The 280,899-nt window shown below is 39.8% G+C and overlaps 12 protein-coding genes and 2 long non-coding RNA genes across 22 annotated transcripts; 5 read left to right on the top strand and 9 right to left on the bottom strand.

Annotated features, from left to right (window-relative positions):
• The first annotated feature begins 16,361 nt into the window (after positions 1–16,361).
• fhl2a (four and a half LIM domains 2a) lies at positions 16,362–25,133 on the top strand. Of its 2 annotated transcripts, XM_078940114.1 has the most exons (7): positions 16,362–17,258; positions 17,332–17,450; positions 18,897–19,072; positions 19,263–19,437; positions 22,500–22,669; positions 23,782–23,968; positions 24,048–25,133. In XM_078940114.1, exons 3-7 carry the CDS (start codon positions 18,917–18,919, stop codon positions 24,197–24,199), a joined length of 840 nt encoding a protein of 279 aa, XP_078796240.1. In that variant the 5' UTR covers positions 16,362–17,258; positions 17,332–17,450; positions 18,897–18,916; the 3' UTR covers positions 24,200–25,133. The 2 variants fall into 2 exon arrangements, with proteins under 2 accessions (XP_078796240.1, XP_004081535.1); XM_004081487.5 differs by lacking the exon at positions 17,332–17,450.
• Positions 24,989–31,412, bottom strand: c21h2orf49 (chromosome 21 C2orf49 homolog). The gene is made up of 5 exons (XM_004081486.5): positions 31,316–31,412; positions 30,482–30,678; positions 30,160–30,323; positions 26,976–27,228; positions 24,989–26,708 (listed from the first exon to the last, which is right to left on the bottom strand). Exons 2-5 carry the CDS (start codon positions 30,590–30,592, stop codon positions 26,652–26,654), a joined length of 585 nt encoding a protein of 194 aa, XP_004081534.1. The 5' UTR covers positions 30,593–30,678; positions 31,316–31,412; the 3' UTR covers positions 24,989–26,651.
• Positions 31,413–33,349: 1,937 nt separating this feature from the next.
• Positions 33,350–41,602, bottom strand: gpr45 (G protein-coupled receptor 45). The gene is made up of 2 exons (XM_004081485.5): positions 41,444–41,602; positions 33,350–36,568 (listed from the first exon to the last, which is right to left on the bottom strand). Exon 2 carries the CDS (start codon positions 36,469–36,471, stop codon positions 35,317–35,319), a length of 1,155 nt encoding a protein of 384 aa, XP_004081533.1. The 5' UTR covers positions 36,472–36,568; positions 41,444–41,602; the 3' UTR covers positions 33,350–35,316.
• An 8,913-nt stretch (positions 41,603–50,515) lies between these two features.
• pou3f3a (POU class 3 homeobox 3a) lies at positions 50,516–53,010 on the bottom strand. The gene has a single exon (XM_023951151.2). The coding sequence runs from the start codon at positions 52,324–52,326 to the stop codon at positions 51,070–51,072; it is 1,257 nt and encodes a 418-aa protein (XP_023806919.1). The 5' UTR covers positions 52,327–53,010; the 3' UTR covers positions 50,516–51,069.
• A 44,696-nt stretch (positions 53,011–97,706) lies between these two features.
• On the bottom strand, positions 97,707–108,630 carry tmem182a (transmembrane protein 182a). The gene is made up of 6 exons (XM_004081483.5): positions 108,563–108,630; positions 108,157–108,487; positions 104,738–104,840; positions 100,391–100,489; positions 100,173–100,310; positions 97,707–98,609 (listed from the first exon to the last, which is right to left on the bottom strand). Exons 2-6 carry the CDS (start codon positions 108,295–108,297, stop codon positions 98,383–98,385), a joined length of 708 nt encoding a protein of 235 aa, XP_004081531.1. The 5' UTR covers positions 108,298–108,487; positions 108,563–108,630; the 3' UTR covers positions 97,707–98,382.
• Positions 108,631–109,936: 1,306 nt separating this feature from the next.
• slc67a2 (solute carrier family 67 member 2) lies at positions 109,937–121,330 on the top strand. Its single transcript, XM_011489373.4, has 6 exons — positions 109,937–110,155; positions 112,316–112,403; positions 112,528–112,571; positions 114,769–114,898; positions 117,208–117,417; positions 117,494–121,330. The coding sequence occupies exons 1-6, from the start codon at positions 110,069–110,071 to the stop codon at positions 118,348–118,350; spliced, it is 1,416 nt and encodes a 471-aa protein (XP_011487675.1). The 5' UTR covers positions 109,937–110,068; the 3' UTR covers positions 118,351–121,330.
• Positions 121,331–121,387: 57 nt separating this feature from the next.
• slc9a2 (solute carrier family 9 member 2) lies at positions 121,388–142,550 on the bottom strand. 3 transcript variants are annotated; one of them, XM_078940001.1, is made up of 14 exons: positions 142,466–142,550; positions 142,001–142,188; positions 141,704–141,918; positions 141,378–141,626; positions 138,286–138,536; positions 137,988–138,205; positions 134,474–134,673; positions 133,101–133,190; positions 132,935–133,005; positions 130,979–131,146; positions 130,781–130,886; positions 125,456–125,572; positions 122,422–122,515; positions 121,388–122,249 (listed from the first exon to the last, which is right to left on the bottom strand). In XM_078940001.1, the coding sequence occupies exons 2-14, from the start codon at positions 142,071–142,073 to the stop codon at positions 121,870–121,872; spliced, it is 2,232 nt and encodes a 743-aa protein (XP_078796127.1). In that variant the 5' UTR covers positions 142,074–142,188; positions 142,466–142,550; the 3' UTR covers positions 121,388–121,869. The 3 variants fall into 3 exon arrangements, with proteins under 3 accessions (XP_078796127.1, XP_023806384.1, XP_023806386.1); XM_023950616.2 differs by having other exon boundaries at positions 142,001–142,539; XM_023950618.2 differs by having other exon boundaries at positions 122,422–122,512; positions 142,001–142,535.
• Positions 142,551–144,141: 1,591 nt separating this feature from the next.
• Positions 144,142–223,761, top strand: inpp4aa (inositol polyphosphate-4-phosphatase type I Aa). Of its 6 annotated transcripts, none has more exons than XM_011489371.4 (24): positions 144,142–144,278; positions 180,753–180,961; positions 181,061–181,105; positions 183,825–183,943; positions 184,035–184,151; positions 184,232–184,311; positions 184,382–184,499; positions 185,476–185,566; positions 186,228–186,375; positions 187,545–187,675; positions 187,906–188,010; positions 188,096–188,204; positions 188,295–188,312; positions 188,402–188,582; positions 188,657–188,941; positions 189,020–189,167; positions 189,368–189,400; positions 190,134–190,306; positions 190,430–190,553; positions 191,880–192,147; positions 195,583–195,680; positions 195,766–195,878; positions 196,136–196,290; positions 196,372–199,847. In XM_011489371.4, the coding sequence occupies exons 2-24, from the start codon at positions 180,862–180,864 to the stop codon at positions 196,502–196,504; spliced, it is 2,892 nt and encodes a 963-aa protein (XP_011487673.1). In that variant the 5' UTR covers positions 144,142–144,278; positions 180,753–180,861; the 3' UTR covers positions 196,505–199,847. The 6 variants fall into 6 exon arrangements, with proteins under 6 accessions (XP_011487673.1, XP_078796235.1, XP_078796234.1 ...); XM_078940108.1 differs by lacking the exon at positions 144,142–144,278 and adding an exon at positions 144,369–144,500; XM_078940109.1 differs by lacking the exons at positions 188,402–188,582; positions 188,657–188,941; positions 189,020–189,167; ... (6 more) ...; positions 196,136–196,290; positions 196,372–199,847 and adding exons at positions 215,427–215,474; positions 216,810–216,886; positions 217,048–217,235; ... (2 more) ...; positions 221,721–221,857; positions 221,931–223,761.
• Positions 200,766–212,052, top strand: LOC101168504 (inosine-uridine preferring nucleoside hydrolase-like). The gene is made up of 7 exons (XM_078940112.1): positions 200,766–200,784; positions 205,476–205,562; positions 206,194–206,425; positions 207,260–207,439; positions 210,132–210,243; positions 211,130–211,266; positions 211,339–212,052. Exons 3-7 carry the CDS (start codon positions 206,246–206,248, stop codon positions 211,684–211,686), a joined length of 957 nt encoding a protein of 318 aa, XP_078796238.1. The 5' UTR covers positions 200,766–200,784; positions 205,476–205,562; positions 206,194–206,245; the 3' UTR covers positions 211,687–212,052.
• A 389-nt stretch (positions 223,762–224,150) lies between the features above and the next one.
• Positions 224,151–226,222, bottom strand: coa5 (cytochrome C oxidase assembly factor 5). The gene is made up of 3 exons (XM_004081480.5): positions 225,979–226,222; positions 224,531–224,614; positions 224,151–224,439 (listed from the first exon to the last, which is right to left on the bottom strand). Exons 1-3 carry the CDS (start codon positions 226,078–226,080, stop codon positions 224,398–224,400), a joined length of 228 nt encoding a protein of 75 aa, XP_004081528.1. The 5' UTR covers positions 226,081–226,222; the 3' UTR covers positions 224,151–224,397.
• Positions 226,223–226,356: 134 nt separating this feature from the next.
• Positions 226,357–271,373, bottom strand: mgat4a (alpha-1,3-mannosyl-glycoprotein 4-beta-N-acetylglucosaminyltransferase A). The gene is made up of 16 exons (XM_004081582.4): positions 270,336–271,373; positions 244,373–244,540; positions 243,756–243,896; positions 237,130–237,263; positions 237,007–237,053; positions 236,770–236,883; positions 234,471–234,546; positions 232,839–232,953; positions 232,540–232,670; positions 232,351–232,458; positions 232,193–232,267; positions 231,745–231,863; positions 228,919–228,997; positions 228,588–228,648; positions 228,333–228,445; positions 226,357–228,259 (listed from the first exon to the last, which is right to left on the bottom strand). The coding sequence occupies exons 1-16, from the start codon at positions 270,427–270,429 to the stop codon at positions 228,233–228,235; spliced, it is 1,602 nt and encodes a 533-aa protein (XP_004081630.1). The 5' UTR covers positions 270,430–271,373; the 3' UTR covers positions 226,357–228,232.
• On the top strand, positions 266,770–267,932 carry LOC111946725 (uncharacterized). Its single transcript, XR_002872456.2, has 2 exons — positions 266,770–266,906; positions 267,660–267,932. It is a non-coding gene; the product is annotated as an uncharacterized LOC111946725 (long non-coding RNA).
• On the bottom strand, positions 268,139–269,202 carry LOC111946724 (uncharacterized). Its single transcript, XR_002872455.2, has 3 exons — positions 269,066–269,202; positions 268,356–268,435; positions 268,139–268,277 (listed from the first exon to the last, which is right to left on the bottom strand). It is a non-coding gene; the product is annotated as an uncharacterized LOC111946724 (long non-coding RNA).
• Positions 271,374–272,609: 1,236 nt separating the features above from the next.
• On the bottom strand, positions 272,610–278,734 carry creg2 (cellular repressor of E1A-stimulated genes 2). The gene is made up of 4 exons (XM_004081479.5): positions 278,256–278,734; positions 275,380–275,549; positions 273,208–273,321; positions 272,610–273,130 (listed from the first exon to the last, which is right to left on the bottom strand). Exons 1-4 carry the CDS (start codon positions 278,652–278,654, stop codon positions 272,989–272,991), a joined length of 825 nt encoding a protein of 274 aa, XP_004081527.1. The 5' UTR covers positions 278,655–278,734; the 3' UTR covers positions 272,610–272,988.
• Positions 278,735–280,899: the final 2,165 nt, after the last annotated feature.

The following is a 280,899-nucleotide window of genomic DNA, read 5'->3' as shown; positions in this document are numbered from 1 at the left end:
TCTTTTTTGAAATAGTACATTTTTAGACATATTCAACTTGTACTTCTTCAGGTGTTTTGTCGTCTATTTGACCTATTTTAAATGTCAAAAATGAAAATCTTAGCAACAGCATACAAAAATGTAAAGAAAAGATGATACGAATGTTTAGGAAGAGAAAACTTTGAAACCAAATGAATGTGGAATATTAGCAGAAACATTTATTCTTTCTATTCTTTTTTTAAATTAATGTGTTTTCATTTGCCAATATCTGTCTGGGTGAGGAACATCTAAAAAGAGGTTCTTCACAGTTTAACGGTATATGTGTTTGAAGTGTAGGTGTTTTTTATCATTTTGCAGATGTTTCAGCAGTTTCGCTAACAGCAGTTCCATGTAGTTTACTATTTTCTTTTCTTTTGAAGTCCATATGATGGCATCAAACAACAAATATTTAATCCAGAAAAATTTTCATAAGAATTAAATAAAATAGAAAGATCAACAAGTTACTTTTTTGGTCAATCCCTATCCATTTAAAATCGTATTTTGTTTTGTTTTGCTCTATGGTTACACTTTATCCTTTGTGATGTGGGTAAATGAGTATGCAATTCAAAACGTAAAAAAAAAATCTTTTATTTACCAACTGCTAACGGTCAGAAGTGTATTTACCTAATGGTCATTGAAGCAAGGCTGCAGGCCTAAATGTAATACATGTAAAATTACATATAAATTACATGTAAAATTACATGTATGTCTGTTGGTGAACTGATGTTGTTTATAGTTTACTCGTACCTTAGTTTGGTTATTTTCCTTTTTTCATGCTAACTTTCAGAATCTTTTTGTTAAATCGAGCCTGCTTTTATTTGTTAGGACTCCGCCTCAATTTCCGGTTTGATTCTGATATTCACGTTCAGCTTGATCCCCGGTCCTGGTTGTGACGTCACTAACCCCGGGACGAGAACAGGACAACGCCAGAGGGAAATGGACAGATTGTGGAGGAATATGTCGCCCCTTGGCGATAATAGCGAGAAATAGGAGACGATTAAGCCACATGTCCATTGTTATTCATGTAGATCGCATTTCCTTGCTACTGTAAAGGAAATAAAAATCTTAATTTGTTTAAAAGACATACTTTAAAAAATTAAAATGAAGCTATAGAGGCAACCTTCCTCATACATTCTTCAAACGAAAGGTGCAAAATTGCACAATTTAATCGTGAAAAAGCTGTGTTTCAAAATTATGAATTATCTAATGCAGTCAAATTTTCTTCAGTTAAACCATAAAAGATGGCAGTCATCATGGAAAATATAAGAATCGTTGCTGAAAAATTGTGCTCATGCGCGATGAAGGCAAAAACACAGGACATAAAAAATGTTAGTCTTTTTCAGAACTTTGCTATTCTTTCATCTGAAACAGTTTATAAATGAAAAACTACTAAAATCAAAAGACTGTTTGTGTGTGTGTGTGTGTGTGTGTGTGTGTGTGTGTGTGTATGGGTGTGTGTGTGTGTGTGTAAAATTGGCTATGGTTGTTAGATGTACCGTTTAAATCACAAGGGGGCAGAACATCCCAGCATACAACCATGTCACATTCCACACATTTCTTCATGTTTGTTACTGTCACAACTAAATGTAAAAATAACCAGCAGCTCTGCGTATTTTACCCACACACTCTAATTGAGGCGATACAATAAAGTTTTGATCACAAGAAATCAATTTAATTACAAGTTGGGGCCAAATAACCAGAAGCGCATGCTTTTTTGTTGAAGACCTCTTTAATGTTGGGCCTGTTTTGGAACAGCTGACTCAAGCTTTAATTGGAAAGAGCTGAGAGGCATGGTGAGCACCCTGATGGTTGGCATTGTTGGATTTCACAGCTGAATTGAAGGCAAAACTCAATCTGCAACATTACATAAGAGGGTCTGAGCAGTAAATGTTCCAGAATTCGTTCATGACATTCTCCTCTTAGACTGAAAAACGAGGCGAGTCGGGCTCATTCGTGGAGTTTGACGACTGTCAGCACTTGGGTTGCTGCTGCTGCTAAAAGCAGGAGGGCTTCCATTTTAGATCCACTCCACTTATTCTCCCCATCGTCTCACTGACTAGCTGCTGAGAGGACTGCAGCTGAGCACAGCTTTGGTTACATCACTGGATGTTTACTTTGGCTTAAAGGCACCAGTTCTGAAGCCCACCTGACTGTAGGTGATGACACACGTGACAACCTGCAGCCCCTCCTTGATATTGTTTGGACTACAGACAAGTAAAAATGAGAATGTCATGAAATGCAAAACCTCTGAATGAAAACAGTTTGTTTACCAAATCCTCCAATTCGGTGCTCCCCCTTTCTTTGTGGTTGGAATCAGTTTTTTCCTCCAAGTGCGAAATGGGCACTTTGTCAAAGTTAAAAATTATGTTTTTGGTGCTGATAATATTTTATTTCTGACATAAAGTTTATAGGATAAATGGGACAAAATGTAAAAAACAAACAAAATAAAACCATGAAACATCCAAAATGGAGTGAAAAGGAATTAAAAGCTTCCCGAGCTTCATGAATAGTGGGGGCTCATCCAGGACATCTTAAGGGGTTGAGTGCCTGCATCAGGTCCAAAGTAGTTCTATGAACCTGCAAACCTTGAAATCCAACTAAACAACTAAACAAATGAAGTGTGTGTGTGGTGCATAATTTAATCTGTCTCTGGAAGAAGAACTCAATTCGATCTGGACAGGCCATCAGCTGAGAGGTTCTCCTTTACCTATAGAGCCCGGCGCATGAGGTGGAGGTTGTGAGTTCCGAGCTGGAACTATTGACTCTATAAGAGAACTGGACTTGGTTACCCAACCCTCTACTCACCAGATCTCAACCCAATAGAGAACCTTTTGGATGTGGAGATTGGCATCATGGATGTTCAGCCGACAAATCTGCAGCATCTGTGTGATGTTTTCATGTGAATATGGACCAAAGTCTGAGGAATGTTTCCAGTACCTTGTGGAATCGATGCCACCAAGGGCAGTTCTGAAGGCCTAAGGGGGTCAAACCCGAAACTAGCACGGTGTCCCTAATAAAGTGGCCAGTGAGTGTATCTACATACACTACAAGTAATTTAATAATAATAATAAATAAAAAATGAAAAAAACACCAACTGAAGAACCCTTATTATTCTCAAACACCAGGAACAATCAAAAAAGGAAAGAAAAAGCAGGAAAGGGGAAAAAAAAACAAAAATAATGAAATACCAGTGGTTCTGGTATAACTTCTTATCACAATCAAAAGTGGAAAAATCGTCTTGCACCTGTTATTGTGAAAATAAATTTGATTTTCAGAGTTAATAAAGCCTTTCAAGCTACATCAAATTACGTTCCCTGATTGGTCAAGAAAGTATTTGATGATTTCCTATTTTCCTAAATTTGTGCAAAACCAAAAGTAAAAATCCTTCCAAAAATATTTATGTATTCATAAAACAAATTATTTATTGTTTCTATAGTAACTTCTCAAAAACAAGCACAGTCGTTTTGCTCTGTCTCCCCTTGTTCCATTTCATTGCAGCTTTGTGTCAGATCCAAACACCAAATGAAGGACAACCATGAAATAAATTTAACTATTCAATGGAAAGTTAGGTTGTGTGATAAAAATGTCTACAATGCTAAAAAAAATTGTTTAAAAAACTCGTTTAATTATCAGCGTATGCTGAGTGAAGAAAACGACCACAGTCAGCCCAGTAAACATGGGATTGCACAATCCTCCGTGAGGAAGAGCTCAGTGCTCCATGACCTCACGGCCTGCGCTGTAATTAAACAGGAAATTCTCAAAATTCAGAGATTTTAAGGATAAAAACAGGTCAAATAAATTGTGTTTAAGGAACAGATTAGTGAACATATTATTATTTTATCATTAGTTACTCACGATGAGACTGATTACATGTGAAGTACTGGCTGACGTGCCTCCTCTGCCCACACATACCTGGCTGTGGTATGGGTGGGAAGGAACTTAAAACTGCCAAAGAGACCCCAAACTCACCTCAATAATGTCCATCTGCCCAAAGCAATTTCCCCCCGCCAAGTTAGAATCAAAACCACCAGACTGGGCGGGGAAACCGTTCAACAGCAACACTGACTAAACAACCAAATGAACATGTTCAGTCATCACTATTAAAGTGAACTAATTTTTTTACGGTCTAATTGAAATCAAAATCAAATTATCTGAGAGAGAAATACAAGTTTGCATCATTCAAACCACTCCATTCTTGTCTCAGGTTATATTGTTGTAACTATGTTTGAAATATTTCCACTTTCAGGAGACTGAAAAAAAATGTTTTAATTTAGTAAAGAGGACGGAATGCTTTTGGCAGCAGTGGAAAGAAATGAACTGGTTGTTTCCAGCCCATTTTTCCTGACTGGTTTTGTTCAGATAGTTAAAGTTAAAGTCCCACTATCTGTCACACACCTGAAATTTGTTCTCCTCATTTGACCCATCCCCTGGGGGAACGGTGAGCTGCAGGCTGGCTGCGCTCGGGGGGGGGGCAGCTGGCTGGGGAGAGCGGAGATCGATCCGCCAACCCTTCGGTTGTTGGACGACCTGCTCTACCGCCTGAGCTAAACTGTCGCCGATATGAACAAAAAGAGACAAACCAACACTGGAACATCTGATAGAAGACAAAAGGAGAGACAAGTCAGCGAAGGCAACAATGATGTAAGCATGAAGAGTTACTGGAGCTTACAGACGCACGATTAATGGCATTGTTATGGGTCATCATGGTCAAGTGTAAAGTCCCACTCCGATCATCTTTTGATCTATATTAATAGCGCCTCCGGTGCTCTTTAGATTATGATTATGCCATTTTTAGCCAAAAATAAAAAAATTTGTGTTGTGTTGTGCGGCAGTAGTTCATTGGAAATTTATCCCTTAGTTGTGGGTGGTACTGTCGGAGCTGAGCAACCCCGCCCCCTTTCCCATCACCCATAATTGAAAGCTTACTGATTATGTGCTCTCTCACTAGCTTACAGCCACTCATATCAAAATGGTGAGCAATATTAGAGCTATCTAGACATACAGTTTTGATCCAGATGCCAGCTCAGACGAGGAAAACAAAGACGCACATGGATCTAGCTGTCTGCCAGAGGATGCATCAGGAGCTTGTGGCCCGCCCCACATACTGTATTTCCTATTTCTTTATTTATGCCCTCCTTTACAAGAATAAGTTAAAAACACCATTTTCATTGGAGTGGGTCTTTCATTTAGCAAAACAAGTTTTAAGTCTAACCCTAAAGGTTAAATTGAAATCAGCTGAAAACTTAAACCATGTTTTACTTAACCCTTGTGCTAGCTTGTGGGGTCCAGATGACCCCACTCCCAACGTAAGCGTGCCTTGGAGGCAAAAAGTACCATTACAAAGAAGCAAGCACATATTTGAAGTTACCAGTGTCTTTGGAGTCCCACGAACATCAAGGTTTAGGATCCTCCAGAGGCTTACAGTTATACGTAAACGTCAACCACCCCTAAACAACACTCATAGGCAGAAACTGCTACAGTGGGTCCAGACATACCCCTTGTGCTTGTGCTTGTTCAGCGCACTGTCTTGTGGGGTCCAGATGACCCCACAAGATAGTGCGCTGAACCTTTTTTCTTCAATGATTTTTGTTGTGTCCATGGTGTCCATGGAATACATGAAATCCTCTTCACCTTTATCCACCTTTGTCATGGTAGGGAGAACACGTCAATGTGAGGGTGGGGTCATTTGGACCCCACAAGATAGTACAAGGAAATTTTACCCATCAGGTATCTCCTGCTTCCGGATCAAAGTGTAGCAATAATCTGACCCAGATAAGAACATAAACCCTAAACCATAATCCCCTCACTGCTGTGTTTGACAGATGATTTTAGGTGTTCTGGCTTTTTGTATTTATTTTTTATTTTTTTTATCCCAAATGTGTCTGGCACCAAAGCACTTGTCAAAGGAAGGTCGGCTTGTGAAATGACTTGTGCTGCCCTGTGCTGCCGGAGAGATCAGGCTTTTGTCGTGGCACATCCTCCAAACATCCTGTTCTTTTTTTCTGAGAAATCTTTGAAACAAGCAGAGGCTTCGGAAATCTAACACGCAGCTTCTAGTTTATTTTGAAATGCCACTGAGGATTGTGTAGCGTGACTGTATTTGGAAGCACATTTGGTCTCAAACAGACCAACAAGAGTCTAAAAAAACCTAATCTTTTTAGGAAAGACAATTCTGTTTGTTAGGTTACTTAACTCATTCAATAACTTCATTTTACCTCTCACACTGATGTTAGAACAAAACTTATCTCAAGTTTCACAGATAAAAAGATCAAATTAATGGTCTGATTTATCGATAAATTGATTTTTTTTTCTTTTAGGACTGCAGGGTTCCTGCCACTGCACTCGGTTTTTCTTTTCATGTGAAAAACAAGCAAGCTAGATTAATTCCGATGGATTTTCTTAATGAAAGAAGCAGTTATCTTCTGTCCCAAGAAAAGTTTCCTAATTTGTAGAGCCAAAAAGGGGAACAGAAATTCACTGTTATACAAAAAAAAGAAAGAAATGATGAGAGTAAAGAATTAGATCAGAGTGATATGATTTACATCACAGAGGAACATATGTGTTTCCCAGAGGAGGAAGACAAGAGCAGTTTTATATTCTCTGAATATTATTAGCATGTATCATCGTCTCTGACCAAGTCTTATCTTAATTGCTATCAAAGTTATCTGCCTTGTATTTGTGATCGTCACAGGGTAAGATTTAAATCCGTGAGACTTGTGACATTTGTATTCATCACTGCTTTTTTCCTCACTTGGCCTCACATCGTGGCATAAACAAGATCAAATTGAATTTTGGAAAAATTCGGTGGCAAAAAGCAGGTTGTGTGGTGTGTTTCTGTGGAATGTTGAAAAACAGACAGAGGATTGACTTTGAATGTCTTTATTTATACGGATTTATACAGGCTTTATTCAATTTGATAATATGATTTGGAAAATGTTTTAGGCGATATTTCAGGTCCACTGTTGTTTATGTAATTGACATCGCAGTAGTAATACCTTGAGTTTCCACCATAATAGACAACAGAAGTTGATATATGCAATAATTTTAGCAAACACTTCAAAAGAACCAAATTAACCAAAATTCCATTTATCAGTTTTATTGCTTTGCTTCTATATAAAAAATCATTTTAATTATTGTTCTATTTATCTGTTTTTGGAATATAAATACAACTAAATACACTTATTAAATGTTTGTAAAATTCTAAGAAATTGTAAGAAATACTTGATTAAAAAAAAAATCAATTGTAAGACAACTGAAGTCTCCATGACATAGATCTCGGGTTTAGAAGATGGATGGATGAATTCAAAAAATGAATTTAATCTAAAATAAGCAAAAACATCTTTAAGAAGATACAAGGCTGGTTCTGTTCATAACTGTTTACATTTTGACTTACTAAACATTTTGTTTGTATTTTTATTTTTTGTAATTAGAATGAAAAGAATAGTTATATCAAATGAACAATAATGACCCCAAAAAAGGAGATATTAATAAAGAACAAAATGGTATCAGCAAAATTTAAGAGAATTATGTTGAAAGTCAGCATGAACAAAGATAAATTGATGTGCTTTTGTCTAAATTATGATAATAAACTAACAAAAAAATTATATCCAATATAACTAGACCCCATAGAAAGATATTATTTTGCTAGACTCATAAAGAAATTCACCTTAAGCTCAGAGCAATACTACGTTTTTCTTGCAGTTGGATTGCATCGACAGTTCCTCCTGCAAGAAATTGGTGCTGTCCTTCTGAGAGTCCCTAAGTTTCCTCAGACAAATGCTGGATTCCAACCTGCATGAGCCATTGGAGCCCAAACTCTGCTCTGTCTCCAGCTGTCACTGTTTGTTGGCAACAGCTGTTACAAAATTTACTACATTTCCCTATAAAAAATTGTGAAGTTGCTGCCCACAAATGATCCACCGGAAAACAATTATCGCCAGAAAAATTTTGTCGGCACAAAGTATGCACAGTTGGTTTTTCAGCAGCCGCTAGAACATCCATCTGAGTCTTTCCTATCAGCATCAGATCTGTGGGATCTGTCTTCCACGCATGGGCTGCCAGAAAGAGAACCAGACCAGCTGTTCTAGTTAGTGAAAGACAGATTTAGTAAGGTACGTGCAGCCACAGACACGAGGGACTAATGTCAGCCAGCAGAGAATAGTCCCCGTTTTTCTATTAAAGGTGGAGAAATAAAAAAGTAATTACAAAAAACTGACATTTTAATAAATTATTATTCAAAATGAGGCTTTGCAATTTTCCATTTATTGGTTGATTATGAAAGTTGGGGGTCAGAAAAAAACAACTGAACTGCTGAGTAACAGAAACGGTTTTATATGAATGAATAGAGAAGCAATTTTCTTCTGGAACGACCCAAAACACACCATAAAATAAATGTTGACAGTTTTTGTTATATTTTTGCTCAGCTTTTTCTTTTTTATGTCACTTCTAAAGGAGTTAGAGTCCAAAATCCCAAAATGAAGATTAAATATTACTCCTTTTTATTATGATTTCATGGATATGTTTGAAATGGAAACAGTTATAAGAGTTTTTCCGCCTTGTTTGGCCATTGCTAGATGCATTTCCATTGGACTAGCGATGATAAATCTGCCTATTAGAAACACGACATTTTTGAAAAAATTCACATAAAAATGTTTTTGTGTTTGGAGGAGGTGGTTTTTGAGGGTCATCAAAATTGACATATTTCGCAAAACTGCACTGGAAACACTTTTTTTGAATGAACTGAGTCACGTGACCAACAACCGGATCTCACTGGCTGCTTAGGTCACTGTATAGCTGACGCCACAGGAGGGCCCACAGCGTCACACAGCTCATTAAAAATTGAACGTGTCATGTGGAATTGTTGGATCCACAGCTCCTCTGTAAAATCACCAACCACGATTTTCCAAGATGGCTTCATCCAAGGCCACTACCACATGTAAGGAGCTCGCCGCTCCATGGCCTAAATAAGATGCCGACGTCTCCTTTGATTGATGATGAAGAGCGCTAGTTCAATTCAATTCTATTTAATTCAATTTTGTTTGTATAGCCCAAATTCACAACAACAGTTGTCTCGATGGGCTTCGTATCGGTAATTGAAAAAGTTAAACATGAAATCAAAAGGATCATGAATACATAGAATTCAATAGGAAAATACTAAATTGAACTGACAAACTGACTAAGCTAAACTGAACATCCCTGCCCTTAGACCCCCCTTCGCTGTAAGGAAAAACTCCTAAAAAAAACGGATTCCTGAAAAAAGGAAGAAACCTCAGGGATGTCCACATGAAGGACGGATCCTCCCCCAGGACAGACAGGTGATTTACCAGAACTCATAGAGAAGAATTAACTTATCTAACACTACAACTACATGTTTAAAGTCCAGCAGACGAGCTTCATCCAGACTGAGTTGGGGGGACAGTCGAGTCGAGCCGGGGACAGGATCCACAGCCAGGTGTAGCAGCAGTAATAGAGACGAGGTACACGGTCAGGAACAGGAGCACGGATGAACCGACTGCAATCTGGAAGCACTCCCACTCCCCAGGAGGGGAGAGGGAAAGAGGGAGAGTACATGAATCGCACTGCACCAAACAGAGGCATGGAGAACTGAATGATGAATAATGATCAAGAATAGAGAAGAGAGGAAGGGTAGAAGTAGAGGAGAAAAGAGGACAGAACCCCAGTGCACCATAGCTACCCCAACTTCAACTTCTAGCAGCCTACTAACAGCAAGTAGTTGTTGTTATTAAGTTTAATTTAAAAACATTAACATTAAGTTAAGTAATCTCTGAATACTAAGTAGTCTGACAATAAGCCTGTCCAAAGAGGAATGTTTTCAGTCTAACTTTAAATGTAGAAACTGTGTCGGCCTCTCTTACATGAGCTGGGAGTTTATTTCATAAAACAGGGGCTTGATGACTAAAGGCTCTACCTCCAACTGTACTTTTACTAATTCTAGGAACCACAAGCAGTCCTGCATTTTGCGAGCGAATTGTTCTGTTTGGATGGTAAGGGACTATGAGGTCCTTAATATAGGACGGGGCCAGTCCATGTAAGGCCTTATAGGTTAGCAGGAGGATCTTGAACTTGATTCTGGAATCAACTGGGAGCCAATAGAGCGAAACCAACACAGGAGTGATGTGATCTCTTCTGCTAATTCCTGCTAACAATCTTGCTGCTGCATTCTGAACAAGCTGAAGACTTCTTAAGGAACTCTGAGGACACGCTGCTAACAAGGAGTTAGAGTAATCCAGCCTCGACGTAACAAACGCATGGATGAGTGTTTCAGTGCGGTGAGAGAAATTTACACAGTAAAATCCATATTTGTGATGGAAGGATTTTTATTTTTTGGTGTTTCTGTGTTTTTCACCACCAATAACATGATTAATGTTTCATAAAGTTTTATTAAAGCTAAAAATAATGTACAAAAGAAAAGAGTAGAATTTTAAGGGATACATTTTGCTTTTTCATTTTTACTGCCGGTAATTAAAAACAGAACAATTAAAGCTCTTGTGTTGTTGTTTTAAGCAACAACTTAATAATTAAAGAATATTAGTTGGAATCTGAGTTTTCAGACAAATGAAGTAAATATAAAGAATTATCCCAAACCTCATCCTCTAAATAAAGCATTGTCCCACTGCTGCGGCAGGAATATCCCATTAATTCCCCACAGGACCGGACCGTGGGGAACATGACACCCGGCCAAATGACTGAGGATTTGCCATGTCATATTTAGACCCACATCAGTGTGGCGGCACCAAGAGAGGAAAGTGAAAATGGGAAAAGGAGCCTTTTAATCATCGATGTGATAATACCATCAGACGACAAAGCCACCACCAAACAAAAATGACAGCTGTTCCAGTTATACAAATTAAAAAAAAATCTATTTTAAAGTTTAGGTTTTAAATGTGCAACGCAATAGAAAGAAAACACATCTTTACATTTCTTGCCTCTTATGTATTTATTTATTATCAATTAAATTACATTTACATATGAAATTGGAAAATTCTGAATCTTCTTTAGGAATGGCTCAATCCTCTTTTCATGACTCCTCATATTTAGATAAGATCATCATCCATGAATCCTTCAGAATTTGTTTACTTGCTGATTTCATAAGAGTCACATGCCATCACATGCGCTTAACTTTGTGCCATGAAAACACAACTTTCCAAGTAATGTGAGTGGATAATATTACAAGAGAAAAGCTGAACCATAAGCCTTAGTAGCTCCAGAAACTTTATTATGCATAAACTTCCCCAAACTCTTTGATTTTTTAAAACTTTATTTTGTTGTTCTTATTTGTGCGCTTTCCTAAAGACCGACTCCAATAAAAAAACGTGTTCTTTTGATGGCGGAGGACATGAATAAATTAATTAAAATCAAGCGTAAAATTGCAGTTTTCTTTATTCAAATTGTTGTGAATCAGGAGCAGATGAAAAAATGCACTTTGAAGCTCGTAGGAGTGACGTCGAAGCTACTATGGCAGTGCTTCTCAATTATTTTTTGCCAGGCCCCCCCTATGAAAAAAAAATGTTTTGCACCCCCCTAACCCCCCACCCCCCCACACACAGCCGCACGGTGACAATATATTAGGTTAGTATCTATAAAAAGTTAAGTAAGTATACCTAAAATTGTATCTTTTAACAATAAAAAAATAAAAAAAAGCAATACAAATCCACTTTCAACAAATATTACATTTATTTTTTCACACAGAAACCCTGTTATAGTCTGAAACAGAAAAGAAGCTTAAAGTGCTTGAAATACAAAAAACTGTCAGTCCTTATTTCACCTACAAACATTTTTGACCAACTGAACCATTTGATGCTGAGGGAAAATTATTCAATCAATAAATAATATTAAATGTAAATTGATCTAAAACATTAACACAGCAGCACCAATATATTTAACGTTTTTTGTCTGAAGAAACAGGTCAAAACATTGTGCTGATCTTTTTTCTAAATGATCGATTGCTTATTTATGATCTCATAAAGTGCAGCTGTTTTCCTGCATTTCCTGCTGTCTTAATGTCAAATACTGACCAACTAAACGACAGGCAGACAAAGAATACATTTATGGAAAATAAAGTTGTCTCAAAAATGTCTACAATAGTTAATAAAGAATGACATTATTAGCATTAGCTGAGGAATCTAAAGGCATGCGATGATCCTGGTGTTGCGCAATCCCGGCAGCGTTTGCAGCTCTTCGCGTGCCCCGTGCCACCTGCAGTCTGAGCCCACTACCCCTCCCCTTTCGTTCTCAGTCACGCAGCCGCGTGTGACAGGAGACGGGAGCGAGCAGCCGCAGGGACGTTCACAGTCCCTGTTTAAAGCTTTTACAAACTGTCATATAATAGGAAACTAATAGAGGCGCAGATTTTTTTCCAAGCACTGAGCCGCTGTCACCCCCCCCCCCCCCCCCGTTAAATTGCCCGTTTTACCTGTGCCTACAGCCGCTACTACTGCACATATCGCATCATATCGTGCCCCCCACTAATTGAGAAACACTGTACTATGGCAGGCTGCAAGCTCCCTGCTCTGCTCCATTCTGATGCATCCAGTTTTAGACGATAAGATCCATGTACTGTACGTCATGGTGTTCCTTGTCTAAGCTGGAATCTGGCTCAAACTCCGACTTCGCTTATCATTTTTGTTGCAACGGTAATGTTAGGTTGGAGTTGTTAAGGGCTTTAAGCTAGTGGGAAAGAGTGTAAACAAGGGAATGATGGCAAATAAGGGTAGACTTATTTCATGCCGACGGTCCCGCCCACAGTTCAGAGGTGAAGATTGCTGCTCTGCAGAAACTATGTCCTAGAAAACCACACAGGTTTTCTGATTTTGTCTAAAAACAGCATATTCATAATTTAAAGACCACTTGAAACATTTAAAAAAGACGTTTAAAGATGGTTGGATTGGCACTTTAAGACGTTTTGACCTTTTCAAGAAAAAGTTCCTCTTTAGTTGATTTTCTGTTTCTAGTTAAGCGAAACCTCATAAAGAAAACCAAACCAAAATTAATTGGTTTTGAATAAAAAACATTCAAAAATGTGTCAAATCATGAGACAAGTTAAGTGAATCTAAATCGAACTAATTCAGAGTTTGGTAGGACTAATTAAAATTTAATGCATAATATTGATGCAATCTTTACTTGGAAAATAAGTATTAATCTATTAAACCTATACATTTATCTACATGCAAAATCATCCTTGAATTTTAGCCAAAAAAAAGCTTGGATCCATCTCCTTTGTTTTCCTCATCTGAGCTGGAATCTGAATCAAAACTGTACGGATGCATAACTCAAATATTGCTCCTCATTTTTTTTGCAACGGAAATGTTACGTTGGGACTATGAGAGGCTGTAAGCTAGCAGGAGAGCACTTAATCAGATGGATGAAGTCCCGCCCACAAGTCATTTTTTTTTAATTAACTCCTGTTGCTCTGCAGAAACTACTTCCTTAGAGAACGACACAGATTTTTTAATTTTTCTAAATCATAATTAAAAGACCACTGGGAACAATTTTAGATTTAAAGAAACCCAAACCTGTGAGACTCTCAGCTGAAGTTGAGTCTCCAAATAGACTTGTGCTGACAGTTGCTACTCTCCTCTCACAGAGGAAGCCCCAAATATTTCCATCTTTCTTCATCAACCCTAACTGCCCCTCTGAGACCTCCATCACGACGCTGTGCAGTCTTAAAAGTATGCTGCCGGGATCCATTTCGACCACTTGGACAGAGCAAATTTCTTCCAGGGTGGGGGGCAAGCTGGATCTTGGATGACCAGAAGAAATTCTATTATGGTTGGAGACTGCTGCGTTAACGATTAGCTGTCCAGCAGTGATGATGGGGTCTGCCTGGTTTGACCTTTCCACACGGCCGTGTTTGCAGCGGGCGTAAGCACCAGGCTTTAGCATCATGATCGCCCCTCACATCCCAGACAGCTGCAGCTTTATCCCCTGGCCTTAGCAGCTGAGGTGGAGGCCCCAGTCCAGGGATTGTGGGTTGAGTGAGGATAAAAATTGTGCCTGCCAAATGTGAGGAAGACGAAGCAATGATTGAGGGAATGCAAAGACTTGTCTTGGGCATATTTTTAATAGGGGATTACACAGATTTGTCCCTTGAGGTATTAGTTAGACCGCATGTCTGAAATTAAGTGAGTTGAATTGATATTATTGTCCAAGCTTGGGTTAAAATCTAAATGCCACATGTCTATTACAGGGGAACTAATTAGATAAAAACACTCCAAGGCATGTCAAGTACAGGGTCTAACAAACTGTCATCTGACTTTGATTTTACCTGCAGTTTTGATGCATCAAACTTGTTTAGCAGGCTCAGAAATGGCCTTACAGTTGAGATTCAGCCCATATTTGAATGGCTACAGAGAAAAAAAGATCTGTCTGTTTTCTGTTGTCAAAACAACTCTTCACTGGTTTCAGGCACGGACTCTCCAAGAGGACTAAATGTGTCCCACAGTATCAGGAACCACAAACCCCAGCAGTAGATCCCTGACGGTCCCTGTGGGCTGTGCCTTCACAGATCAGATATGATATGTCAGAGTGGCTGAGGCTCAAGTGGAAAAGTGATTATCTTCAAATGAGAGCAGTGGTTGGATTCCCATCTGTTCCGCATGCAGTAGTTTCTCAGGAAAGCCTTTGAATCCCCACACTGCCTCTGATTAGGTAAAAGCTGTTCTGTAGATAAAGTTTTTTTCCTCTATAGCCAGTTCCAAATTATTATTATGATTTTCTTGATACTCAATGCAAATGATGGTCAGCATAATTTTCAAGTCACTAACCATTAGAATGCTAAATTAATGTCAATATTAATTTATAATATTCAAATACTAAATGTCATTAAACAAACTTTCTAATGACAGCAGTCTTTTTTTCAAAAATCAAAACCTGTTCCACATCCGCACCACAGACTTCCACAGCATTTGATAGATTCTAACCAACTGAAAATGGTCATTTGCTGAATTTACTGCATTAGGAGGTCATATTTACTAAAGTCAAAAGCTTTCCAGTCGAATTCCATTTGAGCATGGATCCCCTATTTTATACTGATTGCCACCCTTATAGATATTTTGCCTGAGAATGCTTCAAAGATTCCTAATTGGTTTGAGGTCAGCTTTTCTGTGGGGGGTAGGGGGGCCAGAAGACATCGGAAGGGTGGCAAAACACCAGAGTTATGGAAGCTTTGAAAATATGTATTTCAAACTGTTTCATTAATGTTGTTGTTTTTAAGTCCTTTTTAACATGTTGCTTTTGTTAATTTTTGCAACACTTAAAGAAGATTGTTGTAGATGATTAATACATTTTTGTCAATAATGATACTAATATTGATGTGTGTGTGTGTGGGGGGGGGGGTTGAATCTGGGGCAGCTGCCCCCCCAGGCCCCCTGTGGCTCCACCCCTAAGAATTTAACTTTGTTTAAAAACTAAAACTCCAACTAAAATTCAAAAAAAAAGATTTGTTTCACAATATAATGTGAAAGTTAGCTAAGTCATGACTTACCTGTTCAAGTGGAAATCACAGTGAGAAATATCAACCAAAATTTGATGTTTAAACATCAAAGAGGGTTAGGTCTGATTTCAACAAAATTATATTTGTGCTGGGATTTTAAAAAGGGTGAGCCACCTATTCCCTTAGTATATGTATCTTATTTAAGCCCAAAACTTTGTTTTTCTTTGAAGCAAGTAATTGATGGCAAATGGAATATTGGGGTTAGCACAGAAATGAAGTATTACTTTGGTCAATGCTTTTTTTCCCCAAGAACTTTTACTTCTAAAAATTACGTATATTTCTACTTATTTTGTGTCATATTTATAAAATAACATTTCTGAGATGTGTTCAGGAGGTTGTCATGCCTCTTTATAATGCATCTAGTCCATAGTGTGCAACAAGGATAGATAGTTAAGCTTAGACGGTTGCGGTTTTACAAAATAAGTGTTTTGCTCTACTTTCAAAGTGTTCCCAGTGGTCTTTTAATTATGATTATGACGTTTCAAAGCAAAATCAATTAACCTGTGTCATTTTCTAGGACTTTGTTTCTGCAGAGCTGTAGTAGTTCAGTAGTTTACCTCTGAGTTGTGGGCGGGACTGTAGGCATGGAGTAAGCCTGCTCCTCTATCCATCATTCATCTGTTTACACTCTACCCTGCTAGCTTACAGCCCCTCACACCTCCAAACCTAACATTACCGGTTTAACAAAAATGGCAAGCAATGTTGGAGCTATCCAGCCGTCCAGTTTAGTTCCAGATTTCAGCTCAGACGAGGAAAAAACAAAGACATACATGAATCTATTCGTCTGCAAGAGGATGCATCAGAATGGACCAGAGCATGGAGCTTATGGCCCACCCATTGTATTATGAGGTTGTAGTTACAACTATAATTTTTTCAAACTGCATTTTTTTCACGTGCCCTTGATTCACAATGACTTGGATAAAGAAATACTCAGAATCACAGCAATGCAAGACACAAAAATGCAAATTCGAGCTTAATTTTCTTTTTATACATTCTTCTTCATCAGGCAAAAGCCACAAGAACACGCTGACAACACCAAAAAAAAAGCATTTACATCGGAGTGGGTCTTTTCTTTTTCTGTAGCAAGCTCAAATTATGCACTGAACCTAATAGTCTGTTAAGTCATTGGCGATTAAATAAAAAAAGAAAATAACGGCTACAGATAAGACATCTCTGACATTTTTTCTCTGACACAGCTACCATCTTGCATGAAAGATTACTGGAAAACTGCCCTTGTGTAAATGTTTGCAGATTAATACAACACCAAGTTGATGGAAACAAATGTTTCATGAAAAGCAAACAAAACTTGAGACAAACAGAGGAGTTCTGACAGGAAGTCGGCTGGCGAGGAGTGATCCAAAAAGGATTTTCTTGGGATAGATGGAGGATAAGGAAAAATGTCAGCAACTGAACTAGTGACCCATCCAGGGAGTGTGAGTAAGTGGACAACAACTGAGTGACCTTACATGGTCTCACTGGTGTCTGGGTGAGCAACTGAAAGAGACCTTGAGGTTATCTCTGTGAGGCACGGCTGTATTTATAGATCATCTCAAAAAAAAAGAAAAAGAAACCCCTGGCCCCCTGCTGCCTCCCTTTATAACTCCTCCCCCATGTTCAATTAGCCCTGTGTGGGTGGAGTAATGCAATCAGGAGTAACTAGAGCTCTTCCAGACACTCCTCTCTCAGTCTGCCCGGACTCAGCACGGACGTGCACTCCTCAAACAGGAAGGTAAGATCAAACTTTGTTCAGCTGCTTCACCTTTCCATCCTCACTGGTTTCATTCATGTCCTCCTCACTCCAGGGCTCCTTCTGCTCCCCACTGCTGCTCTGGCAACCTCCTGTTTGCCTCCTCCACCCACCCACTTCTTCATCTGCACACCCTTTTCCCTCTCTCATCCCCCCCACTGTTATCCATGACTGGTCTGCTCATTCTACATTGATTCCCATCCATAAGGGAAAAAAGCTTCATCTCGTGCATTCCAATCTTTGTATCTATCTCACTCTCTCTTGCTCACCATGAAACTGATATTTATTTACATTAAAGCGCTGTGCCGTCCTTTTATGTGTTTTATTAACATTTCACGGGGAAACAATTTCATGCAAAAGTCCGAAAACTTTTTTTTAATCGTCACTCAACACACTCAGGTCATAAATTAGAAAGGAGATTTTCTTCATATGTGCAATATTTTGATCATTTTTTTGTTTGTTCAGGTTGTTCTTGAGTTGAGTTTTGGTATGCAGAGAATTGCACTTGGTTTAATTGAAGATGTTTCAAATTAGAGTTTTAATCTGTAATTTTATTATCCACTTTTAAGGCTGCGAATAGCGGAATTAAGTTTGAAGGAATGTTCTCCTAAACAGTGTTTCGGGGAAGCTGGAAATGACTACATTTTAGCTTCTGAATCAGATCATTAAAGATAAAACTTCTCAAATGAACCATTGTAAGAATTGTAGAATCCTAAAGAATATAGATTGTGTAGTAAAATTTAAAGTGAATTGTTCTAAAGTTGACAAAGGCTTTAACTTTCTGAGGCTCTACCTCACTCTGTCTCCCAGATGGACAGCATCAAAGGGACCCCAGAAGCTGAGAAACAGCTGCACAGCGCGTCCGAATAACTGGAGGTTTTATTTGTAGCTTTCAGATTATCCTTTTATATTTTTAGGAGTCAGATAAGTCCTTATATAAACTAGGTGATTCACAGTGAGAGCAACAGACAATAAGGGAATGTGGGAGGGGCTGAGAGTGCTTAGAGAGATGGATTAAAAGCCTCAAAGTCGAAATCCAGATTAAACGAAACTTCTTCAGTGGTAGGAAAATGACAAATCACTCCTAGATCTGTTTTTTGGGTGAGGGTACTAATGAATGGCTTCTAAATCGTGAGAATCAAATTAAGACACAATGGTAACTTAGATATAATCAAGGAGTCAGAATATCTATATTTTTGTGGTATCGTACAAAAACTATCTGCTCAACACAGGGGGTGTAATGCATCTCAGACAGAGGGCTTAACAGGCTGTCTACACACAGCTGCTGATTGGTAGAAGTGATGTCCAGTTGAACGTGCATTCATGCACACAAACACATTAAGGCAGGGGATGCTGAGACCTGGTGCTGACAGTTGGAGGTGGGACAATGGATGGGTCAGCTTGCAACTGGCAGGGTGGGCTTTGGTATGCGGCCAGAGCAGAAGTTGACTGTCTCTAAGCAGGACTGATAGGGGTTATTTTTATCCCCCCTCATCAGTCCCCCTTTACCCCTGATGCAGACATATAGGAAAGAGAGCAGATGAAAGGGGCGGGAACTGAAACATGGGGGAAAATATATTTTCCTCTAAAGGTGGCTGAATGTCTCTTTTTGTGTCTTAGGCGAGTGACCCTGTGACAAAATGACCGAGCGCTACGACTGTCATTACTGCAAGGAGTCCCTGTTTGGGAAGAAGTATGTTCTCAGAGAGGAGAACCCCTACTGTGTGAAATGCTACGAAAGCCTGTACTCCAACACCTGTGAGGAATGCAAGAAGCCTATTGGCTGCAACACCAGGGTAAGAGATTTCAAAATAAAGCAGGACTTCGACTCAGCTGCAAGTTTCGTACCATCTGCAAGATTCAAATCCACACCAAATATTATTTGGGGAACAAACTAGAGTTTTGAAACAGGCTGCAAATTCTCCATGAGCTCAGTTACACATACAGGTTTTTGTGACGCCATCTGAATATCGGATTTTCTTGTAGGATCTGTCCTACAAAGACCGTCACTGGCATGAAGACTGTTTTAAGTGCTTCCAGTGTAAGCGCTCCCTCGTGGACAAGCCCTTCTCCACCAAAGACGAGCAGCTCCTCTGCACCGAGTGCTACTCCAATGAGTACTCCTCCAAGTGCCACGAGTGCAAGAAAACCATCATGCCAGGTGGGGAGCAGAGTTCTCATATTTTAACTCCATTCAACCCATTGTACATATAACCCAACCCAGTGTGAGCTTTATCATTTTTAGGACACAAACCTTTTTTGTTTTTTGTTATACAATGTATTTTTTGCACTACAGGGCACACCAGATTTAAGGCGCACCGTCAATGAAAGGTCTTTTATCAAAATTATTTCCTTTATTAGCCGCATTAAGGAAAACAAAAAGGGTCTGAGACAAGTCTGTCAATCGGTTGGACTTTAACTGTGTTCACAGTATCTGTATAGTCAGTGGCTGGATGGCTCAGTCGGGTGTAGGACTCGCACATGGGAAACCATGGTTCGCTTCCTTTGGCAAGACCCCACAAGCTACAGCCCTAAATATGGCTAGGGCTGGTCAAAAATGATGGTACCTCCATAAAAGACTGAGAACTACCACAATTGCCGGGTTGTAGAGCGCACTTGATTACAAGCCGCACCCTCCCAATTTTTCCACAACAGTGAAGGAAACTTCTGGGACGCAGCAGACTGGCTTTTCCAAACCCGTTGGTGATGGTGGATTTTTTCACACTGCTTTTAACGATTGCTTTTAACTTGAAAGCTGCGTCATATTGTAGTTGCGGTCACGTGCGCGTTGGCTCTAATGGCACCAAAGGATTGTGGGATGCGGCTGGGCATGGGTGTTTCTTTATCAAATCAAATCAAATCAAATCAACCTTTATTTATATAGCACTTTTTCAACAACATATGTCACTCAAAGTGCTGTGCATAAAATACAATAAAATTTAAAAACAAGTTGTTAGTTAGTTAGTTGCAAGTTAGTTGCACCATGACTTAAGTGTCTAACAACTGAAGTCAGGTCCATGCTCTTGGGCTGCTTGAGTGTGTCAAAGTAATAATGCTTGTTCCTGGACATAGAATTATGCAGGCAGTCTCCACTTTGAGGCTGCTGGAGTGCTCCTGGCAGTCGTTAAATAAAAGCATAAATTGGCCACATCATGGAATAAGCCGCAGGGTCGAGAGTTGGTGACAATAATAGTGGCTCATGGTCTCGAAAATACGATAATTGCCCAGGGGGTCATGATGAACCCAGGTATGTCCTTTAATTGACATCACAGCTGTTTTCAAACCCATAATCAGTCAGTCTGCCTATTTAAAGGGAGACAAATAGTTACGTTGCTGTTCTGTGAAAAGGTGTGTACCACACTGAACATGGACAACAGAAAGTGAAGGAGATAATTGTCCCAGGACATTAGAAACAAAATTATAGACAAACATCATAAAGGTAAAGGCTATAAAACCATCTCTAAGCAGCTTGAAGTTCCTGTGACGACAGTGGGACATATTATTCAGAAGTATAAGACCCAGGGGACAGTAGCCAACCTCCCTGGACGTGGCCGGAAGAGGAAAATTGATGACAAATTGAGGAGACTGATAGTTGGAACTGTTTCCAAAGAGCCCAGAACAACTTCCAAAGACATTAAAGGTGAACTCCTAGATCAAGGTACATCAGTGTCAGATCGCACCTTTCATTGTTGTTTGAGCCAGAGTGGACTTCATGGGAGACGACCAAGGAGGACACCACTGTTGAAAGGAAATCATAAAAAAGCCAGACTGGAATTTGCAAAAATGCATGTTGACAAGCCACAAAGCTTCTGGGAAAATGTCCTTTGGACAGATGAGACAAAACTGGAGCTTTTTGGTAAGGCACATCAGCTCTATGTTCGTAGACTCAAAAATGAAGCATACATGAAAAGAACACTGTCCCTACTGTGAAACATTGAGGAGGCTCAGTTCGGTTTTGGGGCTGCTTTGCTGCATCTGGGACAGGGTGTCTTGAAGTTTTGCAAGGTAAAATGAAATCTCAAGATTATCAAGGCATTCTGGGTAGAAATGTGCTGCCTAGTGTCAGAAAGCTTGGTCTCAGTCGCATGTCATGGGTCTTCCAACAGGACAACGATCCAAAACACACAGCCAAAAACACCCAAGAATGGCTTACAGAAAAACGTTGGACTATTCTGAAGTGGCCTTCTATGAGCCCAGATCTGAATCCCATTGAACATCTGTGGAAGGAGCTGAAACATGCCATTTGGAGAAGACACCCGTCAAACCTGAGACAACTGGAGCAGCTTGCTTATGAGGAGTGGGACAGAATACCTGTGGACAGGTGCAGAAGGCTCATTGACAAATACAGAAACCGTTTAATTGCAGTGATGGCCTCAAAAGGTTGTGCAACAAAATATTAAGTTATGGGTACCGTAATTTTTGTCCAGCCCTATTTCATTAGTTTTTAAAAAAAAATAATTCTGTTAATCAACAACTCAAAAGTAATGGTTGATTTTTATTATTTAATTTTCAAAAAAAAAATAATTTATTGTTACTTTTGAACGTTTCAAGTCATTTCAGTGAGCATTGTGGACTTTCTTTCTTTAACTGAGGGGTACCAACAATTTTGTCCACTACTGGATTCAAACTGGGGTACAGAAGGCAGAATCATGATCACTAGATTCAACTGACTGAATATTTACAGTGTTGAGACATGGTGACAGTAATGCAGGTCAACAAGAAAAACACTAAACTGAGCCTTTAGGTGCATAGAAAGCTTCCGAGCGAACAGAGTCCATGACTCAATTTTTGTCCGTCAAGAACATCCTTTTCACAGAAAATCTTCAAAAACAAAATAGAAAATGTTAATGAGTATCAATAAGAAAAATATTGGTTTAAATCTTTGATGCCTGAATTTATTTCAAGCCATGAAAAATGGAGCTGGCTGCAATAAGTTCAATGCATTTTTGCATCAATAGGCGTTGGGGAGTTGCTGCTTTTTCCAGCATACATTTAATTTAAAAAGACACAAAAATGACTCTAGCATGTTAGTCCTTAAAAAAAGCCAATTCATAGTTTTATTTTACTAAAGATGAATCAAACTTTATGCGTTTTATCATAATACTGATGGTTGTTTGAATGTAAGAACTTATCAGTTGATTTTTGTTAGTAAATGATGATGGAAAAGTGTTCCTCTTTGCAAAAAAAACATCTGTTTTGTTATGCATTTACATTTTTATGAAGGCTCCAGAAAGATGGAGCACAAGGGGCACAGCTGGCATGAGACCTGCTTTACCTGCAAGAGATGCCAGCAGCCAATTGGCACCAAGAGCTTCATCCCTAAGGACAACCACAATTACTGCGTGCCCTGCTATGAGAAACAGTTTGCCATGCAGTGTGTGCACTGCAAGAAGGTGAGGCACCTTTTGCACACTATCGTGTTTCCCAAAAATCTGATGCCACATTTACACCGGGTATGTGACACACGTTCACACTGGACTTTTGCTACCCGATTAGCAACTGCCCATCACCTGCAGTTGGAAGAGGCTTGGTATGAAATGTCAATGCGGTGCAAATCTGGTAAATCTTGCTCCAGGCTTTTTCTTTCACAGCTCTATTCCATTGTAAGACTTGGTGTGATAGAATTCAAGCCGGACACAAACCGCAGTTATTAATTGCTACTCCATGATCAATTTTCAAATGGTTGGCATTTCCGTTGTATACAATGTATTTTTTGCATTTCATGGATGCACATTTTGTACGTAGAAACAAAAACGGTCTTTAAAAGACTGCTTTTGGAGTGACCGTTTTTGCTGTCTGTCTCACACCAGTCGCCTCGCGTTCATGCTGGTACTTTTGATGAAAAGTCTCTGCACGTAAACCCCATTTCGGGCTTCCGTATTCATAATACTCCTGGTCATGCATCGCTACGTAAGTTTTAAAGTCTAGATGTGAGCTCCGCAGGAGTTTATTGATCACCCGCTGGAAGTTTAACCAGTTGAACTTTTGACTGCTATATTGGGAAAATGGTGAAATTTGACCCATCAAGGACTCAGATTTGGTAGTGACGTACGCACAAGTGCCAACCGGTTGAACAGTGATCACGAAAGACAAAATAATAATCGCACTTCTTGTGCCCGGCCAGAATTCTAGGACGAATTCTAGGACGTAAATTCATGAGATTTGCCCCGGTTTGACAATTCACACCACGCTTCTAACAGTTGTATGTTGTGGACATGCGCTGGTAAACAAAAGAATAAAAAGAATAGGAAGTCGTCCCTGCAGCTCCCTTCTTGTCTGGTGAGAACACCGCAGGCTGAATGCACTTTCGTGAAACCGTGTATAGTGCTATCTTGAACACACAACACATGCTCTGGGTGAACATACTGTACCGTAACATGCATTGACGTGCATTTAAATAGACTTTTCATTGGAAGTGATTGCTTAAACAAACTTTTTGCAGAGGGTGGTGTAAACGTAGCATGAGAGGAAACAATACTCCAGTGTGGCCCTTCTTTTTCTTCAGCCCATCACTACCGGTGGCGTGACTTACCGTGACCAGCCCTGGCACAAGGACTGCTTCCTCTGCACCAGCTGCAAGCAGCAACTGTCCGGCCAGAGGTTCACCTCTAAGGATGACTTTGCATATTGTCTCAACTGCTTCTGTAACCTCTATGCTAAGAAATGTGCCTCCTGCACCACCCCCATCAGTGGTAAGCCCCCCAACAAATCCTCGGAGGTTTGCTCTAAAGATGGCATTTGACTTGCTACTCTTGATCTCTGCTTTCTCAGGATTGGGAGGAAGCAAGTACATTTCCTTTGAGGAGCGCCAGTGGCACAACGACTGCTTCAACTGCAAGAAGTGCTCCGTGTCCTTGGTGGGGCGTGGCTTCCTGACTGAACGCGATGACATCCTGTGCCCCGAGTGTGGCAAAGACATCTAATTTAACCGAAACATGACATTTTATTCAATGATCAACAAACAAATGAGAAGAATATTTACTTCAGCATCTCTACATGCTGTTAAGCTAAAGACCTACTAATAAGATTTGGATTTATTCTACAGATCAATACTAATATCTGTTAGCATGAATATGAAAAGCATTTTATTTATGAAACAGAATGATTGCAGAAATATAAGACACTGCATGAAGTGAAATCTAAATATTTATGCACACTTATGTCTAAAAATGTATGTAGTAACAACTGTTTAACAGACTACTGCTGTAAGTAGATCCGCATTTTTGGGGGTTGAGTTTTTGTTTTGTCAATTAAAGCTATTCTAGTTTAGCTAAGAGGAAACTTACCAGACTTTGTTTTATAGCAGAGATACTCTAAAGAATTTAAAAAAAAAAAAAAACCTGTGGGAAGATGACACTCACGTGTAAAACTTTTAAGACCCACTCCAATTAAAGTTGTGGCATTTTTCTGATGACATATTAGGATATAAGGAAATTTGGTAGAAATTTGCCTGTTTTTCTTCATTCAAATCATTGTGAATCAGGAGCAGATGTAAAAATGCAGTTTGAATAAGAAGTATTTGTCAGGTAGAAAATAACCTGGTTGGGCCACAAGCTCTAAGCAACAGGGAGGGAAAGAGGGGGCGGGGTTTCTCCAGTCCCACCCACAACTCAGGAGAATTTCTAACAAACTGCAGAAACTTTTGTTTTCTTGTTTTTTGGTTAAATTACTGTTTTTTGCTGCACCTGAAATCATGCAAAAGCAGAAAAACCTGCTGTTGAATTAAGTTTATTTTAAAAATTCAAACACGAAACCAATTCAAATAATTCTATGCATTTTTTAAACAGAAAAAAACTAAACTGTACATCAAATATATCAACTGTATTTACACAAAGCAATAAATATACTTGAAAATAACTAATTTCTTTTGCTTTATTCCTTAGTTTGAATGTACGTTTTTTTTTTACTTCCTGCTTCAAAAATAAAATCCAGTACAAACATCAAACCATCATAAAAACCAAAACACAATATTTAGTGTAAAATCCACAATTTTGTGGCATGGATGACAGAAGTGATGGATATATTGTAAAAACATCAGTTAAAAAGATTCACTTGACACAATTTTCCAACCATGATGAAAATCTGTTTTAGATTTACATCAATTTCAAGTTGCACAGAAAAAAATAGAACCATTTTGCCCCTTTGTTTGAGTAACCCGGTGGTCTCTTATTCCCTACTACACAGCTGTTTTCCTGAAGGAAGTTATCAAAGATGTTGATCGTGTTGCCAACAAGGACACTTGATGACAGCAAACAGAAACAAGGAAGCTGATCACTTGAACACACGGCGTAACCTCCAGCTTACAGGCCAAACAAAATCCAGACCTTGACATCAGTTTTAACCAGAAGCACACGTCTTCTATCTTGAAGATTTTTCCTTTCTGGTCACAGGAAGAGCAGATTCACAAAAAAACGCATGACAGTCTCAGAAAAATGTTCAGTCATTTTCCTGCCCATGCAGCCCTAAAGTCCTCACATCCCATAATTTAAACTTGTGTTGTCTGATTTCCAAACACTGAAGTAGTATGGTTACCGTGGGATCAGTTTTGAACAAAAAAGGGGCTTTTGTGAAGGTTTTCTGCGTTTAACACCCACTCTGATGTAAATGGTGTTTTTAACGTGTTCTTGAGGCACGTTTTTGATGATGGAGGACATATATGATGAAAATTAAGATCATAATGGCATTTCTGAGTTTTTCTTTATTCAAATCGTCGTGAATCAGGAGCAGATGAACAAAATGCAGTTGGAAAAAGATTGTATTAGTGACTTAGAAAAAACGCTTGGCGGGCCACAAACTCCCTGCTCCATTCTGATGCATCCACTTGTAGTCAGATCCATGAACGTCTTTGTCTTCCTCGTCTGAGCTGGCGTCTGGATCTAAACTCCAATATTGCTCACCATTTTTGTTGCGCCACTAATCTTAGTGGGGGGGGGTTCCAGTTAGTGGGAAAGCGTGTAAACAGATTGATAATGGGGAGTGAGGGCAGGCTTACTCTGTGCTACCAGTCCCACCCATAACTGAGATATCCTAGTCAGAAAAATACTTGTTCCTGTCTTTCAAAGCACAGCACTAAAATACAGAAAGGTTTCACGTCTCCCAGAGCATGAATCCGCCTTTAAGAGGTTCTTTGATTTCCACAAAGCAGACTCAGAATTTTGCTTTGTTTGAATCAATAATGATTTTATATCCTGTAGTGAATCTAAAGCTGCGTTTCCCACGTCAGCAGCCGGCTTTTAGAAAAACTGCAGACATGCTAGCCTTGTACGCTGACTTTTAAAGGGATTCCTGTGTGGCAAACTGTGATGGGCGTGGCTGAGCTGGAAGAGGAGAAGCCCGCCTGGAAAAGTGGGAGCTTCCGTCATGAGGGCACAGAGGTCAGGGCCACGTCACGCGAGGGATCTTTTTCTTCACTTCAGGAGATTTTAGCGCCTCCTAAAGAATGTACAACACACACAACAATGAAAATCAATGATGGTTTCAAAACAGAAACAATTCTTCCACGGGCCAACTAAAAGTCAACAATAAAAAAAAAAAAGCATCATTCTTCTTTGTTCAGATATGAGATATAAAACAAACAGCTTCAACACGCTTACATCACTCAGTCACACAATTATTGTTCAAAGATGACTGTGAGAACCACACTGCAGTCTTTTGACCCCAGAAGCTGTTCACAAATGAAAGCAAAACTGAAGTTCCTACCAATGAGTTTCCTTCTTTTTTGAGGTTTGCCGAGTCTGTACTGGGAGGGAGCGGCGAGGCCGATGATGTCATCGAGCTGGAAGAGAGTTTCCGAATGGGGTTGGTCAGATTAGCAGCTGGAGGAGGCTTTAATCGGTCTGCGACTCCTGATGATGCCGCTCCCTCTGATTTCTTCACTTTTACGGGGCCGGAGTTAGAAGAGCTCCCGTCAAACACGATTAGAGGTCTTTTCCTGCTCTGGTCATTCCTGGAGCTGTGGATAAATGTCAGCGTTACAGTTTGGGACTTGAATCAAGTGAACCGTGTCCTCTTCTGTTGTGTGGAATGCAGTAGAACAAGCTTTTCCTAGAACTGGTGTGTCAAACACAAATACTTCAAGTACCTGACACCTTTTGTGTCGCTTTATTAAGTTACAAAACAAATTAGTTTATCTCCAATTGTCCACAAAGAGATACTTTTTCCCCCATTCTTTTAGAAGAGAATAAAAAAACCACCATGTGCTCTAACCACACTTGGCATCATTATTCTGAATAAAGTTGCCGAGCGTCAACACTCGAGATCTGCAAGTTGAAGCTCCGGAGTCACGGGCGGCTCTTTGTGGCTCTCTGGTTAAAGAAAAATTAATCGTTCTCAATTTTTAAAAGATATTGGAAAGGAAAAAGTAACGTAAAGCAAAACTAAGTCAATGTTTAGACTGATTTTTGTGCGTCAAGCACTACAGAAAATCAACAGGAGGTCCGTAAAAAAACGCAATTGAATGGATGGATAGATAGATCATAATAGCAAGGATAAATCAGCATTTTATTGTTCTATTGTTTTTATTATTGTGTTATACCTTTACTAATACACATGTTTTCTATACTTGATGCATGTTCAGTTACGATTGTTGTAATTAGTAAAACATTTTTATTTGCCAAAAGTCTCTGGCCTGTGTTTTATTACACATTTAATGAATAAAATGTTGTGTATTTCCAAAGTTTTTCTTAAATCAAACATTTTAAGAAAAAGTATCGATATCTGTGATGCTAGCCCAGGGATCGGCAACCTGCGGCTCTTTCCTCCCTGTGCTGCGGCTCTTTGGTTTTATAAAATAACTATTATGTTCTCAGATTGCCGTGGTGGCTCAACACCGTCAGGTAATGCGAGCGGGCAGGAGGAAGAGAGCAGCGTGAACGTGTGGAGGGGGCGTGTCTGCAGCTGTGAACGCCGACCAGAGTCTGTTATGTGATGGAAAGTTCTTCTAAAAAGACAGTCAGTGGTAATCTCGTAGAGGCAGATCAGCCAGTTTTTATTCCTAGACTAAAGCCACCCTGTTCCGCGTAAAATTAATTAAATTTGCTTTAGGGCGCCCCTACTACCCTGTCCGCTTGTTGCTATGATGACTGTGTGTTGCGCCGTCTGTGTAGAACACGCTGGAGGGTTGCACGCTGGGGAAAACATCTTGCGGCAAAGAAAAAAGTTCAGTACTGGTCCCACGTTTTTAGAAAATTGTGTGTGAATTAGGGTTGGGCGATGTCCCCTAAATTGGCCGTTGACGATGTTCGCTGTCAACCATCGGGATGGACGATGATATCGTCGTGGGGGGGGGGGCTATTTTTAATTTTTCTGTCTTAGATAATTGCTATTCGTTATTTTACTTTATTACTTTATTTATTTTATTTCCCAACTAATGACTCATCCGCGATGATCCAGTATAAACTGAGGGAAGTGACTTTAACAAAAAAAGTAACAAACAAAATAGAAAAGAAGTAGTCTGCTCCCGCACTTCACTAGTGAAGTGGACCGGCGGAGCGCGGATTTACAGCTTTGTGTTTGAGGGGAAGGGTCGGGGGGGGGGGGTGCTTTGTTACATGAGCGCTATGTGTGGGAGATTTAGGACTGCGATCCGTCCCGCAGCTCTGGGGGAACTAGCTACCGAACTCAGAACCGGGTCTAAAAGTGTGTGTCTCGGAGCAGAGCTCGGATCGTCAGCACACACAGCGGCGGTGTGAGGCAGAAATGTCGCTCAGTCCTTAGAAACCGTTCAAAAAATCACGTGGATTTGTGTTTCCAGTCGTGTGCCGACGAAATAAAGGCTGATGTTATTCCCAAATGTTTGCGTGCAGCCAGGATGCAGCGCCACCCAAAGCTAATGTTGTTAGCCCGTGTTAGCATACTGCTAATGATCCTGGCTTCTTTCTGGCTCCGTTAAGAAAAAGCACTGACCACACGGATTAAAATTCAAACGATGAGCGAGCAGGTGTTTCATAATAACCGTAACATTATTAAAAGCACGTTTAGAAGATTGTCTCGTATATTACCGAGCTGACATGTCAATGTATATAGCCGCTCGGCGCTGTTTAACATTGTTTTGTATTGAATTTTTACATTCAATAAAGTTTGAAAAAAGAAAAAACAAATCGGCGGAAGTTATATCCTCTTCCGGTTTGTCAAACCCTACTGCGCATGTGCGAATGATTTATTCCGACTGAAAGTGTGACCTTAGTGAACGTTTGTTATATTCTGAAGACGTTTTTCTGGGCCCATGTACACGGTTATATTCTAATCCGACCATTGATCCCATCAAGATATTTTGCGCATGTAACCGCGGATTATGGTGTCAACTCGCAACGTGGCGGGGGCGTGGCATCACGATGGTGTCTCTCCATCGGGATGTCAGTCACCCATCACGATGGACGATGGTATCGTCTATCGGCACAACCCTAGTGTGAATAGTCACAAAACATGTTCATTAACATGTGTTTTACTGCATACTAATAAGAAATACAATCAATATAAAGCATGGAAAGTTCTATATAAACAATGACTCGTCGGTTGAAATGAATGTATATTTTATTATACATGAATAAATTGTTTGAGGAAGTCGCTTGTGCTATTGTATGTATTTCATAATCGTTTGTAAAGGTCTTTGTTTAGGTTTTTTATTATTGGGACATGTTTCCACTATGTAAAGCACTGTGAGTTACACAGGTGTGAAAAGAGCTTCATTACATAAAGTTTGAATTGATTTGTGGACATTCAAATTATTCTTTTGTATTCATGATAAAACACTTTCAATTTTCCCTGCATTCTGTTGAAATTTATTTCTGATTAAAAAAAGAAAAACTTTGGAGACTTCCGAGTAGACAAATACTAGTTTGTTTTGATTTTTCTTACAACAAACACATGGTGCGTTCGCGGTCACCTCTCTGACGTTTGCCCCGCAGAAGTGCGTCCTCCTCGGCTCCTCTCCACCTTCCGTCCCCAGCGGTTGTTGGGTAAACTCCTCTGCGGCAGCGGCATGACGTTCCGGAGGTACAGCTCAGTGAGTTGGTCCCTGCTTCCACAGTCCCTGGTGCAGATTTTTCTCTGATGTATATAAATGAGACATTGATTCCGCTCACTTTCCACTCAACTGGCTTCAAGTGAGGTAACACAGTTAGCTGTGTTAGCTGCTTGGCTAATATCTCAGCGCCCGTCGCTTCGGTTTAAAGTGAACAGACATCTTTGCTCTAACCTCCACTCACCTCACTTAAAAGAAGCTGAAGGAAATCTTTCGACTGCAGCTCGGGGTGTAACAGCAGACCCGCATCTGAGGCACAAACACACTTTCCATTTTGTCCTGAGACAGCCGCCATGTTTGACGCTGTTCTTCTCCGCTGGAGTTTCCAGTTTCTCCTTGACGCTGTTGCGACTTTGCTGCCCCCTGCTGGATGGCGCTGTACTGTAAAATAATATTTAATAATAATAGTTTTTAATTTTAGCTACAAACAAAAATTATTTGTACATTATTGTTTAAAAAACAATGATGGTTTAAACTATTCTAAAAAATAACGACTTTCTTAATGATAACTTGCTTAAACGTAATCATCAAGTTAAATGTTCATCAAGTAATTCTAAGTATGATTCTGAAATGTTTTCTTTTCTTGACCTAAACTTTTGTTTTTATATATGAAATTCATTTCATATAAAATTTACAAACAATGCTGTCAGGCATTTTTTTGTGCTATTTGTTAATTATTACCTGTGATCAATCTAATTTTAAGCTGACCTAATAATTGCTATGGACAGCCTCATTTGAAAGTATTTTCACTTAAATTTAAGATATTGTGACACAGTAAAAGATCAAAATACAATTTAAAAAGTGCCTAATTGAAGTATTTATTTTATTATTATAACTGACTTCCAGCTTTTACTTGCACCACCAGGGAACATTTTTTTCTTGAACAATTCAGGAAAAAAACAACAACAACTAAGAGAGCGTTCTTATTCAACACGACAAAAAGCAACACTTTTCTGAGCAATCCAAAAAAATTGACCACAAACCTCCTATTAATATCAAAATATATATGTTGACATACCTTATTGTTGGGGAATTTGATCACTTTGAAGACTGGGATGAAGCAGAAGGAGATGAGACTCAAGGAGGTAAACCTGGGTACTTGAACTATGAAGACTTTAGACTTTGTTTCTTAAAAACAAATGATGGCGTCATTTGGACAAAAACAAGCGAGACACGGTGAACTTTCCCTGAAAATGAAGAAGCATTTTCAGTATAGACTTTTATTTTGAAAGATGAGACACATATGTTTCCATACTGAAAGACTCAGCAGGATACCATTCATATGTGTTTTTTTGTTGTATTAATTTTTTTATCCTCCCATGTGTTTTGATTTGTTTTTTGAAGTTTAATTATGTAACTTTTCATCAACCAGCCTCAAGCCTACATTTGGGCCATTCGAAAATTCCACACTGTTGCTGTGGTGGAAGTAACCGGGATTTGAACCAGAAAGTTTGTTCTTGACTGATAAACAAGTAAAACATGAGAAAAATTACCCCCTGGAAATGAGAATAAAACTCTTTTTCCTTGCTAACATCTTTCCATTTAAACAAGTAGTTGCATCCAGATCTCAGTTAAGTGACCATGTTAGGGCTGTAATACAATCCAGAAACAACCATGAGGTCTACATTAGGAGCCGGAGGGTCGAGGCTGGGTCATCACATGCTGCCACATGTGAGAATGTCACAAAGTTTGTGTTAAACATTTATCAGACTCCTTCTGTTTTGCTTCTAGGCATTATAAAAGTTTTCCATTGGAAAACATTTTTTTGCTTTGAGAAGAAATTCAAAAAATGAATAAACGTTTTGCAACATTTTGGCCAAAATAAAAATAAGAAAAAGAAAATTAAATTATGGTTATTTACTCTCTGCGATAGAACATAGTTAGGGAATATCCAGGCTATTGAAAGCCAGCTACGGAAATGTGGAATTTCCACAGCTCGACTCCACAATGAAAAGATTTTGTTTTGACAACTACAGTTCCTTGGATTAGAGCTCATAGAAGGGCTATTTCTGTGTTTTCCTATTAGTTCTTCAGGGATGATTTTTGACTGTTTTAAAAAAAATCTTATTGGAGGATCTGAGTCCAGCCAGTAAGATCAACCTTTCTGACACCAGGCAGCACTTTGTGCTTTAGAATGCCTCAAGAGTCTTCTTGACTAATGTAATAGTAAAATAATTAATTGTAAAAGTTAGATTTATTATCACAAATTTAGAATTCAATACGTTGTCTAGAAGGATCCCAACCTTCCCTACAGGAAAGAAAAATTACTGTTTGCCATTCTCAACCCTGTATGTAATAGCATTTTATGTATAATCAATTCCTCCTACTAATTTTCTGTACACAAAATACTCATTTGAACACAAAAAATGTTAATTTCTAATACTAATACTAATACTAATTTGTCCCCCTAAATTGCTTGTTAAAAATGCAATTTTGTGAACACAAAATACCTGTATGTGTCACAAAATTCTTACTTGTGCGCACAGAATGCTTTTTTATGCCCTCAAAATGTTAATTTGTGCTCACAAATGCTCATTTGTGCATGCAAAATGCAAATTTATGCCCAGGAAATGCTAATTTGTGCCCACAGAATAGAAAAATTTTGCACGAAATTTGTGCATGTTAATTTCTACCAAGAAAGTTTAAATCTTCGCACAAAATGCTAATTTGTTTAAAGAAAATGGTAATATTGCTCACTAAACACTAATTTGTGTTCACAAAGTTCTAATTAGTGCCCACAAAATGCTCATTTGTGCCTGCCAAATGCAAATATGTGCCCACAGAATACTATGTGCATGCAAAATGCAAACTTGTACCAACAAAATGTTAATTCGTTCCCCTCAGAATACTAATTCCTGCCCGCAAAATGATCATTTGTGCCCACAAAATTCTAATTCGTGGCCACAAAATACTAATTTGTGCCCGCAAAATCCTAATGTGTGCATAAAATAATATTTTGATCCCATAAAATACAAATTTGTGCCCGACAATATACTGATCTGTGGCTGAAAATTATTGATTTGAGGGAACAATTTGTCCAGGGCTCCATACATCATAATATATTTGACCTTTTATTGTTTTTCCAAAACACAATAATCTGTCGATGCAACCAATTTTAAAAAATAACTGTTTTTTCAATAAGTTATATTTTCTCTAAGTAAACAAGCAATCAAAAACATTCAAATTAAAGACAAAATGTTGCTCCCTTTTCCACAAATTTGATTTGTTTTAAACAGGTATCAGAGTAAAAACAGTGGACATGTTTGATTATGTACACAGCAAAAAATGGAAAATTTAAGAGGAACAACCAACAGTGGAAGCTAGATGAGGAGTCTGAAAACTGCAATGGTCAGAAATGTGACATAAATAACAAAATTTAAAGAACTTTTGTTTTTTCTGACAACAGGGAGCATGGCAGTCATAAATCTAGCCTACAGACTAAACCAATGAAAATTAACTTTATTTAGAAACAAAGGAAATAATTCTGTAACACAGAATGAGCACCATCAAGATATGAAATAGAAAAAACAAACAATCCACAAACAAAATGGCTATGTCCAAATTCCCACCCTACTCCCTAACTACTATAAAGTGCGGGACTATCTAGTGGCCTGGATTTTAAAAGCAGCTGTTCAAATGCAACTCATTTTGGCCCCACATTCACCATCTATTGAGCACACTGATTTTTGCAGAGACTTCTGGGAAATTTCTAGGGCACTCAATTTTGGAACAGCACTATAAAATGGTGAATGCTTTATATAGTGCACTATGTAGTGCGTAGTGAAGGAATTCGGACATAGCCAAATACTGTGTTCATGAGAATGCTAAATTCAGGATTGCAACAAACTGGACTGCTGTGTATGTAGTGAGGAGAAAGAACTCATTAAAGGTGTAAAATGATTAGATTTGTGATTTGTGTTTTCTTTTGTTTAAGTTTCTTATGGTAAATCTAAGTTGTGTGTTTTTCTGATGATTCATTTGCCATAGTGCTCTTCCTGTGTGCACCGTAGCTGGATAGGCTCCAGCATCCTTATGACTCCAAACAGGAACACACCGGGTTTAGAAAATGAATAGATGATTGCTCAACCTCCTGCCTCCTGGGAATACTGTTTTTTTTGTTTGTCGAGTTTTTTTCCGAAGGAACATTTAGATTGCAACAAGACAAACTGGCAACAGGAAGGCAGCACAGAACGAGATTGGTTTTCTCAACATAAATCAATGGCATTCATAGATGTGTCTGATGTGCTGCTTGGAAAATCAACTTCACAACGTATTGGATGGATCTGTTTAAAATGCACTCCAATAAAAAATGTGTTTTGTGTGTTTTTAACATGTTCTTGTGGCATTTTTCTGATGATGGTGGACATGTATTAAAGTCCCACTCAAACTATAGTTTGATCTTTTATAAAAGCGCTCCCAGTAGTCTATTAATTATGATTATGCCATTTTTTAAGACAAATATTCTGCAGAGACATGAATTCATTAGAAATTCTCCTCTGAGTTGTGGGCGGGACTGTTGGCGTGGAATTAACCTTCCACTGATATCCCATCATCCTTTTTTTTTTACACTCTCTCCCGAAAGCTTACATCCCCTCACAACCCCAAGCTAACATTAGCGGTGCAACAAAAATTGTGAGCAATATTGGAGTTGTCCAGTTGTTCAGTTTTGAGCCAGATGCCAGCTCAGATGAGGAAAATGAGACATTAATGGATCTATTTGTTTGCAAGTGGCTGCATCAGAATGGAGCGGAGTAGGGAAACTTTGGCGCTCCCAGTATATTTTCTACGTCACAAATACTGTCTTTTTCAAATGCATTTTTTCGTCTGCTCCTGATTCCCAATGAAATAAAGACAAATTCAGAAATTGAGTGTCATTTTCTTTATGTCATTAGAAAAATGCCCCTAAGAACACATTTCACGTCTGTTAGCAGCCTCAGTCACAGCTGTAAATGTTTCCACCGATCTATGTTCATCAGTGCATCATAACAAAGTGAACCCACAGTTCTGAAGAGTGTTGTTTCACACTGATGACTGGGTCTCACTGCACACGTAGATGTTGCTGGGTCGGACGCGCCTGTGGCTCCTGTCCACGCGGGGACACAGTTTGCAGCTTTTGGGAATAAACTCCTGGCAGGCTTCTCTGAACTTCCGGATCCGCCAGCAGTAGATGATGGGGTTGAAGACCGTCTTCAGGTAGCTCAGCCACAGGGCCCCGATGCTGACCGGATAGAAGACAGGGCTGTAGTAAAACTGTCGGCTGAACACTGCCAGCAGACTGACCACTGTGTGAGGCAGCCAGCACACAGAGAAGCCAACGAAGAGGATGAGGATGGTGGTGAAGGCTCTGGTTTTGAAGCTCATGTCCACCTTGATGGGAGGTGGCCGTTGCAGCCCAGTGAGCCTCATTTTGCTGACCTGGTTGAGGGCTGGCAGGCAGGAGTGCTCAGTGGTGTGGTTGTGAATGCGCAGGGTGTTACGGCGCACTGTGTTGAGGATGCACATGTAGGAGTACAGCATGACTGCAAATGGCACAAAAAATACTGCCACAGCCAGTAACACTGTGTACCCACGGTCCGCCAGCGACTCACTGTATCCCAGTACACACTGGGGCGCCCAAACACCACCGACACCCACCGCACCCGTCCTCCAACCGACCACTGATGGCAGGGAAACGCACAGGCTCAACACCCACGACCCCGCGATCAGCACTTTCGCTCGGTGCGGGGTCAGCTTGTCCTGCCGCTGCACTATGATGAGGAAGCGGTCCACGCTGATGATGAGGAGGATAGACACCCCCTCCAGGACGAAGAGCCAATACAACATGATGGACGCTCTGCAGAACTTGCTGCCAAAGGTCCAGTCCGCAGAGGCCACGGTGATGGCGGTGAAGGGCATGCAGAGCAGGGACAGCATGATGTCCGAGAAGGCCAGCGTCGCCAGGAGGAGGTTGATCCCAGAACGCATCGCTGGTTTCTGGTAAACTATCAGACACACAATCGCATTGCCAAGAAAACCAATAGCAATCATGAAAATCATCACAGCTGCCAGGCTCACGCGCAGCGTGACCGAAATGAGAGGAGTCTTGCCCGCCGACGGCAGGCTTTCTGCCACTTCCTCCAGCTCTGGCTCCATGAAGTGACAATCCTCCAGCAGGCTCTCGTTGCAAAAAGCCATGATGTTCTTCTTCAGGAATGTCAGCCAAGAGGAAAATGGACAGTTTTCAAATGTTGTTGTGAAAATGTCAACAGCATTTGATGCTCCATTGCATCATCTGAAGCCAAAAAAGAAAAACAAGTTCAGAATTTGTGTGCAACTATAAAAAAACAGACACAGTTGCACCCAAAAATAATGATCAGATCGTGGGCTGAAATCAAACGTATGCACCGGTTTTAAAGTCCCACTCCGATTATCTGTTGATCCATTGTAAAAGCATTCGGTGAGATCTTTTAATTAGGATTGTGCAGTTTTTAGCCAAAATCAAAAATATTTGTCTAGTTCATAGTTTCTGCAAAGCGGCAGTAGTTCTTTAGAAATTCTCCTCTGAGTTTTGTGGGCGGGACTGTTGGTGTGGAGCAACCCGCATCCCCATCACTCAAAACTTAGAACTGTTTACAGTCTCTCCTGCTGGCTTACAGCCCCTCACACCTTCAACCTAACATTACCAGTGCAACAAAAATGCCGAGCACTATTGGAGCTACCCAGCTGGGCAGCGTTTTAGACAGATATCAGCTTCGACCAGGAAAACGAAAACATACATGGATCTACTCGTCTACAAGTGGATTCATTTGAATGGAGCGGAGCAGGAAGATATAGTGGCCCGCCCAGCGGATTTTCTACATCACAAATACGATCTTTTTCCAAAATATACATTATTTTTTTTCTGTTCCTCATTTACAAGAATTTGAATGAAGAAAAACTCAGTAACTGTTTTAAGCTTTATTTTCCCTATATATCTCCTCCATCATCAGGAAAATGCCACAAGACCATGTTAACGACACAAAAAACACAATTTTCCTTGAAATGGTTCTTTAATTTCCCGGATTTATTAAATTTGGAATAATAATGGCTAACGTAAAAACAGGACCAAATGTAGGAATATTTGCTGGTGTTATTAGAAACTTTTAGAGCAGGGGTGTCAAACTCATTTTCACCGAGGGCCACATCAGCATAGTGGTTGTCCTCAAAGGGCCAGATATAACTTATACATGTAACCAAATAATGAAAAATAAATGTAACTACTCCTTAATGTTAAATCACTCATTATCTATTTATTATAACTTTTTAAAGTGACAATTGCAGTTGCATGAAAAAAAAAAACATATGTTTGCTTGTTACTCTAGCATAAATCCTTTTAGATTTGATTCTGTCAGGTTAGGTTGTATGGACAGTGTTTAAGTCCTGATGTATAGTTGCCCAATCCAATATTTTAAGTTCGATTCCCCCTAGATAGGAATAAATACACACAACTTTTTATTTTTTATTTAAGAGATTAAAAACTTTTATGCTGTCGTGGCCCACATAGAATGACATGGGGGGGGCCTTGAGTTTGACACATGTATTAGATGGTGAGTCTGAAGACAGTCTAGACAGTTTAGAAATTTGACACATCTTGTCAAATGGAAAGAACTCAAAGCTGATGAACGTCTAGAACCTGGAGACAACGTGAAACCGCAGCATCATGAGTGCCTCCACCACCTGAAATGTGTCTATGCTCTCTTTGACACACAGCTGCAGGTTCTGCTGCAGGTTCCACTCCCATTCTTCCCAAAGCACTCAGATAAACTGAGCCACAGTTGTTGACAGCAACCTTTCACAGTTACAGAAGGTCCCTGGTCCAGATGACCTTTACATGCAGGCTTTGGTCTGAGCTTCAATTGACATTTTACTGCAAGAGCACAAAGCTGGCTGTGCCCATGTGAACAAAAATGAAACGACACGTATGGATATTTTTAGGTTTGACAGACAAATGCAGGACATCAGGAGAGCTAATAGACAATAAAAATCCCTTTAAACATGTTCATCATGCCTGATACAGAAGCCAAAACAGCACATTGTCGATATTTGTTCTCAAATATAAGTTTGAAAGCTTTTAGAAGAGCTAGTAGGTACATTTTTATTGAAGAAATATCGTCACTTCCCAGGTCTTCTACATGATTTAAAAGCTTGTAATGGATACAGGTTATAAGTGAATTTCATTATTTGTGTTTTTCAGGAATTAAATTCATGGTAATCTGAATGTTGTAGGACTCAGGAAATGAGAAAGAGATCCATCAATGTGTGGCATCAACGGAACCGCTCATTAGTTTTGCTTAGGCTTCAAGGCCACTCTTTGGTTTGATTCACACCAGGGTGTATTTCAGTTCCTTTAATTTTATCTGACTACATTTTGGTGAGGATCAACCAAGTGAACTTTGGTTTCCTTACAGACTCACACCAATGTTTTTGGTGTTTTTAACATGCTCTTGTGGCATTCGTCTGGTGACTGAGGGAATATGTAAAGAAAATGAAGCTTAAATTTGCTTTTCTGAGTATTTCTTTTTTCAAATTATTGTGAATCAGGAGCAGAAAAAAAACTACTGTTGGGAAAAGATCATATTTGAGACGTAGAAAATACGTTGGGTACAGCCACCAACTTCCTACATCCACTTGCAGACAAACAGATCCGTGGACGTCTTTGTTTTCCTCGTCTGAGCTGGAATCTGGATAGCTCCAATATCGCTCGCCATTTTTGTTGCACTGATTATGTTAGTTTGGGGGTGTGAGGGATTTTAAGATAGCAGGAGAACGTGTAAACAAAAGGACTGTGTAAACAAACTGTCCCGCCCACAATTCAGAGGCGAATTTCTTATGAACTCCAGCCACTCAGCAGCAACATTGTCCTTGAAAACGACAGTTTTTTTTTTTTACATTTTTGGCTAGAAACGGCATAATCATAATAATAATAATAATAAAAACAACTGGAAACACTTTTACATCAGATCACTTCGCTCATAAACATCATCTGGTGTTCTTCATGTCTGTGACAATGCAGACAGATTTCCTAAAGGACAAATGAGTGACAGCAAAGGGAAACATGACAAAAGCCGTGCTTTAGTAACAATAAAAAAACAGTCCACAACACCAAAGTAAGTGAAGGTTGATGAAGGAAAAGTTTTGAGATGTTACATGGATCAATGCGGAGGTGCTGATGTCTGAGGGCTCACTGAACCAGCTGCTTTTCATGTTTGTGTTGCTGTCACTTGCTGATCAGAGTGTGCTTACTGCCCCCAACTGAGCAGCTGCTGGAACTGCAAGATTTTTTCATCCAGTTTTTTTTGTTCACAGCAGAGAGCGCCGTGGTTGAAATCAAAGCAAACCGAGGTGTGAAAATCTGTGCGAAACCACCCTTATGGGCAAAAACTGTGGATGAGCGCCTCGGTTTACTGCACAGGCTGCAAGCAGAAGCATTTTTAAGACATAATTTATAGGAAAAAGATCAAATGTTTCAACAAGAAAGCATCCCTCTGACTGTTATGTCTCACAGTCTTTCCTAAAGCTTGTGCATAGTGCACATCCATCTTCCTCAACATGTGAGTCGTTCATGTCCTCAAAGTATCCGATTGTCTGTTTTTCAGCTCCTCACCATGAGCTGCCTCAATTCTTACATTTCCTTGCTGACAGATTTTAAACACAGATCAGAGCTGCCACAGACAGCTGTGACTGTTTTAAAAAGTGACCTGTGGACATTCTGAAAAAGATTTAACATTCCAGCAGGGATGAGGCTTTGTCCCTCATGTGTGAGAATTCACAAACCCTGCAGACATTTGGGGGGATTTTTTGTGTTTTTTGGCAAAATGTGTTTTCAGTTTGTTCCAGGCCAGAGAAACAGAGATTTACAGTCAATAAAACGAGGTATGTTGCTTCCGTCTTGGCAGAAGCTGAGAATCAAAGGAGAGTGAAAAGATCCTGAAGAAAGAATGTTACTAAAAAACATTATTCATGGTTTATTTCAACGTTTTAATAACACTATTCCTGTACTACAATGCAAAAACCAAATCCTAAGAAAGTAAAAATACCTTTGTTTTAGAAAAGACAAAGTCTTGTTTTGTGTCTTGCAAGAAAAATAACCTCATTAAGAAAGTTTTTCAAATGAAAAATAATCTGACTTTGAGAAAACATCTTAGAATTTTTTTCTTAAAATATGAATTCTTGGTTAGACCATCAGCAGACTTTTTCTTTTTGCTTATTTAAAGAAAATCTACCAATGGCTAAATAATTTTAGACTTATCTCTAAGGGTTCGGTTTTAGCAGTTTAAATAACACTTTTAACTTGATCTTTGAGTTGTTTGTCTAAAATGATTAGAATATAGTAGAAAAAAACTCAAATTGATAAATGGATAATTTCCCATTTGATTACAAGTAGAATCCAACATTTAACTAAACTAAATCCTAATAGATTTGGCTAATTTAATTAAAAATAAGAATAGATCTTGAATCTTGCAATATTAAGGGTACTTAATATTATTTATTTAGTTATTTACTCTGTCTTTATTTGAATTTTTAGCAGTTAAACTTTAGTTTGGGGGAAAAAATAAAATTCAGCTACTGAAAAAGATGTATTTATGTTAGTTATGATGTTGGTTATAAGTACATTTCCTTTCCTTTAGGTTAAAATCAAAATCTTTACTAACCTTATTAACACATCTCACGTGAGCGAGGACCTATTTAATGGTGGAGGCCAAGTTATGGCTCAATATCCCTTTCAAGTAATCCTGCATAGTGATGCTGACTGTTGCTATGCCAACTAAGTCACTAGTTCCATGGCAACACACAGCCCCTGTACTCCCATCCCCTGTTAGTAAGTGTGTGATTAAACATTCCTTTTTATCAAGGGGTGGGCTCTGTTGCTCAGACCGTCTGGATAGAGGTATTTCTCACAGGTTACAAGATTCTGAGACAAAAGCCCAGCCTGGCTTTAGATTGATGTGTTTTTTTAAAGATGGGGTATGATCCTCCATCATAACGTCTCCCTACCTGGATCCCTGTCTTCACGCAGCTGCCAGACACTTGAATGCGTCTGCAATCATAACTGCATCACAGCCACAGCGGAATCACTGAGCATCGCGTGAGAGAGCGAACCAACTCTAACACGACAAAGGGTGGTTACCTCTGTTCATGATGCCAGAGCCCTTCTGGAAGCGCAGACTGGGCCTCAGCTCTGCTGTGTGATCAGGTCCTCCTCACAAATCTCCCTCTGAGCTGAACGCTCCACCGCCGGATCGATCGCCATCCTGCCGCCTGTGGGTGATGTTGATGCTGACGCAGGGGAGGGAGGGGCTGCTCTCTGCTTTAAAGGAGCAGTGATGGCCTTTCTTCAGCAAGTGGTGACATTTGAAGCAGAACTGGGTTACAATATATTGATTTTAGAATTGGAGAAAAAAAATTAAGAATTTATTTGTAAATTATGGTGGAAAATAAGTATTTGGTCAATAACAAAAGTTCGGCTCAATACTTTGCTATATACCTTTTGTTGGCAATCACAGCAGTCAAACGTTTTCTGTAAATCTTCAGAAAGTTTTCACAAATTGTTACTGGCATTTTGGCCCATTCCTCCCTGCAGATCTTCTCTAAAGCAGTGATGTTTTTGGACCTGTCGATGGGCAACACGGACTTTCAACTCCCTCCAAAGATTTTCTATGGGGTTGAGATCTGGAGACTGACTAGGCCACTCCAGGAACTCGAAATGCTTCTTACGAAGCCACTCCTTTGTTACCCAGGATGTGTGTCTGGGATCGTTGTCATGCTGAAAGACCCAGCCACGTTTCATCTTAAAAACCCTTGCTGATGGAAGTAGGTTTTCACTCAAAATCCGATAATACATGACCCCATTCATTTTTTTTCCTTTACACTGATCAGTCGTCCTGGTCCCTTTGCTGAAAAACAGCCCCAAAGCATGATGTTTCCACCCCCATGCTTTACGGTAGGTACGTTGTTCTTCGGATGCAACTCAGCATTCTTTCTCCTCTAAACACAGCATGTAGAGTTCTTACCAAAAAGTTAAATTTTGGTTTCATTTAACCGTAGGGCATTCTCCCAATTCTCTTCTGAATCATCAAAATGCTCTCTAGCAAACTTTAGACAGGCCTGCACATGTACAGGCTTTAGCAGGGGGTCACATCTGGCACTTCAGGATTTGGCGGCATAGTGTGTTACTGATGATAGCTTTTGTTACTTCAGTCCCAGCTCTCTGCAGGTCATTCACTCGGTCCCCCGTGTGGATTTTTGCTCACTGTTCTTGTCATCATTTGGACCCCACAGGGTGAGATCTTGCGGGGAGCCCCAGATTGAGGGAGATTATCAGTGGTCTTGTATGTCTTCCTTTTACTAATAATTTCTCCCAAAGTTGATTTCTTCACACCAAGCTGCTTATCTATTGCAGATTCAGTCTTCCCAGCCTGGTGCAGGTCAACAACTTAGTTTCTGGTGTCCTTAGACACAGCTATTTGGTCTTGGCCCTAGTGGAATTTGGAGTGTGACTGGTTGAGGTTGTGGACAGGTGTCTTTTATAGAGATAATGATTTCAAACAGGTGCCATTAGTACAGGTAACGAGTGGAGGACAGAGGATCCTCTTACAGAAGAAGTTAGAGGTCTGTGAGAGGAAGAAATCTTGTTTGTTTGTAGGTGATCAGATACTTATTTTCAAACATAATTTACAAATAGGCTGCATGGTGGTGCAGTGGTTAGCGCTCTTGCTTCACAGTAAGAAGTCCCCTGGTTGGGGGGACCTGAACCAGAACCAAACCTGAACCTTTCTGTGTGGAGTTTGCATGTTCTCCTCGTGCACGTCTGGGTTTTCTCCGGGGTTTCCGGCTTCCTCCCACCATCCAAAAACATGCTTCATAGGTTAAGTGGTTAATCTAAATTGTCCCTAGGTGTGAATGTAAGAGTGCATGGGTGTGTGATTGTGGACACTCCCTTACAGATAGGGGGTGAGAAGCTCGGTCACCCGCGGAGAGCTCGGAGTAGAACCGCTTCTCCTCTACATCGAAAGGAGCCAGTTGAGGTGCCTCGGGCATCTAGTCCGGGTGTCTCCTGGACGCCTCCCTGGAGAGGTGTTCCGGGCATGTCCCACTGGGCGGAGGCCCTGGGGGACACTATGTCTGTCGGCTGGCCTGGGAACGGCCTGAAGTCCCCCTAGAGCAGAACTTCTCAAATAATGAGGTAGTAGCGGTTTTAGGCACAGGTAATACAGGCAATTGCTTGGGGGGCAAAAGGGGGGCTGCGGTGACAGCGGCTCAGTGCTTGAAAATAAATCTGCGCCACTATTGGTTTCCTATTATGTATTGTATCACAGAGTTTGTAACAACCTGAAACTGAACTGCCGTCCCTGAATTATTTTCTCAGCATCAAATGGTTCAGTTGGTTAAAATGTTTCTAGTTTGAATAAGGAATGACAGATTTTTTATTTCAGGCACTTTCAGCTTTTTTCTGTTTTAGACTATAACAGGGTTTCTGTGTGGCAAAATAAAGTTAATATATCTTGAACTTGGATATATATTGCTTTTTTTCTTTTGTTAATATTAAAAGACACAATTTTAGGTAGACTTACACTCTGTGATACAACCCATAATAGCACGCCCCTCTATTTGAGAAGCACTGAACTACTGTAGATGTACCATAACACTGAAAATGTTTTTATCCTTTGACTGAAACAGCACTAGATGATGATAAAAGCTGCTCCTATGGGCAATCAGCTGATGATAAAGATGTCACGGTGGGCGGTGAGGGAGTACCCAGGTGCAGAGAGGAGGAGACCGGAGGTTCCAGGGGAACAAGATCTTTAACAACTTAAAAACAGACTAGAAACCAAAATCCACCAGAGAACCTTGAAAACACTTGAATGTTGAAATAGCAAACTATGGAGCACCACAGGAGGAAGGAAAAGACAGGACTTAAATACATAATATATCTATGTGTGTGTGTATATATGTGTATATATATATATATATATATATATATATATATATATACATATATATATATATCTGTATGTACAGATATATATATCTGTATATGTCTGTATGTATGTATTTTATATATATATATATATATATAAATACATACATACATACATCTCTCCATCAACCCATCCATCCATCCATCCGTTTTCTTAGGCTTATCTAGGACCAGGGTCGCGGGGACAGCTACTTAAGCAAAGATGCCCAGACTTCCCCTGCCCCGGCCACTTCCTCCAGCTCCTCTGGGGGGCCCTGAGGCATTTCCAGGCTCCATCCAGTGTGACATGCCCGGAACACCTCTCCAGGGAGGCGTCCAGGAGGCTTCCAGACCAGATGCCCGAGCCACCTCAACTGACCCTTCTTGATGTGGAGAAGCGACTCTACTACGAGCTATCTGTGGGTGATTGAGCTTCTCACCCCCTATCTCTAAGGGAGCGCCCAGTCACCCTACCGAGGAAGCTCATTTCAGCCACTTGTATCCTGGACTTCGTTTTTTCAGTCATGACCCAGAGCTAATGACTATACGTGAGTATTGGAATAAAGATCGACCGGTACGGACGCTGCTCCGATCCGCCTGTCAATCTCACGCTCCGGTCTTCCTTCCCTCGTGAACAAGACACCAAGATATTTAAACTCCTTCACCTGGGGCAGGGACACTTCACCCACCGAGAAATGGCAAACAACCTTTCTCTGGTCAAAAACCATGGCCTCAGATTTAGCGGTGCTGACCTCATTCCAGCCGCTCCTCACTGCCCCAATGCACGCTGGAGTTGCTGGCTCCAGCTGCATTGAAAATATTTTAAAAAGTAATTTCAACAATTCCCAAAAAGGCTTTAATAAAAACTGAAAGTCACGTCTGATCTATTAATATACATTTTTCGCAAGCGTATATATTTATACAATGCAGTTTATTTTTAGATTAAAATTTTATCATTGGTTATTTGTAACTAATTGATTAATGAAAAATCTGATTGGGTGTTAAAATGTTTAAAAATTGAGCTGCAGTTTCTTTTTTGTCCAGCAGAGGGGAGTGTTACATTTGCAGCGGTCAAGCTGTTGAATGTGGCACTTTTACCCCTTCATTGAGGCTCTTTGGCTTTGAAGAAAAATGCTAACAATTTGATAAATTAACATTTAAGTTTTGTCATATTTTTAGATGATTAAACTAAGGTGAAAATGAACTCCTTTCTTTTTTAACCACTGCTGACATTACACTAAATCAAGAGAGCTCTACCAGTCCCCCAAAAGCCAAACATGTCAGATAACTGAAGGAAAGTTTTTAATTGTTTGCGATTATTATCCCAAAGAAAGTTTAAAGTCATATTCTCATCTCGTGTTTTTTTGCTTTTCAGAAGCAAAGTTTTTATTGCAGAAAAATCCCACAGTATGAGGATCTTAACTGACAAAGGATGTAATTTATTTTGAAAGGAACTCCTGCCGTCAAAAGTAATACAATAAAAATATAACACTGTTAGAATTCAAATCATGTAACTGTTTTTAAGCTATATTTTATAAATTCATGGTTTAATCTCCACAATGTGAAGATTCAGCGCTGGGATTTTTATGATGTGTCTCCAATTTTTGTCATCTTCTGTTTTCCTTGTAAGTATCACCAGGTTAAGGTTGATCATCCACAGCTGTTGTCATTTGGTTAATTGCCCTCAATGTATTTTAGTATCTGGTTTTCGGTTATTTCTGCCAAGTAATCTACTAATTGCTCTTTTTGTTTCCACTTGTTTTTTTGGTCATGTTTAAGTTGATTATGTTTTGTTATGTTTATGCTACCATGCCTGGCCTCCTACACCTCTAGTTCCTGATAGAATGACCTGAACACCCCGGACCCAGCAGAAGAAGTTTTGTTGAAGTAGTAGGTTTGTTTGCTACTGCAATCCACATCACGCCATGGCAGATGAGTTTTTCTGCAGCTATTTTCAAGCCACATCCACATCGATACTATAGGTCCTCTGTTCCTGAGGAGGGTCACCGGGACAGCTCCTCTTCATGTGTCTGTTCCTAAGGGGGGTTCGCCCCCCTCCGGGATGTTTCCTGTTTAGGAGGAGGGTCACTGGGCCTTGTACCCTTCATGTTTCCAGCTCCTGGGGATAGTCATTGGGACTGCTCCTCTTGGTGCCAGTTCCTTAGGAGGGGTTATTCTTGTAACCCCTCACTCCTACTGGCCTGCAGGAACCTGAACTGTTTTCTAGTTTAGCTTTTGTTTTGCTGTTCCTCCTGGTCCCGTCCTCCCAAGTGTTGGGGGGGGTTCGTGTTCTGTTTTCCTTGTCAGTCTCACCAGGTCAAAGGTCGATCATCCACAGCTGTCTTCATTTAGTTTATTGTATTTTTGTGTTTGGTTTTCCGTTTTTCAGGTTTGTCACTTTGTTTTGTCAACTCTTTGTAGGTTCCTTTTCTTTGTCATGTTTGTGTTTCTGACACCATATGATGGTCTCCTGCTTTTTGGGTCCTACAGCTTTTTGGGTCCTACAGCTCCACATTTTTATAAATGGAAAAGTTGGACTTTGTTGTTTTCACTGACTTTTGGTCGGAAAGAAACTGAACCAAATTACTCTTATAGTGTTAATCTACAAATACAGAAATGTACCATTTTTATGAAAGGATCATCTTTAAACTCAGAAATAATTATCACCCAATAGCAGATTAAAATGGATTTCAATTTAAAGTGATGGATGGAGTGGAGACCAAAACTGCACCTACAGAGACAAGCCAGTTGAGTTGCACTCCGCCTGGACAACCGCTCCTTTCATTTAAACATCTGCAACCTGATGCTCAGAGGCTTTTCCTCCTCCACGCTGGCGCCATGCCCATGCGCAGAACATGCCCGTTATGGAGTTCCACTCCAGTGAGCTGACACATGCATGCCCGTCACGTTCAGTGGCAGACACACACTCATTCCGCAGATGTTTGATTTCTCCCTGATTGAGAAACTGGGTTGGAGTTGCTCTATCGCTCAAAAAAAAAAATACAAAAACACGTGCAAAGTGAAAATGAGTTGCCCTCTTTGTGTTGAACTGTAAAGACTCACATTTGATCTCCCTCACATGGAAACGGTGGCGTTTTCTTTGAATTTTGTGTATCTTAAGTTTCAGTTGAGAACGTCACAGCGTGTTAATCAGTCTTGGACTTGGTGGTTAACCATTCCCGGTCTCATGAAAATAATTAACACCAAGCAGCAGGAATGCTAATGAACAAACTCAAGTGACAGAGTTGCAGATTAGGGCTTTGCAGTTGTTAAATGATTGGTTTGACAGGTTCTGTGTGTGCGTTTGTGTGCATGTGTGTGTGTATGTGTGTCACGCTTTCAGACACAAACAACAAGCATTAAAGGAGGCATCAATTGTGTACTAATTACTTTCCATAAAGTCCCTCTGAACAAGGCTTTAGGAGCAATTATGAGCAATTATATTAGTGGTTACAACTGGAAGAGGGTAATAACATCCTCAGTAGGGCAACTGTAATCATCCCACAGCTCAGAGAAGCAGGAAACCGTGATGACTGTAAACTGAAGGTGAGCAAACAAGCACAAATGCTGCCTGAGGAGCGTCTGGAACTTCATCAGATAACAGCATTGATATTCAATGTTAGACGTGAGAGCAGTTTAATGACGAAACCTTGTAAATCCATCCATCTTCTTCTGCTCATCCGGAACCAGGTCACAGGGGCAGCAGTCCCTCACACCAGCTACTTCCTCCAGCTCCTCAGGAGGAACCACGAGACGTTCCCAGACCAGCTGAGAGACATAGTCTCTCCAGCGTGTCCTGGGTCTTCTCTGGGGCCTCCGCCCAGTTGGACAAGCCGGTACACCTCCCCAGGGAGGCGTCCAGGACTGACTAGATGGGCGAGCCACCTCAACTTGCTCCTCTCAATGTGGAGGAGAAGCGGTTCTACTCCGAGCTGACTGAGCTTCTCACCCCCTATCACTAAGGGAGCGCCCAGCCACCCTACGGAGGAAGCTCATTTCAGCCGCTTGTATTCGGGACCTCGTTCTTTCCCAGAGCACATGGGTGAGTTTTGGAACGAAGATCGACCGGTAAATTGAGAGCTTTGCTTTCTTGTTCAGCTCTCTTTTCCCCATAATGGACCGGTACAGCAACCGCATAACTACAGACGCTGGTCCGATCCACCTGTCAATCTCACACTCTGGTCTTTCCTGACTCATAAAAAAGACCCCAAGATTTTTTAACTCCTCCACCTGGGACAGGAACGCGCCACCCACTGAGAGATGGCAAACTATCCTATAACTATTTTTTTTACTCTCCAATTTCAACTTTATCTCTCTTCTTTACATCACCGGGCTTTGAGCTTGTATGAGGAACTTTGACCAATGAGGAACTCGGCTTTGGTAGTGACGTATTTTAATTCACGAAAGTGATAACCATTTGAAAATTCATCATGGAGGAAAAATCAATGATTGCTATTTTACATGGAATTGTACCGTATTAGTCTTTCATACTTCGCCTGGAGCGAGATTTCCGAAATTTACACCGCTTTGACAGTTTCCACCAAGCCTCTTCCAACTGTAGGTGGACATGCTCTAGCAAACAGTAGCAAAATAAGAAAAGAAGAAGAAGCCCCTCCCTGCTTGTCCAGTGTAAACACCATGAGCTTAACATGCCTGGAAGAACCCGCGTTTAGCGCATTCTTAAACACGCGTCACATTACCAGTGTTCAGGTTCACAAGTATAGCATGAACATGAGCAGCAGCTGTAGATGATGAACAACAGCAGCTCCACATTTGCATTTTATTTCCAGTTGGACTGAGGCAGATCAGAGGATTTTAGTATTTTTTTAATGACTTAAAATGACTTTAGTGCTTCATGCAGACCTGTCTGTGTCTCCAGGTACAACATGAGTTGATAAAACACAACCTAAGGTCTAAACGTATCCAGAAGACAATATGATAATAAGAAAGCATACAAATGTTTGGAAAATCCTTCAAAAAAAATAAAATGGACACAAAAATGTTTTAAACCAAACTTACCATAAAACATGAAATTCACTGAGACTTTTATAATAAAAACACGTCATTTAAACTAAAAAAAAACCCCACAGATTTGGTGAAATATAAAGTAAACCCCAAAATGTTTTTAAGAAAAAAACCCACACACCATTGATATAAGGCTAAAAAAAAATGAAACAACCTGAAATTGGCATGAAACAAATAGAAAAACTGCAGCACCAAAAAAAAAAAAAAATTATGCAAAGCATTTAAACATTGATTTTAACTTCAAATAAAGCTGTTTTGTGTGTTTTTGAGTCTCAGTGTGTCTTTAAATTGTTTTTTGATGTGATAAATGCAAAATTCTCACATTTCATAATTTTTCTTGTTGCTTTTTCATTTCTTTTTTGTACATTTTTCCTTTCAACGTTTCTCTTAATTGTATCCACCTGTCTTTCAGACACTCAAAAGAATCAAAATATGAAAAACTTGCAGTATGTTGTCTGTTATTTAACTGCTGGTTACAAGAAAGGCAGGATTTCAAACTAAATGGACTTGTGGAAGGTGCAGTATTAACTTCTGCTTCGTGCTCACTCTGTGTTTCTGTCCCAGTTGTCAGCAGCTACTGTTGCTGTTGACCTTTGACCTCAGAGTGTGTTCTCGTATGCTTAGTGGAGCTGCATTTGTGACTTGTAGCGTTGTTTTCAGCTCACAGTTGCCTAAGCCATCACATGGTGCCTCGTGTCACTCCATCTTGCTGTCTCCTTGGCAACCGCTGCCGAGGTGAACTGCCATCTGGGATAGCTGACTTTGGCTGCCTGTGTTCCATCCATGGAGCTGCGGTCTATAGTTCTGCCGCGCAGATATCCCCCATAAACGTTTACAAAAACCACGGAAACAAGTTCTTCCCATGAGTTCTGTCACTTTTGGCGGAATATTTGGGAAACAGGGCATCAATTGTTGTTTTACACATTCTTATTTTTGCAGAAAAGAAAGAAAGAGCTGCTGCCAATGTGTGATTTTTAACAGATTGATCAAAAATACAAACTAAAATCATTACCTTGTATCTGCGTTGAATCTTTCACTCAAAACCTGGCAACGATAGGTCACATAATCCATAACTTTAAAGGGATTCTTAAAACAAAAAAAAGTAAACTTTTAAATACTGTTTAGCTGGCGAGTTAAATCCTTTCAAAAGTGACAGAATCCATTTAATATTTCACATAGTGAACATGGACCCTGAAAAAACTAGAAATTATCTGAAAATGTTTTTTTCTCCAAATTTATTAAATATTTTTTCATGAAAATAAACACAGTGGGAAAAAAATAAATAGTTTGAATCATCACACAGTAACACACAGCAGACCTAGGAGGAGGTTTGCCTTTTTTTTGTTTAAGAAAATTATAATGTTTGAATATTTAAATTAGGATCACAACATATTGGGACATGACAAAAAGGAAAAGTTATTGCTATAAAAAATAATCATGGATACACGTTCTTAAATTTGGGCTTTAATCTAAAGACTTGGGAGAGCAAACTTTGCAGCATCACAGGGAAAATAGGTGTTTTCCAAGGGAAAAAAACTAGTTGAATTTTCAGTTTTAATCTGCAAAAAGAAGGAAAGTTTTTCATTAAATGTTTGAGTTGAGCTTAAAGATGAATATTTTTCTCCAAGATGCTGAGTCATAGTGCAGATAAACACCTAAGGAAGAATAAAGGCTCTGAAATAAACACACTAACATGGGATAAAAATGTCACCAAATCTTCTAAAAGGGGAGATTTTTCTAGAAAAATTGGAGCAATGATGAAGAATTTCACTTCATGTGTCGCTGTACATCCGCTTGCATTCTATGGACGGGGACGGGGTGTCTGGTCCCAGGCTGCCCACTTGTGAATACGAGTCCTCGGGGCTGCGCGGGAGTCCAGGTGGCGTCATGCGCTTCTCCTTCTGCCGACGGTTGCAGAACCAGACCCTCACCACCTCCTTTTCCAGCTGCAGAGTGTCCGCAAGAGAGTTGATCTCCTGCGCGGAGGGTTTGGGACACTTGAGGAAATGGCTCTCCAATGCGCCTTTTACGCTCACCTCAATGGATGTGCGCTTTTTCCGCTTCCTGCCTTGGGTGGCGATCTTGTCGATGCTGGTCGGGCTCCCGGTCGTGGAGTCGGCCTCCTCCAACCATTTGTTGAGCAGCGGTTTCAGCTTGCACATGTTTTTAAAGCTCAGCTGGAGCGCCTCGAACCTGCAGATGGTCGTCTGGGAGAAGACGTTCCCGTAGAGGGTGCCCAAGGCCAAGCCCACGTCCGCCTGCGTGAACCCCAGCTTGATTCTCCGCTGTTTGAACTGTTTGGCAAAATGCTCCAAGTCGTCCGACGTGGGGGTGTCCTCATCCGACTGCGGATCGTGGCCCACGCCGTGGTGCTGGTGGTGGTGCGTGTGGTGGTTGTGGTGGTGGTGGTGGTGATGGTTGCTGTGGTCCAGCTCCGGTGACTCTCCGCGCACCAACCCAGAGTGCATGAGGCTCTGTCCGGTGTGCGCGCCCAGCATCCCGTTGACTGTAAATCCTCCGGGCTGGGAGTAGATGAGGGACTGCTGCTGCCCCTCACCGAGGCTGATGTGCGCCGCCGAGGAGCCCCCCCAACTACCCGGATGCGCCTGATGGGGTCCTACATGCGCGGGGCGGTGGTGCAGAGCAGAGCCGGCATGGAGCTCGTCTCTGCCGTTGTTCCTCTTCAGCTCCTGCGGCTGGGGGCTCGGGGGCCACGCGGATCCCGCTTCTGCCGCCGCCGCTGCCGCCGCCGCCGCCGCAGCTGCCGCGTGAGGCAGCGAGGTCACCCACTGGGGGGCATGGCTCAGCATGTGGCCCCCGTTGCTCGCAACCATGGCTCCATGCATGAAGTCACTCTGCACCATCTTAACCGCGGGCTCCCCTCTGTATCCTCCAGACACGGTGGTGACGGCGGTGCTGCCCGGCTGCATGCCCCCACCTCTGCGCTCAGAGTGGACCACCGGGCCGGATAAAATTCTGCTACTGGCGAGGTACGGGCTCGAAGTGGCTGCTGCCATCCCCCAAAGCATATAGATTTAGCCCTGCTGTCCTTACTTGTGTCGAACAAAAGTGTAGCTTGCTTTTAATCCATCAAGCTCTCTTCAGGATAAGCGTTTTGCCTTTAATGAATTCAAGAAAAAAACTTGTCTATGAGATTTTTTTTTCTTTAAAAAATACAAGTTTTCAGAAACTCAAAAAGAAAAACGCACATTTTTGAGCTCCCGCACAACAAAAACTACAGTTGCAGAAGTTTTCCTGCGTCCCGCAGCTGCGCCGTGCGTAATCCACTTTGGAAACAAAACAAAAAAAACCAACCCCTTTCTTTGATCCGCGCCTAACTGAATATAGAGAAATGAGAGCAGCTAAACCTTTAAAGCCTTCGCCGTCCAGTCAGTCGCATCTCTCTCCATCCGACGCGTCTTTCCACAGCGCACAGCAGCAGACTCGCTGGAGTTTACTTTGTGCCAAAGCTGCGTTTTCCTTTGCCGTCCCTGTCCAATGACAGCAGGAACGCGCTGCAGACTACCTGCTGATTGGACGCGCGGACGTGGAAGAGTTCGTGCCTCCCGCATTTGGAGAAGCAAGTTCCTGCTGCGAGTGAAAAAGCAACAACTTGCAGAAGAAAACAATAAGAAGGAAAAATAATTTACCATGAATGAACTGCAGGCACTCAGTCATGCGCAAAGGATCTTTGGAGGTTAAGATTTTGCAGGAAATACTTTGACATTACCATATATGTTCTTTTTACACACATATACAGCCTCTGCTGAGTATAAACAAACAGTAGTTTTTCTTATTTACATAAAATTAGTCAGAGGTTTGCGTCGCTGCAGCTCTGGATGATTTGAACGCCTTCTGCATATCAATAGTTCCCCTTTTCCACGCTGAAACGGGGAAGCCACGATGGAGTGACGCACCGGGAGAGCTGAGCGCACAAACTTCCAGCTTCCTTTTTTTTCCATCCTCAGAAAAACCTCAAACTGGTTCTGCTGAGACTTTCTTAACGGTGGTTTGGATGGACTTAAAGCCCATCAAGACGCAGCTTTCACGGATCTGGAGGGGAAAAGACACACAGAGTTTTGTTAGACAGCCAGGTTGCTGCTAATTTATGTCCTTTAGCATATTTATGTTGGATCTTATCCAAAAGGTAAATGATAAATAGACTTTAACCCCCCCCCCCTTCCTTCAAGGAAAGAACATAGAGTTTAGTTTTATCTTGATAAAACAGGAGCGGATTGTGGTTTAAAAGAGTAACAACGTCATGAAAATAAAAACCTATAACAAACATTTATTTTGTTACTAAAAGTAAAGAAAAACCTTCTGCTTTATTTATTCAAAAATGTTGCAACCGGTTATAGAATGATCAGAAACATTGTCGACATTATCAACAATCCAACACTTTTTAAAAACAAAACTGCAGCTCATCCTGAAATGTGTCCCAATATGTGATGCATTTACTCAGTTACATTTAATTTAGTAACTTTTTTCATGAAGAATCATGGCTATCTTGGGTTGCAATCTTCTACAGTTCATTTATTCAACACATAAGAAGTTTTCATATATTAAGATGGTAAAAAATGTTGTGCAATTGTGTTTTATTTTTGGAAATACCGTCATTTTAGTTCCAAACATCGTTGTTGTAACCCTAAAACTTTAGCCGAGTGATTTACTTTGACTTTTTTTATTGTTCAGATAATTTTGCTTCTACTGTTTTCATCTGAGAGACATTTTATTTTGTTAATGACCAATTAAGACGTTCATTTGACCAAGATCTGAATGCTGGGACAATTCAAAGTTATTCAAAATGTATCTGTCATTATTTTTTATTCTACAGCTTTTAAACCTGTTTGTGCTCTGCCTGCATGCAGGGAAGCAGCTGAACGTCCAGAGAGGCTGCACAAAGCGCCGCAGTGTTCCACATGCTCCGAGCCCACCAGCATAATGTGCAGAAAGCCAGACGAGTCAGGGAAGGCGGTAATGTTTTTCATGTGTTGTGCTGCCTGGTCACAGCACCGGCTCCTCTATTTGTTATTCATGAAGGAAGCTGGGTGAAGAGGCCTTCTTATGATGCACATTTTTTTTCCTCCCCTCTCCCTCAACCTCTCACTCTTTCTGTGCAGCTGCCTGACAGCCAATGTTCCAGCCTGTTTTTTTGGCTGTGAGTGCTGCAAATAATCCTGCATAACGAGTCTGACACAATCAGTTAATTAACAATTTTTTTTTTCTCTTTCAGATCAACCTTAAATCAATTAACGGGACTGTGTGTGTGTTTGCATGTGCTTCCCTCCCCTCGTCCTCTGTTCAGACTTCAGTATGCAGATCGGCCCTTTCTGTCCTCAGGCTATTTTCTTATGAATACTTTTGAAATATGTAAATTAGTTCCAAAAAAATGTGAAAGACAAAAGGAAAAGTAGTCTCATCTGGGCTCCAGGAGTTTCCCACAAAAAGAAACACATGCTTGCTTCTTCTTTATTCTTTCTTAGTGTTGTTTATTTACTTTTGTGTCTGTAAGATCAAAATAAGAAGAAGAAAATATAGACCAGGTGGATAAAACAGCAAAAAATGAGGCATTGTAGTTACTTGTACCATCATATTTCTCAAGTTCACTGAGAAGGTGACAGAGAACATCCAAAAAAATCTTTTTTTATTGATTGTTCTCATCGATCAAGCTACAAGATCTATATAATTCTTCTGCCGTTGGGCTTTTTCTTGGCTCTGAGTTCTCCAAACAGGACTGAAGTTCATCTGAGTGCTCTTTCTCTTCCACCTCTTCAGTGTCATCCTGCGGTTCTGATCATGACCTTCAGTTCTGCCCGAGCCACAGAGATCCTTCACAGCATGAGCCCCCTTACCCACAACCGCCCGCTGCGTGCTTAAATCAGAAGCAGAAGCAGCGTGGAAAGAGAGGAAAGCCAGGGGAGGCAAAGCGTGGCGGTCGGGGTGCAGAGAGAAATGAAAAAGGCAAGAAAGGGAAATGATCAAAAAGCTTGAACTTATTCCCAAAAAGAGAAATATGACACGAACACGACTAAAATCTGCTCACTTTTGTGTTTTTTCTTCTTGAAATACTCCTCTTTCTCAGAAGAGGCAGACTACGGTGGCCCTGAAGTGCAGTTCACATCAACTAATCACTCAATGCATAAAACATTTTGAAGATCACAACGGCGATTAAAAAGGCAAACCAAATAATACAAAACATGACATTTTAGAAATCCAAACAAAATTTCAGAACCAAAACACAATTCTAATAAAAATGAAATTATTCCAAAAAGTAATATCCAGAAATCAAAATGAATTGTTAAAAATTGAAACACAAAAACTGGAAAAGGAAGGTGGGGCATAACCTATGAGACATTTCGGGAAATTACTTTTGTTTTATGAATTGTTTCAATTTTTGGAATCGTGTTTTGGTTTGTAAAATTGTGTTTTCATTTCTAAAATGCAGCATGTTTATTTGTTTTGCTTTCTTAATTGATGTTGTGATCTTTAATATGCTTTTGCACTTGTGAGTGATTTGCTGATGTGATATGCCCTTCAGGGCCACCGTACAGACTCTGAACTGATAAGGAATTAATCACAGCTTTTGAATTCATGAGGCGAAGACAAAACACTCATGTTTGGTTCAACGGAACCACTCACAAAACAGTTCTGTGCTATCAAAGGTGACACACAAACGTGCTGGTTAAACTGTGTCCTCAATCTCACCATTATGCATGAATGAGGGTGTAACGGGGGAGAAGGGAAGTACCCAGGCGCAGAGAGGAGAGGAGGCAGGAGGATGCAGGGAATGGGGGTTTAATAACAAAAACTACAAGAAAACCAAAACCACTGCTTCAGCAGGCTAGAATACTCGAAATACAGAAACACTCAAAACCAGGGAACAGCACAATTACAAACTATGGACCAGCACAGGAGGAAGGGAATGACAAGACTTAAATACATACAGACAAACGAGACACAGGTGAACACAATCAGGCAGGATGGGGAACCAAAGTAAAACTCACAACAAAACAAAACAGGAAACCCTACAAACTAAAACAGGAAGTGAACTGAAAACATCACAGAACAAAAAGGAAACAAACCACAAGGGCAAAGAAACAGAAACCGTAACATAACCCCCCCCTCAAGGAACCGCACCGAGGTTCCTCCTAGAGTCCAGGAGGAGGGGGCCCAAAAGGCCAATCAAAAGGCCAACAGCAGTCCGGCGAGGCGGGTCCGGAGGACGGCCCGGAGACCGCTCTGTCTGGCGAGGCAGTTCCGGAGGACGGCCGGGAGGCCGCTCTGTCCGTCCAGGCGGGTCTGGAGGGCGGCCAGGAGGCCCCTCTGTCCGTCCAGGCGGGTCTGGAGGGCGGCCGGGAGGCCGCGCCGTCCGGCCTTGATTGTCCGACCAGCAAACGGCTGGCAGCTCGGGCCCGGGATCCGCGGCAGGCGGCTCGGGGTCCGCGGCAGGCGGCCCGGGGTCCGCGGCAGGCGGCCCGGGGTCCGCGGCAAGCGGCTCGGGTTCGGGGTCCGCGGCAAGCGGCTCGGGTTCGGGGTCCGCGGCAAGCGGCTCGGGTTCGGGGTCCGCGGCAAGCGGCTCGGGTTCGGGGTCCGCGGCAAGCGGCTCGGGTTCAAGGTCCGGTGCGGGGGGCTCGGGCCAGACATCCGGTGGGGGGGGCTCGGGCCAGACGTCCGGTGCGGGGGGCTCGGGCCAGACGTCCGGTGCGGGGGGCTCGGGCCAGACGTCCGGTGCGGGGGGCTCGGGCCAGACGTCCGGTGCGGGGGGCTCGGGCCAGACGTCCGGTGCGGGGGGCTCGGGCCAGACGTCCGGTGCGGGGGGCTCGGGCCAGACGTCCGGTTCCCTCCGGTCTGCCATCCCCCTGTCCAGGGCCCTCCTGGGAGCAGGAACAGGTCGTGGTGGTTCTGGCACCCTCCTCGGAGCCGGAACGGGTCGTGGTGGGTCCGGCACCCTCCTCGGAGCAGGAACTGGAGGAGTTGCGTCCAGCAACCTCCTCGGAGTCGGAACGGGTCGAGGTGCGTCCGGGACCCTCCTAGGAGTCGGAACTGGAGGAGTTGCGTCCAGCAACCTCCTCGGAGTCGGAACGGGTCGAGGTGCGTCCGGGACCCTCCTAGGAGTCGGAACTGGAGGAGTTGCGTCCAGCAACCTCCTCGGAGCCGGAACGGGACGTGGTGCGTCCGGGACCCTCCTGGGAGCAGGGACGGGAGGAGATGCGTCCGGCAACCTCCTTGGAGCCGGAACGGGTCGTGGTGCGTCCGGCTCCCTCCTGGACGCAGGACCGGGTTGGGACGCCTCCAGTTCCACCTCCGGAACCAAGACGGGTCGCGGTGGTTCCGGCACCGCCCTCGGAGCCGGAACGGGTCGTGGTGGGTCAGGCACCGTCCTTGGAGCCGGAACGGGTTGGGGTGCATCAGGCGCCCTCCTGGACACAGGACCGGGTTGGGGAGCTTCCAGGTCCACCTCCGGAACCATGACGGGACGCCGAGAAGGGCGGCGGCGACGACGGCGGCCCCCTCTTACAGCCAGTCGACTCCCGTTGAAGTAGGAGGCGGGGAGCTGAAAACACTCCGAGGTCCACTGGGTCGCGGCCCCCTCCTCCTCCAGAAACAAGTCATCCCAGAGCCATAGGTCCTGGTCCAGGGGGTCCAGGAAGGACCTATGCCGGAAAACGTCCTGCTCCATCCAGGAAACAGGGGATGACTCAGAATGGGGGCGGCGGTGATGACGACGACCCCCTCTTACGGCCAGGCGACTCCCCTTAAAGTCCTTGTAGACCTGGGAAGACCCAGGGGTCCACCAGAGACAGGTCCCCTCTGCTGGGTACTGGTATGGCTGGTCCATAATGTAACGGGGGAGAAGGGAAGTACCCAGGCGCAGAGAGGAGAGGAGGCAGGAGGATGCAGGGAATGGGGGTTTAATAACAAAAACTACAAGAAAACCAAAACCACTGCTTCAGCAGGCTAGAATACTCGAAATACAGAAACACTCAAAACCAGGGAACAGCACAATTACAAACTATGGACCAGCACAGGAGGAAGGGAATGACAAGACTTAAATACATACAGACAAACGAGACACAGGTGAACACAATCAGGCAGGATGGGGAACCAAAGTAAAACTCACAACAAAACAAAACAGGAAACCCTACAAACTAAAACAGGAAGTGAACTGAAAACATCACAGAACAAAAAGGAAACAAACCACAAGGGCAAAGAAACAGAAACCGTAACAGAGGGGGGCTTAATGTGGGAAAATTACAATCATTATTCCCCGCGGATCTTCAGAAAAGGGGCAAAATTGATGATGAAGCACAGGCAAATGCTGCAAAAACATCCATATATTTGTTGTTGGTTTTATTTATTTATTTATTTTTTTGCAGTGATGGCAGGTGCTTAAATGTACCTTCCTCCTAAACGTCCATTAGGGTAATGGTGAAAAGTGTTCTTGGAACGCCAGGATACATTTCTGCGATTAGCGTTTTGCGCTGAATTTAACACAGAGAGACGAGCAACATCTGGCCATCAGGAAAAACAGAGGAACCAGAAAAGAGGAGACACTCTGGGTTGAATGCGTGCAGAGAAACACAAGGACTTGGTGCAAAACGAGGAGCTTACATAGCGTCTCACAAATATATATAAAGAAAAAAACTCACTTTCCGAAAAATGAAGTTTCAGATTCAATTGTGACTAATTCTTGTCCTTGTTCTGTTTGTAATGTTTCTTTACTGCATAACTGGAACCAATAGGACAGAGAAATTTGGTCAGGAAATACCTGCTGCTTTGCAGCTTGTGCCTATGGACAACTGTAGCCTTGTGCCTCGGCCCTATTCATGAGCCAAGTCAAACAGCCGGTGTCCCTGAAGGCCTGCTCTGGCTGGGTCTGTCTGGCCTTTCATTAATGGAGAGATCTCTCTCTGAAGCTTCTACTGAGGTCCACTCGGTCATAAAGGCTCTCTGTAATTACCATGATTCCTCAGGTGGGTTTAGAAGGCCAGAAGGAAGGATCACATAAAGAAATATTAAGTGTTTGGTACAAGCATCAGATCAGTAGGTAGTTTAGACTTCATGGTCTTGTATTGTAATTCTACATTTGTGGGTCATCAAATGTTTACCATGATGTCTCAATTACATAAAAATCTTAGATTACCTGTCTCTCCATTTTGTTTGCCGGGTGTAGAAACTAAACTGAACCCCGGAGCAGATTAAACACGCAAACTCAGATCTACACGTCTGTGTTTAACAGACAAAAAATCTCTGATTATCGCTTCACCCACACTGTTGAGAAGAGAAAAAGTATAATTGCCTTATTCTCTTAAAAATCTTAAATTCTTTCCAAGAAATGACTGTGTGCATTATAATCCGGAGCCCCTTGTGTAAATGGATTATTTCTGGTTGTACTCATGGATGTCGATGCGATTTATGAGAGATACATGGTGCTCGGTCTAAATGTTTGGTTGTGTGTTATTGTGAATACACTAACGTGGCTAGCGTATCAGATTGTGTTTTTTTACGTGTTACCAACAAGGTTTGGAGTTACAGGTATTGTAAATACGCTAACACGTCTAATGTGTAGCGTGTCACAATCATGTTCTAAAGTTACTGTGAACACAGTTAATACAGTCTGACTGACTTGTTTTTGTCTCACTTCATAATTTGTTGTCCCTTATGTAAGACATTAGTTTGAAAATAGACCATTTATTGATGGTGCGCCCTATAGTGCAGAAAGTACTTTGAAAAACAGAAGTTTTTCTGTTTTGTGATTTGAGGGAAAAACAGCAGTCCCAATACATGTCTATGAAGACACATTCATCCAGGTAGGTTCCATCATAGTAGTAGATTTAAAGGTTGTCATCTGGACTTAGTTTTTTAAAGTTGAAGACGTTTCACCTCTTGTCCAAAAGGCTTTGTCAATTCTGAAATATATGGTAAAAGAGCTGGTTTATATGTACTCATGGGGGAGTACTCAGACCTGAAACTGGATAGTTTTGTCTATTTGGACTACATGGTTTCAGTGGTAAGGAGTCCTTTGCCTCAGCTGGGGTTGGGGAGACAGTGGCTACCCTCTCCAACCTGGTCATTTCTTTCAGCTGTTAATGACCTAGGTGAAACTGGTTTGGTTTGTTTGGGTTTCAGAACACTGCTCTACATGGATGGAAGAATAAACCTGAGACCACCATTCTTATTAAGAGAAGGTTTATCTTATAAAAACTAAGTCCAAATGACAACCTTTAAACCTACTACTATGGTCCCAATACAGAGACTAACTCCATGTTACAGAACAGCGAAATCCAGTCAGTTTTCCAGTGGTTTTGTCTCCTGCTAATTTGGGCTGGGTTAAGAATACAATAATTTGGGATGTACAGAGAAAAAAAATCCTTGTTGTAAAAGCCAAGCTGAATACTGTAAACAGAGAAGAAAGAAGCAGCCATGACGATGAGACACAGCAACTCATTGAAATGTGGTCGGATGAATGCAGGCTCATTAAAATAACTGTTAACGCAACACACATTGCTTCTCACACAGTTTTTCCGACAATCTATATGTCATCAACACTTATCAGTGTACCTTCTTAGCCGTCGTCTCCTCAGGAACCGCCCTGCAGCATGTCTCCACCGGACCAAAGCAGCGGTAACAAGTGTCGAGCCTGACCTTGATACAAATGTTGAAAATTGGTCAGTGAAATATAAGGTTTGAATGAAATATCCCGACAAGGACTGCAAAGCGCAGGACTTCCATAATTTCTGCCTCTACTCTAATTACCCACCCTCGTAATTCCTGACCAATGATTGAAGAGATCTTTAGTCACATGATTTTGTTTACAAGGTTAGATTCAAAATAGAAATGTCCGGTATTCAGCAATCTGAATACAGACCAAACAGAAGGTTCAGGACTCGAGTCAAACTTATCGGACCAAACGATTTTTCCATTTTAAATACTCCCAAAAAAATATTATAATATATGTTAAACCAATAATACTGACATACTATTGTAAAATATAATTTTTTTAACATGTTCAGGCTAATCCAATTTCTTTTTTCATTATACATATTCTTTATTGCAAGTTATGTAAGTTTTAAACTGACTAATCAGATGTCTCAACAAAAGTAGGTGGTGGCTGCTGGCGCCCACGTTGAACATTTAAAACCTGGTAGGGGTGTGGACTTCCAACAAGCCCACACATGATTGTCATGGAAACGTTGACTCCGACCAACTTGGATCAATCAATGCTTACTGACATCGTGGCTCCAACATAGGGATGTCTGTATCACAAAAAATGGCAACTGAATTTAGGTCATTTGGTCGGAGCCGGTATAGGTACAATAACCGTTCGGCCTACAACAACTGTTCAGGGTCCTTCGAGTTTCACTACGGTGGCCCCACTTGGACAAACTATGTAGCGTGGAGATCTGCTCGGGCACTATATATTTTCATCTCACGTTTCCTTTTGTAACCTAAAGTCTTTTTCCTCCTAAGTTGTGTCTGACATTATTCTTTGTGGTGTTTATGGAGAGATTTTTCCACAACCCACTGTGTAAAAAGATCTGTGGCTGTTAGAATGAACTGTGTCTCTAATTGATCAGAGCAGCTGGAGTCTCGTAGCTTCGTGTTTCCAGGCGGGGAAGATGCTTTGTCATAGTGTGTGGTCCGGAGAAGGGTTCAGACTGGAGTCCGTTCGACTGCAAATGGACTTAATAATAATCATAACAATAATAAAAGCACGTTTAGAAGATAATCTTGCTCTTTCGGAACTCTGCTTGTTTACAACAGACTTCATAATATCTTCTTCTATGGTAGTATAGTAATTTGTCCAGACTAATCACTATCTACACATCATCGGACCAACGGACAGCGAATCACATAATGTGACGTCAGCATTAGTCAAAGGACCCCGAACGGTTGTTGTAGGCCGAACAGTTATTGTACCTATACCGGATGTAAGCCGTTTAGTATGGGGGATGTCATACTTACTCGGTCCAGTTCTTGTATACAGTCAATGATTTAAACTATGGCATGTTCATAAACTGTCATGTATGTAATGGAGCTTCATGCTCACAGTGGGTGTTTTACCTGGAATGTGAAAACTGACTGGAGTTTACTATGCTCTACAAAAATGACCAATTGAGCGACACAAAGTTAGATGACAGTCTTGTTGAGTCCACCATTAATCCACCAACTTGTCAATCAATCAATTATATCTTAAATAATGTACAAACCTAAGATAATTAAATAAAAACAGCTGAATATATTCCCCCCAACCACATTTCATCTCCCCAACAAGAGTTTGGATGAATAGAACATTTAATGAGGTTTTATGGGCTACACAAAAGTTGGTGAAAAGTTTTTACAAATATTTTATCATAGGAGTTAATGCTCACTTGCCTACAAAAGTAACTGAAAGTGAGCATATCAGACTGACCTTGGAAATGATATCATCAGAAAATCCCAGTCTTTGTAGAGAACGTGAAGAACTTCCTGTTACTTACAAAACCGCAGCCCTTCATTTATTTATCAATAGTACAACATCAATGGTCATAGCATTGACTTTGCTAATATGGGAACTGATTTCTATCAAAACAGTCAACATATGACTGCTGTTTTCTCTTTGTATTCTGCATGGATGAAACAGCAGTTGCCTTGGTTACACAACGATACTCTGGGGTGCGTGACTTCTATCTCCCATGTTTGTTTGTTTGTTTGTTTGTTTTTTATTATTAGCCTATTTAGTATAAGCCTAATACAAAACTTCCAAATATTAAATTGGGTACATGTGGGAAGTGGTGGCTTCTTGGAGAGAAATCAACATATTAGTTGGATTTCTCATGATCAGATTACAGCCATCATTGGATAACAAACATCAAGTTATCCTGTCTTCAGCTTGCTTTTTTCAGATTTTGGTGCATGTGAACTAGTCTCATCGAAGAACTGCTTTCTTCTTAAACCGACCAGAGAAGGTAATTTTAATTCAAATCAGTTCAATTTGATTTATACAGCCCAATAATACAACAATAGTCATCTCAATGGGCTTCAAACCGGTAATTGTATAACAAACATGAAATCATAAAGAACAAGAGGTCATATAAATTCAATAGGTAGTGGCTAAAATAAACAGACTAAACTAAAATGGGTATCCCTGCCCTTAGACCCCCCTTCGCAGTAAGGAAAAACTCCTAAACAAAATGGATTCCAGAAAAAAAAGAAGAAACTTCAGGGATGTCCACATAAAGGAGCGATCCTCTCCAGGACAGACAGACAATGTATCACAACTCTTAGAGAAGAATTAGCTTATCTAATTCTAAATCTACATATTTAAATGGCGCAGCAGATGGACGTCATTCAGATGAAGTTGGGGGACAGCTGGGGGCGCGAGACGAGCCGGAGGCAGGGTCCACAGTCAATCTTAGAAACTTCACCATTCCACACTTCCAGGCTTTTCATCCTATTCTGGAATTGGATATGGAAGCTTGAAACCTGAAACCCAGAAAGGTTTCTAGATAAAACCCAGTGCTGTTGCTGAACAATAAGAATGCAATTATCTCATCAAGAAGATGAAAACTAAAGAGACTATGAAATATAGACTTTGTGCATGGTAAACAAACAAAAAAAGAAAAATAATGTTTCATTGGTAAATCTAGTACAATGACAAGGTGGATATGTATAAATGATGGTGAGAGGGCTCATGGGAAGTTTTCTTTTCTGTGCGTTTTACTCTTGGTCAGTTTTCATGACCCAAACACGCATTAAGTGTGTGATTTTCTTGGTGAACTCCAAATAGTGCAGTGTTTAAATTAACCTCCTTCCATGTGGCTATTCTTAGTTGACAGCACCTTAAGAAGCATTTTAAAAATAAGACGATTCTGTGTATATTTTAGCTGGTGGGAGAACAGCCCAGTCAGAGTAACATGTTCTAATCGGGACAATATTTCTACTAGTTTTCAAGCTTTCAAACCACAGATTTTGAACCGGTCTATATTTAAATTTTGAAAAATCAAAGCATCTTCTTAGGGATGTACATGAAAGCAATAGAAAATAAAATAGTTTCATGGGAGTTGGAGGGAAAAATGGTTTTCAAATTATTTTGGTTTTAATTTGGATCAACAATTCAATTGTAAATTATATGGAGGACTTGGCAGTCGATCAGATAAACACTGAAACCACATCAGCAGTGGCAATCAAGTGGAAATGACTGAAAACAGGAAAGAAAATCTAACAAAAATTTTTAAGAAACACAGTTAGAAAAAAAAACGTAAAAAACCCAAAGGCAAAATCAACTGTTTAAAAAATTGTAACGGTACACTATATACAAAAAACTAGTTGGTGGAGTGCAAACGTACATACATATGCGTTTTTAATCAAGTGCAATAAAATAGAGTATTTAAATACCTTTTTAAAATTTAAAGAATTTGTCTAAACTGATAGGTTTAGTTTCCTTGATACAGCTGGTAGCTCAAAACTAAAGAAAAAAATCCTTTAATGAAAATGTGTTAAACTTTATAACAAAGTTATAAACACATAAATGTCTTCTGGTCTGACATTTATAATTTGGTGTCACTTGAACTTTCTAATGTTCCCCCCTTTTTGAACTGGTGTTTTCTACTTCATGGACAATTTGGACTCAGACGTGTATGCCGCATGGTGGTGCAGTGGTTGGCGCTTACACCTAACAGTGAAAAGGTTCAAATCCCAGCTGGGACTTTTCTGTGTAGAGTTTGTTCCCATGCATTTGTGGGTTTTCTCCGGGCACTCTGGCTTCCTCCCACAGTTAAAAAACATGCTTCATAGGTTGATTGGTTATTCTAGATTGTGAGTGTGTGGGAGTGATTGTGGGTCGTGCGATGGAGTGGCAACCTATTAGGCTGTACCCCGCCTTTGGCCAACAGTAGCCAGGTCAGGCTCCAGCAGCCCTGTGACCCCAAAAGGGATAATGCAGGTAAAGAAGATGGATGGATGGACATTTCTAATGTAATCAAATTACTTTTCTGATTATTTCAAGTCGTATATCCCTGTATAGCCCTGCATACATGAAAGCCTGGTCCGACGGAAGGCTGGTCGCATAGCTGCAGACCTCACCCACCCGGTACACCAACTGTTTGTATCGCTTCCCTCTGGAAAGAGTCAAGAGCATCAGAACACAAACAAATAGACTGAGATACAGCTTCTTCTGTTACGGGGGGAATGGGAAGTACCCAGGCGCAGAGAGGAGAGGAGGCAGGAGGTTGCAGGAGAACGGGGTTTAATAACAAAACTAAAGACAAAAACAAGACCACTGCATACGGCAGGCAAAACTCGAAACACTAGAAATGTACTAAGCTCAGAAACCGGGGAAGAATACAATATGGACCAGCACAGGAGGAAGGGAAAGACAGCACTTAAATACATACAAGGCAACAAGACACAGGTGGAAACACTCAGGACTGATGGGGCAAGGTAAAACTCGAAACAACAACAAAACAGGAAATACTACAAAATAAAACAGGAAATCAAGGAACAAAACACAAAGTGACTGAAACCGTAACATCTTCCCCAGAGCTGTAAAGTCCATCCACCCCCACACTTGTGGCACCCCCACCCTCACAAACTTAACATAACCCATTATACCCTGCCAATCCACTGTGACATGCTATGGCTGTACTTTAATTTTTTGTGCAATAATCATTCATATTTTATTGTACAGTCTTTCTTACTTCAATAGGTATTTATTGAACTGCTTGAAGATAATTTCATTGTGCACTGCATAAGGACAACAACATATTCTGATTCTGATTTTGATATATAAAAAAATGACAAAAGCTTCAATTTTGTGGAATTAAAATGTTTTTTAAACCCTCTGAAGAATTCTACAAAAATATGAGATAATCTTTTTCTTTCGGGTTTTCCCATCAGGAGTCGCCACAGTGAAACAGCAACTCTTTCGAGGTTGAGTTGCATGGTTAACATGGCAATGTTTTACGCTGGATGCCCTTCCTGACACAACCCTCTCAATTTATCCGGGCTTGGGACCGGCACAGAAGCAGACAAGGGAATAGGGAGCAGCACGGATTCGAACCCTGGTTTCACGGATGGAAGGCGCCGCAAACCAGCACGAGCCAAACTGGCTCCCCACAATATCAATTTTCATACATTGGGTAATTTGTTAGTTTTTGCTCACAACAATTTTAGTTTAAGACGCAAAAATATTGACATCAATGTTCAGGAAAAAACATGTTATTTACCCTCTGTCTCAAATTTGATCCACACATTTTAACATGCTGTAACTGTATTATAAATAATTCCTTATAAAAATAATTACATTATAATACAGCAAGAAGTTATTTAAGAAATAATTAACAATAGTTATTTTCGACATTAAGTTTTGAAAATTAGCTAAATTATTTATTGCCAAAAAGGTTTTTGAGATTTCATGGAAGCAACCAATTTTGACAGGGGCAAGAAAAGCCTTTTCTACTGCCCCTAGTGGAATGATGATGAACTACAGGCCAGTAAACATGTGCACGATAGGTTTTTGAGGAAAGTTCTGATCATGTAAATGAGACAAGAGTCTCAGAAATGTGTTTATTAAGTATGACACAAATGGGTATATGCGGTTAAAAGTATTTTAAACCTGAACAAGAAAACAACAAGAATTTATTCAGTTTTGTAAAGTATTGCAAAGTTTAAAAAAGTTTATTTGTAGGCCTATATATCTGTGATGGAATCTTAGAATCTCTTTCCATGTTTTAGTCCAATTTCTTAATTCTTAGATATTAAGGGATTAGACAACCAAAAAGACAACTCATGCACAAATGTAAAATCACAAAATAAACTGGAAAACCAATCAGAATATATGATGGGGGAAAAATCTCAAGGAGAAATCTGAGGCAATGGGTTTGATCAATTTTCATTTTTATGCTGATGATATTCGGCTTTATGTCTTTTTTAAACCCCAGGATGTTTTTAAAATACAGATTTTACGCAAGTGTCTGAATTCAGTCAATAATTGGATGAATGATAATTTTCTCCAACTTAACGAAGCCAAAACTAAGGTTCTAGTCAGTTGCCTCCCCCATATAGTCCAGGTGCTCGGTCCACTTGTTTCCCTTATCAAGCCGTCTGTCAGGAACCTTGGGGTGACTCTAGACCCGGTTTTATCCCTTGACTCTCATGTCGGCTCACTTGTTCGCTCTTGTTTTTATCATCTTAAAAATATTGCAAAACTGAGTCCAATTGTGTCGCGTTCTGAGTTGGAGATGCTCATCCACGCTTTTATATCATCTCGTCTTGATTACTTCAACTCCATCTTCACATGTTTAAGCAAAAAATCTTTAGAACGGCTCCAGGTTGTCCAGATTGCTGCTGCAAGGCTTTTAACTAATTCATCCAAGTTTTCACACGTTACCCCGTTGTTAATCCAGCTGCACTGGCTGCCCATCCGCTACCAAGTGTATTTTAAAATCATGGTTTTAACTTACACAGTTCTTAATACCCAAGCACCAGTCTACATAAAAGACCTTTTGCAGCCGTACACTCCCAGCAGGTCCCTGAGATCTTGTGACCAGGGTCTGCTGGTCGTTAAGAGAACTTGTTTAAAGACTAAGGGTGACTCTCTCTGGAACTCCCTTCCTCTCAGCCTCAGATCTGCAGACTCAGTGTTTTCTTTTAAAAAACCTATCTTTTTAATATTGCATTTTCTTTATTATTTTTTATTTTCTGTTTTTTACTGTTTTCTGGTGTTTTATTGTATTTGACTGTGTTTTATCGTGTTTTATTTTGAAGCACTGTGATTTTTATTCTGATAGGTGCTATACAAATAAAGTTTATTATTATTATATTATAATTTAAGATTATCGTAATATCCTGCTGACATGGTCACTTAAACCGACGTGATATTGGGTGTTCATGTCAACAGGATTTTAAAGAACAAAAAATGATGTTGAAATTGATAATTTCCGTTAAAGTTTAGGCATTTTTCTTCTAAAAAGCGGTAAATATATTTTCTGTCAAATACATTTGCTGCAAACTGCTGTTTTGTGTGAAAAGGCGGAGACCTTAAGTGTTAAGGTTGTTCACTGAACCAAGAGCTTCTGTCCATTTTCCTCCTTGATGAAGCATTTCACACAAAGAGTCAGTAAAAGCTGATCCAAGCACTTCTTACCTCAGTGCGGAGCACACAATTTTCCCCCTGTATAAAGATTTAAAGCTTACTCGCTGGTGGCAGACGCAGATTAGCAGCACACACGTCTGGATTCCTCACAACACTCAAACCTGCACGTGCCCGCACAGGCAGCCACAGGCAATAGGTGTCAAACCAGGAGGTTAGAGATAAATCTATGACAAGGATTTGTTTGCCTTCCTACCCTTGCACTCTTGTCCTATAGACCCATCAGCTCACCTTGTGCCATCAGCCTGCCCCCCTGGTGCCCACGGCACAGAGCGAGATCAGAGACGACCTTGACAGCATGCGGCAAAAACACAACCCACTTCAGCATCTGTCTTTGAAGTACATTATCAAAGACCTTCCTCCTCCTCTCCTCACCGGACCAAAGGCTACCATTGTTTTTGTTGTTGTTATTGATATTGTTTTCCGCCCTTATAACACAAAAGCAGTCTGACCGTGACTCTGATGCTAATACGGAGGTGGAGAGGGTGTTTTAATGAGCTGCCGAGCAGATCAGAGGGGCTCAGACGGGGCTACAGGGAGGGAAGAGGTAGCACTGAACATCAAAACACCGCCAGTGTTTCACCTTCTGCTTTTCACCAGCCCTGACCTGTAACTACCATTTCTGCACTCTCTGTTAGCAAAAAGGAAATCGGAGAGTTAAAACAGCTTTGAGGGTAAAACCAGAGCTACAATTCATCAATGAAAGAAAACAGCAAAGGCACTGAAACAAATGTTGAGAAATTAAGTTTGGCACAATGCACAAACAATCCCAAACTATGTTGGCCTTTAAAATATAATACTGATTATAGAGAAAGAAAAAACTGTTTCTGTGCTGCATCAACTGCCATTATTTATCCTTGTGTTTTGCTTTAAAAGACAACAGGACAGGAAATAATTCAGGAAATTAATTTTAGCCACAACATTAAACAGGACAAAAAATGCTAAAAATTTCAATAAGTTGCAGAATTGATGTATTTAGGAAACACTGTTTTACCTCAAAAAGCATAATTATTTCTTATCCATAAACATGAATATGGTCAAAAACTTTTTTTTCTGAAAACTACCTTCCAAGTTTGCATCCATTAACCCTTGTGCTATCCTAGGCACTTTAACATTGGGAGTTGGGTCATCTAGACCCACAAGACAGTGCGCTGAACCTTTTTTCTTCAATCATTTGTGAACCTCACTGGTATACATGGATTACATTAAATCTTTCCACCTTTATCCACCTTTGTCATGGTAGGAAGAACACGTCAATGTAAGGGTGGGGTCATCTAAGATAGCACAAGGGATAAAGATCCTCTTTGATGAAAATGGGGTTTTGGGTGTTTTTTAATATCTTCTTGTGGCATTTTTCTTAAAATTGAGAATTTTTTAAAATTAGGATTGAAACATTCAAATCATTGTGAATAAGGAGCAGATGAAAAAATAGAATTTGAAAAAACTTGTAGGTGTGACAAAGAACATAAGCTGCTCTGAGCTCTCAGCACTGGAGAGGGGAAGGGGGGTGGGGTTGCTCCACCCCAAAGTCCTGTCCACAACTCAGAGGTGAAATTCTGATGAACTCCTGCTGCTCAGCAGAAACTATGTCCAAGAAAATGACACTTTTCTTTTTTATTTTGGCTAAAAACATCATAATCATAATTAAAAGACCACAAGGAACGCTTTGACAATAAATCAAAACATGATTGGTCTTTAAAGCTAATTAATAAGTGTGATTAATTCACTCACAAACCGCGGCGAAGGGTTCGGCGTTACCTGCTGGACAAACATTTGAATCTATAGCAGACAATAAAAGGTGGAGAGGAGAGAACCGGGGAGTCCCATTTACTCTCAACACACTTTCAGCTGCGAGTTCACAGTCTCTTTTCTGCACCACTGACGAAACACTAAAGCTTCAGCAGCGACTCTGCAAACACTGCACTTTTGGAGAAAAACAGCCAAAGCCTGAGATAGTACAGTGGTGCTTGTAATTAGGTTTGCATGGAAACTGCCAATATGAATTTAACTGTACATGTAATGAAGAAACTCCACTCTATATTAAAAAAAAAAGAAAAATCGTACTTCCCTCATGCTCCCTAAAAATTTTCTTTGCTTAAATTCTTTCTATTTGAACAAGCAGAATACTAGAAAAAAATTAGAGAGTATTTCATTCGTGCAGACTATTATCTTCTGAACGTCGGTGCCATAGTAGTGAGATTACCTAAACTGTGTGCGGGCTTACAGAGAAAAAGAGCTTTACTATCAGCAAATGAATGGATGATTGTCCTGTTCTTCAATCATCCACTATTATTCCTTTGCTCATTCACTGAGGCAGGCACTTTTTAATCCGTTCCTTTAGTTGCACGGCTGTGATGGAATTCTCAACTGTGTTGATTTTGTAGCAAAGCTAGAGTCTGGTTTGACTGGAGAACAGAAGATCGCTCCATAACTGCTGAGAGAATAAACTCCCAAATCGACGTGATTGCCTTTGCTTCTAATCATTCTCCATACATGACTTAGGCTCACTCAAAAATATTAAAATGCTGACGTCTGAATGATTTAGGACTCAGATTGTTCGAGAGATCTCTTCAAGCTTCAGCTACTGTCGGAAGCATCAAGAAGTACGTTCTTTTCTTACAGAAATAGTTCATAAAAGGAACAGGATCTGTAATTTTGGCTCAGATTTCCTGGCTTTGCTTTTCACACAGTTGGTTTGTTGGGTTTCTGTAGATTGTTGGCCAGGTCACCCATCCCACCTGGTTTAGGTTTGTAATCAAACCCACGCTGTGATTCCTTCCTCATTATAAAGAGACGGTAATGGTTTGACTTCCTTTGGGTAACTTTTTTGCTTCCAGTACCGGTTACGATTATGTTTAACCCTCGTATGTGTTCTATAAATCCTTCCTACCCGTGAAACGTTCTTACCAACACTCTTTACCCATGCGCAGACCGACATTACACCATAATTGTCAGTCTTGATGGACCACCCATAAATCTGTGCTACTTCTCCAATCTTGTGGTTACTATACTGATTTTTGCCGTTTTTGTGACTTCAGGCTACATTTAATCGTATGCTTAACGCAACTAATGCAATGCTAAACTTGTCAACTTATTTCTGGACTTTTAGGCTAGCTCTCTACCTAATTTCTGGGACTCGTAAACTGTTTGTTTATCCATAGGAGGTCTGCACACTACGCCCTTGGTCAACTGGGAAGATGCTGAAAAAAAGTCCTAATGTGTCATGAAAAAACGTCATTTCTTTATGAAATATTAGTTATTTTTGCAGCTTGTTTGCTTGCCCGGAAGTTAGACGACTGGATCTATACGACACAGGGTTTCTCTTTTTGTGGGTGCCATGACGTCACCGTCGAACCTCTGCATTGTGTCTGCGTTTTGCCCACGAAAAACAGACAACATCCAAACTTTTGCAAAGGTGGTTATGCATATTGTGCATATAAAAGGACAGATTTTTTTGTAAAGTGTTTCTTAATTTTTGGTGCGCTTTTCCCACACTTGAAAAGGGCTGAGCATCCAAAATTAAAGATCAATACACTAAGACTGCCACTTGAGATCATTTTCCAATCTTTATTTCATTTCCAGTCAGTCAGCAGTCAATAGGTAAAAACCTTAAAACACACATAATAGTAGCAATATTTACAAATTCAAATTCCATGTACACATTAACAATAAACCATTTATGAAATTTGAAGTGCTTTAGTTAACTAGCATTCTCACTCATTTACTTTATTTAATTGATTTAATTACATTCTTGTTTAAGTTCATACATCAAATCCAAATTCATGTAGGAATTACTTTAAAATCACATTACTTATCAAGTAATCACATTCATAGGTAAACTTTACACTATTAATGTACAACATTTTACAATGCACACCCCAGGATAAACAAAGTCCATAAATATGAAAGTTCCGACTGGTACGTGAAGTACACACAAGTTCTAGTGAAGCGCACACTCAGTTCAAACAACACAGCGAACAAACAAGGAAACAAGCCATCGCGCTTTTGTAGCACTTAGATAAAGTCACTTCTTGCCGGCAGCCTCTTCAAGAAATGAATTGGGGATACTCAATTGCGTACAGGTAAGCAAGCATGATTTACCCAAGAGCTACCTGTCAAGTTTGTGGCTCGCCGGTGCTTTTCTGAATAAAGTTAAATTAAATGCCCAACGCAGCAAGCTCACCTGCTCAATAGTTCCACCTCACGTGACTCAGTCAGACGCACAGCGCAACATTTATGCCAATCACCGATAGCTCCACGGAGAAAGTGGGTGTCTGTGTTAGCCTGGGGGCGGTGCTGGCAGCGCAGACTCTTCCTGGAAGGGGCTGTTCCTCACTTGTCTATGCCACAATGTGAGAGGCAATATAGGCTAGAGGTGCCGTACTGGCTTGTTGCACCCAAATTTGGGTGCCATTTTTTTTTTCTTTTTTTTTGGGTGCCATATTGCCAAATTGTGACAGTATTCTGTCACAAGAACGGGCAGACGGCTGGTCCCAATTACAGCAGATTTTATTAGCGCAGCTAAAAGTCCACAAATCTAAGTCGAGGTCAGACAGACAGGGGTCAATAACAAGCATGAAAGCATCAGTGAAGAAACGGGAGTAGCCAGGATCCAGGCGAGATTTGGGGCAGGCGGCAGGCAAACACAGTCAGAGACAAAACAGGGTCAGGAAATATCAGCAAGATCTGGGGCCTCATTTATAAAACTTTGCGTAGGATTTGCGTCAGAAGTGGTGTACGGATGAAACATAGGACATGCGTACGCACAGAAATATTCAGATTTATAAAACCGTGCGCACGCACATCCTACGCATCTTTCCCTTAATAAATCACAACCGATTCTAAATGCAGCGCAGCTTTTGCGGCTTCATGACACGCCCATAGTTGCCCATAAATAGTCCGCGAAACGCCCACAAATGAATATTGACACGCGTGGTTCCTCCGAGTGCTCCTCTGTAACGCCAGGCCCAAAAGCCCGCAGAGGTCCAACAGGACGGCTCAAGGAAGTCAGAACCGGCTCATAAGCCACTCGTCCTAGCTCGCCAGCAAGTCTTCTTGCTGTCTAAAGATGCGTTCACTCCGAATTCTTCCATTTGCCACATCTTCTAAGAGCGCAAGATCAGCGTCATTACGCATTGTGATGGGGCATTTTATTTCCTTCCATTTAATTACATCTGACAAGCTACAGATGTCGGTAATAACCAACGTGGAAATGTAATTTCTTGTTGCTTTGTGAATGGTTGAAAAATACGCCATACATTGTTTTATCAAAGATAAAACAAACTAAAGGCATATGTATGAATACCATAATTCCATAGCTTATGAAGAAATGTTTTAATATGAAAACAACTTTCCCCAGTGGACAATTAATACATCTGTCCGTCCGTCCGCACGCCCGCACCTATATCTGCTCCGCCAGACGGACATACTGACGAGAATATCAGTTTTGTACATTATTTCGTTTTGTTAACTATATTATTCATGAGGATGAATTACACAACATGCCAATATTGCAGAACATATTTCACTTTTCTTTTTGCAAATAAGTGTTCATTTGAATTTCTGTTGTAATTTTCGTTTGATTGTTTTTGTTTGTTTCACTGCTGATCGATCAAACGGATGTTCGTGTAGCTGTTAATTGTAAGACTTGCTTTGTGAAGTCTTCATGTTATTTATGAGAGGCAGTGTAGTCATTTTCACTTTCACGTGTTTCTTCCTTCTGCCGACGGTGTCGCCGTTTCTCATTTCACCCGTTTTGTGCGTACGCCTGGGTCAGAGCTTGCGTGAAGGATCGCACATTTTCCCGTCAAGTTTGCTTTTTATAAATCTCAACTATTGCGTAGAGAGTGGCGTACGCCTTCTTTTATGCGTACGCAACGTTTATAAATGAGGCCCCTGGTCCGGGTATAACACTCGGTAATGCAGCCAGAGTGGCACAAACAATACTTCACACTGAGTGAGGCTCAGTGCAGAGCTTAAGTGTACTGTGCGTGATTGCAAACGAGAGCCAGGTGTGTGGCATCCAGGAACTGTGCGCTGGGCTTGCAGGGAGATGAAGTGCACTCAGTTCCTGCCGGTGATCAGAGGGGGAGACAAAGCTCTGACTTTTGACAGTTACTGTGAACACAGGTAATGAAGTCTGACTAATTGGACTTATCTATGAATCTTTTGTTCTACTAAATGTGCATTATAGTTAGAAATGTGACATAAGTTTCAATACAACCTCTGCAGAGGGCCCCATGTTTGTCTTCGCCTGGGGCCCCCAAACTGCTAAGTCCGCCACGGGCTGTGTGGAAGACAAGTAGACAAAGGAAATTCAAAAACGTAAATTTCAAAGCATATTTATTGTTTTAGACATTAAATATCACAGTTTTTCTTTGCTTTTTTTTAAATTTACTAATTAGTCAGTCTTTAGAGGACAATCCAAAATCAAAATCATCTGAGGGGAAGTTTTTGGATTGTGGACTGATCTGCTCAGGTCTGCTTCTGGTGACTTTTCTGGATGGATCACTAAGCTGTAGGTCAAGTTCCCTCAATCCTCATGAAAATCTTCTTTAATAAAACCATGGACATATGTTACTGTGTGGTGTGACTTCAGAATAAATGACATTGGGGTAGAGGTTTGGATGTTGGGAGGAAAAGGACTCACTGAGTACTACAAACCATTTTTTTTGTTCAAGCCTCTTTGTAAAGGCATCTTTCCACATCTGCGTGCTCCGGGTAACATTACACTGGGTGAACTCATTGCTTACAAACTGTCTGTCACATTATACACTTTTAATGGGTTCCTGTGCTTTTAATGTAAGAAGATCAACTTCAAAGTGTAAATCAATACATTTTAGTTCAACTTCTTCATTCTAGTTGTGAAAAAGAAAGAGAATGTGGTTTCAGGAAGTTATAATCCAAACTTTTAGTTTGCCGTGAATTAGCTTGCCTCCACTTATTTATTGGAAGTTGATCAATCTCTTTAAAGCTCTTTTAATTAACTTCACCATCTTTCTTGATACACAACCATATAAACAGACTCTGGCGGGAACAAGGCTAGCAGATCCCCGCTGTGCCAGATTCTGCACCAAACTGTCCACCGCGTGAGCCCTAGCCTCTTTTTGAAGAGCAGGACATGAAAGCAACACCAGAACCTCCACGTGGGCTTGCATCGGATCTTAATTAAAAAGCCTTGCATATTATTTTCTGTAACAAAGAAAATTTTGGGGGTTCATTTAAATCCAATTAGGCCTGCGCTGATGCCTCAGGAGATGAGGGAGTAATTGCTGTTTGAACATGAAGGTCTTTGTTCCGGGCTCCTGTAGAAAGATAAAGGCAATAAGCGCACAATGTTGAGCGACTGGAGATGGGACAAGGCTGTGAACTTACCATGAGAGGACGCAAACACACCAGGACCTCATAACAAGACAATTAGTTGCAGGGAAATTGTTCCTTGTTTTGTTCAGAGTGTGACTGAGCCCCACTGTGCTGCAGGTGGTACAGAGAAGATCGCCTGAGTTAATTGCTTCAGTCGTTTCACCCCCCCCCCCCCCCCCCCCCCATGTGGCGAGCTTCACCATAATCAAAGTGCAGTCTGTGAGGGTATATTTTCAAAAAGACTTTATCTAAATCCGTGCTGTAATGTGACCACCGAGTATTTGCTCTGTCTTTTATCCAAAACCAGACAGCTGAGAAAAAAGTTCAGGTGTTCCCTGAAGTGTTACTTTAACGACCCACTCCGATGGAAATGACGTTTTTAGTTGTTTTAACATGTTCTTGTGACATTTTTCTGACACTGCTAACATAGTTATTCTTTTGCTACCACGACAACAGTTTGTTAGTGAAGGCTTTTTAAACAACACAACAAAAAAATCTACCAAATTCCTGCACACATTTAAAAAAATCCAGAATATGTAAAGTTGTAAATCAAATTTAGAAAAGTAGCCTACATGGTGGGGTAGTGGTTATCACTCTCGCCTCACAGCCAGAAGTTCCTGGTTTGAATCCTGGCTGGGACTTTCATGTGTGGAGTTTGCATGTTCTCCTGTGCTGGCACTCTGGCTTCCTCCCACAGTCCAAGAAACATGCTTCATAGATTAATTGGTGACTCTAAATTGCACCTAGGTGTGAATGTTAATGTGAATGTGAATGTGAATGTGTTGCCCTGCAATGGAGTGGCAACCTGTTCAGGGTAGTATACGATTGCCATCACCCACACATAGACTGGGATAGGCTATAGGAACCTTGTGACCCCAAAAGAGATTGAACAGATTTGAGGGATGTATGGATTGATAGATATATTATAAAAAGACAGTATTACATAAGAACCTATACTCTAAGTTCTGTCAGGTTAAAGTTCATTTTCTTGACCTATTTTCCAGTCTTTCTACAAAAGATTTATTATTTAGATATTTGACCAAGATCCCAACTGTCTACACATTAAACATCCTCTTACATTATTATCCTGCCCTCCATTAAAAAGGAAATAAAATAATAGACACATGTAACAATTGTGTTAAATTAGTGTTAGTTTAGGAATGCTGGTTTAACACTAGTTCTAGATCAAAGCTAGTGCAACATTTGGGGTTTATCTAACTAGGGTGCAGCATGCAGGAGTCATACCAGAAGAGGGAGTCAGAGAAGCACAGCCAACCTGGACTGGGAAGCCTAAAGTTTAGCTTAGATTCTTTTAGCAAAGACAGCAGTTCTTGTAAAAGAAGAGGAGCAAAATGTAGTCAAAATATTACAAAATTAGTTGGTATGAAATAAAACAGTGTGTACAAACAATGCTTTATATGGTGTGTGCATCACAGGCCTGTCGTGTAAAAGGTCTGCTGGTATGCCATGAGAGACTAGAAAAACATACAGTTTGACTAATAGGAGGAGAAATCTTCCAGGTTTGCTATTCTAAAGTGGTGACAAAAAGAACGCATGCTAGCTATTGGGTGATACTAAACCAGCTCTGCCAAGTAAGCGCCCAGAAAACATAAAGTCTTAGCCACATCTGTCCTTACGGGTGGATACAGACTATCTCCAACCAAAAAAATGGGCAAATCTGTACAGGGCAACCAGGTTGCATGCATGAAAGATCAAAGTTGTAGATAGCTCTGTGATCCAGTCAAGCGGAAATGTACATGTACATTTTTTACTACGGGCATGCTACGGGTGACAGGTTGTGGTGAACCCTTAAACAACATCCAATGGTAAGTAAGGGTCAACAACACAAACGTGTTTTGTGAATTTTTTTTCCCCCAGCCCCAAATCCTTTGAACTGTGCAAGGAGCGCTAGTCATGCCCGTTGGTGCTCCTCTTGCTTGCGGCCTGACTGTTAGAACTTAGGAAATTAGAAATTAGACAATCAATTTTTGCAGCATTTGCGCACATCAGAAAGGAGCCAGTGGTCGCACCTGGCTAACAACTAGAGTGTTGTGTAGGAGCACCATACAATAGCATCCTCCGTTGCCTTACAAAAAAACTTTGCGACACGTTTACTACATGCAGGACAATAGTACGTTTTATTTTCATTTAATGACCCTTAAAGTGGCCCTATGAGACTCAAGGGAACTGCAAGACAGACTTGTGCTCCTCCTAAAGTGTGGCTCTTCTCTACAACCTCTACAGATCCAGGCAACTGAAAACCCACAGCACACATATGGTTCAACCCTGTCAATAGGTGCATGTGACTTAGATACGGTTTAGAGCCACAAGCTAACCAATGAAACACGGTTTTGGACCGGCCCACACATGCACGGATGAGGAGAACACACAAACTCCACAAAATCCCCTGCTGGGATTTCAACGTGGGCCTTCTCGCTGTGAGGCAAGAGTGCTAACCACCACACCACCATCCAGGCCCTTAAATAAACATGCTTCTTAGTTAAATATGCTTCTCTTCTGATTTGTGTGAGCAGCAGTGAGTGAGTATCACTCTGGTTAATGAACACGATCAGCAGTGACAAACATTACTACTGCTGCCATTCAATTTTTCTATAGAAATTTGATCCAACAAATTGCTGTTTCTATAAAAGCAACTCAATTACAGTATATTACAGTAAAATAAAGCCTATTCCTTTTGTTGTTAAGTCCAAATCATCAGTTCAGCCTGTTTTTGGTGTGTGATGCATCAGTCAGAGCAGAAGGAGGCTAGTGCACACCTACAAACCAAACACTTGCACAGAGATGTCAAGTCTGATGACTAAAAAGTTTAGTGTTGACATGAATGTCACTTAACCTTCTGCATGACTGGTGAGCAAATTTCATCTCATTAAGCTCCTCCCACCACTAAATTTCTATCCGGTTAATCTTTTAAGACCGAAGATGTCACAAGTGACTCCTACAACATAATTTTTGACCTCGTCAACCTTTTACGTGATGAATGTGAATTAACTGATCCTGACGGCTTATGTACATCAGCTTTGCACCGATATGCAACACTCTACGTTCAGAATCATCTGAATTGGTGGTCGCCACAAATCAATTATGTTCATGATTCACATATTTGATTAAGCTTCAGTTCCTTGTCGGATACCCCTCCTGTCACAACCCTCTGCACTCAGCCGGACTTTTGACCGGCACACAAAAAAAGTTTTGTTTGTAAAGTACTTTTTGCACCTAGGTTACAAAAAGTGCTTCACAGAATAAAACATCTTTGAATTTTAACCCTTTAACACTGGAGCTGTCGCTGGTGACAGTAAATAACACACGCTCTTCAAATTACTCTAACTCTTAGACCATTTATGCAATTAATTACTTTCAACAGCGTCAGAAGATGTCAGTTTCTGTTTAAAGTGTAAACAATGTACTACTGTAAAGTGTTACAGTGATATAAATTTAAAGTCTTATTAGCTGTTTCTGTGTAAAAGGTTAAAAAGTTACGGTAATTAAAAGAACTGGAGCTAAGTTCTTTGGTTAAAAGTCAAAGCAAAACAAAGATCCCTTACAAAGGAAAAAAATAAAACACAAAGTCCACCCACAACTCCAGACTGAGTGTGTAGGATTCATTCAAGACACATTTGTCTCCTTGATGTTGCATATTTTATGGGTTACGTTTTACATTTTTGATGGGTTTCATTTCATTCCAACCCACCAAATAAGAGTCAATCACAACATAAGCTGTTTGCAGCTGACAGACAAGATTTGGCTCTTTTTTTCTTGCAATTTAAATCCTCAGCTTTGCTTTTTAGCACATAAGTTTATATTCCTTACATATTTTATCACACAATGCTATTCAGAATGTATTCATTTTTTTTGTTGCATTTGAGGTTAACCAAAAGCAAACGTAGCCACAGGCAGCATCCCAATGACTGGAAAAGGCAGATATTTCTGTTTGACAGACAGGACTCCATTTTATCCTCCATTTCTTTATCTTTTTTTGTATTCTTTCTTGTTAGCTCTCATCTTTTTTTGACCGTTTTTCCTGCTATCACGGACTACTCTTCAACCTCTGCAGCTTCTCTGTGACATGGGACATTTAGACAAACCAAAGCTGTGTTGTTTGGACAGTGTTTCCTATTAAATTGCTCTTCTTTTATATTCACACATGGTGCATTTCTAGTCCCAGAGCAATTATACACATGACTACACTTGGAGCTAAAGGAACAGGCTGAATCTTTATCACCAGGCAAAGAGCAGCAACACTCAGAGTTTAAGTCAGCCACCTGCCTTTGGTGCTCATAACTTCATTCCCTTTCAAAGAAGAGAAAATATTTCACTTTAATCAAATGACCAGGATTCAGACAAGGACACTCATCATGGACCTAAATTAGCATTTTGCATTTCTTGCTGAATTTCTTCTCCAGTAGAGCTAAAATAAAAAATTCATACAAGTTTGTTAAAAAAAAAAAAATTATTGAACAAGTTGAAGTAAAAAGTAGAAAGTGGATTATGGTCAGCATGCTCCCTGTTAATATTTATTGCTGCTATAAATAATCAATAATTTCTTGATATAAAAAATACATATGAAATCTTTCTTTAACACCTGATTAGCACGGGACCGTCTGCAAGTGGGTCTCCCTTGTGTTGCATGGGGAGTCCATCTCACAACTGTTAGTTTACATTGTCTACTATTTGTCTCCAGTCCACCCCAACACAACAATATCAATATCCAAAACTTTATCAATCAGGCTTCATGCCGTATCCTTTCTCATAATGCATGTTTTGTGTTACAAACAACGTCCTGTTTTGTACTTCCAAAATTAAAATGTTGTCGTCTGTGGCAAAAATGGATGCTAGTGCTCTGTTGTGTTAACATATGTTATGCTGGTATGCCATGAGAGACTAGAAAAACATACAGTTTGACTAATAGGAGGAGAAATCTTCCAGGTTTGCTATTCTAAAGTGGTGACAAAAAGAACGCATGCTAGCTATTGGGTGATACTAAACCAGCTCTGCCAAGTAAGCGCCCAGAAAACATAAAGTCTTAGCCACATCTGTCCTTACGGGTGGATACAGACTATCTCCAACCAAAAAAATGGGCAAATCTGTACAGGGCAACCAGGTTGCATGCATGAAAGATCAAAGTTGTAGATAGCTCTGTGATCCAGTCAAGCGGAAATGTACATGTACATTTTTTACTACGGGCATGCTACGGGTGACAGGTTGTGGTGAACCCTTAAACAACATCCAATGGTAAGTAAGGGTCAACAACACAAACGTGTTTTGTGAATTTTTTTTCCCCCAGCCCCAAATCCTTTGAACTGTGCAAGGAGCGCTAGTCATGCCCGTTGGTGCTCCTCTTGCTTGCGGCCTGACTGTTAGAACTTAGGAAATTAGAAATTAGACAATCAATTTTTGCAGCATTTGCGCACATCAGAAAGGAGCCAGTGGTCGCACCTGGCTAACAACTAGAGTGTTGTGTAGGAGCACCATACAATAGCATCCTCCGTTGCCTTACAAAAAAACTTTGCGACACGTTTACTACATGCAGGACAATAGTACGTTTTATTTTCATTTAATGACCCTTAAAGTGGCCCTATGAGACTCAAGGGAACTGCAAGACAGACTTGTGCTCCTCCTAAAGTGTGGCTCTTCTCTACAACCTCTACAGATCCAGGCAACTGAAAACCCACAGCACACATATGGTTCAACCCTGTCAATAGGTGCATGTGACTTAGATACGGTTTAGAGCCACAAGCTAACCAATGAAACACGGTTTTGGACCGGCCCACACATGCACGGATGAGGAGAACACATTTATACTGCATGGTCCAATTCCGAATGTTTCCTCTCATGTGGCACAGATCGGATATGACCGGTGAACGTGTAAGCAGGAAAAAACCGCATGGATTCAGATTTTCTCAGATCGGATTCAGGCCTCATTCATATGTGGTAACAAATCTGATACGTGCATTTGCCTGTGCCATGTAAGCAGACAAATCGGATATTCCCCAGTAAACGCGAGTCGTAAACGCGAGTCGTACACCAGTGACGTCAACTCAGGTAGACACCACCAACTGTGATCCCATGACATTATAGGTGCTTTTGTGCGCTGATTTTGCTGTGTGAAGACAGCTGGAGCCCCATCAGCGTGTTACCTTTCAGCCTCAGGCTTCAGACCGTAGTCGGAAACCGCTGTTATTTCCGGTCCAGTACCGGTCAGGACGCAAACGGTAACTAAGCAAGCGGGACACCGTTGCTCTGGAACCTGCTAGTAGCCGTTTATTTCTTTGCATGGATCAAACTGTTAGTACAGCACGTCTGCAAACACTTCCTCATTGAAAACTCAGAGAGAACACATACAGCAGAGCAGCCCTTCTTTTTCCTCTCCCGCGCATCCCTTCTCGTGCGCCTGCGTCACCCAGGAGCGCCCAAGGCAACCCCTCCTTCCGGCGCCACGTTGCCTCCATGACAACCGCAGTCACACAAAAGAAACATAACAAAAGGGGGGGGGGGGGGGGCAAGCTAAGCTGGTTAAAAGCAGCTCTGGCAGATTTCGCCATGCTAAACGTTTGCCGTTTGGACCAACACGCATCTTCTATCTGTCCTTTTATTACTGTTTTGATTATTATTAAGGGCCTGCTCGCTCATAATTTTTTTAATCCCGGGAGGGCCCAACGCGGGACCCCGCCCCAGAAGAGCGCCCACAGCCCCAGACGAGCACCTCATTACCCCCCAGGAGTTCTGGGCATCCCCCCACCCCAACCCCCAACATTTGAGAATCGCGGTGACTGATTTTCAAATGTTTCACACAATAATAAAGTTGCAGACACGATGGATTCATGTTTATTATATGTAGAAAATACCATTTTTATGACAGTTGTGTCTTTTTATTTTGCTTTATTTATCTGTCATTCATTAAAAGTTGGACTTGGCATCTGGTTCTTAGCATCCACTTTTACGTCTTCATCTTCATCAGAAAGTCTAAGTTTGCCGACCTGCTGAATATGGTTCTGATCTGAGAAAAATTGTAAAAGGAAGATTATGTGTGAATTAGCCAGGCGGCTAAGAAACTTTAGCACAGAAAATGTTCCTCTGTTAAAAATAAATAAACTATGAATCAGGATTTATATAACAACAAAATAGGAAAAATCTTTTTGCTCTGAAAGATGATCTGAAACTGGGTTGAGTTCTCAGTGTTATAATGGAATTCTATGGAGAGAGAAAAAACTCTGTAATGCACCTTTTAATGAATTAGAATTAATTAATTGAACAAATTGCTCAATCAACAAAAATCAAATTGTTGATTCTACAAATCAACAAATCTACTAATGTTTTCTGAATTTTTTCTAAATTAAATTTTTTGTAGTAGCATTTTAACATGAAAAATAGGTTTTTCCATGACCAGAAGCCAAAAAATATTAAACGCCAACTTCGGCCCAGTTCGGACCGGTCCATGAAAATATTGTCTGACATTAAAACGATCCGTGGCCTAAAGAGGTTGGAGATCACTGTTCTAAGGAATGCAATACAGAATAGAAAATGTGTCAGATTGATGGGGTTCTGCTGTGACAAATGAAACTGACTGGACCCTTTAAAGATCATCCGCAAAGTTTTTAGTCACAAACACCAAGACAGGGTTATTGGGCCACTGCAGCTCATATTCAGCAGCTGCTTAAACTATGTGCTGATGATAGCCAGTAAGAGGGGGTACAGAGGGGCGTCCAGGGCTCTCTGCTGCCCCAGAGCATAGCAGCCAGGGCCTGGAGGGAAAGAAGATTGCAGACCGTAGTTAAAAGAAACGTCCCAGGTTAAATGGGAAAATAGACATGATAACTGCAACCATTTTTGTGGAAAATTGTGCCAGTTTGCATCTGCATTCAGACATGGAAATTTGCAGGTTCATCAAATACAAATGTGCAAATACACATAAAATTCAGTGAATGACTGATGTACATCTTGTTTTTGTGCACTAATCTGCACACGTCTTTGGGCAGGCAAACCTAGAAAGGATGCCTTTTGTGCGAAGTAGACAAAAGCTAAAAGCTGCTCCTGATTCACAATTTGAATAAAGAAATACTCAGAAAATATAATCTTAATTTTTTTATATATGTCCTTTATCATGAGAAAAATTCTGCAACAACATGTTAAAAACACAATTTTCATGTGAGTGTGTCATTTGAGTTATGTTATAAATCTAAAACATGTTGACCTAAATTTCCAGCAAACAAAGAAACAACTGCTGGGTATGCTGAGATTTTCTTCTTAATATTTTTCTTTGACATGCCTTCCAGGAGCTTTAGCTACCAAAGAGTGGCCTGTACTTAAAAAAAGGAGAAAAAATCTTTTCTTTTCCGAAATATAAAAGACAATGTGGCTCTTTGGACAACAAAAGACAATCAGAAATATGTTTGTCCAAATCAATGATACATACTGTAGCAGTTATCTGTAAATATTGAAAGGTCTATATCATGTTTGTTTAAAGCCTTTCAAATTGAACTATATCGGTATATATAATAATATATTACCTTTGGAACACTAAAGAACGAATTTTTAATAGTAATGATGATTAATTATTTCCGCAGCTCACTTTCCTACCCGGAAGTAAGACGACTGGATCTCTGAGGCTTTCGCTCCCTGTGGGTGGAGCCAATTTCATGATGTCATCCTGGAATCAGCATCGGCAGTGTGTCTGCATTTCGCCCACAAAAACAAACAACATCTGAACTTTTCCAAAGATGGATGTGCATATTGGGCATATAAAATGAAAGCATTTTGCTGATCGCCGTTGTGTGTTTTAGCCTGGAGCGGTACTGACAGCGCAGACTGTTCCTGGAAGAGGCTGTTCCTCACTTTGTGACGTCACAATGTGAATACCCACTTGTTTTCGTGGATTGGGAGGAACTGGTGCTTAGAGAGCAGGTTTTTAGAAGAATGCTCAGAAATGCATTGATCAAAATATCACTTTGGGGTTGTTTTTGTTATAACACATTTAAAAGCTCAAAAAGGTCATGTCAACATAATCCAAGCTTTTTTTTCATTCATCTTCTTTACCGTTTATTCCCTTTCAGGGTCACGGGGTTGCCGGAGCCTATCCCGGCCACTTGGGCGAAGGCAAGGGATGCCCTGGACTGGTTGCCAGTCTGTCGCAGGGTAGAATATCTTCAATCACACATCCATTCGAGCTCACACTCACATCCATGGACAATTTAGAGTTGCCAATCAACCTATGAAGCATGTTTCTGGATGGTGGGAAGAAGCCGGAGAAAACCCACGCATACACAGGGAGAACATGCAAACTCCACACAGAAAGGTCCCCCATTGATGTTGTGTTTTTCATGCCCCCCAGCCGGGACTTGAACCTGGGGCCTTCTTGCTGTGAGGCAAGAGCGCTAACCACTGCGCCACCGTGCAACCCCATAATCCAAGCCTGTTCAAAGTCAATAGTAGTCAATACTATTTCCACGTCTTCTAGCAGAACCACTTTTTTTTTGGAGGATGACCTTAATATTTATACAGTGGGGAAAAACAGTATTTATTCAGGCACCAATAGTGCAAGTCCTCCCACTAAAAAGATGAGAGAGGCCTGTAATTTTCATCATAGGTATACCTCAACTATAGCTGCAGTTCAAAATGTCTTTGGATCAAAGATTGGAATAGAATTGAACTGTGAAAACTTTATCCCATCATATCACACTTTACATACGCCCCACTTTCGATCAAATTAACTCATTTTGACATGTGCTGAACTATCTAAAATACCAGAAACAGCCGTAGAAGAAGAAATAGCGAGTTCCGTTCTAAAGAAACAAAGCTGTGGCATAGAACGAGACGATCTTTTAAACTTCCTTTTATTATGGTTAGGATTTTTATTAAGGGCCTGTTTGCTCATAATTTTCTAAATATGTGCGGCCAGTGCATTATTCTTGGTCGCAGAGACCCAAAAGAAGGGTTAGGATTAGGCTAATATGTGCCAACAACATTTAGCTTTAGATATAATTCAAATGCGTGCGGGAAAATGGTAGTGAATGTGAAAGAAAAGATCCTGTGGGACTTCCAGATCCAGACTGACAGAATGGCAATGGTGACCCAACCATACATTGTAGTGGTGGATGAAGAACACAGGAAAACCATTGTGGTGGATGTGGCTGTGCCAAGAGATGGAAACATCAGGAAGAAGGAACATGAGAAACTGGAGAAATACCAGGAATTCAGAGAAGAACTGGAGAAAGCATGGAAAGTGTAAGGGACAGAGCACTCAGGGCAGTAACCCCCAAACTGGAGGGGCGGCTAGAGCAGAACCCTGCAAAGACCTCACACATGTCAGTCCAGAAAAGCTGCAAGGAACAGCTAAGATCCTGTGCAGGATCTATAAGCTCCCACAAGTCTACAAGTCTTGTAAAAGTGAAGGCGTCAAAACAAAACATATTATTAACTCAGTGTTGTTGGTGCCTAAAATGTTGTGTTCATAAAACTCAACTTCAGACTACTTTTTTGTGCATGTGCAAGCATGGCATCCTCCTCCACGTGAGCCTGTGGCTTTTTGAAAAGGCATTTTGTGATTATTTATGTCATTCAAATGAGTGATTAAATATTCCTCGTACCCTCAGAGCATTGAAACAAATGAAGCACGGCTCTGTTCTAACAGGAGCTGACAGATCTTTTTAAATAATGTTTATTTATCATCAGTAACATTTGCTGCCTCGCTGTGGTCCCTGTGGCGCATGACTTTGGGTCCCATTGGGCCCCGCAGTTCCTCCTTGGTTGGCGTTTTGTTAAAACTTTTTTGAACTTAGTGGTCTTTTTGTTCACCTTCTCTCTGATTTAAAAAAAAAATACTAAGAAAAAGGAGAAATTTCAAATAAATTATAACGTGTTTAAGATGAATATGATTTACAAAAAACTGGAGTTTTTGCTATAATTTGTAATAAATTCTTTTTAGTCTAACAAAGAAAAAAGGGATGTTGATTTAATGATAAAGCACAAAAACTTTTAGTAAAATGATAAACTAAAAAGGGATTCAAATGTATAAATTAATACATGAATATCATTCTTTAATAATGCGCATGGAGATACATTATTCACTGCTCCTTCCTCCTTTCTGCACCATCCAAGACAGGGATATGATTATACTTCTATTAACTACTTTTACCATTGCAAACTAAAGCAGCACACTCCCGATGCAAGATTTGACTTTCAAGGAACGTCAGCCTCACTTGGGGTCAAAGGTAAGATTTTGCAAGTTGAAACCGGTATAAAAGCAAAGCAGCAGCCACAGGACGAGGACTCATGAAGCCCGTTGGATGCAGAAGGGAGCCCAACAACTGTGAGATTACTAACTTTTAATAATCCAATGAGAATATGAATCGATTTTTGCGTGACAGACAACGGAGAAAACATGCAGGTAACACAAAGATTTGTTGACTTTTCTCCTTTACGTTCTATCATGCTATTTGCTGTGTGAAATCGTGGAGCTTCAGCGTTCACTTTCCGTGCCTCGTCTTCCTCTCAGACTCAGCAGCAAAAGCACATCACGGTGTCTTGTTGCTTTCTGGAAGTCACAGACGTCCAGCGGCGTGCTGGTTTGTTTTTGACCTGATGGCCGCTCAACTGTTAATAATTGGGCTGCATTAGAGCTGCTGTAATTTTAATGCATCTTATTCATGTTGTTCTAATAAAACAAGGCTGCATATGAAGCAGCTCTTATGAATACACATGAAGAGGCAAACAAAGAGAGGCAAAATCATTTGAATAGTAAAGTATGATTTGTATATTTATTTTCTATTAAATATGGTAAATAGAGCTTGTGTTTTCTTATTTTGCAAACACATTTACAAACTTTGACAAGCTTTGAACAAACAGATATGACAGTCCCCTCTTGGATAATGGCATTAATAAACATGTGTGTGATTTAAATAGACTCTTGGGGGTTAGGGAATGGGGCATTTGTTAATTTTAGATACATTAGAAACATTTTTAAAGAACAAATTGTTTTAGGTTTATGTTTTTTCTTTGGTTGACTTTTTCATGTTTAGCATTAAAAACTTTAAAACTTCCATTTTGGTGCCTGTTTGGCATGCAGCACCATCTGCTTTTTTTCTTTCTCATTTTACTGTTTTGTGCGCTTATCGTTGATGCTATTTTAAATTTTCTCTTTGCTTAAAACCCAACACAAAAAAGTGCTTAAAGTTGTAATTACCGTATGTACTACATTTTGACTATCTTGTCTGCCATAAAAAAACACATTCTCACATAAAATACTGGGAAACAGGTTAACATCTTTTTTTTTTACATTTTTGTTTAACATTTAATGTTATTTATCAGCAAAAATACATTTTGTAAAAAGGATTTTAAGGAAAATATGAATGAATGTAAATTTGGGCAGTTCTTTAGTAGAAAGCGTTTTTTTAAAATCAATGAATGAATTTGTTTTTTTAAGAAATTTAATCTAATCTTTTTTTTTTAAATTGGATTTCAGAATTTTATTTAAAAATTATGTGAATATCTAAACAATCTTTTAAAAAAGAAATTTTTGAAAACAGGCAGGAAGTCTGAGACTTTTAAAAATTAAAAAGGAATAAAAACTAATAATTGTGTTTGAGCACTTTGTTAAAGTTTGTGTTTAAGTTTTTTCTATTTTATTTAAAAATAAAATTAAGAGATTTTAGTTCTATATGAAAATTATATGAACATCTAAACAAACAATGTTTAATTATCGAAAGAAGGATTATAAAAACAATTAGAAAAAGGTAGAATGTTAAAGATAAAATAAACTGAAAATTATAAAGCCACATTTTTATGTACTTGATCTCACCAGGCCTCACTACTGGTCTGGTCTTAACAGTAGGACAGATGATCCAACAAAACCTGCACTTTGTGACGTCGAGGCCCTCCTCCAGAGCTACACCACCTCACAGAAAATGAGAAGCAGAAAGCTTTATGTGAATATTCATGACCGAATCCATGGCTGTTGTTGCTGAAGCATTAATTAACGGCTGGAGGGCAATCCCAATCCAAATATGGAGCTGAAATGCTCGCTCCTGCTGGCTGTTAGAGCATCAGCTCAACAGAAGATTGGGACACTTTTGAGGATTTTACAAAGAAAAAGGTGACAATCTTAGAGATAAATCATACCAAAAAAACCAGAACATATCAGACATAAATAAACCTGTGAAGGTCATTAAAAACGAGTAAAATTTCAAGAGCTCGAATCATCTCCTTCAGCTGTTCTGGCAGTTTAAAGAAGGCCGCTGAGAGGGCCTAAACTCATTAGCATGCCTTTGAAACCAGAGACCTTGTGTGTGAACAAGAGCGTTCACTCTGTGCACTCTGGAATGTCATTTATATGCACAATCTGAGGTGTGAGACCACCGGATGTCATACCCACTCCGTGCAGGTGAAGCTTTGCCTCGTCAACATTTTTTTTCACTTTGCCAGACATTTCTGCATCAAAACCTTTGAAAAGTTGATTTTCTCTGTGATCCTCAGGTGATATCAAATGGAATTTTGTCCAAACTGCAGAAAAATGAAGGCTTCAGATGTTTAGCCGTTCCTCTGTTACTTTTTCGTGTCACTGCCACCCCTGACCTATGCGCTCATCGCCCTGAATTATGCATGATGATTCTGCCACGTAGTCCTCTGAATTGTAAATCCTCACAATTATACAGTCCATTGTCTATTCATTATTTCGAAACGAATGACAAATTATGTAAAACTACCTCTAAAGAGGAAAGCAGCGTGTAATATGACTTGCCATATTGTTCATGAAATTCAAATACTTTGCTTTTTGGGGGAGTCTAAAGTTATCAGATTTAAATGGGATACGACTTGCTTGTCGTGCGGGATTATGACACAGCTGGAAGATAAAACCTGAAAACTGTGCAACGGATCTGGAGGTGAGCACGCTCAGATACACACTCACAGAAAATCCAAACTTGTTGAATGATAAAGGAAAATATCTTTCATAGAAACGTTTAATTAGGCTTTTAAATGTACAAACTGGTCATTAAAATTACCTTCTTTCACCTGTAAATACATCAAAAGCTTTGGATTTGGCATCATTTTCTTTTCTTTCAAAATAATTGAATGTGTCATTTAAGAGACAGAAAAAAAAAGAACTTTTTTCATTATTAAAAATGGCAAAGACAGGCTTTGAAGGCCGCATTACAGCTGAGCAATGACAGATTTTAAACAATGCAGCTTCATTTTCAGTAAGTCTCTATTACCCAGTGAGAGTTACAAAGTCTCATTTCACTTTCCAGAAATGTGTTTATATTACTGTTACCATTACAGTAAATATATATCAACAAAAGATTTTTTTGGACATTGATAAAACATAAATAGAAAATAGCTGAGTATAAAATATAAAATATTTTATAACTTTTCACAAAGGTTAACATGACTTCCTTTCAAAATAAAAGACACCCTGTGTCTGATTTTGCACATTACTTTGTAACACAAGGTGAGAACTGTACCTAAATTTCTTCATACCAGGGATAACAATAAAGGCTTTATATTCTATTCTATTCTATTCTATTCTATTCTATTCTATTCTATTCTATTCTATTCTATTCCATTCAAAAACTCTATGGTCTGTTTTGATGTACAGTCCCTCCACGATCTCCCATGCATTTTTTTGTAATAACTGAGCCACAAAAAATTTGAAGTTGCAGCGTTTTTTCCTTAAACTTGCAATAGTCTTTAATAATAATTTTCAACTAAATTAGTTAAAAATTTGCCAAGGTAGTTCTTTTCGCTCCAGTTTCTTAAAATTAAATTTCATGTAACCTCACAAAAAACAAAATAAAATCATATTCTTTCTGAACTGTAATTTAAATTAAAATATTTTTTCATGATACTTTAAGAGCAATTTCTGAACAAATATATAATCACAACACGCTTGATGCATTTTTCACCAGAAAGACCAGCATTTACTTTATGTTTATATGTTTTGTTAAATCAGAACTACACACAAAAACGTGAACACGCTGAAGTTTTATTCGTTTTTCTTTTGTCTAAACCCAATGTAACTTTAACGAAAAATTTATTTTTATTTTGGAGTGATAAAATTGTTTTGTTTTAGTTAAATTTGTCTGTTGGCCTCTTCATCTTAATGCCATGTATTTTGTTATTACTTATATTGAACTTTCACTTCAAGTTTTTCAAAAGTGAATAAAGTCTGAAACACAATTTGTCCTTTAATTCAGACATTATTCGAAGGCAGCTGTTTCTTTTCTGAAGCTGACTTAGACCAGAAACTGGAATCTCTTACTTTAATTCCTTTGTTCTCCAACACAAACTTGAGAGAGAAATAAACTGTTTATCTCTGATTTCATCAAGAGCTTCTGCAAACTGTTAAAACAGATGTTGGCATTTGTTGTGTCACATTAACCAAATGCATCATAGGAGTTAAAGTGAAATGCAGTGGTGCTGATCCCGGACAGACTTGTGTCTCTGAGCGTCATTATTCTATTCACTTGTTACACGGTCTGACACCGGATCCTGCGGGAAACTATGGGGGGGTCACGGAAACCGCGATCTGTACAGATCACTAGCCCCGGTGTACCGCCGCGGATTACCTCCCCCCTCCTCCCTCCCTCTGCGCTTAATGTAACCCTTGTGCTATCTTAGATGACCCACCCTTACATTGACGTGTTCTCCCTAACATGACAAAGGTGGATAAAGGTGGAAAGATTTCATGTAATCCATGGAAACCAGTGAAGATCACAAATCATTGAAGAAAAAAGGTTCAGCGCACTGTCAAGTGGGTCTAGATGACCCAACTCCCAATGTTAAAGTGCCTAGGATAGCACAAGGGTTAAATCAATTGTCTGTTCACATAGAATGTGATTCACACATCAAACTCGCATCCTCCGCTTTTGTTTTAATCCGCGTTGGATGATTGTCCAAAAGTGTGTTCAGAGACCCGACCCTCTCACCGCATGTGAGAGGGGCTACCGTCCAAAATGTTCTCGTCGTCCTTATGAAAGACAGTAAAATGTCGAAAGAGCCAGTGTATTTATGTTCAAGAGCTCCACAAAGCTTTTGGCAAACTACTCAGTGTGAAACCTGCACCTATTTTGAAGACCATAAAGCTGACATTCTGGTAAAGATAAATGTTTTATTTCAGTGAAAATGAATAATTTCCTGCAGCACACCTGACCATCTTGGTTGAAAATTATGGCAAGAAAAAAGAGAAAATCCCGACAAGTGCAACCTACCACATGCTGCTGTACATCAGATTATCACGAAAGATTTGTTCCTGTTCAAAAAAGAAGAAGACAAGGAAGAGCAACAAGAAACACTAACTTTAATTAAAAATTACTGTTGCTAAAAGTCAGTAAAAGATGTATTTGACGCCCATATGTGACACAACGAAATGCAGTTTTGAACACGCTAGAACACCGTTTTGTACGTGCAGTTTGAACGCGCTAAAACAGTATTTTGGACCTGCAGTATGTACACAGTAAAAGACCGCTTTTGATGGGGACAAGACAGTGTTTTTGATGGCCAAATAGGCGTTCTTTACGCAGCTTGTTCCCTAGCAATTTGTGAACCTTTTTGCTTGCCTTAGCAGCACTGATACATCCACTGTTTGTGAATGAGTTCAATAAAGTTTAAGTGACTTTACCTTTCTTTACTTTAATACTTACTTTCTGCTGTACTGTTACTTTATGAAATTAGAAAACTAAATTTTTCTTTAACCAAAGGAGGAGTTAAAGAGCCACATGTTGGAGCCGCAGGTTGCAGACCCCTGCTATGATGGAATGCTTCTTGTATGGGAGCCAATTAAGACATTATTAGCAAGGACAATTAATAAAAAGCAAACTGCCTATTGCCTCAGAAGTTGCTTAAAAATAGGGTAAAAGATACCATTGCTTACATTGACTGTTATTACTATTATAACCATGATTTTATTCGATTTTTTTATTTGATTTATTTATTTATTTATTTCAAGCAATCAAATAATACCCAAAAAACATTACAATCATCAGTTATACATTCATACAATGATGTATCAAACTTAGGATAATTAGACATAAAATTAAATATTGCTTGAATGGGAGTGAGGAAGCGAACTTATATAATCCCACCTCTGTTCTACCGTAACCATTTTATTACATGATTTATCATTATCATAACTTTTATCAGACAGAATTAAGAATCCTTAGGTATCAATAAAGCACATAACAAAGATGAATTATTATGTAATGATATATAATGAAACCTGTAGGACGGAAAGGGTGAAAAAAATCATATAAAATTTCCAGAAACTATCTTTCTCCTGTTAAATTGTTTTCATTTTTAATATTTGAAAGATTTAGTTTAAATCTTTATATTTTATGTTTAAAATGGGTCTCAGAAACCTTTGAGAGCATTGTGACAGTAATCTACCCTACAGTTACATGCATGCACTGTGGTTCTGCACACCTATCCAGGCTCTCTGGCAATCTGTATCTGATCTATCAGTGTGGCTTGATGTGTCAATCAATGCTTATTGCTTTATGAGTCTACACCCCCCCCCCCCCCCCTTATAATCTTCTTTCCATTTCCTCAACCCCCCCTTTTCCCCCTTTTTTGTGCCCTTTTTTTTGGTGGTGGTGGTGGGGGGGTTTAGCCTAAATTACTACAGCGGTTTATGCAAATATAAACTGTGTGAGTCAGAAGATCCACAACACCATGTTTTAAAATATGTTCAACTGCAGGGGCTTTCAGTTCTCATCCTTTTGCTCAGCGGTTGGACGGACAAGTTGAAAAAATAAATGTTTTTAAATCAAGTTTTTCAACTTCTTCAAATTTAATTCAAAATGTCAAATTATATAAAAAAAGACTTGAAATAACTGATTAATGCTTTTTTGTTACTCAACAAAAAATAAGTTCTGTCATGTTGAAGCTCATTATGAACTCTAATGTAAAAAACTACCCAAATGTCACAAACATAGTTTTTTATTAAGTTGTAAAATAGTTTTTTTTAAATTAGAGTTTCTATGTTTAAGGTGAAAGGTATGTTTATTCAATAAAATGTACAAATATTGATTATTTTTAGTTGATTTAAAGCTGTTGTGAGTGATGCTGGAAAACTTGACTTACTTCCTGGTGACATAAATATTTTTCTTTTTCAGATTTTGAGTAAATGTTAAGCCTTTGCTGCCCATCAGAATTCCCATTGAGCGATAATTTTGTTTGTTTTAAAAATGGTTAACAAATGCATCAATCATTTACAGTGGAGCAAGAAATATTTGTCTATTGGCTTGAGTATTGGAGACTCAGTAGTCCACTCCAGAGCCTTCAAACGCTTTACTGCTGACTGGATTGACCACATGAGATTCTCCCAATCCTCCTCTGGATTATCCAGATGGTCTCTGTAGAACCTTAGATGGACCTGGACATGTGCCGGTTAAAACAGGGGGACCTTAGGAGCACTGCATGGTTTGAATCCATGACAATGTCGTGTGTTTCTATGGTAACCTTTGTCAGTGTGGTCCCAGCTTTCTTTAGGTCATTGTCAGTTCCCCTAAATAGTTCTGGGCTGATTTCCTTACTGTTTTTCTCAGGATCATTTGTATCCCACAAGATGAGATCGTTCATTGAGCACCAGGTGGAGGGAGATTCAACGGTTGATCTCTTCTCATCTCTCCAAGCTTGCTTATTGTAAATTGGTTCATCCCAGACTTGTTCAGGTCTACAATCGTGTCCCTGGTGTCTTTCGTCAGCTCTTTGGTCTTGATCATGGTGGAGAGGTTGCAGTCTGACTGTTTAAGGGTGTGGACAGGTCTCTTTTATACAAATAACCAGTTCAAACAGGTGACATTAAAACAGAATGGTGTTCCTCTTATCTGACTGTTTTATCTGCTTGATATGACTTTCTCATAAACTCGTATAAACTTAAGCTTCTGCTTTTCAATGTATATGTACGTATAAGGAGACTGTGCACATTTGATGTTGGTAGTTCTTTCTATCTGTGCTTGTTTCCAAACTATCTACCCTTAATTGTATTTTTATTCATCTTAGCCCAGACTGCTGTTTCGTCTTGTCCTTTTTTCGTTCTTCTAATTATGTTGTTTTTATAAATAATTTAAAATCTAAATAAAATATACTCTAAAAACAAAAAAACAGTTAACGAGTAGAAGATGGAAGAAATTCTTAAATAAGAAATGATCTGTGAGGGGCAACATTTTGGCTTGTTTCTGTTACGATGATGAACATTACAGACCTCTATCGTCTTTTTAGTGGAAAAATTTGCAGAATCATTGCTTCAGTTTCCGAGTTTGGTTTCACAGACATGATCCGACTTATTGTCAGTCATTAATTGGCGACATTGGATTGGCTGCAGCTGAGTGCCACTAATTTAGCATAATGTTTGGTTCTTTTGTTTCATTTGCGGCTCAAATACCTTCATACATGGTGCCTAAAACATTACGTTGAAGCCCCTTCTTCATGTGCGCCTTCTTGACCGTTGTATTTTTTTTTACCCTGGAAGCGTTACCCTGTCATCCTCGACCTCCCCTCATCCCTTATTCTCCTCACCTCCTGCTGCACTCCATCTCTCTGCTGAGCACAGGTATTTGTTTAGGAATCTCTCGGTGGAAATTATACTCCATCTCCGGCGCTCCCTATCAACACACAATTATCATGGGCAATCATGCAGAACAGTGTTGAATTCAGCTGGGACTCCCACTCTGATGACATTACTGACTTCAAGGCCCAGCTCCTGCAGAAGTGGTCTGCTCCACCCCTACATTATATCTTTCCCCATTTCTTCTTTTGACTCTATTTCTCCTCAGCCTCATATACTGGACAAACGGCTTTTGTGAGTTTTTACGAGTTTTCTCCAATTAGATATCTTCCTCTGAAGAATATTGTTTTTTTTAATGTAGCCTATCTGTTGACCCAAACATGATGTGGCCCAATCGGGACGCAGTAATTTGAAATTTCAGAAATGTCAGAGTGTGAATTACTATCATTAGTCTTTTGTGAAGGCTAAGGCCGTCAAAAAGAATATTCTAAGCTTTACATTGTGTCACTGCTTCCTGCATTCTGAAGAAAGCCACAAATAGATTTCCTTATGTATGATAAGTACATTATAAGTCATGAAAGGCCCAGAGTTGATGCAGACACATGAGAATCAACACAGAAGTCCATTCAGATGCTGATCAAATGCTCCATTCATGAGTGAAATTACCATCCGTCTGTCAGCCAAGGTGTGAATTCTTTCATCTGCAGATAGTACTTCTGAAGTTGTGATTAAATGCATAATGCCATGTACACTCCACATAGACTCCAGATAAGTTAAATGGGATTTCTATTTTTCCGGGTTTGAGAATGAAAGTAACTGAAGCAGCAGTGCCATCTAGTGGCGTCACTGGATTACTAATTCATGTTGGCGATCAGACCTTAAGCAACAGTCCTTTAAAAGACCTCATAGGTTTTAAGTGTCACATGTCAGACGATCAAGCATCTCTTTGGTTTTGAGCCAGATCCAAGCTTGGACGAGGAAAACATTGTACATGGATCTGGCCGTCTACAAATTGATGCATCAGAATGGAGCAGACAGAGCAGGGAGCTTGTGCCCTCCAATTGTATTTTCTACGTCACAAATATGCTCTTTTTAAAACAATGTTTTCTTTTCAACCTCTCTTGATTTAAAAAGATTCGAATTAAGAAAAACACAGAAATGCACATTTAAGCTTAATCTCTTTTATATATGTCCTTCACCAACAGAAAAGTGCCACGAGAACATGAAAACCACCATTTTCATTGGAGTGTGTCTTTAAGGATATTTTAATAATAAATCCTATAAAACCTATAATAAATCTTATAAAATTCAAAGTCACCAAAATACCAAGACAATTGGATGTCAACAGCATACAAATGCTAGAAGACATTTTTAGAAGCACTTAATTCCTTTCCATGAGGGTTTATGTGCAAAAAATAGGATTAGGCCTAGAACTGAGCCCTGATGGACCCCATGCAACAAAGGAGTAACTTTATATATTATATTAATAATGAACAGAATTTCTGTTGGAAATGTTTTTTATCCCAGGAAGAAAACTACGAAGAAAACTACGAAAGAACAGTCATTCTGTTAATGACGTAATCGTTTTTCATGATCGACCGTGTCAAAAGCTGAGGACAGATCCAGTAAAACTGGTACATTACACAAAAACACAACAGTACACAGAGAAAACTTCAGGCAATCATGACGTTCTGTGATCAGAAAAGACAAGGTGGAAGATCAATGAATACTGAAATAAGTAGAAAAGTTATGGGGAGCAGGTGAAAGGGAGTGAAAAAGTATCATTGATGAGAGAAAAGTAAGGCAATCAAACTGGACAGATTGCAGTAAAATTTGTTGTGAGGAAGACAGAGCGTTGAATTCAGCTGATTAGTTTACAATCCTATAGCCTCACTAACTAGCAGGAGCAGCAATGAGATTTGGGTTGTAAGGAAATCAGATGTGAGAACTGAGATGTTTTAATTTAATCAGGTTTAAATTAGTCAAAAAGTCTGTGTACGTAAGTGTCAAGGCTGCCAATCGATCTGTGACTGATGAGTGTGATGTCAGAGTACTGCTCTTTCTAAAGACTTTCACTTTCTAAGAATATCACTCACTGGGAACTAAGATGTATTTATTACAGGAATTACCTTTCCACAGTAAAGTGGCCTCTCATAAGAAAAGGCTTTTGAAGTTTCTCTGATGCACGGATGTATGCTAACAATTATGATTTTGTTCATCTTGTGGTAATTTGGTATAAAGAAACACTTGAGTTTATTGATAATGCAGTGTAAGTTGTCCGTAAATGCCATATTTTTAGATTGTGTCTTCACTTCATTTTTCATCAAGTTTTGCTCCAAATTGTTTCAATGATTTTTATTTATGCTCACATTGTAAGAGCCAAACAGCATTAAATGACAAAATTATATTTATTTGTCTTTATTTGTCACAGCAATTTCAAATAACACACCTGAGAACACACTCTAAACAGCAAAAGAGTGTCACATCATCAACATAAAACTGTTGCTTCATTTACAAATGTGACAGCAGTGCCGAGACAATCATTTAAGAACCAGAACCGTCATAGTTTACGCTGTAATATGGGGAGCACTGCATGACCAAAGGAGCAACAAAAATAATAAAGAAAAAGATGAAAATCTGAAGTACGTCAAACTCATTTTTCAAACCTTGATATCTGATATTATTCAAAACATTAAACCCAGAAGTCTCAGAAATAAGAAACATTTTACTGTGAAGTATAAAAAAGTATTTCCACTCTTCTAACCCTTGTTGAACTTTCATTTGCAGCATTTCTCCTCACAATTTTAATTTTCCAAAACGCACAGAGCATAAAAGGTTAAAATAAGAATGCATGCATGTCCTTTACTTTTTGATTGATAGCTTTTTGAAGCTCTGCTAAAGAGCCTCAGGTTGGCACATTACAGATGTAATTTTTGAATAGTTCTCTCTGGTCACCTCTCTGAACAGGTGACCAGAGTTTTCAAAACATTGAAGTCTTAACATACATGTCGGCAGGGGGTGGGCTTGTTGCAGGAACACTGTGATAGTACAAAAATCCGGCTATAAAACTGAAACTCCTCAGTGGTGGTGGACCCGAACAGTTCGTCCAATAAGGAGGAAGAGAAGGCCGGCCACGAGGCAGAAGAAGATGCCAACGGGTGCAAACATGAAGGACAACCCGTAGCTGACGGACAGTTGAAAGCCTGGACACAGAGAGGAACGCTGGCGGCTGATATACACATCCAGGACATCCAAAACCTGAAGCCACAGCACGTACATCACCACCACGCACAGCAGGAACAGGCCTGGCAGGGAAAAAACAGTTGAGACAGAAGACTATCAAATTCAGTTCAATTCATTCATTCATTCATTCATTCATTTTCTATTCCGTTTATTCCCTTTCGGGGTCACGGGGCTGCCGGAGCCTATCCCGGCCACTTGTGGGCGAAGGCAGGGGATGCCCTGGACAGGTCGCCAGTCTGTCGCAGGCTAGAATGTCCACAATCACACATCCATTCACTCTCACACTCACACCTATGGAAAATTTGGAGTTGCCAATTAACCTATGAAGCATGTTTCTGGACAGTGGGAGGAAGCCAGAGAGAACATGCAAACTCCTTGAATTAAATTTATTTCAATTTAATTCAAATCAAACTTTTTGGGGGATGAATTTGTTTTTTACGCCAAATTCAATGCTCAACAGTTTTTCAGATCTGTTCTAAAAGTTCCAAATGAGTAAAATTTGAAAGTTTCTTAAAGTAAACTATGAACCAAACTGAGAAAAGATATGAAACCTGCTAGTAAAAAACTTCCATTGTTCAAAAGCAGCCAAGTCCTATAAAGCCCACTACATTAAACAATCGACAGAATTTGTTTCGTATTTGAAAAGATTTTTAAACTCTGTGATGAAATCCACAAAAAAGTAATATCATTTTTAACGACATATAGACAGTATTAACTACGATACGCTGGAGGATCTGGTAAATTTTTTATCACCACAATGATGGTTTAAGACGGAGAAGCTTTGACACAACTTTTCAGAAAAAACCCCCACCTTATTTATCCACTGCCTCTAATTTGATCCACATTTTTAACATGGTTTAACTTTATTATAAAGACGTTATCAAACAATTGCATTCTTTCAATACAGCAATTAGTATATTTAAAAAAAAATAACAAAAGATGAGTTATTTTCACCATTAGGTTTAGAAAATTAGCAAAACCTTAGCAAAAAAGAGATTTTAGAGAGGCAGCCCTTTTGACATGAGCCGGAAAAGTCTTACTACTGCCCCTACTGGAATGATAATGAACTACAGGGCAGGAAATATGAATCAGTTCTATTCAATGCTTTTTAAGGGAAATTAGGGTGATAAAAAATAATAAAAGTGGGGTCTCACAAATGTGTGTATCAAATATGATACCAGTGGTTAAAAAGGATTAGGAATACAGGGACATATATTAATATCAAACGCAGTGCAGCAATTAGCGGTAGACCTCTGATCGTAAGATCGCAGGTTCGATTCCGCCATGTGTACTTGGGCAAGAAAGTTATGTCACCCAGATTGCTCCTGGTGGTTATAGGTTGGCACCAGTGTTCAGCAGCGGAGCCGCCATGAGAATGTGAGTGTGAAGCACTTTGGGCCTTTGAGGGGTGAGAGGCAGGAAAGCTCCATACAAGTTTACGCCATTTACTGTTTACATAATAGTTACAATGAATAAAAGATGAAATGACTACAAAGCATAATGAAAGAGTAAAATTCATTGAAATTGACGAGTGATTTTAACTGGAAAACTTAAACATGTTGTCTTCATTATCTTGTGCTTAGATTTGTGTTTAAACAGGTGTTTCATAAGTACAGTGAACTCACCAGACACCAAGAAGAAACCCCCCCCAGCTTTGTATAGGCGATGACTTGCGAACGGTGCAGCGCAGATGATGAAGAACCCACCCAGAATGACTGCAGCCACACCAATGAGCATAAAGATGCTCCAGAAACCTCTGTAGACTGAAAAAAAAGATGTCAACTGCATTGGAGTCATTGAATTTTTAACAGCCTGAAATTACAGAAGAAAACCAAACACTTACTTATTGCATGATCATACTCGGTGGCATTGTGGGTCTGATAAGACACCGGAAATGGGAATAGGTATGCAGGCTGACATTCTTTCAAATGAGGCTGGTTTGCTGCAAAAAGAAAATTATCTTGCATTAACATAAACTGGTCTTGTGCAATTTTTTTTTTAGCTAAAAAGATACCTCTTTCCATGTTTTAACAAACAGAATCCATTGCCCAGGAAGTTTCTAATTCCCTTTCTTTAATCCTGAGTAAATAAATGCAAATGGCACTTTCCCTCCTGTGATTTTCTCATTTCTTCCAACATGTGAAATTCCTCAGAGCCTCACAAGGTCCTTTCGTTTCTGCAGGCCATTTCTGACAATGGAACACCATTCAAGGTCCGCATCAGAAGATAGATGACAAACAACCAGCTGACAGATGACCAAAATAACATCACATGCTGCTAGCTTCTTTGAAAAAGTCACATGAGAGGTTGGAACCACTGTACGGCCATGAAGTGCAACCAGACATAATTGCAGCAAGTCCATAAAGCTCTCTACCATGTGACCCTACAGAGGGTTACTCTTTAAACGGAGAAAACATTTTAAAATGAACCTTTCTGGGGCTAGTTTTACCCACTTAAACATTACATGATCAGTTTAGCAGCTTGAAAACACAAACAAATGATCAAACTGGAGTCACTCACTTTTTAGGCTATATGAGATTCAAAGATGCTCAGATTTAAATGTGTTTCTGTAAGGATTCAGTGGTTTGGTTTTCTTTGTCATGTTTTTGGTTTCCTCGTCAGTCACACCTTCAGGTTCATGATCCACAGCTGTCTTCAGTTCAGTTAATTGCCCTCAGCCTATTTAAGTGTCTTGGTTTCTGTTCATCCTTGTCAGGTCATCTGCTCTGTTTTGTCACAGTTTTGTTTCCCCTCATAGTTTTGTCATGTTTAGTTTGCTAATTAAATGTTTTAGTTCCAGTCATCAAGCTTGGTCTCCTGCATTTGGGTCCTCCACCACCAGTTTGTGACATTTTCCCAAAATATGTCTGCTTCGTAGGAATAAAGAGTTTTACATTTATTCAGAAAACAAATGCTATGATGTTTCCATGAGTCTCAGATGAAAGCCAAAGGGCACAGTTCCTCAGATTTCTCTTGTCAGAAGAAGGGCTAAGCTTCTGGGTTTTCACATGAAACCATATCACACTGCAAAAACAGGCCCCCTGTAAAATAAGACAAAAATTCTTAAATTTCTTTGAATATGCAAAAAAATCTGCTAATGAGGGGAAAAAAAATATTTTTACCAAGAATTCCATTTTACGAAAAAAATTACAGAGACATCTGTCAAACTAAAATTACTTTCCTATTGAAAAACTTTGTTAAAATTATTTTTCTTGCAAGACAGAAAATGACTTTTTACCTTTTAAAGATTCTGTTTTTGCAGTACACCTGACTGTCACAGGTACATTTTATTTTAAAAACTCAACCAGCTCACATGGAAGAATTATCAGTCAGTATTTGAAGCACAGCCTGTGGGGGTAAGTGGGGATAAGATAAAACTACCTGTGCATTAGCGCCTCATAAACAGGGTTAGCCTTACTTTAATAGGTATTTGTGCAATAGGTGTTTACCACTGCCCTGCTTATGGTTAGAGTCCGGTTTAAAGTAATGTATTTTTTAGGAATGTTTTTAAATTGTGAAAAAGTTTCCCTGCCACTGTATCAATGGTAGTGTAATCAAAATATTAGCAAACGGATATCGGAGGGATGCAAACGGACTAAATCCAAACTGGCAAAGAAAAATGACACAGTGATTGTTATTTGCCAAACTATATTTTTACTAAAACATAGTTAGGCTTTATGCTATTATAATTGGGATTTTTTGTTTTTTGTTTTAAACTGAATTTTGGAGGAAATAAAGTTTTTTTTCAAGGAAAATTGTCTTATTTTCTGTCTTGCAAGAATCAAAAAAGCTTTTCAATAGATAAATAATATTAGTTTGAGAAAACATGTCTTAGTGATTAGAATTTTTTTCTCAAAGTAGGAATTCTTGTTAAGATCTTATTTTTTACCCCACTGGCAGATTTTCTATTTATTTATTTATTTGCTTATTTATTTATTTATTTAATGGTGCAAGAATTTTTGGCTTATTTGTAAAGGGGCCTGTTTTTGCATTATGTGTCTGAAAAGAGTTGTAGCACTTGTTTTATATTTTCTCCATACCAGTTTCATTTTGATTCATTGAATTAATATTTCTAAGTAAAAAGCAGAATAATTCTTTTTTGTTAGAGGATTAGTGTTTTGTATATTTTTGAATTTTGTTTGTCACAGTCACAGCAGGTTGCAGTTGTCAATTATCCACACTTGTCCAGTTCAGTTAATTAGTTCTCAGTTGAGAAAAGTTTATGGTGTCCTGTCAGTCAGGGTGTATCCCGCCTTTTGCCCAACAGTAGCTACGGCAGGCTCTGGCGACCCCGTGACTCCAAAAGGGACATAGCTGGCTGGGAAAATGGATAAATGGAGTCATAGAATCAGTCTGTGCCTGTTTCCCCGATTTTTACTTTGAGCAGAGAATAGATGAGCAGTCACTTGGTCAGAGACCATGACTGTGTCCGAATTCCCTCTCAACTTTCTAACCCCTAAATGTCTTTATAATGCAAAACTATACAGTACCCTGGATTTTCCTGCAGTTCGGACACCATGATCACTACTTTTTTATTCATAAACAGCAAATTTGCCGTCACCCATTTGTTGAAGTAAAAACCCAATAAATATGAACATTTTATGAAGAATATTTATGAATCTACTGTGTTCTGAAGATGAAAGCTTAATGATTTATAAAAAGATGAATTTACGTAGTTATTTTTTAAATGAAAAATCATTCAAACCCAATGTATCGTGGTCTATATTCATCACTCTAGTGAGCAATGATTCACTGTAGTTTTTTGCAGAGACATCTAGGAAATTTCCAGGGCACTGAATTTTGGAATAGTAGATTCAGAAACCCAGAAAAAATGGCAAAGTCCTTATACTAAGTAATGTGGGAATGCGAACACTGCCTCTGTTTCTGGTTTCTGCTTTGTAACATTTAAGTTCAGGTGTCATAATTGTTTTTTATGAAATCTAATAACTGCCATCAATTCTGTATTTTACTTTTAGTTTCTTCACAATCTGACATGTTTTAAGACCTCTTGAGTACAATTGTTGTAAAATTGTAAAAACAAAAAAGAAATTTCTAAATTTTTCGCAATGGAAAAGAATACGTCTGTGCTTTTTAAACCGTGTCCCTGTTGCTCCTAAAGTTTTGAAATCATCAACTACAAAAACGTAAAAACCGGTAAATCCAAGGTACAGAGGGATTTTGTTCAAAACAATTTATTTCTTCATCTAATTATGCCCGGTATTTTATTTCTGATGTCTTAATTGCATTATCACACAGAAGACTTTATTTTTATGAACATTTTGAAATCTGGAACCCATCCATTCCTGGTTTCTACATTTATTTGACAATATTACTGTTTCATCTTGAGCTTTATTGATCTCTGAATGTTTTTGTTAAGTTTTTAGCATTTCTTTGCAAAATGTCTATTAAATAGGAAGATTTTCTAAAAAGTCCTTTAAAACTGTTTGCTGGACAGATAATCAAATATAGCAGTTCAATCTATAAGATAGAGATCTGTTCTTGGTTAACACACGTTTTCTGTTTATGTCTCAAGCAGCACTATAAATTATGAATATTCGCTCATTATTTTACCCTTTAAAAATGATTCTTAATTAAACGCTATTATAGAATGTTTGCTGTTGCTCAACTCCATTTTGTTTCTGCCATCCAGAACAAGAGTTATATTACATGCTATGAATACCAAAATATTGGTCCCTGTAAGTGTGATTCTTTTATTGTTTTCTGTGAAAGTTTGGCCTGAAACTGATCTGAATCTTTGATTTGCAGTGAATTTTGCTTTGATTGAATATGAATGTGATTCTGGGGATTATTTTGCTCTGTTTTGCTGAGCAGCTGTTTTGAATTAAACAGATTAACTTTATTACTCCGTTCCTGCCATCCACACCTGATACTGATCGCTCTGTCGTCACCATGTATTGGGATTTTCACTTGTTTTTGTCCTTCCCCTTAATTTCATTGTATTTATTATAGCCACTGATCCAGATGTAATTCTTCCTCCAAGTTTGAGTTTCATCTCATTTGAAATCTTCTTCTGATGTTCTATTCCTTTAATTAGTCTGGTTGATAGATTTCTAACTTCTCGTTTTTCTGTTACTAAATGGTCATCTCATCTATATTGGTAACATTTATGCAGAAAAAAATGAACCCCTGTGAGAAATTGTGGCTATTCAACGCAGTGCTTGTAACTTACTGAACCACAGCTTCGTTATCAGGTGGTTTTCGTCGACGCTGCCTCTGAAAGAGCATCTCCAGAAGAAACCTTCATGGTACAGAGTAATGTTTTTGCCATGATCCTGCAGAGAAAAGCACTGAGATATCACTTAAGAAGCATCCTGAACCATTCGGACAATAGAAAGTCTGAACCAGTGGAGCGGTTTAATATAAACTACCGGTATATGTTGAGTGGGGACCATTAAAATGTGATATAGCAGCATTCAGCCTCATGCCTTTTCTAAGGTGTGACAGATAAATACAAAAGAAAAAGGTATTTTCTAACTATCAGAATAAATGTGAGTCCACTAAGTAACTTTATTAGCAGCAACTGCGTAACATTAGACACCTAGTTGCTGAGTACTATTTATTATTATGGTGTGTGGGAACAATTGTTGCAATAAATCCATATTTAGATAAAGACTCCTGGTTTTTGTCTGTTAACTTCAGCTTTCTTTTGTTTTGAAGTCAAAGGCTCTTCTTCTGCTTCCTCACTGGCTCTTTTCTTCTAAAATAAACTTTCCAAATACGTGTTTTTTTGTTAACTTTTTTAGTTTTGAAAGTTTCAATTCAGCGTCTTAGCAGCTGCTTTAAGAAAGTAGCGGATTGATTTTCAACAAGTGACTGAGCGACTTGATATGTGTCAAGAATGAGTGGGATGTGGTGGAGAGAATCAAGTAGTTTTTCAAAATAAAACTTCCCTCAGAATCAGATTATAAACAAAAACAGAAAAAATGTAAGGCATATTTTTTGCTCTGCAGCCTGATACCGGCTGTTCCCGTAGCCAGGGGGTTGGGGACCGCTGGCCTAAGAGATTAGTTCCAAGATGTTGTGAAGCAGGTTCAAAGTTTGCTCCCAGTTTGCTGTTGTGCAGCTGCTCTTTCAGGTCAAAGGTTGAGCTGAGCGAGCAACTTTCACCTCGGACTGGTTAAGTGATAAAAACTCTGAACTATCTTTGCCCAACCCCCCAAAACATAAAGAAAGTCATTGTTTCAAGTCATTTTAACTACAAAAGTCATTTTGTAGTCGGACATTCATTATTTTTGCATGTTAAAAGATCAAGACTTTTTTTTAACTTGCACCAATTTAACATCATAAAAACTTCAGAATAGAGCTGGGAATCACTGGGTACCTGTCCAGTTGGCTCATCCGTGCTCCAGTTCCTGACCGTTTACCTCGCCTTTGCTCCTGCTCCTACACCTGGCTGTGGATCCTGCCTCTGGCTCATCTCTGGCTCGTCTCTGCTCTGTACCTGACCGAGTACCTCGTCTCTGCTCCTGCTCCTACACCTGGCTGTGGATCCTGCCTCTGGCTCATCTCTGGCTCGTCTCTGCTCTGTACCTGACCGAGTACCTCGTCTCTGCTCCTGCTCCTACACCTGGCTGTGGATCCTGCCTCTGGCTCATCTCTGGCTCGTCTCTGCTCTGTACCTGACCGAGTACCTCGTCTCTGCTCCTGCTCCTACACCTGGCTGTGGATCCTGCCTCTGGCTCGACTCGCGCCTTTGACTGTCCCCACAACCACAGCTGGATGAAGCTCGTCTGCTGGACTTTTATATATGTAGTTGTAGATTTAGATAAGTTAATTCTTCTCTAAGATTTCTGGTAAATCGCCTGTCCGTCGTGGGGGAGGATCCCTCCTTCATGTGGGCACCCCTGAGGTTTCTTCGTTTTTTCTGGAATCCGGTTTTTTTGGGAGTTTTTCCTTACCGCGAAGGGGGGTCTAAGGGCAGGGATGCCAGTATAGCTTAGTCAGTTTGTTAGTTCATTTTAGTATTTTTCTATTGAACTCTTTGTATTCGTGATCCTTTTGATTTCATGTTTTACTTCGAAGCCCATCGAGACGACTGTTGTTGTGATTTTGGGCTATACAAATAAAATTGAATTGAATTGAATTGAATTGAATTGAATTGAATTGAATTGAATTGAATTGAATTGAATTGAATTGAATTGAATTGAATTGAATACCTTACGATACGATTTGCAATACATTGCTCAAGATAACAATACCATCACGATATGGCGATAATGTGATAATAGATATATGTCGTCTCTAACAACTCACGTTATATCAAACTTTAAGAAAGAAGAACTTGAAAAACTGTTTATTTTTTGGTTTTTAAACACAAAGATAGACGGTGGTAGTTTTGCCTGGAAAAAGGTATCCATGCCGGGCTGTGTCGGCTTCAGGCCAGCAACAGCCACAGCTTTGTCAAACAACTCAGGGTGATGCAGCTTCAATGCTACCGGCGCGTCTTTTAACTTGCTGCTCTCGCTATTTTCCATGTTTTTCCCTTTGATTTTTGTTTGACTGTTTACTTTTCTTCGTCCGTCCGCGACAGCCAATCTCGCAACGAGCGCCCCCTTTTGACCATCCGAAGAATTGTCTTACCAAAGGATGATTAATATAACGTTTTACAGGGTCTCAAAACATAAATAAAAGGTCGATACTTGATGAAGACGCATTGAGACTCAACCACGGGACTGAATATCGCGATACATCACCATATCGATATTTTGGCACACCCTTACTTCAGAAAATGAATGATGATGTATAGATTTATAATGAAGTCTTTCCACTTTTGTTTATCATTTAGTCTTGGTGCCCGCATTTGTCTTTACCTTAAACTTCTTTCCCACCACCCTCTGCCACGTCCTTTTAAGCCGCCACTTCCGGAAATGCGGGATTTGGGCTTTCGTGTTCAAAACTCTCACATTCGCATGTGGCATAAACCGTTTACATAGCTGGAATGTTATGACATGAAGTCTTTCATATGTTGGAATGCGGCTGTGAAGGTAAAAGCTTGGAGCAAGATTTGCGAGATTTCACCACTTCAACATTTCGCACCAATCCTCTTCCAATAGGTGGCAGACATGCATCACCAAACAGTAGAAAAAAACAGAAGAAGCCCTTTTCTGCTTGTCCAGTGTGAACACCATGGGCTTAACACGGGTCCAAGAAGCCACATTTGCGCATTTTTGGATGGGCGTCACATAGCTTTAGTTCTAGATAGAGTATTTAAAATGGCATCATACTTTTGTATTTCTATCTTAGAGGCATGTGGCATATGCTTGGCCTTACTCACTGCATAGCTGCTTCCACACTTAAACAGTCAGTGTCCTGTTACGGGCAGAGATTCTACAGGGATGCCTCAACACCCTGATGTTCATACTGACAGAGTAATTTGAACAGCTGATCAGCGTCTAAAAATAGTATTTTTTTCCTAGTTTTATGCACTTTTTACAGGAATATGTGAGGCTCCAACTCCAAAGAAGTATACACAAGTCAGCGAAAGTAAAAAGCAAAACCCAAGACAGATTGAGCAGAGGCTGACACATTTTTTGGCTACAAATGGGAACACTGTCTTAGACTTGTTGATGTTTCAAATCCAGCACCCACCTCCTCATAAGATTTCTCAGGGCTTGAATGGCAGCCCTCTGAAGCCAGCAGCCAGTAATCGGTTCCAAAGGAAAACAGGATGAAGACGGCAGCCAAAGCTCCAAAGAGCCCAGCAAAAAACAATGCCACACTAAGCTTCATGGTCCAAAAGTGATCAGCCACTTGGGCACTGGGTTCCCACTCTCAGTCTCAGTTCTCCCTCCTGTTACAGCAAGCACGTGTGACAGGCTGGGACACAGGCAGTCACTCCCTCGATGTTGTACTATATCCACCGAGAGAGGGCTTGCTACTCCTTCCAGCTGGTTTTTGTTGGGTTACTGGATCTGCGACTCTGTTACGAGAAGACAAAATTATCTGCATGACTCTGAACCCCCCACGCAGTCTGCCACCCCCCACCCTAACTAACCCTGAGCTATTTTTGATGTCGAAATGAGAGCAGCTGCTCCAGTCCACCATGGAGAAACATGCATTGAGTTGAAGAGCATGAAGGGAGGAGACTTAGAAATAACCAGTGGCAACTGGACACCCAGCGTCTGAAAAGAATGTCAGGGTAGAGGGAGGCTGAAAAGACCGAGGGCTGAGATCTACCATAATACCCTGCTGTAACCCTTGTGCTATCCTAGGCACTTTACCATTGGGAGTTGGGTCATCTAGACCCACTAGACAGTGCTCTGAACCTTTTTTCTTCAATGATTTGTGATCTTCACTGGTTTCCATGAATTACATGAAATTACATGAAATCTCAAAGGTATTTCCATTTTTAGACACAAATATTTTTGTCAATCAAAAAAATAGGATTGATCTGAGATAAGGGGATCAAAAATAATTATTAATTAATTTTAAATACCAATGGTTATAATATTCATTATTAAATGAAGATTTTGTCTGGTCTTTGTGTGTGTCTGCATGTTGCACAGTAATTATGAGGAGGAGTTTATTTCAAAGGTCATTCCAACATGCTATCAGAGAATGTAATTATATCATTTGAAATTAGAATAGAACAGAATAGAATAGAATAGAATAGAATAGAATAGAATAGAATAGAATGTCATTTTTCCCCATTAATAATATTACTTTTCAAAGTGGATTCACAATTTTTTTTAATTGGTTGATGGAATAACATCATTGTGCGAGCCACATGAAAGAATTGCATAAGTATTTTATTTATTTATTTATTTTAACATAATTTTTGTAGAATTTTTGGCTTTTTGGTGTCGTGAAATTTCCACCTAGTGTTCTGTCAATGTTTGAATAGACCACCAGGTGGTGCTGGAGGGTCTATTTTAACCACTCGGTCTGTAAAGGAATCACAAAAGCTTGGTCATTTAGATTTATTTTAGGATAAAATATCCCAAAGAATATTAGAATATATAGGCAGTAAAAGAGGAAAATTGATTATACTAATAGAAAAAAAAATCAAAATGAAAGTTCAATGAAGTTAGTTTGACGTTGGTATCAGTTTTTATTTTGTTTTGTGTTTAAAAAAATCTAAGATAAAGGAAAAAAAACACCACTGAAAATATAAAATTATTCTAAAGAAAAACTTATTGTTTAATATATTCTTTTTTGTTATCAAAACAGAAAATTGTTTTACCTATCCCGTGACATCAATGGAAGATACCATTTTGAATAAACCTTGGGGGTGAAACAACACACAACATAATATTTCCTCCCCGGACAAATCCGCCATGGATTGAACAGCCAAAATTATCACCTTATGTTACTTGACTTGTTTTTCTCACGTGACTTATTGTCACTACTTATACAGTTAGCAAGTGAAAACACCCATGAGTTTTATGTGAACCCCCACGTTCTTGACCATCTCAACGTAACCAAGCCGCGTATTGTGTTTGGTTTGTGTGACAGATGAGCGTCATCGACTTGTCTGTGGACGAGCTGTCACCTCAAGAGGATGAACAACCAGCGATGTAGCTCTTTATTCCTGAAAATACGAGGACAGAGGAGGATTATACAATGTATTTATGTGGTGGGATTCATGGTAAGCGTGGAAACAGATGCGAGACTTTTATCTGTTTGTGTGAAAAAGCCTTTTCCGGTTAGCTAGTAGCAGCTTCTTCATTCATTTGCTTGGTAGGATTTGAATCTTGTATAATTCAAAATAAATTGCAGACGTGTTAATTTTGATGAAACAAACAGTAAATTACCTAATTAAAGAGTTATCTTGAGACTTTCATTCAGCCTTAACACAAAAAAAGGTTAAATTTAAAGAAAATGATTTTTTTAAAGTCAGTCGTGTAAGTCTTTCAAATTAAAGTTATTCTTTCAGACTGATTGAAATTTTTAAAAGTTTTTTTTAAACACGATCATTAAAAAAAATCATCTTCCAAATGAAGAAGTGTCTGTTTGATAAAAGTGTTTAATTTGTACTTCAGTACTGGATGGAAAAAAGTTCGGCCTATTAACCTATACATTTATTTTGAAAAGTAAAAACTTATCAGCAAAGCAGAAGAAGGAAAAGCTATATCTAGAATATTTTCCTAAAAATAAACATTAAAAACGTGATTGCTTTAAATTCTGTTCACAGTAGCTGTTGTGCAACCCCACTGTCAGTCAAAATGCTTCAAAGACCACTTTTTTTATTGAGTTTAAGGACAACTCTGTATTCCAATAGGAGAAAAGCAAATACGCAAGCTTTTTCTTATCAGTAAAGAAGTTTAAAACTTGATTTAATCTAGTCTGTGCTTCCCTTTTTCAAATGCTGGTCTGCTGTCACGCTTTCTAGAAATAACTGAATAGTTTCTGTTATTTAATTAGATGTAAACTTCAAGTTGCAGAGATATCTGGAGCAGAAAGAAACCAGAACCTGCTATGACTAGATTGCTGCCTGGAGGCTGAGGACCGTCTGTGATGGACTGTGTTGGAACACTGTATGAGCTGCTGTGTGCCTTCAATTAAGTCTTTGACAAAAAAAAAAAAAAAAAGCGGCTCTGATCTCAGCAAAACAGATGCAGAAGATAATAAAAGATGGGTTCGTGCCTCTCTTTGCTTGACCAGACTTCCATCTTTGTTGCCATGGTAACGATCTCAGTCAAGCCTTACCTGCTACCTGACAGGCTCTTCTGTCACATGTATCCTCCGTCAAATCATTATTACTACACAGAACGCCAATTTTGTTCCACAACTGCCGCCTGAGTTGGTTCCACAGGTGACTTTTAGATCCTAGCGTGTGAGATTTTCACTATAGAAGCTTGATTCATCCTCAGCATAACAGTCTCAATGAACAATAATGCCACCAGCGGCTCTCGTCATTGCTGCACACTTTAGTTGAATAAATGCATCTCTCAGGGAATTTTTTACATTTTTTTTTTACATTCTTGTATCTGCAACTGAATTACAATCGAGCCATGTATCTCGGAATTATCAAAGTTTACTTACTGTATATTATTTTAATCTAAAAATAATGAGTTAAAGTCCCACAAAATCAAAAAGCCTGTGTCTAGAGAATAGTTTCTACAGAGGGGGCAGTAGTTTATTAGACATTTGTGTCTGAGTTGTGACTGGCACTGTTGGCGCAGAGTTAGCCTGCCCCCACTTCCCGTCATCCATCTGTTTAACCAGCCCCTCACACCCCGAACCTAACATTACCAGTGTGAAAAACGATATTGGAGCCATCCAGCTGTGCATTTTTGAGTCAGAGTCCAGCTCAGACGAGGAAGACAAAGAAGGACGTAGATCCAGTCGTCTACAAGTGGATGCATCAGAATGGAGCGGAGTGGGGAGCTTGCAGTATTTTCTACATCATAAATACGTTTTTTTTCAAACTTTATTTTTTGTATGCTCTTGATTCACAACAGTTTGAATAAAGAAATACTCAGAAATAAACTTTATGCTTAATTTTCTTAATATGTATCCTCCATCATCAAAAAAATGCCACAAGAACATGTCAGAAACACAGAAAACACAGTTGTCATTAAAGTGGGTTATTAAACCACTCGTACACTTGTAGTTCTAAAGTCAATTTAACGTAAAAAAGAATTTTGATAAACGAATATTTATTTTTCAGATGATTTAAAGATATATTAGTTAAAGTGTAAAACCTGAATTTCGATGAAAATGTTTTCGCTTTGCGGTGGAGTTCTGAAGTTCTTTTCGATCATTCCTGTTAGTAAACCTAATGGGACTTTTGCTTTGTTATCAGGACTTGTTTGGGGTGAGCATGATTATCCCTCTGCTGAGTCATCATGTGAAGGCCCTCGGAGCAAGCCCCACTGTGGCTGGCATTGTGGGTAAGTCCCACTCCATTTTTTTAGAATCTGCAGGTAATGTATAATTTGGTCAGCATCACAAAGTGAACTGCTGGGGGGTGCGTTGTGTTAAAACCAAATCAGAAGCATTATAATGTTATTGCAGGGTCCACGTATGGAGTCTTGCAGTTCTTTTCAAGCACGCTTGTTGTAAGTACTCGTTTTGCTCTTTTCTACTCTAAAACCCAATTTTTTTTCCTGCTCAACAGGACACTTTGTTTCCAAAGTGGTTTCACTGGGTTAGTTGGTATTTCATGAAAACAATAAACACTGGCTGCCCCACAATGCATTGAGTGTGCACACGTTCATACACATAATCTGCTCCCCGTCAGTGACAAAGTCTGCCAAACTGACTTAAAAATAATGTCTCCTCCTCAGTAAGAGATGCCTAACCATATGGAGGTTTTCATTCATGTGTAAGAAAATCTTTCTGTGGCCTCAAACACAGCTTTGAGAGTCTGTGAAACATCTGAAGCTGCAGTCTCATCCTTCCTTTTTCCCGCCCGGCACTCCCTGAAATTGGCTTAATTCTCAGGGGTCATGGGACAAATTAAACACATAAGGACTCATCTGTTGGGTCCTCTAAGCAGACCAGCTGAATCCTGACAAACGCTGGGATTTGTGAACAGCTGGTAACCATGGCAGTCCCAACAGTGTACAATCGGAACACAGCAAACTCAATTGGTCTTAATTGCATTATTTCATCGCATGCTTGTGTGTCTGAAAAGAGCAGGCGAGAATCTAATAAATCCTGAGCTGCTGCGTGGAGAAATGATGCCGCTTTTGGGTATTTGTGCTTCTTTTTATTCTGAGTCGTGATCTGTCAGAATAACTTTAAAAAAAAAACATACACGCCCTCACTTAATCATGAACGATCCACCCCGATAAAAACAGAGTTTTGGGGGTTTCTTGGAGGACATACAGTGGGGTAAACAAAGTACTTAGTCAGCCACCAACTGTGCAATTTTTCCCACTTAAAAAGATGAGAGAGGCCTGCAATTTCCATCATAGTTATACCTCAACTATGAGAGACAAAATGAGAAAAAACAACAAAAACAAAGTCTCATTGTCTGATTTTTGAATTATGGTGGAAAATAAGTATTTTGGTCATTGGCAAAAGTTCAGCTCAATACTTTGTTAAATACTCTTTGTTGGCGATGACAGCAGTCAAAGATTATCTGTGAGTCTTCACAAGGTTTTCACAAACTGTTGCTGGTAATTTGGCCCATTCTCCCACAACCTCAAACAGTCACACACCAAACTCCACTAGGGCCAAGACCAAATAGCTGCGTCTAAGGACACCAGAAACTAAATTGTGGACCTGCACCAGGCTGGGAAGACTGAATCTGCAATAGGTAAGCAGCTTGGTGTGAAGAAATCAACTGTGGGAGCAATTATTAGTAAAAGGAAGACATACAAGATCTCTGGGGCTCCCCACAAGATCTCACCCCGTGGGATCCAAATGATCACAAGAACGGTGAGCAAAAATCCCCACGGGGGACTCAATGAATGACCTGCAGAGAGCTGGGACCAAAGTAACAAAAGCTACCATCAGTAAAACACTATGCTGCCAGAGACTCAAATCCTGCAGAGCCAGATGTGTCCCCCTGCTAAAGTCAGTGCATGTGCAGGCCTGTCTAAAGTTTGCTAGAGAGCATTTGGATGATTCAGAAGAGGATTAGGAGAATGTCCTATGGTCAGATGAAACCAAAACAGAACTTTTTGGTTTCATAAGAAGGATTTCAAGGTTCCGGAGTGGCCTAGTCAGTCTCTAAATCTCAGCCCCATAGAAACTCTTGAGAGGGAGTTGAAGGTCTGTGTTGCCCAGCAACAGCTGAAAAACATCACTGCTCTAGAGGAGATCTGCATGGAGGAATGGGCCAAAATACCAGTAACAGATTGTGAAAACCTTGTAAAGACTTACAGAAAACGTTTGACTGCTGTGATTGCCAACATAGTATTGAGCTGAACTTTTGCCATTGACCAAAAAGTTATTTTCCACCATAATTTACAAATAAATTCTTTAAAAATCAGACAATGTAATTTTCTGGATTTTCAAAATTACAAGCCTCTTCAAATCTTTTTAAGTGGGAGAACTTGCACAATTGGTGGCTGAACAAAAACGTTTTTGCCCCACTGAATTTAAAGAAAATTCAACTCAAAGTTGCATTTTTGAGTATTTTTTTATTCAAATTGTTTCAACTAACAGACTAAAAAATGTAGTTTGAAAAAGAAAACATTACGTAAAGAATGTCATGTGTGGGCCACAGTAGGTTCCTTGCTTCGCTCCATTCTGATGCATCCATCAGTAAATGATCATTCCTTTTCAAATCTTTCCTTGATGCAGGGCAGCTGGAGCGATGTGGTGGGGCGCCGGTACTCCCTCTTGACCTGTCTGCTGCTTAGCGCTCTGGGCTATGGCCTTCTGGGGATGTCTACAAGCATTGCTCTATTTGTCCTCGCACGGATACCCGTGGGTGAGTCTGTTTAGAAAATCAAATGCTTTCCCAAGTCGCTGTGCCTGTTCAAGAGTTCCAGCAGAATTTTGTCTCAGGTAAACATGTTTTCTTTAGAGAAGTGACGTGTTTTAAAAGTTAGGACCCTAAATTAGCACAAAGTTTGTAAATGTAAGTTATTTACTCCTCATTTTTAAATAGTTATCTGTATTTGCCTTTGAGGTATTTCCATTCATACCATAAAGTTGCTTTATTGATTTAAACGATCTGAACCCAACACGGTATTTCCTCAGGATACGAAATACAGAACGCTGTTTAAAACAAAAACAAAAAAAACATACAAATGACATTTTCTCACGTTGCTGTAATATTTTCCTGGTTCTTGCACTTTTAACATTACTTCAACTGCTTAGACTTGCAGGTAATCAGAAATATGAACAAATTAATCTTCTTTGATGAATTTTCTTACTTTATATAAATGATTTAATTACTTCAACAGCTGTCTTTGCTAACAGTGAGATTTTTATGTAGCTTTTCTGATTTTTACAGTATGAAAGTTCTGTTCAGATTTGATCAGAGGAATGAAACACGACTCCCTCCTGCTAGCAACTGTTTTTGACAGTATGGAGGAGTTTTGGATAGCAGGGTGAACCCTGTTTTTGCCGACAAGACATGCTCTTTGCGTCAACAAACGAAATGGAATTACTTTTAGTTTCTTTGAAGAGAATATAAAGTAAAGTAAGATTATCAAACACGTTCATCTAGAACTTTTGATTATTTTTTCCCCCCCATCATTTTCTGAACATTATTACGGTTCATTAAAAGAAAATATCAGGTTCTGTCCTCAGAGCTTAGAACAAGATCAGTTTCCTCCACATAAAGTACACTGGAGCTCTTCCCATTCCAACAAAATCATTTCAGTTTTAGAGATTAGGCTGAAGCCAAAATCACACCCAGCTTTGCTCCATTGACTCTGTTTGTATCTGACCAACACCTTTTATTGTCGTGTTTATCTAAACAAAAGAACTTGTGTATTCTTCTTTTTTGCAACTCACACCTAATGTGTGTTTTTTCCTTTGGCTAAATACGGATCAGCTTCAGTGACCTACGGCTGTATAACCCTGCAGAGATATATTTTCCCTCATATATTGTCCTATTTTATGTTATTCAAGCTGGAATAACAAATACTTTATGTCAGATGTACAAATCGCATCCTAAGTTTTATTTACCTTTCAATAAAATAAAAGTATTTTTTAATAATGAGTTATAAAATATCCACCAAAGCAATATCCAGTATTCTAAAGAGCTCTTATTTTCCTGTATTTAAAGTACATTTAAATCCTGGGATTTGCGTGTTTGGCTTTAATTCAGCCATAAAGCAGTACTTTTATTTAATAACACTCTCAGGTGCTATTGGATAGAATCTTTTTGATGCATGCTGTAAAAAATCGAAACTAGTTTTTTAAATGTTTATTGTTATTTATTTCACTAAGACAGGGGCCATCCAACCTTTTTGAAAAGCCAACCATTTAAATCCCAATAATAACATTAAATGCAAAAGAACTATTAAAAGTTTTTATTATTATTTTTATTTTTTTGCTGTGGTATACTTGTCATTTCTTCACACAGAACAGAACTAAATTGAAATACATTTTTACCAAAATTACTTTGAATTCCTGATTTGAAGACCAGAAATAAAATGAAGAAGTCTGAATGGAAAAAAAAAACTTTTGTCAACATTAAATCTGGGTTCATATGAAATGTTACGTATTATTAACTATTAAATACTCATTTAAACTTTTAAATGTAATTCATGTGAACAGGAAAAGAACACTAATAGTTATCTTATTCAGAATACAAAAGACTGTGGTTTTGATCACAGAAACAAATAAATCTGTTTCCTTCCTTTGGGCCTTCAGGCTCTGAAGGAGCTACAGGTTTTTGTCACAGGTTTACAACAGCTTATAACGTAATTTAGCTAATCACAACCAAGTCATCGTAGTTCTTAAAAGGTGTTGGGGGCCACATGATATTTATTTTATGATAAGAGAAAGTAGAAATTTGTATGCGAGCTGCATTTGGCCCATGGGGCCACACTTTGGACTTGCCTGCACGAAGACAATGCAACGCTTTTATGTACAGGAATGCAAACCTATCAAAACAGTGGGTGCTGCAGCTGCCTGCTTCCTGTTAGATCCAGTTTTTCAGGATGACAAACAGGATTGTTTGTCCTAACTGAACGTTCGCAGTTATCCCCTTACACTTCATCCTTGTTTTCGTCAGAGGAGGCTCTGCAGAAAAACTTCTGCTTAACGTGGATTCTCTTTCAGGGCTGTTCAAGCACTCGCTCTCCATCTGCAGAGCTTTGCTGTCTGACCTGGTGTCGGAGTCAGAGCGCCCTCTGGTGATGGGACACTTTAATGCAGCCTCCAGCGTTGGCTTCATCCTGGGACCTGTGGTGGGGGGGTATCTTACCGAGCACGAAGGAGGGTTTTACACGTCCTCTTTTGCCTGTGCAGCTATCTTTCTCATCAACGCTGGTGGGGAACACAAAAATGACTTTTTTATTTTTGTTCTTTGTCATTTTTGATGGAATGGTAAACATTTCTTTTTCAGGTTTGGTATGGATGCTTCCGTGGAGCGAGGCTTTAGTTGACCGGAATGGAACTAACCACAGCAATAATAGTTCTGAAAGTTGTCATGACAACCACTGCAGGAAGTCTGTCCCCAATGGCACTCATGTAAAAAATAAACAGCCAGTGTTGTCAGCGGACTATAAGGTATGTTCCAAAGCATCGGGGTGGGACTTCCACTGGTGGAGGGGGCTGTCCCTGCTGCAGCCTGCCTGGAGACAAGTGTCCTCTGTGGGCTCCAAGATCCACATGGTGGCGTCCTCTGACATGTGGGATGTCTTCCTTGTCCGTCTCCTGATGGCCATAGCCATCATGCTGTACTACAGTAACTTCTCTCTGGCCTTGGAGGAGCGCTTCGCACTTAAACCAAAGGTGACCGGGTATCTGATAAGCTACAGCAGCACTTTAGGGGCCCTGGCTGGGTTTCTGGTGGGGCCAGTCACACAACTGTATAAGAATAACATGCCTGCACTACTGCTTCACTCCACCGTGCTCACCTGTTCCCTCATCTTCCTGTATGCTGCTGCACCCAGCGTGTGGCAGGTGCTGCTCACCTCCACTTTCTTCGCCATTTCCACCACCATCGGGCGCACTTGCATCACCGACCTGGAGCTGCAGAGGGGGGGTGTCCAGGCCAGCGGGACTCTGATTGGAGCGGGACAGTCTGTCACCGCCGTGGGGCGAGTCCTGGCCCCTCTGCTCTCTGGTCTGGCCCAGGAGTTTAGCCCTTGTGGCCCCCCAAGCTTGGGAGTGGTGCTGGCTCTGGCGGCGGTAGGTTTACTGCTAAACAGAATTCCCAGATGGGACAGGAGAAGGGTGGCGGGAACAACCAAGCTCTGACGTGCACAGCCCGAACTGATATGAAGGAAGTGCTCTTATTTGCAGCAGGCAGCTGTGGAGATCTTCAGACTCACGGAAGAAGCAGGTGTTTCTTAAACATGGCTACCTCCACCGAGTGAATCTGTTGATGAAAAGGCTTCATCACTACAGGCCCTGCAGACCCTCTTCCGTCAGAGCAGCAGGATCTGAAATCAACTGCAACTGCTGTGAGGACAGGCCTGTGGAGCTACTCTATATGCAAAAGGTGAACCAGATACTACCAGCTTTGTCTTTGCACATCAGTTTAGCAAGAGAGACAATGTAAACTTTGTTTGAAAATGTTTTTTTTTGTAACCACTACATATTGCAAATTCCATTAAATCACAGATGTCAGCTGTGCACTTAAACTGGAGAGCGGCTGATTTAATAAAAAACAATAAGATGCAGATGTACTGCCAGAAATTCCAGAAGAAAGAATGAAACATGGAAAAAATGTAGATGGCCTTATTACTGCTGTACTGTTTTGTCCTAATCTTTTTTATACCACTTTTTTTCACTGCTTTGTGCATGATAAATAATTTCTGGGGTTATTTCCATTTGTATAGATGCAGCAGGAATAATTTATGTGGGTGATTTTATTTTTCTAGGTGTGGATTTAAGCACTTTCAACTACTTTTACAGCACTTGACTATGAAGAAATGTCGGTAACTTCCAAACATTCATTTAAAAGTTTATACAATGAAGCAAAAAAGAAATGTCAGTCACTGATTCTTCAAGTTGTCACACTTAAAAAGATGAAACGTCTGTGATGTTCATCATAGATGCATTTCAGCTGTGAGAGGCAGAATGTAATAAAAAAAATAATCCAGGAAATTTTAAATGATTTCTAAAGAATTTATTTGTATATTGGTGCTGAAAATAAGTAATTGGTCAATGACAAAAGTTCACTTCAATACTTTGTAATGTAACCCTGGTTGCCAACCACAGAGCTCAGATGTTTCCTGCAGCAGCTTTCCTCATACTGTAGCTTCTGTTTTGGTCCATTCTTCCATGCAAATCTTATCAAGAGCTGTGAGTTTTTTTAGGCTGTTGCTGGGCAACACAGACTTTAATATCTTCAACAGATTCCCTTTTGGATTGAATTCCAGAGACTTGGTTAGACCACTCAAGAACCTTGACATGCTTTTTATGTAGCCAGTCCTTTGTTGCCTGGGAGATGTGTTTGGGATGATTGTCGTGCTGGAGGATCCAGACATGTTTCATCCTTTCCAGATCAGTCATCCTGTCAGCCCAAAGCATGATGCTTCCACCCCCGTGCTTCACAGTGGGTATGGTGTTCAACATGACATTCTCCCCTTTTGATCAACCTTGAACTTTATCCAGACCTGGACATATGCTGACTTAAGCAAGGGAATCTTTGGAGCATCCATTACAACGTTATTTGTTACTAATAGTGGTCAAGTGGGAGAGTATCCACCCTGAGAATGGTAGGTCGTGGATTCAAATCCACATTTGAGTCATAGCATAGACTCTAAAAATGGGTCCCAAATTCTTCCTGCTTGGGTTGGATTGGAGAAACTACAGAACTACCGAATGATTCCTAAACTTATCATCACTCCCTCCACAGGTCAAATGTCCAACATCCAGGTGTGTGACAACTAATCAGACTTTAACTTTAATGTTTCCCAAGTTCTCTAGCTCATTGACCAGTTCCCCCATGTAGTTCTGGACTTTTTCCTCACTATTCTCAAGATCATTTGTATTCCATCAGCTGAGATTTTGGGATAGAGCAACAGGTAACGGTATTGTCAGTGATCTTCCATATTCTAATAATTGTTCCAACACTTGATCTCTTCTCATCAAGCTGCTTGTTTTTTGTAGATTGGTTCAGTCTTGTTCAGGTCTACTATCTTGTCCCTGGTGTCCTTTGACAGCTCTTTGGTCTTGGTTGCCAGGTTGCTGATTGTTTAACCCTTGTGCTATACAAGGCTCGTTGGGAGTGGGGTCATCGGGACCCCATTTTTCTTCAATGATTTGTGATCTTCACTGCTGTCCATGGATTACATGAAATCCTCTTCACCTTTATCCGCCTTTGTCATGGTAGGGAGAACACGTTAATGTAAGGGTGGGGTCGTCTGGACCCCATAAGATAGCACAAGGGCTATGGGTAACCAGTTAAAACGGATGACATTAAAACAGGTAACAAGTGGAGGATAGAAGAGGAGGAACAGCATTCTCGTTTATTTGTTGGAGATATTTTCTTTTACATTATTTAAAAAAAATCATGCTACGTGATTTTATTAGATTCTTTTTTACATTCTGTCTCTCACAATAGAAGTGTCTCTATGATGAACATTACAGACCAAACTCATCTTTTTTAAGTGGGACAACTATCAGAAATTGAGTAAAAATTTTATTTTTACTTTATTGTATGTTAGACACAAATTTATCCATGTCTGTATTTGCTTCATCCAGGTGAAGCCATCTATTTTTAGCCTGTTCTGTTGGGACTTGCATTATAATAGTCAATCTTTATTGTGTAAGCTCTATTTTTTTATGCCAGCAAAAAAAGATTGTGATAAGTTTTTATTTCTATCAAGTAATAAAACCACCCCAGTGCTTAAAAGGTGATAAATCAAGCTTTCCAAAAATATTTTTTTTGTTTCTTGTTTGTAAACATTTTTAATTTTCAGTTTATGCAACTGTTTTTCCACGTTTGTCATATTTTAAGCCGCATTTGTCTAAAGTCCTGCACATGTGGCGTCTTCAGTTATTTTATTGGGTGTTAACCGACTGCTTTCATGAAGTTCCCTTGGTCTGTGGACAGGTAATTCTAAGAAATGTAGTTATGGATTTTAAGGTTTATTTTTCATCTATTATTCAAAAAAGTGGTAAAATGTTCACAGTTTGACTGTTTTTGCATTACAGGTATTAGTTTTTCACTGAAACCTCTTCTTTCACACCAAATGGAAAAAGATAATATTTATTTTTCTGTTCCTTTCTTGGTTGCACCTTTTAGCAGCATTTTTTTAAAGTAATATCTGAACCTGATCCAGAATTTTCCACTGTGTTAAACAGAATATTTATTGCAGAACTGGGTAATAAAAAAAAGGCTGAAACATTTAAAAACATTTAAAAGGCTCAAATGCTCTTCTTGGTGCATGAAAAGCTTTGTGCGTATTGCACAAAAAGGGACAAAAGCTTCTTCATGTTTCAACTACAATAACAAAGCTACAACATGTTAAAAAAAAGTAAATAATGACCACAAATGACAATTTTCTCAAAAACAGGAAGTTCTAAAGTTTAAAATCAAACAAAGATTCACTAAAAAAAGTTGAAAGCATTACATGTTTAAACTTGGCAGTAATTCCGTGCTCACACATGAGTGACAGCTCTGGGCATCTAAAGTGCAGGACACTTCTGAGGTATTTTTTGTCCTTTTCTTGTTCTTTCATTGGCGGCTCACTGGAGAAATAAACATTTTCAGTTTCTGGAGTCGAAGTTTGTTGCTGTCAAGTTGCAGCTTAAATCCCAGAGACTTCATTTCTTCTCATTCCACTGCGGCCGCCTGAGCAGCGGGTTTTGCGGCGTCTCGTCTCTGGGCTCAGCTGCCCAAGCCGGAGGTTGAGATGCTTGTGGTCTTTCCTCCTCTTCCTCCTCCTCTTCAACCTGTCTGATTCTCATTTCATCTACTAAGCCGTTGTTGTCATCAGCGCTAAGGTGGTGACGAAGACTTTGTGGGCGGGACTGACTGCCTCGACCGGTGCTCCCTCTTTCGCTCTCGTTAAGAAAGTCCACGGAGGAGACTTCCTTCAGGGTGCCCAGCCTGTGCAGAGGCATCATGGCTCCAGAAGAGGAGCGATTGCCAAAGCGAGAGCGCCGACCTGGATAGGCGACCTCTGACATGGTCTCTTGAGCATCTGTAGAAAAAGAGTAAGATGATGGCAAAATGTTGCAGAAATGTTTACATTTAGCTGGAAGTCATCTTAAAAGTAGTTTAGACAGAAACTTCTGGCTAAAATAGGAGCATGCATAGGATATTATGGTAAAATCCTGTAATGAAAGCAAAAATGGGAATATTGCGATGGTCACCTGCAGAACTTTGCCTCGTAGGAGGAAATCTGGAGTTCAGACTCTCTCCGGGTGGAAGGGAGAAGTATTTCTGGGACTTGGGCACGATCTGCTGCTGATAAAGTTAGGAAACAATTCACATGGTTGTTACTGCGTTCAAATAAACTAAAACACTCTTTTTATTTCTGGAAAACCGTAGGAGAGCATGAGGCTTGTGTTAACAGTTATAGTCTATAACCAAAGTAGAAACAGCAAACGTGTCCAAAGTCCGATTCACGTTCAAATTTATACAGACCCCTGGGCTTCTGTCATAAAATCAATAATTACATTTCTAAGAACTACGAATTCTTGATTGTAATTGGCTAATTTAAGCCAGAAGCCATTATAAACCAGTGACAACAACCTGTGGCTACTTGACCTTCAGAGCCTTAAGGCCCAAACAAGAAGAATAGATTTATTTGTTTCTGTAATCAAGACCACAATGGTTTGAACTTCTGAACAAGTGTGTTTTATTTCCTGTTCATATGGTTCACATTTAGCTGTGTGACAGGCGGACGGCCTATCCAGGGTGTAAGACCTTCGCCAGGTTAGGCTCTGGCAACCCCAGGACCCCGAAAAGGATAAAAAGGGTTAAGAAAATGGATCGATGGATGATTTACATTTAAAAATTTTAATCGCCCATTTAATCGTGAATAATACGTAACAATTGAGATAAAACAAGACTTAATGTTGCCAAAAAGGTTGTTTTTTTCCCCCCTCAGACTATTTTTTTTTATTTCTGGTCTTCAAATATGAAACCCACTGTAATTTTGGTGAAAAATGTAATTAAATCAAATTCTGTTTTATGTGAAGAATTGAAAAGTTTTCTATAACAAAAAAAAATCATTAAATTGTTTATTTGAATTCAATTTTATGATAAGAGTTTAAAGAATTCAGGCAGATTGGTTGGCCATCACACGCTTTCCAAATCTGCCCACTTTTGCAAAAGGTTTGGACCCCTGAGGTAAAGTATAGCTTTAATTCATAATAAATAGATGTCACTGATCGAAGGAAACTCCACTTTTTATGACAAATTACCAGTTTTTCCTTTAATATTCTAAAGACAAAAAACTAAAACGATCAAAATCAGTTAAAAAATTAAGTGCATTTTCAAATGTCTTAAACAAAAGTTTAAGGTCATTTATTAAATCTATTTAATGTACCAGTACTTCAGATTCTTTCAAAGTTTACGAAAAGCTAAAGCTAATGACAGGTATAGAAGATGGTGAAAAGGTGTTAGCCACTAAATGCTCCCAAACTGAATTTGTTTGAATTAAAATTTGAAACCTTTTGTTTCTGGCATAAAATCTTATTGACAAAAAATACTTGTGATTTTTAACCACTGACTGTACATGAGAACTGGACCAAGCTAGTGTGACGTCACCCATATGAAACGAAGTGCTTCCGGTTTGAAGTCAATTCAGTCGCCATTTTTGATGGTACAAATGCCACCATGTTGGAACTAGAAATCATTAGTTAACTGATCGGTCCGAGTTGGTCTTACTCAACATTTCATTGGCAACCACTCTTATCAATGAGAGCAATAGCTGTTTATTTCTTAATACAAGTCTATGTGATTTAGGCTTCTTGGAACCAGCGGGTACTTTATGTTTGGAACGCCAGGGGGTCACTTAGTCCAGTTCTCATATACAGGCAATGTTTTTAATGAGAGCCTATGTCACACATACAAGTCTAATCTCCTTTAAGAAGATAAACACCTAACATGTAATTACGTAGGTGATTCTGGAAGAGATTGCTTCATTCAGGTCTACGCTGATGACACAGTTCTTTACTCCGTTGGCCCCTCCCTGGACTTAGTAAGAAAACAGCTTCAACATAGTTTTAATGAAATCCAACTTTCCTTGTCCAGACTGCATCTAAAGTTAAATGTTACCAAGAAAAAAAAAAACATGCATTTGGTAAGAAGGGACACCCACCATCAAATACCCCCACTGTCTCCATGCTTGATGAGACACCTCTAGAACAGGTTACAGAGTACAAATGTCTTGGAATCTGGCTAGACAATATTTTGTCCTTCTCAACTCATATTGGCCATTTGCGGTCGAAGGTTAAATAAAAAATAGGCGTTCTCTGCAGAATGGGCTCCTCCCTCACCTTTTCTGCAAGACGAAAATTAGTTTAAAAAAAACATCCGTCCTAGTCTTGATTATGGTGAGGTTATCTACAGATGGGCTTGTGAGCATGTGCTGCACAAGTTGGAAAAATTCATTGGCTGCTGTTATTTACAAAACTCGGCTTGGTCTTTCTTCACCTTATCTGAGCCAGCTTTTAACATTCCTCATCCCCTGTGTAGAATACCCGCTCTGCTAAACCGACCTTGTCAACAGTCCCGAAATCAAACTCTTCACTTGGTTCGCTCTCTTTTCAATCAGCTGCAGCCAGAGACTGGATTGACTTACAGAAAAACTCTCAGATTGGACACAAGCAGATTTTAATACCCATCTTAATGACCATTTTAAAGATGAATGCTGCTGTTATGTAATATTTCAGGGTTTTAAATTTTAGATTGTGTTTGTTCCTTCTGATTGTATTTAATTTATTTTTCTTGTTCTTGTAACCTACGTTCTTCTTTTCTCAAAAAAGCCTTTTGCCAGGCCACAATTGTAAACATGAATGTTTTTACTAATCTGTTGCACTCAGTTGAACTCAACTACCTGCAATTCCAAAATGTTTCCCAACAACTACACATAAATCTAAATGTACATATTCTGTATGAATGGGATTATTTTTAGTGCTCTTTGACAGTTTGAGCTGAAGTTGCTCCACGTGTTGGATTGTTGTAAAATTCCTGACTATGACTCAATATTAGCCTTAAACACAGTTTCAGTTGTCCCCCAGCCCGGATGCATCAGCTGTACATTTACTACAAACAAAAACGGACACCCACACAAATATTTCTCCCTTACATTACATTTTTTGTGTTGTTGAAATACAAGTCTAATTTTACAACTCATAAAAGTTGATACTCATGAGCGTTGTTGGGCTTCATACTCACCCTCGTCTGAAAGCTGCCAGGCCGAAGGCTTCGACGGATGCTGGAATGTCGTCTGATCAGAATCTCCCTTCTTTGGTTGTCATTCGGAAGGGCGTGCTTACTTGTGTATGACACAGTCTGCATATGAAAAAGCAAAGGAAAAAAAAAACAAATAAAATTTGCCACATGTAAAATAAGACTCTCACTAATCAAAACTATGTTTTTGTAAATTTTAAAGCCTGCATCATTCCAAGAGGAGAAATGATCGAAATCCATATCAACGAGAGGACGCATTCTTTAAAGATCAGATTACACCACCAAAACTAGCCACACCTGTCGGAACTAAACCAGTTTAAACTTTACAAGCTCCCAACCAGCTTTTCTTCATATCCTGTTCCTTGCTGTAGCACATTAAGTCATTGATCTTATTATATCTGCTACCTTAAGACAATGCAATAACAAGGATTAATAGGAGATTATCTAGAGATGTTCCAAAAGAATAAAATACTAACATGATTTCTCCATGGAGTCATTTTTAATTAACAGCAAGTCTTTAAATTTAGAACATTTTACTGTTGAATTTAACGAACAGTAATAGGCTATTTAATAATGTCATGCTAGTTTGGCTTAATAACTGCCATAAGAGACTTTTAAGAACTCACAAGAGGTGGTAAACAGGATGGAAAGACTTGAACAAGGGCAATAATTATATTGGGATAAACTGTCAAAGGAGCAGAGAGGCACATGTTTCCTATTTGTTTAAACATCAAAGTGTCTCTGAGAGGCAGTCACAGGGCGATGTCATGTCACTAATGGAAAATTACTGTGAGCCGCAGTCTGTGCTTATGCAAAACAACCTCGGGTTTCACTGTTTGGTGCCATCACATGTCAACGAAACGTCACTGAGGTTATGCTGGTTAAAACATCAATGCAGCAGAGCGGCTGAGCAGGAAAATAAAAAAAAGATTTCAGGATTTTGACCAACTTTAACCTCTAAAATTGAGTTTCAGCAGTAGGCCTATCATATGAAACCAGTTGTCTAGTTTTTGCCTTTTTGCTCACAATAAAGTTGTTAAGAATAAAGTTTATTCAGGAAAAGCTTCACCTTTGTTGACATTTAAACCTGTACCGTGTTGTTTACTATGACCTAAAGAAACCCTGACCACAGTGATGCTATTTTGCTTTAGTTGCAGCATTCTTTTGCATCTTACACATAGCATGTTAACCCTTAATAAAAAGTAGTACACTTGAGCTATGTCCGAATTACCTCCCTAACTACTAGAAAAGCTATATAGTGCAGGACTTTTTAGTGCCTTGATTTTAACAGCAATTCAGACACCACGCTCATAGCTTTTTTTTTGTCCTGTCCAGTAAATAACTGAATTGTTAGTTGCTCAGTGAATTAGTAGAAGTGCCTTTTGTAATAGAAGTGAACTTTATTGAGTTTTAGCCGCTCGGGATGTGGTGGGAGAGTGTTATAAGGTCATGGGATGAGTGTCATACGTAACTTACATGACATGCCACACACCATCACGCGGCATCCACACAGCTGTCTTGAGCATATCTATACAAATTTACAGTGTCTATAGAAGACTTCCTGCCACTCTCCGATCGGCTCCTCCACGTTTACTAACTGAATACTTCCTCAGACTACATTGGAACATTTTAAGTTTAAAAAATATATATATATATATATATACACACACATACATAGGACAGTGGGGGGGGGGGGGGGGGGGGGATCGTTTGGTCAGCTACTAATTGTTCAAGTTCTCCCACTTAAAAAGATTAGCGAGGCCTGTAATTTTTACAGAGGGTTTACCTCAACTATGAGAGACAAAAGGAGAAAATAAATCTGGGGAAAAAAATAATAATTGCATTGTCTGACTTTTAAATAATTTAATTGCAAATTATGGTGGAAAATTAGTATTTGGTCAGTAACTAAAGTTCCATTCAATACTTTGCTATACACCCTTTGTTGGCAATGACAGCAGTCAAACGTTTTCTGTAAATCTTCAAAGTTTTCATAAACTGCTGGTATTTTGGCCCATTCCTCCGTGCAGATCTCCTCTAGAGCAGTGAGGTTTTGGGGCTGTCGCTGGGCAACACAGACTTTCAACTCCCTCCAAAGATTTTCTATCGGGTTCAGGGGCCTCAGTTATAAAACTTTGCGTAGGATTGGCGTCAGAAGTGGCGTACGGATGAAAACTAGGACGTGCGTACGCACAGAAATATTCGGATTTATAAAACCGTGCGCACGCACATCCTACGCATCTTTCCCTTAATAAATCACAACCAATTCTAAATGCTGCGCAGCTTTTGCGGCCTCATGACATGCCCATAGTTGCCCATAAATAGTCCGTGAAACGCCCACAAATGAATATTCATTGATTGCGAAACCATGGCACACACCGAGAGGAAATGAAAAAAGCGGAACTTCACTCAATGTGAAGTAGAAGTTATCGTTGGCGAGGTGGAAAAGAGGAGAAAATGTTGTTTGGAGGGCACATTGTGGGCATTACTAATACCAAAAAGGCACGTGAGTGGCAGACGCCGTTAATGCTGTAGCCTCACGACCTCGGACCGTGGTTAAATAAAAAAGAAATGGTCGGACATCAAAGTCGAGGCAAAAAAACATCTGGCACTGCATCGCCAGAGTGTCTCTGCCACGGGGGGGGGGGGGGTTTGATGAGAGACAAGCGGCAAGAATTGCACCGGGTGATCCACCCCCAAAAGCCCGCAGAGGTCCAACAGGACGGCTCGAGGAAGTCGGAACCGGCTCATAAGCCAGTCGTCCTCGTTTGCCAGCACGTCTTCTTGCTGTCTAAAGATGCGTTCACTCCGAATTCTTCCATTTGCCACATCTTCTAAGAGTGCAAGATCAGCCATTGTGCGTCATTCCGCATTCTGATGGGGCATTTTATTTCCATTCATTTAATTACATCTGACAAGCTGCAGATGTCGGTAATAATCGACGTGGAAATGGGAAATTGCTCCGCGCAAATGTAATTTCTTGTTGCTTTCTGAATGGTTGAGACATACGCCATACATTGTTTTATCAAAAATAAAACAAACTAAAGGCATATGCATGAATACCATAATTCCATAGCTTATGAAAAAATGTTTTACTATGTAAACAACTTTCCCCAGTGGACAATCAATGCATCTCTCTCTATCTATCCATCTGTCTGTCTGATTGCACCTATATCTGCTCCGCCAGACGGACACACTGACGGGAATGTCAGTTTTGTACATTATTTCGTTCTGTTAACTATATTATTTATGAGGATGAATTGCACAACATGCCAATATTGCAGAACATATTTCACTTTTCTTTCTGCAAATATGTGTTCATTTGAATTTCTGTTGTAATTTTCGTTTGATTTTTTTTTATTTGTTTCACTGCTGATCGATCAAACGGGTGTTCGTGTAGCTGTTAATTGTAAGACTTGCTTTGTGAAGTCTTCACGTTATTTATGAGAGGCAGTATTGTCGTTTTCACTTTCAGGTGTTTCTTCCATCTGCCAACGGTGTCGCCGTTTCTCATTTCATCCGTTTTTGTGCGTACGCCTGGGTCAGAGCTTGCGTGAAGGACCGCACATTTTCCCATCAAGTGTGGTTTTTATAAATCTCAACTATTGCGTAGAGAGTGGCGTACGCCTTCTTTTGTGCGTACGCAACGTTTATAAATGAGGCCCCAGATCTGGAAACTGGCTAGGCCACTCCAGAACCTTGAAATGCTTCTTACGAAGCCGCTCTTTTGTTACCTGGGCAGTGTGTCTGGTATCGTTGTCATGCTGAAAGACCCAGCCACGTTTCATACTGAGGAGGAGGATGTTACGGCAATGATGCCCAGTTTAGTTTTGTTTGTTCAGTTGAGCTATCAGTGATCGTATTTTATAACTGATTTAATGTTTTATAAAAATAGTAAAGCTCATTTGGACAACTGTGTTGTAATATTGGGCTATATAAATAAAACTGAATTTAATTAAATATTCAATGCCCTTGCTGATGGAAGGAGGTTTTCAATCAAAATCTGACTATACATGGCCCCATTCATTCTTTCCTTTACACGGATCAGTCGTCCTGGTCCCTTTGCTAAAAAACAGCCCCAAAGCATGATGTTTCCACTCCTAGGCTTTACAGTAGGTACGGTGTTCTTTGGATGCAACTCAGCATTATTTCTCCTCTAAACACAGCATATAGAGTTCTTACCAAAAAGTTCAATTTTGGTTTCATCTAACCGTAGGACATTTTCCTAATCTTCTTCTGAATCATCCAAATGCTCTCTAGCAAACTTTAGATGGACCTGCTCATGTACAGGCTTTAGCAGGGGGACACATCTGGCCCTGCAGGATTTGAGTCTTTGGCGGCATAGTGTGTTACTGATGGTAGCTTTTGTTACTTTGGTCCCAGCTCTCTGCAGGTCATTCACTCGGTCCCCCATGTGGTTCTGGGATTTTTGCTCACCGTTCTTGTGATCATTTTGACCCCATTGTCTGAGATCTTGTGGGGAGCCCCAGATTGAGGTGAGATCATCATTGGTCTTTTATGTCTTACTTTTACTAATAATTGCTCCCACAGTTGATTTCTTCACACCAAGCTGCTTACCTATTGCAGATTCAGTCTTCCCAGCCTTGTGCAGGTCAACAATTTAGTTTCTGGTGTCCTTAGACACAGCTATTTGGTCTTGGCCCTAGTGGAGTTTGGTGTGTGACTGTTTGAGCTTGTGGACAGGTGTCTTTTATAGAGATAATGAGTTCAAACAGGTGCCATTAATACAGCTAACAAGTGGAGGACAGATGATCCTCTTACAGAAGAAGTTACAGGTCTGTAGGAGAAATCTTGTTTGTTTGTAGGTGACCGAATACTTATTTTCAGACCTTAATTTACAAGTAAATTAATTAAAAATCAGACAATGTAATTTGGGGGATTTCTTTTCTTAGTTTGTCACTCATATTTGAGTTTTATCTGTGATAAAATTACAGGCCTCTCTCATCTTTAAGTGGGAGAACTTCCACAAATGGTGGCATTTGCCCCACTGTATTTAAAAAAGTAAACTTCAGCTAGGCTATACTGACTAATATAATCATCTTCTGATGAAAAAGCACCGCGTTCCTAAGCTTTGACTTGGTTTTTGAACAGGACATTAAGACACAACAGTCTCCGCAGGCACCAGTCTTTTGCCCTATATGCTCTAAAATATGATCCTCTACAAAAAATGCAGCTGACAGATTTAAAGTGACCTTCGGTTTCATCCCAGTTTTCCCCCAAAACATCTTTTTCAACAGTTGAATCTATGACACCAAAAGAAGGGCAGCTTTGCAAGTTTGTTTCTTATCTTACCCGCTCCCTGATCTTGTACATGTTCTTGGAAAGGATGTCGTGCATGTTCTTCAGGTCAGCAGCTAAGAACTTCTTCTTGGGTTTGGTTGAATTTTTCTTTTCCTCTCTAAAAACAAAAACAAATATTTAAAAAAAAAAAGGGAGACACTAGTCACGCTCTGTTAGGAGGGTGTGTGGCTTAGAGCACAAGCTGCGTACTGGAGAGATATGATGGACGGAGCTGCACTGATGTCTCCAGAGGCTGTGTCCAGAATCTCTATGGCATTTTGTAGCTCCAGCTTCTTGTACAGAGCCACAATACTAGACTCTGCCCGGTTGTCTCGGAGGAGGATCCTGCGTAAGATCCGATTGTTGAACTTCATAAACCTGAAGTTTGGACAAGAATAAGAAAATTAGGGATACATAAATCTATTACACACCATGATCTTCTAGCCTGAAGTACAAAAGGGGTTTACACAAATATACACCTTGTGTGTCAAAATATTCATGACCCTCTATTGTAACAGTAAAATATGTCAAACACAAGAGGTCTTCAGCTCACATCTGTTTGGACAGGACAAGTTAAAAAAACAACAAGATAATCTTCTATCCTCTGAGGTTTTCATCAACATGTGCTCTAGTGAGAACAAGAGCTTTTTCTGGTTAGTTATCAGACCGCATTTGTTTCTGCAGCATTTACACTGAATTCCATCACATTCTTTTTAAAATAAATCTGCATGTTATAGATTTCAACAGCACACTTCACAATGATTTATGCTAAAAGATTTAGTCTTTTTTGTCAAAATATATTTCCACATTTTCTGTCCAGCTCTGACCAATAGAAATTTAGAAAATTTGCACACAATTCATTAAGAAAAGGGGGGAAATGCAACAGAGATGGATCCACTTTCAGGCTTTTGTTGTCATGTGGGTTTCAAAAAACCTTTTTCGTTGTTGTGTGTGTGGGTTTTTTTTTTTGGTCGCCTGTTTCAGCAGTATAAAAAATGTAAGAGATGAAACGGAAGAAGAATATGTGGTAAGAGCAAATGAGCTGATTTTCACCCAAACAAAAGTACCAACAAAGCCTCTAGAGCAGTGGAACCCAACCTTTATGTGGCTGCAGGCCGCGCAACCCACTGGGATTTTACCTCGGCCTGGCGGAAAAGGGTGGGGGCTGTCAGGTGTTAGCAACGGTGCCGGTCCGCGGCCCGGTGGTTGGAGACCACTGCTCTAAGGACCATTCAGTCACCTCAGGGTGAACAGAGAAACCCTGTGTGCTTTTTTGCAAGATTTATATTTAACTTTAAGAAGGTATAATGGGGAAAAAAAGTATACAACAAAAACACAAAGGCATTTTAGAAAGCAACATTTACAGAAAAGAAATCCACCAAAAATGCTGGAAGATCTGATTGTTATCTTTGGCAAAAATGTTTTACTGTTAAAATAACAAAGACCTTTTGGAAAAATAGCCAGAACCACTTCACAAAGTCTGTGAAAGTTGCACAAGTTCATTTATTCTTATTGTAGAGGCTGTTTGTCAAAGTTAACATGCTTGTTTGGGACTTGTACACCTGTGTTGGTGGCATGTTTGGGCTGGTTACATTCAAATCTACTGTCAGAAACTGGATGTACTAGTTTAGCAGGGGAAAAAGAGGGTCAACACAACAAAGAGAAAAAAGACATAAAAAGAATGTTTGAGTGTGGTATGCATGCTACACAAATTCAATGGAAAAATACAACAAGGATGTCTAAAACAAAGAACAGTTTCACTAGATGTGTGGTAACTTTTCTCCCCAAGCAACCTACTAATGCTTTGAATATGATTTGCCCAAGTCAATCCATATTGTAGACAGTTACTTCAGATAATATAACTTCTGAAATTGGGTTAATTTATTTTGTAACCAAAGTTACATTAAAAGAAAAATTGGAGAACTTGAGTGTGACAAGTCTCATTGTGAAGAAACACTTTGTAAGGAATCTGAGGAGGTAAACCAAAACCATTGTTTGCTCACCAGCTGCAGTGCAGCATTTGTCTGTTTGCTTTTGTTATACTTCATCATGCAGATAGCTCTCTGACTTGTAAAGTTGCATGTAAACAGGCTGGCTGCAAAAGTGTATCAGTTACAATAATGGCTGTGAACTGGCAAGAGTAATATTTCAGAGAAGTTCACATACTTGTCCTTCCAGTAGTAGTGGCTCCACTGACCACATAAATCCTCTATGCCAGCCATTGTGTGCTCCATGAGCTGGAAGAGAGAACTTAACATTATTTCCTTTGTTTTGTCTGGGGGAAAAAAAGACGACAAAACAAGGGCATTCAAAAAACAGCTTGAGTTAGTACCCTGGTATGAATCTCGATGTTAATGGTGTCGGTTTTGCGGTTGGTTCTGCGGACGTTGATGAACTCAATCAGAGGTCGAATGCTTATGCCCTGCAGAGAAGAGAGATGAGAGAAATCTGCAGGCTGATCTCGACACACCCACTTGTTGCTCAAACTTGTTTTCCTTCCATCCATTCATTTTCCAACAGAGTTGCTGGAGCCTATCTCAGAGACTGTTGAAGAAAAGGCGGGGTACACCCCGAACATGTCGCCAGTCTGTTGCAGGGCCACAAAACCACACTCACATTCACACCTAAGGGATATTTTATACTCTTAAATTAATTATAGAATCATGGGTCATGTTTTTTCTTTTGCAAATTTAAAATTATAAATAATTATAACTAATTTGTTTCTCTTGTAAAATTGGTTTAAATATATAAAAATTAAAAAAATGTCCTGTAAGTTTTGGCAAAACATTCGGGTTCAGTTTGGAAAAAAGATGAAAAAAAAAGTATTATTTTTTTGTCGTTTGCCACTAAGATGAACTTCAAGATGATTCAAATATTCCAGGAGAACCCAGAAAAACCTGTAAAAGTGTTTTAAATTTTAGTCCTACAGTTGTTTTTTTTTATCATATTATATTGTTCCCACTGTAGATTGCTGAAGACAAAACAAATAAGCAACTTAGAAACTATAAACCAAAAAAAGGAGGTATATTCTTTTCAATAGAGCTGTGCAGCAGTAGGATGCAAATACATAAGTTTTACACATGGACAAATCTGTTTTCACATTTAAAATGTAGAGAGAATCAGGAATATTTTCTGCCTTATTTGAAAAGAAAATAGTTGCTGCATGAGAAAAAATGATTTCAAAGTTGTAAATATGCTTTGAACAACTGATGTAGAAATCTTTTTTTTTTTTAAATGGCAGATTTTTTGGGGAGAAAATGGTATATTTAAAAGACAACAGATCACAGCTTGTAAAGCAGAATTTAACTGATTTGCTGATATTATTCCTCCATTTAAGAAAGTGTTTCCTGGCACCAGCTGGATCATTTAAAATGGGTTGTAACCTCATGGTCACAGAGGGCAAACAGCACGTCCCATTCAGACCTGAAGCTGTTAGCATCAAACCTTCAGAAGAAAGCCGGTTCAAAATGATGTGCTAGAGTAAATGTGAATATCCACAGCCTGACTTTAGCAACTGTTGACTTTTATGAAAAAGACAAAAAAAAGATTTCTATTAATTTGATTAATCTTAAATGTTATGTTTCTAACCATCTTAAATAAAAGGTTCCCCCTGCCTCTGGACAAAAGCATAATTAAATTCCCATTTGGAAATTTGTCAGCAGGTTGTCTTAAACCCAAAAGAAGACAGTGTAGACCCTGCTTTACCTGAAGGAAGACAGTGAAGAGGATGATGACGATGGTGGCAGTGACAAATAGATGTTTGCGACCGATGTTATCAGGAAGTGTGAAGGCCAAAGCGAAGGAAATTGCCCCTCGCAGACCTCCATATGCCATTCCAAACTGATCTTTGGTGTTGAACGGAATGGTACGGAATGGGTTGATGATCTGAGTCAGTACCAGGATACCTTAAAGGGACAGTAAACAAATAACGGTGAAGGGTTGTTTTAGTCCTAACTTTGTATCCAGATTCTGCTCTGTGTGAGAGACTGGAGTAAACAAAAGATTGATTTAAACAGCTTCTGCCAAAAGTCAGACACTGTCCAGCTTCCCTGATAGATATCTGCTAAAAATCCCAAAACACAATCGGAAAAGTTTTCAAAGCTTATTTATCTGTTAATAACATGTATTTTTGTATTCAATTCAATTAAATTCAAACGTTTTTTTTTTTTTTTTTTACCAAAACACTTGTCGTGCAACGGCAACACAAGCTGCTGTACGGGATTAAAAAAAAAATGTAAACTTTCCCACAACTTTTAGAATTTTATGTATAATTTTAGATTTAAAAAAATCAATTTCAATTCAGTTTTGAATCCCTGGAATCTTAGAATTTGTCTTTTGCATTTTATGTAAAACACGCATGCTTCTTGCTCTGCAAATGCTACAAATCAGAAACTACTTCTACAAATCAACAACTTTGTGTCATTGCATCATCATGGATCGATTCTGTCAGATCGAACATCATAAATGGACAGATAAGCCTCGTTATTGGAAATGATGGCTTGATTTTACCTGAGGAAGCACTGGACAGTTTTGAACTGGTTGAAGCTGCAACACTTGGTCGAGTTTTCTCCCAAGTTAATCCAACAACTTGTTTTTTTGATCCCATCCCCACATCACATTTTAAATCATTTTACAGGTCTTTTGAGAGTGAGATTTTAAATATCATGAACTCCTCTCTACAGACGGGTATTTTTTCTGCTGCCTTTAAAACAGCAGTGGTGAAACCGTTACTTAAGAAAACTAATTTAGACCCTTCAGTTTTTAATAACTACAGACCTGTGTCCAACTTACCATTATTAAGCAAGGTTTTAGAAAAACTTGTTTTTATCCAGCTAAATGAGTTTCTCTTACAAAACAGCATTTTTTAGATAACCCAGTCTGGTTTTAGAACGAACCACAGTACTGAGACAGCCTTTTTAAAAATCATTAATGATGTCAGGTGTGCCTTGGATTCAGGTCAGATCTCAGTACTAGTTCTGTTAGATCTAAGTGCAGCTTTTGATACTATTGATCACCTGATCCTTGTAAACAGACTTAAAAGACTTGGCATCTCAGGGTCTCTTCTCAAGTGGTTTGAATCTTATCTAATGGAGGGAAACTTTATGGTAAGCATGGACACACACTTTTCTGGGGTCCATGAAATTAATTGTGGCGTGCTTCAAGGTTCCAGCCTTGGCCCCTTGCTTTTTAACATTTACATGCTTCCTCTGGGGAATGTCATCAGGAGCCACAACATCAGTTTTCATAGCTATGCTGATGATACCCAGCTGTACATAGCTATGTCTCCTGATGACACAAGACCAATAGAAGCACTTTTTGACTGCATTTTAGATGTAAAATAATGGATGGCAAGTAATTTTCTGCAGCTCAACCAGGAAAAAACTGAAATTTTAGTTATCGGTCCTGAAGCTAAGAGAGAGAAACAGTTTCTGAAACTAAAAGAACTTTCATTAAGCCATTCAGAAACAGTCAGAAACCTGGGCATTATCTTCGACTCTAAGCTAACTTTTATCCCACATATAAAACAGGTGGTTAAAACTGGTTTTTATCATCTTAGAAATCTGGCTAGGGTCCGCCCACTACTCTCTCTTGCTAATATGGAGATGCTAATGCATGCTTTTATCATGAGTAAAATTGAGTATTGTAACGCCCTGCTTAGTGGTCTTCCAAAAACCAACATTAGGAACCTTCAGCTTCTCCAGAACTCTGCTGCACGAGTTCTTACAAAGACCAGGAGGCGAGCTCACATGACCCCAATTTTAAAATCCCTGCATTGGTTCCCCATATGCTTCAGGATTGATTTTAAGATACTTTTAACAGTTTTTAAATGTCTTAACGGTCTTGCACCTTCTTATTTATCCAATATTTTAGTAAGGTATGAACCCTCTCGGACCCTGAGATCCTCTGGCACTGGTCTTTTAACCATTCCGACTGTAAAAACCAAAACCTACGGAGAAGCATCTTTTAAACACTGTGGCCCCCATTTATGGGACAGTCTGCCAGAGGACCTGAGAGCCTCAGAGAGCATTGATGTTTTTAAGAAAAGGCTAAAGACCCATCTTTTTAACCTGGCTTTTAGCTAATTTTTTACTTCCTTTATTTATCTATTTTTATGTATTTATCTATTTTTATTAATTTATTTTATCCATTTTATCTTGTTTTATGAACTTACGATAGATTGTTAATGTTATTATAATTTTAATTTATCTTATTTCAATGTTTTATTGTTTATTGCTCTCATCAATATGTTTTTGTTTTCCATTCTCATTTTTATTTCCAGTGCTTCCTCAGTTGGAACCTCTCCATCTGGATCGGCTGCTGTTCAGCCACTGCAGCTCTGGATTGGAACCTGCATCACTGCTTAGCTGTGGTGGAGCCGTCCCGCCTGTAATGCTGCATTTGGCTGGTTATGCGGCTGTTCTCAGAGAGGAGGTTCCAATTATCAGCGTTTCCAACATCTTGCGTTCGTGCTCAGCCTATTTCTCATTATCTTTCCCTATTAGTTAGAGGGGTGGGAGGTGTGAAAGAAGTGGGGGATGTGTGTAGGTACGGGGAGGGGGGGGCTATTTTGAAATGTTTTATTTTTGTTATTTTACTTTTTATTTGGATGCTTTTTTTATGTTATTTATTTATTTTTTAATGTAAAGCACTTTGTGTTATACTTTTATATGAAAAGTGTTTTATAAATAAAGTTTGATTTATTGATTGATTGATCATTTGTAATATGTCCACACAGCTTTAATTGTTTTTAAACTAAATTTGATATAGTAGCATTTTCATTTGAGAAATATATATATATATTTTTTTTTTCAAAATGACAGCTTAAATAAAAAGAGGAAGAAAAAAAAAGCAAACACCAACTTTAGCTCCGTCCGTCCCAGTTCATGAAAATATTGTTTAACAATGAACCTGTCCGTGGCCTAAAAAGGTTGGAGACCACTGTGTCATAAGACTCCTGAGTTCACTAGCTCTGTTGTGACTAACTGATGATAACAGAGAATCAAAAGTTGATCTAAACAGTAATTTTATAACCATGAAACAGAAAAACAAGATCAAAGATGAATCAACTGTTAATGAAATGTTTTACTTAAGTGGAAGAAATTCCCATCATCATCATTACCCAGTGGTAGCACTAAAGTTCTAGAGCTAGTATAACCAGGTACCCAAAGGACATTCAAAATGCTCTTTTTTCATTTTGAGACTGAGCAGTTCTTCTTACCCAAGCCTCTCCATATGAAGGCAAAGAGCAGTGTAAAGAGGATGTACCCCCAGTTCCACTCGTGCTCTGTAGTTATGGTAACAACACCCAGGAAGAAGAAAATTAAAGTTTCAGAGATGGCGCCAAGCATCTTAACCACGTGCCGGATGGTTGTGCAGGATCGCTGGGAGACGTTCTCTTCTACGTAATACTTCATGGTGAGGGCACAACAGACGATGCTGAGGAAGAAAACAGAGTTGAGGCAGAAATTCCTTCATCTAAAAACACTTTGACCTGTAAGGGCTTTAAATCTACTCACGCCATGATGGAGGAGATGGCAAAGAGCTCAGCTACTAGATAGGCCAAGTAGCTGTACATGAATATGAAGAGGGGCTCAATTTCTCGGACCTTAGAGGTGAATCTTGTTGTGAAAGCTGCCACAAAGCCAAAAAGGACGCCGAAGCCCATCCCACCAAGTCCAACCACGAGAAACCTGGCAACGCCAAGGAACACATCCACAGGCTCCACCACCGGCATCTCAGTCACAAAGCTGAACATGCTGTACAGCACCTGAAATCAGTAGCATGCAGTTTTCTGCTCATTTCAAAAACCATCCTCAGAAAAAGCATTTAATCAAATAGCAAATCCAAAATTTTTTGATTATGACTGAATTTATAGCCTCATTTAAATCTTGCTGTACTTTTTAGAAGTCAAGTGGACATACATCTTGTTTATGAAGTTTTGAAAAATAGAAAAAAAGACGTGTTACATATTTGATAAAACATTGTGTTGTATAAAATTATAATCCTGCTCTGATCATATTTTGATCCATTTTCGAAGCATTCCCAATGGTCTTTTATTTATGATCACGCTGTTTTTAGCCACATTCAAAAAACCTGTGCTGTTTTCTAAGACATAGTTTCTGCAGAGCGGCAGAAATTTGTCTCTTTTGTCTCAACCAGTTTTGGGCAGGACTGTTGGTGCAGATTACAGCTCCGCCCACAATTCAGTGGCAACCAGTTCCCATCACCCATAACTGAGAGCTGTTTACACACTCTCCTGCTAGCTTACACCCCCTCACAACCTCAACCTAACATTACCAGTGCAACATAAATGGTGAGCGATATTGGACCCACCCAGTTGTACAATTTTGAACCAAATCCCAGTTCAGACGCGGAAAACCAAGACGTACATGGATCTATTTGTCTAGAAGTGGACCCATCAAAATGGTGCAGAGCAGGGAGCTTGTGGCCTGCCCAGCGCATTTTCTATGTCACAATTAAGCTCTTTTTCAAACTGTATTTTTTTTGTCTGCTCCTGGTTCACAATGATTTGAATGTAGAAATATTCAGAAATGCAATTTTACGCTTAGTTTTGCAGCACTTTTCTGATTATGGAGGACATATGTAAAGAAAATTAAAGCTCAAAATTGCATTTCTGAGTATTTCTACATTCAAATCATTGGGAAGAAGGAGCGGAACAAAAAATACTGTTTAAAATAGAGCTTACTTTTTATGTAGAAAATACATTGGGTGGGCTACAGGTTCCCTGCTATGCAAACAGGGAAGGGAAGGGGGGGCGGCATTGCTTTGCGTTTCCAGCTCCGCCCAAAATTCAGTGGCAAATTTCTAATGAACTTCTGCTGCTCAGCAGAAACTGTGTCCTAGAAAACAACTCTTTTTTTTAACATTTTGGCTCAAAACATTATAATCCAAATCAAAAGGCCGCTGGGAATGCTTTGAATATAGATTAAAAGATGATTGGAGTGGGTCTTGTAGAGATGATCAGGGATTCCATTATATTTTTATGCTCCTCTATAATGCATTTACTTGAATCCATACATATGACTGTTTTTGCTTGCTGCAAAGTGAACAGTTAAACCTGCGTGCATCACCAGATAAGAAGTGCTGGGGTCGCGTTTTCTTTTCCGTTCCGAGTTGTTTATGGAACAGAGACACCTGTGGATTGCAGACTAGACTTGCAGGCGGGATCGTTCTAAACTGGCATGGAAACGTCTGCTTGCTTGACACAGAATCTATCTAATGACGTATTTTACATGTTGCCTTGTTGGATAATATAAAAAGCTGTCTGCTGTGGGAGCAGAGGGAGAGCAGATGACAGAGGAGTTTTTGCCTGGTGGTGTCTGTGCATCCCTCCCCTTTGCAAAGGTTTGAACTTTCATGCAGACTCTTGTGGGATTTATTTCTTTTCCCACTGCACATTAGATTTTTGGTGCCCTTAACCATCCAAACTTGCAAAGGCCATACGAGCAACATTGTTGCAACAACGCCGCAACCGTCTTTAAGTGCAGACAGGAATGGAGAGCGGTCAAGCCCCTGGCAGATTTTCAGTGCACAAGATGGACTGTGATCAGAGCCCAAGTATTCATTGATTACCTGTCAATCAAAAATGTCCTCATATATTTAGCCCAGTTTTAATCTTTAATATTAAACAAATTAAGATTAACAAAAATTCCACCACAGAACTTTTTTTATTTTTTAATGCAAAACCAAACAAAAGTGTGGGAACAAGACTTCCATGTCACTAACCTGTTAAACTGACATGGCTCCACCTATTTTTGTTTTTGAACCAGCTTTAGCCAGGAAGTTCAGGTTTTCGGCGATCTTGTGATGGTTTGTATGAAACCTTCTCAAGTTCTAAAAATGCATTGTTTACTGCTTTTGGCAAATCTTTTAGGGGACAACAAAAGTTTCTTTCGGTCGGGCTACTTCTGGGCTCGACTTGTCCACTGCTTTCCCCAACAATATGCCCCAACAATATGCAGTGAGTAATAAGGCCACCACTCCAAAGTAAAGAGTTTTTGTCTGTGGGTGGAGCGGTAAGTTTCCACATGAGGCGATGGGAGGTGGGGACGGGATTAGAACTACACAGTACAGACATGCATTGCCTCCTCCCGTGCAACATGTAACTGCCACTTCAGAAACTGGTTTGGCAACATCTAAGCAAACAGACTCTGAATGGTGACGAGATTCTTTCAGTGGACACATTTGTTTCATGTCATGGACATTCCCAGAGTTTCTCCTCAAAGTAGATTTATCAGGTCAGCAATGTTTCTTTTTTTAAGTTTTGGGATACCTTCTCTCACCTTATCACTTTTATATAACAGAGACTGGCCACGTAATTTAAGATTTCTGATGAAACCTGAGAAAACCCTTTAATCGAAACTTTTCAATACACCCACAAACAAAAACACAAATAATTTTTAGCCTACAAACTGATCCAAGATCTGCTTGAGCTAAAAAGGTAAAATTCCAGGTGATGTTTCCAAAACAAAAACTGGTTAAAGTACTCCAAACCAGTCTGGTATTACAGCAGGTTTTAATAGAATATATTTGTAGAGTTTCGGAGACCTGAAATAAAACTTTTATTTTTAATTTCTTTCCAACTCACCACAGTGACGGCGTCGTTGAAGAGGCACTCCCCAAACACCACGATGTAGAGCTGCTCATTGACGCTTACATCCTCAAACACGCTTAGAACTGCCACGGGGTCCACAGCCGAGATGATGGTGGCGAACAGCAGGTTCTCCTGCAGGTTGATGTCCTGCACACCGAACGCCTCAATCTGGCAAATGGCAAAGAGGGACATCCCAATGCCGATGCTGTTCCACAGGGTCCCAACCACGGCAAACCACAGCACCTGCACATACAAGGAGAACACTTCCAGATAGGAGCTGGACCGGAGCACCAAAAAGGTGTGGCTACTTGGAAACCCACCGTGCCGACGTTCTCAAAGAAAGGTCTGGTGGGCATGAAGTACCCCGAGTCGAGGACGATCGGGGGCAGCATGTAAAGGAAGAAGACGTTGCTGGTGAGCACGGCAGGGGGCTTCTCGTGGACCGAGTACATGATGCCCCCCACAATCAGACCAATGCTGACGAGAAGGCATGACTCAGGCACCCAGAACGTGATCTTGGGGTACACATGAAAACCTGAGAAAGATGGCAGATGAGCTTAACGAACCAAAACATGGAGATTATTCAATCCACCTGCATTTCAAGTCCCTTTACTCACCTATTTTAGCAAATGAAGCCAGCAGCATCCATAGGGTGATCTCAAAAGGGATCTGTATCCTGGAGTAGTTCATTGTAAACACAGGTAAATTGGATTTTTCCTCTTCTGGATAAGGCTGGGGGCCATTATCAGGCTTAATCGGAGGCAAAATAGTGACACTGGCAGTAGGTCTAGATGGAACTTCCGCTCTGGAGCCATAAAGAAGACTTAAAAACACACAAAAAATAACAAACAAATCCACTCCTCTCCTTGAACTTAAATCCATGATGGGTAAAAAATAAATAAAATATAAAAAGGTATTTCCTGTTACGTAGACTTGCGTCAGTAAACTCCAGTCATTCCATCAGACTTGAGAGACCGAACAGAAAACATCCCCCCCCCCCCCCCTTATTTTTTCTTCTTTTTTTCTTTTTAAAAAAAGTTCACTTTATGTCTGCAAAATACGAAAATGTAGACAAGTTTCACCAGCGGAAGGACGCCAGCGCTGGCATTTGCTGAAGCACGTCTTCCAACTGCGGCACCACAACACACCTGCGGATTCACCTGCATGCTCAAGTTCCCACACTGACAGGGCGCGCCCACCTGCCCGCCTCTGATTGGCTGTCCGCAGCAGCAGCTGGAAACGGAGGCGCAATGCGAAGTTTCGGTGAGGTTTCCCACCTGAGCAGTAATTCCAGATCAAGTTTGTCCAGTTTCCAGTTTTTCCTATTCCCCATTAAAGAAACATCGAATACAAGTTTTTATTTGTAATAAAATGTGTATATTTTATTGTGGGGGTGGAGTGAGTCCCCTGTCATTTGTTGGTTAAATAAAGTTTGTACTACATTCTATTTATTGTTATTTTGCACACAAAATGAATGAAAGATCTCCCTAAATGTGCAAAATTTCCGCTTTCATGCTATGAACACAGGAAGCAGATGCATGGCCAGTACGTTTCCTGTTTGACTTCATATCTGTCATTTTGAACAGGAGAAGGGATTACAGGTTTAGCCCACAAATTCCATATCTTGTCTTCCTCTGACTGTAAAATGAAATGGTTACTTTTTATATGCTCTATCTATCTATCTATCTATCTATCTATCTATCTATCTATCTATCTATCTATCTATCTATCTATCTATCTATCTATCTATCTATCTATCTATCTATATATATATATATATATATATATATATATATATATATATATATATATATATATATATATATATATATATATATATATATATATATATATATATTTATAGTCTGTATAGTATACTGTATATACTGTATATATAGTCTGTTAGTATACTTTCCACAATGCACTATACATGTATAGTGTTTATACTCAAAATTTATTTGAACTGTCATGCTTTACTATATTCAATGTAAAGCACACACTATTCTTTTCTGTTGAAAAAGTACATAAAATAAACCATGTGTGGTTTAGGTGGATTCCATCTTTAAAGAATTACTTGCTTTACTTTCAAAAACAGGTACCATCATGGAAATATATAAATGTGACTCCTATAACCACTTTTGTAAAAATGTATGTTTCTTGGATGGGATAAAAAGGTGGATAAACAATCCACTTTTATTCAATAAATTTATGTTTATAAATGTTCATCAACCTTGACTTGTAAAATCAGCTGAGTTTTATTTGGCTAAGTAATATCTTAAAGTTTAGATTGAAACTTCCTGCCCTTTAAACCCCAAATAACTATACTTGAACATTTAAAAGAAATCTGAAAATAATTTATGTCAAAAACAATTATGAAATGTATAAATAAATATTTATAGATTTAGAAACAAACGTGTAATGCTCCTCTCATTATTACAGCAAAAAGGGAACAATTATTATTGTACCTTGATTTTTTTTCCTGACACATCATTATGTTCGTAAATTAAATGGTAAAGACAGGGGGCTTTAAATAAACGTTTATTTTATTGTTTACGTTAAGTAATTTCCCCTTTGTAGTATCAACAAAAGTTTTATTTTATTCTATTCAATTTTTTTATCTGTTTTTTGACTGTTAAAACGTGCATATTTTGTGCATCTAACTGCAGTACCTAATTTATGTCAGCAGGGGTCAACGTGTGTTTATCAACTGTGCATGGTGCAGACTTTCTTTCGGGTCATCAGGTAGACAGCGGCCTCCAGTGGCCGGAGGTGTTACTGCATCGGGGAGGATTTCACTTCTGGATGTGTCAGAGAGTCAGGGCGAGTCTTGACTGCAGACGTCGTCGTAACAGCCAGGAGGAGCATCACTATGGCAGCAAATATTTCCCCATAACGGTACGAAAACGTGTTTATATTAGCGTGTTTGTTTGTGTATAATTCTCGATGTCATCGTGGGGCGTTGTTTTCTTGGAGCCCGAGACAGCAGCTGGATGAGAAAAAGAGACGAGAGCAGCTCAGCCTTTACGACACGTTAAATACATTTGATTTTAAGAACACATTTAAATTTATTTTGTATTTCAGAGTGTACCTTTCAGCAGTCTGAATGAGCATCTGCAGGTATGACGTAATATTTTGTTATTGTCCTGGATTATAAATAGAGTCCTTTAAAGCAAAGACCCCATTAGTGCTTGCTGCTGCCATAAATAGACCTAAACAGAGATGTGTGCTAGTTTAAAATGGGTTCCAGAGAGTAGCGTGCAGTTTGGCTGCAGGTCGGCAGAAGATTTGATGTGTGATTGGACAAAAAATCTTGCTTCTTTTCTGTGAATCAACGTCATTGCAGGCCTGGCTGATGTTTGGGTTACAGCCCAGAGGATTAAACTTGAATTGCTGTTTCCTCTGAGCTCTGAGCTGATCCATGCTCCGGTTTGTTGTGATGACCTTCTATGTTTAGATGAAGATCATGCAGATCATGAATAATCCCATCTGCACAGTCTTTGCTAAACACATTTGTATGATGACATGTATTGCTTTATTCTTCCATTTGGGCTCATTTCCATGTATTGTTGAAACATTTGCTTCCTAGAATTTACTCATTCTTATTCTCTGTGATCCGAAAGGTCTGATGTCCTGAACTGCAAGCATCTAATTGTTTTAGGATTTCTTCTTTTTTTGTTTGAGCAAATTTGCCCCTGCTGCATCCAAAAAATCTCATCAATTGTTGCTCACACCTAGAACTCGTTGAAAATTAATTTTGGACATAGGGAATGACCCCGCCCCCCCAAAAAATGATGACATCACAACAGGAGAAACCGTTTAAAAAAATGTATAGGGCCGAAATCTCTAATAAGGCTCAAAAAAAGATTTCAAAATCTATTAACCGAAACACGTTTCAAGAAAATCCAAAGGGAGTTTAAACGTATTATGGGATGGCCATAGGCCCTCTGACTTGGCGGCAGTTTTGTAGCAAAGTGTGAAATTTGGCAATTGTTATGTTTTTGCACAATGTGAGAAAAGAAACTTTTACTCAAGTGATCTTTGTGAGAAATTACACACACGCCACCAGGTTAAGTCTACAGTCACAACCGAAGTTTCATTGACCTTTGACCTCGGGAAATGATTTATTTTTTTTTTACAGAAAAAGTCATTAGTACCCGCTACAAATGTAAACTCTTCCTAGGGATTTTGACCTAATACTTCCTAATTCCTTCAGTTCTATTAAAATTAATTTGGGCTGCTGATAGGAGGAAAACTCACGATATGCAATATTTGTGATCAATATTGCGATGATGTAACTTGCGATAAATGAACAAATAGCAAAAACAACAAAAACATTTCCATTTCACTGCAAAAGTTTAATTTAAATAAGAGTCAAAATACCTTAAATTATTCTCCAAATGACCCTCGTCTAATTAGAAGGGCAACATCTATTATAGAAGCTCCATCTGAATGGTCAACAACGTGAAGGGCTCCATCTGATTGGTCAAATGCATAAAGGGATTTACTTAGATCATTAAATAGTCCAAGTTGCCATAAGATTGTTTTCGCACATTTAAAATTTATTTTATTTTATTTATATAGCCCAGTATTACAACACGGTTGTCTCAATGGGCTTTACACCAGTAATTGTACTAAATAGAATCACAGAATACGTAAAATACAATAGGTGATTATTAAACTAAACTATACAGACTGGGCTAAACTGGGCATCCCTGCCCTTACTCGGTAAGGAAAAACCCCTAAAAAAAACACATTCCATGACAAAAATGAAAAAAGTAGGAGCACAGATGAGCCTGAGGCGAGGTCCACGGCCAGGAACAGGAGCAGGAGCACAGACGAGCCAACTGGAATCTGGAAATCACTCCCGCTCCCCCAGAAGGGAGTGGGAAACAGAAAGGGGAATTTTTTTAATCATCACTGGAAAGCTGCTTGGCAAAAAATGTTGGAATTAGAAGTTGTAGATTTTGCAGAAGAACTCCCTATACAGTTGCTCCGTGGAAGCACGCGTCGGACGGTTCAGGCTTCCACGGCGTGCGTTAAAAAGTAATAATGCACGCTTCATTGGCCATTAACCCTTACTTATTGCAGTCTGCATGGCACTATTAAATATTTAAGGTGATTTACTGTTTTTTATAAAAATGGTTTTCCAATTTGTACAGCTTTTACATTTTTAAAAACCAAAACTTGTATTTAATCTGCAGATGTTTTGATTAAAACGCATCTGATATATTTTTAATTACAGATTTTCGGGTAATAAAAACTTGAGAAAATTCACAGATCAACTGTTAGACCAATGTAATAATTTAAACAGAAAGTTGTGACACAAAAAGCAAAGCACCAGATGTGCAAAACTGCTTTCTTATTTATAGTTTAGGATTTATCAAAGGCTTTAAATATTTTTTTAAAAACATTAATATTAGCTGAACAAAAATTAGGATGATGTAATTTTTTTAAAAATGCGTTTACATTTTAAGTACATTTAGGACAGACTTAAATAAAATGAGCACAGATTACTTTCAGCTTTGATGCAGTGGAAAAGGATCATGGGAAAATTCAACTTTTTAGGATTTTGTGTGAACTGAATCCCTTCAGTGAGTTGATAAAAAAAAACAGAAGAATTGGATGGAGGCTGAAAGTTCATGTGGCGTTTTCATGCGTTTCATCAGATGAGCATCCTCTTCAGCATGTGGTTGATGGCAGTGAGACACATGAAATGACGACGTTGCACTGCTCCCTGTGGCTTTACATCAACATCCACTGCAGGCTTCATATAGAGCTTCCTACAGCGCTCCAGGCACTGCAGATCACGGCGTGTTAAAAGGCGTCTCCAGCTGACAGCGGCGTAATGAGGCAGAGCATCCATGCTGCAATTGTCATCTGCTTGGGTCTCTGTTTGAGGAGCCAAAGCGGAGGCTAAAGTGTCAGAGAGAGCTTTGTCTGCCTGTGTGGAAACTTACGCTTCCACATGTGCACCACTACCAGGCCGCTGTGTTTTTATTTGGACGTGCCGGGTGACGTCAGAGCAGATTCATGGCTAAAAATAGAAGTTCATTGCAGAGGTTTTTTAGGGCCCGAGCACGGAGTGCAAGGACCCTATTGTAATTCGAATGTTTATTAGGGCCCGAGCACGGAGTGCAAGGACCCTATTGTAATTCGAATGTTTATTATTATTATTATTAGGGCCCGAGCACGGAGTGCAAGGACCCTATTGTAATTCGAATGTTTATTAGGGCCCGAGCACGGAGTGCAAGGACCCTATTGTATCTGTTAGGTTTATTATTATTATTATTATTATTATTATTATTCTTCCGACTTTTCCGTCGCCTTTTTGAGGCCTTTAACATACCCCAAAACTCACCAAATTTTGTATACACATCAGGAGTCGCGAAAAATTTCATATTTTATAGGAGAACGGCATAGGTAAACAAAAATGGCTCGATAGCGCCACCTGCAAAATTTGTTTTCGCGAGCACCTCCATATGCTTTATAGTACAAACCTGATTTTAACAGGGCATGTTCATCGGATAGAAACCTACAAAAAAGTCTCTTGGGACCAAGCTGTCAGTCGCACAGGAAGTCTGATATTTTGATGACAATATGTCATTTTTGCTGTATTTTGGTCATTCGCAGGCCTCGCTCTAGAACGAACTCCTCCTAGAGATTTGAGAGTAATGACTCCAAACTTTGGTTTTGTAAACTATACACATGTCCGATGTTAAATTGCAAAGCTTTTAAGTTTTTATGGATGTTTGTGACCATGGCGGCGCGTCAAAATTGGAGGTCGTTTCGAAAACACGCCATGAAAAGAAAAATGGCCATTACTCAGCCATGCATAATCCAATCTGATCCAAAATTGATGTGCATGATTGTAGTCTGACTCTGAACACATCTGCAGTGAAAAAACCTGGAAAAAGTGTAGCGCCACCTGCTGGCAAGAGGAAATGACATGTTTTACTTGGAGCATCACTACTCTGAGTAGGATGAGCCGACACACCTGAAAATGACGTCCACCTGTTGAAAAGCCATTGAAGTTTACTCTGACAAAAAACCATAACTTTCAATGCGGGGGTGTGGTCGTGACAGAGCGGCAAAGTTGGGCATCTCGCTATGCACACAAAAGTTGCTCTCACGTGCACATTCCTTGTCCAATCTCACTGAAATTCAATGGATATGATGAAGCTTCTATTCTGAACCCATGGATATGACAATCTTGGACGAGCTCTATAGCGCCACCTAGTTATTGCATTGGGCACATTCTGCCCTGTATTTTCTCTTTGCTTTGTCCGATGTGCATGAAATTAAAACTGGAGATACTCAGAAGGGTCCTCTCTCATCATGTAAAGTTTCATGGGTGTACACCTGACGGTGCCTGCGTAACAGGAAGTGGTCGATTATGTGCACCCAAATAATAGAAATTTATTATAAATCAGCCGTTTGTCTCAGGAAGCTGAGATTTCAGAATTAGATGCCTTTAATAACCTCCAGCTTTGATATGTAACACTATAGGGTCTACGAGAAACTTCATCACTTGATTTTTTTAATGAAATTTTGGACTGAACAAAGATTTTTAGCATAAATTCTGTTTAGGTTATCAGCACCAAGAATTCAACTTTCATAGGCATTTATGTGCTACTGCTTCCTAAAAAAATTCAGAATGATTGAAGTTACAGGTGAACTTTTAGAGAACATTTCATCCAAAAAGGTCCGAAAACGTCTTTTTAGGCAAAACTACAAACACCTATTTTTTTTCATAACTTAATCATCATATATCAACACCATTTATTTTTTTAAATGTAGGGATCTGTGTTTGCTGCCTTCCATATTTTTTTCAGAAGTCCAGGTGAAACAGATGATTTTAAAAAAATCCTGATTCATCCCAAAACCTGTGCTTTTTCCGTCTGGACTCCAAACAAGTGTGTTTTAAAATTACTTATGCTTCAAATATCCACACCAAGTTTAACACGCATATAGTTGAACATGTCTAAATGCTTCTTGAATATTCTTTACAGATATAAAATGAACTGGTCAACTGTAGGATGTCATTTCCTCTTACATGGTTCAGTCTTTTTCTCATGCTGCAGCCTGCTCCTCAATCTTTCCTGTTGCTGGAGTCAAATTTCACCCCCCCCCCCCCCCCACACACACACACACACCAGCTGCCTGTTTATATGCTAACTAACCCAGAAGTGAGGTGACAATAGTTTAGACACAAGAGGGAGGGCAGACTGCTTTTTCATTTGTTTTGTATGTCTTTCATAGATTTTTATGAATAATCATTGCTTTTCTAGTCATGTAAAATGCAATTAACTTAATATTTTATTTTTTTTTTTTTACAAACAAAACATATGAATGTGCTCCAAAACAAAACCCAACTCTCAGTACAGTTCTACAGATGTAACATAAGACTTAGACAGTAAATGTCTCTTTTATCCTTTTTTAATCAATGCTGCAACTTCTTTTCCTTAATATAAATCCAATGAAATTAAACTACAAAACCAAAAAACACAACCTATAGCAAATTTCTCTAAATAAATTATGTGTATATACAATATGTAGCACTTTTAAACAAAATAATAACAAATCCTTCCAATACAAGCACAGAAAAATGGAACACAAAATTTAAAACCCAAATTTGAAATGGCAATTTTAAAAAGATAATTTTTTCAGCCTGCTAAAAGTGCACAATTGTAAAAGCTCTTTTATATAGACAACTGTTTGGTTGCTTAGAGCTCTAAATATAAAAACAATGCCTTTATGGACGTGGCACGGATGGCACGGATGTTCAGCAGGGTAAACCCCAGGAAAGCGGCGGGACCTGATGGAGTTCCCGGAAAGGTTCTGCGGGCCTGCGCCGATCAACTCTCCCAGGTCTTCACAAAAATCTTCAACCTGTCGCTAGCTCAGGCTTTCATCCCTGCTTGCCTGAAGTCATCCACTATCATCCCGATACCCAAAAAGTCCTCATCCACAGCCTTCCTCACGGACTTCCGCCCAGTTGCACTCACTGCTGTAATCACAAAGTGTCTGGAGCGGCTGCTCCTGGGACACATCAAAGACTCCCTCCCTCCAATCTTCGTCCCCCACCAGTTTGCAGAACAGAACAGATCCACCCCCACTCTACATCGATGGAAACTGTGTGGAGAGGGTCCACAGCTTCACCCTCCTGGGCACCACCATCTCTGCTGACCTCACATGGTCTAACAACACCATGACTGTCATCAGGAAGGCCCAGCAACGCCTGCACTTCCTGAGAAAACTTAGGAGGAACGACGTCAGCCAGGAGCTGCTGGTAACGTTCTACCGCTCAACCATTGAGAGCATTCTGTCCTATGGCATCACAGTGTGGTTTTCCCACTGCACTGAAGCAGAACGGCAGAGTCTCCAGAGAGTGGTAAAGACAGCGCAGAGGATCATCGGCTGCCCCCTCCCCTCACTGAAGGACATTTACCAGTCTCGCTGCATCAGCAGAGTGACTAGCATCACCACTAACTCCACCCATTCTGCTTTCCCTCTGTTTGAACTGCTGCCCTCTGGAAGGAGGTACAGGTCCATCAGAACCAGGACAAACAGACTAAGAAACATCTTTTTTCCATAGGCAATTATCATACGGAATGCACATACGTCCACCAACCACACCTCACTCTAATTTTACTACAATGCGTGCAATATCCTGACTGTCTAACCGGGTCACTGTGCAATAACTTGATATTTATTAAGCTGTGCTCACAGCAACTCATGTAATTCCTTTCTATTTTATTCACAAATATTTAATATTTAACAGTTTCTGTCCATATTGTTCATTTTTTGTTAAGAGTTGTAAATACAGTATTTCTTTTTCTATTCTATTTTTATTTTTATTTTATGTAACTCCTTCACTCCAAGGCTGCTGCAATTTCATTGTATCCCCATGTACAATGACAATAAACGATTCTGATTCTGATTATATCACTTAGACACAGATGGAGAACCATATCAACTGGATTGGTAACAGCAACAACCACCGACCAAGCCGGCAAGCCCTGGCAGAAAAGATCCCCACAAGAAACACTGCAGGCTGTTCCATAAAAAATATAGTTTTACCATTGCCTTGCAGATCACAGTTGAAGTGGTTTAGTTTTCCTAAAAAAATTCAGAATGATTGAAGTTACAGGTGAACTTTTAGACAACATTTGATCCAAAAAGGTCCGAAAACGTCTTTTTAGGCAAAACTGCAAACACCTATTTTTTTGCATAACTTATCTTTCAAATATCAGCACAAAAAAATTAAAAACGGTAGAGATCTGTGTTTGCTGCCTTCCATATTTTTTTCAGACTTAAAAGTGTAACAGATGATTTATAAAAAATCCTTTTTCATCCAAAAACCTGTGTTAAATCTGTCTAGACTCCAAACAAACATTTTTTTATGGTAACTTATGTTTCAACAATCGACACCAATTTTCACACACCTATAGCTGAACATGTCCCATAGCTCCCTGAATATTTTCATAGATATACAATGAACTGGTCATTCTAACATCTAGCATTCTAACATCTAACATCTTACATGTCAAAGCCTCTCTCAGCCTGGCTCTGCTGAAGGAGTCGTGTTACAACCCCGCCCCCTCCTGCTGGGACCCCTGCTATGTAAATTAGCAAGCAGTGAACAGAGAGATGAGGAGTAAGAATGGCCATTACTCAGGCATGCATAATCCAAAGACAGCCAGTTAAACACTGAAAGACATATTTTTCGGTATGTCTTTCATACATCTTTAGTATTAAAAACTCTCCAAGATGAATGTGCCTGACTCCACCTGCAGGTGGATCACAGACTTCCTGACGGACAGACAGCAGTATGTGAGGCTGGGGAAGCTCGTCTCAGATACTCGGACCACAAGCACCGGATCCCCCCAGGGCTGTGTCCTTTCACCCCTGTTACTCTCCCTGTACACAAACAGCTGCACAGCTGGTCACCTGTCTGTCAAACTCCTGAAGTTTGCTGACGACACCACACTCATCGGCCTCATCTCTGACGGAGATGAGTCGGCCTACAGGAGTGAAATAGCCAGGCTGGTGTCATAGTGCAGCGCTAACAACCTGGAGCTTAATGCTCTGAAGACAGTGGAGATGACAGTGGACTTCAGGAAGGCCCCAGCCCCCCTCCCCCCTGTCATCCTCTGTGACTCCCCGGTGACCTCTGTGGAGTCCTTCTGCTTCCTGGGAACCATCATCAGCCAGGACCTCAAGTGGGAGCAGAACATCAGCTCCATCACTAAGAAGGTCCAGCAGAGGATGTACTTCCTGAGGCAGCTGAAGAAGTTTCACCTCCCTGAAAAGATGCTGGTAGACTTCTACGATGCCATCATCGAATCCACCCTCACGTCCTCCATCACAGTCTGGTTCGCTGCGGCCACGGCCAGAGACAAGGCCAAGCTGCAACGCGTCATCCACTCAGCAGAGAAGGTGATCGGCTGCCACCTCCCGTCTCTCCAGGAGCTGCACATCTCCAGGACCTGGAGGCGGGCAGCCAGGATTGTAGCCAACCCCTCTCATCCAGGACATAATCTCTTTCGGCCCCTCCCTTCTGGCAAGAGGCTCCGGTCCATCAGGACCAGGACCTCGCGCCACAAAAACAGCTTCTTCCCCACTGCAGTCAGCCTGCTGAACAGTACCCCAACTCCCCCAGGTGACCCCCCCTCCCCCCCCGCCCACCAAAGGACTGTCGGTGCCACTTACAGGCCCCACCATCCCAGCCCATCTGTGCTCCCACTTTAAGTCACCTTACTCTACTGTATATAGTGTGTTGTTGTTGTTAACTTAATTTTTAACTTATTCTTAATTGCACTATACACCAAGTCAAATTCCTCGTTTTGTAAAGTGCGCTCTACTGAACCTGGCAATAAAACTTTTTCTGATTTCTGATTCTGATTCTGATTCTATTAATCATTGTTTTTTATTCATTCAAAATGCAATTAAATCAATATTTTATCTTTTTTCTTTTCCTTTTTCTTTTTTTTTATCTCTTATATCCTTTTTTATAATCAATGTTTGAACTTCTTTTCCTTTCTATTGTCATGGTTTCAGTTTGTTGTCTTGTTTTTCGCTTTAGTTCTTGTTTTGTCTTGTTTGGTTCTGTTTCCTGTTTTATTTTGAAAGGTTTCCTGTCTTGTCATGTTTCTTGAGTTTTACTTCCTTTGGTCCCCATCTGCCCTAATCGTGTTCACCTGTGTCTTGTCTGCCCTGTCTGTATATAAGTCTTGTCTCTCCCTTCCTCCTGTGCTGGTCCATTAACTTCTGCTCATGTTGATCACGTCTTCTTGTCTGGCGTCCATGTCCCTTGCCATGCCACAGTAAGTTTTTGTTTTTAGTTTTGTCATCCTGCTCTGCAGCGCTTTTTGTTAGTTAAATAAACCCACTTGCCCTGAACCCGTTTGCCTCCCGTCTCTGCGCCTGGGTCCTACCTGCTCTCGAGCCTCCCCCCCACACGACATCTATACATCCAATGAAATTAAACTACAAATCAACAAACACAACTGATAACAAATGTCTCTAAAAAATGATGTGTATATTTGCAGAACCTTAAAAACACCAAACAAATAACAAATGCTTCCCAATTAAAGCACAAAAAATGGAACACAAAATGTAAAACCCAAGTTAGAAATTGCAATTTGAAAAAGATACTTTTTTCAGCAGCTTTTCAAAATCAATCACCAATTCTACTCTTCTGTGGATGAAACAAAGAACTCCAGAACAATGAAGCCATTTCTCTAAGTCTCTCTCACCTTCAGTTTTAAACAAGGTCTGTGAAAATCCACCATACATTGGTCACATGAACTCAGAGACCTGCTAAAAGTGCACAATTGTAAAAGCTCTTTTATATAGACAACTGTTTGTTTGCTTAGAGCTCTAAATATAAAAAAAAAATGCTTTTCTATCACCTAGACACAGATGGAGAACCATATCAACTGGATTAATAACAGGGTGGCATGTTTAGGTTTAAACTTACATCAAAAGACAACATGAAGCTGTCCATCACATTTTTGACCTAAACATGTAAACACATCCTTGGCTCTGCGGTTAGGAAATGGTATTTGGGAATCTCTTTATACCAGGAGCCAGCCTGGCCATTGGAACATCGCCACAGTGCCCATCCAGACTGGGACAGCAACGGGGTCCACTTCAGAGCCGTGAGCTGCTGTGTTTAACTCCAGCTGTCCCAGCAAGGGAAACAACTGCAGCAACATCCACTGACCAAGCTGACAAGCCCTGGCAGAAAAGATCCCCACAAGAAAAACACTGGCTCAGGCAGGCTGGTCAAAAAAAAATAGTTTTGCCATTGTCTTGCAGCTCGCAGATCAAGTGGTTTAGTTTTCCAGTAATGTCAGTCAAGAATGCAAGTTCAGATTCACAATGTTCATATTCACCATATTCAACAGACATCTCCTCCAATAGCACCTTAAAAATCCTGTGCTGTTTTGCTTTGCAGCTGAGGTTGTTTACGATTTTCAGAATAAGAGTCATTATATGTCCAGAGCCAATCACTTCTGCACATAAGGCCTGCTGGTGAATGACGCAGCAGTAATGCAGACATTTTGGAAAGTCTGGGTCAGCTTTACAGTGAGTGATGAAACCTGTTTGTCTATTGATCATAGCAGGAGTCCCATCTGCAGTCACTGCTACCAGCTTTTCTAATTGTACCTTTTTCTGCACAAAAACTCCTTCACCGTGTTATACATTTCAACTCCTCTTGTAGTTGTCTGTTAAGGCAGATGTGTCAGGAGTTCTTCTCTTGTGGAAACCAAAAGCTATGCTGTACTGTTGCCGTCCACAGACTCATCACACTGGACGTTAACCACCTGCACTTTGCAAGATCCCGGTCCAGCTAATTGGCCAAGTTATCAGACATAGCTGACACTCATCTAGACATTGTAGTGGAAATTGAATGAGTTCTATTGTTCTCATCCTTAGGGACAGTGATAGCAATTATCATCATTGCTTGAATTTTTTTCATGCTATATGCAAAAGTCTTTGTCCCTTAAGGCAACAGATTACAGCCCCCCCCCCCCCCCCCCCCCAGGCTGCTGTCGTATTAACATTAGCTTGGAGCTCCAGAATGGACAAGAAAAAACGACGAGAATGGCTCGAGCAGGGCGTTGCTCACGGGGCGGTCGCTCGTGCCATGCGGTCGCACGTGCTCGGGCCCGCTAAATGCTACTTGTAGCTTTAATTATTATTATTATTATTATTCTACCGGAAGAGTCGCCTTTTTGAGGCCTTTAACATACCCCAAAACTCACCAAATTTGGCACACACATCAGGAGTCGCGAAAAATTTCGTATTTTATAGGAGATTGGCATGGGCGCACAAAAACGGCTCGATAGCGCCACCTACAGTGACTTTTGTCCCGACGCCCCGCATACGCTTTAACGTACAAGCTTGATTTTTACAGGGCATGTTCTTCAGATGGAGACTTACAAAAAAGTCTGAAAGGACCCACCTGTCACTCGCACAGGAAGTCTGATATATTGAGGTCAATATGTCATTTTTTCTTCATTTTGGACATTTGCAGGCCTCGCTCTAGAACGAACTCCTCCTAGAGATTTTGGAGTAATGACTTCAAACTTTGGTTGTGTAAACTAGACACATGTCCGATGTTAAATTGCGAAGCTTTTAAGTTTTTATGGATGTTTGTGACCATGGCGGCGCGTCAAAATTGGAGGTCGTTTCGAAAACACGCCATGAAAAGAAAAATGGCCATTACTCAGCCATGCAAAATCCAATCTGATCCAAAATTGATATGCATGATTGTAGTCTGACTCTGAACACATCTGCAGTGAAAAAATCTGGAAAAAGTGTAGCGCCACCTGCTGGCAAGAGGAAATGACATGTTTTACTTGGAGCATCACTACTCCGAGTAGGATGAGCCGACACACCTGAAAATGACGTCCACCTGTTGAAAAGCCATTGAAGTTTACTCTGACAAAAAACCATAACTTTCAATGCGGGGGTGTGGTCGTGACAGAGCGGCAAAGTTGGGCATCTCGCTATGCACACAAAAGTTGCTCTCACGTGCACATTCCTTGTCCAATCTCACTGAAATTCAATGGATATGATGAAGCTTCTATTCTGAACCCATGGATATGACAATCTTGGACGAGCTCTATAGCGCCACCTAGTTATTGCATGGGGCACATTCTGCCCTGTATTTTCTCTTTGCTTTGTCCGATGTGCATGAAATTAAAACTGGAGATACTCAGAAGGGTCTTCTCTCATCATGTAAAGTTTCATGGGTGTACACCTGACGGTGCCTGCGTAACAGGAAGTGGTCGATTATGTGCACCCAAATAATAGAAATTTATTATAAATCAGCCGTTTGTCTCAGGAAGCTGAGATTTCAGAATTAGATGCCTTTAATAACCTCCAGCTTTGATATGTAACACTATAGGGTCTACGAGAAACTTCATCACTTGATTTTTTTAATGACATTTTGGACTGAACAAAGATTTTTAGCATAAATTATGTTTAGGTTATCAGCACCAAGAATTCAACTTTCATAGGCATTTATGTGCTACTGCTTCCTAAAAAAATTCAGAATTATTGAAGTTACAGGTGAACTTTTATTCAACATTTCATCCAAAAAGGTCCGAAAACGTCTTTTTAGGCAAAACTGCAAACACCTATTTTTTTGCATAACTTATCTTTCAAATATCAGCACAAAAAAATTAAAAACGGTAGGGATCTGTGTTTGCTGCCTTCCATATTTTTTTCAGACTTAAAAGTGTAACAGATGATTTATAAAAAATCCTTTTTCATCCAAAAACCTGTGTTAAATCTGTCTAGACTCCAAACAAACATTTTTTTATGGTAACTTATGTTTCAACAATCGACACCAATTTTCACAGACCTATAGCTAAACATGTCCCATAGCTACCTGAATATTTTCATAGATATAAAATGAACTGGTCATTCTAACATCTGGCATTCTAACATCTAACATCTTACATGTCAAAGCCTCTCTCAGCCTGGCTCTGCTGAAGGAGTCGTGTTACAACCCCGCCCCCTCCTGCTGGGACCCCTGCTATGTAAATTAGCAAGCAGTGAACAGAGAGATGAGAAGTAAGAATGGCCATTACTCAGGCATGCATAATCCAAAGACAGCCAGTTAAACACTGAAAGACATATTTTTTCGGTATGTCTTTCATACATCTTTAGTATTAAAAACTCTCCAAGATGAATGTGCCTGACTCCACCTGCAGGTGGATCACAGACTTCCTGACGGACAGACAGCAGTATGTGAGGCTGGGGAAGCTCGTCTCAGATACTCGGACCACAAGCACCGGATCCCCCCAGGGCTGTGTCCTTTCACCCCTGTTACTCTCCCTGTACACAAACAGCTGCACAGCTGGTCACCTGTCTGTCAAACTCCTGAAGTTTGCTGACGACACCACACTCATCGGCCTCATCTCTGACGGAGATGAGTCGGCCTACAGGAGTTAAATAGCCAGGCTGGTGTCATAGTGCAGCGCTAACAACCTGGAGCTTAATGCTCTGAAGACAGTGGAGATGACAGTGGACTTCAGGAAGGCCCCAGCCCCCCTCCCCCCTGTCATCCTCTGTGACTCCCCGGTGACCTCTGTGGAGTCCTTCTGCTTCCTGGGAACCATCATCAGCCAGGACCTCAAGTGGGAGCAGAACATCAGCTCCATCACTAAGAAGGTCCAGCAGAGGATGTACTTCCTGAGGCAGCTGAAGAAGTTTCACCTCCCTGAAAAGATGCTGGTAGACTTTTACACCGCCATCATCGAATCCACCCTCACGTCCTCCATCACAGTCTGGTTCGCTGCGGCCACGGCCAGAGACAAGGCCAAGCTGCAACGCGTCATCCACTCAGCAGAGAAGGTGATCGGCTGCCACCTCCCGTCTCTCCAGGAGCTGCACATCTCCAGGACCTGGAGGCGGGCAGCCAGGATTGTAGCCAACCCGTCTCATCCAGGACATAATCTCTTTCGGCCCCTCCCTTCTGGCAAGAGGCTCCGGTCCATCAGGACCTCGCGCCACAAGAACAGCTTCTTCCCCACTGCAGCCAGCCTGCTGAACAGAACCCCAACTCCCCCAGGTGACCCCCCCTCCACCCCCCGCCCACCAAAGGACTGTCGGTGCCACTTACAGGCCCCACCATCCCAGCCCATCTGTGCTCCCACTTTAATTCACCTTACTCTACTGTATATAGTGTGTTGTTGTTGTTAACTTAATTTTTAACTTATTCTTAATTGCACTATACACCAAGTCAAATTCCTCGTTTTGTAAAGTGCGCTCTACTGAACCTGGCAATAAAACTTTTTCTGATTCCTGATTCTGATTCTGATTCTATTAATCATTGTTTTTTATTCATTCAAAATGCAATTAAATCAATATTTTATCTTTTTTCTTTTCCTTTTTCTTTTTTTTTTATCTCTTATATCCTTTTTTATAATCAATGTTTGAACTTCTTTTCCTTTCTATTGTCATGGTTTCAGTTTGTTGTCTTTTTTTTCGCTTTAGTTCTTGTTCTGTCTTGTTTGGTTCTGTTTCCTGTTTTATTTTGAAAGGTTTCCTGTCTTGTCATGTTTCTTGAGTTTTACTTCCTTTGGTCCCCATCTGCCCTAATCGTGTTCACCTGTGTCTTGTCTGCCCTGTCTGTATATAAGTCTTGTCTCTGCCTTCCTCCTGTGCTGGTCCATTAACTTCTGCTCATGTTGATCACGTCTTCTTGTCTGGCGTCCATGTCCCTTGCCATGCCACAGTAAGTTTTTGTTTTTAGTTTTGTCATCCTGCTCTGCAGCGCTTTTTGTTAGTTAAATAAACCCACTTGCCCTGAACCCGTTTGCCTCCCGTCTCTGCGCCTGGGTCCTACCTGCTCTCGAGCCTCCCCCCCACACGACATCTATACATCCAATGAAATTAAACTACAAATCAACAAACACAACTGATAACAAATGTCTCTAAAAAATGATGTGTATATTTGCAGAACCTTAAAAACACCAAACAAATAACAAATGCTTCCCAATTAAAGCACAAAAAATGGAACACAAAATGTAAAACCCAAGTTAGAAATTGCAATTTGAAAAAGATACTTTTTTCAGCAGCTTTTCAAAATCAATCACCAATTCTACACTTCTGTGGATGAAACAAAGAACTCCAGAACAATGAAGCCATTTCTCTAAGTCTCTCTCACCTTCAGTTTTAAACAAGGTCTGTGAAAATCCACCATACATTGGTCACATGAACTCAGAGACCTGCTAAAAGTGCACAATTGTAAAAGCTCTTTTATATAGACAACTGTTTGTTTGCTTAGAGCTCTAAATATAAAAAAAAATGCTTTTCTATCACCTAGACACAGATGGAGAACCATATCAACTGGATTAATAACAGGGTGGCATGTTTAGACAACATGAAGCTGTCCATCACATTTTTGACCTAAACATGTAAACACATCCTTGGCTCTGCGGTTAGGAAATGGTATTTGGGAATCTCTTTATACCAGGAGCCAGCCTGGCCATTGGAACATCGCCACAGTGCCCATCCAGACTGGGACAGCAACGGGGTCCACTTCAGAGCCGTGAGCTGCTGTGTTTAACTCCAGCTGTCCCAGCAAGGTAGACAAATGCAGCAACATCCACTGACCAAGCTGACAAGCCCTGGCAGAAAAGATCCCCACAAGAAAAACACTGGCTCAGGCAGGCTGGTCAAAAAAAAATAGTTTTGCCATTGTCTTGCAGCTCGCAGATCAAGTGGTTTAGTTTTCCAGTAATGTCAGTCAAGAATGCAAGTTCAGATTCACAATGTTCATATTCACCATATTCAACAGACATCTCCTCCAATAGCACCTTAAAAATCCTGTGCTGTTTTGCTTTGCAGCTGAGGTTGTTTACGATTTTCAGAATAAGAGTCATTATATGTCCAGAGCCAATCACTTCTGCACATAAGGCCTGCTGGTGAATGACGCAGCAGTAATGCAGACATTTTGGAAAGTCTGGGTCAGCTTTACAGTGAGTGATGAAACCTGTTTGTCTATTGATCATAGCAGGAGTCCCATCTGCAGTCACTGCTACCAGCTTTTCTAATTGTACCTTTTTCTGCACAAAAACTCCTTCACCGTGTTATACATTTCAACTCCTCTTGTAGTTGTATGTTAGGGCAGATGTGTCAGGAGTTCTTCTCTTGTGGAAACCAAAAGCTATGCTGTACTGTTGCCGTCCACAGACTCATCACACTGGACGTTAACCACCTGCACTTTGCAAGATCCCGGTCCAGCTAATTGGCCAAGTTATCAGACATAGCTGACACTCATCTAGACATTGTAGTGGAAATTGAATGAGTTCTATTGTTCTCATCCTTAGGGACAGTGATAGCAATTATCATCATTGCTTGAATTTTTTTCATGCTATATGCAAAAGTCTTTGTCCCTTAAGGCAACAGATTACAGCCCCCCCCCCCCCCCCCCCCCCCGGCTGCTGTCGTATTAACAATAGCTTGGAGCTCCAGAATGGACAAGAAAAAACGATGAGAATGGCTCGAGCAGGGCGTTGCTCACGGGGCGGTCGCTCGTGCCAGGCGGTCGCACGTGCTCGGGCCCGCTAAATGCTACTTGTAGCTTTAATTATTATTATTATTATTCTACCGGAAGAGTCGCCTTTTTGAGGCCTTTAACATACCCCAAAACTCACCAAATTTGGCACACACATCAGGAGTCGCGAAAAATTTCGTATTTTATAGGAGATTGGCATGGGCGCAGAAAAACGGCTCGATAGCGCCACCTACAGTGACTTTTGTCCCGACGCCCCGCATACGCTTTAACGTACAAGCTTGATTTTTACAGGGCATGTTCTTCAGATGGAGACCTACAAAAAAGTCTGAAAGGACCCACCTGTCACTCGCACAGGAAGTCTGATATATTGAGGTCAATATGTCATTTTTGCTCCATTTTGGACATTTGCAGGCCTCGCTCTAGAACGAACTCCTCCTAGAGATTTGTGAATAATGACTCCAAACTTTGGTTTTGTAAACTAAACACATGTCCGATGTTAAATTGCGAAGCTTTTAAGTTTTTACGGATGTTTGTGACCGTGGCGGCGCGTCGAAAATTGGAGGTCATTTTGAAAACACGCCATGAAAAGAAAAATGGCCATTACTCAGCCATGCAAAATCCAATCTGATCCAAAATTGATATGCATGATTGTAGTCTGACTCTGAACACATCAGAAGTGGAAAAATCCAGAACAAGTGTAGCGCCACCTGCTGGTAAAAGGAAATGACATGTTTTACTTGGAGCATCACTGCTCCAAGTAGGATGAGCCGACACACCTCAAAATGATGTCCACCTGTTGAAAAGCCATTGAAGTTTACTCTGATAAAAAGCCATAACTTTCAATGCGGGGGTGTGGTCGTGACAGAGCGGCGAAGTTGGGCGTCTCGCCATGCACACAAAAGTTGCTCTCACGTGCACATTCCTTGTCCAATCTCACTGAAATTCAATAGAGGTGATGAGGCTTCCATTCTGAACCAATGGATATGACAATCTTGGACGAGCTCCATAGCGCCACCTAGATATTGACAAATACATTTTATGTCACATTCTGACCTATCTTTTCTCTGTGCTTTGTCCGACATTCATAAAATTACAACAGGAGATACTCATAAGGGTCTTCTCTCATCGTCTAAAGTTTCATGGGTGTACACCTGACGGTGCCTGCGCAAGCCACCACCAAACAGGAAGTGGTTGATTGCGTTGCAGTCAGATAATTAAAAATTCATAAAAAATCAGCCGTTTGTATCACGAGGCTGAGATTTCAGAATGAGAGGCCTCTTACATATCTCCAACTTAGATACACAGCACTTGCATGGGTGAACAAAAAACGGCTCAATAGCGCCACCTACCATGTTTGTTTTTGAGAGCCCCGCCATGTTCTTTAACATACAAGCTTGATTTTTACAGGACATGTTCATCAGATAGAAACCTACAAAAAAGTCTCTTGGGACCAAGCTGTCAGTCGCACAGGAAGTCTGCTATATTGGTGTCAATATGTCATTTTTGCTGTATTTTGGTCATTTGCAGGCCTCGTTCTAGAACGAACTCCTCCTAGAGATTTTTGAACAATGACTCCAAACTTTGGTTTTGTAAACTAAACACATGTCCGATCTTAAATTGCGAAGCTTTTAAGTTTTTACGGTTGTTTGTGACCGTGGCGGCGCGTCAAAATTTGAGGTCGTTTCGAAATCACGCCATGAAAAGAAAAATGGCCATTACTCAGCCATAAATAATCTAATCTGATCCAAATTTGTTGTGCATGATTGTAGTCTGACTTTGAACACATCTGCAGTGGAAAAATCCGAAACAGGTGTAGCGCCACCTGTTGGCAACAGGAAATGACATGTTTTACTTGGAGCATCACTGCTCCAAGTAGGATGAGCAAACACACCTCAAAATGACGTCCACCTGTTGAAAAACCATTGAAGTTTACTCTGATGAAAAACAAATCTTTCAACGCGGGGGTGTGGTCGTGACAGAGCGGCGAAGTTGGGTATCTCGCCATGCACAAATGTTGCTCTCACGTTCACATTCCTTGTCTGATCTCACTGAAATTAAATAGATTTGATGAAACTTCCATTCTGAACCCATGGATATGACAATTTTGGACGAGCTATATATGTTCATAAATGATCATGAAGCATGATCATATAATCAAGCTTCATAGGAAATCAGCCGTTTGTCTCAGGAAGCTGAGATTTCAGAATTAGATGCGTCCTACAAAGCTCCATGTTTGAAAAGCAGCACTATACGTACGAGAAACATTTAACCACCTTAATCACCCTATTGTGCTGAAAGCAAATTTTTGGACATTTTGACTCAAGCAAATATTTTTATCATAACATCTGTTTAGTTTATCAGCACCAAAATAAAAAATATTTACATTTATAAAATGAACTGGTCAACTCTAGGATTTTATTTATTCAATCTTACATCCTCAAGCTTTTCATCAGTCTCCCCTGCTGCAGGAGTGGAGTTAGCCCCCCCCCCAACCCCCGGCTGTGTGCTCACATGTAAATTAGCCAGGAGTGGCAGACAGAAAGTAGAACAGTTAGAAAGCCTAGTTCAACACTAAAATACAGCAATTTCCTTTGTTTTGTTTGTCTTTTATACATCCTTAGCACTAATCATTGCTTTTTTATTCATCCAAAATACAATTAACTTTATATTTTATCTTTTTTTTTTTTACAAACAAAATATATGAATGTGCTCCAAAACAAAACCCAGCCTCAGTACACTCCTACAGATGTAACATCAGACAGTAAATGTCTCTTTTATGCTTTTTTAATCAATGCTGCAACTTCTTTTCATTTCCTTTCAATACATCCAAAGAAATTAAACTACAACGACAACAAACACAACACATAGCAAATGTCTCTAAGAAGATTATGTATATACATTATGTACCACCTTTAAACACCAAATAAATAACAAATCTTTCTAATACAATCACAAAAAATGGAACACAAAATGTAAAACCCAAATTAGAAATTGCAATTTTAAAAAGATACATTTTTCAGCAGCTTTTCAAAATCAATCACATATTTTACTCTTCTGTGGATGAAACAAAGAAGTCCAGAGCAATGTAGCCACTTCTCCAAAGTCTCTGTCACCTTCAGTTTTACACAAAGTCTGTGAAAATCCACCATACATTGGTCACATGTATTCAGAGACCTGCTAAAAGTCCACAATTGTAAAAGCTCTTATATAGACAACTGTTTGTTTGCTTGGAGCTCTAAATATAAAAAAATGCTTTTCTATCACCTAGACACAGATGGAGAACCACATCAACTGGATTAGTAACAGGGAAACATGTTTAGGTTTAAACTTACATCAATAGACAACATGAAGCTGTTCATCACATTTTTGACCTAAACATGTAAACACATCCTTGGCTCTGCGGTTAGGAAATGGTAATTGGGAATCTCTTTATACCAGGAGCCAGCCTGGCCATTGGAACATCGCCACAGTGCCCATCCAGACTGGGACAGCAACGGGGTCCACTTCACAGCTGTGAGGCTGCTGTGTTTAACTCCAGCTGTCCCAGCAAGGGAGACAACTGCAGCAACATCCACTGACCAAGCTGGCAAGCCCTGGCAGAAAAGATCCCCACAAGAAAAACACTGGCTCAGGCAGGCTGGTCAAAAAAAAATAGTTTTGCCAATGTCTTGCAGCTCGCAGATCAAGTGGTTTAGTTTTCCAGTAATGTCAGTCAAGAATACAAGTTCAGATTCACCATATTCATATTCACCATATTCAGCAGATATCTCCACCAATAGCACCTTAAAAATCCTGTTCTGTTTTGCTTTGCAGCTGAGGTTTTTTATGATTTTCACAATAGGAGTCATTATATGTCCAGAGCCAATCACTTCTGCACATAAGGCCTACTGGTGAATGACGCAGCAGTAATGCAGACATTTTGGAAAGTCTTGGTCAGCTTTACAGTGAGTGATGAAACCTGTTTGTCGGTCAATCATAGCAGGAGCCCCGTCTGCAGGTATGGCTACCAGCTTTTCTAATTGTACCTTTTTCTGCACAAAAACTCCTTCACCGTGTTATACATTTCAACTCCTCTTGTAGTTGTCTGTTAGGGCAGATGTGTCAGGAATTCTTCTCTTGTGGAAACCAAAAGCTATGCTGTACTGTTGCCGTCCACAGACTCATCACACTGGACGTTAAACCACCTGCACGTTGTAAGATCCCGGTCCAGCTAATTGGCCAAGTTATCAGACATAGCTGACACTCATCTAGACATTGTAGTGGAAATTGAATGAGTTCTATTGTTCTCATTCTTAGGAACAGTGATAGCAATTATCATCATTGCTTGTTTCTTAATCTGATAAAAACCTTCTTCTACTTGATGAGAAAATGAGCAGGTCTAAACGAGGCTTAGATTTAAGAATTTTTTTCATGCTATATGCAAAAGTCTTTGTCCTTTAAGGCAACAGATTATAGTCCCCCCCCCCCCCCCACACACAGGCTGCTGTCATATTAACATTAGCTTGGAGCTCCAGAATGGACAAGAAAAAACGACGAGAATGGCTCGAGCAGGGCGTTGCTCACGGGGCGGTCGCTCGTGCCAGGCGGTGGCACGTGCTCGGGCCCGCTAAATGCTACTTGTAGCTTTAATTAGGGCCCGAGCACGGAGTGCAAGGACCCTATTGTATCTGTTAGGTTTATTATTATTATTATTATTATTATTATTATTCTTCCGACTTTTCCGTCGCCTTTTTGAGGCCTTTAACATACCCCAAAACTCACCAAATTTTGTATACACATCAGGAGTCGCGAAAAATTTCATATTTTATAGGAGAACGGCATAGGTAAACAAAAATGGCTCGATAGCGCCACCTGCAAAATTTGTTTTCGCGAGCACCTCCATATGCTTTATAGTACAAACCTGATTTTAACAGGGCATGTTCATCGGATAGAAACCTACAAAAAAGTCTCTTGGGACCAAGCTGTCAGTCGCACAGGAAGTCTGATATTTTGATGACAATATGTCATTTTTGCTGTATTTTGGTCATTCGCAGGCCTCGCTCTAGAACGAACTCCTCCTAGAGATTTGAGAGTAATGACTCCAAACTTTGGTTTTGTAAACTATACACATGTCCGATGTTAAATTGCAAAGCTTTTAAGTTTTTATGGATGTTTGTGACCATGGCGGCGCGTCAAAATTGGAGGTCGTTTCGAAAACACGCCATGAAAAGAAAAATGGCCATTACTCAGCCATGCATAATCCAATCTGATCCAAAATTGATGTGCATGATTGTAGTCTGACTCTGAACACATCTGCAGTGAAAAAACCTGGAAAAAGTGTAGCGCCACCTGCTGGCAAGAGGAAATGACATGTTTTACTTGGAGCATCACTACTCTGAGTAGGATGAGCCGACACACCTGAAAATGACGTCCACCTGTTGAAAAGCCATTGAAGTTTACTCTGACAAAAAACCATAACTTTCAATGCGGGGGTGTGGTCGTGACAGAGCGGCAAAGTTGGGCATCTCGCTATGCACACAAAAGTTGCTCTCACGTGCACATTCCTTGTCCAATCTCACTGAAATTCAATGGATATGATGAAGCTTCTATTCTGAACCCATGGATATGACAATCTTGGACGAGCTCTATAGCGCCACCTAGTTATTGCATTGGGCACATTCTGCCCTGTATTTTCTCTTTGCTTTGTCCGATGTGCATGAAATTAAAACTGGAGATACTCAGAAGGGTCCTCTCTCATCATGTAAAGTTTCATGGGTGTACACCTGACGGTGCCTGCGTAACAGGAAGTGGTCGATTATGTGCACCCAAATAATAGAAATTTATTATAAATCAGCCGTTTGTCTCAGGAAGCTGAGATTTCAGAATTAGATGCCTTTAATAACCTCCAGCTTTGATATGTAACACTATAGGGTCTACGAGAAACTTCATCACTTGATTTTTTTAATGAAATTTTGGACTGAACAAAGATTTTTAGCATAAATTCTGTTTAGGTTATCAGCACCAAGAATTCAACTTTCATAGGCATTTATGTGCTACTGCTTCCTAAAAAAATTCAGAATGATTGAAGTTACAGGTGAACTTTTAGAGAACATTTCATCCAAAAAGGTCCGAAAACGTCTTTTTAGGCAAAACTACAAACACCTATTTTTTTTCATAACTTAATCATCATATATCAACACCATTTATTTTTTTAAATGTAGGGATCTGTGTTTGCTGCCTTCCATATTTTTTTCAGAAGTCCAGGTGAAACAGATGATTTTAAAAAAATCCTGATTCATCCCAAAACCTGTGCTTTTTCCGTCTGGACTCCAAACAAGTGTGTTTTAAAATTACTTATGCTTCAAATATCCACACCAAGTTTAACACGCATATAGTTGAACATGTCTAAATGCTTCTTGAATATTCTTTACAGATATAAAATGAACTGGTCAACTGTAGGATGTCATTTCCTCTTACATGGTTCAGTCTTTTTCTCATGCTGCAGCCTGCTCCTCAATCTTTCCTGTTGCTGGAGTCAAATTTCACCCCCCCCCCCCCCCACACACACACACACACCAGCTGCCTGTTTATATGCTAACTAACCCAGAAGTGAGGTGACAATAGTTTAGACACAAGAGGGAGGGCAGACTGCTTTTTCATTTGTTTTGTATGTCTTTCATAGATTTTTATGAATAATCATTGCTTTTCTAGTCATGTAAAATGCAATTAACTTAATATTTTATTTTTTTTTTTTTACAAACAAAACATATGAATGTGCTCCAAAACAAAACCCAACTCTCAGTACAGTTCTACAGATGTAACATAAGACTTAGACAGTAAATGTCTCTTTTATCCTTTTTTAATCAATGCTGCAACTTCTTTTCCTTAATATAAATCCAATGAAATTAAACTACAAAACCAAAAAACACAACCTATAGCAAATTTCTCTAAATAAATTATGTGTATATACAATATGTAGCACTTTTAAACAAAATAATAACAAATCCTTCCAATACAAGCACAGAAAAATGGAACACAAAATTTAAAACCCAAATTTGAAATGGCAATTTTAAAAAGATAATTTTTTCAGCCTGCTAAAAGTGCACAATTGTAAAAGCTCTTTTATATAGACAACTGTTTGGTTGCTTAGAGCTCTAAATATAAAAACAATGCCTTTATGGACGTGGCACGGATGGCACGGATGTTCAGCAGGGTAAACCCCAGGAAAGCGGCGGGACCTGATGGAGTTCCCGGAAAGGTTCTGCGGGCCTGCGCCGATCAACTCTCCCAGGTCTTCACAAAAATCTTCAACCTGTCGCTAGCTCAGGCTTTCATCCCTGCTTGCCTGAAGTCATCCACTATCATCCCGATACCCAAAAAGTCCTCATCCACAGCCTTCCTCACGGACTTCCGCCCAGTTGCACTCACTGCTGTAATCACAAAGTGTCTGGAGCGGCTGCTCCTGGGACACATCAAAGACTCCCTCCCTCCAATCTTCGTCCCCCACCAGTTTGCAGAACAGAACAGATCCACCCCCACTCTACATCGATGGAAACTGTGTGGAGAGGGTCCACAGCTTCACCCTCCTGGGCACCACCATCTCTGCTGACCTCACATGGTCTAACAACACCATGACTGTCATCAGGAAGGCCCAGCAACGCCTGCACTTCCTGAGAAAACTTAGGAGGAACGACGTCAGCCAGGAGCTGCTGGTAACGTTCTACCGCTCAACCATTGAGAGCATTCTGTCCTATGGCATCACAGTGTGGTTTTCCCACTGCACTGAAGCAGAACGGCAGAGTCTCCAGAGAGTGGTAAAGACAGCGCAGAGGATCATCGGCTGCCCCCTCCCCTCACTGAAGGACATTTACCAGTCTCGCTGCATCAGCAGAGTGACTAGCATCACCACTAACTCCACCCATTCTGCTTTCCCTCTGTTTGAACTGCTGCCCTCTGGAAGGAGGTACAGGTCCATCAGAACCAGGACAAACAGACTAAGAAACATCTTTTTTCCATAGGCAATTATCATACGGAATGCACATACGTCCACCAACCACACCTCACTCTAATTTTACTACAATGCGTGCAATATCCTGACTGTCTAACCGGGTCACTGTGCAATAACTTGATATTTATTAAGCTGTGCTCACAGCAACTCATGTAATTCCTTTCTATTTTATTCACAAATATTTAATATTTAACAGTTTCTGTCCATATTGTTCATTTTTTGTTAAGAGTTGTAAATACAGTATTTCTTTTTCTATTCTATTTTTATTTTTATTTTATGTAACTCCTTCACTCCAAGGCTGCTGCAATTTCATTGTATCCCCATGTACAATGACAATAAACGATTCTGATTCTGATTATATCACTTAGACACAGATGGAGAACCATATCAACTGGATTGGTAACAGCAACAACCACCGACCAAGCCGGCAAGCCCTGGCAGAAAAGATCCCCACAAGAAACACTGCAGGCTGTTCCATAAAAAATATAGTTTTACCATTGCCTTGCAGATCACAGTTGAAGTGGTTTAGTTTTCCTAAAAAAATTCAGAATGATTGAAGTTACAGGTGAACTTTTAGACAACATTTGATCCAAAAAGGTCCGAAAACGTCTTTTTAGGCAAAACTGCAAACACCTATTTTTTTGCATAACTTATCTTTCAAATATCAGCACAAAAAAATTAAAAACGGTAGAGATCTGTGTTTGCTGCCTTCCATATTTTTTTCAGACTTAAAAGTGTAACAGATGATTTATAAAAAATCCTTTTTCATCCAAAAACCTGTGTTAAATCTGTCTAGACTCCAAACAAACATTTTTTTATGGTAACTTATGTTTCAACAATCGACACCAATTTTCACACACCTATAGCTGAACATGTCCCATAGCTCCCTGAATATTTTCATAGATATACAATGAACTGGTCATTCTAACATCTAGCATTCTAACATCTAACATCTTACATGTCAAAGCCTCTCTCAGCCTGGCTCTGCTGAAGGAGTCGTGTTACAACCCCGCCCCCTCCTGCTGGGACCCCTGCTATGTAAATTAGCAAGCAGTGAACAGAGAGATGAGGAGTAAGAATGGCCATTACTCAGGCATGCATAATCCAAAGACAGCCAGTTAAACACTGAAAGACATATTTTTCGGTATGTCTTTCATACATCTTTAGTATTAAAAACTCTCCAAGATGAATGTGCCTGACTCCACCTGCAGGTGGATCACAGACTTCCTGACGGACAGACAGCAGTATGTGAGGCTGGGGAAGCTCGTCTCAGATACTCGGACCACAAGCACCGGATCCCCCCAGGGCTGTGTCCTTTCACCCCTGTTACTCTCCCTGTACACAAACAGCTGCACAGCTGGTCACCTGTCTGTCAAACTCCTGAAGTTTGCTGACGACACCACACTCATCGGCCTCATCTCTGACGGAGATGAGTCGGCCTACAGGAGTGAAATAGCCAGGCTGGTGTCATAGTGCAGCGCTAACAACCTGGAGCTTAATGCTCTGAAGACAGTGGAGATGACAGTGGACTTCAGGAAGGCCCCAGCCCCCCTCCCCCCTGTCATCCTCTGTGACTCCCCGGTGACCTCTGTGGAGTCCTTCTGCTTCCTGGGAACCATCATCAGCCAGGACCTCAAGTGGGAGCAGAACATCAGCTCCATCACTAAGAAGGTCCAGCAGAGGATGTACTTCCTGAGGCAGCTGAAGAAGTTTCACCTCCCTGAAAAGATGCTGGTAGACTTCTACGATGCCATCATCGAATCCACCCTCACGTCCTCCATCACAGTCTGGTTCGCTGCGGCCACGGCCAGAGACAAGGCCAAGCTGCAACGCGTCATCCACTCAGCAGAGAAGGTGATCGGCTGCCACCTCCCGTCTCTCCAGGAGCTGCACATCTCCAGGACCTGGAGGCGGGCAGCCAGGATTGTAGCCAACCCCTCTCATCCAGGACATAATCTCTTTCGGCCCCTCCCTTCTGGCAAGAGGCTCCGGTCCATCAGGACCAGGACCTCGCGCCACAAAAACAGCTTCTTCCCCACTGCAGTCAGCCTGCTGAACAGTACCCCAACTCCCCCAGGTGACCCCCCCTCCCCCCCCGCCCACCAAAGGACTGTCGGTGCCACTTACAGGCCCCACCATCCCAGCCCATCTGTGCTCCCACTTTAAGTCACCTTACTCTACTGTATATAGTGTGTTGTTGTTGTTAACTTAATTTTTAACTTATTCTTAATTGCACTATACACCAAGTCAAATTCCTCGTTTTGTAAAGTGCGCTCTACTGAACCTGGCAATAAAACTTTTTCTGATTTCTGATTCTGATTCTGATTCTATTAATCATTGTTTTTTATTCATTCAAAATGCAATTAAATCAATATTTTATCTTTTTTCTTTTCCTTTTTCTTTTTTTTTATCTCTTATATCCTTTTTTATAATCAATGTTTGAACTTCTTTTCCTTTCTATTGTCATGGTTTCAGTTTGTTGTCTTGTTTTTCGCTTTAGTTCTTGTTTTGTCTTGTTTGGTTCTGTTTCCTGTTTTATTTTGAAAGGTTTCCTGTCTTGTCATGTTTCTTGAGTTTTACTTCCTTTGGTCCCCATCTGCCCTAATCGTGTTCACCTGTGTCTTGTCTGCCCTGTCTGTATATAAGTCTTGTCTCTCCCTTCCTCCTGTGCTGGTCCATTAACTTCTGCTCATGTTGATCACGTCTTCTTGTCTGGCGTCCATGTCCCTTGCCATGCCACAGTAAGTTTTTGTTTTTAGTTTTGTCATCCTGCTCTGCAGCGCTTTTTGTTAGTTAAATAAACCCACTTGCCCTGAACCCGTTTGCCTCCCGTCTCTGCGCCTGGGTCCTACCTGCTCTCGAGCCTCCCCCCCACACGACATCTATACATCCAATGAAATTAAACTACAAATCAACAAACACAACTGATAACAAATGTCTCTAAAAAATGATGTGTATATTTGCAGAACCTTAAAAACACCAAACAAATAACAAATGCTTCCCAATTAAAGCACAAAAAATGGAACACAAAATGTAAAACCCAAGTTAGAAATTGCAATTTGAAAAAGATACTTTTTTCAGCAGCTTTTCAAAATCAATCACCAATTCTACTCTTCTGTGGATGAAACAAAGAACTCCAGAACAATGAAGCCATTTCTCTAAGTCTCTCTCACCTTCAGTTTTAAACAAGGTCTGTGAAAATCCACCATACATTGGTCACATGAACTCAGAGACCTGCTAAAAGTGCACAATTGTAAAAGCTCTTTTATATAGACAACTGTTTGTTTGCTTAGAGCTCTAAATATAAAAAAAAAATGCTTTTCTATCACCTAGACACAGATGGAGAACCATATCAACTGGATTAATAACAGGGTGGCATGTTTAGGTTTAAACTTACATCAAAAGACAACATGAAGCTGTCCATCACATTTTTGACCTAAACATGTAAACACATCCTTGGCTCTGCGGTTAGGAAATGGTATTTGGGAATCTCTTTATACCAGGAGCCAGCCTGGCCATTGGAACATCGCCACAGTGCCCATCCAGACTGGGACAGCAACGGGGTCCACTTCAGAGCCGTGAGCTGCTGTGTTTAACTCCAGCTGTCCCAGCAAGGGAAACAACTGCAGCAACATCCACTGACCAAGCTGACAAGCCCTGGCAGAAAAGATCCCCACAAGAAAAACACTGGCTCAGGCAGGCTGGTCAAAAAAAAATAGTTTTGCCATTGTCTTGCAGCTCGCAGATCAAGTGGTTTAGTTTTCCAGTAATGTCAGTCAAGAATGCAAGTTCAGATTCACAATGTTCATATTCACCATATTCAACAGACATCTCCTCCAATAGCACCTTAAAAATCCTGTGCTGTTTTGCTTTGCAGCTGAGGTTGTTTACGATTTTCAGAATAAGAGTCATTATATGTCCAGAGCCAATCACTTCTGCACATAAGGCCTGCTGGTGAATGACGCAGCAGTAATGCAGACATTTTGGAAAGTCTGGGTCAGCTTTACAGTGAGTGATGAAACCTGTTTGTCTATTGATCATAGCAGGAGTCCCATCTGCAGTCACTGCTACCAGCTTTTCTAATTGTACCTTTTTCTGCACAAAAACTCCTTCACCGTGTTATACATTTCAACTCCTCTTGTAGTTGTCTGTTAAGGCAGATGTGTCAGGAGTTCTTCTCTTGTGGAAACCAAAAGCTATGCTGTACTGTTGCCGTCCACAGACTCATCACACTGGACGTTAACCACCTGCACTTTGCAAGATCCCGGTCCAGCTAATTGGCCAAGTTATCAGACATAGCTGACACTCATCTAGACATTGTAGTGGAAATTGAATGAGTTCTATTGTTCTCATCCTTAGGGACAGTGATAGCAATTATCATCATTGCTTGAATTTTTTTCATGCTATATGCAAAAGTCTTTGTCCCTTAAGGCAACAGATTACAGCCCCCCCCCCCCCCCCCCCCCCAGGCTGCTGTCGTATTAACATTAGCTTGGAGCTCCAGAATGGACAAGAAAAAACGACGAGAATGGCTCGAGCAGGGCGTTGCTCACGGGGCGGTCGCTCGTGCCATGCGGTCGCACGTGCTCGGGCCCGCTAAATGCTACTTGTAGCTTTAATTATTATTATTATTATTATTATTATTATTCTACCGGAAGAGTCGCCTTTTTGAGGCCTTTAACATACCCCAAAACTCACCAAATTTGGCACACACATCAGGAGTCGCGAAAAATTTCGTATTTTATAGGAGATTGGCATGGGCGCAGAAAAACGGCTCGATAGCGCCACCTACAGTGACTTTTGTCCCGACGCCCCGCATACGCTTTAACGTACAAGCTTGATTTTTACAGGGCATGTTCTTCAGATGGAGACCTACAAAAAAGTCTGAAAGGACCCACCTGTCACTCGCACAGGAAGTCTGATATATTGAGGTCAATATGTCATTTTTGCTCCATTTTGGACATTTGCAGGCCTCGCTCTAGAACGAACTCCTCCTAGAGATTTGTGAATAATGACTCCAAACTTTGGTTTTGTAAACTAAACACATGTCCGATGTTAAATTGCGAAGCTTTTAAGTTTTTACGGATGTTTGTGACCGTGGCGGCGCGTCGAAAATGGAGGTCATTTTGAAAACACGCCATGAAAAGAAAAATGGCCATTACTCAGCCATGCAAAATCCAATCTGATCCAAAATTGATATGCATGATTGTAGTCTGACTCTGAACACATCAGAAGTGGAAAAATCCAGAACAAGTGTAGCGCCACCTGCTGGTAAAAGGAAATGACATGTTTTACTTGGAGCATCACTGCTCCAAGTAGGATGAGCCGACACACCTCAAAATGATGTCCACCTGTTGAAAAGCCATTGAAGTTTACTCTGATAAAAAGCCATAACTTTCAATGCGGGGGTGTGGTCGTGACAGAGCGGCGAAGTTGGGCGTCTCGCCATGCACACAAAAGTTGCTCTCACGTGCACATTCCTTGTCCAATCTCACTGAAATTCAATAGAGGTGATGAGGCTTCCATTCTGAACCAATGGATATGACAATCTTGGACGAGCTCCATAGCGCCACCTAGATATTGACAAATACATTTTATGTCACATTCTGACCTATCTTTTCTCTGTGCTTTGTCCGACATTCATAAAATTACAACAGGAGATACTCATAAGGGTCTTCTCTCATCGTCTAAAGTTTCATGGGTGTACACCTGACGGTGCCTGCGCAAGCCACCACCAAACAGGAAGTGGTTGATTGCGTTGCAGTCAGATAATTAAAAATTCATAAAAAATCAGCCGTTTGTATCACGAGGCTGAGATTTCAGAATGAGAGGCCTCTTACATATCTCCAACTTAGATACACAGCACTTGCATGGGTGAACAAAAAACGGCTCAATAGCGCCACCTACCATGTTTGTTTTTGAGAGCCCCGCCATGTTCTTTAACATACAAGCTTGATTTTTACAGGACATGTTCATCAGATAGAAACCTACAAAAAAGTCTCTTGGGACCAAGCTGTCAGTCGCACAGGAAGTCTGCTATATTGGTGTCAATATGTCATTTTTGCTGTATTTTGGTCATTTGCAGGCCTCGTTCTAGAACGAACTCCTCCTAGAGATTTTTGAACAATGACTCCAAACTTTGGTTTTGTAAACTAAACACATGTCCGATCTTAAATTGCGAAGCTTTTAAGTTTTTACGGTTGTTTGTGACCGTGGCGGCGCGTCAAAATTTGAGGTCGTTTCGAAATCACGCCATGAAAAGAAAAATGGCCATTACTCAGCCATAAATAATCTAATCTGATCCAAATTTGTTGTGCATGATTGTAGTCTGACTTTGAACACATCTGCAGTGGAAAAATCCGAAACAGGTGTAGCGCCACCTGTTGGCAACAGGAAATGACATGTTTTACTTGGAGCATCACTGCTCCAAGTAGGATGAGCAAACACACCTCAAAATGACGTCCACCTGTTGAAAAACCATTGAAGTTTACTCTGATGAAAAACAAATCTTTCAACGCGGGGGTGTGGTCGTGACAGAGCGGCGAAGTTGGGTATCTCGCCATGCACAAATGTTGCTCTCACGTTCACATTCCTTGTCTGATCTCACTGAAATTAAATAGATTTGATGAAACTTCCATTCTGAACCCATGGATATGACAATTTTGGACGAGCTATATATGTTCATAAATGATCATGAAGCATGATCATATAATCAAGCTTCATAGGAAATCAGCCGTTTGTCTCAGGAAGCTGAGATTTCAGAATTAGATGCGTCCTACAAAGCTCCATGTTTGAAAAGCAGCACTATACGTACGAGAAACATTTAACCACCTTAATCACCCTATTGTGCTGAAAGCAAATTTTTGGACATTTTGACTCAAGCAAATATTTTTATCATAACATCTGTTTAGTTTATCAGCACCAAAATAAAAAATATTTACATTTATAAAATGAACTGGTCAACTCTAGGATTTTATTTATTCAATCTTACATCCTCAAGCTTTTCATCAGTCTCCCCTGCTGCAGGAGTGGAGTTAGCCCCCCCCCCAACCCCCGGCTGTGTGCTCACATGTAAATTAGCCAGGAGTGGCAGACAGAAAGTAGAACAGTTAGAAAGCCTAGTTCAACACTAAAATACAGCAATTTCCTTTGTTTTGTTTGTCTTTTATACATCCTTAGCACTAATCATTGCTTTTTTATTCATCCAAAATACAATTAACTTTATATTTTATCTTTTTTTTTTTTACAAACAAAATATATGAATGTGCTCCAAAACAAAACCCAGCCTCAGTACACTCCTACAGATGTAACATCAGACAGTAAATGTCTCTTTTATGCTTTTTTAATCAATGCTGCAACTTCTTTTCATTTCCTTTCAATACATCCAAAGAAATTAAACTACAACGACAACAAACACAACACATAGCAAATGTCTCTAAGAAGATTATGTATATACATTATGTACCACCTTTAAACACCAAATAAATAACAAATCTTTCTAATACAATCACAAAAAATGGAACACAAAATGTAAAACCCAAATTAGAAATTGCAATTTTAAAAAGATACATTTTTCAGCAGCTTTTCAAAATCAATCACATATTTTACTCTTCTGTGGATGAAACAAAGAAGTCCAGAGCAATGTAGCCACTTCTCCAAAGTCTCTGTCACCTTCAGTTTTACACAAAGTCTGTGAAAATCCACCATACATTGGTCACATGTATTCAGAGACCTGCTAAAAGTCCACAATTGTAAAAGCTCTTATATAGACAACTGTTTGTTTGCTTGGAGCTCTAAATATAAAAAAATGCTTTTCTATCACCTAGACACAGATGGAGAACCACATCAACTGGATTAGTAACAGGGAAACATGTTTAGGTTTAAACTTACATCAATAGACAACATGAAGCTGTTCATCACATTTTTGACCTAAACATGTAAACACATCCTTGGCTCTGCGGTTAGGAAATGGTAATTGGGAATCTCTTTATACCAGGAGCCAGCCTGGCCATTGGAACATCGCCACAGTGCCCATCCAGACTGGGACAGCAACGGGGTCCACTTCACAGCTGTGAGGCTGCTGTGTTTAACTCCAGCTGTCCCAGCAAGGGAGACAACTGCAGCAACATCCACTGACCAAGCTGGCAAGCCCTGGCAGAAAAGATCCCCACAAGAAAAACACTGGCTCAGGCAGGCTGGTCAAAAAAAAATAGTTTTGCCAATGTCTTGCAGCTCGCAGATCAAGTGGTTTAGTTTTCCAGTAATGTCAGTCAAGAATACAAGTTCAGATTCACCATATTCATATTCACCATATTCAGCAGATATCTCCACCAATAGCACCTTAAAAATCCTGTTCTGTTTTGCTTTGCAGCTGAGGTTTTTTATGATTTTCACAATAGGAGTCATTATATGTCCAGAGCCAATCACTTCTGCACATAAGGCCTACTGGTGAATGACGCAGCAGTAATGCAGACATTTTGGAAAGTCTTGGTCAGCTTTACAGTGAGTGATGAAACCTGTTTGTCGGTCAATCATAGCAGGAGCCCCGTCTGCAGGTATGGCTACCAGCTTTTCTAATTGTACCTTTTTCTGCACAAAAACTCCTTCACCGTGTTATACATTTCAACTCCTCTTGTAGTTGTCTGTTAGGGCAGATGTGTCAGGAATTCTTCTCTTGTGGAAACCAAAAGCTATGCTGTACTGTTGCCGTCCACAGACTCATCACACTGGACGTTAAACCACCTGCACGTTGTAAGATCCCGGTCCAGCTAATTGGCCAAGTTATCAGACATAGCTGACACTCATCTAGACATTGTAGTGGAAATTGAATGAGTTCTATTGTTCTCATTCTTAGGAACAGTGATAGCAATTATCATCATTGCTTGTTTCTTAATCTGATAAAAACCTTCTTCTACTTGATGAGAAAATGAGCAGGTCTAAACGAGGCTTAGATTTAAGAATTTTTTTCATGCTATATGCAAAAGTCTTTGTCCTTTAAGGCAACAGATTATAGTCCCCCCCCAGGCTGCTGTCATATTAACATTAGCTTGGAGCTCCAGAATGGACAAGAAAAAACGACGAGAATGGCTCGAGCAGGGCGTTGCTCACGGGGCGGTCGCTCGTGCCAGGCGGTGGCACGTGCTCGGGCCCGCTAAATGCTACTTGTAGCTTTAATTTTTTTTTGTTTTTTTACATGCATGGATAAAGAGCACACACACCGCATCACGAAAACACACACACTCAGCAGTGGCTCAAATCCATCAGCTGATCTCAGGGAAAAAGGCAGAGCTGTGAAAATTCCACAGAGGAGATGCTAACAGAGTCTGACGTTCCACCAGAGATCTACACGTCTCCCTCTCAGGGAGAAACAGCTCTTAGTCATCTGCTGTGCCCTTTTCCTGTTTCTCTTTTTTAACATTTTACATTTGTATTGTCGTCATTTCTTCCCCGCTGTTAACCACTCGCTGTTCTGTCATCGTGTTTGTCTGTAGAAAGGAAGTGAATCCTCACACGAAAGTTGGATCTTTCTACTCACACGTCTGACATGTTTCTGTTGGGCGGTTGTGTCCACTTTGACGTCAAACGTCTAAGATCCATCAGCTCTTCCTATTTGTTAGTCTAAAAACACAGCATAACTATCAGGAATAATGTGTAAAAAATAATCTTCTTAGGGGGGTGTAAGTTTTAGAGGAGCCAAGTATCTTCTTATGGCACACTTGGCACTGCTGTGGTTTCCTGCACCCTTTGAGCAGCCGTATGTGCTTCTACACAGCAGAAAGAGGTTGCCTAAAAATAGGAAAAGAACACTCATCTTAAGAAGAATATCACTAGTAAATAATAGAATTATCTGCTAATTTAACTTAACAAAATTCAGAAACAGCAAGTTCCACACAAACATTCATAAATGAAAAGAGTTCTAAGCAAAAAAAAAATTTTATGTACCAGTAGTTCATTTTGATTACAGTGGCAGTGTGTAATAAGTGGAAATTACTCATTTTAGAACAAAATATGAATAAAATGAGAATACCATCTTAATACAAGTTGTCCTATCTTAATAAATCCTCATAAAATCTAAAACCAGTTCTTATTTTGTGGACATAAATGCACATTTTTGCTTCTTAAATAATGACAATGAATGCCAGTCTAACTTGTCAACATTTTCTTAGCTTTAAAATAAAATCCTTCAAACTGATTCAAAACTTTCAGTACATTTTGAGGTTATTGAGGCTTAAATCAAGATTTTCCTTTGTCAAGAGTTTGGAGCTAAATGATTTAATCTGATTTGAATAAAAATGTCCTCATTTCTAGATCTGAGCTCTTAAAGACAGACTTCGATGAAAATTGTTTTTTAACATCTTCTTGTGGTCTTTTTCACATGACGGAGGAAATACTGTACATAAAAGAATTTAAGATCAAAACTGAGTATTTCTTTTTTCAAATCGTGATGGATCAGGAGCAGATTAAAGAAAATGCTGTTTAAAATGCCTCTCAATTGTGATGTAGAAACTGAGAAAGTGGGCCAAAGTCTCCCTGCTCCGCTCCATTCTGATCATCCACTTGCAGACAAATAGATCGACGTACGTCTCTTTGTTTTTTTCTCGTCTCAGCTGGAATCTGTATCAAAACTGTACGGTTGGATAGCTCTGATTATTGTTCGCCATTTTTGTTGCACCGCTAATGTTAGGTTGAGGGTGTGAGCAGGAGAGAGTGTAAACAAAGGGATGATGGGATATCAGTGGAGGCTTACTTCCGCGTCAACAATCCCGCCCACAACTCAGTGGTGAGTTTCTGCAGAAAGCATGTCCTATAAAACAATATTTTTTTTGTCATTTTGCCTAAAAACGGCAAAATCGTAATTAAAGGAGCGCTTTTATAATCGATCCAAATATAATCAGAGGGGGACTTTATTGAGACAAAAAGGTTCTCGACTGTGCTGATTTTGAGAAAAGCTGGGAAAGGTGTAGGGCAAAAAATAAGTTCAAACAACTTCAATCCTGTTAAAATATCTTCAATGTCCAAAAACAAGGTTTTAAATCTTTCCAATTACATTGTGCATTGCACAGCCTTCTCTGTAGAGACTATTTTCTCCTTCACCTTTATAGATACTTATCTTAAAAGGCATGAAAACATACATTTATGTTTGTATGAAAGAATAAACGTCTTCAGCCAACAACTGATTTGAATAGTTGTAAAAATTCTTAGAAGAACGGCATCTGTTTCTGAAATTCGGGTGTCGGGGAGATTCATTTCAATGAAAGCAGAAGTGAGTATTTAAATGGCAAACGGGCTCAGAGACTAAAGAGGCTGGTGCAGCGTTTCATTTCCCCTGCTGTGAGAGAAGCTGCAACTTTTTTTCCCACTGAATTTGTTCAAGATTCCACAAACGGAGAAGAAGGCACGAGCCCTCATCTGCTGTTCATCTCAGAATGACGTGTCACAGGAAACACATTTTTAGATCCATTTCAGTCTCGACATCAGCAAGGCTTTTACTAATTAACTTTTTTTTTTTACTGCGATGTCGCACTAAAGAAAAAAGGGGATCTAATTTGGGCTGAAATCATAGAAATGCTATATTGATGGATCAAATCTATTGCCTGGTTTTCATTTTCTTCATGCTAAAAACAGCTTTTCTCTTTTTAAAATGTAAGATTTTTTAATTTTTAGTTTAAGCCACTAATTTTGTGAAAACGGTTTTCATAACCAAATTGGTTTTAGAGGAGAGATTTGACAAATAAAAGTATATTTAATCAATTTGTGATTGATTTAGTGATTTGGAGGTGTCACCCAGCCCTTAATATTAGGCATTCATTCTGGGTTTTTCTTTTTGCTCTTCCTCCAGACTGTTTACTGGCAGACCACCCCCCCACAAGTGTCCTAAAACGGATTCCTCTTCTACTTGACGTCGCTTTGTCTCTTGAGTTCATCCTCAGCTCTGACGTGAGTCCGCCATGGCTGGGAAGGAGCGCAGCCCCCGCCATCGGCCGTGGTCAGTCTACCGGGCCAACACCTTTGATCTTTCAGCTGAGATGATGGGACTCGCTCTTTCAGGTAACCAAGTAACCGTAACCATGGCACCCTGTGTGCATCGTGGATGATTGAACTGCAAGAATTTGGAAAAGAGATGGTTTTCTTTTTTAAATCCTCCAGGCAACAGTCAGGATCCAGATGAGCCGGTGCTGGAGTTCAGTGTGGGTGAGTTCAGAAATGTCATGTAGAAGAGAAACATGTATTCATTAAGATAAACAAAAAAGAAAATGCAGTCATTATATTTAATTCATAAAAGTATTCCTTAAAAACTATTTTGGTGTTTTCCACAAACAAAACATACTGTAAGATAAAGACAAAAAACATCACACTTTAAGTTTTAGTTTACTTTTTTCAAAACAGAGATTTAACTAAAATTGGAACATAATTCCTTTATTTTTTAATCACTTCCACCATTCAACCTATACTGAATCAAATCTATTCTCCTCACTCTGTTTTAAAGTCTTTCCTTATTCTTGTTTATACTATAAAGAAATTAAAAACAAGAACAAGGAAAAACTTAAAACTTCCACGGACCAGGGCAAAAGGCAGCAATAAGACACCTCTGCCCCCTTACGATTTATTAGACCAAGGAACAGCCAAGACTCCAAAAAACGTAGGTCTAGACTACAAGAATACCATATTTTTAGAACAATAAGGTTCAATGAAAAGTCACTTTTTTTCCCAAAAAACGGCATTGCGCCTTAAAATCCAGAACGTCTGATATATGGATTCATTCTGGTTGTGTTTACTGATGTTGAAGCGATTTTAAGATGTTGACAGCAGAACAAAATGTCAGGCTTGATTTTTTTACCAGTTGCAAACAAGATTGGGTGTAAGTAAGAAAATGGTAACGTGAAGAAACGTTAGCAGTGTCAGAATGTGTGTGTTATTAAGAATGTTGGGAGTTAGTGTAGTTATAGTAATGTTTGTTTTAGTGCTATCAGCCTGGTTTTCTACACGTTGCAAACATGGTTGGGAGTTGCTGGTATTATGAATAATGTGACTAACGCTTCTAATGCAGCTCACCTGTAGCGCTTTACAAACATGTTTTGGAGTTACTGTGAACATGGTTAATACGGTCTGACTGTCGCACTTATCTATGATTCTTTTGTACAGGCCACCTTATATATGACATACAATTAAAAATAAGTTCGAAAATTGCTTATTGACGGTGTGGCTCATAGTCCTGTGTGCCCTATAGTGCAGATACACTTTTAAAAATAAGTGCACTACTTGTGGGGAAGCATGCTAATATTTTTGTTTTAGTGCTTCAAGGCCCACATGCATCATGGGTTTAATATATCTCGTCTAAGCATTTGCGTGCATGACTTCTTATGGATGTCAAGATTTTTCATTTGTATGAAGATGTGTTAACAGATTCATGGCAGATGATGAATTAAGCCCGTCTCTTTATGACGCATGCCACGTACGCATGTAAAACATTTATGACACTCTACAAACATCTTCGTCCACACAACTTAGACCAACTTAAGAATAACGTTTGTAATAGTTTACACGTTTTTAGACCATTTTTAAGACTCTTTTAAAAAGTTGAGTGACAGGACAATTATTAACAATTGTTTCTGCTGGTATTTAAGAATTTGCTCGTGATGCTCTTGCATCAGTGTGGTGCCCTGATGCCTGATGGGTGAAAAATGGGCAAATCTGTACGGGGCACGCAGGTGGCCTGCAGGAAATATAAAAGTCGCAGTTATCATAATTGTAATTTCGCCATATGGGGAAAATATCTGTTCAAATTTTTTACTACGGGCATGCTGCAAGCAACAGGCTGTAATGACCAGGTATACCACAGAAAAGGGTGAGAAAGGGTGAAGTGGGTGAGTTGTACAGATTGTACAGATTTTCTGTTTTTTCAACTTCCCCGAAACTGTGTACGTCCTGCACTCTGTGCATTGTCAGAATTAACAGTAGCAGCACACAAAAGCTACATTTTCCTACGGAGACAAGATTTGGGCGATAACTTTCCACAACCAAATACATGTTTGAAGGATCTTCTCTCTTAATGGTTTGTTGCACAAGTCTTCATAGGTCCTTGTTGCATATAACTACTGTTCTTTAACGCAATCTATAGCCCAAATTGAACAAAAGCAATAGATTAGTTCTTTCTGTCCTCGACATTAGTAAACCACAGCTTTCCATTTTTGACCAATCCTGTAATAGTTGTTTCATGACCAGCGAGACTGAAGTTTGACTTGTGTAATGGGTTGAAAGGATTTGTGAGAGCTAAATGTTTGGAGTGACCCCTTCCCCCTGACGTTCCAAACAGGAAGTACTGATGATTTCTGGTTCCAACACGGTGGTGTCCATATTTCCAAAAAATGGCACCTGAATTGACTTTATTTTGCTGGAGGGGGAAGTAAACCTTTTTCTACTCTGTCCAGTTCTCAGATCCAGTCAATGATTTGGAACTATGAGACAAAAAATTGTGTTAGAAGTTGTGTTACAGGTATGTGTGTGCATCCGGAGACTTTGCATGCATTATTCAGGATCAATTTCTACAGGTGTCCTTCCATGTTAAATTGTCTTTAATTCTTAAGCCTCCTGAATTTGGAGGACAAAGCACCAAACACTGCAGTTCCTCAAATGTCCACTGGAGGCTGGTTTCAGAAGGAAGCGTTCCCATGTCAAATATCTACCTTGACTCTAAAATTAAACAGATTTTAAAGCCCAGTGTCAAAAAAATCTTGGCTATTGCTAATAACCTATTTTTTCATCCAATTCTCTTAAACAAAATCAAAATTACATAAGAACAGAAGCTTAACCAGTTCTAACAACTCTGAACATCAATATTACATTCCTGGAATGGCCAGGGATTACAACCAGTCCACAGTTTGTAATCTTGCATGCCAATGTGTCTCTACAGCCTGCAGTGAGCTGGTCACTCCCTCACTGGACCGGAAGCCAACCAGCTTTGTGGCGGTGAGCTGTACCACACCACCCCAGGCTTTCTGGACTAAGCATGCTCAGACTGAAATCATCGAGGTACACAGAAATCTTCTGCTCTTGTGTCTTTGCTGCTGTAGGAGAGTATCACAGATTTTTCCCCCTTTCCCCTCTCACTGTCTGTCTGCAGGGCACTAGTAATCCTATCTTCCTGAGCAGTATAGCATTTTTCTCAGACTCTCTCATCACCCAGCAGACTCAGATCAAGCTCTCTGTCTATGATGTAAAGGACCGCTCACAGGGCACGGTAACCCTCCATCCAGGAGACATTTTTCATAAATTCCCTTTGCACAACTTCTTTTTACCGTGTGCTGTCATACACAACAGATGTACATGCTGGGTTCATCCATGTTTTGTGTGAAGGAGCTCCTGCAGGACAAACACCACAGACTGCACCTGATTCTAAGGTAACACGCTTCAAACGAGCTCCACGCTCTGGGCAACAATTTTACATTCAGAGGCCGGACATTTCTGCAGATCAGCTGAGAACGAGCGAGTGGGAAACATCACCGTCATCGCCTGGCAAGTGGAGGAGAAGCGTGAGCAGAGGACACCGGTGGCAAGATTACAGAGAGGAGACACGGTTAATGGAAGGGTGAGTAACACAAGATCTGACCAAACCAAACAGATTTTAACCGGCTTTTATCACCGTCTGAAATCTGAATTTACTGGGTCCACCATAAACGAGAACTATGGGATCAAATCAGGTTCAGCTCATGGGGAAGGAAAAACCGAATTGTAAAGTAGAAACAAAATGTTTCTAAATTAAAAACATTGTACACACATTGTAAACTTGAAAGAAATATTAAGAAAAACTCGAATTAAAAAAATTACAAACCTACAGCTCCTACAAATACACCCTTTTTTCATTTGGAAACAGCTGCTGTTTTGTATTTTTAATTTTGGAGGAATGACACAGGCAGCGCAAACAACAGATGCTCTTCTGGAGCGGAGATGACATTACCATAAACTTTGTCACCCAATATCAATCATTTTCCGCTAGCCAAAGGGCTCAAAGCCCCAGCACTGCGTAATAAATCAAAAAATGTTTTAAATTTTTTATTTTTTTATTTTTCTCAAATTTCTCAAACAACCTGTTTCTATTTTTATTCATTTTAGGCTAATGCTGATTTGACCCCATGTAGAACAAGTTAAAGGATTTAAAGTTTTTTTTTCTTTCAGACTAAATTTCAATATTGAAAACAGCTTATAGCAACATCAACAAAATCACATCAGATTTTTTTGTCTCAGTCTACATACTGTATATATATATATATATATATATATATATATATATATATATATATATATATATATATATATATATATATATATATATATATATATATATATATATATATATATATATATATATATATATATATATACCTATACATACATACATACATATATATCTATATATAGATATAATCATTCCTCTAGTTCAGTGACTCACTTCTGGAGACGTTTCATTCGTAATATTTAAAGCTCCTTTCGGGATTTTGTAGCAGAGAAAAACAAGACTATTTCTAAAAATGGGACGACATTATTTTTTCCTCTTTGTGTGTCAGATGGTTCTTCCTGTTGACGAGAGTCTAACCGGATCTGCGAGCATTAAATCCAAGTCTTCATCTTTATTTAAAGACCCGATGCTGAAGACAGGTGAGCGTATGCCCAGAGGTATTGCATGAAAAATTAAATCATATAAAACAACATTTATTATCATATAGCAACATAAATATAAAATAGGTGACAAAAGCTTTGTTTTTACACTGATGAGTCTAGCCCCCCTAAAGAATTAATGAATTAATTATGCTGGAAAATTTATGATTATGCGACTTTTAGCCAAAATCTAAAAAATCTGTATTGTTTTTATTGTGTTAGGGCATAGTTTCTGCAGAGCGGCAATTGCCGTGGAGCAACCCCCTCCCCCTTTCCCAATGATGAGAGCTCTAAGGCAGAGAGCTTGTGGCTCGTCTAGCGGATTTTCAACATCACAAATACTTCATTTTTTTTAAACTACCGTTTTTCATCTGCTCCGAATTCACCACAATTTGACTAAAGAAATACTCAGAAATGCAAATTTAAGCATAATTTTCTTAGTATATGTCCTTCCTCATCATAATAATGCTAGAATAACATGTTAAAAATACCAAAAACATGATTTTTATCGGAATGGGTCCTCAAACACATCTTTGATTTAAATGATAATTGTTTCACAAAAAATTATTAAGATCAGGATATTTTACACTACAAAGATCAGCTGTAATGACGCTGATAAGTCTCAGGATTGTCCAGCTGAAAAGTAACTGGTGTGTTTCAGTGTTTGGAGGCGTCATGTCCCGGACGTACCGGTTTCCCACCACAGACGGGAATCACCTGCGGATCTTGGAGCAGATGGCAGAGAGTGTGCTGTCGCTGCAAATCCCCCGACAGTTTGTCAAGCTGCTGCTGGAAGAAGATGCTGTCAGGTATCAATTCTGATCTTTACTGCCGCTTAACGCTGGCACCATGATGCCACAACCCTGTTTTCAATGTCTAGTAAGTTTGTCGAATCAACGATGAAAATTACAAAACTTTTGTTTAGGATAAAAAAAATTGAGCCAGCTGCGATCCAAGAAGAAGCTCCTTCAGTCAGCGATTTGGTCCAATTCAGCATCACACTTGAAAATAATCGGTACAAAGATTGACCAAAAATCAAGGTTGGACTCTGTCTTAAAAATATGGATACACATCACAGAATATAAAAAAAAAACTAATGTGACTAAAGCTCTAATTGCATTATATTGCAAAATAAAAAGGGGTGGAGCTGATGCCACATAGCAGGACTAGGTCTAGGTATCATTGCTAAAATCCAGACTTGATTTATTACCAAATTTCTTTTCTATTTTGACAAATCTTTTCCTTTATTGTGATGAAGTTCACTCGTTACTAGTGACTAAAATGAAACAGAGGCGGATCTTTTTATTTTTAAATCTCAAATTAAATTGTTAAAATTAAACCCTAAAACATTTCTTTTACTTAAAAAATCTGAGACATAGGCTTTTAAGGAAAGTTTACCTATGCAATAATCAATATTGCAACTTGAGGAATACGTTGATAAAACTTTTTGGTATACTTGTGGTTATTGCAGGTTTTTCAACATCTGCTAAACATCTGTTTGTAGTTTGGTTTTGCACTTCTTTCAGTTTTGTGTTAACACAAAGCTCTGCACCTTAAATAATGTCAATTCAAAATTTGGGTGCAAAAAAAAAGTTTTCCGTCTAATTATGAACCCTGAAAAACTCAAAATTTGTTTTTGTGTTTTCAGACCTTTTACAAATGTTGAATTATGAGTTCATAGATATTGAGATGTTCATTAAAATGTCCAACAACCTCAGTATTGGAATGTTATAGAAGGTGTAGGAGAGCTGAAGACTGACAGGCAGGTTCCAGCAGCTTGTGATGATGATTTGTGCTCTTTGCATCTGCTATTTATTGAATCCACTCAGGTTTGGAAGTAACCTTTTCATAAAGGAAACATTAATGGTGGCTTTTAATGTTTGTAACTGAAGATTTAGCTGCTAGAACATAACAGAAGCTGTAAGAAGATATGTGCTTCAGCAGAATGACAGTGCTTTCATGTGTGCTGTGACTGCAGGGTGTGTGAACTGGAGGAGCTGGGTGAGCTGTCTCCATGCTGGGAGAACCTCAGAAGGCAGATCATCACACAGTATCAGACCATAATCCTCACGTACCAGGATACCATCACTGACCTGCACGAATACAAAGGTCAGAGAAGCAAGCATCAATGTGGCACTGTTCTAAAAATGTGTCTTTTGTTCACAGACAGTTGCTTTATGTGATTTTTTTTTTTCAGCTTTTCCAGAAATTACTTTTTTCTGTTAAAGATCGTTCATTTTTACGTCAAACCTTCCTTCCCTTTTGCAAATGTTGGAGCACTCGCTATGATGGTTATCTTCTGGGATTATGACCACACTTCTCTGTTGTGATCCTCCTAGGACCTTCATTTAAGTCCAGCACCCTAAAAGCAGAGAAAAAGCTGGAATTCATCCCCACAAACCTGCACATCCAGAGGATGAGAGTTCAGGGAGAGTCTGGTTACGGTTAGTATTCTTGCAAAAGTTTAACTCTGTGCCTTTCACTAATACATTTGAACGTCTTCCGCTTTTGTTTTTGTCGCCTGCTCAGACTGGACGTACGACGTTGTGACCATTGGTGCCCCTGCGGCCCATCACCAAGGCTTCAAAGGCTGCGGCCTCCGGAAGCTGCTGCAGAAGCTGGAAGAAGCCAGGAAACAGTGAGTGCTTTCAAAACTGGATATAAAGTTTTAAGTTTGTTTCACAGGAATAAAATCTAATTTTCTTTTGCAATCCATGTTTTCAATCAGACACTATGAGGAGGAGAGGTAATACTGCTTTTTCCCAAAAAAATATTATTTCATTTTAAGTTTGTGGCTAATTTCATCTACTTCCTTTCATCTATGAACATCCGAAGCTCTGCCCGATCTAAAGGACTGACCTATCAGCATCAGGATGTCTTGAAGGCAAAGGAGCTGATTGGCCAGATAAACACGCTGAAGACCCAAGTGTGTTACTACACGGAGCGTCTGTCCCGCTCTGCCAAAGAGCGCTCAGCTAACGCCACAGAGAGAACTTTGGCCATTTTGACAGAGAAGGTCCGGCTCTTAAGAGCAGATTCCTTTTAGGATATTTCCGTTTTCAGGACTTTTCATTTTCTCTCTGTCTGCAGACCCGTCAGCTCGTCACTGTTTGCGACTCCAAGCTGCTGTCCTCAGCCATCCTCGCCCTGGCAGCCGCTCGGCCAGAGAACTCTCAGCGCAGCACTCCATCACCATCCTCCTCTTCATCCCTTTCACTTTCCTCCCACTCGCCGTCCCGCTCCCCGTCTCATCTGCCCTCCTCCCCTTCTCGTGCTGCCGCTACATCCTCCCGACACACAACTGGTTCCGAGGGCGGTGAAGCGACTAAAAACAAGCGGGCCTCCCTGCAGGCGGACCCACACGAGGAGGAGTGGGTAAGACAGAAAAAGCTCTTGGTTATTCATGAGTGTTTTTTTTTTTCTTTTTCCTCTTGTGATGCTGTTGGTTTGCAGGACAAGGTTTGGCTGAATGTGGACAAAAGCTTGGAGTGTGTGATCCAGAAAGTGGATCAGCTGCTGCAGAGAGACAAGCTGCAGAGTGACAGCAGCTCTGAGGATGTTTTCCTGATAGCCAACGAGGAGCCAAGTAACACCAAGAAAGGTAAAGGAGCCATCTGGGAGTCTGTTTTTTTCCAAACCACGATTCAGGATCAATTTTTTTTTTCCTAGAAAGCCTTTGGGAGGAACTTCACCTGACTCAAACAGATTTTTATTGCACTCTAATTACATAAAATGCAGTTTGGGGGTTGATGGTCCACACAATTATTAGCTGAGCTCTAATTGTCCCTCTTTTACCTGCAGAGAGCAGCCCGGAGTTTGAGAAGAAATCTCCAGGTTAGAAAGGAAACATCCATATACAAAGTCTGTCATGTTTTCTCTCAGTTTATATTTATGTAAGAAATACTAATAAACCCTGAAATTATATGATTGAACTTAAAGCTCCACTCTGATCATCTTTTGATCTTTTGTAAAAGTGCTCCCAGTGGTCTTTTAATTATGATTATGCTGTTTTTAACCAAAATTGAAAAAAACACTGTCGTTTTTTAGGACTTAGTTTCTGCAGAGCAGCAGGAGTTCATTAGAGTTGTGGATGGTACTGTTGGGGCACAGCATCCCCGCCCCTCCTTCCCATCACCCATCTGTTAATGCCCTCTCCTGCTAGCTACAGCTCCTCATACCCCAACGTAACATTGCCAGTGCAAAAACAATGGCGAGTTACATTGGAGATATCCAGCCATACTGTTTTGAGCCAGATTCCGGCTCAGACGAGGAAAACAAAGACGTACTCATCTACAAGCGGATGCATCTGAATAGACCGGACCAGGGAGCTGGTGGGCTGCCGTCGTAGCTTCTAGGTCACAACTACAACTACATGTTTGCACCTGCTCCTGATTCACCACAATCTGAATATAGAAATACTCAAAGATGCTGTTTTAAGCTTAATCCGCTTTATATATGTCCTTTATATATTTTAAAAACACCTAAAAGCCCGTTTTCATCTGAGTGGATCTTTAAGTGCTTGTAATAAACATTTTTCTGATAAGAGTCATCCCTGCCATTTCTGCAGGTGAATGGAGCGATGCCCTGTATCCTCTCCTCACAACTCTGACAGACTGCGTGTCGCTAATGAGCGACAAAGCCAAGAAAGCCATGGTGTTCCTGCTGATGCAGGACAGCGCGCCGACCATCGCCATGAGCATCACCATGCAGTACCGCCGCGACGTGGTCTTCTGCCAGACGGTGCGTCGGCTCTTTGAGATGCACCAAAACAAACGATATTACCAGACTTTGTGCTGACTGTACAATCAACTACACAATTAACCCAAGTGTCTGCATCTGTCTTGTCATGTGATGTTTCTGCAGCTGACGGCTCTGATCTGTGGCTTCACTCTCAAGCTGAGGAACTGTCTTTGTGACTCGGGCTTCCTCAGGCAGCTGTCCACCATCGGCCTCCTGGTCCAGTATGAAAGCCTGCTTAGCACCTACGGTAACATGAGAAACACAAGACCCAAGCACACAAAAAACTCTTTTACATTCTGTAGATTTTAAAACTTTACAAAACTTGATTTAAATCTGTATCAATCTCTTGAAATAGGTTTTTGTGGAATTCATTTTGCCTGAACGTTTTCTGAATTCATGGATGGATTTATGTTAACTGTACGAGCAGCACTGAAATCCTGCTTTAGCATTTAGAAGGAGAGAGGAAGGCAGGATTTTACACAGAACTCTATAACTATAGGTTCACTTTTTATGTTCATGTTGATAAACCAGAATATGTTTTCATGAGATTCAAATGTTCTTGATCAGCAGAACATATGATTATATGGAATCTAATAAAATCAATTTTGTTTATATGGCACCTTAAAATAACATCAGTCAAACAAGGTGTCATACATTAAAACTCAAAGGCATTAACAGTGTAGATGCCTGCTGAATGCTAAGTGGTTGAGCGTTCCACAGCTTTGGTGCACAGACCTTGTTCCCGTCTGAGCTTCCTCTTGGACTTCGGTACCCCCAGGAGAAGCTGATCAGCTGACCTGAGACAGCAGGTTGGGGTTTAGGGGGAGAGAAACTCAGACAGGTACGGCAGATTATTTATAGATTAAGAATCCATTAATAGAATCTTCTGGAAAGCAGACAGTGAAGGGTAGTCGGGATCAGGGTGATGAGGTCCCTCTAATGCACGCCTACCAGAACATGACCAGCTGGAAATACGAGAGGGACTCCAAAATAAAGAGAATTATAGTAGTTCAGCTGAGATGTAATGAAGACATGGGTCACTGTCTCAAAATGCATTTAGGCAAAAAAAGGTTTGTGAAGACTTTGAGAGTCAAGTCTAAAATCACTGTCCATTTTAACACCCAGGTTTGACACAGGGGTTTTTAAAAGTGGAGCCAGGGGGGACCCAAGTCACAGGGGCCGCAAGAGCTGTTCTTGGCCATTAAGACTTCAAACGCTCAGGGCCATCCAAACTGCAGAGTTCACAGTCTTTAGACTCAAAAGGCCCTTAAATAAAGAAGCTGGCTGTTTAAAAAAGAATTGATTTTAAGCACTTCAATAAAATGAGAAAAGGAATAAAATGCAAAAAGTAAAATATGTAACTGCTGCCAAAAAAAATCCTCTTTAGGAAACTTTCCTCAAGGAGCAAACTGCTTGGTCAAGAATGAAAAAACTGTTGGACTATTGTACTATATGATTTATGCAGTTAAGGTTTAAACACATTACTTGCAAATCAAGTTCTGAATTAATTTTTGTTAAGTTTTTTTGTTAATTGTTTATCCCTGTTTTTCCCATAACCCATTGCTTCATTAAGGAGAGGAGCTGGCCATGCTGGAGGACATGAGTGTCGGAGTGATGGACCTGAAAAAAGTCACCTTCAAGGTCACCCAGGCAACGACAGGTTTCAGTCCGGACATGCTCCCGGTGATCACGGGGAACAGGAACGGGTTTAACGTGAGGGTTCCCACGCCGGCGGCAGTGTTTGACACTCTGCCTCGGGAGATCCAGAACGGGATGCTGCTTCGAGTGCAGCCGGTTCTGTTCAACGTGGGGATCAACGAACAGCAGACGCTGGCTGAGAAGTGAGTCACTAAAACTGCAGAGCAGGAGGAAGCACAGAAGGAATGGGTCAGACTCCAAACCACAGACAGACAAAAAAGAGCTTGGACTTTGACTATCTTAGGCACTTTAACATTGGGAGTTGGGTCATCTAGACCAGGGGTCGGGAAACTATGGCTCGCGAGCCATATATGGCTCTTTTGATGGTCACATGTGGCTCGCAGACAAATCTTTAATTATACTTTTTTTTTTTTCATTAGACCAGTCCTCGGCGCGATGCGATGCCAGAGGCGCGCAGTAGTAGCGGTGCTTAGAGAGAGAAATCTGCGCCAGCACTTTCAGTTTACTATTATCTATTATTTCACAGAGTTTGTGCCAGCTGAAAACCTGTGTGAATTGCCGTGGCTAAAACTGCGCGCTCCCGTCTCTGAGAAAGAGCGCGCAGTTGCGGAGACGGGATGTGTGAGGAAGAAAGCAGAGGGTGGGGGTGAGGTGTTGTGGGGACCGGCAGCAGGTGAATTGCGCAGGGATTGTAAAAACGTAAAACCCACTGCCCGTCACTCACTGCAGCGTGTGAGTGTGTGTTTGGCTCCGTATCTGCATGTGAGCAGTCTTTGTCACATCTACAGAACATTCAGACCTACGATCACGTTTAAAGTCTCAACGTCTGCATGAAGCAGAAACTCACCACGTATCAACCAGACTAGACAATCAGCAAAACTACCATGAGAAATACTCATCATTTATTAGCAACAGCATAACAATGTTATTGACAAAGAATCCACAGACTTATTGTACTTTAAAATGTTGAAATTACATCAAATGCACACATTCACTTGTATATTTAGTTTTAAAAATATTGTCGCGGACTGAGTTTAACTTGGCTGTTGGACCGCGTCATAAGTTCTGGAACGCATCAAGCAGAGATCTGATTGGCTCTCAGTTCTGTCGCTCAGCCTGTTGTTAGGTAATTTGGACCAATGGGGTTCAGCTATGGGCCGAATAAGGGAAATGGGAGGGCTGACGCGGCAGGAGCGAATATAAAGTTGGGAGAAGCGCTCTCTCGTCTCGCTGGAGAGATTCAGAAGTTGCTGAATTAATTGTACGGCGTTTGTTGCGGTCTGCAGTAACCAGAATAAAGAACCTTAAAAGAGTTTAAGTCTCCGTGCCTCAGTGTGGGAAAGGGACACTACATTATTGTATGGCTCTTTCGAAATTACATTTAAAAATATGTGGCGTTTATGGCTCTCTCGGCAAAAAAGGTTCCCGACCCCTGATCTAGACCCACTAGACAATGCGCTGAATCATTTTTCTTCAATGATTTGTGAAGCTCACTGGTGTCCATGGATTAGATGAAATCTTTCCACCTTTATCCACCTTTGTCATGGTAGGAAGAACACGTCAGTGTAAGGGTGGGGTCATCTAAGATAGCACAAGGGATAAAGGTCCTTTACTTCAGGTTTAAGCTGTTTTTGCTTCTTAAATATATATATATTTTTTTTTAAATAAAGAGATCATTTCAAATATTTATCCAAATTTGTATGATTTTCTCTTAGATTTATCCTCTAAAGTTTGTACATTCAGCTTTAATTTGAACTTTTATATCCCTCATTCTTTTGTGGCTTCAATTCTTAAATAATGCAAACACAGCAAAAAGGGAAAAAAATAAGGAAGTGGCTATTTACACGTAATTTCTAAAATTCCAGAGCTGAACTTTTTTCTTGGCTGCACTTCTTTTGAATGCTGAAAAAAGGGACTTAATATAACCACGCTTGAGATATTTACCGTGCCATTTGATAACCATTCCTGTTTTTACAATTATCCTTTAAAATACGTGCAACCAACAACAAAATTCAGCCTTGGACGCACTTAAAAAACGTGCGGGTAATGCATGTGCATGTTGCATGTGGCCAACATGAATTTCCCTCAGTTTTTGTGCTTGGTCTAACTTTATTATTTTTTAAATTTACACATTTTTTTAAACACAAAATGAAAAAAAAACAAGAGTTACAGATAGGCGAATAAAACAAACATTGGGCTTGAAGAGCACCATTTCAAGTATGTGCGAATAACATCAGCCTGAAAACAATTTACACTTTTTTTTTCTTAAAATTTTTTTAAAGAAACATTAAACACCTTGTTGAACATTCTCTGATATATTTACAGTGTGTTGCTCCTTCTTTTCCCAGTTATGAGAGTTTTTTGTTTATGTGATGTTCTGTTTAAAATCTTCTGTTAGCACATTAAGCAAACAAAAACGTTTGGTTAGTGAAAAGCCAATAAGTGAGTAGTTTCTTCCGATAGTTTGTCCATAGTAGAAAATATACAGCAAAATTAAACATAAAAAACTACAACACAATATTTACCAAAGTAATTTGGCAAAAACTGGTCAAATTATTAAATTATTTTGTTTGAGAAATTAATCAGAACTGAATAGTTATCTGACAAAAATCTTTGACTTCAAACAATGTTAACGAAGAGTTCCCAATCAAGAACATCCATTTATCTTCTGAACCCGCTGAATCCTTTTTGGGGTTGTTGGGTTCCTGGAGCTAACCCTGCTAATGTTTGGGGGAAGGCGCGGTACATCCGGTCTGTTGCACACACTCACACATACACACTTAGATAGTAGCCAATCAACCTATGAAACATATTGTTGGATTGTGGGAGGAAACCCGAGTGACCACAGAAAACCCACACATGCACGAGGAGAACATACAAACTCCGCACAGGAAGGTCCCAGCCGGGATTCAAACCTCAGTGTTGGTAAGGTGAAAGGCCACGCAGGAATCCAGGGTTCGATTCCCAGAGGGTAATGAACAATGGTAATGGGGCATTTACTGTATTAATGGCGAGCAATTAACACCCAGTGAGGGCCCTTGGGCAAGACCCTTACCGCGTCTGCCTCCGGAGTGCCACTCACCACTTCCCCAGGGGATGGGTCAAATGCGGACAACAAATTTTGCACACCTAGGTGTGTGACAGAAATTGGGACTTTCTGACTTTCATGCCCCAAAAACATAATTACAAAATAACATTTTTCGTTTGAATGCTGTCTGTTTACTGTATTCTTCTCTGTTGGCATTAGAGTACATCTCCTGCTGGAGGAGGATCTTTTATGACACCGGGTGTATTTTATTTTGAAAGGAACTTGTGTATGCTGTCACGAGTGAGGGACATTAAAATTATTATATAAAGAAAAATATAATACAATTATCATTTAATTTGTGTATAATTTTTAAAAGCTACTTGTAAATAAATTGTTTCATGGCAACAAAAACATAAATAAAAATTAGTATTTTTCTAAATAATCAAGTGGAACTTTGTGACTCTCGCTGGGTTTGGTCAGTAAAAAACTGGCCCAAATGGCATTAAAGGTTGCAGACCTCTATCGATAAGGAACACTGGTCACTTGTACATTTCTATTGAACACATTACTCAAATGAATTTGTCTGCAGGTTTGGAGACACGTCACTGCAGGACGTCATCAACATGGAAAGCCTGACCCGCCTCAGCTCGTACTATGATCAGTTCAAGGAAGTCCTTCCAGAAGACTGTGAGTTCAACAGCTTCACAGAATAACAGCTGTCTTAGTTCAGACATTGCTGTCGTCATGATCGTTTTTTTTGTCATTTGTGCAGGCCTCCCTCGATCCCACAGCACCACCAGCCTGCCGGAGCTGCTCAGACTGGTGGGTCAGAACGTCAGCGCTAAGAAAAGCAAGAACGTGGAGATCCTGTGGCTAGCAGCCGAGGTGGGTTTCTGAAATAAATCTGAAAAAAGCCAAGATGACCTAGCTGCAAACATCATTGGCCAGAACCAGAAATCCTCCCATATCGCTTGAAATAAAAATTATTTTATCTAGGGCCCCGAATAGTTTTGGGTTAGGGTAAGTTGTATACTTTTCGCTTCCGACTGATGATGTCAGGCGCCATTTTGCCTGGAGCCAGGTACCGCTCAAAAAAAGCAGTTTTGACCAATTCCACTAATCTCTTGCATCTCTTTAAAAAGGCTTGCCGGCGCCTGAACGGAGTGCGTTTCACCAGCTGTAAGAGCGCCAAGGACCGCACGGCCATGTCTGTTACGCTGGAGCAGTGTCAGATCCTGCAGCAGGAGCACGCCCTGGCCCCCCAAGTTTTCTACCAGGCCCTGGACTGCATGCGCAGGTCACTGAACGCATCAAATGCTTCATGTAAGGATGATTTTGGTGCTGAAATCTAATTATAATTCAAACTTTTGGTTTTCAGCGAGGGCTGCAGGAGAGAGAATACCATGAAGAATGTGGGATGCCGTAAATACGCCTTTAACTCCCTCCAACTCAAGGCCTTCCCCAAACAATACCGCCCCCCAGAGGGGACTTATGGGAAAGTTGAGACCTAAGTGGACATGTTCGTGTCAGAAACCCAAAGACTTCACAGTGAGGGAAAAAGATCACACAACATAAACTGGAACAGTAGCCCTTTTTTTTTGTTTAGTCCAATGGTTAATGTCTAAAAGTGCCATCGCTACTGTAGATGCCCCCCCCCCCCCCCCCCCCCCCCCCCAGTAGAACTAGAATCAAACACTTTCACATCCACTTCACAAGCAGGACACGGCTTAACCCCACACTGCAGTGGTCATGGCGGTTGTAGCATTGAGAACCACTTCTCCTCTTATTTATTTTCACTGGTTAATTTAAAGAAATGTGTAGAGATTTGTTTAAGTCAAATTTTGTTTTCTGCTTTAGTTCTGGTAAAAGCAGATTCTGTTTTTGTGTCAACAAGCTTAATGCAGTAAAAACATGAAAGCCTTACATTCCACTCTTTGATTTGTGCCACAGAGCTTTGACAGCTACTCTGCATCTTAAGCATCATCACCAGCTGTAAATGTCTTTTACTCTGAACAGTTAAGTGAAACAGAAATGTTCCGTCAGTGGTGCGTTTTACCAATATTATTCATTTTTCAAAGCTTTCACATATTTTTTTTTTATCTTTACGCGTTAAACAGTCTTTAAATGAGCAAAAAACATCATTTTGAGTTTGCCTTCTGCAGACTCTTACATTACAGTTAATATAAAGCTTTTTGGAGCTCTCCTCCAACCTTTTTCTTCTGTAAAAAGATCATTAGCCTATTTATTTGTCAATGTTCCTCTTTTGAGGTCTGTTCACTCATTTTAGTGAAGTTCATACTGATTCTACCCTCCAAGACTTGGTGTTGTACATTTTATGTGTTCAAAATCATAGTCATTTGGAATCATGGTTTTGTATTACAGTTTTCTTAAATTTGTTTGTGTAAAAATTCCTCTTAAATCTGCTTGGAACCAAAGCAGAAACCTAAAAATCTAGGTCTTATTCTTCTATAAGTGAACTGTAGTTGTTCAGCGACAGTTTGCATGTTGACAGACCTTCCAACCAATCTTCAAGTCCACACCAAGTAGAAAAATGTCTAACCCAAAGCGAGATCAAAATAAAAAGCGGGAACATTTCTTCTCAGTAAAAGTATTCCAGAGTGGGGGTGCAGATATTTAAAGTATAGTCAGTTTTCTAGAAGCACAAACTGCTTTCATTCCTCAAGTATTTTTTGTTTTGTGCTCATTTCATGAACCAGCACAGACTGTTGTTACTTCACAGTTAGTGGAGTCGGTCCAGTCGCAGATAAATCCTACATTTTGTGGTACAAGCACCAAATGTGCCATTATGTCACACTAACACTATCTACATTTTTTATGTATGAAAGTTCGGTCTTTTATGATACATGCATAATATATGTAATTCGCAAGTGTTTCTTGTGTTCGTCATTTGTTGATGTGGGCAGATGTCTGATGAAGGTTTCGTCCAATGGGTCTTTACGAGAATTCAGTTTTGAGCTGCTCAAAATTTTTGGTTGAGAATTACGACGTTAATTATACATAATTAATGTAGTTTTTCCATCTATAACGGAATACACGCATGTACCACCAATGTATAACTTTTACATCGCGTATGAAACGCACATATCACGTTAAATGAATGTAATTAACGCATGAAGCCCTAATGAATTGCATGTAAACAGCGCAGTAATTACCTATGGTTCAAGTTCTACATTGATTGACATGTTCTTTGCATGGTTTATTCGTACGTTTTCCATGGTTTTATCGTGGTTCATTTGTGATACAAAAGATTCACGTAAAGACCACAACTTTTCTCATTTTTTCCACATATGACCAATTTTCTTTTGTGGTATAATTGCGCATATTGCACGGCTGTGTGACACTGCCTTGAGGATCCCCTCTTTCAACAAAGCATGTTTGCCATGAGAAAAATCCCAAATGGCTGTTATTATTAAAGATGTCGACCATAAACTCAGTTGTTACAAACATATTTGATCTCTTTTTACCTCAGTCTCAGCAATACATAGGCTGTTGGGGCACAAAATACAGTCTTTTAACTTAAAGGATTTCTACAGAATACTATTATACATATAATATACTTTAAACTCTTTAATTTAATTGGGGCAAACGTGCTTTTCTGAAACTGGGGTTAGTCAGTTATAATCATTCCAAATTTGGTGCTTGTCCCACAAAATGCACAATTATTTTAAGAACCAGCTCCTCTAAGTGTTTTCAGGTGGTTTGGTCCACTCCCTGGAGTTCAATGTCAAAGCCAACCAAACCAAATGAAGGTTTTCTTTCTTTTCTTTTTTCTTTGCACTTCCTTAGCAAAAAATAATCAGTTTAAGTGTACTACAAGTATACTTAAGGCTGAATCCACATTCTTCCCCTAACCCTCCGGCTTCTCCTTACCCCTCCAATTGTAGGGACATATGAAGGGGTAGGGTTGTCCGAAATAGTTTTTTTAAGGGCTAACCCTAGGCCTCGCCATCCCTTCGCCGCGAGAGTGTTTCGCCTCTATAGTTTGCATTTAAATGCAATTAATGACTTTGATTTAGCATTACCTATCTAAAGATATAAAACTGATGTTATGTATTTCCGAGCGCCAGCAGCTCCGCGCTAACGTAGCTGACCCGTGACTATTGATGATGTCATCGAGTGGGAGTAATGTCCTAATTCTAAGGTTGTGTCTGAATTCCCACTCTAACCCCTAACTACTAAAAAACTCTATAGTGCAGCACTTGTGTGAATTTTGAAACCAATTCGGACACCATACTCACTACTTTTTTTGTCTTTTTTTTAATGGTGGATATGACGTCATCAATTTCACAAAGTTAAAATTTAATTAAAATGAGAGTTTTGCGACTATTATTTATGAGTCCACTGTCTTCTGAGGATAAAAGAATTCAGATTCAGCCTTAGTCTGTACTAAACGTGAAGCAGTATACTTTAAGCTTATTTATACAGTCTATATATTTTAAACTTAACTTGTTCCCCTTTTGTCTGAAGAAGTATTTAATTAGTATACTTCCTACACTACACATACACGTTATACTTTCTACACTTATACCCAAGTAAACTTCATAAAATAAATGTAAAGGTCAGGTGAGAAAGCTCCTAAGCCTCACACATCTGGGCCAGAAGTGAGCAAGGGCACTACACTGTTGGTTACTTATATAGCCCATGATTACAAAATCAGATTCATTTGACCTTATCTGAAACAAAGAATAAATATCTGTAAATGACCTTTAGTGACTTTTGTTGGTTTGATGTTTCTTGGATATTTTGTGCAGCTCTTTGAGTTGAGCTTGGTTGTGAATTGGAGTGCTTTAAAGAAACTGAAGTGAACTGGAAACAATATTTGGCCACATTGAATTGTAATTTTGTCATTTTTGATCTGCTTAAGTTTAAAAAGTTTTTTATTTATTACTTACAGGTGTCCAATCAAAGTTGCAGTTTTGCTAAGAGACCACAGAATGATCTCAATGGTGAGGAGCGTCAATGTTTAGCATAAAAAATAATAATGGAAAATAACTTTTTAAACTAAAGTCTTTGTTGTAGCAAAATTCAAAGTGATATTTTGTTTGATTAAGTAGTTGTTTGTTGACAACATATGGAGAGAAATTAGACTCAGTCGGATTTGTGCGTGCGTAATTCTTGATTTGTGCGTAAATTAGGATTTGTGTATGCATATTCTTGCTTTGTGCGTGCGTAAATTAGGATTTGTGCATAAATTTGGATTTGTGCGTGATTTGTTACTCACATAATACGTTTTGTGTATACGTTAAAAAAATATAAAATGAAAAAAATACAAAATGCAATTTACTTATGCACAAATTAAGATTACAACAGCTTGAAACTACTTACACACACACATCTTTAAAAAACACGCACGAATCCCTTGTTACGCACACACAAAGCCAAAGTTACGCACGGATCTACCGTGAGACTGTTTTCACGTCTCACAAATTCGTCCGTAAGTGCTGCGTTTAAATACCAGTGGAATGCTCGGTCATTAGAATTTTCCTATCAGCCTTCCCTTCTAAACGTATTTCCTTCAGTGGGTGTAGCAGGGCTTAAAAAAACTTTAAAGGAAAATAAAAATTATCGTCTGAGAATATGAAGTTCACTTTTAAACGCTAATATATATGTTAAAAGTATATTATTCTCAGAGACACCGAATTGATACAAAATGCGTAACAGGAACGACCAGTAGGGGGCACTGTTTTTTTCTTCCGGAAAATTCAAAGGCAGTCAGACTGAGAGAGTCACGGGAAGAATGGCGGCCAATCTCGGTGGTCAGCGCCCCGAAGTAAGTAGCCTCTATGTTCAACACTAACATCTACTGTCTTCATGTATTGATTGAGTCATTGTCTGGATACGTTTAGAAGGGAAGGCTGATAGGAAAATTCTAATGACCGAGCATTCCACTGGTATTTAAACGCAGCACTTACGGACGAATTTGTGAGACGTGAAAACAGTCTCACGGTAGATCCGTGCGTAACTTTGGCTTTGTGTGTGCGTAACAAGGGATTCGTGCGTGTTTTTTAAAGATGTGTGTGTGTAAGTAGTTTCAAGCTGTTGTAATCTTAATTTGTGCATACGTAAATTGCATTTTGTATTTTTTTCATTTTATATTTTTTTAACTTATACACAAAACGTATTATGTGAGTAACAAATCACGCACAAATCCAAATTTATGCACAAATCCTAATTTACGCACGAACAAAGCAAGAATATGCAAACACAAATCCTAATTTACGCACAAATCAAGAATTACGCACGCACAAATCCGACTGAGTCTAATTTCTCTCCATAACAACAGGACAGATGAACACACTTATGTATTGTATAAAATAGCACAATAATAAGTTATCAAATTCCAATTATGCACTATACAAAAATATTTTACAGACTTCTGTGAATGTACAAACATATTATCTGAGTAAAATGTTCATTTTCTCTATAAGGGTGGGGGTTGGTCTGCCCATTATCACCTCTTTCAAGTTTTTGAGAAATATGGGTTCATAGGTTTCAGTTCAGATCACACTGACCTCTAACTGTGATTCTGCTTCTGTTTGGTCTTTTGTCATCTTCCTGAGATGGTTTCAAATGCAAACATACCTATAGTTTTCGATGAACCCTAAAAGTATCACTGCATTATTTATTAAAAGTTCTCATGAACTGTCTCATGTTACATTTAGTTCCTCTAATCGAAGGGAAAGAAGTGAACTGAAGTCACAGTTTCTGGGTTCTACAGTGATTTCTGGGTTTACAGCTTTTACCTTGATTTAATTATTTCATAAGTTTTCAGTTAATAATGTTCTGCAAAAAAAAACAACTCAAAAATTACCTAAGCAACTCTACGTACTTCCACCTCATGTTACTTTATTTTCAATTTATTGTATTTATGAAACTCATTTCTTTTTCCACTTGTCTAGAGTTTGATTGATGTCTTTAGATGCAAATGTAAAGTGAACTTATCAATTGCTGCTGTTGCCTTATTTCCATTTACAAATAGTTCAAATATGATTTATTTTTCTAAAAAATGGTTTGATGGGCAGATATAATACGGGGAATTAATTTTTCTTGATTCAGATTTTGCATGATCTGACCTTTCCAAATGACAACAATCCCTCCCTTGCTGTGAGTTGAGCTTAACATAAAGTTAAATCAAGTCAGATATCCAAGTTTTGGAGTTCCTTAATATAACAAAACCTATTTGTTATATTCAAATATTTAAGTATCGATTATGTAATCCTACTTGTTTTTTGTGAATCAAACAGAAACCAGACTGGTTTATTGGAAATCCATCGCTAACAGTATTTTACACTTGGTTCTGTTTAGCATGTCTTAAACAAACCTATGATTGGGATTAAAGGTGACTAAAAGAACTATTTTAACGTAAAAAGGTTGTTCACCTTTCAGCACATCCCTTCAGGGGTTGCCTGAAGCTTTCACTGATCTGCACATTTGGTTTTGGAAGAGATTTTTACGCTGGATGTCCTTCCTGACACAACTCTGTATTTTATCCGGGCTAGGGACCACCACTTGGGACTTGGGTCCCCCTGTGATTACATAGGTAGGCAGTTGCATGAAGAGTCTTGCCTGTAAAAAGGTGAATTTAAAAAAAAAGGAAAAGATGAAATTGTCCAGTTTAGGCTACTTGAAGTAAAACTGTTGAATTTTGTGATGTCAGACATGAACTCTGTCCAAGAGCTTAGTCGGTTTACATGTTTCACATGGAGTGTAGCATATGATCAGCTTTATCTAAACAGATATGATGTGTAAATATATATTTATATCCCTCTGTGGTGAGGGATGGAGGCTGTTAAGACTTTACTCTATTCTGTCTCGTTTCTTTTTCCTTATAAGCCAAAAAATTCACGGCGCTCTGCTAAAAAGGCACGTTTTTTTAAATACAGGTTGTCAGAGTCCAGAAACCTTTGAAAGTATAATGGTGTTAGAGTACTTCACAAATTGGGAGATTTACATTGTTCTACTAATCTGAAAGATTTAGGATGTATTGCTGGGTCATAAAGTGGGATCTTAAAGTGCTTCAGACTTATGATTTTGATTTAGTTAGGGTTTAAAGTTGCATTATGTTGGATATTTGATGAATATTTGGATTAAAATATCCTAAAATTGCACGAAGATGGAAAAAAGCATGAGGCTGCTGCAGGTGTTCGGCACTTCCTGTGCATAAGCAAATCAAACCATTTAAACACTTGAGTTGTAGCTGCAGCAAAGCCTGTTTTTTCAAGTGCAATCCTAACACAAAAGGTGGAGTTTTTAATCAAGCTGGGAAATATGTCTGTCTGTAATATTAGCTTTGCTTATTTTTTTATCCTTTGCTTTACAGTGACAAAAATTTTACTATCAGCTGTACAACGGTCAAGTTTTTTTTTTTGTTTTTTTTTTGCTCCCTCAACAAATGGGCTGAAATAAAGGTTTACTAAAGATATGCTAAAGTGCCAATTTGTTTGTGTTCTCTGTACCATCCGTCCAGCCGCCCATTTCATCTGGGATCTACAGTAGCCACAGGGGCAGCAGTCTAATATCTGAACACCTGTCTTTCAGCTAGAATTCTGACCTGTGTGTTGGTCTGCCTAAATTAGAAGCACCTGTTTGAGGTCATTGGCTTCATAGAAACATCTGTCCACCTGCTACAATCAGTAAGACTCCAACTACTAACATGGCCAAGACCAAAGAGCTGTCCAAAGACACCAGAGAACATTGTGGACCTCGACAAGGCTGGAAAGGACTGCGGGGCAATTGCCAAGCAGCTTGGTGAAAAAACAACAATAGTTGGAGCAATTATCATAAAATGGAGGAAGCTAAACATGACTGTCAACCTCCCTCGTACTGGGGCTCATTGATAGATCTCACCTTCATCCTATGACCCCACCCTTACACTGACGTGTTATCCCTACCATGACAAAAGTGGATAAAGGTGGAGAGGATTTCATGTAATCCATGGACACCAGTAAAGATCACAACTCATTGAAGAAAAAAGGTTCAGCGCAATGTCTTGTGGGGTCTAGATGACCCAACTCCCAATGGTAAAGTGCCTAGGATAGCACAAGGATTAAACCAGCCCATGTCCAGGGCTGTCTAAAATTTGTCATTGGATGAACCAGAGGAGTCATGGGAGAAAGTCATGTCCTTTAGTCAGATGAGACCAAAATGGAGCTTATTTTGGTCTTAATTCCACTCGTCGGGTTGGGAGGAAGAAGAATGATGAGTACCATATCCCAACTGTGGAGCATGAGGGTAGTAGCATCATGCTATGGGGGTGTTTTTTGTGCACATTGGACAGGACGACTGTTCTGTATTAGGGAGAGGATGACCGTGTGTTGTGAGATTTTAGGGAACAACCTCTTTCCCTTAGTCAGAGCATGGGTTATGGCTGGGTCGTCCAACAAACAATGACCCGAAGCACACAGCCAGGATTACCAAGGAGTGGCTCCGTAAGAAGCATTTTAGGGTTCTGGAATTGCCTGGCCAGTCTCCAGACCTCAACTCGAAAATTTTTGGAAGGACCAGTGTAATTACAAACAAAGGCCACTGTCCTAAATATCAACATTGATTTGCTCAGGTGCCCAAACATGTATTTGCGGCAGTCATATACAAATAAATTATTTTTAAAAAGTGATTTCTAGATTTTTTTAGATCATGTCTGACAGTGGACATGCACGTAAGATGAAAATGTCAGACCACTCCATGATTTCTAAGTGGGAAAACTTGTACAATCACAGGGTGTTCAAATGCCTGCAGTATCTGTTGTCTCCTGAATTTTTCAATTATACTTTTCGCCTCTAGATGCTCTTTATTTGTCATCATGTTTTTCTTTACTTTCTGGAAAAGTTTTCTGCAAACTGTGTCCAAACTGTAATACATTAACAGTGTCTGGTTACAATAAATTAGAACTGTGCAACGTAATTGATCAAATACAACTTCACAATTTAATATTTAAATACTTCAGAATTGAATATAAAAATAGCCTTCAGAGCATTTGAACTTAATCTGCTCTGCAGGCTGTTAGGGTAACCAAAATGGTTTTTTTTCCATTTATAAAGTAGTTCATTAATAATTAAAAATGTGTTGCAGTTTCTGTTTTCTAGGAAGACGGAGAAGAATTTTTGTAAATATCACTTAGTGGTGACTGCAGCAAACTGAAGTGATGGCTAAAGACAGAATTTATTAAGATAAGTTGCACAATTGCCACCTACATATTTACCAAGTTTATTTTAACCATCACACTTTTTCTGAATAGTTATTTTTGAGACTATCTGATATTTTAAAACAATAAGAAAAACTCACATTTAAATATGAATTGTATTAATTGTACTTTTTCACATATATGTTGATATTTTTGTATTTCTAGACAGGAACCGTATGTCCCTCATCTCCTTTGATACCGTTGGACAGGCTTCTGATGAGCTTGTTTATTCATTATCTTCTGTTTCCTGTTGCATCACTCTCTCCATTCTGCCGTCTGAGTTATCTTTGCTGCCAAAGGTTGTTTGCATCAGCGGCGGTCTGTGACAGCGGGTCACCACATTTTACGTTTCCCCCACTTGGCGACAGGTAAGCATTTCAATGCAGATTTGGGAAACTTTTCCAACCATAAAGACTGTATTTACTATAAAAATCAGTTTTCTGTCCTGCATGTGTTCAGTTTATTCCTTTACTGTTTGGATTAAACATTAACCAAAGACGAAAGGTCAGAGCAGTCATCCTAAAATGCTGGACCCACATGCCTTCATTCCTCCATCGAGACTCTTTGGCTTTTTCGGAAAATGCTAATGACTAGAAATAAATAATGGATTTGTATTTTTGTTCACTTGTTTTAGTTGAATATGTTTCGTCATTTTAACATGTCAGAGAAAAATGATGGTAAAAGATTTCATCTTCTGTCAGAGAGGTTTAGTATTAAAAGAAGCTTAAAGCACATACTCTTAGGCAAAGTTCTTAAAGTATAAAATTGCATTTTCATGTGGACATTACAAAAGGGTTCTAAACTAATGTTAGAATATAAACATGCTATGTTTATAGGAGAAAAAGGACAAAGGCACACAATGTAATAATTGTAGTAAATGCCATGTTTGACTTGAGTTTCCTACATTTTCTATTCAAGTAAATCTGCTGTGGCAGGAAGATCTTCTTTGATACAGCATGTATTTTATTTTGAAAGAAACTTGTATGTTCTGCTTTAAAGTTAAAGGTTGCAGATCCCTGGGCTGGAGTGTTCTGTTCCTTCAGGCTGCAGGATGTCCAAAAAGCTGCTGGTGGACGTGGACTGTGGTGTGGACGATGCTCAAGCCATCATGCTGGCACTTGCCGCCCCAAACGTGCAGCTCCTGGGCATCACTTGCGTTCATGGAAACACATCAGTGGAGAATGTGTGTAAAAACTCTCTGCGTGTTCTGCAGGCCTGCAACAAACTGGAGGTGAGCTGCTAGAAAGCAGTTTGCGTTTGTTCCTTAAGCGTTGTTTCTTGAGAGTGGACTAGTGTATCTCCTGTCTTATACAGACATAAATATACACTCAAAAAGAAAAGACTGCAACAGTAAAGTCACCAAATGACGGAACATTTACTGTAATATATATGGCAATATCAGAAATGTGGTGTTCTCTTTACTGTAAGACTAAAATAACCAAATTGTAGCTGTAGAACTGTTTTCCTCACTCTGCTTGTTCCAAGCATAGATTTCTGTTATTTCCAGCAGACTCCTGGCCCGATCAAATACTTCCTTCTTTTAGAAGCAGCTTTGTGCGAAATAAAGACCTTCATAATGAGAACTTGAAAAATCTTGAAGAAGAAAAAAGATTTAATTCCCCATTGTTCAAAAGATTAAGAAAGAGAAACAACTAGATTGTATTATGTCTTTCACTTTTTGGGGTCATAGGGCTGCCAGAGCCTAACTTGACTACTGTTAGGCAAACTCCTAGACATGTTGTCGGGCCACACAATCACACATTCTCAGTTACACTTTAACCAAGTAAGTGAGTAGTGCCCGGAAAGTCATGCACACATGGGGAGAACAGCCACAGGTCCCAGCTAGGATTTCAACCAGGGTCTTCTCACTGTGAGGCGAGAGCACTCACCACCATTCCACTTGCCCTCACTCTAAACAATATTTTTTCTTTTCTCCAAAATAACACTTCAAGTTCATGAAGCTGCAATATTTTTTTCTTAACAATATTTTAATTGAGTTTCTGAAAGGTTGTAATATGATGACAGGATGAAATGACTGACATTAGTAAATATATGTTGTGCACAGATCCCAGTGTTTAAAGGTGCGGACAGACCGCTCCTGGGGGACAGCATTGATGCTGGACACTTCCATGGAGAGGACGGTTTTGGAGACGCTCCGGACTCCAACGCTCCCACTCTGGATCTGCTTCAGGAACAAGAAGCTGTGTCCGCCATGATCAGGATAGTGAATGAAAACGCAGGAGAGGTGAGATTTCAACAAACGCTCATTGGAAAAATAGACAGACATATTAGAAAAAATTATACCTCCTTTAATCACTAAGATTCTAACTTAGTTTACATTATTAATAGTTATTTTTTTATTTGAGGAGAGAGCTGTTGGTTTTCCAAGAAATGAATACTGAGGTTTCTATGTTCAGACTGACGCCTGATTTTTGTCCTTTGTTTTAGCAGCAATCTGTGAAATGTGTGCTGACATTGTAATCACTAGAATATGGTTGAGGCTGTCACTGTTTTAAAAAATCCAGATCATAATCCCTCTGCCACCGTGCTGGCCTGCTGTGGATGGATGGTTGTGTATTAATTTTAGTGAAACATCTCTGCTTTGGTCTGGGGCAAATACACTTCTTTATTTGTTGGGGCATCCATCCATCCATCCATCCATCCATCCATCCATCCATCCATCCATCCATCCATCCATCCATCCATCCATCCATCCGTCCATCCATCCATCCATCCATCCATTTTCTTTTACTCATCCGGACTGATTTGCAGGGGGCAGCAGTCTAAGAATAGATATCTCTTCCTCCAGTTCCTCTGGGGGGACTCTAAGGCCATCCCAGGCCATTCGAGACAACAAGCGACACCAAGGAAGTTGTAGAAGGCCCATAGGCTGAAACCACTGTCCCTTGTCCAAAGGCAAAAGGGACACAATCCTTTTGTCTCAGTTGTCTATAATTAGGGGCTGATCTTGAGGTTTACAGGCAAGCTCACGCCAGGACGCTGCCTCTAACCATGAGCAACTCCAGAATGGTAGAACTCCTTAACTGTCTTTAAGGACTGAGTTTCAAAGACCTGGCTGTGCATAGAGGTGAACCTGACTATATCTAACCAGTACCTCTCAATGTCCCGCACCAGCTCAGGCTCCTTCCCTTCCAGATAGGTGTCATTCCAAGTCTCCAAAGTCAAATTTCATGTCCGGGTGTTGGGCTGCCAAGGCACTTTCCTTCAATTCACAACCAATCTAGAAGCGGCTTTGGTGCAGAGGTAGAGCGGTCAACCTCTGAGCAGAGGACTGCAGATGCGTTCCCACCCTGCGTGCCCATTTGTTGAAGTGTCCTTGGGGAAGACATTGAACCCTATATTACTTTTTGCGGTTATACATTGGTGCCAGTGTGGACCAGCAGAGCTGCCATCAATGTGTGATGTGTGTGTGGGTTAATAGGACTGTTAATATAAAGCACTTTGGGCTTTCTAAGAAGGTATTAAAGCGCCATATGCCATTTACTATCACGCCAGTCCCTTTTGAGCTCTGCTGCAGGTCATGGGTCAGCAGGGGAGTGGAGCCAAGGGAGAGTGTTCCCACACCTTCACTTTAGGCTAGGCTTGACTGAAGCCAGTGAGTAGATCCTTGGCCATCAGGCGCACATCTGTAAGCCCCAAGCCTAGGCCTGGCTCTGTAACTCCAATCTGGGTGGCGTAATCAAATATTGATTTTTTTTTCCCTCTTCTCTTTAAGGGGTTCTGAACCCCTATTTCTCTGGTTTTGTCATCAAGGATCTGTCTGCCATGGGAGACCCTAGCAGGGGCATTAGCCACAGATTAGTTCAGAGGATCACTAGAGCTCTTAAACCCTTTCAACACTTTATAGTGGCGCTTCACAGAGGAGTTAGGTGAGGCCGTGGTTCCAAATGTTTTTGACCTGAAAACCCTGTAGGGCTTTCTGTCCTACAGGAGTAAACCCTCATTTATATGTTGTGATTTTGTTAAGGTGCTCTTAGAGACTAAAAACAAAGTGCAGGCCAAAGGATTTGTTCCTGAAAGTCAATGAACAAACCCTACTGTTCTGATCTATTGTGTTCTGATATAAAGGCCCGCAGCACCTCAGATGATTTATTCCTTTTCTTTTTTGTTTTTCAGTGACCATCGTTAAATTGGGGGAACTTTCTGGGCTTCTTATTCCCATTGCTATTTGAATGTATTTTGCAATATTTAAGTTTATTATATTTGTTTTGTGCTAATATGGAATTTGGAATTATTCCGAAATTAAAAGACGCTTCCTTGTCAGGAGAATTTTTTGACTGTGTGGAACATCATCAGAACTAATATTCATTCATTCATTTTCTTCCATTTGTCCCTTTTGGGGTCATGGGGTTCCTGGAGCCTATCCCAGCCACTTATGGGCAAAGGCAGGGGACACCCTGGAGAGGTTGCCAGTCAGTTGCAAGGTCACACGTATCCCACACCAATGCACACTCACACCTATTGACAATTTGGAGTGATCAATTAACCCATGAAGCATGTTTTTGGACGGTGGGAAGAAGCCAGAGTTCCCTGGAGAGAACCCATGTATGCACAGGGAGAACACAGAAAGGCCCCCCATTGGTGTTCTGTTTCAGGTCCCCCAGCCAGGACTTGAATCAGGTGCCTTCTTGCTGTGAGGCAAGAGCGCTAACCACTGCTCCACCGTGCAGCCCAAAGTCCAAAAACATGCTTCATAGGTTAATTGGCAACTCTAAATTGTCCATTGGTGTGAGTGTGAGATTGAATGGATACGTGATTGTGGACATTCTACCCTGCGATAGACTGGCGACCTGTCCAGGGCATCCCCTGCCTTCGCCCACAAGTGGCCGGGATAGGCTCCGGCAGCCCAGTGACCCCGAAAGGGATAAAACGGAATAGAAAGTGAATGAATAGAAAAAATGAATGAACATCATCAGGTGTCTCTGGTTGCCACGGGGCCTCTGACTAACTTGGCTCTGGCTGTGAGGTTGGACCCGTCTCTGCCGAGCAAACTCCGAGGGCTCTACATCATGGGGGGCAACACTGAGTGTGAGTAAAACACTGTCAGACTCTCAAGTCCTGGAAGTGACCTTTATGCTTCAGATGATACTCAGCTTTATGATACAATATTCAAGAAAGAAATTTTAAGCTGTCATAACAGACTCAAACCAGAGTCTTAGCCTCACATTGACCAGCCTTCGGACATCGACATCCAGAACTGGAAGTCCTTCATATCGCTTGAAAAAAACTTTATTTTAACTGGCGACCATAACAGTTGCATTTTTCCCGTTTTAAGTTTTAGTAAACATTTTTCTACAATTTTGAACACGTTAGGGTTAGTTGTGTAATTTCTGTTTCTGGCCAATGGTGTCAAGCGTCATCTTGTCTGCAACCAAGTCCCTCAAATTAATGAGCTTTGTAGCATCTATCGCATAGTAAAACTAAAAAAATCACAAATTTATAGAAGTTTAAAGTACAGATCTCCTGCAGACTGGACCAATCTAACATACCTTGACTGGATCATCTCAAAACTGCAATTCTTTTTTTTTTTACTCAAACCTCCATGCTTAACAAAACGGGATATTTATGTGTTAAAGTTTCCAAACCTGGAGGAGGTATACAAACCGAATGGTCTGACTTTGTTGGATAAGTCCAGCAGTTTGTTTGGACACTAAATATTTGTGGGGCTTCTTGTTCTTTTTATGATCAGAACTTGGGGTAAATCATTTATGCTGTTTCTAAAATGGCCTCAGAGCTTCACACTACTGAACTTTGACATGTTTACTGATGGCTGGGAAATGGCTGCTACTTTCCATTAAAAGTATCTAAAATTTACTTGGCATAGCCCTATCTTCACTGTCTGACATGATGTAGATTTGTCCCACAAAAAAGCATAACTTCAGAAAGTGTCTATAATCTGCCTCCTGTGTCTCAGCTCGAGGAAACACCAGAGTATGTGGCGAGTTTAACTTCATTGCCGATCCTGAAGCTGCGTACATCGTCCTAAAAGATTATCAGTGTCCCACATACTTGGCCTGCTGGGAGTTTACCTGCTACAACAAACTATCCTGGGTAAAAAAAAAAGAAAAAGGTTGCAATAGTTGTATCTTATAGATGAAAATGACTCAGATTCTGTTTTTGCAGGACTTCTGTGAGGCCTGGTTGGCTCAGGACAGCCACAAAGCTCGCTTCATGGAGACCATCTTCCGCCACAGCATCCAGGCATCCAAAAGTAAACGCTTTGAGAAAGTGTTTTTTGCCGGCACGGGCCTCACTTCCTGCGACTCCTACGCCATGGCGGCCGCCGTGGATGACTCCTTCATCATAGAAAGCGACTGTTACCCCGTCAGTGTGGAGTTGACAGGAAGTCACACCAGAGGAATGATGGTGGTGGACACGCTGGGCTTTCTGAAGAAGAGCCACACGGCTTTTATCATGAAGAAGGTGGACATGGAGAAGTTCAAGCAGATGATGATGGCTGCTCTGAAATAGCAGCTTTAGTTCAGGCTGAAAGTTTAATGTGTTCAGAAAAAAACTGCTCCTGGACGTAATGTGCAGGTCATAAACACATCTAATGCTTACTGTATTTCCCACACTATGAGGCACACTTGTATTATTGTAAATACGCTAATGTGGCTAATATGTAGCTGTGTTGAACTATATTTTTAGGTGTTACTGACAAGGTTGTGACTTAGTGTAGTTCCAGTAACTTTTGTTTTTGTTCTATCAGGCTGCTTTTTCACATGTTGCAAACAAAGTTGGGAGTTACAGGTATTGTTAATCGCTAACATGGCTAACATGTTGTGTGCTGACAAACAAGTTACTGCGGAAGCAGTTAATAAAGTCTGACTGACTGATGGGCTCGTCTCTGACTCTTTTGTCTTGCTTACTGTACCTTATAGTTCGATGTGCCTTACATATGACATAATTTCAAAAACAGACCATTCATTGATGGTGCACCCTGTAACCTGCAGCGCCCTTCAGTTCAGAAAATACTGTAATGTTTGGAGGATTTTGGTGTTGAAACCAAGTTGATAAGCCAAACTTTTTGTTCCAGTGAAAGCAAGAACACCATGACAATTCTGCTGCTGCAGCCCATCTGCCTTAAGGTTGGATGTGTTGTGAATTCACAGATGCTCTTCTGCAGACTTCGGTTAGAACCAGTGCTTATTTGAGTTATTTTTGACTTTCTATCAGCTGGAACCAGTCTGGCCATTCTCCTCTGACCTCTAGCATCAACAAGCCAATTCCGCCCACAGAACTGCTGCTCACTGGATGCTTTTTTTTATTCGGACCATTCTCTGTAAACCTCAGAGATGGTTGGGGGAAGGCCTGTTATCGCGATATCAAGCTGTGCAATATGCATATCACAAAAGATGGTGGAACTGAAACAAATGGTTACCTTTAATGGGCTAAAACAATCTTATGGCAGTTTAAAGTATTTAACGAATCACATAAATCCCTTTATGTATGTGTTGTGCATAACGGTTTTCCTCATATAGTGCAGCTCTAGTTGTGGGTGAAAATCCCAGTAGATCATCAGTTTCTGAAATACAGAAACTGATGATCTACTGGGATTGACCGTGTCAACGACTGCAGACCCTTAGCCCTCACGTCTGTAATCATTAAGTGCTTGAAGCGACTCCTGCACTGTCCCCTAACTCCCATTGACCCTTTGACCCCTCCAGTTTGCCTATAGGGGAACAGTGGGTTGATGCGCCTACAATCAAATAGAAACATGACAACATTGAAGAAACTAAATTAAACGAATCTATACATGTGAATCCATTTGTATACTGTGCTTTAAGAACTTTGTCTTTGAATTGTAACCACACAATGATGAGCAGAAGAAGATAAGAAAATAAACTTTAAGCTTATTCCAATCATAAACCACTCTGACAGTAGATTAAAACCTTTTACCATCATTTTGCTGTCATCTGACATGTTAGAAATCTAAGCAAAAATCACTAAACTTAGTGAACTAGAACCAATCAACCAAAACAGACTCATTATTTGTTCAAATTGTTAGCATTTCTCTTCAAAGCCAAAGAGCAGCAATAGGAGAATCCTTTGAGGACCAGAGCTGGAGACCATCGCTTTTAGTGATAGAGAGAATATAAAACTGTTTTTTGCATGAAATCCATCATTTCTAGTCCTGCAGGTTGTTGCTAGATTTGATTTCCTTCTGTTGTTGTTTCACCTTTTGGCACATCCCTTCAGGGGTCACCACAGTGAATCAGCTTTCACTGATTCACACAGGTGGTTTGGCAGAGAGTTTGTATGCTAGATGCTCCTGATGCAGCCCTGTATTGTCAAGGTACATGGAGACCCAGAGAGGCAGTCTGACAGGTGGATTTGAGCTTTTTAGCTTTTTAGCAGGTTTGCCTCCTCTGGGAAGCAAACCAAGGTTTCTTGTGCAGCAGTCCTACACCCAGCCCACAGAGCTGTAATGGGTAAAGTTTGTCTTCAGTTAGTGTAACATTTTGTTTGTAGTGTCTTCTTTTGGTCACTAGGGTGTGCAGCTGCTTTGTTTTTGGTCTGATGTTCATGTTTGTTTGGAATATTTTGGAATTTAAAGGAAAGCATGTTTATATTTTTGTATGAGGACAATTTCCACTTTTTACATTACTTTTTAAAAGTTATTTTGTGTGTGATTTCTGTTAATATGATATAAATTGACTTTAAAAGCCACTTTTTAAGATGACTGTTTCCCACTAAAACAATCAAAATTTCCATATATCCATCCCTCCATCCATATATCCATCCATCCCTCCCTCCCTCCCTCCCTCCCTCCCTCCCTCCCTCCATCCATCCTTCCCTCGCTCCCTGCTGAATCCCTTTTAACCCTTGTGCTATCTTAGATGACCCCACCCTTACATTGACGTGCTATCCCTACTATGACAAAGGTGGATAAAGGTGAAGAGGATTTCATGTAATCCATGGACACCAGTGAAGTTTACAAATCAATGAAGAAAGATTTAGTGCACTGTTTTGTGGGGTCTAGATGACCCCACTCCCAATGTTAAAGTGCCTAGGATAGCACAAGGGTTATGGTTCAGCAGGGATGGCCAGTCTGCAACTCTTAGTTCTCCTGACTTAGTTCTCCACTCGTAGTTAGAAAATTATGTGCGAATAGTCACTTTCTCAATCGAAATATAGAAACTGGCGTCATATGTCGCGTGACGCCCAACCCAGTAATATATATCCATGGCAACTGCTTTTATGCTACTAAGCAGTATCCTGCACCTTAGGCAGTGTGATTTTACGAGGAAGAGGGCAGTTCTGATCAGGTCCAAATGTATTATTTAACCCTTGTGCAATCTTAGATGACCCCATCCTTACATTGACGTGTTCTCCCTACCATGACAACGGTGGATAAAGGTGGAAAGATTTCATGTAATCCAAGCCAAGTGTATGTTGTTTCTTAATCATGCTTGTTAATGTTTGCCTGTGATATGACTAATTCTGACATAATGGATAATTCTGAAATAATTTCTTTACTTATAACTATTACTTTACAGTTAAAAACGTGTTACTATCAGCTGTTTACTCATTAAAGTTTTTTCTCATAATAATGGGTTGTAAGAATAAAAGTTAAATTAAAGTGCTAGTTCTTTGTGATCTCTGTACTATCAAACAAAAACAGCCAGACACAATAAAACTATAAAATAATTTTCAAAGATCATCTATCATAAAAGAAGCATCTAAAATAGACTTTTTTCAGATTGTTAAAGCAAATGACTCTTTAACAAATTCAAGTATGTGAGGCAGACCAAATCACAATGGAAAACCTTCATCTGTAAACATTTGAAAAGAATGAAAAGAATGTAATCCTATTTTAGAAAAAAATAAAAACTTCAACCAATAATTTTATTCAAAGCAAGTATCATTGTTAAAATAATTGTTCCAAAAAAGAAAGAATGATAATAGACTTGGTTTGTTTTTGTAGGTAAACGCCACGCCACCAGAGGGCGCTACAATAACAAAAACTTGTAGAAGGACAGGAATAAACGTAGAAGAAAGGAAGCGTAAGTAAAATAAGGGGGAACAAGTTAATAAATGCTTTCCTTTGGACTTTTTTCGCTATTTGGTGTTTCTTCTGTATGGAGGTGAGACGCTGCTGCACTCAAACTACACGGACATCGACCTTCGCTCGGTTTTCTGCTGATATTTACCGCGAAGCGTTATGCCGCTCCACCGGCTCCAGACCGGGCGGCTCAGGCAGCCAGGAGCTCTGCCGGCCGCTGGAACTATGTAACGGAACGGAGATGTAACGTGATGTACGTTACATCTCCTTTAAATCCACAGTAGTCACGAACAGATATGAGTCGTTATTGTTGTTAAACTCGATGAGGGTGGTCAGTCTCGCTTTTATTTAGCAATAAATGTTGGCTTTGTTTAGTGAAGTTATTTAAATCGTGCTTTTTAAATAACTCACTGCATTTTGAATTTTGTCAAGAATTAAACAAATGTTTATTGTAACATTTTTGTTATATTTTAGGTGTTTATTGCCTTAATAAGCTTCTAGACACAATAAAAATGGAAGTTAGTTTCCAATTAGCAATCAGCGTTCTTCTTTATTGTTTAAGTCTGTCGTCTCCATAGTCATCGCAATGATACCCGTTACCGCCAGATGGCGCTATTGCTCTATTTGTGAACATCTTCAAGCTTCTCTTTACTTTACGGAACTGTTTTCTGTGAAGTCCAAACTTATAACAACATTACTTCAGAATTGTGCTGCATTACTTTACAATTCTATTTTATTTAAATTTTTTGTTTTGTTTTTATGAGTTTAATTGATAGGGGCATGGTACAATAAAATGCATCTCTGCAAAAGGACAAGTTTAGCAAAAGGCTATTTTTCATCATTTTTCATACAGATTTGGCCCCCTAAAACCAAATATAGACATGAACAGAAATATATATTAACGTTATAAAAGGGTAAAAAATGCAATATAATTAAAAGTAAGTATTAACCTAAATTATTTCTCCTTGGCATGAATGTTAAAATAAGACTGTACAACCTATATAAAAATGGCCTGCAGAGCATTTAATCTTAATCTGCCGTATGTGTTGTCATGGTAACCAACCTGTTTTTAGCTGATAAAGTACAGGTAGGTTTTTACTAAAGAAACAGAGTTTGTGTTTAAAATATTTGTTGCAGTTTCTGTTTTCTGCTGCGAAACACTAAAACCTGTGGGAAGATAGAAGAATTGCTCTACATGTAACTTAGTGGTGATTGCAGCAAAATGAGTTGATGGCTGATGACAGAACATATTCATAATGAACTCATTTGGCCAACAGCATAGTTCCCAGGTTTGTTTGAGCAGGTATTTGCTCTAGATGTAGAGTCGTTGATTGGTTTTAGAGATTAGAGATATTTTATAATGCCGTAATAGAAGCCAATATTTAAATGTAAATTGTATTGATTGTACTTTTACAAATGTGTTTTGATATTTTTCTATTCTTTGACAGGAACAGTGTATATATGTGTCCTTCATCTCCTTTGATACAGTTGGACAGATTTCTGATGAGCTCGTTTATTCGTTATCTTCTGCTTCCGGTTGCATCACTCTCTCCATTCTGCCGTCTTTCTGTCCTCTTTGCTCCCAAAGGTCGTTTTCAGCAGCGTGTCGGCAGCGGTCTGTGACAGCAGGTCACCACATTCTACGTCTCTCCCACTCGCTCACAGGTAAGAGTTTTTATTTAGATTAAGGAAACTTTTCCAACCATAAAAACATATTTCCATAAAAAAAAAACAGTTTACTGTCCCGTATGTGCTCAGTTTATTCCTTTACTGTTTGGATTAAACATTAACCAAAGACGACGGTTTAGAGTGTTCTGTTCCTTCAGGCTGCAGGATGTCCAAGAAGCTGCTGGTGGACGTGGACTGTGGTGTGGACGATGCTCAAGCCATCATGCTGGCGCTTGCCGCCCCAAACGTGCAGCTCCTGGGCATCACTTGCGTTCATGGAAACACGTCGGTGGAGAACGTGTGTAAAAACTCTCTGCGTGTTCTGCAGGCCTGCAACAAACTGGAGGTGAGCTGCTGCAAAGCAGTTTCAAACCTGCGTTCAAAGGAGAAGGTCAGAGTTTTCAAGGAAGTTCTGGTTCTGAACTACAAGTGGAAAGAGTTTTGTAAAGGTTGTTCTACTGGCATCATGTGACATGTCAGCCTGTTTGAATAACGCTCCAACAATAAGCGTTTGTTCCTTAAGCCTCATGATTTGAAGCAGAAATTGGAGAAGTGTGTTTCCTGTTTTTATACACTCAGAAAAAAAAGACTGAAACATTGTGAGGAGCAATAAAGTCAGTAAATGACGGCAACATTTGCTGTTCTAACAGCAGTATTAGTATTTCGTACTTTGAGTGTGAAAGAGCCACTTTGAAACTGTAGAACTTTAGTACTCCCTTTGTTTACCACAAACAGAGACTTTTCATTTTCATTTTTTCATTATCCATCACTTACTGCTTTAATAAAGCAGCTTTGAGAAAATTACCACAGTAGGAAAAAGCTAGAAAACCTTCATAATAGAAACTTAAAGGGCTTGAAGAAAAAATCCTGTTGTCCTGATTGTTCAAAGGACTAAAAAAAAAGAGTAAAGAATACATTTTAAGAGGTAAAACTTTCAACTTCAAACTTTCACTTTTTCATTAAAAACTTTTCACTTTAATGAAGCTGCAGTAATTTTATTCTAGCAATATTTTAATCAAGTTTTTTGTAATTTTAGCATTTTTAAATGAATAAAACTTTATTTCTCTCGCACTAGTCGCGGTGCCAAAGCGCTTTACAATAAAATAGATGAAAAAAAAATGGTTTAAAATTGAGCTAATTAAGAACAAAACAACAGCATAAAATTACAACAGAGAATAAAATACACGAACGACAAAACAAATAGAATTAAATGAGGAAAATAAAGACGCCACCAACTACCGAGTATTGAAAGCCATTCAAAAAAAAAAGTAAGTCTTAAGTTGACCTTTCAACCTGTTTAGTTCTGATACTATGCACAGTTTGGGAAGAATATAATTCCATAACTGAGGACAGGAAATGGGAAAAGCACCCAGTGTTTCTCTGGGACACATGAAGCAGATGTGTTGGCTGACCTTAAAACTGTAGAATGGCTGCAGACAGTTGAAGGTTTTGTTGAGTCATACAGGGGCAAGACCACATTGCTTCTCACGTTTTCCCCCACAATCTATATGTCATAAACACTTATCAGTCTATTTTCTTAGACTTGTTCTTTCCAGGAACCGTCCTGCAGCATGACTGTACCGGACCAAAGCAGCAGTAACAAGTGTTGAGCCTGATGTTGATACAAACGTTGAAAATTAGTCAGCAGAATATAAAGTTTGAATGAACTTCCGACATGGACAGCAAAGCTCAAGACTTCCATCATTTCTGCCTCTAGTGGTTTTGCCCGCCCTCGTAGTTCCTGATTTGTACTAGTATATGATTTATATTCACGTGGTTTTGTTTACTAGCTTTGGTTTAGTTGGTTTACTAGCTTGACGGCAATCTGAATACAGACCGAAGCGAAGGTTCAGAGCTCGATCCGGACCAAATTAAGTGGACTGAGTCTGGAACAAATGATTTTCCCCAGTCTGACAACATCCTCAAAGCGAACCGAAGCTCAGTCCGATCGGAAACGTACCGACACCACCTCCAAAGATGGGGCTGAGAGTGGTTCCTGGTCCCGGACCAGGGTCCACTTGGGTGTTTTCAGACAGAGAATTTGTTCCGGATTATTGGGGTAAACAAACTCGGGTTCACTTTAAGCTAACCAAATGTGTCCAGTCTGATTACAGACAAGTTGAGGTAAGGTTTTGTCTTAGAAGAGGCTGGACCACAGCATGTGTAACCCTGGTGCTATCCTATGGGGTCAAGATGACCATTGACATGTTCTCCATACCATGACACAAGTGGATAAAGGTGGAAAGATTTCATGTAATCCATGGACACCAGTGAAGACAAAAGTTCAGCGCACTGTCTAGATGACCCAATTCCCAATGTTAAAGTGCCTAGGATAGCACAAGGTGTAAAAAGCAGTTGGAACGACTCCAGAACTTGAGGAAGTGTTAATAAAGGTCCAAAGTCCAGGTCCCACAATATCAAAACCTCCCTTTAGAATTTCAATATGAAAGCTGTTTCTACAGAACGGTTGTAATATGATAACAGGATGAAATGACTGACATTAGTTAATATATGTTGTGCACAGATCCCAGTGTTTAAAGGTGCGGACAGACCGCTCCTGGGGGACAGCATTGATGCTGGACACTTCCATGGAGAGGACGGTTTGGGAGACGCTCCAGACTCCAACGCTCCCACTCTGGATCTGCTTCAGGAACAAGAAGCTGTGTCTGCCATGATCAGGATAGTGAATGAAAACGCAGGAGAGGTGAGATTTCAACAAACACTCATTAGCTCGTTGGTTTTCCAGAAAACAAATACTGAAGTTTTTGTGTTCAGACGAAGGTCTGATCTTTGACCATTTTTTAATCTGGTGATTCCGTGACTACAGTGCGTTCCAAATGATCATTCAGATGATATTTTTCTATAATGTATTTTCTAAATACTCATTGCAAATGACAGTCAGCATAATTTTCAAGTCTCTAAACATTAGAGTAAATACTAAATGTCATTAAACCAACCTCCTAAAGATAACAGTCTTTTCTTTTTCAAAAAATAAAATATTCAAATGCAATGTTCCAGATACGCAGCACAGACTTCCACAGCATTTGATAGATTCTAATCAACTGAAAATGGACATTTGTTGAATTTACTGCATTAGGAGGTCATATTTACAAAAATCAAAAGCTTTCCATTTGAACGTAGGACCCTTATTTTGTAGCAGCGTCAAAATTCTTGCATCCATTGAATTTGTGACTTTTGGAGACTTTCTGCTTACATTTCTTTGCAGGATGTCAGAACATCCTCCCAGAGCTCCTGTTTGGATATGAACTGACAGGATTCTCCTGAGGTTCTCAATAGGGTTGAGGTCAGGGGAGGCTGAGGGCCACACCATCAGTTTATCTCCTTTTATGCCCAAAGCAGCCAATGATGCAGAGGTATTCCTTGCAGCATGACATGGTGGATTGTCATGGAGATGATTTTTGTTATGGAAAGCACGGTTCTTTAGTCAGAAACTCCACCTACCTTTCAGAGGTCATTTTCACATCTTCAGGGACCCTAAAGAGGCCGACCAGCTCTCTGCGTTCGATTCCCAGGGCGTGTAAAAAATCCAAAACCTTCCCCACTTCTGCCTATCTGGGTCTCCCTGTGCTGTAAATGTACAGGGTTGTGTCAGGAAAGCCATCTCTGCCAAAGCACCTGTGCTGATTCGCTGTGGCGACCCCTGAGGAAATGTGCCGAAAGGTGACCAACATTTTGTTATCAAGGAGGTTCTAGAAACTAAAAAAAAAAAAAAATACAGACAAACGTTTGATGCTGAAAGTACATCAATGAACAAACCCAACTGTTCTGATCTGTTGTGTTCTGATATAAAGGCCCGCAGCGCCTCAGGTGATTTATTCCTTCTCTTTTTGGTCTTTCAGTGACCATCGTTAAACCGGGTCTGGGATGAACTTTTGTGGGAGCTTACTCCCGTTGCTATGTGTCAGGAGAATGTTTTGACTGTGTGGAACATCATCAGGTGTCTCTGGTTGCCACGGGGCCTCTGACTAACTTGGCTCTGGCTGTGAGGTTGGACCCGTCTCTGCCGAGCAAACTCCGAGGGCTCTACATCATGGGGGGCAACACTGAGTGTGAGTAAAACACTGTCAGTCTCTCAAGTCCTGGAAGGGACCTTTATGCTTCAGACCACAGTTTATGAAGCTGCGACCACAAACATCACAATCCCACAGAGTCTCTGCTGCTGCATTGTAGCAGATCAACCTCTGGATGCTGTCAGACTTCCTTCAGTTAAACAATGATAGTCGTTGTCATGGAAACACAAAGGTAGAAAGAAAATGACCAGAAGAGGTGATTTCTACAGTAAATAAAGGACCAATATTCAAGTTAGAAATGTTTAGGTGGTTACCAGCTGCATGTAGGAGAGTTTAGAAATCACTTAATGGTGTGGGAGCCAAACATCTGTCACATCTGTTTGTGGTTCACAAACATTTCTTCCCTTTTTTGAGATTAGCAGGTTCTGAGACACTCTGAGCCCAAACCAGTACTGCTCCATCTCCATGCTTAAAAAAGGGGAGATTAATGTTTGTTGATGTCTTGGAGCTGGCAGAGACCAAACAGTCTGACTTTGGCCTCCTTTGTTCAGGGCGTTGTTGTTGTTGAAGTCCTGCAGTTTGGACAGATGGATGATGTTTGTGGGACTTCCTGTTCTTTTTGCTGGAATGACTCTAAAGGAATACATGTAATAATAAACATTAAGCTCTCTGCATGAGGACTGTAGAGTCTGAGGTGACGCTTTAGTCGTTGTTTTTCTTTTTGTTTCTTTGAAAACAAAATGATTGTATCTTGTTTCTACAACAGTTTCAGAGTTTGTCCTCTGCCTCCTGTGTCTCAGCTCGAGGAAACACCACAGTGTGTGGCGAGTTTAACTTCACTGCCGATCCTGAAGCTGCATACATCGTCCTAAAAGATTATCAGTGTCCCACATACTTGGCCTGCTGGGAGTTTACCTGCTACAACAAACTATCCTGGGTAAAAAAAAAAAAAAAACAAGATTGCAATAGTTGTATCTTATAGATGAAAATGACTCAGTCTGTTTTTGCAGGACTTTTGTGAGGCCTGGTTGGCTCAGGACAGCCACAAAGCTCGCTTCATGGAGACCATCTTCCGCCACAGCATCCAGGCATCCAAAAGTGAACGCTTTGAGAAGGAGTGTGTGGCCGGCACGGGCTTCATTTCCTGTGACTCCTACGCCATGGCGGCCGCCGTGGATGACTCCTTCATCATAGAAAGCGACTGTTACCCCGTCAGTGTGGAGTTGACAGGAAGTCACACCAGAGGAATGATGGTGGTGGACAAGCTGGGCTTTCTGAAGAAAAGCCACACGGCTTTTATCATGAAGAAGGTGGACATGGAGAAGTTCAAGCAGATGATGATGGCTGCTCTGAAATAGCAGCTTTAGTTCAGGCTGATGCAACTCAGCAGAAACAGCAGATTTTGGATCATTACACCTGTTGTTTAGTTCAAAACTTTAGACTAACAGTTATTTTAAAAATCCAACTCACCCCAGTTTAGGGTACACGTCATTTTGACAGAAAATTTTCTAAAATCAGCTCCAAATCATCTCATTTGGAATGATCTGCTCTGAAAATTATTGACCCTAAAGAATCAAAGATATCTGATATTTTATATTTGTTTACATTAGTTTATTCCACCTTTATAAGTTTGAAAATGTGAGCAAATGCAGATTTACCGAACTTAATATAAATAATATTGTTGTATTAATGTGCTTGAATATAGAAGTGTAGCTAAAAAGCTTATTTAAATTATTTCCAATCAGTCAATCGTTGCAAATGTGAATTTAAACCTTAGAAAAGAAAACAAACCCTGGACATGAATCACTATTGTTATAAAATACTTGATCTGTATAAAGTTTCTAAAACTTTATTAATAATTGCCAAACCAAACATAAAATGTGTAAAAAAAATACAAAGAAACAAATGAGAATGACTGACAATGTTAAATAAAAAGAGCTAACACTTGAATCACTTTAGGAACTTCAGTCTAGCTTAACATTTTATCAAAGACTAGAAGAAAACTGAATTTGAGCAACTGCCGAAAAAACACTTCTGAACGGAGACGACGACTTTAAGAATGAATTCCATGATATTCATTCATCGATGCAAAAGAATTAGCTGTCCTTATTTAAATGACCCCTTCACATAATCTGCATGTTTAAAGTCCGAAATCAAACTTAATGTTATGCAAACTGCAAAATTTGTAGGTAATGAATTTTATGTAATTCAGTAACAACGGGTTAAAAATGTGTGGATTAAATTTCAATCTGTATCTTTATTTCCCTAAACATTCATGTCAATATTTTTGTATCTTAAACTAATGTGAGAAAAAACTAACAAATCACCCAAAATTTATACAATTATTATATCATTAAATATAATGCAAATTTTTTATTGTAGATTTCATAAAAGGATTTAAAAAAACATTTTAATTCCAAAAATATGTGATTTTTTTTTCTGTCTTCTTAGATGCAGTAGACGGTACGGGGTCAAACACGTACTTGGTTCAAATCTATAGCCGTTTCCTGAGATTAAATGTGTGAAAAACGAATCACTAAAGTGAGGAAAAACCACAACAATAATGATTGAATTGAGGAAATCTGGTAACTAATATTACGGAGCTCAATCGGAGGCCCTGCTGAAAATGATTTTGGGTTTTACATTTGTAATCATATTTCCACAGTAAATTCCTGTGGCGTTCAGGGAACAGGTCATCCTAAGAAAGATGACTTCCTTCTGGGTTTTTGTTATAGCACTGAGAACTTCTGTTTGGTCATTTTCTGTGACTGATGATGTCCTTCTGAAAGATTGGACCTTTTTTCTGGAAGTATTAAAGCTGAAAAGATGAAGCACTTTAAATGCATGGGTTTTATTAACTATAAGACATCCTCTAAAGGAGTTTCATCCTCTGACAGCAGCTGGTCTGTAAACTTTATAAGGTGATGGATACAAATGTGTTTCAAACTGGACTAAAGCAGGAAGTTCTTAACCTCTTCAGGCGTTTAGGACTCTGCTGTCACTTTACCTAACTTCCAGAGATAAGGGAGCAGATGATTTCTTTACCGTGAGGAGGTGGAGGTCTCTGAGGATGAGATGAAGGCTGAGCTTCATCTTCATCTGACCAACAGGAAACCACAAGAGTCATTTCCTGACATAATGTGTTAAAAAAAGCTGTGAAAGCAGTAATTATTCCCCCTAAACCTTTGAATGACTGCTTCATAAAAATGCATAAACACCACAATGATAACTTGGACTTTATGCATAATTTTAATCCCACAACATACTCATAACAACAAAAGTATTTTCTAAGGAATGGATGCTTACGACAGACGTCCTGTTTGCACGCTGCTCATGAGTTTGTATTTCTGAGAAGTTAGTGGTTCTCTCAAACTCTGAAGACGTGTGATCCATCACGGACACGCACACCAACGGCGGCGTTCATTTCGACAAGGCAAACGCGCGCAGCCGCACGGCTGCTGGCGGCATGTGGTCTCCTCAGTATCCTTTCCTCCCTCTGAACCTCGACCTCGTGTCCAGCTGCAGGGAGAAGTCGAACCCCGGTCAGCGTTAGCGTTAGCCCGACGCTGTGAAAACCTTAAACATCCTCAGTAAATTCCTGCTCACGCACCATCGACCTCTTGCACTCAAAGAAGGATGTCTGCAGCGCTCTGCAGTGGCCTTCCTTCAAACACTCGCTGGGTTTCTTCCCTTCCTGACACGTTCAAACAAAAAATTTAATAAACTTGTACAGCATCACATGTCATATGATCTTTTAAACCAAATCTTGGGATTATTTGGGACTACAAATATTAAAGTCTTAAGAATTTCATCCCAGATATTCATTCAGGTTACGGTTTAGATTAAGAGAAAGCTAATTCATGATTAGAAAGGATCTTTCAATGCTGTCTGCTAAGATTTGACCATTTTGGATTTAAAGTATGAAAGAAAAGTGAGTAAAGCTGAACTGGACTTTTATTTTCAGCTGTAAATGTTTCTCCATCAAACAGGAAAAGACTTTAAAGACAATTACAGCAGTTTCTGTTTTTTTCACAAGATCTTTTCAAAATAAAACAAATTTCTTCTCTTCACAGTAGCAAAACCTTTGCTGATAAATAAAACAGCTTTGAAAAATTGTAAAGAAATGTCAACGGTGTTCCCTTTTAAATAATTTATTTACCACATTGAGGACAATATCAAAAAAAGAGTAAAGAGTTGCCCAAGGAATTACTCAAGTTGCTGTGACTCAACTTCAAGACATAAAATAATTAAGATATTTTTTTCTCAATTAAATTATGAATTTTAAAAATTGCACATTGACTAAAATAATGATGTGTTTCCATTCAGTATCCTACCAATGTACACGAGCTAAAGTATGAGCCAATATTATCAAAATTAAGAATTTATCAAGACAGGCTGCTTTAGAACTGAAGTCCATATGAAGAATATTGGAGTTTATATATATATATATATATAAAATATTTTGTTGCTGCTGCTGAGAAGGTTCAGTGTGTGGATATGTTTAATATCTTCTATTATCAGAGATGATGTATTTATCTTTCAAGCATTTCTACATTTTTATTGCTACAGCTTTACATTAGTAGCAGTTCAGCTAAACGAATCTGAATACTTTTAGCATCAATACCAATAATGAAATAGTTTAAAATAAATATTTCTGATTTTTAATTTGTGATAACTTTCCACTCAGCCGTTCTCATTTGCCCCCCATAACTAGTTCAGTATAGTTACCTGTACTAGTACTAACGTTAAAGTAAGTCGTTACTACCCAGTTCAGACAGTAAGAGTGACCAGGAACAATGTCACATACGATACCTATACTTAAAGCCATGCTATAGTTACTAATTTACATTTTTTTCAGGTTATTAAAATTATAGTCATTTTCGAAATGTACCAATTGATGACCAATGGTCGCGTGCGCCAAAACAGAATCGTATGTGTCGTTGACAAAAAAAATGTTCACGAAGCAGATCTTCAATTTAGCCTTTGCGGTTGTATTCGTCCTCATAAACATTTGTGTTCCGATAGACTTCTGGGTTAGTGGTCGACAGGCTTACTTACTTTCACCACGCAGTCATGCTGAAGGAGACAGGCTTTAAAGTCCTCTCTGACGCCGGCGCAGGCTCTGTAATCTTCTTCCTTGTCCTCATAATATTTCGGCATTTTCCCCCAAAACTCAATTTAACATCGATTTGGAGTCATAGGATATTTCAAGTGGAAGAAAATAGTCTTAGTGAGCCGTTTTCTACCTTGTTATGAAAGGTTGTTGGCCGCCATGACAGGAAACGGTATTATGGGAAACCGGAAATGCTAACGCATGCTGGGAACACTTGTAGTTTTATCTGTTTGCTAAAATATGATGAAAATTAAAGCTTTAAAAATGTAGATGAGATGAAAAAAATGTTTGTGGAACTGATTCACAACACAAAAGATTATGACTTTGATTTCTGTAACAACCGTTCTCATTTATTTTGAGCATTTCAATGAAAAATGATCAGGCAGATGCATGTACACGGGGAAGGCACGTGAACTGATGGGAGCTGAGGGGCTGTTGGCAGAACGTCATTTTATCTATCGTCTCATCAAAATCCATGACATGTCATCCTCTGCATGCTTTCACTTCTGTTCGTTTGTGAAATCAAGAAAGGGAGAGTGGCCTGTCTTGTTTGCAACACCGAAGCCATCTTTCAAAATAAAAGGTTTACAAACTAATCTCTTTTCATCAAGCCTGCTCAGAAAGACTTTAAACATTTTAGTTACCCTTAAAAGTACTCACAAGTAAAATCATTGATGCTTACTAACAATAATTTCTCCATTCAAAACAAAGAAGAAATGCACAATATCCCCAAAAATATGCTTCTGTAAACTATTCTGAAGCAACACAAAAACGCACACAGCCAGTGGCAGGTTCTAAAATCAGTAGTAGTTACAAATAACAGACAAATCAGGTTCCATCGTGAATCTGAGAAACGGAACTCAAAAATATGAACTATGAGGTACAAAAATTACTGAATGAAGGGTGAAGAAGCTGTGCAAATATTGCTGTTTTAGTCAGTAAACTGGTTTAACTCCTTTTGTTTACTAAATTCATTCAGTATTACAATTGTTGTCCTCCACATCCAATCATACACTGTCAGTGATTTTCAAAATATTTGTACATCCAGCAATCAATTTTGTAGGCAAAAAGTTCAGGGAAACTGATTGTACTGATGATGATGAGGGCGATTTCAAAGGATCAAGCTATAAGGCACATATTTTAAATTTATACCAACAACGTTGACAGAAGATATTCACAACTGTCCTATCATTTGCTTAAACAGAAAATAAACCATCTTAGTAGCTGTTACAGTGAAAATAAAATATACAACTGCAATTTAGATTAAAAAAAGCACACAATAACACAGTCTTTTAATCTACCATGAACATCTTTTGGTAGAATAAAAATATATTTTACTTTTTGTACAAATTCAAGATTTATTTCAAATAAATTAAGTCACCTTCATAGATTGCCAGTAACTGTAATGTTATTTCAATAAAAACAATATAATCCTTCAGGAAAATGTTACCAAAGCCATGTCTGGTGTTTTCCTAGAAACGGACACTGAGGTGATAAACAGCCTGTCAGAAAGTAGGCCAGTCAGATGTGATATCGTTACTGCACTGTGGTCCAAATGTCCCAGACTGGCTGCAGGCAGGATTCTGAAACGACGAGCTTATAGTGAGTTTTTGTTTCAGGACAAGAACAGCATCTGATGAGAGTGTGTGACACATTCCCATTTTGGCTGGAGTTGATTTAAAGCTCCAGCATCTACGGGAACAGAGAACAGCTGAGCGTTGGAGACAACGACATTCTTGAAGATCCCAGGTTCTGCTGAGGCGTTGGGGACAGTGCAATACCTCAGCTTGCCCATGTGTGGCAGCACTGAAAAACAAAGAGGGATTTGGCAGCATCTACATCATTGGCCAGCTGACCGGACGTCGAGACATGAAGAGTCAAGTTCCTGGTCCATGACTTTTGTGATTGTTTTTCAAAGCTGCTGAATAACAACGTCACTTTGAGAGTCGCAGCTGAGAACAGCTGCCTTCAGTGTTCAGCAAACAGTAGTATTCACATTCTGACAAATAGATGAAGAGCATAAAGACGGATAAAGACAGGAAGGCAGAAATGGAATAACAAGACAGAGAGGTGGCGCTTTCTCTGAGAAACGGCTCCATTGACTTCACTGCTGGTTGCTAGGTGCCAGAGGTCCTGCACAAGCAGTCTGGTGATTCTGCTTCTACAGGGACCATGATTCATAAACCTGCTCCAGAGACATCAACCAGCTATCCTTTTAATGTGTATCTGCAATAAGAAGCAAAGTGTTTAGGATTACAAAGTGTGGTCAAATCGGCATTTGGTAAGAGAGAAGACTCACCTCACTGAGGATCGCCCAAACAGCAGAGTCTTTCTGAACTGAGAGGCGAAGTGCAATAACGGGATTGAAGGAAGGGTCTACAACTCCCTCTGCCACTCCTTTCTCAAAGTGACCTGTGTTCAAACATGCACACGCTGATTTAGGTCATGAAAACCACATGTAAAACAAAGATAAAAATTCAGCAATCTTTGTATTTTAAAATAAAATTGAACTTCTCGTATGTCGGACACTTTTCAGACAGCCGGATGTTTTTACCGATCCTGTAGAAGCGGTCTTCAGTTCGCTTGAACTTGTCTTTGGTCAGCAGTTTATTTTCCTTAAAGAGAAAGGCGAAAATCTGTGAAGATTTACAACATTCAAACTATTCCCGATACATGTCAGCGAGTGCTCTCACAACTGAAATGTGTGAATGCAGAGTCACAACGTATCAGTTGCATCACAGCTAGCATTCTGTCATTAATCAATCCTCCACGTGCAAAAGAGCAGCAAATCTATGTAATCTAATCAGAATCATTTTCACCATCCAAAGACAGTGTGAGTGAGTGTGTGCGTGTGTTTGTGTGTGCGCGCGCGTGTGTTTCACTACCGAGACAGGCAGTATTTCCACAGTGGTGTTCTCGATTTTATCCCCGGGGTGCTCCTGGTTACCGCTGCGAAACAGGAACCTACCATTCAAATGAAGAACAAATAGATTTTTATTACCAGATAAAGATTCAGTCTTGTTCACTGTTTATTTTAGTGTGAGCCATATCTAATGCATGGAAAAGCAGTGGTTTAAGAATTCAAATGTCACATATAAGAGTTGTTGTATTTGTATTGTACATTTTGCTATGCAAATGCTCTGATTGTTCCCTTTTCATAAATCCAAAACTGCAGCAAACATTGGAAAAATAAGCTAATCGTTAAACATGTTTGTGCTTTTCTTCAATGATAATATCTAAACAAAAGTTGCAGAAAATCAAGAGCCAGCAACAAAACAAGACAACATTGATTGTGTTCATTTTCTTCTTCATCAATCATTAAAATTAGTGTCTATTAAATATACCATACCATTTATTTTGATTTTCAAGTGCTGAAATTGTATTTATTTTGTAATGGTAATAATAAGTAACACTGTCATTTTTGGTTCAGTTTGAAGGATGGTATTTTCGAGTTCTATAGATGAAGTTTAACTGACATTCATTTTCATTATTTTAAAGGCAAAAGTTTAGAATATAGTTAAAAGAATAAGTGGTAGTTTTCAATTTTATGAGGATTTATTAAAATGGGACAACTTGTACTCTTATTTTGTTGACAATTTGTTCTAAAATAAGTCATTTCTACTTATTCCATTAGTTTTTTTTGTCACTGTATTTAAAAAAACTACAATCAGGTACATAAAAACTAAAAAAATACAAAACATTTGCTTGGAAGTAGAAAAAAATACTAATTATTGGGCTATATAGCATTCAATCTGAAGTAATTCAATCTAACAGTCTTTTTAGCTTATTTTTCCCTTTTTGAGTGTTTAAGTAGAACTCATTATTTCTAGATTTTGATATCTAATTAGATTTCTTATAAGTAAAAATTACTTGCTTCATGGACAGATGAATTTCCTACTTTCTAGTCATTTTTTTACATTTAGTGTTCTTTTTCTATTTAAGGCTACCTCTTTTACAGTGAACACTAACATATACTATGTAGGTTTGAGTGGGCTTTGGTCTGTCTTTGTGACTTTTAACCTCACTTTATAATTCAGCGATTTCCCATCTCCACAGAGGGAAAGGATGCTGGCCTTAGGAAGTTAAATTTAGAACAGTCTCATTAGGTGTCACTGATCACCACAGAGAGAGCGTGCAGGGACACTCATTAAAACTGCAGCAGAATAAATGAACAGGAAGATGAAAAGAAGGTTTGAATCCCCCCCTGAAACTATTCAAGTCATTACGTCAGGTGCAGACGCCGTCACACACTCCTGAAGCTTGTCAACAGACCTGTCTGTTCCCACACTACATTAACTCAGTTGTGTGGTCAAAGTACTATAAATAACTTTCACATTTACTCTTCAGTGCACAGGTCACAAAGCTCTGTTACAGTCAGTGGAAATGACTAAAGAGCTCTAGCTGGAGGTGTATTTTATTTCCACAAATACATTGGGGCTGGAAGTGGATTAAGCATCAGCCAGCCCCCACCTTCATATTTATGCAGCTCACCTTTTTAACCTTTTCCTTACATCTTAGAAAATAAAATGACACCAGAAACTGGAGCAAATTACCTTTTTGTCTTTGGTGTAATGAGAAAACTTTGCCGTTAATGTTCTTAAAGACCCACTCTGATAAATAATATTATGTTTTTGGTATTTTAACATGTTCTTGGGGCATTTTTCTCATGATGGAGGACATATGAAAAGAAATTTAAGCTTAAAATTGCATTTCTGAGGATTTCTTTAGTCAAATTGTCGAGAATCAGAAACAAACAAATATGCCGCCTGCTCCAAGCTGGGGGGGGGGGGGGGGGGGCCTCCCACCCACAACTCAGAGGGGATTTTCTAATGAACTCCTACCACTCTGCAAAACTAGGTCCTAGAAAACAACACAGGCTTTTTGATTTTGGCTAAAAAAAAAGACAATGATGGTTAAAAGACCACTGGGGATGTTTTTACAATAGATCTAAAGATGATTGGAGCGGGTCTTTAAAATCCAGTTGGGTTTAAGAAGTTTCAATTTTCTGCACATATACTTATTACCAAAAAATTGATTCTAGCATTTTTTATTGAGTAGGATGGTGGAGAGGATAAAAAGATTTAAAAAAACATTCCACTGTTTAGCATCCAAGTCAAACTTTCATAAAGTGCTTCTGCTTTAACTTTTAATCTCTTATTTTTTCTCTTAGAGCATTTGAATTCTGACTCTTCTACTGTTCTACATGAGTACATGTGTCTCATCACTCTTTAAAAAAAAAAGTATTAAAGTATTCTAAATATGTTTTAGGCTATAAAAAATATATAACTAGAACCCCTCCTCCAAAGTCACTGGCAGGTACTTTACCCTCTTACCTCTGTAGTTTGCTTTTAAAATGTTACCCTAAAGTCCCTGCGTTCTCTGGTCCAGTGTGTGGCGCTGGTTGTGAGAACTAAATGCAAGTTCTGGGGGGACCGTGTATTTGCTGTGTTGTCTCCTTAACTCTGGAACAGACTGCCACCAGCGATGAAGGAGGCTCTCTAAACTGTTCCTCCACTGTCGTGCCTTGGTTTCTGCCTAGCTGACCTTTTATTATGATTATGAGCATTACGTTCTTAATTCGTGTCTAATTATTTTTATCGTTTAAGCATTTTACTGATGTAATATTCTGTACAGCACTTCTGGGCCTCCTTCAATGGTGCTGGAAGGGGCTCTAGAAATGAATAATTAAGAATGAATGAGCAAACCCTCACCGCTCTATGTTGACAGGCCGGTCAAATTTGAAAAGTACGTAATCTCCTTTAGTGGGAGTAATGGCCCAGAAGAAATCTTCTCCCAGGTAGGTCTTCTCCAGCGTGTGACCCTGATACACCTACAAGGTAAAAGGCACATTCGAATGAAGGTTTTCTCCTAGATGACATAATGTGTTTAAACAATTTTAAAGCTTTTTTAATAATGTGTAATTTTATCCTAAGGAAGTTTTCAAAGGTTTTCTTAAAATCTAAGAAAACCTGGATTAAAAGTTCACAAAGTCGCAAACACTGCATCTTTCGGTTAATTTTAAGTATAGAATTTCTTTTTTAAAAATTAGTCCAAGCACTATCAATCTATCAAACAGCTGCTGAAAGTGCCATCTGAAATCCAAAGAGGCCCTTTTCCTACACTGTCTGCTCTCTTGTGATGCCTCTGGGTATTCTGTACCTTCATTGAAGTGGAGACCTCAGCTGGGGGGTTAACGTGCATCTTGTGAAGCAGCGGTTTCAGGAAGTCTTTATCCTGTGAGAGACAGACCGAGAGGAAACCTCACTTTTCACACAGGAAGCTGCTTTAGATGCCTTTGGCCAGAGTGCGAGACTCACTGTGAGTTTCTGAATCTTCCCAGCCAGAGAAGAATGGAGTCCCACGTGCTGAAACAGCGAGGGTCTAAAGCGCACGCGAAGGCTGGACTTCTGCCGCTCACAATGTTTCTTTAAGAAAAGAAAGAAGGAATAATTCAGAGCCTTTTTTACAACGATCAGAACTTTCTATACAGCAATGTCACGACTTACTGCATCTTTCTCAGGATTGCAGACTTTTACCCAGAGAATGTGGTCCAGCAGCCAGTCAATGGGCTTTTCTTTATAAAACATAAAAATAAACTCCACTATGAGGTTTAAATCTGGGGCCTGGAACATTTTTCCTGTAAGGACATTTAAAACAGACATCAATCAAACACAAAAGTGCTTTTGGTATCCCAGCAGTTTTTCCTCTTTCTGGATGACAGCCAAACAATAAAAAGACAGTCATCTGCATCAGTACTACACTGCTTCTGCCTAGTTTGACAGAGTCCTGCTAAATGCTGCATTACCAATGAAGCCCAGCTGAGAGAACTCTAGAATCATCCAGTCTTCTGAGGAAAGCTGCAGGGCAAAGTTCTTCATGGTAGCAAAGTAGTTGGGCTTGGCCACAATGTCGTCCTCCAGCTGAAAGATAAAAAGGAGTTCAACACACAGGTTAAAATAACATAAGAAGCTACTTCCTGCCATTTCTGTGTGTTTTTAAGGTCATTGAAGGTGGAGTGGGGTAGCAGGTGGAAGACAATGGGGCATCTCTCTAAGTAGATAGTCTTAAACTAGAGATGAAGCTAACTCTAAGATCACACACAGTACCTCTTCCGCCTCTGTGAGAGACGTAGCAGAAGCCACATCCATGAAAAAGGCATCAGCATGAAAAACAAACAGATAAACTGAACCAACAATGGCTGCTACTTCAAATCAAGAACCGGCATTTACTTCAAGTCAGCCGTTGATTGACTGCAGCCTGCTAAACATTACCTTCCTCTATCAAAGGGTTTTTGATTTTCTAAAACACTCTAGGAAATGTTTTAAGTCCCACTCCAACTGCATTTTTTCATTTGTAAAAGCGTTCCCTGTGGTCAAAAAAAATCAAAGATTGCCAAAGACAGAAGTTAGCCTCCACTAATTTTCCAACAACCCTTTGTTTACACTATCTCCCAGCTAGCCAATAGCACCTCACAAGCCCAAGTTAACAACAGCGTATCAAAAAAGGAAAAATGGTGAGCAATGTCAGAGCTATCCAGCAGTTCAGTTTAGAGCCAGATGCCCTCCGAGATGAATAAAAATGAGACACTGATTGATCTATTCCTCTGCAAGTGGATGCATCAGAATTGGAGTGGTGAAAGGAGAATTTGGCCCGCCCGTGGCATTTGCTGCGTCACAAACCCGGGCTTTTCCAAACTGCGAGTTTTGATCTGCTCCTGGTCCAACACGATTTCAATAAAGAAATACCCAGAAATGCAGTTTTAATCCTAAATTATTTTTTGCATGTCCTCCATCATGAGAAAAATGCTACAACATGTTCAAAACACCAAAAGATGATTTTCGTTGGAGTGGTTCTTTCAACAGTTTGTGTTGAACTGTTTTCTGAGCAGATACAACAAATGCCTCTATTAGATGAACAGGAAAAATATGTAAACGTGCAGTAAAACAGTATGTATATATATATATTAACTGAGACAAGATCAAAGCCCAGAGGTTACAGAATTTCCACCGGAAAAACAGTGTACAGTCCGACTATACATGAACTCACAGCTGCTCCAAAGTTCAGTGTCAGGTTTAAACAGCTTTAACACGTTTAAGAAATCATTCTCTTGCCATTTTTAACCTTAAAGCAGAGTTACTCTTGATCTCAGCTGCAGTCTGGGTGGCCTGAAGGCTCCAAATAAACAGATGCTTGCAGAATGAGATTGGTCTGCTTGGTCCAGCCCTCAGGGTGGTTTGCTTTCTCACAAGTACCAAAGGTTTTTGATTTTTTTCAGATAAATCATCACAAAAGCACTGGAGTTTATCACCACAGGTGCATTTTAAAGGTCAATTATTATCCCTGGCCTTGGAAGACTAATGACTCCAATGATCAACCAGGCTAATAATCATCAACTCATTTCTAAAACCGTTTTTCTTTTCTAAATTCAAGAACATACCTGGACGTAATAAACCCCTTTGCTCACTGCATACATCATGAGGAAGGAATAATCCAGGTTCTGCTTTGTTCGCCATCTAAAAATAAACAAACAATAAGACATGACACAAAAAACTAAAGTAACATGTGTGATGTTCAACATTACAAAGGTCATTTTCCAGATGAAAGCTAATTGTGCCCAAAAAATGATCGATTCACAAAGATCAATAATGGAAGAAGCTAAAATATCACAACAGTAGCTGATGAATTGTACCATTTTGCAAGGTCCAGATCACACAGACAGGAAATGCAATCAGGAAGAGCTATGTGGCTTAGCCAGTTACTATCCATCAGATTCTACTATTGCTTCTAATCTCATTCATCCCTGTGTAGCTTGATTAAAGTCTCAACACTGCAGAGCAGACACAGATCAGCAGCATTGGATAGTGACCACTGATTAACCAATGATCATCAGTAATGAGTTGGATACCCCTCTTTTTAAAACAAACTGACCTAATGAGAGGGATGACACAACCTACATGTCAAAAAGTCAAACTTGACTCAGTTGAGAACTGGACTGAAGGACCCCCCCCCCCTGGCATTCCAAACAGAAGTACCTGCTGGCTCCAAAAAGCCAAAAATCCCATCAACTTCTATAGAGAAACTAACAGCTATTATTACTCAGCTTTTATATTTGTCAGAACAAATATTCTTGCCCTGCTACTTTTTTCTTGTTCTTGGTAATCCAATTTTTTTTCTTTTTTAGTTCCAAGTCCAACTAAATTAAGGTATGAACTGACCAATCAGACGTCACGTATGATGCTCACGTCGAACATTTGAAATGTTTGATTGTCAGAGTCTCTTAAGCCCACTGTCAGTGGTAGATATGTGGCCTTCCAACAAGCCCACTCCTGACTGGCGAGAGTTGTTGCCATGAAAACAATGACCCAGACTGTCTCGGACCAGTAACAATTTACTGACGTCTGGCTCTAACATGGCGGTGTCCATATTAAAAAAAAAATGGCGCCTGAATTGACTTCATTGGGTTGGAGCTGGATGAGGGAGGGTCTAAGGGCAGGGATGCCCAGTTTAGTTTAGTCTGTTTAGTTTAGCAATCAGCCACTGAATTCTATGACTTTATGTTCTTTATGATTCATGTTTATTACACAATCACCGGCATGAAGCCCATTGAGATGACTATTGTTGTAAATATTGGGCTATATAAATAAAATTGAATTGAAGTCATTCTCTATGGATGACATCATGATCACTTGATCCAGTTCTTAGATAGAATCGATGCTTCCAGATCTGCAACCACTAGTTGACTCAAGAAGTGACTCAAAAAGGCAACAAAAGATCCCTTCCTCTGTGGTTCGCTTTAGTTTTTAGTTTTTTTATGTCACTTTGAGAGACATAACTTCAGAAAAATGAACTGAAATGCGACTAATTACTGCTGCTGTGAAATCTGTTGCTTTAGTAAACCCATTAAGCATTTAATGTTCTGCGCCTTGTGTTTCTAAAGGGAGCCCTCTGTGTTATGTCACCAGTGGAAACCATGTCAGAGAAGCTACTTTACATGACTAAAGCAGATCTGCACTTACAGGTTTACATTCAGAACTGCGCTAGCTAACTGAATAATTTATAAACCACAGCTGTCACAGTAATTGTTTTACCCCAATCGAGCCGCGGTCTGTCTGAATGCTGTTCAGAAAGGAGCGCGGAGAAGTCGGCAGATTTCTGAAGAACGCAGGCTCGCAAACATCCAAGATTCTTGGAAAACGTCTGACTAAACGGACCCTCATTCCAGCACAGCCAGGTGGTTGGTGCTTCGGTTTTCACAGGGAGGGTTATAAAACAGACTTAGCACATAAAACGTGACAGCAATGCTAAACAAGATAGTGACTGATGTCATTTAGGTAAGAAACATCTGTGAGTACAAACATCTGCAAACAAGAAGCCTGGAGGACTCCTGAGGGCCATCGTCAGAGTACATATTTCCTGGGGGCAGTTCTCTAATGAAGCCCTCTTAAAGAGCGAAAAAAGCACACAGGATCAGTGTGAGCACTAAAGACATAGAGTGCTGCTTCTGATGACCTTGATCTGACTTTGACAAACGCCTTTGGAATACTAATTGCCCACTAAATCTTCCCTCCCACATTTCCACTGACTCATCCATGCACATTCTCTGGGATTCTCATCACAGCTAGTCTCCAGCACGGTCTCTAAAGCTTTAATCTGCTCTTTCATTACTGATTTTTGTCCTTTTTTCCCCCCCACAATAGCTCCAAATAAGGCAAACATGCTCAGCCATTTTTTTTTACCTGACTCTTTCTTTGGAGTCCCCAAAAGTCTCCTTGAGGTTGGTGAGATCGGGATAGTAAGATGCAGGAGGAGAGATGACCTCCAGCAAACCTGAGTTCAGCTCTGTAGAAAACCTAAACACGGAAGTGGATCTGTTAGAAAAAAAATAATGTACCACAAGTCCCCGTTCTTTGTCACAGAGTCGAATTCCTGACCATTGAAATGGATTGCAAGGAAAAAAAGAGAACTTTACTCACTCTTTCTCCAGACCAGCAACCACACTGTGAACATAATCCAGGTCCGTCTGCAGAAGTGACCCCAACAGATTAAATGTACTGATTATTGACAAACAACAAGCTTTGACTTACATGACTTCTCACCTCCCCAACAAACACAATGATGACACAATCAAGTTTTTCCTCAGGGGTCAGCTTATCGATGAGGGAGCGCAGCGTCTCCGACAGATACGACTTCACCTTCCGCTTTACCGTGGGAATCCCCATCACCATCGTCACTGCGAAGGACATGAACAGTTCAGAGGGTTCATCCACGAGTTTGCATCTGCAAGCAGATAATCTGAGTTGACAGATTATGTCCACATGAAAACTTTATTCAACCCCAAAATAACAGATGGCAGCACACTGGAGGAAAGTTTGTGATGCATTTATACTGCAGTCATTTATGCAGACATACTTATATAATACTGTGTTCACAGTTTTCATACATAGTGGAGACAAGACACATTCACTCTGAATTACTCTAAGTGTAGAACTGTTTGTGAGCTCTGGTTTGGCTTTTAAGCAATAGTATGTTGGAATAAATGCATTTAAAAATTCTTAATAATCACTTCTAAGCTGCATTTAGAGCACCTTCTTAGGCTACAAGGCAGATTTCCATTGAGCCTAAAAGCATGTCGCTTGCACGTACTGGTGAGATCAGGGAAATGTGCGGTTATGTCATGAAGGGCACAGCAAGGACACATCGGCGTGTAGACAGCCACGGCTGGGAATGAAGCCACAGACACTTCGATTAGCAAATAGTCTACCGACTTCGTCCTGAGCAAAAGCCTCCAAAAGTGAGGTGGCTTTTAAGAAAGCTCAATAAGGCAGACATAGCAGAGGAAGGAGCAGGAGTGGAGCCAACTGGCTCAGTCAGTCAAAAGATAAAAGTGAACTGTCTCATCCACAAGCTTTTCCCTGAACACAACAAAAAATAAGAACTACCAAAAAGGAAAGGTGTAATACGGCTCCTACCTTCAATTCTGTTTTTTTTCTAAAGCACCAATTCATAATCAATGTCTCTCAAAGTGCCACAGACATAACAAAAACTATTTTTACCACTACTGTCTTATAAACAGTTTATTTGAATGTCAACAAATATTCAGGAAAACAGGCAACACTGCAGTTGAAAAAATGGAATAAAACTTCAGCAAAACCAGACTCAGTCAAGGTAACCATCTCTAATGATCAGAGAGACCAGACACAACAATTATTAACCAATCAGCTAAATGTCAAATTTATTTTTTTTAATTTTTATTTTTTTACTTGTTCTGTCCAACAGCTGAAAAAAAAGAGCTGAAGGCCTGTTGTGTTGGACATATTTTACTGTTACAACAGGGGGTTGTGGATCTTCTGACGCACAGTGTATGTTTGAATGAACCCCTTTTGTAAATTAGACTAAACTTTATTCATATTAGATATATATGTAACTGTTTTTTGTTGAACCGGACAGAAAAGAAGAGGAGGGAAGAAGACAGAGGGATGTTAGAGAGAGAGAGGGGGGGTGGGGGGGTGGAGGGTGGTTATAGAAGCTAAGACTGGCTGAAAGTTCTACAGGTAAACAAAGCCATCTTTGTTGTGAGAGAAAGACAAGTAGGAAGCCCAATGCAGCTTTATGAAAGAAAGATGTTTTTGGAAGCAACAGCAGACGATGCTGACATAACCAGCATTGAAAGGAATGACATGGGATGTCTCGCCTGTCCTAGAAATGTCTCAGCTTCGCTTGGCATGAGCTGAATGAAGGCGACTGGAGGGAGGAAGGTCTGTGGAAATTCCCATTCTTCATCACAAAGCTGGAAGCACTTGGTTGTTTTGTCTTTAGAATAAAAAAATTAAAGTAAAACAAACAAAAACAAAATTAGGTGTGTTATAAAATTTAACTTATAAAAGAAATGTACTCACTATTAATGATAAACTCTACCTTGAAACGGCATTCCGTGCAAATATGCATGTGTGAATACTTATTAAAATTAAATATGCTGATGTGCGTTCAAGCATTATCGGAAAATATTAGGACAAAAATATATTTAAGAAAAACTTTAAAGTAAGTTCACTAATCCTAAATTAGCTTGTTAAGGGTGACTAATACACAAAATCTGATATCAAATATTAAAGATACTACAATAAATACCAGTTTGAATAACAACTACATTAACTCTATACATTTTCATTTTTTACTAAACAGTCAAAGAAAACATTAAATTATATAATAAAGATTAGAACTTGTAAAAAGAAAAATGCATATAAAATAAAGTATTTTAAAAATACTTCCTTTTTTCCAATAATTTTCTATATGTGTAAGACTATTAGACTTTAAAAACAATAAAAGCTAAATGTCAAACATAAACCTCGACTATTACCTAAATATCTCAATCCCAGAAGACATTAAAAAGCAAAAGCAAGCAGGCTAAAAAGTTTCTGCGCTCAAAAAAAACCCACCTAAATGCTTCTCACTATTTACACAAACATTACCAAACAAAGTATATTCATTGAGCTGAAAAAAAGAACCTTCGGGCAAACAGTGACTCGTGGCTTTAAGAAAGCAATTGGTCAGCTGCTTTACCAGACAGAATCATCTGACTTTACAAACAAGAATGTCATTATAACCTAAAATATAACTCTGTGCTGTGTCCTGATTCCCAGCATCTTGTTTGTGTTATTTGTTGCCTAAACTGTGAATCCATATCTAATAGGTCTAAATTGCAAAACAAAAATATAGCTTTACATTAAACTAAGATTACAAACTGAAAACAAATAATGACATTCAATAAAATATGAAAAAATCCGACAACTAATCTAGAGTAAAAAAAAAACAGGAACTACACATTTTACTTAGTAGATAAAAGGAAATCTTAAAGATGTTAAGCATTTCCAGTATAAAGAACAATCCTCTATTGTCCCCACGATAGCAAAGTGTCTATCGTCCCCCCTTCTATTGTTTCTAACCTAAATTTATCAAATAATACAACAGATATATCATTTAATAGCTTGCAACGATTGTTTTAGTGTCGTCTTGTCACCATGCATTTTCAAAGTTTATAAAGTGAAAATAAAGCACAACAAAGATTTTGACTTAAATAAAGCGTTGCTACTACGCAAGTACACAAAGCTGTTTTAATGGGAAAACAAGCCTTGTTGGGGCTAGTAATAAAGCAAAAGGATAGTGTTAGTGTGGTGGAGGCTTGACAGGGTTAAAGGGTGGAAACGGGCTGACTGACATGATGTGCGAACAAACAAGGCCCAAACAAAAGCACAAAACAGAGTTCAGGTCCAGCTTCAGTGAACTGCACAATGGACCAAGATGGGGAGCGATCCTCCAGATCTGTGCAGCGTAGAGAATCTGTCCCACTTCTGCTTTGTGTCTCTCACTCTAAGCTTCATGTTGTATAGCGACACCCACCACCACCGCCAAGAAAGTAGGTCGAGGATGAAAAAAACAACGTGGGAGGAAAGACAAGAGACTAAAGTGACACTGTAAAGGAGGGAGGCAGAGGGATAATGCATGCATTTGAAGCTACCCGTGACCCTTGATCAACCTGCACACATCTGCCACCCCTTTCTTCGCAGGGGTGGGGGCATAACAATCTGCATGTCTGCACACGTCTGTTGGAACAGAATGCAGGGACTTGGTGTGACATGTTCAACCGAGAGCATAAATATTAGGATTTGTTAGGACTGTTGGTACGTCAAGGCTGTTATAGATATGTGACATTTTCCTGAAGCCAAAAACAATCTGTCACCATTAAACAAGAGAACATCAGGGTCAGAACACACATTAGGAACAAAAAAAAAAGAATAGATTCCAACGAATTTCTATCTAAATTTCACATAAATATTGTAATTTATCGATTAAATGTGACAATCTGATAAACTTAATCCTTCTTAAAGAATGAATTATTGGAAAATAATCCCATCTACTGTGCTTCAAGTACAGTACAATTCTTCACACAGAGACGTTCAATTCAATAGAGGTATGAAAGCTTCAGCTTGTGTCGTTCACAGAGGTCAAGTCTGGGTGAGGCAGAGGACATTATCTAATCAAGTCAGTTTCCAATGATGCAGTCCATCAATCTTGTGCTGGGTACACAATTCAACGATCCCACCCAGGAATAACATTTGATTGTGAAACTAGGGGAGCTTCATACTATGGCAGCAGACCAACCTGAGGGCAGATGAGCTTTTGTTGCCCTCCTACAAAGTCAGCAGGGAGACAAACAAGCTGGGGTCAGGTGTTTCTGCACAAATATTAGGAAAATAAATCATGTCCCTCAGTATCTAAACACATTTTGTTTAAAGTTTTGTTTGATAAAAAAAAGATGAAATAGCTTTTAAAGGTATAATTATGTCAATGTTTGACCTGTTTAGCTTCACACGAGGGAAGAAAACGTGCTTAGGTAGAAGAAAAAGTACTGAAAACAACAGAAATGACTTCAAGAATTTGCAAGTGGCTGGTTTATATGGGATAAGCCAGTTGTTGCTGAAACCCAGAAGAACAACAGATCATAGTGAATTACAGTCACCAACCTACAGGGTAGTTATAAAGAAGAAGTGATTAAGGGGGAAAAGGGTTGACAACAAGGTAACAGCACTAAAAACAAAGAAAAACACAAAAGAGTTTTTATTGCTAAAAAAAAATCTTTTATTATATAGAGCAGCACTAATAAAATAACTTTAGTAGGACTCTTAAATATGTGCTAACCCAGCCTCAAAAAGTAAAACCAAGTCAAGTATTTTATGAAAGTTAAAAAAATGCCAAACTGAGATGCTTATCTTTAGGTTCAGGTAGGTCTGCTGACACCTGAGTGTGAGTACTGCAAAGCCTCAGATCTCTTCAAAAAGTGTTTTCCTCACTATGTCATGGTTCCCCTCCTGGTTTTGTATTCTATTTTTTTTGTATAGGGGCACTGTGTTCCGAGTCCTGACTGGCTGGAGACCTTGTCAATCGATCTCCTCTGTGCCATGACTCCTGCACAGATATGTGCAGCCTGCCAAATCTACAGAAAATCTTTGATCGTGAGCAGATTTTGTCTTCATTCTGCGATACAGTGTTCCTCACTATACGTTTCATGGTCTTGCTGTTTCAGGAGTGTTTTTCAGTGCTACTATGCAGGGACTTGTTTCTTTCTTTAACAGTGCACTGTATTCTGCGCCCTTATAGAATGGTAAATCTTGTCAATCAATCTCTTCTGTCCCGGGCCTGCTTTACAGAAACATGCCACGTGCAGTGGGCCAGAGCTACATATTCCTTTGATTGTGATCAGATCTTTGTTTTAATTCTATAATACTTGACTTATTTTTCTATGAAGGTTTGAACTTTGAGAGTTTAAACAAGAGAAAAGTGTGAAAATGTTCATGCGTGTATGAGAAAAGTGTGTAGAGAGGAGCTTTAGAGTCTTAAACATGTGTAAAACTACATCACAGATTTGAACTACTGTGGGATTTTTTTAGAACGTAACCCTTAAAATGACAAAGGGAACACTGTGTGTAGATATCAATGACTACAAATCCAAATTGGACTATAAGGTCACGTTGGGGTTGAACTAGTGCTTTGCCATGTTACTTGTTCAAAGCTTCACACACTGTTGCTTCTGTTCTAAAGGTCTAAAGCCACTACAAACAGTTTGTACATTTTTCATGCAGGAAATTTTGGTCTTTCGTGATGCCTGCGTGACATACGTAGTTCATATGAGTTTCTTCTTCTTTTCAGTTGTTCAAAGTTTTTGGTCGGTTGAGGAATTTGCAGCTTACGCATATTTTACATGGTTTATACGCTATTATCATGGAAATCTTGCGCAGTTGTACGTGATTTTTGCAAGATGCATACCCAAATTAATGGCTTTCCATGACCGTTCCATGTATGTCTGACGGACTTCTTACATATGTAACACTGATTTTTAGCTTTTATATTGTATATACGGTGCACAAATCACATTCAAATTACGTAATTGATGCATGCGTCACTAATGAATTCCATATTAACAGCACAAAAGTCACACACGGTTCATGTTTTTTGTTCATTTATGAGTACTTTGCATGGTTTATTCATGATACATCTGTGAAATTTTCATGTAAAGACCACAACTTTTCTCAATTTTTCCACGTGTGTGCATATGTGCAAAATGTACATAGTGGCTGTGTGACACAGCCTTCAAGGAACATGGAATTGCCAGTTTTGTTGAACAACCCTTGAATTTTATTTTCTCCAGGTTCAATTTTACCCCCACCCCAAACTTAGCAAAGGCAGATGAATAATCCTCTTTAAGAGAACCTGACATAGGAGAGGTCACCATCAGTAAACTGCACTGCGATGGGTAAAGACGGGAAATTAGTATCGAATGTGAAAGCCCAGAACAGGAGTGGTGTAATCCAACATGAGAGGAGATTATTATGAGAATAGATAGATGAACTGAACATCTGGGAGTATTTTTTTAATCTTTGCTGGTGTTTTGAAAGAAAACTCTCAGAAAATGTCAGACTCGAAACCAGACGGTTTCCATATCCAATAAGGGACTTTTTGGAAACGTAATCCCTGGAGAACAATCAATCACAACAAGGACTTGTTTTGTAAAGCTGGATGCTTGTTGGGACATGATTTTTTTCCCTCGGGGTCATGGCGATGTTTGGAGGTTTCATTTACCAGAGAAACCAGCGTTGGTGTATTCAACAGGGACCATAAAACATGGGTGTCACTCTTATGCTACATTCATAAATGCGCTTTCACTTCTCACCTCCTGTGCGTCCCAGACCAACCTGCACCGCCGGGTGTAGGCTGCCCTCATTGTTGAGAAGGTGAGGCAGGTGGTGGTAGATGTTCGGCACCTGGAGAGGCTTCTTATACGCAAGCTCCTTCAGTAGTTTCTGTGTTTCATCTGAGAAAAGAAAAAAGAAAAAAAAAGAGGAAGGAAATTTATGACAATGATTAATTGATGAGCCTCCAACCTACATGCATGCATTAATCATTAATTTCATCTTTATGAAATTAAAAAAATGTCTCTCTTTCTATTTGAATCAAAATGAGAAAATGTTTTATTCTAAACCACAATTTCACAATCTGACATTGAAATAGAGAATACAATGAATATATGTTGCTTAACTGAAATGTCACAAACAAAACCAAGTTAAAATGGTAAAACATTAACTGCCATAAGAAACCAACATGTGAGAAAAGACCATGCTTCTTACTAAAGTCAATAAATCTAATTTAGTAACTTATTGCTATTGTGAGTAAAATAACTCACTCAGTCTTCATTAGGCGGTTATAAAGTCTGATTTAGTTTCGGACGATCTTAACCATTTAGTTTTTTTGTAGCGAATCAGCACACAGCGGTCTGAATGTGTGGGTCACCTGAGAAGTTTATGAGGGCATCTTTGCTGCTGTTGGTTTCAGCAATGGCTCTCCTGAACTGCTCCAGAATGTTGTTGAGCTCGGATGAACGCTGCAGGGTTCTGTGTTCTGCCACACGGAGGCGCTCTTTCAAAGCGTGGAACTCCCGCTGGTATGCTACCAACTTTTCTGTGAAGGAAGAAGAAATGTTTGCGTTGGTTAAAAAAAATAGAAGTACCGATAGTTACATGTAACAACTGATTGGCACTTCCTGATTTTGTCTTCCCATCTTCCAGATCGGAGTTATGACCTGTCATTTAAAATTCAGTTAAAAGGAATCATTAGCTTTTTTAGTGCTGCTTCTTCCTTATATTTCCCCAAATGTCCTTCATTTGAAAGCTAAGATACACAATCCAAATAAATAAAGAAGTATTGTACTTTTCTAAGTAACATAGTATTTAACCTATTTTGACACTCATAAAAAGTAGAATTTTGAAGAGAAAAAAACCCACCAAGCAATTTTGACCATTTAAAAGTCACACCGATAAAGACTGTGTTTTTGGTGTTTTTAACATCTATTTTCTAATGATGGAGGACAAGTGTATACAAAATTGAGCACAAAATTGCACTTCTGACTATTTCTTGATTCAAATCATAGTGAATCAGGAGCAGATAAAAACACGCCGTTTGGAAAAAGAGCTTATTTAACATAGAAAAATACGCAGATGTGTCAGCGGGACACATGCTCCCTGCTCCGCTCCATTCTGATGCATCCACTTGTAGACGACTAGATCCATGAACATCTTTGTTTCCTTGTCGACACAGCTTTTTTTTTATTTTTAACTAAAAATGGGAAAGCTTTAATAATAGATCAAAAGATGATCGGAGTGCGTCTGTAACAGCCTTAATTTAACAGCTATATTTGTTGGAGGTTTTTTTTTTTTTTTTAGAATGAAATAAATGTACTTAATCTCTTTAATTTCCCTAATTTACCTTTATGTCTGATCTATCAGGGAAGTCCCCAATTGTCCATATTTTTGGGAGACCCTCAACATTTGTACATTGAAAAACATTAAAACCCTGATTTACTCAAATGAAGACCAAGAAAACACAAATGTTCTGGGTAGAACTATGTGTACAAATCTAACATTTTCCCCCAAATCACAAAGCAAACATGACCTTAAAAAGCTAGATGTAGATCATATGTTATGTATTTGTGAGCATACACAAGGAAAATAAGGTTTTGGTTTGGCTCACATCTTCTCCTGATGGGTTGATTGTGCCCTCCCACAGAAAGCTGCACCAAAACAAACAACAGGCTCGCTTTGTCTACCTGTTTCCATCACTGACCGAGTTATAGTCCATACAACCTGACCCCACTCTTCGTCAGCCCAGAACCAGCATACAGCTCATCCGACACTGTCATTTATCCCAAACCTCAGTAAACTTCAAACTGTAAACAAGACTTTCCTCTTAACCAAAGTGCTTTGATCGTAGGGAGCTCCTGCAATGAAGCCATGACAGTATATCGCATTTTAAGAGAACACAAAACACTGAACAGCACAGAAACAAGAGCGAAGAGTTTCCCTGTTAATTTTAACACACTCTTGTTGCCAGCACTTTAAAATACGTAAACCTACAGAGGAAAACAAAACCTGTTTAGTTTTGATTGCTGAACTGAATTAAAATAGATCCAGCCAGTCTACCAGGGCTGTTTGAGTGAATGGGTGAGCAAAAAGCATTACCGGTAACCAATTAAATTTACCAGAGGTCTGGAGTACGCCTGTACAATCTGATTATTGTCCACTGATCTCCAACACCGTAAGCAATGCTAGAAGGGCTTAGAGACTCTGAGCTGCAGAATGTCTCTATTTAATCGTGCTTTTTGAATCTGACCTCCAAATACATCAGACATGAAAACACACAGTAAATCCATCGTGATTAAATGTTTGAGATGATTTTGTTTTAGCCATTTCTTTTTGAAAACAAAACTACAGTTGAAAACTAGATGTAAAATGAGTTTTCAAAAGTAGATTTGTTTTGATAAATGACTAATTAAGCTTAAAGTCCCATTCTGATCCTTTTTGATCTATTTTAAAAAGTGTTCCCTGTGGTCTTTCAACTATAATTATAATTATGCTGTTTTTAGCCATGGATCTAGTCATTTGCAAATGGATGCATCAGAATGAAGTGGTGCAGGCAGCTTGAGGCCTGCTATAGTAGCTTCTACGTCACAGCTACAAGCTTATTCCAACATATTTTTCTCTGGCCTGATACACAATGTTTTGAAGAAAAAAAATTGCTCAGAAATGCAAATGTAAGCCTAATTTTTTTATATATGTCCTCCACCATAGTAAAAATGCCACAAGAACAATTAAAAACACCAAAAACACTATTTTCATCAGAGTGGGTCAATAAAGTCTTGTCAAAAAGAGGCTATTTCATCTATTTTATAGGTAAAATGCCCTTGATTTTCTGCCTCACCTTTTTTGTATAAATGACATGCTCAGTAGTTACACTACAATTAATCACTTATCATTTATTTAAGCAGGAAACTCCAGCTAAAAGAATTATTCCTATGAACAAAGAGATTTTCTTTGTACTGACAATAGTAGGAAAAAATTCCAAAAGACGCATTTACAACATTTCCAAAAAATAAAAAATAAAAACCTTTCCTAATTCTGCTTGTTCCTGGTCAGGATCATGGGGTTGTTGGAGCCTATCCCAGCTACTTTCAGGCATGTTTTGTCAGTACATTACACAGTGACAGCCACACACTCAAAAACACACCAAAGGGATAATTAAGAGTCACTAATTAAGCTTTGAAGTAAGATTACGAAGCCAGACAGCCCAGAGAAAACCCGTGCATGCACGAGGACACAAACTCTACACAAAAGTCCCAGCTACGATTTGAACAAGAGCCTTCTTGCTGTGAGCGCTAACCACTATACCATTTCTGAAATCACCAGATGAGTCTACAGATCTGTGCAAAGATGACAGACAGCATGTTCCACGTCATAAGTAGTTGTAATGTTGAGTGAGTTTCACATTCCTTTCTGTTATTTCACTGCTGTTTTAGCCTGGTTTTCTGACAATTGGGCATGTGGAGCAGTGTATTATGACAATCCAAGGATTCAAATTTCCCATGATTCATTAAAACCTCGATTTTTGGGCTCACAGTACCGTTTACTTCGGAAAAAAAGCTAAAAGCAAAACAAAAAACCTAAAAAATGCATTTTTTTCTTTTTTATTTGCTAATAAGAAAGTAACAATCAAGAAAAACCCTTTTAGTTGGCTTATAATACACCTGGTGTAATTTAATGAAACAATTTTAAATAGTTACATTTAGCACAACACACGGGTTTGACACTTTCAAGTTCAATGTAATCATATGCAAAAGTATGCAATTGCAACAATTCACTTTCCTCACGATTCAGTTCATTGGTGTAACATACAGTTTGGTTTTAAATCAGGAATTGTGGCATCAATAGTTTATTAGAAGGTCGTCATTCAAACTGCATAATAATGGGCATAATTGAATCTGTGCAAGTAGTTGTTTTAAATTTCAAATTACCCAAACTCTATAAATTATCTTATGTTTAAATAATAGAAAGGCCAATCAGTTATTTAGAATGTAACAAGGAAACTTTAAGATGTTGAGTCGGAAACCTACAACATGATCATCATTTTGATCATGTTGCGAAGCCCAACAACCACAGCTGTTCAAATGTACTGCAAGAAAAATGATGTTTCTTTAAACATTGTGCAATAGGAAGAAGGAACATTGAAGTTGTTTTAATCCATTCACCCCTAAAGTCCTTCTCATTACAACACTGCCCGGGGAAAAAGCTCACTAAATGTCTTCACAGTGATCCTGCACCTCTTGCTGATGCATGCTGCTGACAGCATGACCATGAGTGCTGACCAAGTACTAGTCTGTGCATTAAATGGAGATACTTGCAGCACTCTAATATGCACATTTATTTGTCAAAGTTTCCTAAAACTATAACACACAACGGGCTGATTAGAAGGAAAAAATACTTTTGACAATATTGTTGTGATCTGAATACAATGTGAGAGACAAAGTGAAGTCAAAATACTGCAGAGGAGTTACATCATCCCTCTTTTCCAACATCAAACTACTGCGTCCACAGATGCTCATGACATACTCAGAGTACAGATTAGGCCACCCACTCTCATCTTATCTGCCTAAACATGTAATAAACTTTATTACTTTGCAATCCACCCTTAAAATATATTTATAACACAAACAACTCCACTCAAAAACAAACAACATAAAAAAAACATAAAATCAGGGAACAAAACTACTGATTTACACCAAAGACGATGTAGATATTTTAGTCACTTTGCTGCCACTCATTTTCCTCAAAAGCTTTTCAACTTTAACAAAGTCGGATAAAATTGGTCATTTAGCAGCTGCGATGCATTGCACTGCATGTGCATGATGCACACATCTTGTCTTACAAAACAGTGTGTTTTTGTTCTGTTCTTTACAGATTCTAAAGAAAGAAAAAAGAAACGTGATTAAGTGATACTAGTTACGGTAGATTAAAACTTTGACTCTAGAAGTTTTACTAAACTCTACAATAGTAAAGACAAAAAAACCAACAAACATTGATAAAAGAATGAATGTAAACAACCAAAAAGCATAGAAGTTTTTTGTAATTTTGATGGAATTTTCTTGTAGTAAAGTCCAAGAGACCTCTAAAGTTTGCAAGTATTATAAAACCATTTTTTTGTCTTTCTTTGAACCAAAATACATTTAAAGACTATAGAGGGATATTTCTGCCACCACGTTGCACACAAAACTTTTAAGTTGCCAATGAAAATATTAAATATTTGCTCTTCGATTATTTTTTATTATGCGTTAAAAAATGTTTTGCTTTCAAAAATTTTTTTTTGCTTTCAAAAAAGTTTTTTGCTTTTGCAAAACATGTTTCCGCATGCGTTGTTTGTCATCTCACTTTTTTCCTATCTTTGATTTTGCTGAGATAAGTTTGATTTTAGCGTGACAAAGCTACCATCAAACAGCTGCTGATGCAAACAGCTGCAGTCAGCTGTCTCTGTCTCATATTGACGTGCTTGGAGGCACACATGGACTTTTTGACTTTGTGTCGGTTCTGTTCTAACGGGATTCTGCCGTTTTCAACCATTCTGGCCCCATTCTCTCAGAGTAAAACCCAGAAGGAGCAGCTAAAATAACTGCCATAAAAAAACAGAGTTTTGTATTTATTTGTCAGTGTAGTGACCATGTTTAAAATGTCTGCAGCAGAAAGAAACGTCAGAGCTCCGACTCCGTCCAGCAGGAAGTAACACTTTTTAAGATTTGTATCTGAACTACTGTTTTATTTTAATCAATAGAAAAAACTGTTTGATGTGTTTTCATTGTGGTTTCAAGACGTTTAACAAGAACGACTCGTGCGCTGAGATGCTGTCATTTTAACCCAATGCATCATGGGAAATGTAGTGCAAAGAGCCGCCGATTGCAGAAAGACTCTTGTCTCTGAGCTTCATTGTTTTGTTCACTTGTTCCACGGTCTGACACCGGATCCCGCAGAAAGCTACACCGCTAAAGACGAGCTTTAGCTGGTATTTTTGTTAGAACCGAGAGACTTTATGAGCAGAATCTGAACAAGGAAGTGAGGACTTTAACCACTTCTGATTGGTCAGACTGATGACGTGCGATTGAGCCTCCAAGAATGATTGGTGGAGACAGTTAAAGGGGCGGGACTTTTCCTAAAACAATTATAGGCTGTAGCTAAATCGCGGTACCGTCATTCTTATCAAAATGTCTTTAATAGAATCAAATAAACACAAAGAAAAAAGTATTTTACGATTCTTCATATTCCTAACCTCTCGGTGTTTTATCAGGGCCTGTTTGGATGAACACAGAGTTGATTTCCTGGAGATGGAAAATGTTTTAGATCAGTTAATTAGGGCAATTTCCCACGGCAGCACACTGGTTGAAAAACACTGCTCTAGATAATCCTTTTTTCACAGCACTGCAAACTCTTCTTCCACTTTCGGCTTCTCCCATCAGGGGTCGCCACAGCGAACGAGTCGCATGGTAGATTTGGCAATGTTTTACGCCGGATGCCCTTCCTGACGCAACCTTCTCAAACCGGGCTTGGAACCGGCAGAGGTAGAGAAGGGAACAGGGAGCAGCCCGGAGTCGAACCCTGGTTTCACGGACGGAAGGCGCCGCAAACCAGCACGAGCTAAACCGGCCCCAATTCACAGCACTGCAAACAATAACTGAATAAATTACTGTGACATGAAACTAGAGTTGTATTGATTCAATTCATGTCATAATTTGTTGTAAATATGGTAAATGGTGTAAATGGCATATACTTATATAGCGCTTTTCTACCTACAAGGCCCAAAGCGCTTTACAGTCACAGACCCATTCACCCAAGACAATCAAGTGTAAATGAAATCAGGGGTTGACATAGCCCAGAAATTTGCACTGGCCCACAGGGCCAGTAGTTTTTGAAACTTACTGGCCCTGCCTGAAAGTTACTGGCCCGACACCGCGCATAGCGGGACCCGCCGCTCCGCAGGTGCTTGCAACTTTAGGGGGGTCCGGGGGCATGCCCCCCCGGAAACTTTTAATATGGTGCAATTTGGTGCATTCTGGTGACATCACTTATTTCTACACTTTTCAATGACTGAAAATAGACCATATCAAACTTAAATCTGCTCTAGTCTGTTTCAGATGTTTTGAAGAGAGCACTGCAGTGTAGTAGGTAACACTAGTTCAGAAGTTTTCATGGTGCTTCTAACGGCAAATAGCGCAATAAATCATAAACCTTAAATGTGTTAAAACAATCTAATGGCAGCTTGAACCATTTAACGAATCAAATAAATCCCTCAATGCATTTGACCAATCGGATGGACGCCTTCACATTGTTGACCAATCAGATGAAGCCCTGTTATGTTAGATGTTTGTAACCTATGTCAACGTGGGTCATTTGGAGTATAATTTTTAAACTGGGAATGGTTATTTGGTTATTTTGCTGTTTGTTTATATACCGCAAATTATATCGTTATCGCAATTTTAATCTCTGATATCGCATATCGCGAGTTTTCCTCATATTGTGCAGGTCTAACTGAGATCATTCAGCTAACTAGAAATACTTACTGCTTACAGTGTTGTAAAGAAAAACTAAATTAAGTAGTTTAACATTCTACTGCATTTGAGTCTGAGATTCAGGTATTTGGAGTTGCCTTTGATTCTTTGACATTCAGCTTAAAGCTTAGTGCATACAGTTTCATCTTCAATGCATTCATTAAATATCTTGCTGTCCATACTACTAATTATACCCACTACTCCATCCAACATATTCCTATCTATTCCTGCCATGTCTTCCACATCTCTGACATGCTTCAGTCTCTCTTCAGTGACGGTGTCGGATTTATAATCAAATGTAATAATAACCCACTGGCTTGTGCCTTCGTTGTTGCTGTTTAACATTGTTTTGTATTGAATTGTTACATTCAATAAAGTTTTTAAAAAAAAAAGTAGTGAGCGCGTGCCGCGTGGTGCTCGGCAGCGACAGCCGCGCGCGCAGGCGGGAGAGAAGGAGAAGTGATCAAAGGTTTCCCATAGAAACCCTTGAAGTCTGAACACAGGACTAGCAGAAAAACTAAATTATGAAGACGAGGTAAATCTACACGTTTTCGCAAAATTTACTTTATTGAAAAAGGTGAAGAATATATAAACCGTTAGATATTTTAGTGGCCCGAGCGGGCAAGTGAAAAGTAAAGTCTTGTGGTCCGCACTGCTCGAAAAACAGGACCGGGCCAGCGGACAAATGGCTATGTCGAGCCCTGGAAATGTGTGCAAAAAAACAAACAAGTAAACAAGAATGAATGTCAAATTCATTTACATTTTAGTTTCCTAAGGTTCAGCCCACTGTTGTTTTTCCACATCAAAATAATCCAAAGGGAACATTATTAAAACATTTTACTTCATCGCATGGTCACATCTTTGCTAAATTCAAAGTGTTTCCACACATTGGACTGGAATGAGGGACATGCGTGTTGTCCGCTGTGATGCACTTGGACATTTTTATGTTAGAGTAAAATAAATCTACGGTTCCTCAATCCAAATCGTATTTTCCAATATTAAAATGATCAATTTCTTTCATTTTGAAATCATTTTATAATGGTATAGGTTGATTCAATTAAGAAAGACAGACTGAGGTGGTTGGACCCTAGAAAATAAATCGAGTCATCAATAAGTTGAATAATCCTTACGCCCATATGTGACATACCTTTTTTTAAGCAACAAAGAATAAAACACAGTCTAAAAGACCCAACATGCCAGTTTTAAATGTTTGAAGTTGTTCTGTCATATACATTTTGTGTTTGTTGCTAAAAATAAAAAGGTGCAGTAAGAAGAAAAAAAAGAGAGTTCCTCTGTTAAAAAAACGCGTATTTATCGTTTCAAATGCCAAATGAATAATATACAGTATATCAGTGTTTTTCAACCTTTTTTGAGCCACGGCACACTTTAACCTTGACAAAAATCCCGCGGCACACCAGCATCCCAAAAAAAAAAAAAAAAAAGCAGAAACTCATAGTCTGTTTTGATCTACAGCCCCCCCCCCCGGCAATCTGACGTGCATTTTTGTGATAATTGTGGCAGAAAAAGCAGGAAGTTGCAGATGTTTTTCTAAAAGATGTAATAAAAGTTAAGTTACATACAAACTGTATGTCGTTGTGTTTTCAAGACGCTGTCCCTTTAAGCCAATGCATCATGGGAGATGTAGTGTGAAAACTGCGAGAAAACGGCAGAAAGACTCGCGTCTCTGAGCTTCATGGTTTTGTTCACTTGTTCCACGGTCTGATACCGGATTCTGTGGAAAGTTACACCGCTAAAGACGAGCTTTAGCTGGTGTTTTTGTCGGAACTGACTGAGTTATGAGCTAAATTGGAACAAGGAAGTGGAGACTTTAACCACTTCTGATTGGTCAGACTGATGACATGTGATTAAGCCTTCAAGAATGATTGGTGGAGTCGTGGAGACAGTAAAAGCTGCGGGACTTTTCCTTACACAGTTATAGCTGCAGCTATTTCGCGTTACCGTCATTCTTATCAAAATGTCTTTAATAGAATCAAATAAACACAACGAAAAAAGTATTTTATGATCGTTTATATTCCTAACTACTCAGTGTTTTATCAGGACCTGTTTGGATGAACAAAGAGCTGATTTCCTGGAGATGGTAATTGCTTTTAGATCAGTTAATGAGGGCAATTTTCCACGGCACACTTGACCATCTCCCACGGCACACTAGTGTGCCGCGGCACACTGGTTGAAAAACACTGCAGTATATCTACATTGTATCCATTTAGCTAAAGAATCGGAATATATCATTTTGCCACAAAGTTAGTTGAATCTTGTCAGGACTAGTTAGCCCTCTGGCTGTCACTTCCTGTTTTATTTTGAAGTCCTGTCTTTTCTGTCTTAATTTTCAGTTCCTACTGTGTGATCTGCTTCCTCCCTAATGTGCTCCACCTGTGCCTCATTGTCTTCCCTATATAAGCAGTGCTTTTTCTCAAGCCAGTGCCAGATTGTCTTTCTTTCACTGTGAGCAATCCAGCCTTAATCTCTCCAGAGTTCTTAGAGCTTTTTTGTTCCTGAATGATTCCTCTTTTGGATGGCCTCCTGAAATTATATTAAAGACTCTGATTCTGCCAGTCCCTGACTCCACCATTGTGTCCGCCTGAGCTGCACCTGATAGTACAATCTGGCCATAACATGGATACATCGGAGTCAGAACGTCTCCTCGCAGCGCTTGGAACACAAGGTCAGAGAATAACCCAGCAAGACCAACAGCTCGCACAGCTTCGCCATGATTTTGCCACCGCCATGTTATCACTCTCAACGCAGCTCTCTGACGTAACCACGGCGCTCCAGAATCGGAACGTTTCGGAGTGTTCTTCCTCCGTGACTCCCTCTGCTCCCTCTGAGACAGCTACTACGTTCCCCGGACCTTCCGAGCCCCGCCCTGTTAGACTATCCAGTCCAGAGCGCTTTTCCGGGGACTCAGGAGACTGTCGCTCTTTTCTCACGCAGTGTGAGCTCCATTTTGAGTTCCAATCCCACGCCTTTCCTTCGGACAGAGCCAAAATTGCCTACATCGTATCCTACCTGTCTGGACGAGCCAAGGCGTGGGCCACATCGGAATGGAGCCGGCGCAGCGCTGTGTGCAACTCGCTGCCTTTATTCCTAGAGACTTTCAGACAGATTTTCCATTCTGCTGTCCCTGGAAGAGAGGCTGCCAAAGCTCTTGTGAACATAAAACAAGGTAGAAGATCAGTGATGGATTATGCCATTGAGTTCAGAACTCTATCTGCTGATAGTGGATGGAACCAGCCGGCGCTAGTGGATGCCTTCTACACAGGATTGTCGGAGTGTTTAAAGGACCATCTCGCTCCTCTCGACCTCCCCCCAGAGCTGGATGCTCTGGTCTCGCTGGCGTCCAGAATAGATCAACGTTTACAAGAGCGTCAACGTGGGAGATTATCTGCCCCTCTCTCCAGACCTCCAAGTTTGCCCTACGCCCCTGCACTCCAACCATCATGCTCAGGGGCTGTTCCGCCTCTTGATGCTGTTGAACCCATGCAAGTGGGTCACACCCGCCTAACTCCAGCAGAACGCCAACGGCGTTTCAGCGAGGGTCGCTGCCTCTACTGTGCTCAGCTGGGACACCTGATCGCCAACTGCCCTATCAGGGGAGCTGCTTCCACCAACACCTCCTCCGTCATGGTGAGTGCAACCCAGTCCAGGATCTCTGTACCCAGAAAATTAACGCAAGTCACGCTCACCACAGACACCTCCACATCCGCTCAGGGTGCGCTGTTAGATTCCGGAGCAGACACCAACTTGATGAGCTATGCGCTAGCGTCCAAACTACGCATAAAGGAAGTTGAGATGTCAGTACCTCTCACAGCCACTGCACTGGACGGTAGATTGCTTTGCTACATCACGCACAAGACCCCTCCCGTGACTCTGTCATTTCCTGACGGACATTCAGAACTGATAACCTTTCACCTGTTTCGCTCAGCAGCTCATCCTCTGATATTAGGGTTCCCGTGGATTCTCAGGCACAACCCTCACATAGACTGGTCCATGGGAACTGTGAAGTCCTGGGGGAAAAGCTGCTTTAGTGACTGTTTCCCTGTGTCCCCTAACCTAAATCCTGATGACACTCCAGACCTGGAAGGTGTTCCTCGGTGCTACCATGACTTAAAGGATGTGTTTAATAAATGCTATGCCACCTCTTTACCTCCCCACAGAGACGGTGATTGCGCCATTGACCTCCTCCCAGGGGCCCCCATCCCTAAAGGCAGGCTGTTCTCCCTGTCAATCCCTGAGCGTCTTGCCATGGAAGAATACATCAAGACCTCGCTACGGGCGGGGCTGATCCGGCCGTCCTCTTCCCCTGCTGGTGCAGGATTCTTTTTTGTTGAGAAAAAGGACAAGTCTCTGAGACCTTGTATAGATTACACTCAACTAAATGACATAACCATCAAAAACAGGTACCCTCTTCCCCTTGTCTCCTCTGCCTTTGACATTCTGCAGGGTGCTAAAATATTCACAAAACTTGACCTACGGAATGCCTATCACCTGATCATAATACGGGAGGGGGATGAGTGGAAGACGGCCTTCAACACCCCCATCGGACATTATGAGTACCTGGTCATGCCTTTTGGCCTCACAAATGCCCCCGCCGTCTTTCAATCTCTAGTGAATGATGTTCTCCGGGATCTGTTAAATAAAAAGGTTTTTGTGTATCTGGATGATATCTTGGTTTTTTCCCCCAGCCTGGACGAACACGTCTCCACAGTAAGAGAAGTCCTCACGCGACTACTTGACAACAACCTCTATGTGAAGGCGGAGAAGTGTGAGTTCCATAAGGACCAGGTCAGTTTCTTGGGTTACATCATTTCGCAGGGGTCTCTGGCCATGGATCCATCCAAGGTGGATAGTGTGCTGAAGTGGCCCACCCCTACCACCAGGAAAGATCTCCAACGGTTCTTGGGCTTTGCAAACTTCTATAGGAAGTTCATCAAGGGTTTCAGCTCGGTGGCTGCTCCCCTTCATGCGCTAACCTCCTCTAAAACTACCTTCCAGTGGTCTGCATCGGCTGACGCCGCCTTCCAACGTTTAAAGTCATCTTTCACTACAGCCCCCGTCCTCACCTTGCCGGACCCAGCTAAACAGTTCATCGTAGAAGTGGATGCCTCCGATGTTGGTGTTGGAGCTGTCCTCTCCCAGAGGTCAGGTGAGGACGGAAAAGTTCACCCTTGTGCTTTCCTTTCTCGCAAGCTGTCTTCTGCAGAGAGGAACTATGCTGTGGGGGACCGCGAACTTTTGGCAGTCAAAGTCGCACTGGAAGAATGGAGCAGTCCATCCGGTTCTGATCTGGACCGATCATAAGAATCTGGAATTCATAAGGACAGCTAAACGTCTAAATCCCCGGCAAGCAAGGTGGGCTTTCTTTTTCTCCAGATTTAACTATATACTTTCATACAGACCTGGATCCAAAAACGTAAAACCAGATTCTCTGTCCCGGATGTATTCCTCTGCTGACCTGCCTGTGGAGGAGTCTGTCATCTTGGCTCCTGAAAGAGTTCTGGGAGCATTCACATGGAGCATTGAATCCAAAGTAAGGTCTGCCAACAGGTCCATCGCCAGTCCTGCAGCATTGCCCCCTAATCGGCTGTTTGTTCCTCCGGAGTTGAGAAGTGAAGTACTACAGTGGGGGCACTCCTCCCTGATATCTTGTCACCCAGGGGTGAAACGGACCTTGTTTCGTGTAACAGAGAGGTTCTGGTGGCCAGATATGAAAAAAGACGTGTCCGAGTTTGTGTCTGCATGTTCTGTCTGTGCCCAACAGAAATCCTCAAATGCCCCTCCAGCTGGACTCCTTCAACCCCTGCCTATTCCTCAGCGTCCCTGGTCAGAGATCTCTGTGGATTTTGTCACCGGATTACCTGAATCTCAAGGTAACACTGTGGTTCTTACAGTGGTTGACAGATTCTCCAAGATGACTAAATTTTTCGCCCTGCCCAAACTTCCAACTGCCAAACAGACTGCTGAACTCCTCACCACCCATCTGTTTAAAGACTTTGGCTTTCCTCAGAGCATTCTGTCTGACCGGGGCCCACAATTTGTTGCCCAATTCTGGAGAGCGTTTTGTGTCCTGATAGGTGCTGAGCCGAACCTGATCTCAGGTTACCACCCCCAAAGCAATGGCCAGACAGAGCGAGTGAATCAGGATCTGGAAACGGGACTGCGATGCTTGTCTGGGCAGAATCCCTCGTCCTGGTCTAGATCTCTTCCCTGGGTGGAATACGCCCACAACACGTTACCCTCTGCCTCCACTGGCCTGACGCCCTTTCAGGTGGTTTTTGGTTACCAACCTCCTCTTTTTCAGAGCTTGGAAAAGGAGGTTGCAGTTCCTTCAGCAGCAGCTATGGTGCGTCGTTGTAAAGGCATGTGGATCAGAGCGAGGGCAGCCCTGTTGAAATCGTCGCACTCATACAAAAAGTCTGCAGACCGCCGCCGTCGTCCAGCTCCGGTTTACTCGCCTGGGCAGAAGGTGTGGCTTTCATCCCGGGACCTCCCGCTGAAAGTGCAGTGCCGTAAGCTGGCTCCGAGATTCATTGGACCATTTCCAGTATCAAAAATAATTAATCGCTCTGCTGTCAGACTCCGCTTACCCAGGTCTTCTCGGATTCATCCCACCTTCCATGTTAGCCGCATCAAGCCGGTGCGGGAAAGCCCCCTGGTTCCATCCTCTGTACCACCTCCGCCCCCCCGGATCCTTGGTGGAGGCCCTGTATATACTGTCCGCCGCCTGCTGGCGGTACGGCGTCGGGGCAGAGGTTGCCAGTACTTGGTGGACTGGGAGGGTTACGGGCCTGAGGAACGGTCCTGGGTTCCCTCCCGCCATATCATGGACCCCCAGCTCATCCGGGATTTCCGCACCTCTCACGGGTCTGGGCCGCACGGGGTCGGCCGTGGGAGGGGGGGGTACTGTCAGGACTAGTTAGCCCTCTGGCTGTCACTTCCTGTTTTATTTTGAAGTCCTGTCTTTTCTGTCTTAATTTCCAGTTCCTACTGTGTGATCTGCTTCCTCCCTAATGTGCTCCACCTGTGCCTCATTGTCTTCCCTATATAAGCAGTGCTTTTTCTCAAGCCAGTGCCAGATTGTCTTTCTTTCACTGTGAGCAATCCAGCCTTAATCTCTCCAGAGTTCTTAGAGCTTTTTTGTTCCTGAATGATTCCTCTTTTGGATGGCCTCCTGAAATTATATTAAAGACTCTGATTCTGCCACTCCCTGACTCCACCATTGTGTCCGCGTGAGCTGCACCTGATAAATCTTTTATGTAATAATTGGTGGACCATGTATTGAGCTGTGTATCATATCATGCAAGAGGGAAAAATACACAACCTTAAAAGTAATTGATAATCTATTTGGAGTAAATAGAAATAAGTTATTAAAAGGTTTATGCAAAACTCCTCAGTCTCTCCCATTCTGATATTAGACCTAACTTCAGCGTATGACAAATATGTCTGAATCTACAGCTGCTGTCTAACTGACAAAATATTGAAATCAATAAAACAGTGAAAGCATGTAAATGTGGTTGGTGTCCATAAAATCATTGTTCATTTATTTAATATACTTTATGCAAGAACATAGCAAGACATTCATTTGTTAGAAAAAAATGTTTCATAGAAAATAAAGATGACCTAGGAGAATTGTGAAAAAAATATTGCCACACTGTGCTTTCATAGCTAAATTTAATTTACTTTGGTTGCTTCGTACACAGTTTTTTGTTATTACCATTTGTGAATGCTATTCACTGTTTGCAGGGCTCGACATAGCCATTTGTCCGCTGGCCCGGTCCTGTTTTTCGAGCAGTACGGACCACAAGACTTTATTTTTTACTTGTCCGCTCGGGCCACTAAAATATCTAACAATTAATACATTTTTCACCTTTTACAATAAAGTATATTTTGCGAAAACGTGTAGATTTACCTCGTCTTTATAATTCACTTTTTCTGCTAGTCCTGTGTTCAGACTTCAAGGGTTTCTATGGGAAACCTTTTATCACTCTTCTCCTCCTCTCCCGCCTGCGCGCGGCTGTCACTGCCGAGCACCACGCGGCACGCGCTCAGTCAATTTTTTTTTCCAAACTTTATTGAATGTAACAATTCAATACTAAACAATGTTAAACAGCAACAACGAAGGAACAAGCCAGTGGGTTATTATTACATTTTAGGCAGATATATTTAAACTGACACACATATCAGCGCGCCCCCTGGTGGTTTTTCACCGCGATGATCATAAATCCGACACCGTCACTGAAGAGAGACTAAAGCATGTCAGAGATGTGGAAGACATGGCAGGAATAGATAGGAATATGTTAGATGGAGTGACGGGTGGAATTAGTACTATGGACAGCAAGATATTTAATGAATGCATTGAAGATGAAACTGTATGCACTAAGCTTTAAGCTGAATGTCAAAGAATCAAAGGCAACTCAAAATACCTGAATCTCAGACTCAAATGGAGTATAAGGTCAAACCACTTAATTTTGTTTTTCTTTACAACACTGTAAGCAGTAAGTATTTCTAGTTAGCTGAATGATCTCAGTAATTTAATTGTATTTAATTTTTCAATTATTTAATTTAATTAGGTAACTAAAGTAACTAAAAAGTAAATGTAACTTTGCAACAGTAACAAAAAGCAGAACCTTAAGGCAGTCAGGGCAAAAAAGTCAATAAAACTTCTTAACTATTGATTAGGAACAAATGTGAAATAGCAGTGATTAGAAGCAGCATGAAAACTTCTTAACTAGTGTTAACTACTACACTGCAGCGCTCTCTTCCAAACATCTGAAACAGACTAGAGCAGATTTAAGTTTGATATGCTCTATTTTTAGTCATTGAAAAGTGTAGAAATAAGTGCTAGATGTCACCAGAATGCACCAAATTGCACCATATTAAAATTTTCCGGGGGGGCATGCCCCCGGACCCCCCTAAAGTTGCAAGCACCTGCGGAGCGGCGGGTCTCGCTGTGCGCGGTGTCGGGCCAGTAACTTTCAAAAACTACTGGCCCTGTGGGCCAGTGCAAATTTCTGGGCTATGTCAACCCCTGGTTTGAGGTCTAAGATTCCAGCAAACAACAAATAATGCTAGTCTTGTTTGCAAGTCATTTGAACATAAAAAAAAGTGTCGTTGTTTGAAGACTATATATAAAAATGTTAAAATATGCATGTTTTAAAGGGCCTATATCATGCAAAATTAACTTTTTGAGTCTGAAGTCGAACCCAAATTCTTTCTCTATCCCTTCCACTTCTCTCCAACCCCCAATTGTAGAGGCATTTGGAGGGTTAGGGGGGTCCTTAATGTTTTTTTGAAGGGGAAACCTTCGCGGCAGAGGGATTTGTATCCCTATGCTGCGAGGGTGATCCGCGTCGTGCTTTTCCGTGGAGAAGAAACGTATTTCTTCACGTGGGTGTGCTCTGAGGCACAGAAGTCTACATGTAAATGCAAGTACCGGTAATCACTTTTTTGTTTTAGCATGACTTTTTAAAGTAATTAAACTGATTTCAACCATTTCTGAGCGCTGGCAGCTACGAACTAATGTGGATGACGGACTATACATTACGTAATCAAGTGGTGGTAATGTCCGAATTAGAAGACACTATTTTTCCATAACTCTCCGTTTGGAGGGCTAAATGTATAAGTGATCCATTCACCTATCTCAGAGCATTCCTCTAAAAACCTGCTTTCTGAGCAACAGCCCTTCCCATTCCACGAAAACGAGTGGGTTCTCACATTCATACTTATGACAGTAAGGAACCACCACTTCCAGGAAGAGTCTGCGCTGCCAGCACTGTCCCAAGGCTAACACACACTTTCTCTATCAGTGATGAGCAAAACGCTTTCATTTTATCTGCACAATATGCACATCCATCTTTGCAAAAGTTTGGATGTTTTTGTTTTCTTGGGCGAAACACAGACGCACTGCCCAGTTCAGCTCCAGGTTGACGTCATGAAATGTGGAACCCACATAAAAGATGGTGCCTTAGAGGTTGAATCGTCTTACTTCTGGGTAGGAAAAAGAGCTGTGAAAATAACTAATTTCATTCAAAAAAATCATTTTTTAGTGCGCTAAAGGTAATATATTATTGTTAATATGGATATAGTTTACTTTGAAAGGCTTAAATAAAAGCATTATATAGGCCCTTTAAGTAACATAAGATCAGATTTTAGGGAAGCTGACATGTCAGGATATCCGTTTAAAAACTTTTAGATTCAATGATGAAGATAAAACGTGACGGTAAATAATTGGATCCAGTCACTTGATGTCCCAGTATATTTATAAGTCCTGTGACAGTGCATGATGAACGGACCTTTTCAGAGTTGAACAGTGACAACTCATTGTTTAGTGTCTGGGAATGCTGCTGAGACTGACGTATGAATGGAGTACACTGAGTAAAGGAAGTGAAAGGCGGACCGAGAGGCAAACAGAGACTTGACTCCTAACTCACAACAGTAAATAACTAATTAAACAGAGTAGGGACTATAAGACAAAGAGCAATGGGTGCATTTGTGTGGTCTGTATCTGACTTTTTCACTGCCTTGTCAGCACCCACTGCTTTCTCTTCCCATCATTAACCTCAAATTCTTCCTATCCTCTACCTTAACATCCATTCTTCTTTCCTTTCATGGCCACTAAGGCTTTGTCAGGCACAATGTCTCGCCTCACAATCTGAAACCGAACATACAGACATACATGTAGGCAAATGTGAAATAAGGCCAAAAACAGGAAAAGAGCAAGCAAGCCACAGCACACCACAGCACACCACATCATGCAGCTATTCGTCCTCATACTAGCTGCTTGCTCATTCTTCTCCTTTACTGCAATAACACATGCTATTTTTGGTCTATTGTGTTAAGAAGGACGTGATGATGGAAAAAAACTAAGCCTTTAATAACAGCGCGAAGGGACACTGCATGTTGAATAAAAGAGGAAGCAACTTTTGCAAAAACAATAGCTTGTTGGTGCTTGGTAGCAGTGAACAGAATAAGTTCAATGACGTTGACCATGTGCTCCTATAACGATTTCTCTGTTTCTCCAAGTCTAAACCTGAGCCAGAAAAGTTTTTTTTTTGCCTTCAAAACGGAGTTTAATCATTTGGGATAAATGCCCAATCTGAGTTATTGATTACACCTAGAAGGTCCAATCAGCTGCAGTAAAAGCTGCCAAAGCTGTTTCAATTGTTTGTAGAGGTCAGAGTGAACAATTATCAGATCAGTTTCAGTGCTTTCTTACTAAATCACATAGTGTGGAATCGAGTTCTTTATTATCAAAACCAACATAATTTCTCTGTAGAATAACAAGTGTTTACATTATAGTATTTTCGACTTTTTGGTTCCACTTTAATGGTGGGTTTTTTAACAAAAAGTAGACTTTTAAATTCAGTTACGGTTCACTTGAGATAAATTCACAGAGAAACCAGAGTATTCTCTCACCGGGGGAATGGATGAGACTCAGAGTGAAGTACACATTCTGAATGTGGAGTGTTTAGACAGCTGACTAGCAAAGCTCTTCCAGACAGCAGCAAAACAAGCACAAGAAAAGCGGGGCCTGAAACTCAACATTCAAAACAGGAGGGAAAACTTTGGGATACACAGATGGGAAGAAATTTCTAACCTTAAATACAGGCTGGTGATTCAATAATCCACTTTAAAAGGTTTCCTAAATAAAGTTCATTCTTCCTAGCTTTTCTTTGGGTCATTTTATGCCGATAATCAACCTTCAAAAAAGGAGGGGGGTAAGGATTAATCAACTTAATCGACAAATCGATTATTATTTCTATGGTCCACCAACATCAATGTGTCAGAGGCAAGCCATACCATTATAAAATCATTTCAAAATGAAAAAAAATCGATATTAGAAAATACCATTAGGATTGAGGCATTACATATACATATTTTTATATTACTACAACATCACAGCGGACAACACACTTGTGATGGCAGCAAAAGTGTGACTCACATTACCAAAGTCCTTGGTTCCAAACAAACCCTTTGGTTTGCTGTCAAAACACTCACCTAGAGCTGAAGGAGGCAGCAATATCTCTAATTGTTTTATACCAGTTTTTATAACAGATCCATTTAGAAATATTTGATGAACATGTGGACTAAACATCCAAAACGTCCGTTTTTTTAATTTAATGAAGTCACATTTATTAGGATGCACCTACATTTTATCCAGAATAGAGCTTTCCCATAAAGATTTCCAGTAAGTTATTCCCACTTCTGCTGGTAAAGTTTTGTTGTTATTATGGCTGGTTATGTTTTTATTACAATGATTGGTGGGTCGAGATAAACATTTTATCATTCTTGTGAAAACGCCCTTTTTAGTCTGAAGAGATAAATTACATTCTAAACAGTCAAAGCTGTAAAGTAAATTTAACTTTTAAATGATCCAAATTGCTACTTTTATCAAAGGTCTATGTTATGCTCACATCTATGTCCAAAATAAAAATTAAAAATGGGAGAAACTACAAAACAAATGGAGGGGGTAACAGAAAAAAGAACCTAAAACTTATGACCAAGAGCAATTGGAAAAAAAAAACATTTGCTTTCAAAAATAGTATAGATACAAAATTTATCATAAGAAGACAAGAAAAAGAGTTCAAAAAAATTTATTTTAAAGATTATGTCAAATATTTCTCAACTCTCAAGTTTTCCAAAATAAAATGTGAACATCTTTTAAGTTCCCAACAAACATGGATCCCGTTTCAAAGACCTATATTAAATTACTGAAAAGGTTTTAACACATTTAGTGACAAAAGTTTACCAAACAAAAACCAAAATTTCAGTTAAAGAAAAATAAATAAAGAAAAACCCAGCTAGACTACATTTTAACTGCAGAAACAGATGTCTGCAACATACTTCAGGGAATCTGGTTCTGGTTCTAATCAGTTCTATGGAACTCGTTCGGTTTTGTGAGTTGAGAATTGTAGCAACAAACCACACGCTGCAATATCTGTTTGAAGGCTGTTGCAACCAAAAGTGGAAGTACGACAAATCTGATTAAACAGTCGAGTGGAGAAGTGCTGCTCTCTAACAGATGCTTACTAGCGGCAGCTCACAAAAAAAGCATTTTTACAGTTTGTACTTAGTTGATTTTGAATTCAGGTCAACTTGCAAAGAAAATTTTAAATAAAATAGTTTTTGTTAAACATATTCTGTCATTGACAATTTTAAGAGCGTAAAAGGAGAAAGAAAAAAATTATTAAAATCAGAAATCGAATTTGGTGTGAAAAAAAAATCAGATTATATTTTTTGGCCATATGGCCAAGCCTTTTTAATCGAGTATATAATTTGTAACAGATCTTTACAGTTTAAGGGGGTATCTGTTTTAATGTATCCACACATAATGTATTCACTATAGGTTAAAAACAGGACAGAGATCATAAACTCTTCATGTTTGTCATTCATTTATTCATTCATTATTCCCTTTCAGGATCACGGGGCTCCCGGAGCCTATCCCAGCCACTTGTGGCCGAAGGCAGGGGACCTCCTGGACAGATCGCCAGTCTGTCGCAGTCATGTTTGTCAATTTAATGGAAAACATTTCATTCAAGAATTGGGAACACTGGGAATAATTTTAAAATAAAGACTTTTAATTACGATTCTGCCATTTCTAGCCAAGATTTGAAATTAATTACTTCAATTGGTAACAATTAATTGAGTAAAATTTATTCAACCTAATTTCTTATGTCTATCCGACTCAATAATTCTTTATACAACTCAAATTTACAAATTTATCAAACTAAATGTAATTTTACTCCAATTCAATTAAATGTTTTTCCATCTTAATTTATTGTAATTCTTGATCTCTCATATGTCTGAGTTTGAGCCCACAGGTATTCTCTTTTTTTTACATTAAAATCAATGATTCAATGTGGATTTGCAATATGAAAAATGTATTCATTTATTATAGCTCTTAACAACTTAAGTTGTTGTGATTCAAATCACCACTAGAGGTGCTAAATAAGCTCATCATTCTCTTCCGTCCTCCCTCTCACTCATGGTGCAGAAAGAATTAAACATAACAGGGTAAAATAACTCGGCAAAACACAGTAAAACAGCTAAACAGCTAAACACATTTGGTCAAAAATCCACACTTAAACACAAATCCGTCCAGACAGGCAAAGGGAATGGTATCCCACAATTCCTTGCGCTGCCAATCTAACAGCTGCACCAAAGTTACACCTACTTAATTGAATTAATTTGAATAAAAGTCAAATAAATGTCTGATAACTATGTTTTATTTTTAGGTTGACTGAACTAAAAAAAATTATTTATCTTAACCGAAGCAAATAATTAAGTTGATCAATGTAAACAAGTTTATCTTTCCAACATCCATACGTGGTCTCATCACCCTCTCATGGTGGAAAAAGTATTATCTGAGCTTCTTCATCCACTTAATCATCTTCAATGGACACACCATGCTCCTTTACCTCTCTGAAACCAACTAATCTAAACCTGCTCCAGACCAGGTTATTTTCAAAGCACGAGTTGCTATGGCCACTTGATATACCCTGAAACATACTTCCATTTTTGGAACCAAAAGCTGAGGTTATACGCTTCCTAAGCCTCAAACTTACCATGGTAACTCACATGACCTGCTTTTGGGAATACCCCCCAAGCCTGCAAACTACAAACTTTTTCAAACAGCACCTTTCCTCTGTTCCTGATTTAAAACCATTTTAAATAACGAAATATGCAATTTTGAGCGTAATTTTCTTTATAAATGTCCCCCGCCATCAGAAAAACGCCACAATATGTTAAAAATGCCAAAAACACTATTTTCATTGGAGTGGTTCTTTAACCTGTTAACAGTATTAATTAAATAATAAAAACAAACAATAAGACCTTAGTTTTTTTAAGAAAGTGTCTATTTGCACGTATTTTGAAAATTACGTGCAGCCAGCCCTGAACTTTTGTCGTGGATGCACGGACATAGAGGAAGGGTTAAGGTTAGGATTACGGTTGCGGTTAAACCACCCAATAGTATGGTGTCAAAATATAGCCTAAAGTATTGCGCATCAAAACAGTAAAACCGCGCATCAAAACCCCAAATCTGCGAATCAAAATGCATAAATTGAGAACCAAAACCCACAATTTGCAACCAAAAGCCTTTCCCCAAAGCACAATCCTATTTCTCAGCTGCCGATTTGTTTTCTCGCCATTCTGAAATCCTGTTTTTGAGTTGCAGTTTTATTTTGAAACTGTCTTTTTGAGTTGCGCTTTTATTTTTTGAGTTGTGCTTTTATTTTTTGCGGTTTTGATTCTAAAACCTGTCGACACGTAAAAACAGTGACATGTCAGTCAAGGGGAGGGAAGGCGGGACATCCCTGATATCCAGAAGCTCATTGGCTACCGAATAAGACCGAGTCTTACGTCAACAGACCAGTTTAGAATGTGCCGGTAAGTTTCTCATGTTTTTCATATCTTTTACTATATTAAAATATCAAAATTGTACTTTATTTAACCAGAGGACGCCAGCACATTCAGATGAGGAGCTCCACCAGTAGCTGCTAGTGAAAAAAGATGTTAGAAAGTTAGATGTTGCATGACAAACTATCACCATTGTTCTCCTGTGTTAGCATGCTAGCTAGCTCAATGCTAGCGGGGTATCCAGCTCTTTTCATGACTTTTGTGGATTAAACAAAGTACATTTTTTACCACAGTGTCAGGATCAGTCATGTCAACCTGGGAATAATTGCCCGTGGATTGTCACTATGGTTATTCAAATAGTTTTATAAGAAGTACATTCATGTGTATATATAAGGTTTTTCAATATTTCCTTAGGGATTACACAGATGGATTGAACAACAAAGCAACATATTGCTGCAAGAAAGTGACACCTTTCCTAGTTTGGGATCAAGTTAATCCCTATTTAAAATAAATAAATAAAAGAAACACAATTTTTATTTGAAGTACCAGAGCAAATTTCCCACAGGTGGGATCAATAAAGTTTTTCTGATTCTGAACTGTATTCCAAAATAATTTTCTCAACCTTAAAGATTGCAGGTTAACACAGGAAGTTACCTTTCACAATATGCAGCTACTGAGTAGCAATTAAGGTGTGTGTGTGTGTGTGTGTGTATATATATATAAATATAAACACACACACACACTCATTTTAACTGTCTTAAATACATTTTTCTTTGTGTGCAGGATGCTGTGGACATTGGACGACAGACTAACTTAAACCAGGCAGAGCAGGAAACTGTTGGAGTTGTTGTTCCCTCTGTGGCTTGTCCTCTCTCCTCTCAGACCTGTTCAACCCTTGTGGGACATCAGAAAACCATGGCCAAGACATTAACATTTATGTACTGATCTATGCATGTCATCACAGCAGGATGTAACAAAAACTAACAATGTGAACAGATCTCATCTGCCTTACAAAATACTGCCCCCCTTAAGAAAATAAATGGCTAATAATCACCACTGGTATTTTGTAAAGCTTCATTTTTTAATGTTTGACCATTAAATGTGTTTTGTACAAAAGACTGATGGTTTTGCAAAGATCTTTGAAACACAGAGTCAAGTGCATTAGGTTCTGTGAAATTCTGAACCACAATTCAGAGAAATTAAAATAACTGTTTTTAAAACTCCTTAAAAGACTTGAGGTGGAAAAGTCACTGTTTTCGTACAGGCACTAAGAAATGGGAAGCAGACAGTGTGGTCGAAATGGACAACTATCTTAAAGGCTTCTCTTTCAGTTGACAGGAGATGTCTGTGAGCCTGCTGGACAGCCTTTGCATCACACTGGGACATCTTTGGGGCCTGCATCTGGAAAGAAACAAAAACAGCAAAGTTAATTAACCAAAAAAAGAAGAGAAAAATTAAGATTAAATTTTTTTTCATTACCTTAAAGAAGATGTAGACATCCACGTCGTAGCTGCCTCAGTATTCCTGCCTTTTTTGTTATGGTATGCATAACAACGGCCCTTATAGAAAACAACAGACATACAGCATTAGTCAATTTTAAAACCACCACCCAATTAAATATACTAATAATTCTATTGATGTCTAATACTGGAATAATTTTAAGTGGAATAAAACACGTTTTTGCTGGTCTGCTACAATTTACTCTGCTCTGGTTCACTCGAATACCGGACTTCTGCCAGTCTGCATAGTGCAGACGCATACATTTTGAATAATATGGCACAGCAATATTGTTTCTCTGTTCAATAATTCCCTCTGTCTGTAAACCCTGAAAAATATTGAGAAACCTTATAGGTTATAACGTATTTGATTAACCCTAGTGACAATTCACGGACAATTATTCCCAGGTTTACATGACCGATCCTGACACTGTGGTAAAAAATGTACTTTGTTTAATCCACAAAAGTCATGAAAAGAGCTGGAAACCCCGCTAGCATTGAGCTAGCTAGCATGCTAACACAGGAGAACAATGGTGATAGTTTGTCATGCAACATCTAACTTTCTAACATCTTTTTTCACTAGCAGCTACTGGGGGAGCTCCTCATCTGAATGTGCTGGCGTCCTCTGGTTAAATAAAGTACAATTTTGATCTTTTAATATAGTAAAAGATATGAAAAACATGAGAAACTTACCGGCACATTCTAAACTGGTCTGTTGACGTAAGACTCGGTCTTATTCGGTAGCCAATGAGCTTCTGGATATCAGGGATGTCCCGCCTTCCCTCCCCTTGACTGACATGTCACTGTTTTTACGTGTCGACAGGTTTTAGAATCAAAATCGCAAAAAATAAAAGCGCAACTCAAAAAATAAAAGCGCAACTCAAAAAGACAGTTTCAAAATAAAACTGCAACTCAAAAACAGGATTTCAGAATGGCGAGAAAACAAATCGGCAGCTGAGAAATAGGATTGTGCTTTGGGGAAAGGCTTTTGGTTGCAAATTGTGGGTTTTGGTTCTCAATTTATGCATTTTGATTCGCAGATTTGGGGTTTTGATGCGCGGTTTTACTGTTTTGATGCGCAATACTTTAGGCTCTATTTTGACACCATACAATAGTTCCTGAGCATGGCTGTTTCTGCTGCTCACTGCTCCTCCAGTGGATGGATCAAATGCAGAGAACACATTTCACATAACTACGCATGTGCGAGATAATAGAGCTTTAAGTTTAATATTAAATACGTGCGGCCAACAAGAAAATCCAACCTTGGACGCACTTAAAATACATGTGGGCAATGAAACAATGTGCATCTTGGTAGCACGTTTTACGTGTGACCAACACATTTCCATTACCTTTTGTGCTGGTTGCACGTAAATACATGCAAATAACATCGCCCTTGTTTTTTATTTAGTTTTTTTTAAAGCTGACTTGCATTAGGGGGTTTTAACCCTGGTCTTTAACACCCCATCCTACTTGTATTTTAGCCATCCTAAATGCTGCAGATTACCTGAAACAGGTGTGTTGGGTCAACAAGAGCCTGAAGTCACCTGACCAAGCTAATGAGCAACAAGTAAAGTAAACTAAAAAAGATAAATAAAATAAAAAAATAACAAAAAACCTGGCTGATCGGGTGCTTTTATGAGTGTTAGCGTGAAGCAAAGTGCAGTTAGATAACTGACAACTGTGTCCATCGTTAATTTAGTGTATTGAGACGCAATAGATTATCTTTAATCTTTAAAATTTGTGACTATTTTTCCATAGTATGTCACAGCTTGAATTAAGCTAAAAGTTTATAGGAAAATTTAAAAAAAAGACTGATGTTATTTCAAAGCGAAATTAGAGAAGAAATTACAATAACTCACATAAACCAAAGAGAAAAACAAAAAAACAGAGTGAATGTGAAGACACTGCATTCACAAAAAGTCCTTGGTAGGACATGTGTGTGGGAAGTGGGGGTTCCACTTACCTTTGCCGTTCTGCCATGCTGTGTACCAGGAGAGGCTGAGGAAGGAGGTGAAGAAAACAATCGCAGTGGCCACAGTTCCATTTCTGAGCCTCATCTCATTTCAGCGATGCCTGTCCTCGGCTAAGTGTCACGGACCCCGGAGCTGCCTTCCTTCCTCCCTCCCTCCCTCCGTCCGTCCGTCTCTGTCTCACGGCTTCAGGATGTTGAGACGGGCGTAGGCGAAGACATAAGGGCGCGCCAAACCGCAAACCGTCCAGATAGCAAAACGGGGATGCAGACTCTTCCGCTGTAAGAGGCGATGTAAGAATCTAATGTGTCCCAGAGTGTCCGTCTTCTTCTTGGAAGTGAAACCTGCTCATGCACGATCTAACGGCGATCATCATACCCGTGTCACCAGATTGTCGAGACAGTACAGCTTACATGGTCATTTAACCTCGGATAACTAACAGCCTGGGGGATTCATTCTGATTTCCCAAATAGCCTCGTTAGCTACAAGTTAGACTAGATATGGCATATCAAGTGCTTGGCTGATCTTTCTCGCGATAGGCTGTTCGGACTCTGACGGTGTCCGCTAGGCGACGCCTCAAATCACGCCGATTCTGCTGTGACTGGCCAAACATTTACACGGAATTAAACACAAATACATTAAATAAAGGGAAGCAGCGTGCTGCTTACTCAAACAAAGTAGCCGGTAAGTTGAACGCGTTACCGGTCGGCTGCGACACAGTTGGACAAACCTAGTTAGCCGTCAAGCTAGCATTGCACCGCGTCTGTCTGTGACTCCGGTCAGTAACACCGACGCTGCCAACGCAAAAAGCTGCTTCCTCACCCGTTTTGGGCACTTAGCTTCAAGCTTTTACCTGTGTTAACAATAAACATTAACACAATGTTACTCCCTGCTGCCTCCATACATTTCTTTATGATCTACGTTCAAAACTAACTGCCAGCCTACACCTGTCATGAGCAGCAACTACTTTTCCGTCATGAATTTTCAAAATAAAAGAAACACAGTTTGATGAACATGGACAAAACGGAAATGCTGTCGAACATGAAGATATATAATATAAAAATAAATAAGAAAATATTCTTTCTAAACATTGATCTATTTCCTTTCTAAATACATTCTTTAAATGTTTTTCCATTTGATTATTTAGCTCCAGGGTACCAACTTTTGAGTAAACCTTCTAAATTACATCCATTTGATTATCCCTTCTTACTCACTGGACAAAACAACAGTTAAAGTTGTATTGAAAGATATTATACAAATAATTTTTTAACTAATCTTTTAAGCAAACATGTTGACTTCGTAAAAAAGAAACACCCCCAAGGTACTAAAAGAAGTTGGTGAAAAAAAGTGATGGTTTTCTTTTTGAAGTTTTGAAAAGGAATTTTACTTCTTTATGTAATAAAGTATACTTGAGTACAAGTATAACAAACAAATATAGTAAGACTATATCTGTGTAGTGTAGGAAGTATAACTGAATACTTCTTCACACTAAATTGGACCATTTTAAGTTTACAATAGTATATAAAAAATAAATTCATATATATCCGCCTCACTTATAGTATAAAGTATACTTGTAATACACTGAAATAGACTTATTATTATTAAGGTTTTTTTATTAGTAAAAATGTTTATTAATCATAAATTAATAAATTATAAACCATAACCCTTTTACTCGTCATGGCATTAATTCAATTTCTATCTATTTTTCCAATAAATGTTTAATATCTATAACATAACATTAGGAGAGGTTGCTGCAGGAGAAGAAAAAGCTTGGAATTTTCTGTACAGATTAAGATGTGAGAAATGAGTTTTCCTATCATCTCTGGAAAAATGGCACCTTCACACGTGAGTGTGGTCGCGCGTGTGTGTTATTCAGCAAGAGCAGCAATCCCAAGCAAAAAAGGCTCTGGAAGGATAGATTGAAGAACTGAAATGTTTTGCACCGTTTGTGTGTCAGCAACTGTCACTGTCAGCAACTATAATATATAATATGGTTAATATAACATGGTTAATAATCTGTTTTAAATTTTGTCTTCAAGTTGTTGTTTTTTTGTTTCGTTTGGAAGCACTTTTAAAATGTTAAAAGTCCTTTACTTTGAAGTATATTTTATTTTGAAAAGATCATCAAACAAAAAGGGCAAAACCTGTTACTAATTTAAAGACTAGTAATTTTTGAAAAGATTACAAATATTTTTCTGTAAAGACCATCGTTGCAGCTCATCCTACAAATAAATTGACATATCAGTTTGACAGGGAAAGAAACAGACTTTTTAACAGTATAAGATTTATTATCAAGAACTCTTGCAAGAAATACAAAACCAAACAGTCTTTCTCACTTTGTCTGTTTAATTTTAATATAGTTGTAAACTCATTTTTCAGAAAATGTCAATTACATGTGATAGTTCATTTTTAATGCTTATTAAATATGAATACATTCATGCATCATCAGGCACCATCCTAACAAGGATCCTCCTCCTCTCTCAATGTAGTGTGTATTTATACTGATTTCGCCATCATTTTGGATGTATATAAACATGCGAGAGAAGTTTTCTTTGCTTCATCTGCTTTATGAACTCTTCTTGCTTGTGAGGCAAACCCAGAAATGCTCGGCATGTTCAGATGGATGATGTAAGGCAAGAGTGAACTTTAGAAGGGTGTAGCTTTGAAATAGTCCTCCACTGGAACGAGGGACACTCCACCGACCCAGTCCTGCAGCCAGACCTGAACCAGATCCATCTTCATGAAAAACCACTTGTGTCCCACAGGCCACTTGGCCATCACAGGATGTCTGTCAAAAAGATGCACGCAGGAATGAATGTGCCGAATGCAGCCTCAGCAAACTGCACCTGCTGCTAACTAGGTTACCTTGAGAACATTGCCTCCTTTGCAAAAGCGAGCTCTTCTGGGAGAACTTCCACCATTTTGCCAGTCAGTGTCAGACGAGCACACCTGGGATCCTCTGGATCATACATCATCTGCCTTTAAACATAAAAAAAAGCTTATTACATAATCTGCTGCTATCAAAAGCTTTAATTAATCAGCAAAGTGCAATCGCACATCAGAAGCTCAACCAAGAATAATGCTCAGACTTTTGTCATTTCCTCTAAACAGCTGTTTCAAACCTAAAAGCAACAAAAGAATCAACATTTTCTGAGGTCCATACACAGCTGTGAGTCAAACTCTACAGCATAAATGGTTGGAAAACTCAGGACATGAGATGGATAGGGGTGGGGAGGGCAAGTGAGTGGGATGCAACCATCAAAATGTGAGGCAATATGAAATCAGTAAAGATGCTCAGAGATACAATCCTCTGAAACTCAAAAGGTTTTACTGATAGAACTGTAACATTAAAGATCCACTCCCATCATCTTTTGCTATATATTAAAGGCGTTCCCTGCTGTGGCTATTGTGTTTTTAGCAAGAATTTTAAAAAGTCTTTTTCTAAACCTTTTTTTCTAAAACCTGTGTCAAAATTCTTAATTTGAAATTCACAAATGAGTAGTAGGCAGGACTTTTGGCATGGAGCAACCACACCACCTTTCCCCTCCCCAGCACCCATAACTGAGCTATGTGTTTACACTCTCTCCCACTAGCTTACTGTCCCTCACTCGCCCAGCCTAACATTACAGGTGCAACAAAAATGGCGATTAATGTTGGAGCTATCCAGCCGTACAGTTTTGATCCTGATTCCAGCTCAGACGAGGAAAACAGAGACGTACATGGATCTATTCAGCATTAGAAATAAGGGGGGAAAAATGGCAAGTAAACTTGGTTGTCCTCCCAAATTTTTGGTTGTCCTTCGATACCAATATTCAACAGCGACGAAACCTACTCAGATGTCAGTACTTACATCTTTATTTCTTCTATACATCTAATATCAACTGCCTCTTATAATGGACATTTAAAAAACTCTTTAAATATTAAAAAACAAACATTTTACTAAATATTGAAGCATCTAGTTACACAAAGTATTGCCAAAAACTTGAAACTAGTATATTTAAAACTAGTATCTTTACACAGATTTAAATATATTGGTTCTTTTTTTTCTTTGGTTTTGATAATTGTTGCTTAAAGAATATAAAATACAAAGACTGTTGTAAAAATTTAGAATATCATATTAATCCCATGGAAAAAGTTTTTTTTCAGCTCATGTCAGTCTGATCTGTTATGAGTGAAAGTTCTAGTGTTATATGAATGTGTTTTAAATTGTTTTTTGCGTGTTTTTGGAGAACTCTAGCGGTCGCGCCAGGTACTGTTGTTCAACACATTTTTTGAATAATCTTTATTGAACAGTACACATGTAGAAACAGAAAGGATTCGCTAGCATGCACGCACTTTGTTAGTGGAAAGAATTTGCTGCATACGTCTTAATTAAGAGGTTGCCAAAACTAACCCTTGAAACTTGAAAAATAGTCGAAAAATACCAAAATGTTGAATAAAAGACCTGGTTGTCACACGGTCAACCATCAGGTTCATTTTGGTTGTCCTCCGTGAAATCTGGTTGTCCCGGATAACCACTTATTTCGAACGCTGCTATTTGACTACATGTGGATGCATCAGAATGGAGCAGAGCAGTGACCCTGTAGCCTGCCGGCCCCTCATATGCCCACCTAACATATACGCTCTTTCTTTAAATTGCATTTTTTCATCTGCTTCTGATTCACCACGATTTTAATTAAAAAAAATTCAAAAAGTAATTTTGAACTTAATTTTCCTTATCCATCATCAAGATGGATAAGGAAAAACACATTTTTCACTTTTCTTTAATTTTACTCACTTTTCTTTTTTTAATAAAAAGACAGAAGACCAACAAAAGTACCAAAGCATGTTGGAGCGTTTAGGCCCAGTGGTTCCCAAAGACACCCTTGGGGGAGAGCGGTCCAAGTTAATATGCAATATTACCATTTTCATAAGCAATAGATCAATGTTTGAATGCTCTCTACTATAGAAATCAAACAAAAATCCTTTAAAAACTGACTAAAAATGTGTGACTAAAGATCGCTGTGTTAAAACATACATTATTCAGTTCCCACTGACCTGCAGAATTCTCCCTCTGCCTCTGAGAAGGTGAGAGAAGCATACGGGTTACTTTTCAGGTCTGCCACCGTGTTGTCCATAGGAGTCACATAAAAGTAGATGACTCCTGTGCTGTTGTCCAGAGGCCCGTCGCTGACAGAAAAGATATTTCCAAACGGTAGGCCTTTGATCTGTAGGAAAAACCAACCACATAGAGGCAATAACAACATCTTGTTCATAAATTTAACAGCAAATGTAAAGAAAATTCTTGCCTAATTTTTAAGAAAATTGAATAAACATTAGGAAATTTGGTGGGAAATAAATAGAAGACAAAGGAACAATTAAATAATAGTTATGTAAAACAATGAAGTATGCAGATTATTTTATTGTTGCTATTAACATAAATGCCTGCATTTTAGTTATCAGTTCTTTTATTTTTATTTTTTTATTATGTATGTTGTATCTGTCTTCTTTTATGGACCGCATCTGAGTCTGAAATAAAGGGAATTATTATTACTTTAATATCTTAATCCAAGTCTACTATTAGATTTAAAACAAGAAGTGAGTAAACAAAAGTGGTAATTTTGCTAAATGTTAAACCATCAGATTACCTACATTTTATTTACCTATTTTTTCTAATGTAACTCTTACATTAGATTTTTTTGGGCTAAATCCTTAAACCTCTCTTAAAGATACCAGAATTTACAGCAAAGCCTCTTTTCAGTACTGTGGTTCTCATCTGTGGAATAACAGAGTTTTCAATTTAGATCAAAGATACATCTTTTTAATTTAGGATTGAATTAATTCATTTAATAAACCTTTCCTATCTCTTTATTTATCTTTTTTGTAGCTTTTATGGTTTCTCATTTGTACATTTTTAACCTTTTTTATCTTCTAATCTACACAGTGCCTTCTCAAACTATTAGCCACAGCATTTTCTTCCAGTTCATGTCATCTTTTGATGTTGTTTTTGGTCCCTTGTGTTTTATGACTTTTCATTGTTTTAACCCATGTTTATCTGTCTTTTCTGTTGTGTTCTACAGCATTCTGATGAAAGATGTTCTACAAATAAAGTGACTGATTGATAAAGATGATAAATAAATGAAATAAGGCAAAAATAGGTAAGGCAAAAACTGAATAAATTAGCAATATTTATCATCTATTATATTTTTATTTAAAAACTAAAAACCTTTTTAAAGGTGTTTAAGACCCACTCTGATGGTGTCTTTTTAACAAGGTCTTGTGGTAGTTTTCTGATGGATGACATTTAGGCATAAAATTACATTTCTGAGTATTTTCTGTATTCAAATCGTTGTGAATCAGACAGAAAAAATAAAGTTCGGAAAAAGACCTTATTTGTGCCGTTGAAAGTACGTTGGGTGGGCTACAAGTTCCCTGCTCCTAGCTCTCAGCAACCAGGAGAGGAAGGGGGGCGGGGTGGCTCCACGCCAACATTCCCGCCCACAAATTTCTAAAAAACTACTGCCGCTCTGCAGTAACTATGTTCTAGAAAAGGACACAGGTTTTTAGATATTGATAAATCATGTAATAAAATGGTTACAGTAGAACAGGGGTGGGATTATATAAGTTTGCTTCCTTCCACTCCCTTTCAAGCAATATTTATTAATATGACTAATTATCCAAAGTTTGATTAGTTATTGTATGAATGTATAACTGATGATTGTATTGTTTTTATGTATTATTCCTATTTGATTGCTTGAAATAAACCATTTAAAATCAAATCAAATCAAATTTAGGTTAAAAACGACACAATCCTAATCAAAAGACCAATGGGAACATTGAAAAGGGATCAAAAGATGGTACTCCATTGGTGAATTATGGAGTCATATTTTTGCTGTCTGATGGCAGCTATGTCCCGCTAAACTGAAACTTATGTGAGCAACATCAAAGATAGGAAAAAAGCGAGGTGAGACACAGGAGAAATGCGAAAACATTTGTGTTGCAGACACAAAAATATTTTTTGAAAGCAAAAAAAAAAGTATTTGAAAGCAAATGTTAAATATTTTCATTTGCATTTAGAAATTTTTTTGTGCAGTGTGGCTGTATACTACGGAGCCCCTAAAGTGCCAATGATGAAAAAAAAACTGGAGGAAATAATTTTTTTTTGAAGTAAAAAAAAATTCTTTTGGAGTAAAAAAAATTCTTTTGGAGTAAAAAAAAAATTTTTTTGAAGTAAATAGGAAAAAAAAAACTAACTGGTGCGCACCAGTTAGTTTCAGGTGCGCACCAGTTAGTATCAGGTGCGCACCCGTTAGTATCAGAAGATATCAGATAGTTGACCTGCTTGCTCATTGTGCACCAAGTAGCTACAGTTGTCTTGAGAATGGCTAAAGTTGAGGATATGGACCTTGTAAACTTTCTGAAAACACGAAATATTACTGACAATGTCATAATGTCACCTGAAACTAATTGGTGCGCACCTGAAACTAACTGGTGCGCACCTGATACTAACTGGTGCGCACCTGATACTAACTGGTGCGCACCTGAAACTAACTGGTGCGCACCTGAAACTAACTGGTGCGCACCAGTAATTTATTTTTTTCCTTTTTACTTAAAAAAAAAAGTTTTACTCCCCAAAAAAAATTTTTTACTTCAAAAAATTTTTTTTTCCTCCAGTTTTTTTTTTTTTTTTCATCAATGGCCCTTTAGGGGCTCCGTAGTATACATATTCATCCATAGTGAATTGTTTAAACTGTCGACAGTTACATTTAAATGACTATATAAATATTTTTTTCGACACTGGACTTTTTTGGCCTCTTGCGGCTTCCGTAATTTGTTTTCACAACAGAAAGTGTGTAGATTTAGATGTGAAACTCAAGAAAGAAACATTTTGAACAAACAGGCTTAAGTTATGAGTCATATATTTGTTACATTACCTTGTCTAGAGTTGAAATTGTGGCTAAATGTCCCCAGTCGCTGTAATGAGCGATGTATCTGGCCGTTCTAGCGGTCTCCTGGTGAGGAGGAGGAGCGCCGCTGCTGCCAGCCTTCAGCTTCTCTATTCTGTAGGAAAACAGCCGAGAGGACTGCCGCGCGGCGGCGTCGCCTTCGGCCTTGGCCTGTTCTCTGGGGGTCTCTATGCCGTCCCCGAGGACGTTGGCTTTCCACAGCCCCGCTCCGTCCACCAGCAACGCCGGGGCGACTTCCTCCGACAGGTCCGCATCGTCCACGTCGTTGGAGGACACCACCCACGACACGGAGCTTCTCAGTGTGTAGCTCTGCCCCAGGCACAGAAAGCAGGCGAACAGAGCCAGAGGGAAGCAGCGGGGCCTCATGGCATTGAGATGCGGTCGCCTTCCTTCACCACAAACTCTGTTGTTTACAAACTGCTGCACAGAGAAGGTTCTACAGCGCCCTCTGCTGGCCGGCGTGAAACGTCCCGAGTAGGGGTCACCTCTGCCCCCGTCTTCTCATTACATGACACGTCATTGTTATACAGGAAAAAACAGATTTTTCTGAATATGTAAATTGTGTGTGTACGTCTATCTAAATACATGCATACAGACCAAAAGTTTGGACACCACTTCTCATTCAAAGGGTTTTCTTTATTTACTTGACTATGAAAATTGTAGATTCACACGGAAGGCATCAAAACTATGAATTAACACGTGGAATTATATACATAAAACAGTGTGAACCCGTAGCAACTGAAAATATCTCATATTGTAGGTTCTTCAAAGTAGCCACCTTTTGCTTTGCACACTCTTGGCATTCTCTTGATGAGCTTTAAGAGGTAGTCACCTGAAATGGTCTTCAAACAGTCTTGAAGGAGTTCCCAAAGATGCTTATGGCGTATACTTTTATAGCACTTTTCTACCTACAAGGACAAACCACTTTACAGTCACAGACCTATTCACCCAGTCACACATTCACACACTTGTGGCTGCTCCGCTGCCAAACACAAGGCGCCTGTGTTTGGCAGCCCAAGGACACTTCGACTCATGGGTGTGCAAGGCGGGAATTGAACCTTCAATATTACGATCATGGGTCGACCGCCCTGCTGCTGCACCACAGCCGCCCCTTATCACTTGTTGGTCCTTTTGCCTTCACTCTACAGTCCAGCTCACCCCAGATCATCTCAATTGGGTTCAGGTCATCTGGCGCAGCACCCCATCCCTCTCCTTCTTGGTCAAATAGCCCTTACACAGCCTAGAGGTGTGTTTGGGGTCATTGTCCTGTTGAAAAATAAATGATGGTCCAACTAAACGCAGACCGGATGGATGGAATAGCATGCTACTGCAAGATGCTGTTGTAGCCATGCTGGTTCAGTATGCCTTCAATTATGAATAAATCCCCAACAATGTCACCAGCAAAGCACCCCCGCACCATCACACCTCCTCCTCCATGCTTCACGGTGGGAACCAGGCATGTAGAGTCCATCCATTCACCTTTTCTGCGCCGCACAAAGACACGGTGGTTGGAATCAAAAATCTCCAATTTGGACTCATCAGACCAAAGCACAGATTTCCACTGGTCTAATGTCCGTTCCTTGTGTTCTTTAGCCCAAACAAGTCTCTTCTGCTTGTTGCCTTTCTTTAGCAGTGGTTTCCTAGCAGATATTCTACCATGAAGGCCTGATTCACACAGTCTCCTTTGAACAGTTGTTGTAGAGATGTGTCTGCTGCTAGAACTCTGTGTGCCATTGACCTGCTCTCCAATCTGAGCTGCTGTTAACCTGCCATTTCTGACTCGGATGAACTTATCCTCCACAGCAGAGGTGACTCTTGGTCTTCTTTTCCTGGGACGGTCCGCATGTGAGCCAGTTTCTTTGTGGTGCTTGATGGTTTTTGTGACTGCACTTGGGGAGACTTTCAAAGTTTTCCCAATTTTTCGGACTGACTGACCTTCATTTCTTAAAGTAATGATGGCAACTTGTTTTTCGTGCTGCTTTTTTTCTTGCCATAATACAAATTCTAACAGTCTATTCAGTAGGACTATCAGCTGTGTATCCACCTGACTTCTGCACAACACAACTGATGGTCCCAACCCCATTTATAAGGCAAGAAATCACACTTATTAAACCTGTTAAGTGAAAAACATTTCAGGTGACTACCTCTTGAAGCTCATCAAGAGAATGCCAAGAGTGTGCAAAGCAGTAATCAAAGCAAAAGGTGGATACTATGAAGAACCTACAATATGACATATTTTCAGTTGTTTCACACTGTTTTATGTATATAATTCCACATGCTGTAATTCACAGTTTTGATGCCTTCAGTGTGACTCTACAATTTTCATAGTCATGAAAATAAAGAAAACCCTTTGAATGAGAAGGTGTGTCCAAACTTTTGGTCTGCATTGTTTATATATGACGATTTTTGTTCAAGTTATTTTGACAAAATTTCACACACACACCACCATAACCAAAGTTTTGTTGATCTTTGACCTCAATAAGAGCCTGCCATCTTGAAATAAATAAAAAAATCACCTTTAGTGCATTCTACAAATTTAAATTCCACCTAGGGATTTCAATCTATCGTCTACAAATTCCTCGTACATCAGTGGCAAGGTACGTGAGAAAAA

This window comes from Oryzias latipes, chromosome 21 (assembly GCF_053564925.1).
Source record: "Oryzias latipes strain Hd-rR chromosome 21, Olatipes_Hd-rR_3.1".
NCBI lineage: Eukaryota > Metazoa > Chordata > Actinopteri > Beloniformes > Adrianichthyidae > Oryzias > Oryzias latipes.
This window is presented reverse-complemented; position numbering and strand designations above follow the sequence as displayed.

Bases quoted from the DNA above. Each gene is read 5' to 3' on its own strand.
- slc67a2 (XM_011489373.4), top strand. From the start codon at position 110,069: ATGAACAACCAGCGATGTAGCTCTTTATTCCTGAAAATACGAGGACAG. The intron at 112,404-112,527 runs GTAAGTCCCACT...ATGTTATTGCAG, and splicing joins CACTGTGGCTGGCATTGTGG to GGTCCACGTATGGAGTCTTG. The intron at 112,572-114,768 runs GTAAGTACTCGT...TCCTTGATGCAG, and splicing joins TCTTTTCAAGCACGCTTGTT to GGCAGCTGGAGCGATGTGGT.
- pou3f3a (XM_023951151.2), bottom strand. From the start codon at position 52,326: ATGCTTTGGGGGATGGCAGCAGCCACTTCGAGCCCGTACCTCGCCAGT.
- slc9a2 (XM_023950616.2), bottom strand. From the start codon at position 142,265: ATGGATTTAAGTTCAAGGAGAGGAGTGGATTTGTTTGTTATTTTTTGT. The intron at 141,919-142,000 runs GTGAGTAAAGGG...CATCTTTCTCAG, and splicing joins GGCTTCATTTGCTAAAATAG to GTTTTCATGTGTACCCCAAG. The intron at 141,627-141,703 runs GTGGGTTTCCAA...TTGTATGTGCAG, and splicing joins TCTTTGAGAACGTCGGCACG to GTGCTGTGGTTTGCCGTGGT.
- LOC101168504 (XM_078940112.1), top strand. From the start codon at position 206,246: ATGTCCAAAAAGCTGCTGGTGGACGTGGACTGTGGTGTGGACGATGCT. The intron at 207,440-210,131 runs GTGAGATTTCAA...GAACATCATCAG, and splicing joins TGAATGAAAACGCAGGAGAG to GTGTCTCTGGTTGCCACGGG. The intron at 211,267-211,338 runs GTAAAAAAAAAA...CTGTTTTTGCAG, and splicing joins GCTACAACAAACTATCCTGG to GACTTCTGTGAGGCCTGGTT.
- mgat4a (XM_004081582.4), bottom strand. From the start codon at position 270,429: ATGAGGCTCAGAAATGGAACTGTGGCCACTGCGATTGTTTTCTTCACC. The intron at 232,671-232,838 runs GTAATGCAGCAT...ATGTCCTTACAG, and splicing joins CTCTCAGCTGGGCTTCATTG to GAAAAATGTTCCAGGCCCCA. The intron at 232,268-232,350 runs GTGAGTCTCGCA...TGTCTCTCACAG, and splicing joins GGAAGATTCAGAAACTCACA to GATAAAGACTTCCTGAAACC.
- coa5 (XM_004081480.5), bottom strand. From the start codon at position 226,080: ATGCCGAAATATTATGAGGACAAGGAAGAAGATTACAGAGCCTGCGCC. The intron at 224,615-225,978 runs GTAAGTAAGCCT...TGAACGTGTCAG, and splicing joins AGCATGACTGCGTGGTGAAA to GAAGGGAAGAAACCCAGCGA. The intron at 224,440-224,530 runs GTGCGTGAGCAG...TTCTCCCTGCAG, and splicing joins TTGAGTGCAAGAGGTCGATG to CTGGACACGAGGTCGAGGTT.
- tmem182a (XM_004081483.5), bottom strand. From the start codon at position 108,297: ATGAAGCTTAGTGTGGCATTGTTTTTTGCTGGGCTCTTTGGAGCTTTG. The intron at 104,841-108,156 runs GTGGGTGCTGGA...TTTTCTCTGCAG, and splicing joins CTGAGAAATCTTATGAGGAG to GATCATGGCAAAAACATTAC. The intron at 98,610-100,172 runs GTGAGTTCACTG...TTTCCCTGCCAG, and splicing joins GGGTTTCTTCTTGGTGTCTG to GCCTGTTCCTGCTGTGCGTG.
- creg2 (XM_004081479.5), bottom strand. From the start codon at position 278,654: ATGAGGCCCCGCTGCTTCCCTCTGGCTCTGTTCGCCTGCTTTCTGTGC. The intron at 273,322-275,379 runs GTCAGTGGGAAC...TTATGTTTAAAG, and splicing joins GCAGAGGGAGAATTCTGCAG to GCAGATGATGTATGATCCAG. The intron at 273,131-273,207 runs GTAACCTAGTTA...TCTTTTTGACAG, and splicing joins AAGGAGGCAATGTTCTCAAG to ACATCCTGTGATGGCCAAGT.
- c21h2orf49 (XM_004081486.5), bottom strand. From the start codon at position 30,592: ATGGCGGCTGTCTCAGGACAAAATGGAAAGTGTGTTTGTGCCTCAGAT. The intron at 27,229-30,159 runs GTGACCGCGAAC...ATTTATCCACAG, and splicing joins GCGGGGCAAACGTCAGAGAG to CTCCAGGAATGACCAGAGCA. The intron at 26,709-26,975 runs GTAGGAACTTCA...TACATTCTTTAG, and splicing joins AAAAAGAAGGAAACTCATTG to GAGGCGCTAAAATCTCCTGA.
- inpp4aa (XM_011489371.4), top strand. From the start codon at position 180,862: ATGGCTGGGAAGGAGCGCAGCCCCCGCCATCGGCCGTGGTCAGTCTAC. The intron at 184,500-185,475 runs GTGAGTAACACA...TTTGTGTGTCAG, and splicing joins GAGACACGGTTAATGGAAGG to ATGGTTCTTCCTGTTGACGA. The intron at 188,011-188,095 runs GTTAGTATTCTT...TCGCCTGCTCAG, and splicing joins TCAGGGAGAGTCTGGTTACG to ACTGGACGTACGACGTTGTG.
- fhl2a (XM_004081487.5), top strand. From the start codon at position 18,917: ATGACCGAGCGCTACGACTGTCATTACTGCAAGGAGTCCCTGTTTGGG. The intron at 19,438-22,499 runs GTGGGGAGCAGA...ATTTTTATGAAG, and splicing joins CAAGAAAACCATCATGCCAG to GCTCCAGAAAGATGGAGCAC. The intron at 22,670-23,781 runs GTGAGGCACCTT...CTTTTTCTTCAG, and splicing joins AGTGTGTGCACTGCAAGAAG to CCCATCACTACCGGTGGCGT.
- gpr45 (XM_004081485.5), bottom strand. From the start codon at position 36,471: ATGGCTTTTTGCAACGAGAGCCTGCTGGAGGATTGTCACTTCATGGAG.